Source organism: Ambystoma mexicanum, chromosome 10 (genome assembly GCF_040938575.1).
Source record: "Ambystoma mexicanum isolate Mex_15411 chromosome 10, UKY_AmexF1_1, whole genome shotgun sequence".
Classification (NCBI taxonomy): domain Eukaryota; kingdom Metazoa; phylum Chordata; class Amphibia; order Caudata; family Ambystomatidae; genus Ambystoma; species Ambystoma mexicanum.
In genome coordinates, this window is record NC_090932.1 from 1,600,550,450 (window position 1) to 1,600,838,807 (window position 288,358).

The 288,358-nt window shown below is 47.2% G+C and overlaps 1 protein-coding gene across 1 annotated transcript; it reads left to right on the forward strand.

Moving 5' to 3' along the window:
- The first annotated feature begins 95,456 nt into the window (after positions 1-95,456).
- On the forward strand, positions 95,457-96,308 carry LOC138493073 (trace amine-associated receptor 13c-like). The gene has a single exon (XM_069620296.1). It carries the CDS (start codon positions 95,457-95,459, stop codon positions 96,306-96,308), a length of 852 nt encoding a protein of 283 aa, XP_069476397.1.
- The last annotated feature ends 192,050 nt before the right edge of the window (positions 96,309-288,358 follow it).

Below are 288,358 nucleotides of genomic sequence, written 5' to 3' on the forward strand. Positions count from 1 at the left end.
CTTTGCAGGTCGTCCGTGTCGCCCACGAGACGAAGCCACAGTGGAGGCCAAATAAAGGTACCCCACTGAGACCCCGGTCCCGGGAGGGACAAATAGGGGAAAAAGCCACAAGCGGCAGAAAAAACCCTTGCTGAAGGCACCGGAGTCCTCGTGGAAACTGGGCTCCGTGGGAAGTAGATCCAGAGGAAACGCTGACAACCGGGAGGTGTACAGAAGAAAGAAGATTGAAGCCAAGAGAATAGCGAAGCCGACCGAGAAGGAGAAGAGAAAAGTAGGCCAGGTGGGATGCCGTGAAGGCACGGCAGGGTGGAGGAAAACAGAGCCTGAAGCAGGCGAAAAGCTGAGAAAAGAAATACAGAGCGGAGGAAAAACTGTAGAGAAAGTAGAGCGTAAGCAACGGCGGCAGCGAGGAGAACGGCTGACGGAAAGGTTGCAACGCGAGACGCTGACGGGAGGCAGGGCCTAAATAGGAAGCGTGAACTGCGTGAAAAGACTAGACCGCGCAAAGGCGCTCGGCCATGTAAGCACGATCTGGTGCTAAACCCGGGTCCTTGGCCACAAACGCCAGGAAGGGACGCGGCGCGTGACATAGAGGTCTCAAGGGAATTCTTTTGAAGAGGTGTCTAGGTCTTTCTCCTTTCAGCCTTTCTTTCCTGGATTCGAAAGTCTATCTGCAGGGCTAGATCCATAAGAGCCTGGAAGGAACTAGGATGAGCCACCCGGGCTAATTCATCCTTAATGTCCTCATTTAGACCCCTGCGAAATAGAGTGCAACTGGCTTCAGAAGACCAATCTGCTTCCTTGACCAGTTGTTTGAATCTAGTAACGTATGTAAGCATATCCTGGGTACCCTGTCAGAAATCAAGTAAGCGTTCTTGAGCACTAAAAACCTGCTCTGGGCGGTCGGACATAGTCTTGAGTGCCTGAATGAATCCATCATAATCATCCAGGAGGGCATCCCCTGAGCTCACTAAGGGCGTAGTCCAGGTTAACGCGTTCCCTGTGAGGTGCGAGATAATGAAGCCCACCTTCGCCCTAGAAGTTGAAAAATAATAGGGCTTAAAGGTAAAATGCACCAAGCAGGAATCCAGGAATCCACGTAAGGATTTTGCCGATCCATCATATTTGTCCACCACTCCACCAAGTAACACACTGTCCTTGTTAGCGGGGTCGCGAGACAAAACTAGCTGCTTTAGCACAGCATTCTCAGCCTTTAAGTTCTGTACTTCAGTTGTGAGCTCTTGCATGCCACGCATAAGGTCCTGGACTGCTTTCTCCATAGCAGCATCAGTGTCGGTCGTTTGGCGTCTCAAACTGTCGTAAATCTCCCCCCATCTCACCTGAGATCGCTTCTTGCTCTGTTCCACGGGAGGATTCCTCTTGTGGACGGATCGGGTCTTGTATAGACTCGCTCGAGTCTCATCCGGCTGCAGAGCGCGTTCAAAGTTCCGGGAAGGCCGCTGTTCCAGGATGTCCAGGAAAGTAGGTAGCGGTCGCTAAGAATGGGGATTCCAGGAGTCGAATATAGGGAAAGGGAAAAGGAAGGAGGAAGGAAACCACGATCTTGGATAGAAGATTCGCCGAACAGCACACACACGTCAAGTCACTACCTAATGATAGCGTTGAGACGTGCTGGGCTGCGAGGGCGTGGCCAATTTGTAGGACGTGCTGTGTGCGACGTGAAAGCTGGTGTGAGGCAAGTCTCTTGTTGCGGCCATGTTGGGAGTAACAAGGAATACAAGCCCCGGTGCGATAAGGACCAGGAGATCCAGAAGGGGCAAGTTCTATGGGTCATGACAACAGATCCCTCATTCTGGCAATATGGTTCCAATCTACTCCTATTTTTTCAGCCTTGTTGGTGCCTCCATGAAATGTAGAACCAATGGCGAGGGCAACACAAGTGGCTGCCCTGAAAGATGGCCGGGTGAAGCTCAGGCATCTAGCGAGGAGGCTATGATACGCCTATTTAGAAGATATGCCTACAGACACTCTTAAGGCTTCAGGGTCCTCAATAGGTACTTCTTCTGCTTCGAGCTCTCTTCTTTGTCCGGGTCCCAAACTGGATCACATGATACACAGGGTGGCTTTAAAGGCATTCCATTTATTGTGCATACTGGTTTGGAGGTGGTCACTTATTGAAAAGAAGCCCGAGAAGAATTTGGTAGAAAAGTATTATCTTTTAGTAGGTCTAATCTCCACAACCTGGAGACCTCGGCTAGACCAGGCAGGTCAAATTGGGTAGTTACTGGGGTGTAATCACAAATCATGGTGCATCTGGGAAAGATTTAATACAAAAGGGAGGAGTTGTGAATTACTGACATGAAAGATCCTAAACCTCTGCGTGGAATAGCCTCGAAAAGCCACATATGGCTTAATATAGTGTTGTGACTTTGAGTAATTTTTTAATGATATCTGGTAGTTATACCTACGCGACCTGATTTAGTAGCTACGTAGGAATCCTTGAAATTCAGTATTTCGTTGATTAATCTTCTTTTTGTCGCATGAGTGTAGGTCACTACGGAGACAATGAATCCCTCTACTCCGTACGTAAAACACAAAACAAACTGGGATGTGTCTGCACTTTTTTGTCTCGCCCCAAGATAAGTTGTTTCTTAGTTACACTGTATCCGTTTTTCTGACCAATAAAGTTCCAAATCAATAGATGTTCATAGAATTTCTCTTTTTATTTTTATGGGTTTTCAGCCCTTCTTGGATGACACGTGTTTCGGTTTATAGACATTGCCTTTTTCAAATCCGGGCTGATAGGTTTTTGCAAATCAAAGAAAAAAACATATAGAAAAACATTTTTAACACACATGCAAATTCCATATCTAAGTATGTATCAAATACATGTGACTTCCTTGTGCATAACCACATACCTTGTGTTGCTTATCCATACATTTCGCCTCGTGCATTGCAATGAGCCAAATGTGTTTGTGTGAAAATACGCGGGAGCAGTGGGTGGAAGGATGGAGGTGGGGTAGGAGGATAACAATACTGGACTGTGACCCCCCATAGTCAGTTTTTATTGTTATGGAATATGGCTGTGCTAGCTTTAGTAAGCTGTTTTTTACTATATTTCAAAAAGTGTACTAGTTTCATATGTAGAGTCTTACCCTTTATGTGCGTTGAGCTTCCAAACTCATTTTATTCTCGTCTTGTGTAGAAACATACATTTCAAGGGCTCAATCCCTCCTATGCAGAAAACATAAATGCATACATCGGTGTAAAAGATGACCAGTGCGCTTTCATTCAAAAAGTACAGATTCTCTTAAGTCAGTGTTTTGGCGCTTAAATATATGCAGGTAAAATTCGGACTAACCAGTGCCCCATATTAAGGTAGCCATCTCCTATATATTTAAAACGAAAAGTAGAGATGGCTTGCATTGTTGTTATGGGTATTTTACCCGAGCTTAGCAAAAATGCCTTTCCGCAACATAGATGCATTTAAATGACCTTTCAGCTAATTCAAAAACAGTTTCTTAAATTCATGCGTTCCCAAATACAAAAGCTTACTCTGCTCTCAGTATTTAGTTTGTATGGGGTCGTTAAAATCGCACGATCCAGTGCGTGCCTGAAACATATGGTGGGCTTCCCACCCGGATCTAGGGTTTACCTAAAAAGTCTGGTTTTTCTGCTTCAAGCATCGGGTTACCGTTGGCTCCGAGCTTGTGTTTTATTAACTCTAAGGAGTACCTAACTCCGTCGTCACTTTTTGTTAGTATGAAAAGAGTGGCGGCCCTGTTTTGGGATGGTTTCCCATGTTCCTCTTTATATTAAGTTACTATTATATATATCTTATATATTTATAAGATCCTGTTGCTCATCCTTGCAAATAGTTTTTATAAGTATACATTTTTGAATATTTATAAACGAAGCGCCATACCATGAATACTATGGTTGGATCAATATCCTTGAAATGTTATCATGTCTCGCCGAAAAAGGTTTGTCTGCTGTTCCGGACATACGAAATGAGGTGTGAAGGATTCTGGTTGCTGGAGTCTTTTACCACACCTCCTCTGTTTAAGTTTATGTTGGCAACCTAAAATGACGTGTTCACTCGTGCTTATTAGCATTTTAGATTATGAAGACAAAAATATAAACAATATAGGGCATTACATTGGTGCACTATATGTCTGGTGCCTAAACAATCTTGAAAGTATGTTGCAAAGGAGCAAAGTTTTGCTATCCCGGACATACGATCTTAAGGTGTGAGGGATTGTAGGTAATGAAGTTTTTTGCAACATCTCCTCTGCATAAGTTTGTGTCGGAGAATCACCCGTGTCAATATATGTTACATTATTTATCAGATAAGCCCTAGTTGGCATTTCAGAATATGTAACAGAAAAATATACAATATCAGGCATTATATTGGTACACTCTATGTCTGATGCCTGTAAAGTCTTGAAATCATTGTTGTTATAATACTGAGTAAATTGTATCCATTATAAGAAATTAACCATTTCATTATCAGAGTTCAGACCCTGTTCTACGGTTTTAAAATGACAGATAAATCTGGCTTCTTCTTGTCGCAGGTGTAGTTCCGGGTCGCCTCGGCGTTTGCCCAGCTTGATCTTTTTCAGGCCCACAAACCTAATGTCCTTCTTATTTTGTAACTGATGTTGATTTTTCCAATGGTGTGACAGTGGGAGATTTTTGTCTCGGCTGCCAATTGCAGAGATATGTTCTCGTATTCGTATTCTTAATTCCCGAATCGTACTTCCGATATACACTAGATTACAAACACATATTATGGCATAAATGACATACATAGATCTGCAGTTTATCTGTTCCTTAATCAGAGTCCTTACTCTGTTCTTGTATTTGAACATGTCGGTGTTTAGTAATGCATAATTGCACGAGGTGCAAAAACCACACTTTCTAAAACCTGGAGTTGGTTGATGTAACCGTGTTGTTGTTCTTGGCTCTTCTTTTTCCGGCAGCAATGATGGACTTAAACTCATTTTCAAAATCTTGGCTTTTTTATAGACTGTCGTCGGCTAGTCTTTGATACACTTTTCCACATGAGGGTCTAGCTTCAGTAGGTACCAATTCCTTTTAAGTACTTTCCTGATCTCCTTATTGTTAGCACAGTAAGCAGTAATGAATTGAACTGTATTTTCTGATTGTGTCTCTTTGGTTTTCTGGGTTAGGGTTGACTGTCTAGTCATTTTCTGAACTTTGTTCCTTGCTGTTTTTATTACTTTTTGAGGGTACCTTCTGACTAAGAATCGATTGGATAGTAGTTTGCATTCAGATTCGAATGATGCTGGGTCCGTACAATTTCGTTTAGCACAAATTAATTCACCTTTGGGGATATTTTAAATGACTGGTTGGTGGTGGCAACTTGTGGCGAAAAGTGTAGAGTTCACTTCAAGTGTATTTCTGTATGTTTTGGTATGTAGCTGGTTCTTGAATTTGAAAATGGTTAGATCCAAAAAATTAATCTCTCGACGGCTACTTTGTCTGGTGAATTCCAAGCCGTATTGATTTTCATTAACCTGATATAGAAAGGCTTCAAGTTCCTCCAGTGTCCCATTCCAAATCATTAATACATCATCTATGTATCTTGACCATTTTATTATCTGGTTTTTGTATGCTTCCAGCTGGTAAATGAATAAGTCTTCAAACATCCCCATCACTAAATTTGTTAGGGCAGGGGCATACTTCACGCCCATCGCTACACCTCTAATTTTTTTGAAAAAATTGGTTGCCAAATGTAAAGATGTTGTTCTCCAGAGTAGTCATCAACATTTCTTTCAACATACACACATAATTAAAATGTGAGGCAGATTTGTCTTTGAAGGTGTAATCCATAGCTTCCAGTGCCAATTTGTGCCCTATTGATGTGTAAAGCGCCACAAGTTACATCTATGTGTGTCCAAACCAGTAATAGCGAAGATATATTTTCTCCCGAAAGTACATAAGCCTTTCAACACAATCCCAGAAGGCAGGCCAATTTAAAGTGGCATTGGTTGGGCAACAGAACCATTGGCACAATACATTGACAACATTTTGAGACCAAAGGTTTGTAAAATCAAGGCATATCTAAAGGACACAACTGCCGTTCTAAAGATTCTGGAGGAAATACATTGGCAAGATAATTATCTATTGGCAACTTGGGACGTCAAGGCACCTTACACATCAATAGGGCACAAATTGGCACTGGAAGCTATGGTTTACACCTTCAAAGACAAATCTGCCTCGCATTTTAAATATGTGTGTATGTTGAAAGAAATGTTGATGACCACTTCGAGTCGGTAACAGGGGCATCGTTGACAATGTACTACCTGAAAAAGGCATTTACCTACAGCAGAACATAGGTTTTTCTGTCTGTCCTGGTAGCAAAGCTAGTTTGTATACATTTGTATTTACTTGTAGTAAGGATGTCATTTCAAACAGATATTACATACACAGCGAATGGACAATAATTCCCTGGGTATGGTGCCTTTACAGTTAACAATGATTTTCTAGATGTGAGGTGGAGGGGTAGTGAAGCCATATATGGTGCAGGTACATAAGTGGTCTTGTGGCATAAATAAGGTAAAGAGAGAGCAAAAATGGAGCCCGACCTAGGAACATTCAGAAAATCTCTAAAAACCTTGCTCTTCAAGTAACTCATCCTCCTTTCTAACCTGCCCTCTGACCTTTCTCTGCCTTGTCATTTATGGTCATCTTTATTGTGTGAATGTTTCGGTGCCCCGATGCCTACAGGCTTTCGGCGCCTTACAAATAAATAAATGAATAAATAATATTGTTAGCATTCATATTTAGATCCATTTGTAACCTAACTGGGAAAGACTGTCAGATAGTCTCTTGGGAGCAGGTAGTATGGGGGTTGGAGGCGACCCCTCACCAGCTAGTAGGTGGAGCTTTAAGGGGAACTTTGATACCTATCTAATACCAATACACACGCCAAAATTGATGCATTGGATTTGATGGATGGGGAGAAAGCATCGCAGTTGAGGGAGTCTAGTAGAGAGAAGCAAAGGGAGGTGGAGAGATGCAGAAGGGACCTTCATTCCAGTTGAATATTGAAGACAGAAACCGACAAGGGTAGCCCATGTGCTGCAAGGCGGGCACACACAGAGAGGTGTGTTTTCTTTTTTAGTTTTGTCTATTAGATGGTGGCTTAGCACAACCTATAAACCAAATCTTATGTGTTGGAGTACAGCTATGGAGAGATGGCACATGAGGAAGGACATAATGCGTGTAGGTGTTGTTTGGTTATTTACCCACCCATTGACTGCCCATGGCCATGATAATTCCCTATGGCTATTCCCACCCACTTCATCCCCTCCACGCCCAAAACACACCCTCCTGGGATCTCTTTGATCTATCTTTCTTGAACCTTAAAATTAAATGTTCAATTCAAAGTGCCTGCCAGGGTTTTTTCAAAGCAGCCTTCTGAGAGCTAATGGTTTACCTGCTGCTGTAAACATGCTACTGGTATAATGAAAATGTCTTAACCAGGTCTGCCTTTACCCACTTGATTTATAAGCAGTATGAATTAGACAGGTAATGCTATCATATGTCCAGGAACGTGCACCATTTTCAGCTGCTACCATTAATGGCCAGTTTGTTCCATTACGGCAATGCCTGGCAAACACCTTTACCATCTCTACACAAAAGCCCAAACTGTTGGATTAGCCAATGCTTGTTTAAAACATGTCTTTGGCATCTGCATTTTGATAACCCATGTTAATGGCAATAATATTGAGACGGCTCATCCCTGCTAGTAATGGCACTGTGCTACTCTCATTAAGAGCTCGGGCTGACAAGCCCTTGCCACACAGGATGCCCGTGCTGCTGGGATCTGTCGCCTAATTAGTATTATTTTTTTTATTGATTTAGCTGATTTCTCAACTTTACAATATTTTTTTCATACAAAGTTTTTACAAATTTTTATTTTGACAATCTTTTAGAAAATCTAAAAGAAAGACATCACAAAAGTAAAATAAAACAAGAAAAAAATGCAAATAAAGAAATGTTAAGTCTTATGACATTCAAAACTTTCATTACTATTGCTCACACCACATCTAAGCCACGCTTTCCCTTCGCATGATAATCCTAGTTACATATAAGGAACAATGTCAAACAATTTTATTTCCTAATTCTGCACAAATTCATGATTCAAGTACAGCCTGAAGAAAGTTTACAACTGCAATACGAATTGACATTCAATTTGTTGAAAAAAAAAAACATACTCCATCTATCATCATCATCATCAAGTGTGGTAAAATGTATAGAATATTTATACAGGTGCAATTCTCTGATACTCCTTAACGCTGGACATTCTAACATGATGTGACGTAAGGTTTCCTTGTGTTTAACAATTTCGCAAAACCTACAGAGGTTCAACGTTTGATTACTTACGTTTCGTTTTGCCAGGACCGCTCTAGTCGGCCAAAGGTTAAATCTTAAGCATATAAAAGCAGATCCAACGGCCACAAAAGTATGTAAGGTGAGATCTGTCTCACACATTCCCAGTTTCTGTCTGAAAATGGATTATTGCTAAAGTTTGTTTGCTTGTTTAATATTTACTATGCGCACCAGACCCAAAGGTATCAGGGCGCCGGCAAAAGTAAGAAGTCATACAGCTTAGTATACAGGTTGCATTAGTTACATTGGATACAAGGTATGAAAACAAACATCAAGTCTAGGAACCATTAGCTAAAAATACCTACAGAAACAAAGGCAGCGACTACACAGTGGTTACAGAATATATAGATACTCAATATACAGGAAAATGTACAGTTATTTACAGGTATGGCCAGTTTTTACAGGTTCACTTATCATCATTCTCTAGGAGCCATGTGATCAGATTCTGCCTACATTTGGTGAAAGTTTGGTCCATTCTAAGTGTGGTTGGTAGTGAGTTCCACAGTTAGGCTGCTTTGACTCAGAAGCTGGTGCCCCCAATGGTGGCTGGTTTAAAGCGAGGCACTTGAAGGCAATTGGAATTCGCTAGTCTTGTGGGTCTAGTCGAGTTTATTCTAGAAAATCTTTCTATTAGATATCGTGAAGCTTTATTGTTTAGACATTTGTGGATAAGGGAAACTGACTTAAGTCTGATTTTCTCTTGGGTGGATGGCCACTTGTGCATCCTTCTTGTTTCAGAGATATGTTCTCTTTTAGAGATACTGAGTGCCGCTCTAAGGGCATTATTTTGGAGTGTCTGTAATTTGTTAAGAATACGTTTAGTCGTTCCGATGTATGGGGCATTGCAGTAATCTAGTTTGGATAGAATAAGGTCTCTGGCTAAGATCATGCAGCTGTTGGATGAGAGGAATTGTTTGCCAGCTCTGATTAGTTTACATGTGTAAGCTGTAGAGGAGGCTAGGGTATTTAAGTGTTTGGTGAATGTGAAGGTAGCGTCTAAGTAAAATCCTAAAGTTTTTACTTCTTTGGCAACCTTAATGAGGTTCCCATCGATAATGAAGGAGGAGTATTCCTTGCCAAGTTTGGTGAGAAGAGATGCAGTGACGAGGAGACTGCTGTGACATTGCTGCACTTTGAACATTTAGTCCTGCTGAGCAAAGGACTGAAGGATCCTGTGGCTTTAAGAAATTGGAGCCAAGTGTGCCGGTCAGCTGACTATAAAACAGCGCCTCCAACGCCCTTGCGGCGTAAGCCCTGAGGCGAAAGGGCGAGGCTTATCTGTTTAGCTGTTTGGCGAGTTGGCGCAAACTGCTCTTTATCTGCGGCAGCGTGATTCCTACGGCAGAAGCAGCGCAAAACAGAGTTGAGTTGGTGTACGGCAGCGCGGACACTTGACCCTCCTCTCGCCGAACTATCAACTTGCTCAACTCGTTGGATACGAGTCATGCCTGGGGTGCTATGTGACCAGGAGCTCGTGACCACCCCTCTAAAGACAAGAGCGCAGAGAAAGCGAGACGTGCTGACAGAAGATTCGGATGTGGTCCTTCGGTCCCGACACACACAAGTAAGTCAATATTTCTCATGTATTTCAGAGTCTGAGGACATGACTCTGGTACAGACAAATGAAACCACAGTGGCAAGTGATGTCATGTTGCCTACGTCCTCAGAACCATTCACGTCATGGGCGGGTGAAGATGCTGTAGGCACTGGCTCATTAGGACCTGTGTTAAGTCAGCATTGTCAGGATCTAATAGCAAGGACTGAAATTGTGATGCCACATCTTCACTCGAACAATTTGAAGGAAAAGGCAGCAGAATTCTCGAGCGCACGGACGCTAGTTGGGAGCCAGCGGGGACCGTCAATTGTCATAAATAGTTAGGCACCTAGACGGCCAGTCCCTGACGTGTCTCCTTCGATCTTTCTACCTTCCCTGAGCGCTCTTGCGTGGCGTGCTCACAACGCGTCCAGTACACATAGTACTTATATTGAAGGGGAGTTGTGTACTGGCGCGGATGGGCCAGCAACTGACACACTCCAGACCCCAGAAACACCACAAACTTGCCAAGAATTAGTGGAGCGGACAGGTGAATCAGACAATCCCTTTACCCTTTTCAGTTCTCAGTATGACCCACTCGATCACAACTCTTTAACAAGAAACTTGGAGTCCACGTTGCAAGTAGCTGCTGTCAGTCGAAATACAATGGTTAAAACAGTTAGCTTGCCGGGCAATGTGACAAATACTCCCACCGATGCAGATGCAGACGATGAGGTATTTTGTGCATTGACAACTGAGGTTGAGTCCTCAGGTGCCATCTCACGCATCAGCAGGCAACCGGTTGTTGCGCAGGGTGGCAGTGGTGTACCTGAGCACACAACACCGGATCCTTCCAAGAGTGACAGGCGCAATTCATTGGAAGTGGTGAATAAAGTATTGCAAAATCTGGTTCAGATTAACAAAGCACGTATGACAAACCACCCCTCCAGAAGAAGAAGTTCAAGGAAAAGGTAATCTGAAGAGAAATAATCAACAATTACTAGACACCAATGAGAATATCTGGGCGAGTGTGAAATACAAACGGATGAGGATGGCGGAAGGAGAGTTGAAAGGCATTTCAGCGCAAGACATTACCTGTTCCCAGCCTAACTCTCGAAAACTCCCTGGTGGCAAAATGAGAGTGCAGAACGAGGCATGTCTGCCGGTAAAGAAAAGGCTTCAACTACCTTTCAGTGATGAACCAGAGTCGTCGGATAGTTCAACCTCCGATTCACCATTCATGGAACGCCCATTTCCCAAGATTAGGAGGGTTAAGGAGGGAAATCCGAGGAGAGCCTGTCCAATAACGAAGGAAACCAGTTTTACCGACCCACGTCTGGTTGTCCATGATCAAGTACCTTTAATCGAGCTACAAGCTGTTTTGATTTCCTCAATGGCAATTTCTATTGTGCCATTCACAAAATTATACGAACACATTAATGAAAATACGAAAGACTCGATGACCTTAGTGGCGTTAATGAACTCTAAGCTTTTACACCTAGACGAGTTATTTGGCCTGTCTAATAATGAACAAAATGAATGTATCAAAAGGCTAGACGCATTGCTTAAATCTCTAGGTGAACAAAAGCGAAATGACATCATGGACAAAAAGCTGTTTGCGGAAGTAGCCAAAGAGGCCCTATCCTTATTTAAAAACGAAAATGTAGATTTAAGAAAGAGACCGAACGGTGTGCTAGCAACATGTAAGAGCGGGCAAAACAAGGACTCAACAGCCACTCAACAACTACTCATAGGTCATAGGGTAATAGCTCACTTAACAAACCCTGCTCTGAGGAGACCAAAGGAAAGATCCAATGCATAAATGCGGCTGAGGATGTCATCGACTCTCATTAAGTTTGTATTGAAAATGGGGAATCCAATTCTGGCATTAACTCAGAATTGGGTGAGAGAATTACGGAAGATCTGTCAACCAATATAAATAACGTGAGTCCACCTTGTATCTCCCTAGCGCCTAACATCGCTGAGATCTCACTCAACACAGCTTTTGAACAAGCCAGAAGTCAAGACAACTTGGCACATTCTAACGTGCAAGTATCTAGGTCTTCAGGAGATCAAAATCCAGGCTCGGAAAAAATCACTTCTGTCTGATGATCTGATCCTGTTGGATGTAACTCCTATAGGTCTGCAGAGAAAATTAGACGCAGTGGAAAATTATGTGAAACTGAATCATTTAGAGATCAATATAAAACAATGCGAGATCTTATTACTCCACAATCTCAAAATGGCAAGGAACGCCAACTGCAAGAGAGCCTCCTGGAAATTGGGTCAGGAAACATTGAGAATATCAAGTCGCATAAAATACCTGGGTATGCTGATAAGCGCAAGTATCTACGACGGTCCATGGATGTTAGAGACAGAGAGAAAGTGCGGACAACTTGCCAGCTAAGCACTTGTCCTGAATAAAAAAATTGGGAAAGATCTCTTTAAAACCGCTGACAAACTTCTATCAACAGAAAGTAATCCCAGTTCTAATGTATGGAGCAGAAAATGCGTTTGACTGTCCACACGAGTTGTGGTCAACCCATCCACATCCACAAGCCCTCCTGTTGCACTCTGTTGCAGAGACATAGAGCACAGCAAGTCTCCACACGCACCATTGCATATCCTCACCTTCAGGTTTGCCGACAAGGGGCTGGCCGAACTCAGCGGCGCTGGTTTATGCCTCGCTCTCCATTCCTGCCTTGGCGGTTGCCGTGGAGACGTGCCACGGGCATTCCGCGTCTCTGCTGCCGGCGCTTGGACGTTCTTCCTCCACGCGTCCAATCGCGTGTGCGCCAATCACGTGTGTGAGCCACGTGATCACTGGAGCGAGCGTTCAAAAGCGACGCGCGAACTCCCATCCGCGCTTCACAGCTGATCTTGGTTGGACTACAGACGCTGCTTTCCTTCATCTTGGATTTTGCCCTCGGATTCCGACCCGCTTCCCCTTTTTGTACCTCGCCTGGACCTGCTTCTTTCTGGCTTTGACCTCGGCTACTCCCACGGACTGCTCTTGGATTTCCCTTGTTTGGTACCTTGTCTTGAACCGCTCCCCCTGGACATGACCTTGGCTTTTCTCCTGGACTGCAATTGGATTACCCTTTGGTTTGAACTCTGCTCTCTGGATCACGTGCCATATTGTTTGGCTCACAGTACCAGGTTCCGTATCAGGTGGTGATTCCATCCTTCAAGTGCATTGCCAGGCTGCTACCTTGTCGTCAACCCTGCCGGCCCCCTCAGACAAACACCCTACATCAACATTCCAAACAACCACTCAGGGTAAGCTCCCTTGTAGATAAACATTTAGGATTGTGCACAGGGTGTATTTGTTATCTAACCCGCGTGTTTGCCTTACAGTGGTCGGGGGAACATCTTCCGGCATTCCTGGTTCCGGCTGACGACATTCACCACCTGTGGCCTCAAGGGCTGCTCGAGCAGTATATTGATTGTTTGCTCGAGTGGAACTTGGGAACAGAGGTATCATCGCCTACACGGCCATCAAGTCTTGACAGATACGAATGCAAGGAGATTATTCATGCTTTTTCGTTTGTATGCCTTTAAGACAAAAGAGCCATTCCGAGTATGGTCGAGTAATGCAACCCTAAATCCAACATGTAGGTTTTGTGCAAAAGGAGACCCTTAAACATCTGGTGTTGTTCTGCTGTGAACTACGGTCAGTGAGAACAAAACATTTGGGATCCTGGATTTTAAAACATCCTTCTCTGAGTGCAGATGAATGGGGCAGAAAATGTTTAATGGCACGAACATGAAACTGTTAATCCCATTAACGTTCCAGCTAAATAAGATTGAAAAATTGTTGAGACTGGACTCATTATAGTGTAAAGTGAATCCTAACTAGAAAGCCTGGCGAGACGCTGTCAATGGTTGAAGGGAATGCGAGAAGTGTGGGGATGGATGTTCTTAAAGTTCTGTTTCCTTGTGATATTTTAAAGGTTTGTATGTAAACCAATAAATAAAATTTTAAAAAATTAAAGTAAAGAAGAGATGCGGTTCCCAGGATAAGCAACTCTGTTTTGTCATCGTTCAGAAAGAGGCAGTGAGTGGCCATCCATTCCTGAACGATGCTGTAGATTCTATTCACCAATGCTAAATCCTTGCTATCGTCCCCTGTGAGTGGTAGGAGGATCTGGGTATCGTATGCATAATTGGTGTAGGTGATACCCTCATGGTCCAAATCACCAAACAGGGGCTTGGTGAAAATATTATACAGTGTTGGGGAAACCCACGAACCCTGGGGCACCCCGCAGGTGATAGGGATGGGGTCTGCAGCAGCAGATGGCGAGAAAACCCTTATGGTTCGGTCACTGGGGAATAATTGTATCCAAGCTATTGCCTCACTAGAGAAATGGGCAGCTGTATCCAAGTGGCTACATAAGACGTTGTGGTCCACTAAGTCAAAAGCCGCCGACAAGTCGAGTAGGAGGAGTAATGCGGGTTTTCCATTATCTCTTAGTTTGTCTATTTGGGTCTTAAGGTCAATGAGTACAGTGCCATGTAATGGTCCGAAACCTGATTGACGGGAGCCTAATAGTTGATTGAGTTCTAGGAAGTTCTGAATTTGAATATATGCAACCTTATCTAAGATTTTCAGCAGGAATGGTACAGTGGTGATAGGCCTGTAGTTGGTCGGTATAGAAGGGTCTATTGTCTGCTTCCTGAGGAGTGGGAGTACCCAAGATTCCTTCAGGTTACTAGGTATCGTGCCAGATGTGAAGGAGGCATTGACGAGTTTGGTGATGAACGCTGCTAGATCCCTAGGGGCGTCCTTTATCAGTTGTGCTGGACATTGGTCACCCTTACAATTAGAAAGTTTAAGGCCTAGTATAACTTTCTCAACCTCTGTAATAGTGACTTTGGGGAAGTGGAATTGGGAGATAGGTTCAATTTTGGGTGTTGCTAGTGTTTCTCCTTTGTTGCATGCGGTGGTAGAGTTTAGTGGCGCTTTCTTTAAAGCTATTTTATTTTGGAGGTTCAAAACTTTGTTAGCGCATGCAGAATATCCGAGCACCAAGTTTTGTCTTTGACACAATTGTCTTGGGAATTGATGGGGTTTTCTAATTCTTTTAGGATAATAAAGATCTCTTTCATACTGGAGTTCGATTGCGTGATTCTATTGTTGTAGGTTTTCTTGTTTTACCAGAAGGATATCCTTATTGTATTGGGATGAAATATTGATAAGATTTTTCTTATTGTCTATAATGGGTTGTAGTTTCCAGGCAGTTTCACATTTTCTTTTGGCTAGTCTTATGTTTTTTAAGTGAGGGGTAAACCAGTTGTTGAGGTGGCTTTTAGGTTGACTATTTCTGAGTTTTAGCAGGGTGATATTATCCAAAGATTTGATCATGACTTTGTTATATACTTCGACTTGGCGGCTAGGATCCATGTTGTCAGGTAGGGCGTTGAGAGTGGGCAAGATACAGGGGAGTAGTTTGTCTGCTGTGATATTTTTCTTATTTCTGGTGAGTGTAGGCAGGGCACGTGGTGGCTGTATATTAGGTCTTTTATTGGCTAGTATAAAAGATATCAGGCAGTGATCCATCCAAATTTGGGGTGAGATGGAGGAGATGGAGACCTTACAGTTATAATCTGCAACCCAGTCAAGAGCTCTCCCTTTATTGTGAGTTGGTACGTTCACTCTTTGAGTGAAGCCGAGTTCTGTCAAAGTGTTGGCCGCTGCTGTGGCATGTTGGTCATTAGTGTCATTAAAGCCTAAATTGAGGTCTCCTAGCAGTAAAGTTTGGGAGGACTCCTTTAAGTTTTCCGAAAGAATCGTGGACAAGTCTTCAATGAAGGTATTGATAGGGCCAGGAGGTCTGTATATGAGGTGGATATTTAGAGTTTGAGAGTTGGCTGTAGGTATTTTAATTGACATAGCTCCGCACGATTGTAGATTATGTGAGGATGATGTTCTCATGCCTAGATTCGTTTCGGCAATAATAGCTAGTCCACCAACTCGAGCTTCACCTCTGTCCACTCTGAGGATAGTGTAGTCGGTCGGTACGGCTAAGGTCAGTGCAGGGCCTGCTGCCTCGTGAAGCCAAGATTCTGTGACCACTATGAAGTCATAGTCTTCAGTTAGAATGACTTCGGCTATTTCTGTGGCATGAGCGACTAAGGATCTTGCGTTAATTAGTGCTCCTTTAAGGTTTTGTCTGGGTTTACCTAGAGGGGGGGTGGTAATGTCCAGAGATGCTGGGCAGATGTGAGTCTTAATTCTTTTGGTGTAGAACTTGTTATTGCAAATATTGGCATTAAGGCTAGACTTTAATGCATGTTTATGAGATACTTTACTTAAGGTGTTAGAGTTAGCTTCGTATCTGATGAGTGGATCGAATATTCTGGGTAATCGTGCCCGAAGTCTGGAGTTTCTATACACAATGTTACAGGGGGTTTTGTGGGACGGTAGGTTGGGCTTGCACATGGGTAATTTGAGAGGTGAGGTGAGGTTATCTAGAGTATCTACTATCCCTGTTGGTGAAGACATTGTGTAGAGTACCATTAGCATAAATGTGATGCCGAGATAGACCAGGTTGGCAGGCCTAGGGTACATATTGTGTTATTACAGTGTACGGGTGAGATAGGTAAACGGCAGAATCCAATAAGGCACAAATACAGTTGCCTAGATTTAAGATAGCAAATGGACAGAATCTGTATTCAGTAAATGTAAGGCACAAGTACAGTTGCCTAGATCCAAGATAGCAAATGGACAGCATCTGTATGCAGTAAATGTAAGGCACAAGTACAGTTGCCTAGATCCAAGATAGCAAATGGACAGAATCTGTATGCAGTAAATGTAAGGCACAAGTACAGTTGCCTAGGGTCAAGATAGCAAATGGACAGAATCTGTATGCAGTACATGTAAGGCACAAGTACAGTTGCCTAGATTCAAAGATAGCAAATGGACAGCATTTGTATGCAGTAAATGTAAGGCACAGGTACAGTTGCCTAGATCCAAGATAGCAAATGGACAGAATCTGTATGCAGTAAATGTAAGGCACAAGTACAGTTGCCTAGATCCAAGATAGCAAATGGACAAAGTGTAAAGGCAGTAGGGCCAACTGGTGGGCACAAAAGTACAGTTGTTTAAATTTAAAGTTGGAAGTAGGCAGAATCTGTATGGAATAGACTAATGCCAGTAGACAAATTAGGCGCACATGTAAACAGAAGTCTACATTTGTAGATTACGAAATACGGCATATTCTGAATATAGTGGGCATAGAGGGTAGGCATCAGACACAATTAGCAGCATGATGAGGCAGACATAGTGGCAATGTGGGCATAGTGAAGCGGCGCAGTATTAATATACATATGGTAATCATTGCCAGACATTGCAGGCGTAAGTATCAGGCACTCGGTCACTATGATGTGGAAAGGTGGCGTGGACCTCAAAGCGGCCAGTAGAATGGTAGCAAAGGTTGTGAACGAGACTTCGCGGGATTGTGTGCTCATGTATACAGATTATACAGCTGGAAAGGTCAACAAAGCAACACGGGTATGCACAGATGCTATGCATGTTGATGATAGGATGTTCCGGCGCAGCTTGATGCAGTAGGTAGCACAAGTATAACATTAGTGGGTGGGCAGCGCTAACGTGAAGGCGACAGGTTGGTGAATTTTGGGTGATGGAAAGTTTGTGGGTAGACAATGTAGTAGGCGGGCAGCTGCAGGATAGTCAGTAAAGTGAAGTAGGTTACCTCAGATGTGGAACTTGCAGGGGGTCGGGCTACATGCAGCATTGTGCCCATGTGTAAGTCCAATACTGTAAGTACACCTTTTTCTTTGCTCTCTCAGGATTTTCTAAGAGGACACTCAACGTAAGATCGGCTGTAGCCATTGTGTCAAATATAGCATTTCTCCACTCCACGACAAACTCATGCATTGATGTGAGCAGATATCCAGAGAGGGACAGGAGCAAAGTTTCTGGGATCCCTAGCTAGTAAACACTTTCTGAACAGGGTGCACTGACGCCATTGGAAGATGCTGTTTAAGGAAGTTAGTCCAATCTCATATTGTATAATCGCCATCGGCACGCATTGGTGCAGATTTAATATCGACCTCCAATATTTACCTTCCAATTTTTGAAGATTTATGTGATTTGTACTAAGCCATGATTCTAGACCATATAGAAGAATGGGAACGGTTTTCTGTTTGTAATATGCAATTGCCGATCTTAAGGAGAATTTGCCATGCTTTCGTAAGACCATCTTGGTTTGAGAGATGGCTGTTGTTAATCTTACTTCCAAGGTCTGTAAGTACCCCCTGTCGAGAGGATAGTTGTCAATTTGCATACCAAGTTATCCATACACCTCTATTACATCTAATTCAGAGTTTTGCAGTTTCCACCGCATTTTGCTCCTTTTTGAATGCTGGGCATTGCAGATCATAATTTTAGACTTTTTCATGTTTACTGTTTGCTGGTTTGTATCTATGTACGTCGACAGGGCCTGTAATAAATTATGCAGGCCTGTTGCCGTTTTAGAGATTAACACTAGATCGTCGGCATATAAGAGTGCCATTACTCTCTCCTGTCTCAATTTCGGAGCATCTGCGATAACATTCTTGAATATGTCAGGCACGTCAGACAAAAAGAAGTTGAAGAGGGCTGAAGCAAGAATACACCCCTGCCTCAGCCCTCTCTTAGTGTACACTGGGTAGTAAGCATCCCCTTCATATTCAATCTGACTTAGAGTGAAGTTCTACTATGCAGTTCATTTACAATGTCTACGATAGTAGCTGGACAATCCTCTTTCTGTAATTTATTAACCAGTATCTGACTTGAGATCGAATCGAATGCCGCATGGAAGTTGATATACGCAAAATATAGCGTCTGTTTAGAGGCATGGTACTGCTGTTTCATGGCATGTAGCATTGTCATATTTACAGCTGTACCCATCCCAGCTATAAAGCCAGTCTGGTGTGGATCCCACTTCCGGCAATCCATGAGTTGAAGTCCCGTAACACAAAACAAGCAAATATTTTGCCTGCTACGTCAAGTAGTGAAATAGGTCTATAATTCCCAGCACTTGCCTGGTCCCCATTCTTATAAATCGGGATTACTACAGCTTTACGCCACGAATTTGGTATGCATCTCTTTGTTATGATGTTAGAAAAGATATTAAAGAGAATAATTGCCCAACTATGCGGATGGGCCTTCAGCATGTGATTGCATAGGCCGTCCGGCCCCGGGGCCCTTGAGCTGCTTGATTTTCTAATGAAATTTTCATTGTCTTCGACTGATATATTTAGACACCATGGTGCGTGTGCTGTGGGTTTGGTCCCAATTGTTGGCCATGTAGAATTGTCATACAGAGCAGAGAAGTGTGCTATCCATTGTTGTTCTGTAACTCCATTTATCTGTGTTTGAATATGCAAGGTCCCTACGGCCTGATTAAGCATAGTCTAGACAGGGGCCCTGTTTTCAGATGTAATAGCTTGCAGGAGTTTTTCGCCATCTCGCTGGTACCTGATGGCCTGACGACTACGAGTCCAATTTCTATATTCGCATTTAGCTGCTCGTACTGCTAACAGTCTATCAGGTTGAGGTAAATTCTTAATGGCGTTTTTCTTTCGTCGTAATTCAGCTTTTTTGTCTTTTTGGGCTAAATCAAAGTAGTGATTCTTATATAATGATTTACACGTATTGTTGTTAGAATATGTGTTAAAAAGGATGAGGGCCGATGCGTATAATGTGTTTCCACATCTCAATTCGTTATTTATCAACATATTATTATTCACCAGTTTTTGTTCGTTCCATATAAATCGATTGGCTGCGTTGTTAGTGTTGAGCTGCGGAGTGTAATGGTCCCTTACTTCAACAGGTTCCTCTGTTCGCCAATGTCACCTAATTATACACTCCAGCTCCCTCTCAAAGTTTCAAGACTGCAAAGGGAGAGTATGGTGCAGAGGTCTAAGTGAGCGGGAGCTATCAGGAGCGGAGTACCACTACTTTTATTTGTTTCTGTTACCAGCTCCACCACTTTTTACAAACCTTTTCATAATCTTGCACACTGTTGTTTTTGAAGTCAAAGCATAATTCGTCACTTGACCTCCCTATGGAAGTTACAGCTCAACTGATACCTGTTTCACCCACTAGGTTGTCAACCTGGGCCATCTGCGACTGATTGAACTTGTTGCAACGTGCTGCCTCCCACATTTTTCCATTTCCTGCCGCAGTCACAGTTCCACTACTTTTTTCACATACTTCTACTACTTGTGGTGTCCCATGAGGTACAACTCGGTCACCACAGAGGCCAGAGTCTGTGGATGAGATCTGACAGTGGGAGGGCAATGGGAAGTGGCGTCACAGGCAGTATTCCTGAGATGGGCAGAACCTGGGTATATTCACTCCAGCTTCCTGCTCCCCCTCCCTCGCTGCAGGTTCATTAATGACAGCCCTTCTGGAATGACACAGCCAATAAACTAATGAGGGTGCAGAGGACAGAAGATCAGAGGCACAGGGGCTGCTGAGGTCCCCGCAGACGCGATGAGGAAGGGATGGAAGCGCGCGCACTGGGCACACACACGCATTTAGCAGCATCCAATTCTCTGTACACATCTCATTTGCTTGCTCATTAAGCACGGAAGGGAGGGCGCGCGCACTGGGAATCCCTGTTGTTGTGGCATACACAAAGGAGGGTAATGACGAGAACAAACACCACATTTGCCACCTGCGACCCGAGGTGCAGTCTGACGGCATCTCACTGGGCTCGTTTCTGAGAAGGTAGATCAGACACCTGCGAAAGTGTCTGAAAAAAATGCCGTCCAGTCTGGACACAGTAGTCAGACATTCCAACGGACATGCGTATTCGTAGTTACAGCATAACAGAAGCAGGCAAGTCGTACCAGGGAAACAGACATCTAACAGGCACACGTGTCAGCTCTGTCTCTTTCACGCAACCCCAGTGGAACCCTAACGTAACGTGCCACAGCAACCCGCGTGCATGCGTTCTCGACAGAACGTACTACGTCACCCCCTCACGACATACCAGGAAGGAGGATAACAGTGTTACATTGCACCCTAGTCTTAAAAGATCTAGAACGGGGTAAAGGGTCTCTGCATTGGTCAGAATGTGTACTCTGTAATGTGTGACCCTCCCAAGTGTATTGCCCTTTTAAAGGGATGTGTCCCTCCCACGTGTATACCCTTTTAAGATGCTAATAAACGGAGCCCCTGCAGGCACGTGCAGAAGAACGGCTGCAGACTCCAACCATGGAACTCCTGTTGTCTCTGTCTCTCATTGTGGGTCCGCAGCCCTCACCGTGTCATCACGGTCCTGAAGCCCTGTTCTGCAGGACCAACGCCGTGTGACCACAGCCCTGCAGGTGCCAGCTGGTCTGGGCCCCCCAGACCAGTCTGGTGCCCTGGGTCCAGCCAGGCCACCCACAATCCAGGATGCTACCGGCGTCCAAAGTGCTCCGGCACACAGGCTGTGCCCCACAGCCTCCCAGGGCCCTGCCCTGCAACGACCACTAAGTCCGGGTGGCCCCGGCATACCAGCATGGTGCCGGGCCCCCCAGCACCAGTGAGGCTGGCCGCGGGACCGCTGGCGGCCTCACTACATATGCCACTCTCTGTCACTGCTTCAGAATGCCCATTCTTAAGATGGCACAAGATAGCACAAAAAGGAAAAGAGAGTGACACTGATCTGGTTGGAACTGATAATGAAGCATTATTATTAATATTATAAATATGTTTTTATAATGCAAACCTAGCTTGGAAGCAACAGGTCATAGATAAAAACGTTGCTAGCGAGAATGTCACAAGTCACAAGGTAAACTTTAGTGATAATTATCATAGCATAGTATAGGGATGGGGGTGTGCACAAGATAGCCAGGATCGAGGTTACACCAAGATGCTAGTGGAAGAGCCCGGTCTACACAAACTGAAGGCACCGTGGAGCAGTCCAGACTGCCACCGGGATGGAGTTCCAGGGGACCTGAGCGTAAGATGAGAGGAACGCTTTCCTGGCTTTCTCCTTCTCGAGACAGTCTAGTTTCCAGTCTGGAGATGGCCTTATAGCGAGAGGCCTATGTAGTGTCAGAGGCCCTACATTAAATGTACACAATGGCAACCTGGCCGCTTCTCCTCTGACAGCAACCAATGCCTTGAGAAACCCATAGCCCCGGGTCTTTAGGTTGTAGCCCCAGATAGAAGCTCAGCGGCTACAGCCAAGAGGCTAGCTAGCCCCGAGTCCCGACAGTCCTGACATTAGTGTAGCTCCAGATCTTTTCCAGACCTGGCAACACCCCTGCTTGAGCCAATGGGAGTTCTCAGAGGCCTGTGCAGAGTTGCAGGCAAAAATGACCTAACCATTTCATTCTTTATTTATTGGAAATTAAAATGTGCTTCCAACCAGTCACTTCTGAGCGCCGAAAGGGAAGTGAGAGGAGAGTGGGAGAGGGACCAGCAAAAGAGAGTCAAGTGGGAGGAGGGCAGGGTACAACATGTCCTACCATTCCAAGTGATGCAGTCAGCTATACATATCACAAAATATGCCCTGCTTCACAAACCTGACAACCGGGGGAAAAAGGATAGGGAAGGGGCGGGTTTAGCAGTACAGAAAGTCTTTCCTCTGCTCAGATTTGCTTCACTTCTGTATCTCGTTTCCAATGAATGGCGACCGAGTCTGGAGTGCCTACCTTTGGCAGTGCTGGGCATGGGCAGTGCCCCACCACCACCATATGATATGATAAGGCATTTATAACGCGCCTATACACATTCACAGCTCCTCTCGCCCACCTTCACCACATTGTTACACGACCATCGATCTCCATTTCTCAGCTCGCCTGTGCTCTTTTCCCATGGACTCATCCCTCTCTGGGAGTCTGAACTTGGGTAATGCTTTAGGCAAACACTGAGATGCCTTCGCCCTCACCAGAGTGCACCACTTTCTCCGTCACGGCTCTCTTCTGGTTGTGGCAGGTTTCCATTTACCCTGGTTCGGGTTATCCTATCCATGACTTCTTTCGTGTCAATCTTGGCTTAATAGTCCTTAACTACTCAGGGTGGGTTCCGTCAGCAGGCAGTCTTGCATCCTCTCATCAAAGCAAATGGCTCCCCACCTGTGCTAGACATAATATGATATGATAAATTATTTATAACGCAATTAATAACCAGAGGTTTCTAAGCGCGGACCCGGGGATCGAACCTGTGTTGCTCTGTGGCATCTTGTTTACACACACACACACACACTATGTTTACCTTTTCAAAGTGGTTCATGTATTCCACTAATTCGTTGGCTGAGAGATGTTAAAAGTCAGTGCATCCGAGGGAGATGGTGTGATCCTTCGAGAAGGTCGGGTTCTCAGGTGAAACAAATTGTGCTCCGTTGTCTGCAACAATTTCCCCAGTACACCTCTTCGATCAAATAATGTTGCCCGATGTCAATCCTTCTATCATTGTTTTCCCTTCAACCCCTTTGGAAGTACAGTCCATTATAACTATCCCAAGTTCTGAAAGGGGCCTCTTATGTCCATCAGCCCTTTGGACCACACGTTGGAGTTCACACAGTCTGTAGTCCCTGACCATTCCCACAAGTATTTCTCCTTCATGTGCCTATTGTCATGGGCCAAGTTGATTACCCGCCTGTGACGCTCCACGGGGAACTAGTGTCCGCCCCTCTGAATTCTCCAGGGTTCCAATAACAATCCTAGGATGACTTGCGCGATCCGACATCATGGATTCCAATTCATCCTTAATGAACTTGTGGATGAGTGCTGCTCAAAATATGCCAAACTATGCTTCACCCACTCATCACGTAAAATGGTTGGGGTGATAAGATGCACCAAGGGATTTTCTGTCTGTTCTGTTTACCTTGTGGTGGTGAGGTCTCTTTGGTCTTCATTGGCACAGGAGAGGCCCAAGCAAGAGGCTGGGGAAAGAGAGACCCAGGAAGCTGGGAACAGAGTGACCCAGGAGGAGGTTTACAACAATCCAAAAAGCAGAGGCCAACATTTTAGGGGAGAGAGGCACTCAGAAAGATGAGTAGAGGTACCCTAGAGGTTTTAGAGAGAGGCTGAGAAATTAGAGGGAAACCCATGAGGCTGGGGAAAGGGAGAACCCCAAGAGGCTGGGACAAAAGAGAGACTCAAGAAGCTAGGGAAAGAGCGACCCATGAGGCCAGAGAGAGAGAGAGACCTGGGAAGCTGGGAAGCAAGAGACCCAGGAGGTTTAGAGGGATCCAAGAACCTGGAAGAGAGACCAAAACGACTGGGGAGAGAGAGACCCATAAAAATGCAGAGAGGTACCCAAGAAATTTTAGAGAGACAGACTGAGGATGCTAGAGAGAACCCCATGCCTGGTATTCTGTGACTTGTGGCCTTCTGTAATTTTCCTTAGACTTATAATGTGATTTCTACATGCTCATACTGTGCTATGTTACCTATACACCAGTCATACGTGGTCCTACCAGGCTCCATATATACTCCTTTAGTTCCATAGAGTTAATGGCCATAAGCATCTGCAAGCTTGCTCATGATCTCTTGTTGCCTTGCGTTTTAGCGTTACTGCATTTAGCTAATGAGAAAAATAATAAATGCTTTGACAGTATGTATATGTATCCGTACTCTATCTACAGAACTGTGTAAGCATGTTCTTTGTGTATGCAAATGTGTGTTCATGCAATACGGTGCAAGGCTGCGAGTGTGCTTCATGTCTAACGCTGCTACGTCATGGTGTCACTAGCGACATCAGCTCAGTGTTTTCTCTGGCATTTTATCGATGCAGTCCATTATAGTGTTCGAATCCATGATCTCTGTTGGGTTCTCTGGATCTGTAAGGATATGCACTGGATATGGTTGGAATGGCTGTCTGTGGGGATACCTTTCTGCATACATGCCAGCCAGTGGTGCACTTGGGGTTTGTCCAAAAAAGGATGAGTGACTTCGAGCGTTCCTGACTCTTCTGCCTGTCAAGTTCATGGGGGTGAGGAGGGGCGTTCCTGGGATCTGGGATTCAGTGTCTGTACTCCTGAAGTAGCCCCCGTACCATGAGGCGTGGCTTTACCAGTTTGTGCACCTACCACTATTTTGTCACTTATGTGTATCTGTACTCCTGAAGAAGCACCTGTACCATGAGGAGTGGCTTTACCAGTTTGTGCACCTACCACTATTTTGTCCCTTATGAGTCTCTGTACTCCTGAAGTAGCCCTGTACCATGAGGCGTGGCTTCTTCCTAAATGTGCACTATCTCTAATTCTTGTATACCATGTGCACCTGTACTCTGGCAGTAGCCCACCGTACCATGAGGCGCGGCTCTGCCAGACTTTGCTTTCCTCAAGGTACACCGGTTGTAACCCTTATGTGTGGCTTTGCACTTGTAAAATGTCACTTCACACTTACCGTAACTAGCACCTAGATGCTAGAGGACTTTGTGCGCTGCTATAAATGCAAAAATAAATAGATAAACACCTCCTTGCACCCCTTCCACAATGACATCCCCCCACCCCCTGGTTAACCAAAGATGCTGCCAGCCAGGACTAATTCCTGCTACCTTCTGATTATCGCTGGGAGAAGAAGATAATGGGGGTGATTTTCTACTATATCCCAATTGCATGCAGGGGACCAGCAACGATTGCACGTGCGTGTAGATGGTACCCTGCATGCAATTTCCATCACTCTCAAAGCAGAGTGTAATTGTGAAGAGTAAATCAAGGTGAAATCGCTTTTACTCTTCACTTTTACACTCCACTTTGACGGAACTAAAATGCTGCCTACAAATTACGGATTGCAGGCCGTGTTTTGTAATGGATTCCAAAGGAGTCTGCCTTTTCGTTAGCAGATGCTTCACCAAGGTGAATGCCATAGGAATACTCTGGATTTACACCTGCATGAAAATCCCATTGAGGCGTAAAACTGTGGAGCTAATGTTGCTCCGGTATGCAATTTGACGGCGTGGACCTGCTACGCTTACATTTTCCACGGTTGTATACTAATTGACTTTTTCACAATTGACCTCGGGAGAATTGACCTCGGGAGAATTGACCTAATTTAGAAGGTCAATTATGACATATATGCAGGGGAAAACCTCCTGCAGCCCCCCAACCAATCCCAAAAAACCTGCAATCCCCCATCCAACCCCCTGATATTATTTATAATCCAAAACCAAACCAATACATATATAAAATAACTAAAATAATATAAAGGTCACTATAAATAGGTCAATTTGGGTAATACCTTTTCCACACCACTCATTCTAAAATGACATCCAATCCACCATTGACCTGGGTGGGGGTGGAGGAAACAGGCAAATCCTTTGTTCTAAAAAGTCCAATAATCTGAGCAGACCTAAAGCAATAACATATTTCTTTCTGAAAATGCATAGCAGCAGGGCGATGGCCAAGATGACAGAGGGAGGGTATGTGTTTTTCACTACACTCCTGAACCCCTCTTCCGGTGGGCAACCACTGCGGTTCAGAAATCCCTGAGTTTGTGTAACTCTAGCTGAAGCTCCTGGAAGGCTGGTCCCTAGAGCCTGCTCCTGCCTAGGAGCAGTGGGAGCAGAGCGGCCCAAAAGTGTAGAGCCTCGAGGAGAGAGTGAAACTTCTGGGTGGAGCCAGAGACTGCATGCACGAGACGAGGTGATCGGATGCTCCCTGGATGTACATGGAAAGTGGAAAAGCTGCAGACTGGCGTCACAGTGTGGAAGACTCCTACATGTTGTTCCCCGGTTCTCTGATAGAAGAATATGGGGTTGTCTGAGGTCATCGGGGGCTGCACGGCGCACCTCTTGAAGCTGGTGCTGATATCAGGTGTGTAGAAGAAGTGACGAGGCTTGGCTGAGAGGAGTCCTGCTCGGGAGAAGATGGTGGAATGGGCTGCTGCTAAATGGTTCGGCCGCTGAGGGTGCTAAGAGAGGGCACTCGACTCCAAGACCAGATATCGCCCTCTGGTAAATGAGAAGGTGAGCAAATCGTGACTTACAACCTCCACACTGAAGATATCAACACGGTTCTCCTTGGCCCTTAGGTTGCTTGCTCTGGGGGGAAGAGCGAGCTACCTGAGAAGTGGGACCTTACTTTTAACTTGCTCAGGAGCACAAGTTGTGCTGTGTTTGGGCCCTTCTGCACCCTGACCCGTTGTCAAAGAATGACTATTGATGAACCGGATGGGGTGGTTGTAAATCTGGGGCGGAGTGGCCAATTGGCCCTACGTTCCCCGGGAGTCCTTGCGGTTAGTACCATTCAGATCTGAAATCCCACATGGAGATTTGTTTAGGGTGTGAATCACTGCAGAGAAACTGATCAATCTTGCGCCAGAATTGTTTATTTCTTTGGATCAGGCAGGATTTCTCCAGAGAATCAACATAGAAACATCAACCCTTCCAGACCACGGCATAGTCACAGCCTCTTTTTATAATTTAGGAACAAGGCGGTTCGGTTCATGCCAGACCTCTGGAATTTTAAGTGATGTTGCCTGCTCTGAGGAGATTAAGAATACGGTTACCCATAATATTCCTGGGGACACATTGCTAGCGATGCATTTGGACGCCCTAAAGGTCGTTGCATGAGGAAGCTTGATGGTGAATTTTGCATCTAGGAAGCGTCTTTAACAATTGACAGAAGATCATCTTCTAGATGAGCTAAAGTCAAACGAACAAGAGCACAAATTAAACCCACCTAGAGTCACTCATGAACACAATTATGTTGAATATGGAACCAGCTGTACACACTGAGGGTACAGATGGCGGAGCGCATACTCCTAAGACTGAAACACGGCTTTTATGAGCATGGTAACAAGCCGGGAAATAAATTGGCCTGTTTATTTCAGGCACAGGCAATAAGAGTCTTTATTGGCACAATTATTGATGAGAGGAGTGTGGTGAGCGGTGATCAGGAGAACTAAAAGGTAGCTTTTCTAACTTATTATATTAAGTGACACATAGTGTATGAAATGAATAGCCCTTCACAAGCCTCCTACTTTGAGGGTGTTGATATTCTTAAACACGTCCTGGAGAACAGAAAGCTGCTGGACGAGCCCTTGGAGCCAAGAGAAGTCTTAAAAATAATTCAATCAATGAAACTCAACAAGTCACCAGGACCCAATGGTCCGACATCTCCCTTCTATAAATCTCTTGACCAGATTTCAGCATGGCCCTAAGGCTTGGCTTATTAATTCTATCAGGAAAGGAGGGGTCCTCCCAGAATCCTTGACAGAGGCCGAAGTTACGATACTCCCGGACGAATCTAATAGTTCCAAATTATGTGCATCAAGTAGGCCTATAACCTTATTGAATCTGCATCCGAAAATATTCACCAAAATCTTGGTCAATCATTTGGAATCTATAATTTTGGTGGATCCAGATCCATCAGGTTTTGTACTGGGTGGTAGGTCCTCCCATAATATGCGCTGAGAACTTCACCTTGTAGACAAGGTGGATAAATCCCCAGCCCATTCCTTGCTGCTGGCTCTGGATGCTGGAAAACATTTTGACAGGATGGACTGGGGATTCTTGAATGCGGTTCTTTCTAAATATAGTGTTGGTTCATTTATGACGGATGTGAGTCTTGCCAATTATAGGGGGCCATCTACCAGAATATGTGGTAATGCAGATCTCATAAAAGGTTTCCCCTGCTAAGGGGTACACAACTCGAGTACCTCTTTCCCCCCGTTTTATTTGTGGTCATAATGGAAGGTATGCAGTGATTTTATCGAAGAAAGAAAACAAATGAAATAATAGCGAGGAAATGACAAAAAATAAAATATATGGGGGGTGGTGGGGTTAAGGGGTTATGAAGTGTGGGTAGTGGTTCGTGGGGGTTAAAAGCATGGGGAAACTGGGGTTTTGGTGGGGTAGACCCCCCAATTAAAAAAACAAATCTATATATTTCTCTTTCGGTATTATTTCATTCACTATTTTTTGATTTACTATAATCAAATGTAACCATAATGGAACCCTTGATGGCAAGGCTTAGGGCGAACACGGATATCTTGGAAGACCTCCCATAAAATGAATCTTTTTGCCGAGGATATATTAGTGTTGCTCATACATCCTGGCTCTTGGCCGGCACACCTTCAACAGGAACATAGATAGTTTAGCGAAATTTTTGAGGTTTAAAATAAACAAATCTAAGCCAGAGATCTTAAATATAAAATTCGCCTAGAGAGAAGAGTTCCATTGGCTCCCGTTTACACATGCTTGGGTGAGGGACAAAGTGGGATATCTGTTTTTTTTTTGTGACTGCCGACTTTGGGCGTCTCAATGGCGCAAACTCTCAGAGTGAGTTGTCAAAATGCAATGGACTTCACCTTTTCTGGTTTGGAAGAATTCAGTAGTTAAAAGGAATATTCTACCCAATATCTGCCAATTGCCCAAACTAAAATTACAATCAAGGAGTGAGAGAGTATGGTGATCAATGTTGTCTGGGCAGGAGAGCCTCCAGGGATTCATTGGCGCATATTGTATTCCCTAAATCCAGGGCTTATCCAAAGCTGTTCTATTTTATTTGGTAGCTCAATCCAAACCTACACTTGGAAAACAAATTCATGTTTATGGAACAAGCACATCTGGATGCACCCATGGGTACCCATGGCTACCAAAACAGTTGGGGGGCCCCACTTTATATTGTAATATTGTTACAAGAGCCACCGTGGAGGCATGGCACATGATCAGAAAATGCAAGTGCTTGTTATCATTTTCATCAAGCTACACGCCCATCACGGCTAATGGGGACTCCGCCCCAGGCCGGCTGGCGTTCTTGCATTGGGTCAATAAAGAGTTCTCCAGTGCTCTGGACCTCTTTGCTGGCAGATTTATTTAATCCTTTTAAGGCTACGTGAATGACTATGGTCGGAACGAGGCCGACGCGGCATTGGGACCCCGAGCCTATTATGAAAGGAGTTTGAATGTAGGTCCCTTACAGCTTGGAAGAGTATTTTCCAATTGACCGGACTTTGAAATGGTGCTGGTGTTTCCACTTCCCCATTCCCATTGAGTCCTACTGGACTCAATGGGAATGGGGATTTACCAAATTCTGCCTCCCCAATTCCCAGGTCACCAGGGTCGTAATGCCCCGGTAATTCCGGGAATCACGGAGGCGGAATGGTAATACGAGTCTGGCGGAAACCTGCTGGAATTTCAGGCACTGTTACCGCCGGACTCGTAATGAGGCCCTTAATTTCTAAACTATATGTGGCGCTATGTATTGCAGGTGTTCCCAAGACGAGAAGGTATCGACAAGGCTGGGAAAAGCACTTAGACGTGGAGTTTGGATGGGAGGAGTGGGAGGTGATTTATATTGGTGTAAAGAAAACATAATTTTGCACACAGCTTGCTGAGACACAGGCAGAAATGCTGGTGAGATGGTATTGCATCCCAAACTCGGAAGGATAGCTCAGTGGCAACGTGCTCGCATTGGAAGCAAGACGACACGGAGCAAAACAGGTTTGATCCCTGGGTCAGCGCTTAGAAACCTCTGGGTATTAAGCGCGTTCAAAATAACCTATCATATCATATATCATATCAGACAAGCACTATGCAGCCAATGTTGGGTGTATCTGATTGGTGTTGGATACCCTGCTTCGCAAACGTCCTAGCTTCTACTCGGTCCAGATTTAAACTGATGCCCGATGGAGGAGATTCCAATGAACCTACTATACTTTCTTTTAGGGGCAGAGTGCAGACTTGCTCGTTCCAGAACTTTCGGGTGGGACGCTTAATCACTCATTTAATTCTGGCAGCAAAAATTGATTATTTTCTCATGATGGAAAAAGAGGACCACTCCTCCCAATAGATGTATGGATTAACAAAGATTGACCAAATGTATCAATGGGAAGGCTCACTGATAATGGCAGAGGAGCAGGTAAAGAATGTTCTGCGGATATGAGGCTCCTTTGTCGATTACATGAAAGGGAAATTCGGTTGTCGCTCATGCTCAGCCAACATAAGAGCTCTCAACTTTGTTGATATGCCTTGATTCATAATTTTTCTGGAGGGCGGGGGTCAGTGCTCTAAAGGAGTCTGGAAATGTCCTAACAAGCTTGTTCTAGTAGGGATGGGAATGTGTCAGCTGCCTGACTCTGCCCCAATCCTACTGGCCTCTCAGTAAATCTCCAAATTCCCAGTCTGGCCAATCCTCTCATGTTCAGATCTTCAACTTCAGCATTGGAGTAATTAGGAATAGCCGCTCTTCTTCTTGAGTGTCCATTCCTGGTGCTTCCTTGGCCTCTTAGCGAGTGGAGCCAAGCGTGACCGCGTCCATCGTTCATTTTATCCGGAAATCGTCTTCTTCCTCCTCCACATCCTCACGCTCCCCCGAGGAGGTTTCCCCTTTTGCAGCTTCCAGTCTATGGCAGTCTTTTGGGTAAAACAATGAATGCATGATATATATAATTTATACATTTATTCGTGCTTTGTAGGGCGCCAGCTGGGCACACAGTCACTTCATGGTTCCTCAAGGACCAGGAAAAGGGAATGGCACGGGTTCTGATCTTTTATCCGGTTGGAGCATAATCTGGATCAAAAGTCAGGGAAGGAGGAAAAGGGGGAAAAGGGGTATAGGTGCATGATGCAACAAGTATTTTCCTGTTGCCAGGGGGATCCACCAGGTGCGCATTTTCGTCCTGTCTAATGTAAGATATATAATAACTCATTGGAAAATGCCTTGACTTCTGAGGGGCTCGATGTCCCACCTGCAGGCTTAGCTTATGATTTGCTGTTATTAGCTAGGCCAATGGTCTGCAAACTGCGGCTCACCAGATAACTTAGACTATAACTCCCATGACCCCTCACCATTGGCAATGTTGACTAGAGCTGATGGTATTTCTAGTCCAAAGCATCTGGAGAGCCAAAGGTTGCAGGCCCCTGAGCTAAGCCTCTGCGCGTCCTGCAGAACCTGGCAGACGTCCTGCACAGCTGTGCAACTCTTATGTGCACAAGAGAACATCCGATCAACATCACCAAGTTAAAGTTTTTAATTGTTGGCAGGAAAAAGAGCTGGACTTCCTACTAGATGTTTAATGTAGTTAGATTGGGGAGGGTTAAGCACTTGACATACCTTGGTGCAGTTTTGACTGGGGTGGCGGGATGGTGCAAACAACATATCCCCATCCCCACAGTGAAAGACAGGTTTTTTAGGCTTGTTCTTGCTTTCCTCGGATCAGCCTGTTCCTTTGCTTTTCATAATGAGCTGGCCAAGCCTTAAGCTTTGATGAGGTGACATTGAGGCCTGGTTTTCTTATGGCCAATCCCATGGCACTTTTCAGAATCGCGACACCATTCACCATGTTGAGTTACAACCCTGTGGGAAGAGCATCAGAAACAGTGGAACATCACCTGAGGACATTCCAGTGAACTGAAACATGGACATGTTGTGGCAGGACAACGAACAGTCAGGCTTAGTTGGATGAGTCCATCCAACTTCTTGTTGCGAGGACAATGAACAGTCCCCATGGGGATGTTTTTTTAAATTGTGATGGGATCATTGTATTAATTAACTTAAAAAAGATATCAAAATAAATAGCATTTCTAGTTTGAAAGGTCATGTGATAGTCACTGCTTTTGTGTCATCGGACTCCTTTAGCACATGGAACCAGGAGATATATAAGTTTGGAGTAAATGTTTTCAACGCAGTGTGTTACTGGCCACAATTAACTAATGGCCACTCAATTCTTGGAGAATTCTAGCAAACATCTGTTGAAGAGGCCTCTAGTCTCAAATAGCATGGATCGGGTCCATTCAGCCATTCAGCAGGAACTGATATCAAGCTATAGATAATCTGTTTGCATCTTTAAAATATAGTGGTTTTGCTCAGTCCACCCAGTCCTCATATCCTTGAAACTGAGACCAGACAATCTGATTCCTTAGTTCAACTCTAGAGGTTTTACTTAGCTCGCCCAGTCCTCGTATACTTAAACGTCAGACTGCATAAATAAGTGGCATTGGGCCTCATTCCGAGTATGGCGGTAAGGGATAGCGGCCACCGCTAACGAGAGCGGTGGCGGTAATCCCTTACCGCCATACTCCGAGTTCCCTTAGCGCCATGGTGCTTTTAACACCTGCTTTTAGCAGGCGTTAAATACCATGGCGCTAAGGGACCTTGATGTTAATTACGCCACCGTAATTTACGGTGGCGTAATTGACGCCTTCCCCACTCCCATTATGCCCTATGGGGCAAGAATGGGAATGGGGAAGGGTAAATGGGGATTGGGGAATTACCGCCCCGCCAACCTTGGAATGGGGCGGTAATTCCGCCAACCACCAAGGCGCTGCCGGTCCGGGTACGGCGTCAACCAAGGCGTTAATAGCGCCATTGGTTAGCGCCGTACTCGGAATGAGGCCCATTGACTCTTCAAGCTTTTTTAAAATGAGCCCTTAGAATATTATCACATGAGAATAAACTCTTTCTGACTTCGCGCTTTATCATTCACGGCCCTCGTTTATTTGCATTAAATATCGCATAGTGGATTGCGTGAATTCTTCAGTCTATATTTTAATGTAACTTTTACTGTATTTATCTATTTTATTTTTTCATTTCCAGTTTTTTCTTTGTGACTTTGTTGGTATCATACCGCAATAAAGTATATTGTGGATCTTACAGCAAGTGCGTAGAAGTTCAACATACAGGAGGAAGCAGTGCAGTGCAAAACAAGGCGTAGCAAGACACCCAGTAAGCACGATGGCGACTCATTCATCGTGGCTCTTTCATGTAGTATGGCAACTGAATCGCATGGTCGACGGGTTAAAACCAGAGGGTTTTAATCATTTTCTTACCATGAGGGGATTTTTGCCAAATCTGAGGGTGCCTGGAAGATCATTCCAGAAGGAGGGTCCCAGAGGGTCCATGGTCCTGCCGCTGTGCTTCTCTTTCCTGGAAGGCATTCAAATGCTTGGGAAGCTACTTTGTGGCCCTAGTGGTTCAAAGTGAGTGTGCCTGGCTCTTGCCAGTGAGTAGCTCCTCTATTTAGCTACAAATGACATTCAGAAGATAAAGAGCCGATGTTCTGCAAATGTAAGTCTGTTTCATAGCAACGCGTTTAACTCCAGATTGGTGTCATGGTTAAACAGCACATTGTTTCATAACCAAGCATTCCACAATATTCAATACCGCCAGCTTCCATTTGTTTCATGCTGCTTTCGGTGCTTCTTCTAGGCTGGTTTAGTTCAATTGTATGTGGTGTGGAAGGTTGCCCAGAGCAATTGCCAGTGGTTTAGATTAATTCGAAACCTTCCACCCATCACTTTTGTGGTCAGTTTGTCTCTCCATGTGAGAGAGGGTATGCCTAGACGTGGGTCCCTTGCTCGCTGCGCCACAGGGAACCAGGCTGCACCTCACTGAGGAGGTCCAACAAGGCCAAAACATGTCTGGGGTTGCTTGGTTTTCTGTGCAGAGGGGACCTGGCCTAGCAGTTCGGGCTGGGCTGCTACCTTCAGTGGCGGCAGCTGCTGACTGATTTGCACATGGCTGGACCCCTTTTGCAATGGCGCAGACGGGCTAAAAACCGGTGTTGTGGAAGGTTGCCCAGAGCAATTGCCAGTGGTTTAGATTAATTTGAAACCTTCCACCCATCACTTTTGTGGTCAGTTAGTTAAATTGTAGAACAACCCAGAAAAGCTGGAGCATTGCAATGTAAGAATCAAGCCTTTATACATGAATACCTGTTATGGTGAGGAATATATAGAGTCCATTGCTTTCAGTTGAGAAGAATTACTTTAGAAATAGAGGGTGGCGTGAGGGGTCGCCGGGAGTGAAGATGTGGGGACTTGATCGCTCGGAGCTCCAACAACCCATCCGGAAAAATCCTGTTTTAACCTGCCCCCGGAGCTGGTGTGACGCTGGGAATCAGGCAGATAGGCTGAAGGTAGACAGACGGGCGCCAGTTCAGAACTGGCGAGCCCATGCAGGCTCTGCGGCGGGAGCTTGTCCGTTGAAGGGCTATGCAGCGCTGGGGCCTAGAGCCTGACCTTCGCTCTTGTGCCTGGTATTGTGTGCGCCAGGAGCTGCGGAGCCGGCGGGGCCACTGCTGAACATGGGACACAGAGGAGCTGTTTGGAGGCCCTGGGAGCATGGAACGACCTCAAATGGCTGTCTGATTGTAAAATGAACACTCCTGCGTTTGCCCACTTGGATCACAACCAACAAATCACCACTCCAGCATTCGTAAAAGGTACCACTACGGTGGACACTGGCCGCAGGCATGACTAACCACACACATCAGAATAAAGCAAGGAATATGACAAAATGTGGTTGTGATGTTCACATAGCTCTCTGCCTACTCACACCAGACTGCGCTTCAACACCTCTGACATCAGAATGCAGCGCAGACCTATGAGAAATTCGGGCATGCTGGACACATAGCGAGTCTAGAGCACTCAAGCCGTCTTCTGACTCCTCTCATCACCTTCCCACATGCCTGTTCCACATGGGTTGCTCTCTACCAAGGCCTGGCCAGCCCTGCTATGCCTTATTTGGCCAAATGCACACGTGCATCCTAATTGTACTCTTTGACTTCCAACATTCTGGACTTCAGTCCACCAAGGGCATTCCAACTAACAGCGCATTGAGACTATAATAATGGTAAAAGGTGCTATATAAATGACAACTACAATACAATGGGTTCACAGTATATAAACAAATGAAATCCCAAAGGAACACATTGAAAAGGTGTTTTTTAGTTTCCCAAAGCATATACCTTCTACCATTCCAGAAATAATGGAAGCAAAGTCCAAAGGAGACAGATATTCTCAGGAGGTAATACACTGCATCATCATGGGATCATTTTAAAACCACTTACAGCATTTCTGAATTCTTTATGAAAATGGACACTAATCAAAAACATATTCATTTTTAGAATGTATCATGAGATGTGAAAGATTTGATCTTTCTCACATGGAATGCAACCCGTGCACAATTACATGTATTCCATTATTTCAACAAAATAGTATTGATATTGATATTTTATTTGTATCGCGCTCGTACATAAGTGTTTCAGAGCGCGACGAGACAAGGGAGGGGAACAAGGGAATAACAAAACGGCGATCTTACTAGGCCCAGTGACATTGAGAATGTGCAAGTGCATGGGCGAGGGAAAGGGGAAAGTGCATGGGAGGGGGGAGAATGGAAAGTGCTGAGCAAAGGAAAACAGGTACATAATAAATAAATAATAAAAAGCAACAAACAGTTGTAGTGCAGCCAGCAAGTGGCAAGTGCTAGGTTTAAGGTAATCAAACTTAGAGTGAAAGCATGATTCATCAGGCGCACAGACACAAATTGTTTGGTCTGTGGAATTCAGTTTGTGATGTTTTTCTCGAATGGTCCTGGGACACGGGCAGGCCAGACCCACTGATTTAGAAAATCCATCATTTGCACGCAATATGCATTCAGATTGGAGAAATCGCTGTAAAGCAACTAGTGTCCATCAGCACACGCAGCTGTGATGTCTCCCCTCTGAATTGAGTGCTTTATAAATTAGACTATTATTTTCTGATTGTCCGAAAACTTGCCACTTCATTTAGGGGTTTTAAAAAATATATCCTTGGGCAAAGCCAACTGATATTTAATTGGGCAGACTGGTTTTCTATGTGCTATTCTCTTCGATTAAAAAAAAAACAAAAATAGCAAACAGACACAGGCCCCTAATGATAGGGTTCTATGTTCTTTCATCATCAGTCAGTTTTATGACTTTTAAACGAGTACAAAATGACGAAAAAGGTCATCGATTTCTTGTTTGTGGTGGGGTGGTTTCCCCCCAAACTCTCCATGCCCCACCTATTTTTAACTATTCCCGACCCACCCAACCCCTTATCTACCCTTTGCCACCCCCCCCAAAAAATGTTGATTACCTTTTTCGTACTTTTTGTACTGTTTAAAAGTCAGCCGTAAAAATGACTGACGATGAAACGACGTTATACCAATGATAGTGCCACAATGCTGCTAAACTAGGGTGCATTCCTCTTGTGACTCTTCCGCGAGGGGTCACAAGAGGAAGTTACAGTGAATTACAGAAGTGCCAGCCAGCCACAGGCGTGGCTGGCTGGCACTTCTATCAGATTGCCTAACTCGAAAATGCCGGGCGCATCTCCCGTCGTGGCTGCGGCCGTGGCAGGATAATGTGTCCCACCAATGTTGTGATGGGACCGGGGGGGCCCCCAGCTGGCCCCGGCCCGCTTAAAGCATTACTTCTGACTACACCACTCCCCTGTTATTTTGTCATGGCACCCTTTCTCTCACCGTATACCTATGGGTTGCTGCCGGTGACCTAGCCACCCCTACCCAGCTTCATGCTGGCTAAAAATGCACACAAGCATTTTAGAAATTCTTTCATCACCTCCTACATCTCTGACTTCCGAAGGGCATTCAACCACACAGAGCTTCGAGGCTATACCAATGGCATTAGGCGCTATACAAGTGACATAGAACAAAACATAACCTAAGGAATGTATGGAAGTCATTCAACCACACAGCGCTTCGAGGCCATACCAATGGCATTAGGCGCTATACAAGTGACATAGAACAAAACATAACCTAAGGAATGTATGCTTCGAATGTATAGGGGAGTCTCATTCGTTGGTGTATGATGCCATCTAGTGGGAGAAAAAATAGTTTCTTTTTAAGTTAACTAAATTCATGTTGCGCAGATGTTTTATACATATTTCCTTCAACCTATGATGTGAAAGCATCATCTGCAGCTGGTCATTACAATCAGGGATTTAAGTGGGCCGGGGCTAGCAGGGGCAGAGCCCTGGCAGACTCAGAAATATGGGTTTGAGGTGGGGTCCTGCCGCGGCCCCCTAATCTCCCCTGGCAGCCTCGGCGCTTCAGGACAAGATTTGTTTTGTAAAGCCTGAACCTCACACTCCTTTGCGGGAGCTTCAGGCTTTAGGGAAAAAGGTCTCGGATTCCAGCAGCCTCACCTTTTCTGCCTTAATGGTGCTTCTGCCCCTTGTCAAATGCCTGGCGAGGAGCAGTGCCACCATTAAGGCTGAAAACACGTGGCTGCTATCCCCCGCCAGGCATCCTTTTAGGTAATAGATTCAGAGATCAGCACCCTCTCTCCTACAAAGGGCTGCCTGGCGGGGTACCTGCTGTAGGCCATTAAGCCAGTGCTCCTCAAGGGAGCATGGCCTAATAAGCCCAGGCGGCCTCAACCCTCACCCCACCAGCCCCTCCGCTATGGTGAAGCCTCACTCATGAGCCCCGCCTCGTTTTGCCATGCCACTTAAGGAACTGATGACACAATCCCGCTGGTTTTGCAATGTGCTTTCGAGTGTGTGATCTGGGTTTACAAAGACTGGAAGAAAGGGCGTGGGATGATCTGCCATGCAATAGCGTCGACGTGGGGGCTTGCTCTCTAAATTGGGGGTCAAGTTAGGACTCTCAAGTTTGACTCAATAACCTTCACCTCCAACTTCATGACTTCCAAAGAGTGCATTCTTCACATGGCCGATAATTCTTAAAAATTACCGACTAAAGGGAAATAACCTGAACACTGGGGAGTTTCCTATAAAAACCCTAAATAAATAAATAAATAAATAAAAAGGCGCATGTCTGTTTGCTATTATGCTGTCAGTGTCGGACAGTGGCGGGTGAAAGGCAGATTTAAGATAAATGCCATCGTGGGACCGGAGCGACATTAAACGCCTCTGAGGTGTTGGGTGTGCACGTGGGTCAAGTGGTGGGTGGAGCTTGGGGAGTTATTGGGTGGGCTAATAGTGCATTTTCGGGTAAATATTTCATTTGATGTTTTATCTTTTTTATTTTTTTAGAACAGTTGGACGGCTGACACTTTGATAGAACTGACGTTGGGACACATTTTGATTCAGGTGAATTTTCGTGTAAAAAAAAAAATGTCACCAGAGTGAATTACTACCTCCTCCGGCGGTATTTCTGGGAACCCACAAAATGACGGGTTAGAACCACGCCCAGTGCCCGGGTGCTTCATTTATTTTTTAATTATGTTTTCATCGGCTTGGTGGTCAAAAAATCTACTGTACACCAGCTGCCAATACCACGTATGTACATGTTTATGAATGCACACATTTAGACACTCTCACGTATTCACATGGGTAAGGTCACCAGGGCGTGGGGGCGTCATAGATACCCACCGTTTCACCATCTTGCCAGTGCTCATTTTAACCTCTCATGGGTTTACACTCAACTGAGCAAAAAAGGAAGAAACAAATGTTGGGCATTTTAAATGTTGAGGTGGAGGAAAAAAATGTTGGATTACCATTTTGGTAATCCAACTTGCAATACCTTTGACGGTAGTCCATCAGAATAACGCTGGGGGTATTTCCACCAGGCCAGCTCTGAATAGAACGGGTGGGAAAATGGTGCTAGTTGCCGAAGACCGCCATGTTTAACGTTATCTGCCTACCCATAATGCCCCTGTTTATCGCCTCACCATGTTCTGCTAATATTTCATATATGGGAGGGGTAGCCAGTGAAGCCAGCAGCTAACAGACACCAACAAAAACTGTAAGTGTGGCATGGGTGGGGGGTAGAGCAATTACTCTACTCCAGAAAGCCCCCGCCACTCTACCTTACCTTCCCATAACATAGACTGCCATAGACTTAGACCATGCATACTCAGAAAGATGTGTCACCCCCAGCCTGAACCTATTCATGACAGGATTGTAGATGTTGCCTTGCATTACATACTAACATACTTGTCAAGGTCAACAAGCGCCGCACTTAGATGAAACTTCAATGTTAGCATGTACCACACTTAGAAATATGAATATTAGCCTCATCACATCTAGATAGGATGGTGAATGTTAGCAATACCACACCTGGTTAGAACTGTGATGATTGGCCTGCCTCACATCTAGATAGAAATGTGATTGTTAGGAAATGCCACACCTAGATGGAATTCTTAAGATTAGCCGGTGTCGCATCTAGATAAAATATGATTGTTAGCATATGCCACACTTGGACGGATTCCTCACCCTAGCCTGCGCCACATCTAGATAGAAATGTGATTGTTAGGATATGCCACACCTAGATGGAATTCTTAAGTTTAGCCTGCGCCACATCTAGATAGAACTGTAAATGTTAGCATGTGCCACACTTGGGCGGATTCCTCACCCTAGCCTGCGTCACATCTAGATAGAAATGTGATTGTTAGGAAATGCCACACCTAGATGGAATTCTTAAGATTAGCCGGTGTCGCATCTAGATAAAATATGATTGTTAGCATATGCCACACTTCGATGGAATTCTTAAGTTTAGCCTGCGCCACATCTAGATAGAACTGTAAATGTTAGCATGTGCCACACTTGGACGGATTCCTCACCCTAGCCTGCGTCACATCTAGATAGAACTGTAAATGTTAGCATGTGCCACACTTGGACGGATTCCTCACCCTAGCCTGCGTCACATCTAGATAGAACTGTAAATGTTAGCATGTGCCACACTTGGACGGATTCCTCACCCTAGCCTGCGTCACATCTAGATAGAACTGTAAATGTTAGCATGTGCCACACTTGGACGGATTCCTCACCCTAGCCTGCGTCACATCTAGATAGAACTGTAAATGTTAGCATGTGCCACACTTGGACGGATTCCTCAACCTAGCCTGCGTCACATCTAGATAGAAATATGATTGTTAGGAAATGGCACACCTAGATGGAATTCTTAAGATTAGCCGGCGTCGCATCTAGATAAAATATGATTGTTAGCATATGCCACACTTAGATGGAATTCTTAAGTTTAGTCTGCACAACATCTAGATAGAAATGTGAGTCAATGATTGTCATGCGATTCACCGAGCCTGGACCAAGCGTACAATCAAGAATCAATAACCAACTGACTAATAATCTCACCCTTCTGCATGCACCTTTCAAACTCTAAACAAACACAACCACAACTCTATAGCACAACAAACCGCACAAACTTCACTACATTGCAACAACAAAACAAAACACACATAGATTCGCACAACAGTACACAACGGCTACCGAATGGAAAGCACCCCAAGCCGAGCCAACGGACCCACCGGGCTGAGGCCGCCAAAAGCACATCCCTGCTCTCTTGCACTTTTCCAGCTTATTCCCGCTAACTCGCCCCCCTCCTTCCCTTCTTTTTCAGAGCCGCCAGAGCACCAGGGGACCACTCCGGCGGTGATAGTGCGTGGTACAAATATCCTTTAACATTAACATTAACAATAACATATGGCGCTCACTGTTTGCTCATCCAACCTGCAGACGACTGCAAGAACTCGCCTTTCAATGCCCTTGAACTTATCCATTAAAATACATTTGTTTCCCTTGTTTTCAGTTATTGCTACTCAGCGCCATGAAGTCTCCACTGCCTAAATGTGCTCTACAAGGCGCTTAATCATAACATAACGCATAGCCAATAGCTTTCAAGAATCATGATGTGTGTCCTGGAGCGATAGATCTGTTCCCAAGGCCTGGACTAGTACAGGTGTCATGCTGCAGGTAGTCAGCAAACAATGGAACAGAATGGTCATTAGAAACTGGTGATTTGCAGTGATCTACAATTTACAACGCTTTGAAGCCCTTCACTTGTGTATAAACTCTGTACAAATAAACAATTACAATTACAATGGCAGATTAAAAATGTGATTGGCTGTTTCACATTAGATGATGCTTTGTCCCGGCAAGAAATATCTGGACACATTACAATTTATTTATTTCTGTTTTTACATTTGTAGAGCGCCTTAGCCCTGAGGCATCAGGGCGCTATAAAGGAATCAGTTACACATGAAATCTTGTAGCTTATGGGTTTAGTCTTTCGTTCATCTTGCAGTGTAAATTGGGCAAAGAGCCAAGCCTTTAGGATGTTTCGGAAAGGCCAGTAGGTTTTAGGATTGTGTAGTCCAGCCTTTAGCTGGTCTTTTTTTCTCCAAATATCAGTTGAGTATCTGCTGGGCAGCGAGGGCCTCGCATTATCCGCTTTTAGCAGCATGGCACAAGCGTGTGCATGCGAACCGTGGCTTACATGTGAAAAGAATTGGCAGCAAAGTTGATCAAGAGAAAGGAAAAATAAGGGCAGGAGCGGTGGGGAACGCATGTTTCTGTAAGCTGGCAACCCCTGCTCAAAGGTTAAGTTCCCATGAATGAGCCACAGGGCCATTTTGGGGCCCAGGTGGGTGTGCAGCATCACCATAGTTTTAGACCATTTAGGGGACAGACGTTTTATATAGAAAGCATTGACCTGAAACTATTCCAGGTGACAGTAATTTTGAAAGTTACAGAAAATAAGGCAGGTTAAGTGATTTGCCCAGGATCACTTCATTTGGTCAAACGGGGAAGCTATGATTTCCGTCAAGGTTTGCCTCAGAGCCCCTGTAGGGCGCTCACACTCCTACCTCAGAGCACCTACAGAGCTCTCGCACTCTGCCTCAGAACCCCTGTAGGGCGCTCAGACTCCTACCTCAGAGCACCTTCAGAGCTCTTACACTCTGCCTCAGAGCCCCTGTAGAGCGCTCAAATTAGACAATGAACAACGCTCATGATCCTCACAGCAAGTAGAGAGTGTAAGGGAGCACTCCCGATTATGTGGGCAGCATATTTGCACCATTCGCTGACCTACAGCACTTATGGGGCACTCATGAGCAGACCCCCAATAGAGTGAACTAGGGGGTGGGAGCTGATTCCCCCCTAGGGCCTACAACTAACAGTGCTTAGGCGCTTGTCGGCACAGTCCACACAGGAATCCAGGGTCCACGGCACAAGACGCTAGACACCCACCTTTCCTGACTTCACAGCAGCGCCAAACTGCCATGGATACTGGAGCCCCAAGGAATATTCAATGGAGGCCCTGGATATGAATAGCACCCACAGGCGGCTTAGGAATAAAAGGTAAGGTTCTCTCTCTCTCCTCCCAACCATCCATTCATAAACCATTATATCTAACTCCCTCAGCAGCCACCTGTCAGTACAGTTCGTCTACCTCATTGACAGTCAGCACCCACAACTCGCCAGTGGCTATAGCCAAGCATTCTGCCCCTGGAAGGGTCAGTATGATTAAAGCCATACAATTTCTGATCCCAATAATCTGTTTGATCCCAGAGTCTGTGCGTCAACTGGCTCTGTCCCCAGGGAGTTTAGGAAGTAAACCTTTTTCACATGGTTAACATTAATCGACACATAATGGCCAGACAAAGGGGTGTGGTCAACAAAAAGGTGTATTAAGGCCTTTGTACAAATACGGCCAACACCAATGGTAGTGTCAGAACTACCAAACTGAAGATGCCATGGTGGCTGGTATCCAAGAGGTGGGTAGGGCTTCAGCACAGCTTAAAAATGAAAATCTCTCTGGGAAGTAAATAGTGCTCATACAATAAGATCTTCCAGTTATAATTATAATTGTTCTTTTATAAGGCGCTTAATACCAGCAAGTGGTTTCTTAGCGTATTAAGCGTGGGATTGGGTTTCAAACCTGTATTACGCTGTGTTGCACCTAAGCTATCCTTCCTCTGTAAGTCCGGGGGTGAATCTCTTTCGCAAATTAACAAAATGGGCCTCATTACGGGTCCGGCGGTAACCGTGCTGGTAAAACCGGCAGGTAGCCGTCGGACCTGTAATGATTTACTGCCACCCGACTTGCCAGAAACACTGAGGCATTACAACCCTGGCAGTCCGGTAAGTCAGGCATCGGTAAAATGTTGATCCCCATTCCCAGGACTCTATGGGAGTGGGGACCACAGAAGCACCGGCACTGTTAATAACGGCGCCGGTGCGTCAGTGAAAGTCGGCATGCGGGTGCTGTTCCGCCCGCCAGTTCTGATCCTGGCGGGCGGCACGGCACCCGCCCGCAGACTCGTAGTTTGCTGGACCAAAAACAACGGTGCCGGTAACATTACCGGCACCGTTGTTTCTGGACCGGCAAACTTGTAATGAGGACCAATAACTGGTGCAAACTGCAGTTTACAAGTAATAACCAGTTTCCAAGTTTGCACCAGTTATTACGAGGGTGCAGTTTAGAAGTTTGCACCAGTTATTGGTCACCGTTGTTTTTGGACCAGCAAACTACGAGTCTGCGGGCGGGTGCCGTGCCGCCCGCCAGGGTCAGAACTGGCGGGCGGAACAGCACCCGCATGCCGACTTTCACTGACGCACCGGCGCTGTTATTAACAGTGCCGGTGCTTCTGTGGTCCCCACTCCCATAGAGTCCTGGGAATGGGGATCAACATTTTACCGATGCCTGACTTACCGGACTGCCAGGGTTGTAATGCCTCAGTGTTTCGGGCAAGTCAGGTGGCAGTAAATCATTACAGGTCCGACGGCTACCTGCCGGTTTTACCAGCACGGTTACCGCCGGGCCCGTAATGAGGCCCATTGTGTTAATTTGCGAAAGAGACTCACCCCCGGACTTACAGAGGAAGGATAGCTTAGGTGCAACACAGCGTAATACAGGTTTGAAACCCAATCCCACGCTTAATACGCTAAGAAACCACTTGCTGGTATTAAGCGCCTTATAAAAGAACAATTATAATTATAACTGGAAGATCTTATTGTATGAGCACTATTTACTTCCCAGAGAGATTTTCATTTTTAAGCTGTGCTGAAGACCTACCCACCTCTTGGATACCAGCCACCATGGCATATTCAGTTTGGTAGGTCGGACACTACCATTGGTGTTGGCCGTATTTGTACAAAGGCCTTAATAAACCTTTTTGTTGACCACACCCCTGTGTCTGGCCATTATGTATCGATTAATGTTAACCATGTGAAAAAGGTTTACTTCCTAAACTCCCTGGGGACAGAGCCAGTTGACGCACAGACTCTGGGATCAAACAGATTATTGGGATCAGAAATTGTATGGCTTTAATCATACCGACCCTTCCAGGGGCAGAATGCTTGGCTATAGCCACTGGCGAGTTGTGGGTGCTGACTGTCAATGAGGTAGACGAACTGTACTGACAGGTGGCTGCTGAGGGAGTTAGATATAATGGTTTATGAATGGATGGTTGGGAGGAGAGAGAGAGAACCTTTTTATTCCTAAGCCGCCTGTGGGTGCTATTCATATCCAGGCCCTCCATAGAATATTCCTTGGGGCTCCAGTATCCATGGCAGGTTGGCGCTGCTGTGAAGTCAGGAGAGGTGGGTGTCTAGCGTCTTGTGCTGTGGACCCTGGATTCCTGTGTGGACTGTGCCGACAAGCGCCTAAGCACTGTTATTTGTAGGCCCTAGGGGGGAATCAGCTCCCACCCCCTAGTTCACTCTATTGGGGGTCTGCTCATGAGTGCCCCATAAGTGCTGTAGGTCAGCGAATGGTGCAAATATGCTGCCCACATAATCAGGAGTGCTCCCTTACACTCTCTACTTGCTGTGAGGATCATGAGCGTTGTTCATTGTCTAATTTGAGCGCTCTACAGGGGCTCTGAGGCAGAGTGTAAGAGCTCTGAAGGTGCTCTGAGGTAGGAGTCTGAGCGCCCTACAGGGGCTCTGAGGCAGAGTGTGAGAGCTCTACAGGTGCTCTGAGGTAGGAGTGTGAACGCCCTACAGGGGCTCTGAGGTAGGAGTGTGAGCGCCCTACAGGGGCTCTGAGGTAGAAGTGTGAGCACCCTACAGGTGCTTTGAGGTAGGAGTGGGAGTGCTCTACAGGGGCTCTGAGGTAGGAGTGTGAGCACCCTACAGGGGCTCTGAGGTAGGAGTGTGAGCGCCCTACAGGGGCTCTGAGGCAGAGTGTGAGAGCTCTACAGGTGCTCTGAGGTAGGAGTGTGAGCGCCCTACAGGGGCTCTGAGGCAGAAGTGTGAGCACCCTACAGATGCTTTGAGGTAGGAGTGGTAGCGCTCTTCAGGGGCTCTGAGGTTGGAGTGTGAGCACCCTACAGGGGCTCTGAGGTAGGAGTGTGAGCGCCCTACAGGGGCTCTGAGGCCGAGTGTGAGAGCTCTACAGGTGCTCTGAGGTAGGAGTGTGAGCGCCCTAAAGGGGCTCTGAGGTAGGAGTGTGAGCGCCCTACAGGGGCTCTGAGGCAGAGTGTGAGAGCTCTACAGGTGCTCGGAGGTAGGAGTGTGAGCGCCCTACAGGGGCTCTGAGGCAGAGTGTGAGAGCTCTACAGGTGCTCTGAGGAAGGAGTGTGAGCGCCCTACAGGGGCTCTGAGGTAGGAGTGTGAGCACCCTACAGGGCCTCTGAGGCAGAGTGTGAGAGCTCTACAGGTGCTCTGAGGTAGGAGTGTGAGCACCCTACAGGGGCTCTGAGGCAGAGTGTGAGAGCCCTACAGGTCCTCTGAGGTAGGAGTGTGAGCGCCCTACAGGGGCTCTGAGGCAGAGTGTGAGAGCTCTACAGGTGCTCTGAGGTAGGAGTGTGAGCACCCTACAGGGGCTCTGAGGTAGGAGTGTGAGCGCCCTACAGGGGCTCTGAGGCAGAGTGTGAGAGCTCTACAGGTGCTCTGAGGTAGGAATGTGAGCACCCTACAGGGGCTCTGAGGTAGAAGTGTGAGCACCCTACAGGTGCTTTGAGGTAGGAGTGGGAGTGCTCTACAGGGGCTCTGAGGTAGGAGTGTGAGCACCCTACATGGGCTCTGAGGTAGGAGTTTGAGCGCCCTACAGGGGCTCTGAGGCAGAGTGTGAGAGCTCTACAGGTGCTCTGAGGTAGGAGTGTGAGCGCCCTACAGGGGCTCTGAGGCAGAAGTGTGAGCACCCTACAGATGCTTTGAGGTAGGAGTGGGAGCGCTCTACAGGGGCTTTGAGGTTGGAGTGTGAGCACCCTACAGGGGCTCTGAGGTAGGAGTGTGAGCGCCCTACAGGGGCTCTGAGGTCGAGTGTGAGAGCTCTACAGGTGCTCTGAGGTAGGAGTGTGAGCGCCCTAAAGGGGCTCTGAGGTAGGAGTGTGAGCGCCCTACAGGGGCTCTGAGGCAGAGTGTGAGAGCTCTACAGGTGCTCTGAGGAAGGAGTGTGAGTGCCCTACAGGGGCTCTGAGGTAGGAGTGTGAGCACCCTACAGGGCCTCGGAGGCAGAGTGTGAGAGCTCTACAGGTGCTCTGAGGTAGGAGTGTGAGCACCCTACAGGGGCTCTGAGGCAGAGTGTGAGAGCCCTACAGGTGCTCTGAGGTAGGAGTGTGAGCGCCCTACAGGGGCTCTGAGGCAGAGTGTGAGCGCCCTACAGGTGCTCTGAGGTAGGAGTGTGAGCACCCTACAGGGGCTCTGAGGCAGAGTGTGAGAGCCCTACAGGTCCTCTGAGGTAGGAGTGTGAGCGCCCTACAGGGGCTCTGAGGCAGAGTGTGAGAGCTCTACAGGTGCTCTGAGGTAGGAGTGTGAGCACCCTACAGGGGCTCTGAGGTAGGAGTGTGAGCGCCCTACAGGGGCTCTGAGGCAGAGTGTGAGAGCTCTACAGGTGCTCTGAGGTAGGAATGTGAGCACCCTACAGGGGCTCTGAGGTAGAAGTGTGAGCACCCTACAGGTGCTTTGAGGTAGGAGTGGGAGTGCTCTACAGGGGCTCTGAGGTAGGAGTGTGAGCACCCTACATGGGCTCTGAGGTAGGAGTTTGAGCGCCCTACAGGGGCTCTGAGGCAGAGTGTGAGAGCTCTACAGGTGCTCTGAGGTAGGAGTGTGAGCGCCCTACAGGGGCTCTGAGGCAGAAGTGTGAGCACCCTACAGATGCTTTGAGGTAGGAGTGGGAGCGCTCTACAGGGGCTCTGAGGTTGGAGTGTGAGCACCCTACAGGGGCTCTGAGGTAGGAGTGTGAGCGCCCTACAGGGGCTCTGAGGTCGAGTGTGAGAGCTCTACAGGTGCTCTGAGGTAGGAGTGTGAGCGCCCTAAAGGGGCTCTGAGGTAGGAGTGTGAGCGCCCTACAGGGGCTCTGAGGCAGAGTGTGAGAGCTCTACAGGTGCTCTGAGGAAGGAGTGTGAGTGCCCTACAGGGGCTCTGAGGTAGGAGTGTGAGCACCCTACAGGGCCTCGGAGGCAGAGTGTGAGAGCTCTACAGGTGCTCTGAGGTAGGAGTGTGAGCACCCTACAGGGGCTCTGAGGCAGAGTGTGAGAGCCCTACAGGTGCTCTGAGGTAGGAGTGTGAGCGCCCTACAGGGGCTCTGAGGCAGAGTGTGAGCGCCCTACAGGGGCTCTGAGGTAGGAGTGTGGGCGCCCTACAGGGGCTCTGAGGCAGAGTGTGAGAGCTCTACAGGTGCTCTGAGGTAGGAGTGTGAGTGCCCTACAGGGGCTCTGAGGTAGGAGTGTGAGCACCCTACAGGTGCTTTGAGGTAGGAGTGGGAGCGCTCTACAGGGGCTCTGAGGTTGGAGTGTGAACACCCTACAGGGGCTCTGAGGTAGGAGTGTGAGCCCCCTAAAGGGGCTCTGAGGCCGAGTGTGAGAGCTCTACAGGTGCTCTGAGGTAGGAGTGTGAGCGCCCTAAAGGGGCTCTGAGGTAGGAGTGTGAGCGCCCTGCAGGGGCTCTGAGGTAGGAGTGTGAGCGCCCTACAGGGGCTCTGAGGCAGAGTGTGAGAGCTCTAAAGGTGCTCTGAGGTAGGAGTGTGAGCGCCCTACAGGGGCTCTGAGGCAGAGTGTGAGAGCTCTACAGGTGCTCTGAGGAAGGAGTGTGAGCGCCCTACAGGGGCTCTGAGGTAGGAGTGTGAGCACCCTGCAGGGGCTCTGAGGCAGAGTGTGAGAGCTCTACAGCTGCTCTGAGGTAGGAATGTGAGCACCCTACAGGGGCTCTGAGGCAGAGTGTGAGAGCTCTACAAGTGCTCTGAGGAAGGAGTGTGAGCACCCTACAGGGGCTCTGAGGCAGAGTGTGAGAGCTCTACAGGTGCTCTGAGGTAGGAGTGTGAGCGCCCTACAGGGGCTCTGAGGCAGAGTGTGAGAGCTCTACAGGTGCTCTGAGGAAGGAGTGTGAGTGCCCTACAGGGGCTCTGAGGTAGGAGTGTGAGAACCCTACAGGGGCTCTGAGGCAGTGTGTGAGAGCTCTACAGGTCCTCTGAGGTAGGAGTGTGAGCGCCCTACAGGGGCTCTGAGGCAGAGTGTGAGAGCTGTACAGGTGCTCTGAGGAAGGAGTGTGAGCACCCTACAGGGGCTCTGAGGTAGGAGTGTGAGCACCCTACAGGGGCTCTGAGGCAGAGTGTGAGAGCTCTACAGGTGCTCTGAGGTAGGAGTGTGAGCACCCTACAGGGGCTCTGAGGCAGAGTGTGAGAGCCCTACAGGTGCTCTGAGGTATGAGTGTGAGCGCCCTACAGGGGCTCTGAGGCAGAGTGTGAGAGCTCTACAGGTGCCCTGAGGTAGGAGTGTGAGCGCCCTACAGGGGCTCTGAGGTAGGAGTGTGGGTGCCCTACAGGTGCTCTGAGGTAGGAGTGTGAGCACCCTACAGGGGCTCTGAGGTAGGAGTGTGGGTGCCCTACAGGGGCTCTGAGGCAGAGTGTGAGAGCTCTACAGGTGCTCTGAGGTAGGAGTGTGAGCGTTCTACAGGGGCTCTGAGGTAGGAGTGTGAGCGCCCTACAGGGGCTCTGAGGTAGGAGTGTGAGCACCCTACAGGGGCTCTGAGGTAGGAGTGTGAGCACCCTACAGGGGCTCTGAGGTAGGAGTGTGAGCACCCTACAGGGGCTCTGAGGCAGAGTGTGAGAGCTCTACAGGTGCTCTGAGGTAGGAGTGTGAGCGCCCTACAGGGGCTCTGAGGTAGGAGTGTGAGCACCCTACAGGGGCTCTGAGGCAGAGTGTGAGAGCTCTACAGGTGCTCAGAGGCAGAGTGTGAGAGCTCTGAGGGGCTCAGAGGCAGAGTGTGAGAGCTCTACAGGTGCTCTGAGGTAGTAGTGGGAGTGCTCTACAGGGGCTCTGAGGTAGGAGTGTGAGCGCCCTACAGGGGCTCTGAGGCAGAGTGTGAGACCTCTACAGGTGCTCTGAGGTAGGAGTGTGAGCGCCCTACAGGGGCTCTGAGGTAGGAGTGTGAGCGCCCTACAGGGGCTCTGAGGCAGAGCGTGAGAGCTCTACAGGTGCTCTGAGGTAGGAATGTGAGCGCCCTACAGGGGCTCTGAGGTAGGAGTGTGAGCTCCCTACAGGGGCTCTGAGGGAGAGAGTGAGAGCTCTACGGGGCTCTGAGGTAGGAGTGTGAGCGCCCTACAGGTGCTCGGAGGCAGAGTGTGAGAGCTCTGAGGGGCTCAGAGGCAGAGTGTGAGAGCTCTACAGGTGCTCTGAGGTAGGAGTGTGAGCACCCTACAGGGGCTCTGAGGCAGAGTGTGAGAGCTCTACAGGTGCTCTGAGGTAGGAGTGTGAGTGCCCTACGGGGGCTCTGAGGTAGGAGTGTGAGCGCCCTACAGGGGCTCTGAGGCAGAGTGTGAGAGCTCTACAGGGGCTCTGAGGTAGGAGTGTGAGCACCCTAGAGGGGCTCTGAGGCAGAGTGTGAGAGCTCTACAAGTGCTCTGAGGTAGGAGTGTGAGCGCCCTACAGGGGCTCTGACGTAGGTGTGTGAGCGCCCTACAGGGACTCTGAGGCAGAGAGTGAGAGCTCTACAGGTGCTCTGAGGTAGGAGTGTGAGCGCCCTACAGGGGCTCTGAGGCAGAGTGTGAGAGCTCTACAAGTGCTCTGAGGTAGGAGTGTGAGCGCCCTACAGGGGTTGTGAGGCAGAATGTGAGAGCTCTACAGGTGCTCTGAGGTAGGAGTGTGAGCACCCTACAGGGGCTCTGAGGCAGAGTGTGAGAGCTCTACAGGTGCTCTGAGGTAGGAGTGTGAGTGCCCTACGGGGGCTCTGAGGTAGGAGTGTGAGCGCCCTACAGGGGCTCTGAGGCAGAGTGTGAGAGCTCTACAGGGGCTCTGAGGTAGGAGTGTGAGCACCCTAGAGGGGCTCTGAGGCAGAGTGTGAGAGCTCTACAAGTGCTCTGAGGTAGGAGTGTGAGCGCCCTACAGGGGCTCTGACGTAGGTGTGTGAGCGCCCTACAGGGACTCTGAGGCAGAGAGTGAGAGCTCTACAGGTGCTCTGAGGTAGGAGTGTGAGCGCCCTACAGGGGCTCTGAGGCAGAGTGTGAGAGCTCTACAAGTGCTCTGAGGTAGGAGTGTGAGCGCCCAACAGGGGCTCTGAGGCAGAGTGTGAGAGCTCTACAGGTGCTCTGAGGTAGGAGTGTGAGCACCCTACAGGTGTTCTGAGGTAGGAGTGTGAGCGCCCTACACGGGCTCTGAGGCAGAGTGTGAGAGCTGTACAGGTGCTGCTCTAAGGTAGGAGTGTGAGCACCCTACAGGGGCTCTGAGGAAGGAGTGTGAGTGCCCTACAGGTCCTCTGAGGTAGGAGTGTGAGCGCCCTACAGGGGCTCTGATGCAGAGTGTGAGAGCTGTACAGGTGCTCTGAGGAAGGAGTGTGAGCGCCCTACAGGGGCTCTGAGGTAGGAGTGTGAGCACCCTACAGGGGCTCTGAGGCAGAGTGTGAGAGCTCTACAGGTGCTCTGAGGTAGGAGTGTGAGCACCCTACAGGGGCTCTGAGGCAGAGTGTGAGAGCCCTACAGGTGCTCTGAGGTAGGAGTGTGAGCGCCCTACAGGGGCTCTGAGGCAGAGTGTGAGAGCTCTACAGGTGCTCTGAGGTAGGAGTGTGAGCGCCCTACAGGGGCTCTGAGGTAGGAGTGTGGGTGCCCTACAGGTGCTCTGAGGTAGGAGTGTGAGCACCCTACAGGGGCTCTGAGGTAGGAGTGTGGGTGCCCTACAGGGGCTCTGAGGCAGAGTGTGAGAGCTCTACAGGTGCTCTGAGGTAGGAGTGTGAGCGCTCTACAGGGGCTCTGAGGTAGGAGTGTGAGCGCCGTACAGGGGCTCTGAGGTAGGAGTGTGAGCACCCTACAGGGGCTCTGAGGTAGGAGTGTGAGCACCCTACAGGGGCTCTGAGGTAGGAGTGTGAGCACCCTACAGGGGCTCTGAGGTAGGAGTGTGAGTGCCCTACAGGGGCTCTGAATTAGGAGTGTGAGCACCCTACAGGGGCTCTGAGGCAGAGTGTGAGAGCTCTACAGGTGCTCAGAGGCAGAGTGTGAGAGCTCTGAGGGGCTCAGAGGCAGAGTGTGAGAGCTCTACAGGTACTCTGAGGTAGGAGTGGGAGCGCTCTACAGGGGCTCTGAGGTAGGAGTGTGAGCGCCCTACAGGGGCTCTGAGGCAGAGTGTGAGACCTCTACAGGTGCTCTGAGGTAGGAGTGTGAGCGCCCTACAGGGGTTCTGAGGTAGGAGTGTGAGCGCCCTACAGGGGCTCTGAGGCAGAGTGTGAGAGCTCTACAGGTGCTCTGAGGTAGGAATGTGAGCGCCCTACAGGGGCTCTGAGGTAGGAGTGTGAGCTCCCTACAGGGGCTCTGAGGGAGAGTGTGAGAGCTCTACAGGTGCTCTGAGGTAGGAATGTGAGTGCCCTACAGGGGCTCTGAGGTAGGAGTGTGAGCGCCCTACAGGGGCTCTGAGGCAGAGTGTGAGAGCTCTACAGGTGCTCTGAGGTAGACGTGTGAGCGCCCTACAGGGGCACTGAGGTAGGCGTGTGAGCGCCCTACAGGGGCTCTGAGGCAGTGTGTGAGAGCTCTACAGGGGCTCTGAGGTAGGAGTGTGAGCGCCCTACAGGTGCTCGGAGGCAGAGTGTGAGAGCTCTGAGGGGCTCAGAGGCAGAGTGTGAGAGCTCTACAGGTGCTCTGAGGTAGAAGTGTGAGCGCCCTACAGGTGCTCTGAGGTAGGAGTGTGAGAGCTCTACAGGTGCTCTGAGATAGGAGTGTGAGCGCCCTACAGGGGCTCTGAGGCAGAGTGTGAGAGCTCTACAGGTGCTCTGAGGTAGGAGTGTGAGCGCCCTACACGGGTTGTGAGGCAGAATGTGAGAGCTCTACAGGTGCTCTGAGGTAGGAGTGTGAGCGCCCTACAGGGGCTCTGAGGTAGGAGTGTGAGCACCCTACAGGGGCTCTGAGGCAGAGTGTGAGAGCTCTACAGGTGCTCTGAGGTAGGAGTGTGAGTGCCCTACGGGGGCTCTGAGGTAGGAGTGTGAGCGCCCTACAGGGGCTCTGAGGCAGAGTGTGAGAGCTCTACAGGGGCTCTGAGGTAGGAGTGTGAGAACCCAGAGGGGCTCTGAGGCAGAGTGTGAGAGCTCTACAGGTGCTCTGAGGTAGTAGTGTGAGCGCCCTACAGAGGCTCTGACGTAGGTGTGTGAGCGCCCTACAGGGACTCTGAGGCAGAGAGTGAGAGCTCTACAGGTGCTCTGAGGTAGGAGTGTGAGCGCCCTACAGGGGCTCTGAGGCAGAGTGTGAGAGCTCTACAAGTGCTCTGAGGTAGGAGTGTGAGCGCCCAACAGTGGCTCTGAGGCAGAGTGTGAGAGCTCTACAGGTGCTCTGAGGTAGGAGTGTGAGCACCCTACAGGGGCTCTGAGGCAGAGTGTGAGAGCTCTACAGGTGCTCTGAGGTCGGAGTGTGAGCGCCCTACAGGGGCTCTGAGGCAGAGTGTAAGAGCTCTACAGGTGCTCTGAGGTAGGAGTGTGAGCACCCTACAGGTGTTCTGAGGTAGGAGTGTGAGCGCCCTACACGGGCTCTGAGGCAGAGTGTGAGAGCTGTACAGGTGCTGCTCTAAGGTAGGAGTGTGAGCACCCTACAGGGGCTCTGAGGCAGAGTGTGAGATCCCTACAGGTGCTCTGAGGTAGGAGTGTGAGCGCCCTACAGGGGCTCTGAGGCAGAGTGTGAAAGCTCTACAGGTGCTCTGAGGTAGGAGTGTGAGATCCCTACAGGTGCTCTGAGGTAGGAGTGTGAGCGCCCTACAGGGGCTCTGAGGCAGAGTGTGAAAGCTCTACAGGTGCTCTGAGGTAGGAGTGTGAGTGCCCTACAGGGGCTCTGAGGTAGGAGTGTGAGCGCCCTACAGGGGCTCTGAGGTAGGAGTGTGAGCACCGTACAGGTGCTTTGAAGTAGGAGTGGGAGCGCTCTACAGGGGCTCTGAGGTAGGAGTGTGAGCACCCTACAGGGGCTCTGAGGTAGGAGTGTGAGCACCCTACAGGGGCTCTGAGGCAGAGTGTGAGAGCTCTACAGGTGCTCTGAGGTAGGAGTGTGAGCACCCTACAGATGTCAAACAAGAGGAGGTCCTTAGGTGATAGCATTGTGTGTTAAAGAAGACTTCTGGGCCAACTGCAGACACCCCAGGAACTGTATACTGCCATAATAGGCTTGGGGGTGGTGGCATTGAGGTCTGATATTATTGATGTCCTGCCCGAATGTTTGGCTGGAGTGGTACAACCCTCTGATTTAAGAGGGCCATCATCGAGTGTGGCCCTGAGAGGGGGAAAGTAGTGAAGGACCTAATCAGTCTGCAGGAGCTTCCTTGCACAATGGTTTGTTATCAAATCCCACGTTATCTGCGCTAAGCTTTGTACTTAACTCCTTGGTTAGTGTTTTTGAGCACTTGAGGTCTGAGTTCCAAATACAATCTGGTATTCTTTTGGAATTGACTAAGGAGGTGGGGTCATGGGAGTCCTCAATGATCGGCCTCAATGGTCTAGTAAATTCAACAGTCTGCAAGGAATTGGTGTTATTAAAAGAAGACCATCGTAACCAAACCTTAATGGGCAAAGGGATTAAGACCCACCTAGCGGTGCTAGAATTAAAAATCATGTGGGAAGAGTCCCGCAGGGGGTCTCAACATATGGGGAGGGGGCCGCATGAATCCTTACCACTGGACGATACTCCTTTATCACAATTAACCTTAGAATAATTCATACGGTTGGCTCAGTCTGGGATTGTGATCTCGGAATCGCCGAAAAAGATTGTGGAGGAGACGGGTATGGTTTTACCTGAAGCCTCAGGAAAGGGACCATTTCCAGACCCCCCCTTACCGAACGTATGCTCATGCTCCAAGGCGCCACAGAATGCCTCAATAGGCACTGCAGAGGAGGGCCGGTCCGTGGGCAAGGCATGGAAGGAAAAGGAAGGGGGGGGAAAACAATGTCAGCTAAATAAGGAAGACCCTAAGAAAGGGTCTCATTCCCAGCCTTCTAAATCTAAGAATATTAAACAGTTAAAGCAAAGAAACTGGGAAAAAGGAACTTCTTCAATGCCCTGAACAATGTAGCTAGTAGAGCCGATACAGAAACATCCAACCAACCTTCCTTTGAGGAAGGAGACATGAAGGAGGATGCTGTATCCTTGGGTGAGAATGCATACATCGGATTACTGCCAAAGCATTAAAATCCTCCTCCTCTTATAATCACTAAAACTAGTGTGGGTTTACAACCAGATCACCTCAATGATCTGGATTTAATTGTTTCAACTGTCAAGCCAGGCATCCGTAAGGGCATAAATGATGGTGAGGTATTCGCCGAAAAGGAAGATCACCCTCCGGTTCAGGAGGTTTCGGCAGTGTCCTCTCGGAAAGCTCCATGGGATGAGGGACTTGAACAATCTCCCATGAAGGACCCAAGCCCTGTTGCAATTCCTAGAATTTGGCTGAAAAGATCTGATTTCTCTCATGGGAATGTCAGGCTGAATCGGAGTAGCATTTTGGCTGTGACAAGACAAATTCCCGACCTATTTCTGCTGGCCTCTCATGCTATTGATCGAATACGTTTTCCATACGATCAGATTACTAATGTAGTGGAAATAGTAATGAAATCCCAGTTGGGAGCCAAGGCCATGTTGAATTCCTATAAAGATTTTGTAGAATTAGGCCTGGAGGTGTCAGCCTCATTGCCTGTAATCCCTGGTAATTGGAGGGTACGGTCAACATATACCAAATTGGAGGGAAGATTTGATTCACTCGAAAAAGATAGCCAAATGGGGGGCGGAGGGCACAGAAAGTGTCTGACTGTGGGAGGTGGGAGAATGGAGCAGGTGGCTGAAAAAAACAAAATCAGGGCATTGCTACCGGGAATTCTTACTGATGTTTTTCAGAAGTTAAACAGTGTTGAAGAGTTACTTTAGCTGATGAACCGTTTAGACTTCTGACCTGGAATACGCAGGGCCCCAGCTCCTTCAAAAATGTAAATTTTTCAAGACCATGGGGGTCATTATGAGTACGGCGGTAATGGGTTAACGGCGCCGATAAGGATGCCAGTGCCATTAACCCCTTACCGCCACATTATGAGGTTCTCTCGCGGGACCCGCTCAGAACATCTGGTAAGACCAGATGTACTTTGCGGGTTCTGCAAGGGGACCAGGGAGCTAATAACGGGCCCGTTATTAGCTCCCTCCCCATTCCCATTGAGCCCTATGGGGGCTCGAATGGGAATGAGGATGGGTATTTTGAATGGGGACTTACCGGGTCCTCCAAGGTTGGAATGACCCGGTAAGTCCCCATTCAAAGAACCCGGTCCCAGACACAAGTTTGGAAGCAGCCATGGCGCTAATAGCACCATGGCTGCCTCCAAACCCGTAATGAGGCCCCATGACTTGATACTCTTGCAGGAGACATGGTTAAGGGAGTCATTTAAACATGACGGTTTCACAATCTTAAACCAGTTGGCAACCAATATAAACGGGGGTAGGCCTTTGGGGGGGCCTAGTGGTTGCTGCACGTAACACCTTGACAAAGTCCATAATACAACTCCATTAGAAAAGATTGGATACCCTGCCAGTCAGGATTTGCTTTTCTGATCAGTATATATGTAATTTAATGGTATTGATTAATTTATACTGGAACCGCGTGCATTCAGATTTGGATGGATTTCTTGAGAAGGTGTCGGACATATTTTTCACTACAACTACTGCTTTTCCAGATGACAATGTGCTTTTGGCAGGTGATCTGAACTCATTTTGTCTTGTGGGGAATTTACATGGGGTAAATGCTGGTGCATCACTCTTGAATGGATGGAAATGGTGTCATTTTACAGATGAATGGAATCTCTGCATTGCAAATGGTTGCATTCCCAGAGATATTCCTCCTGCTAAAACATGGAGAAGTGGCATATGGTCATCCACTATTGATTACATAATAATGTCTGTACCCCTCTTTAGAGAATGTCTGGAGTTGCGGGCTGGTGATGTTAACACAAGTGACCATATTCCTTTACCAGCAACTTTTGTCCATCATAAAATGTGTGCCTCCAATCAAACATTTACAGAAATATCTTCGGTAAATCAGGCTGGTAATAGACGGTTCACATTCAGAAGAAGAGGGGCCAACCTTAATGCCAGACTGGAAAACCGACGTATCGAATCTCGGGCCCTTGAAGAATTTTACGAACCTAAATCGTTTGTGAACCTCTTCTGGGATATTGACAAGCCAGTTCTCAAGCAAGGCCAAGTAAGGAAAGTTCATTCCCAAAGTTATGATTTAGAGACAGTGGGGTGTAAACGATCTCTCTGCACTAATATTAGGAGACTGTCAAAGGAGGGCCTAGACCCAGCAGCATTCAAGCAAGAAAAAAGATCACTCCAAAACCAATATAGAAATAGGCCGTGGAGCAAATAATATGATAGAAGTCAATCTGATGGCCTGTTTATGTTGAAAGCAGTGGCAGAGGGCAACTCCCGTAATTTCTAGGGTATCACAAATCAGCAACGGCAATTCCAGGTTGCAGTTCGATCAAAATGCACCGTGGAATCAGTCTGGACAGAATACTATACAGGAATTTTTGAGGAAAGAATCCTTGTGGTTGTGTAGTTCCTCCTAAATTGAAGTTGTAACTTGAATTTTCGGAAAGTGAGATTGAAGGCCTTATGCGCACCCCGTCGAAATCGGAGGCGGCGGGGCCAAATGGACTCACAAACGACATGTTGCGCAATGCAGTGGGTACTTGGACGTCTATCCTTCTTAATTTATACAACAACATAATAAAAACACGTAAATGCCCTGAGTCATGGCGCTCATCAATAATAATCCCTATCTATAAGAAAGGAGACAGTGGGAACCCAGCTATCGCCCGATAGCTTTAATGGATAGTGAGAGCAACATATTTGCCCAAATTATTCTAAAGGAATTAGCGAATTGGGCAGGCAAATATTATTTCGAAGTTCCAGACAGGATTCCGCAAGGGACTCTCCACCACACTAAATGGTCTGGTCCTTAACATTCTAAATACTATGCAAGATAAAGATCTTCAACTTTATGGGGCCTGGATAGACTTGTCTAGTGCGTTTGACACCATAAATCGAGGGAAATGATGGTTCAAATTAAAAGATTGGGGTATTCCTGATTGGCTCTTGGCTGTTATAATTCACATTCACAATAAAACCAGTATCCAGGTAAGATTAAACCTAGAAGGTGATATGTCATTGCCGATCCCTACGGCCAAAGGTTTAAGACAGGGATGCATTGTGGCACCCTGTTTTTTTAACCTCTTTTTAGCTGATTTGTGGAACAAATTGGAATCGCATAGAATGATTTCGCCCAGAATTGGTGATCTATAGGTGACATGTTTGGGCTGTGCAGACGATGTGGTCCTTTTAGCCCGTACTCCGATAGGTCTAAAGCGCTTGATTGTCACCTTTGAAAATTATGCCTGTCTCAATGATTTAGTGATCAATCTGACTGAAACCTTTGTTATGACCTACAGTCATTCTAACAAGAAAAGACAGGCCCTGCCAGGTTGAAGATGCCTGACTTGACCTTGCCTGTGGTAAAGGAAATAAAATACCTAGGTTTCATGATAAGATCAAATCTCTCAATGAAAGCCCTTGAAGGCAACATTGCGAACAAGGTTACCCAACTTGTCTGTCAAATGAAAAATATCTTGCATACCTATTGTAGATTCACCATCTTACCCTTAAACATGTTCTATAAGGGTAAGGTAATTCCCATTCTAATATATGGAATAGAGATCGATAAATGTGCTTTGAGGATCAACTGGGTTCGATTAGAGGGTCTGATCTGGAAACAGGTTTTCAATCTACCACGATCCCTTCCTATGGCTAGGTTAAGGTACGAGCTAGGTCTGCAATCATTGAAATTTCACGCAGATTGGAGAAGGATCATGTTGTACAGATACATCATGACCCCGGTTAAGAACTCCATCTATGAGGTTATAGGTGGTCTAATGTTAAGAAACACCAATGTCTGCTTGAGAGAACTAAAACATGATGACTAGGTATAATTATGAAATGTAATTCCTCTGAAAAAGAACTGAGGGATAACCCATTAAAACAAAAAAAGAAATATGGATGAAATTGATTTGATAGAAACAAGGGCGTCATTCATTAATATGAAATGGTTAGAGAGATGTGTAGTAAATGACAAACCCTTGGGTTATCTGTTGTCGTACCTGAGAAGGTTTCCAAATCCGAGATGGAGGGTGAATATTTTAAGGTTCCGTCCTAACTTATACACCACAAGTGCACTATTGAACACTATTGAACACAAGGAATAAGGGCCCAGTGAGTGCTAGTGTTTTCAACCTTTGTGAGGTCGGGGCACAACAGAATGTTAAACATCTCTTAATAATATGCCCATGGTTGAACTAGCAAAGGACTGCACACTTTTCACGTTTTATTCACAATGTTGATTGACTACATTCGGATGAATTCTGGAGGCGAATGTCGTCTGGGAAGGAAACTTTTTATCGATGGAACTTCTTAGATATTTGGAAAATATTGAGTTATTAATCAAATTTTAGTGTGAATCTATCTGTGGATTATGTTGGGACTCTCTGTATTTATTAATTCTTTCCCTTTTTCCTGATGGATTTTAAATACTATTTTAACCTTTAAGTATGATTCATTTGACCACTTGAAATAATTGATGCATTTGTTTTGGCTGTGTTTGTTTTTGTTGTATTGTGAAAAGGCATATGTTGACTAAACACAAATAAAAAAAAATAATAATCTCATGCTCTCTAATGGTGCTGCTCCTAGCCATAGAATGAGGTGTTACATGTCAAATTATTTGGATTTTTAAAATAGAATTTAACCTGTGTTCTGTCCAGAGTTGACTTAAAGGCGGGGTGGGGTGGGTCAGCTCTGTAAGGCACATCGATCAGTGGTCCCCTGCTCCACGCAGCCCCTGTTTGTAGCATGTCAACCAGTTCTGTATTTTTTACCAAGGTCCTTCTTGTATGTGCAAGAACGAGCCCCGGCTGGATGAATTTGCTGAAAGAGGATGAATTATTTCAACTATATAAGAGGATCCATGAATATACTGCTTTGGTTCACTCTTTTGCAGAGTGCACAGTTATTGCTTTCATACCCCACTATGACAACGTTTAGCTTGAGTGCCTTATCTTTATGTCTCAGTGTTCTTTGTTCATGCAGTTGATATACCTGATGAGAGTGAAATCGTAGGGAGTGGCATCACAGGAAGTGACATCACAATCATGTGCCTGTGGGTGACACACTGGCTAGGACAGTCTACTATTCACCATAACTAAAAATGGATGAATAGAAGGTTTTACATGAAGCTTCACTAACAGCATTGCCCTGGGGAACTTTCCCTACCATAATAGCGCACTAGGACCCTCGGCGGCGGAGCCAGCCAATCGGGAGGCTAGGAACGTGGGCTGAATCTCCCGATGTTAGCCCAAATTCCAAGCCACCTGATGGCCACTTCCCCCGTCCGCCATCATCACCCCACCCCGGACGCCTTTTTAAATAATCCCCACTCCCGCCTTACCTCATGTTATCAGCAGTACTCGCAACTGCCGCGGCTTCCTTCTTCCTCTTTCGTCATGTGTGAGCCTGCCATGGAAAGGGCAGAGCCCCGCTTCCCTTTCTATGGTGGCCATCTTTGAACAGTCTTTTCGTTCCCTGAGCGGGACGCTGCGAGGCGACCCATTCATGGAATGAAACTACTTTAAATTAGCCCTATCCCAGCCCATGAGATGGGTGCTAATGGCGTTAACGGGACGGGTGCTAATGTTGTTAATGGCTCCCAATCCATGGCATTTTTGTACTTGTAGTCCAATGCTTTATCCTAAGAAAATAAAAGTAAAAATGCTCTAAAAGAAATCAGAACGGAGTAAGCTAAAAAGCGAGAACTTTTCAAACTTTACCCGTGACAACTAAAGATGCAATGGGAGAGTGATCGCATGAAAGACGATAGAAAAAAAGGCCAAAAAATAAGACCCTGAAAGCAGACCACACATTAGAAAAAAGCACAGGAGGAGGCATGTCGGGGAACGATAGGGAGGTCAGGGATCATCAAATCAGCCACATTCAGCGTCAAACAGGAATGTTTTACGGGGCTTCTTAAAGAAGATCGTGGAATCACTGTTGGCTAGATTTTTAGGAAGGGCATTCCACATCAAGGGTGCCGAAACATTAAAACTGGCTCCGCCAATTCTTTGGAGACATGGTTGTATCAGACGGGTGGTGCCACTGGAGCGCAGGAATCGTTTAGTGGTTTTGTTAGTAATCCTGGTAATCAAGTAAGAAGGCGCTTGAACATGAAGACATTTGAAATACTGTGAACAAGCCTTATGCTGTAGTCCGAGTTTGATGGGCAACCGAAGTAAGCTCCTTCTGGCTACCGTTATGTGTGCCTTGCATTCAAGACCACAGACAGCCCGTACAGCCCCATTTTGGAATATTTGCAAAAAAATGGATATTCTTCTGAGAAGTGCCTATTAAGAGGCTATTGCTATAATGTAGTTTGCAATTTATGATAGCAACTGCTTTCATGGCAAGATTTATTTTAGACACGAAAGGGCGGATATGCCAAAGAAGTTGTAGATAATAGCAACAGGATGTTTTAAGATAGCTGACCTGCCAATTAAATGCTAATTGGAGATCAGAGAAAACACCCAAGGTCTTAACAGTTTTTGAGACAGAGATAGAATGTTGGGCAATCACAAATTTGTCATAACTGGCATCAAGATTTTTCAGCTTCTGTGGTGTGCCCAAAATAAGAAGCTCGGTTTGTGCATTGTTAAGAGGCAGTGAATTCAAGGCCATCCACTTTTGAATCTCAGTAAGGATATGATTAATGTACTTAGAATCATCAATGTCCCAATGTACACACCTGAGAGTTTAAAGACAATCTATGTGTTGTCAGCATAATTTGCTAAATAAACACCCATTTGAGCCAAGAGGTCACATAGAGGTCTTGAGTAAACATTAAATAACAACTGGGAAAGACATGACTCCTTAGGGACCCCGCAAGTAAGAGTAGAGCTAAATGGATCTTATTTTCTTTAGCTGCCAAAAAAGGGATCACTTAGAAGTGATCTCTGAAATTCATGCTACATAAAAGTCTTCACTTATCAAGGCTTCATACTACAGCATTTGCTCCACATGCAATAGCAATATTGCACATGCACGTCACCGGATGCCTTGGCCCTGTGACCCAGCTTGATCGTTGCTCATGGCCTTGTCACTTGCGAGCTACGGTTCAAAGGTGAAAGAAAAAGTACTGCAAAGTTTGGATGACAAGGTGGTTTGCCTGTGCCTTGACCATGTAGGAGGTTTGCCAGTGTGATTTCTTTGGCTCTTACCCTTTCACCCAGTTTAGAGGCTGTGGTCAGGTCATCTCCATCTACCACACCATTTGTCACTGGGGAGGGAGAAGCACTTGTCTTGCTAGTCCTGAGGTTTGCCACCTGCCACACAGTTGCTTTACATTTTCTCCTCTCTTCTACTTCCTAGGGGCTGTTGATTTCACTTGCCTCTCCCACTTGGGCTTACTGAGGGTCTGGGGAAAGTACCCTTAAGGCCTAAAGAAACAAGCAGCTCTGTCAACCGCTCCTCCATCCAGGGGTACTCCATTTCTGGAAAAGATCCAGGGCTAGGCTAATGTTGGCACTCGGGGCTAGCTAGCTTTTTGGTTGTAGCGCCTGAGCTTCTATCCAGGGCTCCAACCAAATGACCCGGGGCTATAGCCCCTCCAGCCCGCACTAGGGATGGCTCTGCCGCCATCTGTACCTCGACGTGATGGTATTAACTATTTCAATTAGGGGTGTACCGAAAAGTTATTTTACTATTCAGCCGGATACCGAATAGTTCGACCAGCTATTCGGCCGCGGCCGAATACTAAGTCGAAAAGTTTTTTTTGTAAGTAAACATGCTCTAGAACATAATAAACAACATTTCAATTAATAAAATATGGAAGCATGCTATTGCATGAGTATTCATGTTTATTAATGGAACATATATACCTGAGTAAGCTTATTAAAAAGAAATAAAAAACAGATCAGAGCCATTACATCCATGGGCTGCAGCAAGCATAATATAGCCCCATCTCATTTAACAGCCATACACATCAACTAGCAACCTCCCACCTCAAGGTTTCCCTGAATAGTACATTCTTGCCCCTCTCCCCAGCAACCCCTATATACTCACCAGATTCGTAGGCACTAGACAGTGATTTGCATCAAAGTGAAATGGCAAGCTGGTCTCTGAGATGAGATGTCTTGGTTGGTGCTGCGTCTTTCCAGGGTAGTTGCGAGACTATGCTTAAAGGATCATGTGCGAGATGGTGAGAGCAGGGTACACCAATGATTGGCACAGTCAAACACGCATCTACTTTCTGCCTATTGCCCCCAGCCTCACAGCATTCTGCTTCCTGTCCCCCAGCACATCAGGCCAACAAATACTTCAGAGGGTCCCACAGCACCCGCCCACTGTGTGTCGAGGGGTACTTTTTCATATTTCGAGGCCGCTGGGAAGCGAAGCCCCCTGGCAGCATTGTGTGGCTGGGGAAGAGGGGGGCCAATAAATGTCGGGCCACCTGCTTTGCACCTGTGTCCCAACTGAAACAGTCGAGCGGGGGGGGAATCAATGAATATATGGGGCTGAACACCCCAGCAGCCTCACTGTGTGTTGGATGGGGGTGGAGAGCACTTAACCAATTTCCGAGGCTCCCCTGGCAGCCTCGTGAGTCTGGGGGCCACTCCCGGACAGTGGAGCGGCCCCCTTAACCAAAAAATGAATGTCGGGCCACCTGCTTTGCACCGGTGGCCCGACTCACAGATGCAGGGGTCAATATGGTGAGGCAGCGGGGTTGAGAAACACCCCAGCGGCCTCACCGTGTGTTGGGGGGGGCACTTCACAATTTCGAGGACGCTGGGGGAGCAAAGTCCCACAGTGGCCTTGTGAGTCTGGGGCCCACTCTCGGACAGTGGAGTGGCACCCCTTCATTATAAAATACATGTTGGGCCACCGACTCAAGCAGCGGGCGTCTGGGGGCAATATTTAGTGAGGCTGTGGGGTACCAGTCTCCCCAGCACTTCACAATTTTGAAACCGCCAGGGAGAAACGTCCCCCGGCTGCCTCAGGAGTCTGGGGGCCGCTCCCAGATAGTGGAGTGGCCCCCTTCATTATAAAATACATGTCGGGCCACCGGCTTTGCACTGTTGGCCCGAGCCAAGCTGTAGGGGAAATATACAGTGAGGCTGCGGGTGTGCTGAACACCCCTGCAGCCTCACTGTGTGTTGGAGGGGGTGGGGGACACTTAACTGGTGGTCTGGCTTGGCTGGTCCTGCGTCAGATGATCTGATTCCTTTGGCATAAGAAGTGAGGGAAGGGAGCAGTTCTTCCCTTCCCTCACTTCCGATTTCAACGGGCAGGGGCTGCTACCTTTGTAGTCAGACTGCAGTAGCCACAGGCCCGGCTCCAGGAATGTTCATTTGGGTGGGCCAGGTTTGTGATCAGGGGGGCCCAATTTCTATTCTGTGTGGGCGCTTGAGTACTCTAAAGAAAGGGCTGGTGTTAATCCAGATTTCCCAGATCCGTGATCCAGAAGAAAATGTCTTCCCAGATCCGGACAAAAATAAATGTGCACCACTCTATAAAAACAGCTCAGAGCAAAAGAGAAACTAGGAAAATAGTGTTGCAACATCAATCTCCCTATCTTCACTTGTCATCTGCTCCTCCCTTTCTATTATATCCACTTCTCCTTCACCTTGCACACCCAATCACCTTCCATCAGGTCAGGTCCCCCTGACCACCAGTCCCATTTACCTCCAATCCCACCTACCCCAAAAACCCACACCATGGTCATCATTACAGGTTTGCCGGTCCGGAAATAATGGTGCCGGTAAGCTTACCAGCACTTTTGTTTCCAGACTGGCAAACTACGAGTCTGCCTGCCAGAGCCGCTGTGTCTGACAGGGCAGACCCTGCCGGACACATCGGCCACGGTAGGAAGACCGCCACGGAAGCACCAGCACTGTTAACAACGGTGCCGGTGCTTCCCTGGTGCCCATTCCCATGGAGTCTTACGGGACTCCATGGGAATGGGGACTTACAATTTACCGGCGCCTGACTTTCCGGAACGCCCGGGTTGTAATACCCCAGTCTTTCCGGCAAGTCTGGCGCCGGTAAATCATTAAGGGTCTGGCGGCAACCTGCCGGTAGTACCAGAACGGTTATCGCCAGACTCTTAATGAGCCCCCCATGTCTTTCTTGGCCTGGCTGCGGAGAATCAAGGGTGATGCTGCCTCTTCCTCTGCGAGGAATGGGCAGCGAGGCCCCCAGTCTTTGTTCCATTTCAGTTGGTGCGTGCCCAACAATGCCATCCTAAACACTGTGGCTACTCCCAGCAGGCCCAGAAGGAGGTGCTTTTTGTCCCGCCATCTAGTTGTAAAAGACAGTCCCCCCTCTCCAGAATACTGAAGCAAGGAATAGGACATCTTGTTTCTTACAAAATGAATTTCGAAGAAAAACATTTTATTTTTTTGTTACATTTTTGAAGAACACTTTAATTGAGTTGAGTGCACGAGGGAGTGGTAGCATGTAGGAGAGAGAATTTAGGGTTGGGAGGAGTGCGATCAATAGGCAGACAGTGCAGGTTAAGGGGTTTCCAGCTGCCTGGTATCGCTCCCGGTTGGGCTTGGCAGGGATGAGAGGTTCTTCCTCCCTGCCATCCACCTGTACATCATTGTCTAGTACATACTGTTTACATGCTGTTTAGAAAATATGCAATTGTCCATGATGGCTTTTTGTTTGATGTGTTTACTTTGATTTGCTATTCAATTTCACAATTTTGTTCAATATATGTGGCCTGATATTTTCAAAGAATGGTGCGTGTGTGTTCTTGGCAGGTCCTGACACATGCGCTACTCATCTCTTAAATCACGAGTGAGGCTTTTTTGAAATAGCTTATACTGTGAACTGAATGATTACATTATTGCCCAGGATCGCACACTTTGGTTAAGCGGGAAAGTCAGAATTTGAAACTTGCTTGAAATTTAGATAGTTGACTACGCATCCTCCAATCTCAAGTTGGTACAAATATGTGTTGAAATTAGGTTTTGAATATCTAAAATAATACTAAATTTTATACAATTGCTTTAAAAAGTCACATGATAAACCAACCTGACAAGGTTATCATTGTAGAAACGTGTTGATGAAAGAGTAAGGGAGTAATTGTGTTTGCAATCCTAAATTGCACAACTCCTGTTTTCAGTTTTTTGCAAAAGTACACCTCCATGCAATTGTAATTGTTTCCACCAAGTACTGGTAAATTAAAGCATAAAACACTGGTAAATATCGCCTTTGATCTTCCCTTTTCCTCTATGTCTGGAAAAGTGTAAATACCTCCCACAATTAACAATTGTGGGAGCCATCCACAATGTTTTCTTTTGGAATCTGCCTGCTTTTACCAGTGTAAAAAAGTCAGGCGGATTCCATAGGAATCCATTGGTTTTGCAGCAACATAACAATACATTCTGGTGGAAAACCAATCGGATTCGGCAAAGGGACCTTTAAGAGCAGGCAAACTTGTTAAATTCGATTTGCTCTCCAACTTCGCCTACCTTACCATCCAAATTCCTGCAGTGAACAAAAAGTTGTGATAGATGCTTTTAGTGCAACCTTTTCCACTTCGCTTGACTTGGAAAATGATCCACTATGATTGTAGCTTTATTTTCCCCATCCTGAATGATAGCCTACAAACTCCAGCATAAAAGTTAATGAGAATTTAAAAGAAATCTGATAAGAGTACCAACATCAACCCCAGACAAGTGTTTCGGTCTGGTTGGACCTCATCAGTATGGTGGAGCTGTGCCTCTCTAAGAATAGTGAGAAAAGGGTCCACGTCTGGGGCTGTTGCTGGTACTCTTGTTCAGAGGAGAATTGATTAGCATTTCTGTGCTGGACTGCCCTAGGGCAGGACAAAGACTGATATGGTTTAGATATTTCTCCTTTGTGAAAGATCGTGAGCTAAAGACTCTGGGTAAGTCTATCATAACCGGGACTAATATCCGGCAGAGGTACTCCCAGGTCCCCTCTTGTTTTTTGCATATTAAGTAACTTTGGGTCTCATCCTAAATTACTAGGGAATCCAGACGTGGACCCCTTGCTCACTATTCTTAGAGAGACACAGCTCCACCCTACTTATGAGGTCCAACTAGACCGAAACACGTGTCTGGGGATGCTGTTGGTACTCTTGTTCAGAGGAGAATTGCCTAGCATTTCGGTGCTGGACTGCCCTAGGGCCGGACAAAGACTGATATGTTTTAGATATTTCTCATCTGTGAAAGATAGTGAGCTAAAGACTCTGGGTAAGTCTCTCGTAACTGGGACTAATGTCCGACAGAGGGACTCCCAGGGCCCCCATTGTTTTTTTCACTTTTTGATTTTATTCCTCTACGGTCCAGAATTACATTTTTGTTACCAACCTTATTTTTTCACTTATACTTAAGTTGTTATTGCAGCAGAATATATATTTTCAATGTAATTTGTAAAGGACCCAAGTTGATTGATGCACCTTCTGTAGACATCTGTGTGAAAGCAACATCATGGGGGTCATTACGAGATGGGAGGTAGCCATGGTGCTATTAGCACCATGGCTGCCTCCCATACCTGACCGAGTCCGGTCTTGTTCAAGTCCATTCCGCCCCGGCGGGACCGGTAAATCCTTATTGAACAAACCATTCCCCATTCCCATTTGAGCTCCCATAGGGGGCACTTCACAATTTCGAGGACGCTGGGGGAGCAAAGTCCCACAGTGGCCTTGTGAGTCTGGGGCCCACTCTCGGACAGTGGAGTGGCACCCCTTCATTATAAACTACATGTTGGGCCACCGACTCAAGCAGCGGCGGTCTGGGGGCAATATTTAGTGAGGCTGTGGGGTACCGGTCTCCCCAGCACTTCACAATTTTGAAACCGCCAGGGAGAAACGTCCCCCGGCTGCCTCAGGAGTCTGGGGGCCGCTCCCAGATAGTGGAGTGTCCCCCTTCATTATAAAATACATGTCGGGCCACCGGCTTTGCACCGTTGGCCCGAGTCAAGCTGTAGGGGAAATATACAGTGAGGCTGCGGGTGTGCTGAACACCCCTGCAGCCTCACTGTGTGTTGGAGGGGGTGGGGGACACTTAACTGGTGGTCTGGCTTGGCTGTTCCTGCGTCAGATGATCTGATTCCTTTGGCATAAGAAGTGAGGGAAGGGAGCAGTTCTTCCCTTCCCTCACTTCCGATTTCAACGGGCAGGGGCTGCTACCTTTGTAGTCAGACTGCAGTAGCCACAGGCCCGGCTCCAGGAATGTTCATTTGGGTGGGCCAGGTTTGTGATCAGGGGGGACCAATTTCTATTCTGTGTGGGCGCTTGAGTCCTCTAAAGAAAGGGCTGATATTAATCCAGATTTCCCAGATCCGTGATCCAGAAGAAAATGTCTTCCCAGATCCGGACAAAAATAAATGTGCACCACTCTATAAAAACAGCACAGAGCAAAAGAGAAACTAGGAAAATAGTGTTGCAACATCAATCTCCCTATCTTCACTTGTCATCTGCTCCTCCCTTTTCTATTATATCCACTTCTCCTTCACCTTGCACACCCAGTCACCTTCTATCAGGTCAGGTCCCCCTGACCACCATTCCCATTTACCTCCAATCATACCTACCCCAAAAACCCACACCATGGTCATCATTACAGGTTTGCCGGTCCAGAAATAATGGTGCCGGTAAGCTTACCAGCACTTCTGTTTCTGGACTGGCAAACTACGAGTCTGCCTGCCAGAGCCGCTGTGTCTGACAGGGCAGACCCTGCCGGACACATCGGCCACGGTAGGAAGACCGTCACGGAAGCACCAGCACTGTTAACAACGGTGCCGGTGCTTCCCTGGTCCCCATTCCCATGGAGTCTTACGGGACTCCATGGGAATGGGGACTTACAATTTACCGGCGCCTGACTTTCCGGAACGCCCGGGTTGTAATACCCCAGTCTTTCCGGCAAGTCTGGCGCCGGTAAATCAATAAGGGTCTGGCGGCAACCTGCCGGTAGTACCAGCACGGTTATCGCCAGACTCTTAATGAGCCCCCCATGTCTTTCTTGGCCTGGCTGCGGAGAATCAAGGGTGATGCTGCCTCTTCCTCTGCGAGGAATGGGCAGCGAGGCCCCCAGTCTTTGTTCCATTTCAGTTGGTGCGTGCCCAACAATGCCATCCTAAACACTGTGGCTACTCCCAGCAGGCCCAGAAGCAGGTGCTTTTTGTCCCGCCATCTAGTTGTAAAAGACAGTCCCCCCTCTCCAGAATACTGAAGCAAGGAATAGGACATCTTGTTTCTTACAAAATGAATTTCGAAGAAAAACATTTTATTTTTTTGTTACATTTTTGAAGAACACTTTAATTGAGTTGAGTGCACGAGGGAGTGGTAGCATGTAGGAGAGAGAATTTAGGGTTGGGAGGAGTGCGATCAATAGGCAGACAGTGCAGGTTAAGGGGTTTCCAGCTGCCTGGTATCGCTCCCGGTTGGGCTTGGCAGGGAGGAGAGGTTCTTCCTCCCTGCCATCCACCTGTACATCATTGTCTAGTACATACTGTTTACATGCTGTTTAGAAAATATGCAATTGTCCATGATGGCTTTTTGTTTGATGTGTTTACTTTGATTTGCTATTCAATTTCACAATTTTGTTCAATATATGTGGCCTGATATTTTCAAAGAATGGTGCGTGTGTGTTCTTGGCAGGTCCTGACACATGCGCTACTCATCTCTTAAATCACGATTGAGGCTTTTTTGAAATAGCTTATACTGTGAACTGAATGATTACATTATTGCCCAGGATCGCACACTTTGGTTAAGCGGGAAAGTCAGAATTTGAAACTTGCTTGAAATTTTAATTAGTTGACTACGCATCCTCCAATCTCAAGTTGGTACAAATATGTGTTGAAATTAGGTTTTGAATATCTAAAATAATACTAAATTTTATACAATTGCTTTAAAAAGTCACATGATAAACCAACCTGACAAGGTTATCATTGTAGAAACGTGTTGATGAAAGAGTAAGGGAGTAATTGTGTTTGCAATCCTAAATTGCACAACTCCTGTTTTCAGTTTTTTGCAAAAGTACACCTCCATGCAATTGTAATTGTTTCCACCAAGTACTGGTAAATTAAAGCATAAAACACTGGTAAATATCGCCTTTGATCTTCCCTTTTCCTCTATGTCTGGAAAAGTGTAAATACCTCCCACAATTAACAATTGTGGGAGCCATCCACAATGTTTTCTTTTGGAATCTGCCTGCTTTTACCAGTGTAAAAAAGTCAGGCGGATTCCATAGGAATCCATTGGTTTTGCAGCAACATAACAATACATTCTGGTGGAAAACCAATCGGATTCGGCAAAGGGACCTTTAAGAGCAGGCAAACTTGTTAAATTCGATTTGCTCTCCAACTTCGCCTACCTTACCATCCAAATTCCTGCAGTGAACAAAAAGTTGTGATAGATGCTTTTAGTGCAACCTTTTCCACTTCGCTTGACTTGGAAAATGATCCACTATGATTGTAGCTTTATTTTCCCCATCCTGAATGATAGCCTACAAACTCCAGCATAAAAGTTAATGAGAATTTAAAAGAAATCTGATAAGAGTACCAACATCAACCCCAGACAAGTGTTTCGGTCTGGTTGGACCTCATCAGTATGGTGGAGCTGTGCCTCTCTTAGAATAGTGAGAAAAGGGTCCACGTCTGGGGCTGTTGCTGGTACTCTTGTTCAGAGGAGAATTGATTAGCATTTCGGTGCTGGACTGCCCTAGGGCAGGACAAAGACTGATATGGTTTAGATATTTCTCCTTTGTGAAAGATTGTGAGCTAAAGACTCTGGGTAAGTCTATCATAACCGGGACTAATATCCGGCAGAGGTACTCCCAGGTCCCCTCTTGTTTTTTGCATATTAAGTAACTTTGGGTCTCATCCTAAGTTACTAGGGAATCCAGACGTGGACCCCTTGCTCACTATTCTTAGAGAGACACAGCTCCACCCTACTTATGAGGTCCAACTAGACCGAAACACGTGTCTGGGGATGCTGTTGGTACTCTTGTTCAGAGGAGAATTGCCTAGCATTTCGGTGCTGGACTGCCCTAGGGCCGGACAAAGACTGATATGTTTTAGATATTTCTCATCTGTGAAAGATAGTGAGCTAAAGACTCTGGGTAAGTCTCTCGTAACTGGGACTAATGTCCGACAGAGGGACTCCCAGGGCCCCCATTGTTTTTTTCACTTTTTGATTTTATTCCTCTACGGTCCAGAATTACATTTTTGTTACTACCAACCTTATTTTTTCACTTATACTTAAGTTGTTATTGCAGCAGAATATATATTTTCAATGTAATTTGTAAAGGACCCAAGTTGATTGATGCACCTTCTGTAGACATCTGTGTGAAAGCAACATCATGGGGGTCATTACGAGATGGGCGGTAGCCATGGTGCTATTAGCACCATGGCTGCCTCCCATACCTGACCGAGTCCGGTCTTGTTCAAGTCCATTCCGCCCCGGCGGGACCGGTAAATCCTTATTGAACAAACCATTCCCCATTCCCATTTGAGCTCCCATAGGGGGCACTTCACAATTTCGAGGACGCTGGGGGAGCAAAGTCCCACAGTGGCCTTGTGAGTCTGGGGCCCACTCTCGGAGAGTGGAGTGGCACCCCTTCATCATAAAATACATGTTGGGCCACCGACTCAAGCAGCGGCGGTCTGGGGGCAATATTTAGTGAGGCTGTGGGGTACCGGTCTCCCCAGCACTTCACAATTTTGAAACCGCCAGGGAGAAACGTCCCCCGGCTGCCTCAGGAGTCTGGGGGCCGCTCCCAGATAGTGGAGTGTCCCCCTTCATTATAAAATACATGTCGGGCCACCGGCTTTGCACCGTTGGCCCGAGTCAAGCTGTAGGGGAAATATACAGTGAGGCTGCGGGTGTGCTGAACACCCCTGCAGCCTCACTGTGTGTTGGAGGGGGTGGGGGACACTTAACTGGTGGTCTGGCTTGGCTGTTCCTGCGTCAGATGATCTGATTCCTTTGGCACAAGAAGTGAGGGAAGGGAGCAGTTCTTCCCTTCCCTCACTTCCGATTTCAACGGGCAGGGGCTGCTACCTTTGTAGTCAGACTGCAGTAGCCACAGGCCCGGCTCCAGGAATGTTCATTTGGGTGGGCCAGGTTTGTGATCAGGGGGGCCCAATTTCTATTCTGTGTGGGCGCTTGAGTCCTCTAAAGAAAGGGCTGATATTAATCCAGATTTCCCAGATCCGTGATCCAGAAGAAAATGTCTTCCCAGATCCGGACAAAAATAAATGTGCACCACTCTATAAAAACAGCACAGAGCAAAAGAGAAACTAGGAAAATAGTGTTGCAACATCAATCTACCTATCTTCACTTGTCATCTGCTCCTCCCTTTTCTATTATATCCACTTCTCCTTCACCTTGCACACCCAATCACCTTCCATCAGGTCAGGTCCCCCTGACCACCAGTCCCATTTACCTCCAATCCCACCTACCCCAAAAACCCACACCATGGTCATCATTACAGGGTTGCCGGTCCGGAAATAATGGTGCCGGTAAGCTTACCAGCACTTCTGTTTCCGGACTGGCAAACTACGAGTCTGCCTGCCAGAGCCGCTGTGTCTGACAGGGCAGACCCTGCCGGACACATCGGCCACGGTAGGAAGACCGTCACGGAAGCACCAGCACTGTTAACAACGGTGCCGGTGCTTCCCTGGTCCCCATTCCCATGGAGTCTTACGGGACTCCATGGGAATGGGGACTTACAATTTACCGGCGCCTGACTTTCCGGAACGCCCGGGTTGTAATACCCCAGTCTTTCCGGCAAGTCTGGCGCCGGTAAATCAATAAGGGTCTGGCGGCAACCTGCCGGTAGTACCAGCACGGTTATCGCCAGACTCTTAATGAGCCCCCCATGTCTTTCTTGGCCTGGCTGCGGAGAATCAAGGGTGATGCTGCCTCTTCCTCTGCGAGGATTGGGCAGCGAGGCCCCCAGTGTTTGTTCCATTTCAGTTGGTGCGTGCCCAACAATGCCATCCTAAACACTGTGGCTACTCCCAGCAGGCCCAGAAGGAGGTGCTTTTTGTCCCGCCATCTAGTTGTAAAAGACAGTCCCCCCTCTCCAGAATACTGAAGCAAGGAATAGGACATCTTGTTTCTTACAAAATGACATTTCGAAGAAAAACGTTTTATTTTTTTGTTACATTTTTGAAGAACACTTTAATTGAGTTGAGTGCACGAGGGAGTGGTAGCATGTAGGAGAGAGAATTTAGGGTTGGGAGGAGTGCGATCAATAGGCAGACAGTGCAGGTTAAGGGGTTTCCAGCTGCCTGGTATCGCTCCCGGTTGGGCTTGGCAGGGAGGAGAGGTGCTTCCTCCCTGCCATCCACCTGTACATCATTGTCTAGTACATACTGCTTACATGCTGTTTAGAAAATATGCAATTGTCCATGATGGCTTTTTGTTTGATGTGTTTACTTTGATTTGCTATTCAATTTCACAATTTTGTTCAATATATGTGGCCTGATATTTTCAAAGAATGGTGCGTGTGTGTTCTTGGCAGGTCCTGACACATGCGCTACTCATCTCTTAAATCACGAGTGAGGCTTTTTTGAAATAGCTTATACTGTGAACTGAATGATTACATTATTGCCCAAGATCGCACACTTTGGTTAAGCGGGAAAGTCAGAATTTGAAACTTGCTTGAAATTTAGATAGTTGACTACGCATCCTCCAATCTCAAGTTGGTACAAATATGTGTTGAAATTAGGTTTTGAATATCTAAAATAATACTAAATTTTATACAATTGCTTTAAAAAGTCACATGATAAACCAACCTGACAAGATTATCATTGTAGAAACGTGTTGATGAAAGAGTAAGGGAGTAATTGTGTTTGCAATCCTATATTGCACCACTCCTGTTTTCGGTTTTTTGCAAAAGTACACCTCCATGCAATTGTAATTGTTTCCACCAAGTACTGGTAAATTAAAGCATAAAACACTGGTAAATATCGCCTTTGATCTTCCCTTTTCCTCTATGTCTGGAAAAGTGTAAATACCTCCCACAATTAACAATTGTGGGAGCCATCCACAATGTTTTCTTTTGGAATCTGCCTGCTTTTACCAGTGTAAAAAAGTCAGGCGGATTCCATAGGAATCCATTGGTTTTGCAGCAACATAACAATACATTCTGGTGGAAAACCAATCATATTCGGCAAAGGGACCTTTAAGAGCAGGCAAACTTGTTAAATTCGATTTGCTCTCCAACTTCGCCTACCACACCATCCAAATTCCTGCAGTGAACAAAAAGTTGTGATAGATGCTTTTAGCGCAACCTTTTCCACTTCGCTTGACTTGGAAAATGATCCACTATGATTGTAGCTTTATTTTCCCCATCCTGAATGATAGCCTACAAACTCCAGCATAAAAGTTAATGAGAATTTAAAAGAAATCTGATAAGAGTACCAACATCAACCCCAGACAAGTGTTTCGGTCTGGTTGGACCTCATCAGTATGGTGGAGCTGTGCCTCTCTAAGAATAGTGAGAAAAGGGTCCACGTCTGGGGCTGTTGCTGGTACTCTTGTTCAGAGGAGAATTGATTAGCATTTCGGTGCTGGACTGCCCTAGGGCAGGACAAAGACTGATATGGTTTAGATATTTCTCCTTTGTGAAAGATCGTGAGCTAAAGACTCTGGGTAAGTCTATCATAACCGGGACTAATGTCCGGCAGAGGTACTCCCAGGTCCCCCCTTGTTTTTTGCATATTAAGTAACTTTGGGTCTCATCCTAAGTTACTAGGGAATCCAGACGTGGACCCCTTGCTCACTATTCTTATAGAGACACAGCTCCACCCTACTGATGAGGTCCAACTAGACCGAAACACATGTCTGGGGATGCTGTTGGTACTCTTGTTCAGAGGAGAATTGCCTAGCATTTCGGTGCTGGACTGCCCTAGGGCCGGACAAAGACTGATATGTTTTAGATATTTCTCATCTGTGAAAGATAGTGAGCTAAAGACTCTGTTTAAGTCTCTCGTAACTGGGACTAATGTACGACAGAGGGACTCCCAGGGCCCCCATTGTTTTTTTCACTTTTTGATTTTATTCCTCTACGGTCCAGAATTACATTTTTGTTACTACCAACCTTATTTTTTCACTTATACTTAAGTTGTTATTGCAGCAGAATATATATTTTCAATGTAATTTGTAAAGGACCCAAGTTGATTGATGCACCTTCTGTAGACATCTGTGTGAAAGCAACATCATGGGGGTCATTACGAGATGGGCGGTAGCCATGGTACTATTAGCACCATGGCTGCCTCCCATACCTGACCGAGTCCGGTCTTGTTCAAGTCCATTCCGCCCCGGCGGGACCGGTAAATCCCTATTGAACAAACCATTCCCCATTCCCATTTGAGCTCCCATAGAGCTCAATAGGAATGGTGAGGGCGCTAATAACGGGCTCGCGACTACCAAGCCTGTTATTAGCGCCCTGGTCCCTTAGCGGGACCCGTAAAGGACGTGTGGTCCGACCACACGTCCCTTATGGTTCCCGCTAAGGGACCTCGGAATTGGGCGGAAGGGATTACCGGCACCAGTCTCCTTACCGGTGCCGGTAATCCCTTACCGCCCAACTCATAATGACCCCCCATGTGTCATTTATTGTTTGATATAGTTAAACATTTAATAAAGCATGATGTGAAAAAATGCTATATACCCACAACAAAATAGACATGCTTTAAATGACAGAAACCAACTTTGTGATTTTAGGTTTGAGAAAATAGTTGTAGGCCTGCTTAAGTAAGTGTGATTGAGTATGCTTGAGTAAGTGTGCTTCTTCACTTAGTGGTGTTTAATGGCCCTTCATCTCCCTGGTTGTTTGTGCTTTCATGTCTGTGAGGCATAGATCATTGTCCAGGGCAAGCAAACAAATCCTGGCTGGGCCTCCTGCAGTGCAGCCTCTCAGAATGATAATCTCTCAGAGGTTCCTGCTGCACATTTAGGGCCTGATTAGCAGAACGCTTTTCTATGGGATTGCGCCATTTTAAAACACTTCTGTGAATCAGGCCCTTCAAGTGAAATGCCCAGTGCTGGGATTGAGCCGGCTCTCGCCAAAACCGAGATCCGGCACCAGATGTGTAGCTGGATCTCGGGATCCAGCCAGAGCCAGCGCGGGGGGAAAAAAAAAGGAAGCGCCCGTGAGCAAACTATAACTTCCTCTGGTGACCCTGTGCAAGGGGTCACACGAGGGAGTTACTTTTCCTCAGCCACAACCCGGTTCATTTATTTATTTATGCAATGTTTGTCGGATACATGGACCCAGATTATTTATTTCTGTAATGTTTGTAAAATACCTGTATCCGACAAACATTGCATAAATAAATAAATATGCAGGTATCCGACAAACATTGCATGAATAAATAAATACCCCTGTTAACATTGAAACTATCACACATGATGCAGCCACCCAACTGCTTTCAGAGGGGAGCTGCAGGAGCTGTGCCGGGTGTGATTCAAGTAAAAGAAAACCTTGCTTATAGCAACAGAAATCACCCCGTTTGAATAGTACCGAAGGGGACGTTTAAAAATAAAATGGGATGCAAACTGTGCATTTTCAAGAATATTTACTCAGCAACACTGGTCAAAACTATTTTTCCGCATAGTGAAGTAACTCATCACTAGTGCCATGGAAGTGGTTTAAAGTGGAATTGATATATACTTTAGAAAAGAAGCAGCATGAAAGTAATAGCGCTATTTAAAACTATTATTTTGGACATTTCCTTTGATCGGAGGTCAACTGCTAACTACGCTCCCCTAAACCCTGCCTCCTCGGGCACCATCCCCCCAAACCACTGCCCCCACCCGGTCCTTGTGGGATCCCCCACCAATTTCTTTCCATTTCCACCACTCTAAATGCCCCCCCACACCCCAAATTCCACACTCCCTTGGGTGCCACATTGAAGGCCTCCTTTCTAGGGGGGGCCAGGGAGTGGCCTTGGGGGGGCCTGGCCCCCCTGGCCCCGCTGCTGGAGCCGGGTCTGAGTAGCCAGTAAGCAAACAGCTTCTTTGGCTTCTGCAGCCTAGACACTATCACACTTCTATGATTGGCTGTCATCTCCCAAACAGGGAGAAGACCGCTAATCATAGAAAGTGGACTTCGGCTTCGAGTCACTATGGCAGAAACTATTCTGCCGAAACCGAATAGCTGTATTACAGCCGAACTTCAGCCGAATAGTGACTTGAAGCCGAGGTTCGGTATACCCCTAATTTCATTGTAATGCTTTTCATCAGCAGGACCAAATACTTTGCCAGTTCATCCAGGATACACATTTTTGTACCTGCAGCTTACACATTGATGCACTGTACTAGGTGCACCAACTCTCCGAGGTGCCTCACAATTTATATTCAAATTACCCAGTTTGCGGGTTTACCTATTTAAGGAGAGGTGAACAATAAGGGTTGGTATGTGAGAAATGTAATTCTGAAGGCGAAAGCGGAGTAAAATCAAAAAGTAATGCAATGTAATGTAACTGGGTTTTGCACAGGACAGCTTCTGTCATTGGGTTGGCCTCTTGGCGGTACAAATGTGATGGAGGCAAGGCTTTGAATGAATCCTAACCACGTTCTTTGCTCTTGGCAGCTTTCCATGAAATCATTGGTTTGCTCATTAGCGCCATCACCGAAGTGGACCAGCCATATGAAAAGCAGTCTCGGCCGTGCCATAAAAAAGCAGTCCAATCCAAACATCTCAGCGGTGCCTCGGGACATAAGCAACCCCAGCCATGCTTTGGCCTTGTGGTCATTCGGCTGGGCTGGGCTGCTCACATTGCTAGCAAGGCCAAGACTCATTTGCATACAATGGCATGGAATGCTGCCCAGAGCAATGTGATTGGTTGTGAAGGAAGCAAAGCCTTCCACTCATCACTTTTTGTTTCTGTTTGTCTCCCTGAGTGAGTGACTATATGCTGAGACGTGGTTTCCTTGCTTGCTATCTAGGAAATCAAGATGCCCTTTTGTTCTGCACCCGGCTAGGCCCCAAAAGGCTGAAACAAGTTAGAGACTGCTTATGTTCCTGTACAAAAGCGTCATGGACTGGAATTTCTGACTGGGCATTATAAGCGGCTGTAGCATGGCATTGCTTGGTGGCAGGACCAAGACTGAGATGGAACTGGCCAGCCCCTTCGGTGATGGCACAAGTGGGCTAATAAATGATGGTATGGAAAGATCCCAGAAGGAATCCTCGTAATAAAGATTCATTTAAAACCTTCGATCCATCACTTTTTAGTTTTGGTGGCTAACATAGTGTTCTTAAATGACAAGGCGTAGACAGGGTATCGCCCCCAGGCAGGATGTGTTTTAAAGCCATCGCAAGCCACTTGTAGAATAATAATCATGCAATTTAATTAATGTAATTTGTATAGGGTCTTTCCCATTGGTATGGCCTCAAAGCACTGTAGGTGAATGCCCTTGGGGGGCCGAAGTCCAATGTATGGGAGATTCAACAGAGGAGTTTAGAATGCATGTGAATTTTAGCCAAAGCAAAGAAAACTAGGGGTGGCCTAGTCCCGGCTAGCGACCCATGTCAAGCTGGCTTTTGGATGGGTGCTGTGAGGTTGTCGGGGACATAGTCACATTCTAATGGCAGAGGTATTGTGCGATGTGTCTTTAAGTAGTGTATGCATGCGGGTGGGAATAGTAAAGTAATACTCCTCCCTTTGCGGAGGAGTCAAACTTCTTTCATTAAAGGGCTGTGCCAGTGCACACTAATCCATACTCCAGAATTAGTTATTAGTGCATTTTAGAACATGCTTGGCCTTGTTGCATACATTTACGCCAAGGAAAAAAACCTGTTTTGTGGCTGCATGTTTATAGGCCAGTTCAAATTTAGCATCACTGCTGCACCACTATGGAAGGCAGCCAGGCAGATTTGGTGCTACCTCGGTTGCTGAGCTCACCTGAGCTCAGACGTGTCAGTGCAGCAGTGTTCAAACTAAGGTCACAGTCCTCTCTTTTCATTATGGAAAGATGGGCCAAGTTCCTTTGCCGCACGGGCACTCAAACCACTTCCATCCCCTTTAAGTGTCCTAGATTAGAGCTTCTCCACATCATTTTGAGGAGTAGGAACAATGTTGGGTGAGAAAGTACAGAAAGTGACTATGGAGAGAGGAGGCTAAAGGGGCAATACAAATGAGAACGCAAATAAAGAAAGGCTGATTACATTGTGGGCTGCTACAACCTCATATCATAGAGTGCGTTGCTTCCTGAATTAAGAGCAATGAGACAGGCTCTAACACAGGTGACAGGTGGGAAATGTACCCTGCGCCCACTGTGGCTGCGCTCCGAGCATCTTCTGTATGAGCGCCGGACCAGCAGACTGCAAGGCCGGTGGTGCTGCAGTCAGCCTCCCCCTGAACTGCGCAGGCCCTGCAGCAAGCAGTGCTCGCCCATGACACGACGACGACTGGAACCAGTGTTGTCAGGTCATAAGAAAAAAATAAAACCAATGTACTGTGGTGAATCTGATGATGTCATCACTCCTTTCCCCGCGGTGACCTCTCCCCATGTGGGCAGGGGACGCTAGCCTCTACCTGATCCTGACCCTGGGGGCGGCTATATGAGGGAGTGAACATAAGGACCTTCGGGTAGCGTACCTCTTACACCAAATAACGGAACAAACTCAGAAAGATGGCAAGTTTGTCTGTTTTAATATCAATTGTCTAAAACAGGGAGTTGTAACAGATTATAATGGATGTCGCACAGCATTCGCTCAAAGTATTTCATAAATAATCATACTTTTATAACAAAGATTCATCATACGTGACCTCATACTACATGGCAAATAAGAGAAATCTACTGGGTGTTGTGATACGCTCAAGGGGAACATCTAAGGATACTTTCTATAAGGGATTGGGTTGTGATTGGACATCTACTGTCAGGTGGACAACTCATGCCCACCCCTAGTGCAAGTCATCTTCATCAATTATTAGATACACGGTACATCATTGGCTCTCAAACTATAAGGCCCTTCATTATATGGCCCTCTACAATTAGTTGGCATGCTCGTGCCCGTCTGAAACATTCAGCTCACTAGCAGCATGTAAGCCCATACCCCAAGTGCCAGGAGGTGGACTTGACTTTACCTCCCCACCCAATTAGCCCAACATCTCTCATCACCCATGCCTTCTGCCATGATGATTGTCTTTGAATTTGGCCTTGCAAGTATCCTTGCCTCTGAGAATATCGAGGCGAACGGGCATGCAGTATCATAGTTCTGGAACTGCATGCCCAACTGCATGTAATTGTCTTAAATGAATAAAACTTGGCACACATGGTGTTCTTTCTTTGCACCTGACACAAGGCCAGACAGCCCTTCTCGACTCTTCCACAAACCCAGCTAATTCTTTGCTGCGACACAGCTTTCGGGCCTTCTCTCCATGAGTTTGAACTTACTAAAGTTGTGACACTGATGTCCAGCTTCTATATAATGGTGGCTCAACCTGCAGTCTATTCACTACGTATAGCTCCCTTCTATGATCCCTTAGTCTACTTGTATTACTGCATATGTACAGGTATTGAACGATTTGCATTTTCTGCAGTGCTCTTCACACGTGCAATCTTTGTTTCACATACAAAAGTTTAATTGATTCTTTAATTCATCAGTTTCTATAAGGTCCATACACGGCTCTTCAATAGCCAGTCTTCTCCGTGCGTCATGCTCGTGTCTTATGACGTCCCCAACTCCTTCTCTTGCTCTTTTCATATTTCTTCAGGAACTTCCTCCATGAGATTGTCATCTCTTTGGGAATACATTTGATAGGGTTTTCTTAGTGGATACCTTCTTTTGAAGTACCGCTGCAGAATAGTCATAACTGTTGGTGTCCAACATGGCACAATTTCAGGCTTCCAACATACAGGTAGTAGGGGAGCGTGACTTCCTGCAGAGGCATTAGGCTGCTCCTGTACAGGATAATCACCTTCAGGGAGGCAACACTCAAGGGAGTGACATGACACCATTGGATGGGTCATGGTAGCCCCCTTTTTCTTTTGAGGATACCCCATCCAGTCCCCATGCCATAATGGCATGCAGTCATACCTCCTGTGACCCACCTACGAAGGTTACGGAAAACACTTTCCCATACTCTGTACACAAGTCATCAATACCTGACTTTCTTTCAAAACAACTGAAAACACTTTTCCAGACTTTTCATACAAGTAATCAAGAACAAACTTCTTTTTTCCTAAATATGAACATACTGGGACGAAAAAGATGAGCCAAGTAATGAAGATCAATTGAGGCCAAGAGCACAGCCTGCACTCTAGTTGTTGCAGGAAAAGGCCTGATGCCGGGATATTTAAACCTGCACACCAGCTGACAGAGAGATGCTGACTGGAGAACTCTAGTCCTCTCTTGTCGATCGAGGGACTGCGGGGCTGATGAGAGGTCCATGGAGCCAACCAGGTCACTGAAGGAACAGATGGGAGCTGCCTGCTAGCAACGGTATGCTGTGGGGACTCCAGAAGCAGACGAGAAGCTTCAGAGTGTTTGCAGGTACTGAAAGGCAGCCTCCACACCGCCTGAGCCCGGAGAGACGCAAACAAACGAGCGGGAGCCGCAACAGATACATAAGCTACTAAGCAGAGGCAGCGAGAGGGAAAGGAACACCGAAGGGCAACAGGCTTACCGCGGGAGAACCTATACATGCCATCAAGAGCTGGTGAGTCCACCCAAGGTAAGCAGGGACAACAGGGAGTATTGGCAATCCACTTGAAAGCAAATACCATTAAATGAAGTGTATGAGAAAGAGTGAGCAAGTGTATATTACTTAAAGAGACAGAACAAAAGAAATATAAGAGAGTGTCAAGTTTGTAAGCATTTGTCATATACCTATAAGGAAAGCCCTGGCAGGATAATATCCCAGGCAAAGTCAAGACAGAACAGAATAAATATAAGAGACTATTAAGTCTGTAAGTGGGCGCAGTGCACATATGAGGAAAGCCCTGGCAGGAGAGTATACCAGCAGATTCAAGTCACAAGAGAAAAACCCTGGCAGGAGAGTATATAAGGCAGATTCAAGTCACAAAAGCATACATATGAGAAAAGCCATGGCAGGAGAGTATACCAGGCAGATGCAAGTTGCAAGTGTGTTCATATAGGAAAGCCTTGGCAGGAGAATATGCCAGGCAGATGTAAGCTGCAAAAGTATTCATATAAGAAAGTCCTGGTAAGAAAGCAAACCAGGCAAGGTCAAGTTGAACAGTGTGTAAAATACATCACCTAAGGTAGTCCTGCTAAGGATACAGCAGGACTGTCAAACAGCTGAGTTAAAACATATCAAAGAGTAGAGTAAACCTGGCAGGTATCCTACCAAGATAAAGACTAACAGTCAAGATGTTTTGTATACCGAATGTGTTGTTGATCAAAAGAAACCTAAGGAACTGATATTCTTGAAGGTCTAAAACAAAGTGAAGAGAAATCCAGGGGAAGGTAACCACCCTCTGGTAAACGGTACTCTATCCTTCTGGAACTTTTTGTGCTGGAGTTACGCATTTCCTTTTTGAACATTTGTACACTACTCAAGGCCAAAGACATCTTTCCTTTTCACCTTAGAGTTGATTTTTAGAATTTGAGGGCCATAATATTTCTTTGGACACTTGACATTGGACGGACCCGTAGTTTTGTTTTAGATAGGGAAACCCCTCTTAGAATATGGACAGAGAGACATTTCCCAAACCCTTTTATTTTTATGAATGTTTTCGGCCCAAATCATGAATCCCTTGTGTACGCGTCTCATTCTTGGCTGCTAACAATACCCTTTAAATAAGCCCAAAACAAGCAGACTCCCACGAAAAGAAGTGCAAAAAAGAAGCCCAGGCTTTTGGAAGGGGGGAGGTAGCTGGTTGGGTGTCCTCTGTGTGTGGGAGGTTGCTTCTTTTGATTGGACCCTTTTCTTCTCTCTGATTGAAGCTATTTTCCAGTTTCTGAACCAATCAGACAGAAGCCTACAGCCAATCATTCATTCAGCAGGTTGCCATCCCTAATAATACAGGGCTGGAAGAAGCCACAAAAAAACAAGCAACCTGTAAAAATAATAAGTGGCACTGGCCAAAAAAAATCCCAATGTTTATTTCTATTTCTTTATTTTTACATTTATAGCAGCGCACAAAGCCCTGAGGCATCTAGGCGCTAGTTATATATTTACAGTACAAGTGCAATAGCACAGTTGACGTAGTGCAGGACCAAGCCTACTAAATTACAGCATAGGGTGGATCGTGAGTGCACAATAGGCGAAATAGTCAATAAACATGTGATTGCACATTCCGGTAAAGCCTCACCTCATGGTGTGGAGGGGGGGGGCTACAATGGGTGTACAGCTATGCATGATAGTCAATAAACATGTTATTGCACATTCCAGTTAAGCCTCACCTCATGGTGCGGGGGCTACATTGGGTGTACAGGTATGCAAAATAGTGTCAGGAATTCAGCTCGACGCACATGGCGGAAATGGAGAATGAGTCATTCAAGATACCAACAATGGAACTCAAGATGGCGGCTCATCAGGCTATTACCACACGACGATTACCATTCTAGTTGTTTCCAACATGGCGACCGCGTCTGCCCATTCTATATCTTCCTCTCTATGGTTGGGCCAGACGCGTCGCTTCTGTTCGCTTCACCTTGCTTTGCGCTGGTGCTTTTTCTAACTTCCTGCAATACTACCGCTGAGGTTTTCTAAGCCTCTCATCCTCTCTTTAGCGCTCTGCGTACTTTGTCTGAGTCCCGTCTCAACTTATTCTACTTTTCCTTACCTTACTTTTTCCCCGTTTTTTCCATCTTGCCTTCGTTCCCCGTGCACTCGTGTGCGGTTCATTTCTACTCTCCTTCCTTCCTCGCTTCCTTCCTTACTTTTCTCCTTGCCTACTACATAGAGCTCGACCGGACTTCCTTCCACGTTGCTGCTCGAAGTCCTTTTCGCCGAGCGGATTCCGGAACCGTTCCGTCCACAAGCCTGCTGCACTCGACTTCCTCTACATTGCTACTTGAACCTTCTTCACGAGCGGATTCCTGGAATCGTTCCTCCTTCAGCCTGCAGTACTTACCATTCTTCCACAGCTACTAGGAAGACACCATCCTCTATGAGACACAATTGGGTTTTCTTCCCCACGAGGGTTTCCCAAGGGTACTGCCCCCGTGGTGCACTGAGTCCAGTTTTCTGGCCTCTGAACACTTTGGGGGAATTACCTATATACCTCAGAGCTATTTTACTCCTCTGCTGTTTCCGGACATCCGTGAGTACCTAATTGTAACAGAAAGCGACGCCCAAAAGATGGAACAGCAAATGCAACAAGTAATGGCAGCCATGCAGAGTCTCAGCACTGAAGCACAGATGTTAAGAAAGGAAAATGCTACATTGAGACAAATGGTTGCAAACAGGGCAGAGATTCCTCCAGGATCATTACCCATGGGAAAATACGATGGCAACCCTAAAAAACTAAAAGAATTCTTGGATTCTTGTTTGGTGCAAATAACTTTGAAAGCCTCATTTTTCCCAAACGATAGAGCTAAAGTAAGTTTTCTGATATCTAATCTCGCCGGCAGCGCCCTGGCCTGGGCCACACCATTAGTCACCACCAACAATCAGCTAATGGATTCTTACGCCGGATTTACCAATAGCCTGCAAGCCATGTTTGGGAGAAAAGAATTAGTGGTCTCAGCACAAGAAAATCTCTTGGATCTGAAGCAAGGGAATACGGATATCCTAACTTTCATCACACAGTTTAAACAATTAGCCAATGAGACGGCATGGGCTGATGATGCTCTCCTGACCATATTTCGTCGGAACCTATGCGAAGAACTCAAAGATGAAGTCTCTAGAGTTCCTAGACCTCATAACTTTGCAGAAATGGTTACATTAGTACTCCAGATAGATTACCGGATACAAGAAAGAAATCTAGAAAGAAAGAAAGGGAAATCACGTCCACTGTCAGGACCTTACAAGTCGGATATTACAAGGACCAGTAAAAACCAAGAATCAGGGGAACCTATGCAGTTGGGAATAGCTCGAGGACCATTAGCACCGGAAGAAAGACAAAGAAGAAGAACATTAGGTTTATGCATGTATTGTGGTTCCGATAAACACGTTCTAAAAGATTGTCACCTGACTACTCCTAGACGTCAGGGAAACGACAACTCCCACCCATGAAGGGAACCATGAGTGGGTCTTCGGTACAAAGTTCCCAGGAAACAACCTCAACCCACCATAAGATGGTGGTAATCAATGTGTCTCTACAATTTCTAGACAATCATATCCAACAAATACCTGCCTTAGTAGATTGTGGTGCAGCGGGATTGTTTATGGATTCCGAATGGGCATTCAGAAACAACATACCCCGGGTGACTAAAACCCTGAGTCTGCCAGTGGAAGGAGTAGATGGAAATCCTTTATCATCAGGACCCATTCAAGAAAACACAACTTTTCTCACCATGAAGATTTCTACTCATGAAGAAGAATTATCATTCGATTTGATAAAAGCCGCCCACTATCCAATCATACTGGGTCTCCCATGGCTTGTTAAACATAACCCATTCATTAATTGGACTGCAGGAACATTATTTTTGGGTTCCGAACACTGCTTGCATTCTTGCCTACCCAAAGGGGTGGTGGGGTTGTATACTACAACTGCATCCCCAGACAAAAGCCCGGTATTATCTACCATATCCCACCTGAATCTACTACCGGAATGTTACCACAAGTACAGCTCTGTTTTCTCAAATGATGAATACAAAGAATTACCACCCCACAGAAAAGACGATTGTTCTATCGAATTACTACCAGATGCGCAAGTACCCTTTGGTCGCATGTACACTCTTTCTATTCCCGAGAAGGTTGTCTTAAAGGAATACCTACAAACTAACTTGCGTCATGGTCTCATCACAGAGTCTAGAAGTTCTGCAGGTGCTTCACTCTTCTTTATACCCAAAAAGGATTGTAAAGAGCTCCGCCCTTGCATCGATTATAGAGGCCTAAACAAAGTTTCATACAAAGATCGATACCCACTGCCCCTTATCCAGGACATTCTGGAAGCAGTCCGAGGTGCAACTATCTTTACAAAACTCGACATTAGAGGGGCATATCATCTAATCAGAATTAAAAGTGGAGACGAGTGGAAAACAGCCTTCCGCACGCCTTTCGGACATTATGAGTATCGGGTGATGCCTTTTGGGCTAGCAAATGCCCCTTCAGTCTTTCAACGTTTTGTTGATCACATATTTGCGGATTTACTCCTTCATACCCTAATCGTATACTTGGACGACATCCTCATTTTTTCTAACAATCTGCAAGAACATATTATCCATGTTTCCGAAGTTTTAGAACGGCTTCGTCAAAATAGATTGTTTGCCAAAATTGAAAAATGCTCATTTCATCTACCCAGTATCCCCTATTTGGGTTTCATTTTATCTGCAGAAGGAGCTGCTATGGATCCAAGGAAGGTGGAAGCCATCTACAAATGGAAACCTCCTCAGAACGTAAAGGAGGTACAACGGTTCTTAGGGTTCACTAACTTCTACCGAAAATTTATCCCAAATTTTTCTAGAATCATCAAACCCTTCACTCTTCTTCTTCGAAAAGGAAGATCTTTTGAGTGGAATCCAAACACTCAGAAAGCCTTTGAAGGTCTCAAAATAGCCTTCTCTACAGCACCGATATTGCGGTTACCAGATCAGACAAAACCTTTTATATTGGAAACCGATGCCTCGGATTCAGCCATAGGAGGAGTACTCAAACAAGTTTCAAAAGAAGGGCTCGAACATCCAATTGCCTACATGTCGAAATCCCTTACAGAATCAGAACGCAATTATACCGTACTTGAAAAAGAACTCTTAGCTATAAAAAGGAGTTGCCAGGAATGGAGACACCTCCTTTTAGGGGCTCAGCACCCTGTTCAAATTCGTACAGATCACAGGAACTTGAGAGTGTTACAGAACATGGAGTGCCAAAACAGTCGACAAGCTCGGTGGGCATATTTTTTTTCATCCTATGAATTCATCCTTACTTACATACCTGGAACCAATAATCAAATCGCTGATGCTCTATCCAGAAGTTCACACAATACTTTGTCATTCCTCCCGGAAAAGATGTGGTCACATGCCACTTTTCTATTCTATGTTTCCTCTTACTTACAAACTATACGAAAACAATACCAAGAAATGAATCAGACAGAAATCAGTGATCATGACCTGAGAATGGAAGACAGACTTTACTTTCGAGATAACCAACTATACATACCTGAAGGTACATCAAGAAAGAGAGTATTACATATGTGTCATGACCATAAAGTCGCAGTACATAGAGGAATCAAAACCACCTGGGAACTCATCAATAGACACTTTTGGTGGCCGGGAGTTACACAAGACATCAAGGATTATGTGTACTCTTGCTCCATCTGCCAGCAGTCTAAAGTTCCTAGACATCTGCCTACAGGGCAGTTAGTACAACCTAAACTTCCCACTCAACCATGGGAATGCATATCTACAGATTTTATTGTAGATTTACCTCCTTCTTCAAACAATACGACCATCATGGTGACTGTAGATACTTTGACCAAACTGGCACATTTCATCCCCATGAGCCGATTACCATCAGCCGCTCAGATGGCATCTTGTTTTTTTACAAACCATCTTCCGTCTCCATGGACTTCCAAAATCCATCATATCTGACAGAGGTTCACAATATGTTTCCTCCTTCTGGAAGATACTATGCAAAACCTTAGGTATACAAAGAAACCTCACCTCTGGGTATCACCCGCAATCCAATGGGCAAACAGAGAGACTAAATCAATCCTTAGAACAGTATCTGCGTTGCTTTATTTCAGCTTCTCAAGACAATTGGAGTCTTCTTCTACCGTATGCTGAATTCGCATATAATAATTCCTTTCACACTGCCATCAAAATGACACCTTTTTTATGCACATATGGGTTCCATCCATCCAGCTTCCCTACCGTAACTCCTCGATCCACCAAAATCCCAGCGGTGGATGAATTAGTCTCCAACATCCAGACAGGGCATGCTACAGCCCTTGCTACCCTTTCTGAAACCAGAGACAGGGTAAAACAGCAAGCTGACAAGAAACGCTCACAGGAACCCACGTACAAACCTAAAGATCTGGTATGGCTCTCCTCTAAATACCTTCCTAAACATTTGGTACCATCGAAACTCTCACCCAAGTATTTTGGACCATTTCCCGTTATTGAGGCCATCGGGAAGGTAGCATATAGAATCCGTCTACCAGTATCCTGGCACCGGATCCATAATGTTTTCCATGTCTCTCAACTCAAGACACAGATACTGGATAGGTTCAATAGGGGCTTCAATCATACTCCCCCTCCAGTGGATACTCAAGATGGTCCTGAGTACGAAGTAGCAGCAATATGCGACTCCAGATACTATCATGGGAAGTTGCAGTATCTAATCGATTGGAAAGGCTACAATCCATCAGACAGAACTTGGGAAAACGCTTCATCAGTTCATGCCTCCAGACTGGTAAACAAATTCCATCGTTCTCACCCTTGGAAACCTGGTCCAATCACCCCACGGGGAGGGCATACTGTCAGGAATTCAGCTCGACGCACATGGCGGAAATGGAGAATGAGTCATTCAAGATACCAACAATGGAACTCAAGATGGCGGCTCATCAGGCTATTACCACACGACGATTACCATTCTAGTTGTTTCCAACATGGCGACCGCGTCTGCCCATTCTATATCTTCCTCTCTATGGTTGGGCCAGACGCGTCGCTTCTGTTCGCTTCACCTCGCTTTGCGCTGGTGCTTTTTCTAACTTCCTGCAATACTACCGCTGAGGTTTTCTAAGCCTCTCATCCTCTCTTTAGTGCTCTGCGTACTTTGTCTGAGTCCCGTCTCAACTTATTCTACTTTTCCTTACCTTACTTTTTCCCCGTTTTTTCCATCTTGCCTTCGTTCCCCGTGCACTCGTGTGCGGTTCATTTCTACTCTCCTTCCTTCCTCGCTTCCTTCCTTACTTTTCTCCTTGCCTACTACATAGAGCTCAACCGGACTTCCTTCCACGTTGCTGCTCGAAGTCCTTTTCGCCGAGCGGATTCCGGAACCGTTCCGTCCACAAGCCTGCTGCACTCGACTTCCTCTACATTGCTACTTGAACCTTCTTCACGAGCGGATTCCTGGAATCGTTCCTCCTTCAGCCTGCAGTACTTACCATTCTTCCACAGCTACTAGGAAGACACCATCCTCTATGAGACACAATTGGGTTTTCTTCCCCACGAGGGTTTCCCAAGGGTACTGCCCCCGTGGTGCACTGAGTCCAGTTTTCTGGCCTCTGAACACTTTGGGGGAATTACCTATATACCTCAGAGCTATTTTACTCCTCTGCTGTTTCCGGACATCCGTGAGTACCTAATTGTAACAAATAGTCAGTAAACATGTGATTGCACATTCCGGTAAAGCCTCACCTCATGGTGTGGGGGGGGGGGGGCTACAAGGGTGTACAGGTATGCAAAATAGTCAATAAACATGTAATTGCAAATTCCGGTAAAGCCTCACCTCATGGTGCGGGGCGCTACATCGGGGGCACAGATAGGCAAATGAGTCAATAAACATGTGATTGCTCATTCCGGTAAAGATTCACCTCATGGTGCAGGGGGGGGCTACATCAGGTGTACAGGTATGCAAGATAGTCAATAAACATGTGATTTCACATTCTAGTAAAACCTTACCTCATAATACGGGGGCCACATCGGGTGTACAGATAGGTGAAATAGTCCATAAACATGTAATTGCCCATTCTGGTAAAGCCTGACCTCATGGTGCGGGGGACTAGATCGGGTGTACAGGTATGCAAGATAGTCAGTAAACATGTGATTGCACATTCCGATACAGCCTTACCTCATGGTGCGGGGGGGGCTAGATCGGGTGTACAGGTATGCAAGATAGTCAGTAAACATGTGATTGCACATTCCAGTACAGCCTTACCTCATGGTGCGGGGGGGGGCTAGATTGGGTGTACAGGTATGCAAGAGAGTCAATAAACATGTGATTGCACATTCCGGTACAGCCTTACCTCATGGTGCGGGTGCGGGGGCGGGGGGGCTAGATCGGGTGTACAGGTATGCAAGATAGTCAATAAACATGGTATTGCACATCCCGGGAAAAGCCTCACCTCATGATGTGGGGGCTAGATCGGGTGTACAGGTATGCAAGATAGTCAGTAAACATGTGATTGCACATTCCGGTACAGCCTTACCTCATGGTGCGGGGTGTGGAGGGCTAGATTGGGTGTACAGGTATGCAAAATAGTCAATAAACATGTAAGTCGTTGCAGGGGGTTACAGTGAAGTGTTACAATATACATGATCAAGTACAAGTTTAGACAGTGAACCCCATCCACTGGGTTCCGATTGAACATGGTGGGTGGATGGGAACCCAACAGGCAAGAGGAGAGCAGTGATGCGATGAAAGTAGCCCGGCACAAAGTGAGAAAGTCTCACGCCGTGAGGGGGTGGGCTACGTCAGCTTTGTGAGATATAGGCTGAATGAGTCAATGTTAAGTGGCAATACGTCTGCGATGGCGAAGGCACCCACTGCCCTTACAGCCGAATGGAAGACAGGCAAAATTTAAAAAACTGGGGCTGTGGGCATCCGCTGGGTGGGCGAGGGGTAGCGCACCATTTCTGATGTGAGAACAGGGGAGATTAAATGTACCTAGTGAGGGAAGAATTGCTCTAGGCGAGATTAAATATACCTAGTGAGGGAACAATTGCTCTAGGCGAGATGAAAATATCCTAGTGAGGGAACAATTGCTCTAGGCGAGATTAAATATACCCAGTGAGGGAACAATTGCTCTAGGCGAGATTAAATATGCATAGTGAGGGAACAATTGCTCTAGGTGAGATTAAATATGCCTAGTGAGGGAACAATTGCTCTAGGCGAGATTAAATATACCTAGTGAGGGAACAATTGCTCTAGGCGAGATTAAATATGCCTAGTTAGGGAACAATTTCTCTCGGCGAGATTAAGTATACCTAGTGAGGGAACAATTGCTCTATGTGAAATTAAATATACCTAGTGAGGGAACAATTGCTCTAGGTGAGATTAAATATGGAGGGAACAATTGCTCTAGGCGATCTTAAATATACCTAGTGAGGGAACAATTGCTCTAGGCGAGATTAAATATACCTAGTGAGGGAACAATTGCTCTAGGCGAGATGAAAATATCCTAGCGAGGGAACATTTGCTCTAGGTGATATGAAATTAGCCTAGTAAGGGAACAATTGCTCTAGGTGATATTAAATATGCCTAGTGAAGGAACAATTGCTCTAGGCGAGATTAAATATACCTAGTGAGGGAACAATTGCTATATGCAAGACTAAATATACCTAGTGAGGGAACAATTGCTCTAGGTGAGACTAAATATACCTAGTGAGGGAACAATTGCCCTAGGCGAGATTAAATATACCTAGTGCAGGAACAATTGCTCTAGGCGAGATTAAATACCTTTAGTGAGGGAACAATTGCTCTAGGCGAGATGACATTATCCTAGTGAGGGAACAATTGCTCTAGGCGAGATGAAATATACCTAGTGAGGAACAATTGCCCTAGGCGAGATGAAAATATCCTAGTGAGGGAACAATTGCTCTAGGCGAGATTAAATATACCTAGTGAGGAAACAATTGCTCTAGGCGAGATTAAATATGCCTAGTGAGGGAACAATTTTTCTAGGCGAGATTAAATATACCTAGTGAGGGAACAATTGCTCTAGGTGAGATCAAATATGCCTAGTGAGGGAACAATTTCTCTAGGCGAGATTAAATATGCCTAGTGAGTGAACAATTTCTATAGGCGAGATAAATATACCTAGTGAGTTAACAATTGCTCTATGTGAGATTAAATATGCCTAGTGAGGGAACAATTGCTCTAGGTAAGATTAAATATGGAGGGAACAATTGCTCTAGGCGATCTTAAAAATACCTAGTGAGAGAACGATTGCTCTAGGCGATATTAAATATACCTAGTGGGGGAACAATTGCTCTAGGCGAGATGAAAATATCCTAGCGAGGGAACATTTGCTCTAGGTGAGATGAAATTAGCCTAGTAAGGGAACAATTGCTCTAGGTGATATTAAATATTCCTAGTGAAGGAACAATTGCTCTAGGCGAGATTAAATATACCTAGTGAGGGAGCAATTGCTATATGCGAGACTAAATATACCTAGTGAGGGAACAATTGCTCTAGGCGAGACTAAATATACCTAGTGAGGGAACAATTGCCCTAGGCGAGATTAAATATACCTAGTGCAGGAACAATAGCTCTAGGCGAGATTAAATACATCTAGTGAGGGAACAATTGCTCTAGGCGAGATGACATTATCCTAGTGAGGGAACAATTGCTCTAGGCGAGATGAAATTATCCCAGTGAGGGAACAATTGCTCTAGGCGAGATGAAATATACCTAGTGAGGGAACAATTGCTCTAGGCGAGATTAAATATACCTAGTGAGGAAACAATTGCTCTGGGCGAGATTAAATATGCCTAGTGAGGGAACAATTTTTCTAGGCGAGATTAAATATACCTAGTGAGGGAACAATTGCTCTAGGTGAGATTAAATATGCCTAGTGAGGGAACAATTGCTCTAGGCGAGATTAAATATGCCTAGTGAGTGAACAATTTCTATAGGCGAGATTAAATATACCTAGCGAGGGAACAATTGCTCTATGTGAGATTAAATATGCCTAGTGAGGGAACAATTGCTCTAGGCGAGATTAAATATGCCTAGTGAGTGAACAATTTCTATAGGCGAGATTAAATATACCTAGCGAGGGAACAATTGCTCTAGGTGAGATTAAATATGGAGGGAACAATTGCTCTAGGCGATCTTAAATATACCTAGTGAGAGAAGAATTGCTCTAGGCGATATTAAATATACCTAGTGGGGGAACAATTGCTCTAGGCGAGATGAAAATATCCTAGTGAGAGAACATTTGCTCTAGGTGAGATGAAATTAGCCTAGTAAGGGAACAATTGCTCCAGGTGAGATTAAATATGCCTAGTGAAGGAACAATTGCTCTAAGCAAGACTAAATATACCTAGTGAGGGAACAACTGCTCTAGGCGAGACTAAATATACCTAGTGAGGGAACAATTGCCCTAGGCGAGATTAAATATACCTAGTGAGGGAACAACTGCTCTAGGCGAATTTAAATACATCTAGTGAGGGAACAATTGCTCTAGGCGAGATGACATCATCCTAGTGAGGGAACAATTGCTCTAGGCGAGATGAAATATACCTAGTGAGGGAACAATTGCCCTAGGTGAGATTAAATAAGCCTAGTGAGGGAACAATTGCTCTAGGCGAGATGAAATTATCCTATTGAGGGAACAATTGCTCTAGGTGAGATTAAATATACCTAGTGAGGGAACAATTGCTCTAGGTGAGATGAAATAATCCTAGCGAGGGAACAATTGCTCTACGTGAGATGAAATAATCCTAGTGAGGGAACAATTGCTCTTGGTGAGATGAAATAAGCCTTGTGAGGGAACAATTGCTGAGATGAAATAAGCCTTGTGAGGGAACAATTGCTGAGATGAAATAAGCCTTGTGAGGGAGCAATTGCTCAAGGCCCGATTGTATCAATCGAGTGACAACACAATTACTCCCGGTATGATAAAACAATGCAGTACATGACATGAGGCAACAATCGATCTAGCACTGGTTCTGCAGATCCAGTGTGACAGCAATGAGCCCAAGTGGCTCTTGTACTTTTACTGGCGGCGCCTTCGCCTGACTGTCCTTGGGCTCTTTTAGAGTTTTCATCTCAGGCCTTGCCCTTGGCAGTCAGGTCAGAGGCACAGTGGATAATGACAAACATTCCCTCTGGTGAATAGAGTGGTGGGACATTTTACAGTGAACTATTTCTTAAACATGGCTGACCATTATTTGTTCTTTTATAGTGTGGCCTTCTAATATCATCTATGTTAGTATTTTTCGGTGTAAATGTTTACTTTTTGTTTGCTGTGATGTAAGTTACAAAAATGAATGTATATGACTTTATCTCTGATTGGTTCGTGCCTATGTTTGTCCGCTGTCATTTGGAAGAGGATCTTCGCCTTGTTGCAAGCCCTATGCAGAGAGCGCTGTGCATAAAGATGTCTTAAGGTATTTTACCCATTGCTTCAGTAAAGGCCCAGTGCAGTGGGACAGTGCCCTGTCTGATTGCGGCCCATTTTGTTACGGGAGAACTGGAACCTCTTCCAGTGCCCCACGCACACCAAAATCCGCAAGAAATATTTAAAACCCTGATTTGTAAACACAGCAATTAGATCCCAGTTGATAGCTGAAGAATGATGCAAATCGGCGCATAGCAATGACGTCATATTCTCTTGACCAGGTATCTTGGCAAAGGTAGGTGGAAAAAAAGAGAAAACCCTAACAATTTCATTGAAAGCTATTTTGTTTCTTTTAGGTTTGCATTTCATGTTTTATTGCTGCTCTGCTAACAGTACTGGTTTGTATCCGGTTGGGATTGCTATTGGCATCGGCAGGATTTTAACGTTTGTATTGTTTGGTACTTTCTAGGTTTTACATTTTTTACCGAAATTAAGTTGGAATTGATTGACTGTATTTCTACTGTGGCCTGGTAGACTTAAGGGCATTTTCTGCCTAAATAAAGTAAATGGAAAAGTATCATTAGGGGTAACTTATCGTCATGTGTGCCGGGGCTGTCCTGTGTGTATGTCCCGTGAATACAGAGCTACGTGAACACCCAAATGTACGTGTTGATGTTCCAATTCATAGCAACTAATGCAAGTTGGGTTTTTGTCTGGCTTGTGACCCTTTAAAACTCGAGTGGAGTCACTGTGGTTCTTAAACCATGGTATCCCACATGTAGGCTGCGCGGGACTACGGCGATTCGCAGGTAGCTACTGTGGGTGTATGCGCCATCTTCTGCCGTGGCGACTTGATCAATTATTCGAGCTTCATGCCCCTTAGCAGACCATTGTGATAACAGGTGTATAAGTGAAGTTAAAGAACTAGACCAGGGCAGTCCGACTTAATAACAGAACAGACAATGTCCATGGAAGGGCTGCTGGCCTCTACAGTGGGCCACTCAGTTTGTAAAGCAGGTAGCCTTCCTCTAAGCAGGCAGGGAAGTAAGATAGCTGGGCTTTGAAGTCATTCAAGCAGGGCAGCTAGACATAACTGTATGGCTCTCATTCGCACACCTGCGATCTGGAATCCTTCTAATGCTCCACAGACCCTGGCGGCATCAGGAGACCTCTGGAGCATAACTAAGCATGTCCTGTAATCAGGCAGCCATGTGCAATGTGCGTGCCTAACATCCCTACAGATGCTCTCGGGAGGATAGCTCAGCGGCAAGGCGCTCGCCTTGGAAGCAAGACGACACGGAGCACCACAGGTTCGATCCCCGGGTCCACGCTTAGAAACCTCTGGGTATTAAGCACGTTATAATTAACCTATCATATCATATCATGCTGCGCCACTGATTCCCACGCGGGCAACACAAGATATCTACAGCATGAGGGCTGGTGTACATATATATATATACACATATCCAAATGAGGTGGAAGCCAGGCTTCTGCAGAGGCAGAGATGGTGCCATTGGCCGTCACACCGGACAGTGTGGGCAACATCCTGCTGCTAGTCTTCCACTTCTGCCTGGCCACCACCATCATGGTGCTCAACCTTGGTGTGTTCCTCTGCCTTGCGCTGACCCGGTCATTCCGGAAGGAGAACCGGTACATTTACATGATGAGCACGTGCTTCAGCGACTTCTGCACGGGGGTAATGTGGTACTACGTGGGGCTCTTTGATGTCAAAGAGAGTTTCCCGGCGAGAAACGACACACGATTCTTCTCCGTGAACTTCTTGGGACTCTCCTATCTGGTCGTCATCGGGGCACAGGCAGATAGGTACCACGCGGTGATCTCCCCAGTCCGTTACCCGCAAAGAATGACCATATGCAAGACCGTTCTGGTGATCGCAGGCCTCTGGGCTCTTGCCTTTCTGACATTAGCTGTTCTGAACCTCTCCACCACCGCCGTCGCCATTCAGATTCAGGGCACGGTGACGTTGGTGATGAACTGTATCACCCTGGGCATCATGATAGGTTTGAACATTCGACTCTACCTGATCGCCAAGTACCAACTAGAGAGAGACCCCGCAACGCCAGAGAGGGAGGCCAAGCGCAGCTCTCTGTATCTGATCGTTGTGGTGGCGGCCACCTTCCTCCTCCTCTGGTCTCCGGTTTTCATGACCACAATTGTCTGTAACTTTGCCCCTCGCAAGTGCCTCTTTGGCGCCAATGAAGCAACCAATCCAGTGATAATTCTTCCCCTCGTTAATGCCGCTCTCACGCCGCTCTTGTACGTCCGAGGTTGCACCCCGCTGCGGCAGGTGGTTGCTTCTCGACTACTCTGCAAATGCTGCACACGGCAACGGTGAGTAATGCGGCCAAGTACTGGGAGTTTCTTTGCAAAACCAGGAGCAGCGGAAGTTAGGTTTGTGCTTAAGACATGTCCAGATGCACTGGACAGCTTTCAGGTCTAGCTCTTCTGCAGTGAAGGTCACAAGCCTGAGATTTCCCAGCACCATCTGGAAGGCCTATCAGCAGTGTGGCATTGGACAACACAGGAGGAAAGTTGCAGGTCCAATTCTGGGCATTGGGGCAACCATGGTGGAAAGATAGCATTGGGAAACTTTGGGGCAATAAGAAAGTGGAAATATATTTGGGCAATCCACACACACGACGCAGAGTACTAACCACTATGTGATCATGGCCATATATTGGGCCAATGTTGCATGGGCTCATAGCAAAGAGTCAATCTGGAAACTACTGGGGGCAATTCTATGACAATGAAGGTGGAATTGGGCTGCCTTGGAGTGAAATGGGCTTGGACAATTCTGGGGCAAAAGGATTGTGCAATGGGGAAATTCCAGCGCAGTGTGGCATGGGGTAATGCTGAAGCAATAAGAAAGTAGCATGGCATAGTGATGGGGAAGTGAACACATCTTAGGGCAACACAGGGGGAAATGGAAAAGTGCCAGGCAGCAACGTTATGGGGTAAAATGCAAAGGTACACAGATTCATAAAAAAGGGCACTTAGCTAGAGTTTGGTACAATCTATTTTTTTTATTGCTGTCGGTGTGTACCAATCACCATCACAACACAGGTGCCATTGACATAAGCCACACTGCAGGATCTGCAAGTAAATACGCATATTATTATGGAAAGAAGCACAGACCCTGCAAAGTGCAGTGATGGAGGATGAGGGTGGGGGATGGGGGAATCCTGTAAGACACGATCTCACACAGAGAGTAGGTCTCCCTGCCCTGCCCTCGCAAAAGATCGCCAAGTCCTATGCATTCTGTTATGTGTATAATACATTCCAAGCTCATATCTCTGGCAACACATGGCAGATTATTCACAAGTAATACCAACACATTGTATTGATTAACAAAAAGTATAAAATCATTTGACAATTTAAAAAATATATGCTGGAGAGCAAATACCACCCCAGTGCACATTTGTTTATAAGTGAATAAATAAGTGCCCGAAGGTTGGTATATAGGGGGTGAGCCAGTGTCTGATTTTGGATCCTGTGAGAGACTGTGAAATGCAGAGCATGTGCCCTTTGCATGGCGGTTCCTTCTGCAGGAAGCGCAAGGTGCCCAAATCTCTTGCCTAACCAGGCCAGACACTAGTGCAGCAATGCCGCATTAATGCGAGGCTTTGGGGGGTGGGTCATGTTAGCTGTGAAGCGGATTGGAAAAGGGGGTGTTAAAGGGATCTCTAACCCATGTTCCGATCTGCCTCATGTTCCTGCCTTCGTCAGGTGGAGTTTGGGAGTGGAGTGGGCACACTACGCCTGCCACCATTCCCCGCTCTGCCAGGCAAATGCAGCTTCCTCACCGCAGCATAGATTGTCATACTGTCGGCAATGCTGTGAATTCCCATGGAATCTGCCCAGAATGACCACACGGGCAGACCCAGAATCCAAGGTAAAGCCTTGCTTCCACAATTGGAAAGTTAGGGAGGCAGCGTAGTGGAAAATTAAAGAGCAAAGGCACTTTCGCCCATGTTTCACTCGTAAATGTTCTACAACTTGGTGTAAAAGATCAAATTGCACAGAGGCAGGAGTTTCGACAGGGTAGGGCCTGAGCTGGCAAGGCCCAACCAAAATCTTTACATGCCCACTCTGCAGCGTTGTGTGGGCATTTATAGATGTTAATGCCACTGCGGGGGACCCAACTACATTAGCTTCCGCCCCCCCCCATGTTAGACAATGCTGGCTATGTCCCTGCACAGGGGACATCTTTTGCACTTCTGCCAACGCAAGTGGCCAGCGTCGTGTAAGCTTTAATTGAATGTGTCTATCCCTGTGTTGGGAGCAGGGCTCAAGTCGAGGGTACACGCAGGGGACGGAGTCCACCCACTTTATTCAGAGGGTGGACTCAGTCCCCCCCTGGTAACAGAAAAACATTGGATGTCCTCTTTGTAATTATGCAGACCTCAGGGATCAAACCGCAGTCGGCAGGTTTAGTAGACCGGACACTTCACCACTGCTCTATATAACCTGATAAAAATGAACAAACAACTAAAGGTGAAATGTCTCATTTCGGTACTGCAACTCCCAGGGTAAATATTTGAATTGGTTCTCAGATTTTAAAACATGCACACCTTTTAATGTTTTCAAAAGCACTATTAGAAGAAAATATCCTGTATTGGTTTTATGTGAATGTTGATTTTATGAAAGGCAAATGCCATTTTCGTCCTGTTCAATTTGGGTGTTTATGAAAAGCCAATTTAATGAAACGTGCATATTTCACCTTGATATGCCAATTTCTGTCAACGTCACTTAACCATCGCGTTTGTTGATGAGTCCCCCCCCCCCCACTTAAATGTTGAGGACTTGACCCCTGGGTTGGGAGAAGCAAGGAAACAGACATGGAGCCCTCGTAGCCCTGGGGGTGCTGACCTGCGCAGTGCCCTCAAATGGAGGCGCCCTAGGCTGGCAGCGATTCTCGGGGAGGCATGGCATCAACGGAAAACTAAGGAGGCACCGACATACACATGAACTGGTACAAAAAAAGTAAAAGAGTGAATAGATTATCCACAAGTGAGCATTTATTTTACTTTGGAAGGTGCAGAAAAGTAGAGGTTGTGAAGAGCCATGATGATATAGCGAGGATGTACTAAAACCGCCAGAGGTGCAGGAAATGCAGAGGACGCATGGGAGCAATTGCACAACACGAGGCAATCTGCAGTGTATACATGTGGCCTTCTCTGCAGGTTGGCGTCAAGGATCCAGCCGCTCCCTCCTTCAAGCCTTTAGGAAGTGAGCAACCTTCCAGAGTAATCCTGTGCGGCCCGACCGAGATAGAGGTCCCCCCCCCCCGCCCCGCGCCTAGAGGGGGATTTCAATGGGCTCGGAGCGCTAGTCCTATCTTTATGTTCATGACCTGTTCCGGTTTTGAATTTTCCAACTCTGGGCACCTCAGAAGCAGCTGCGCGTGGAACGTGCGTGCTGCCTTGTGTTCTACCGTCCCCTGAAATAAAAAAAACGAGCCTTCTGAAGGTTTGTGGCATGCATCATTTATTTCATCGAGGACTCTTATTAATAAAGAATGTAGCTATGTCAGTATGCGGGCGGCTCGTGTTTGTGTACTTACAGAGCAGCTCACCAGACACACCGCTTGCTGTTTCCACCTCAGCCTCTGCTGTGACGCATTCCTCTCCCCCACGCGCCTCTGCCCAGGTGTTCTGACGTGCTACCTATGGCGGTATTGCGAGTAGGAGAGTATCTACCATGGCAAGAGTGTGTGTGTGGGCAGGTGGGTGGGGAGGTGGGGGGGGGGGGGGCAAACCATGTGAAAAGACCTGATTTGTTTTGTATTGTATGGCAGAACCCGACGTTGTCCCAATGTGTGTTCAAAGAAGGTAGCAAAACCTAACTAACCATCTTCCATAGTCAAGTCCTATGATTCCATGCATGCCAACATTCTGTGACCAAAAATCTGTAGGAATCCCAAAGTTTCAAAAATAGTAAATAGCATAATGAGGATATCCCATGAAATGATGTCACATGAACTTTGGCCTTCAGTCACCACAGGAAATGACCTGAAGTGACATATGGCCTTGAAGAGATCACAGGAAAGGACTGCCTGCTGTGGCCTATCCAAAAATCCTCCGGCCCATCATTAGAAAGAAATATACCAAATAAGTGAGCTGTGAGCAGTATGACCAGCTTCTTCCTCATTAACACATATTTTCCTCTTCAAACATACCCGGTGATAATCACGAGATGGCCAGACAGCAGCGAGCTGAAACACAAAATGCCCACTGAACAGCTATAAATCCTTCTATTTGAACAACTGCCTGCTGTGGAGGATTCGGTGTGAAAAGACAAGGGGATAACACTTCTGTACACCCGAAGGGAAGTGACGGCCGCAAGGACTCCCGCAAATGCAGCTTGTAAGGCAAGCCCCATATGAAGAAAAGTAATATAGAGAAAAATATATAACTGCTGACTGGCAACATGCAGCAGGTGCTGGGTGCCTCCCTCAGGCTCATGGCCACTTTCAACTAAAAGGTTGAAAGGCCCTGATGCCTTTCATGCCCATGACACATCAAATATTTCAAAAAGTTACTAATTAAACCTGCCTCACCCCAACGGAAGTGACAGCCGCAAGGGCTCCCACAAATACAGCTTGTAAGGCAAGCCCCATATGAACAAAAGTAATATAGAGATAAATATATTGTCAGGTTATGAGACAGCTAAATGGCAACATGGGGCAGTTGCTGGGACGGGGCTCCCTTAATCGCTGCTTGGCTTTTTAACAGTTGTTCTCATGTCCCCTCAGTGCCTCCTGCCCTCCTTTCATTTTTCTCATCCATCTGCCTGTTTTTTCTCACATCCCCTCAGTGCCTCCTGCCCTCCTTTCATCTTTCTCATCCATCTGCCTGTTTTTTCTCATGTCCCCTCAGTGTCTCCTGCCCTCCTTTCATTTTTCTCATCCATCTGCCTGTTTTTTCTCATGTCCCCTCAGTGTCTCCTGTCCTCCTTTCATCTTTCTCATCCATCTGCTGGTTTTTTCTCATGTCCCCTCAGTGCCTCCTGCCCTCCTTTCATCTTTCTCATCCATCTGCCTGTTTTTTCCCCTGTTCCCTCGGTGCCTCCTGCCCTCCTTTCATCTTTCTCATCCATCTACCGGTTTTTTCTCATGTCCCCTCGGTGTCTCCTGCCCTCCTTTCAACTTTCTCATCCATCTGCCTGTTTTTTCTCATGTCCCCTCAGTGCCTCCTGCCCTCCTTTCATCTTTCTCATCCATCTGCCTGTTTTCCCCTGTTCCCTCAGTACCTCCTGCATCCGTCGCATCTTTCTCATCCATCTGCCTGTTTTTCCCCTGTTCCCTCAGTACCTCCTGCATCCGTCGCATCTTTCTCATCCATCTGCCTGTTTTCCCCTGTTCCCTCAGTACCTCCTGCATCCGTCGCATCTTTCTCATCCATCTGCCTGTTTTCCCCTGTTCCCTCAGTACCTCCTGCATCCGTCGCATCTTTCTCATCCATCTGCCTGTTTTCCCCTGTTCCCTCAGTACCTCCTGCATCCGTCGCATCTTTCTCATCCATCTGCCTGTTTTCCCCTGTTCCCTCAGTACCTCCTGCATCCGTCGCATCTTTCTCATCCATCTGCCTGTTTTTCCCCTGTTCCCTCAGTACCTCCTGCATCCGTCGCATCTTTCTCATCCATCTGCCTGTTTTTCCCTGTTCCCTCAGTACCTCCTGCATCCGTCGCATCTTTCTCATCCATCTGCCTGTTTTCCCCTGTTCCCTCAGTACCTCCTGCATCCGTCGCATCTTTCTCATCCATCTGCCTGTTTTCCCCTGTTCCCTCAGTACCTCCTGCATCCGTCGCATCTTTCTCATCCATCTGCCTGTTTTCCCCTGTTCCCTCAGTACCTCCTGCATCCGTCGCATCTTTCTCATCCATCTGCCTGTTTTTTCTCATGTCCCCTCAGTGCCTCCTGCCCTCCTTTCATCTTTCTCATCCATCTGCCTGTTTTTCCCCTGTTCCCTCAGTACCTCCTGCATCCGTCGCATCTTTCTCATCCATCTGCCTGTTTTCCCCTGTTCCCTCAGTACCTCCTGCATCCGTCGCATCTTTCTCATCCATCTGCCTGTTTTCCCCTGTTCCCTCAGCACCTCCTGCATCCGTCGCATCTTTCTCATCCATCTGCCTGTTTTTCCCCTGTTCCCTCAGTACCTCCTGCATGCGTCGCATCTTTCTCATCCACCTGCCTGTTTCCTCCCCCCTACAGCCTCTTTGATCCTTTCATTTTTCCCATCACTTTGCTTAACTTCCGGATTTCTTCTCTCCCCCCTCTCTTGAGGCTTCTCTTGTACAAGCACTTGCTCATTGACCCCCTGCTTACCTCGCTCACCCCTACTCTCCGTCTCCCCCATTTCTCCTTACCTGCCGCCCCAGATCTCGTTGCGCTGCTCTTTCAGTCAAGCTTTTACTTCTAAGTTTCAATCTACGTCATGGAGCTAATGGGTCTGTGTCGGGCCCCGGAGGGAAGGCAGCACTGACATGATTCTACCCCTTGCCCCCAGATGACAGGACACTGGGCTTTCGGACATGGCCCCCTACCCAAAAGCCTTGCTATTCAAGCGTCCAGGCGCCTCCATTCATGAAGTTGCTTCTGCACAAGTGTGGGGCATTCTTGCACTAACCCAAGTCTTTTTTTCCAACTCTAGGTCAGAAGCCAAATCACATTATTGAGAGCTAGTCACGAGAGGCTGTTGGCTCGAAAACATCAATAGGGAAAAGCAGCCTAACGTGTGTGTGAGCAATTGTTCCACAAGAGCTGAAACACATTTACTGCAGAGTGTGTGGCTTTTTCCCTTTTTCAGTGCCTCCGGAGCCTGACTGCACATGGTCATTTTCACAGTGCTATCCTTTGATCTGCCACCCTCATTTTTGCCTGAACACTCACAAAGTAATAATTTACAAATGTTACCTGCAGAAATTTGGGAGAAGACGGGTTTGCAACTAGCAGTTGTATATTTGCAGCTCAGCAGAGACCGAGACCAGCGAAGAATTTCTAGTGAGAGACGCCAGCTCGAAGCTCACAGCACGACGATGAGGCAGAGAGCAGCCTCTGCCCAGAGAATGTCACGGGATGCCAATGGCAGGCGTTTCACGCTGACAGTGACTGCCTGGACTACGGGGTGCACAGGGCAGTGTAGAGTGTCTCTTTCACGCTGGCCAGGCACGCAATGATCAATCAGAATGATGGGCCATTAACACGCCCACCAGAGGATGCTGATCATGCTGTGCCGGGCCTCAGTCACCCAGGCCAAAAAAATATATAAAAAAAAAGAATCAGTATTTGTTGCCACTTAATCGGTAGGCGGTAGGACTGCTTAAAAAGTGGTATCCTACTGCCTAAATCGGTAGGGTTGGCAAGTATGTGATGCCAGTACGGTCCAGCCTGCGACTCTCCATATATTTTGAACTATGACTGCCAGGATACCTCACTATTGATTATGGTAGTAAGGGCCAATGGTAATTGTAGTCCAAAACATCTGGAGCGCCAAAGGTTACAGGCCTCTGCATTAAAAACTGTCCAACACTTCTTAATAAGTGCAATATACAGCCAGAAGAGCCTTTGTGATAAACCCACTTGCCTGTAGTCATCAGTTCACCAAGGTATTCGTCATGCACACAGCTTTTCACATCAAACAAGCATCTGTAACTCTTCAGGAGAGCTGATATTTTTTTAGGGGAATGGGCTACCCTTGTATTGATTTCCATGCCTGCTGTCAGGGGCACAACCACACAAGAACGCCAGGGGTTGGGGAGCGGACTAATGCATCAAATAGTGGCTTTGTCAGTTGATAGTCTATGGTGCATTTTACTACAATTCCTTCTAAGACTTAGTGACACTACAGCTGGAGTGTCCTTGAGGTGTGCGTGGGCAGTCTGGAGGGAGGTCCTGGCCAACGGTAATAAAACTAGGGGCCCTGAATTTGTGCATGGCTTATATTCTCCTATGTAGCATCCCTTAGCCTACAATCATACAATATGGCATCATAAGATACGAAAGCTGGTGAAATAATGTTTTGCAAGGATATAAACAATAATATGGGACCAACTGTCATGTGTCCACAATGAAAAAGGTAATTGGGGGGGTTTCTAGGCAAAATATAACTATAACCACCTCAAAATCAACCCATCTCGACGCAGCTCCAGCACCAAAACCACACACATTACACAATGGAACGTACGCCGCTTGAAAACAACACGCCTACACTAACTCTCCCTATGCAGCGCACTAACTCTCATCACAGATAGACCAATGCAACTGTCCAAAACTTACCATCTGGCAGAACCCACAGATAGCCACACAAACCATGCACATGAGTTGTTTGGAGCACAACATCAACAGCAGCACCAGGCCATTCACAAATATTCGCACCACAGGAAGCCTTATATTTTCAGATCTGCACTTATGAACATTGCAACAAATCACTCTTACCCTAAACCCCTAATCATGAAGTCCCAAGAACCAGAGAAAACAGGAGAAGGAGCGCAATTCAGGACTAAATAACATAACATTACGAAGCATATTGAGTTTATGGCCCTATATCGTGCAGTAGATGGGATGCAGAGTAACTCTTACACCAAATAACAAACCAACTCGGGAAGAAGGCAAAGTCGTATTGCTGTTTTATTATCAATTGTCTAAAACAGGGAGTTACAACAGACATCAACAGACGCCGCACAGCATTATCTTTCTCTGTTCGACTCGACATATTTTGTAAAAACATTCTTTTATACTAAAAAATCATCATACGTGATGTCATACTACGTGGCAAACATGAAAAACCTACAGGGGATTGTGGGAGGCTCAAGGGGAACATCTGTGTATACTTTCTGTAGGGGATCGGGTTGCGATTGGGTCCTTACAGTCAGGTGGACAACTAACGCCCACCCCTAGTGCAAGTCACCTTCACCAGTTATTAGAAACACGGTATATCATTGACTATCAAACTATAAGGCTCTTTGTTATATGGCCTTCTACAATTGGTTGGCACGCCCATGCCCTTCTGGAACATTTGGCTCACTAGCAGCATGTAATGCTCTACCCCAGGTGCCAGTGGGTGGATTTGACCATGTCTCCCCACCCAATTAGGCCAAAATATCTCATCACCCCTGCCTTCTGCCATGCAGATTGCTGTTGAACTTGGCCTTGTAATGTATCCTTGCCTCTGAGAATATAAGGGAGTGTGAGCATGTTTCTGGAACGTCTATTTCCATCCTTGGCTCACGTGACAGGAGTCCATGATTCGGCCCAATTTACAGCATTTAATTGTCTGAAATTAATGAACGTGGCAGGCATGATTTTCTTTCTTTGCACCTTGATAAGTGTGAAGAGGTGCCGGCAGCGGCCTTGGGAAAAGCCACCAACTCGCACACATCGGACGAACTCGGCGATCCTGACGGGAGCGGAGCCGCCCCCGCCGAACGCTACGGCGGGGTTAGCTACTCACCTTACTGGAGTCGCCGACCCGGACTGGGAAGGGGGCGGGAACCTTGTCAGGATGCAGGCCGCGGCCCGCGGCCGAGGAGGAGTAAGAACCCCGACATCAGAGGCCACCCCTATGTACCCAAGTCCCGGCGCCGCATGGATGCCGCCGACGGAAACGCTTCAGGAACAGTCCCCATGCTACAGGGGCAGGCGAAACTGACGGCAGGGAAACCCGGTCTTAAGGGAGGCGGGGCCAAACCTTCCCAACCAATAACAGACGAGCTAGGCAAGACGTCTGCTCATTGGTTGGGATTTGAACCCAGTGAAGTATATAAAGGCCCGCCTTTTCTAAACAAGGCTGTCTGTTATTTTCACAGGACACCGAGGAGCAAGCAGGCAACCCCGAGTGGTGGGCCTACCCAGATAACCCGAGTTAGAGGACCACAGCCTTATCCCAAGGGCAATTGGGGAAGGAAAAACCCCACGGTGAAGCAACCGCCAGAACTTTCAGTTTATTATTGATTTACCACACCTCAGTTATTGACTCTTTCCAGATCAACCATACGGCAATAATAAAGATTATTGCAGCACGAGTTTTGTCTCCTGTCTATCATTCTCACAACTGGCGACGAAGGTGGGATTAACGGCGGCGCGATGGAGGCATTGATCAAAACGCTGTCGGAAGGACAGCAGCAACTGCAGCAGTTGGTTCAGATACAAAACCAACAAGCAGCTGCCGACCGCCAAGCCTTCCAGCAGGCATTGCAGGTACAAAGCACGGTGAAAACTACTGCACAGGACAAACATCATGACACAATATCGAAGCTAACCGAGATGGTGGCTAGCTCTAGGACACAACCAATGGTCCCATCCGCATTACTACAAAAGTACAAAGACGGCGAGGACCCTGCCTTCTTTTTTACAAGTTTCGAAAGAATAGCCAGGAACGCACAGTGGCCCCCCGAACGATGGGGACAATATGTCGCCCCCTTGTTGTCCGGCGTCATGCAAGGAGCCTACCAGGCGGCAAACCCCACCGGGAATACTCCCTATGGTGAAATAAAGGCGGCTGTACTGGATCGCCTTGGCCTTGATGAAGAGGCCTATCGAATTCAACTAAGGGACACCAAGTTACGACCTGGGGAAAATCCACGGCAGTTGTATTATCGAATAAAAGACCTGGCGGAAAAATGGCTGTCAACTCCGACGGTCGTAACTCAACCGATACTTGAAAAGATTATCCTTGAGCAGTTCGTAGAAGCCCTGCCAGGACAAATGCAGAGGTGGGTGAGGCAACATCACAGACCCTCCCTAACTGAAGCGGTGGATATTGCCTCGGCGTATCAAAAGGCTGGGTACCACAGGTTTCCACCCACAGGGATAACAGCCCGCATAGCAGTACCAACGACTGATGCCCCACTGACCAAAGGGGTCAGACCACAACAGTTGAGATGGAGACAACCCGAGGAGGCGGTTCGGAGGCCAGACGAGAAGAGGTCTGGAATTGAAGACAAGTCCGCTGGGACCAGTCCAGGATATCGGCAACCTCAGTGCTTTGAGTGCAACGAATGGGGCCACATAGCCCGGTTCTGTCCCAGGAGAAGATCCGCTGAACCAATGGATATTGGGTACCTGCACGCGCTACAAGAAGAGAGCGTACCCGGTCCTTACATCGTGGACATACAAGTTGACGGCAGACCCACACGTGGTCTACTTGACAGCGGCAGCCGGCAAACCGCCATATCACCTACTGTAAGTAGCAAACCCAACTTACTTAACGTGTCCGTACCTATTAAATGTATACATGGAGATATAAAACTTTATCCGATGAAAAATGTGGCTATCGAAATAAATGGGGAGTTGTCACCCGTGAGGGCTGCCGTCCTACCTTCTCTGCCTGCCCCGGTAGTCATAGGGACTGATTTACCTAACTTTGACCAGGCACTGATGACGAAGGAGGGGAGAAGGGAAGTAGGTCCTGAGCCAGAACCCGGGAGGGGCATGTCTGGTCCAAGAACCCTCATCAATAAAAAGAGACGAAGCCGTATGGACTGGTGTCAGGCTTGTTATACGACTAGAGCCATCGACTGGAGACTAGAGGATAATGAAGATAGCATTAGGACCGAAACCCTAACGGACAACACCCTCAAGGTAGCCCGAGAGAGGGCTACACAGGAAGGGGATCCAGATCTTTCCAGGGGACCAGGATTTGTGCTTCATCAAGGAAGATACAAGGCAGATGATGGGACTGTTAAGGAACAGTTAGTTTTACCCAGAAAGCAACGCCCCATAGTACTGCAATTAGCCCACAACCATCCTTGTGGAGGCCACATGGCTTCGCTGAAAACACAGCAAAATATACTCAAACGGTTTTATTGGCCTGGAATTTATGGGGAGGTGGCTCAGTTTTGCAAAAGATGCCCTACCTGTCAACTAACGAGCGGAGTAAAACCAGCTAAAGCTCCTCTACAAAAGATGCCCCTTATTACAGTACCATTCCAGAGGATCGGCATGGATATTGTTGGTCCATTGGAACCAGCCAGTAGAGGGTATAAATACATGCTGGTCGTAGTCGACTACGCTACACGTTATCCTGAAGCATTTCCCCTTAAAGGGACATCAGCCAGACAACTATGTGATCAACTCATACCCTTCTTTGCCCGAGTTGGCTTACCCTCAGAAATCATCACTGACCAAGGGACGAATTTCATGTCGACTTTACTACGACAAGTGTGTGAACACCTACACATCAAGCAGCTAAGAACATCCGTGTATCATCTCCAAACCGACGGCTTAGTCGAAAGATATAACAAAACGATAAAGAAAATGTTGAAAAGGGTGACAGGACCAGGTGCCCAGAACTGGGATAGGGCGATACCTCTTGTTCTGATGGTCCTTCGAGACACACCCCAATCCTCCATGGGGTTTTCCCCCTTTGAACTCCTGTTCGGGAGACAACCCCGAACAATCCTAGACCTGGTTAAGGAAGAATGGGAAGCCTCCGAAGAAACGACCCTAACCGAATATACCGAGGAACTGAAGGAACATTTAAGCGCACTGCGTGCTTTGGCGGAAGCCAACCTCTCTCATGCCCAGAACATACAAGAGAAAAACTATAATAAAGGGAGCAGAATGAGAAGGTTCAGCCAGGAGACCAGGTACTTGTACTCTTACCTACCAGCGCCAACAAATTACTGGCCAGATGGAAAGGCCCGTACAAGATCACGGATGTTCTCAGTCCCGTGACCTATAGGGTGCACCAACCTGACCGAACCAACCCAGATCAAATATACCACATCAACTTGTTGAAGGAGTGGAATGAACCCCTGGTATCAGCACTAGGAACCATCGGAGACATAGAAACGTTGGAAACCGCGAACCCGGACCCCGGTTCGCTGGACCACGTCCAGTGGGGGAACGCCCTATCGCCACTCATGAGAACGGAGCTGATGCATAGGCTACTACCCTACAGAGAATCCTTTTCCACCTTACCAGGGAGGACCAAATTACTTGAGCATGAGATAAAAACAGAGTCCGGACAAGTAGTACGGCTCAGACCCTACCGGATACCCGAAGCCCGGAGACAAATCATAAACACGGAGGTAGATGAAATGTTTCAACTAGACATCATTGAGCCTTCAGTCAGCGCTTGGTCATCGCCCATAGTTCTGGTCCCTAAACCTGATGGCTCAATCCGCTTCTGCATGGACTACAGGCAGCTGAACAGCGTGTCTAGTTACGAAGCATACCCAATGCCACGGATGGACGAGTTGTTAGAGGGACTCGGGGCTGCCCGGTATCTGAGTACGCTAGACCTAACAAAGGGATACTGGCAGATCCCTTTGCGACCCCAGGATAAAGAAAAAACCGCCTTTTCCACACCAAAGGGACTGTATCAGTTTAAGGTTCTTCCTTTTGGCCTACATGGGGCACCAGCCACCTTCCAAAGACTTATGGACATCATCCTAAGACCGCATGAGAGATATGCAGCGGCCTACCTTGACGATATCATCGTATACAGCAAAACCTGGGAGGATCATCTGAACCATTTGGAAACGGTGGTAGCTGACCTACATGTAGCAGGCCTTCACATCAATCCCAGTAAGACCACGATGGGAACTCACGAAACAAAGTACCTCGGACACGTGGTGGGGGGTGGAATGCTGAAACCACAGATGTCCAAAACTGAGGCCATTCATCGCATCCCAACACCTGTGAACAGGAAACAAATACGGGCCTTTCTGGGGCTCGTTGGTTATTATAGGAGGTTTATTCCCGATTTTTCTTCCATAGCCGCGCCACTCACCGATGCGCTAAGACTCAAAGGGAACCCAAACCTGACCAATAACAAAGCCGCCCTAAGGGCCATAGATCTTCTAAAGGAAAGGATCACATCTGATCCGGTATTATGTTGTCCCGACTTTCAGAAGCAGTTCTTCCTCCAGACTGATGCCTCGGACCATGGCTTGGGCGCCGTCCTGTCTCAGGAACAAGAATCGGAACTGCGGCCCATTTGCTTCATCAGCCGAAAGTTGCTGCCACATGAGTCGGCGTACTCCACGATTGAGAAAGAATGCCTGGCCATCAAATGGGCGATTGAATCCCTCAAGTACTATCTGGTTGGTCGTCGGTTCACGTTGTTCTCGGACCATGCACCTCTACAATGGCTTGCCCGACACAAGGATACCAACCAGAGGGTTCTTCGCTGGTTCCTCTCCCTACAACCCTTTGAATTTCTGACTCTGCATAGGCCAGGCAGATTTCAGCTGGTGGCGGACTACCTGTCCAGGTGCTCTCACTGGCCCGATCGGCCAGATCCCGGGGTGAGTATGTGTGAAGAGGTGCCGGCAGCGACCTTGGGAAAAGCCACCAACTCGCACACATCGGACGAACTCGGCGATCCTGACGGGAGCGGAGCCGCCCCCGCCGAACGCTACGGCGAGGTTAGCTACTCACCTTACTGGAGTCGCCGACCCGGACTGGGAAGGGGGCGGGAACCTTGTCAGGATGCAGGCCGCGGCCCGCGGCCGAGGAGGAGTAAGAACCCCGACATCAGAGGCCACCCCTATGTACCCAAGTCCCGGCGCCGCATGGATGCCGCCGACGGAAACGCTTCAGGAACAGTCCCCATGCTACAGGGGCAGGCGAAACTGACGGCAGGGAAACCCGGTCTTAAGGGAGGTGGGGCCAAACCTTCCCAACCAATAACAGACGAGCTAGGCAAGACGTCTGCTCATTGGTGGGGATTTGAACCCAGTGAAGTATATAAAGGCCCGCCTTTTCTAAACAAGGCTGTCTGTTATTTTCACAGGACACCGAGGAGCACGCAGGCAACCCCGAGTGGTGGGCCTACCCAGATAACCCGAGTTAGAGGACCACAGCCTTATCCCAAGGGCAATTGGGGAAGGAAAAACCCCACGGTGAAGCAACCGCCAGAACTTTCAGTTTATTATTGATTTACCACACCTCAGTTATTGACTCTTTCCAGATCAACCATACGGCAATAATAAAGATTATTGCAGCACGAGTTTTGTCTCCTGTCTATCATTCTCACAATAAGATATGATTCGGCTTCTCACGTTCACTATCTATGGGAATAGATAACCAGTTCTTGGCTGCTTCAGCCCTGATATCAGGGCAGCCAGCCTTTCCAGAGTCTTCCACGGTCTCATCTGCTTTCTTGTTGCGACACAGTTTACAACCATCTTCTCCACATTCTTTGAGCTTACTAAAATTGTGACACCGATGTCCAGATTCTATATAATGGCGGCGCAGTCTATTCACTACGTATAGCTAGCTTCTATGATCACTTAGTCTACTTGCATTGCTGCATCTGTACAGTTATTAAACAGCTTGCATTTTCTGCAGTGCTCTTCACATGTGTGATGTTCGTTGCGAATATGAAAGTTTACTCGATTATTTACTTCGTCATCCGATTCTATACATCCCCTTCGCCATCCACTCTTCTCAGTGTGTCATGCTCATCTCTTGTGACATCACCAACTTCTCTTTCTCTCATCTTCATATTCCTTCAGGGATTTCTTCCAAGAGAGTTTCATCTCTACAGGGATACATTTGATAGGGTTTTCTCAAAGGGTAAATTATTTCGAATATACGCTGCAGAATTGGCAGAACTGTTGGTTTTAAGCATTAACAATTTCAGGCTTCCAGCAAATAGGTAGGAGGGGGGTGGGTCTTCCTGCAGAGGGATTCAGCTGCTCCTCTACACTCCCCCCTCTGGTTTATTCATCAACCACACTCTCACCAGTCTCCACATTTTGATTTCTTCTCTTGAAGAAATGCCTCTTTGGGGTCCAAATCTTCATTACTCCCTTCAGGGATCCTGCTGACTTTTATTGTTCAGCTAGACTCCAGGTCATGTGTCTGCACTGTACACTCAGATTACAGTAGATCCATCGTCCCACATACTTCTTGTGATTTCTGAAATGCAGGAACTTCATTCCCTCAGGTGCTAAGATGCTGGCCTCTATATATTTTCTGACATCTTCATCTGTCAACTCTTTGGATCCCAACCCTGATTCAGCATCGATCATAATCTTCATTCCTACTGCTTTCTTTGCTGTCTTCTTGCACTGTGTAATTATTATCTTGATCACAGAGAATCCAAACATTATCATCACTAATACTGCTCCAAGAAACTTGAAGATGTTCACCATCCATAGTGGAACCCATGAAAAGATAGACGCAAACCAACTATCACCTGCAATATGCTCTGTCTCGTCTTCCATCTGGTCGTGCAGTTTCGTCAGCAACGTTATGGCCTCTGTCAAGGTCCCATTCTTGCTGTCATGAGAAGGTATGAATGTGCAACATGATGGCCCGATTTTGGCTCAAACTCCTCCATCCATCGCTGTGATCATGTCAAGGACATATATGTTCTGCAGGGTAATCAGTCATATGGCAGTCAATTCTTCTTTGATCACATTGAATCCCTTTATGGTGGTGTTGATCGTCTGCAGGAGCTCACAGCGAGTGATTTGCAACCACTTCGCATTTGCCATCGTCTCGATCTTCATAGTTGTGAATATTGCAGCAGTCTGGCTGAACAACCTGTGTTCATATGGAATAGCATCAAAGGCTTCTATCAATTTTGCTGAGAAATAGTTCTCCCTCTTTGTTTGAGAAGTTTGAGCGCTCTCCTCCTTCTCAAATGGGCTTCTGCTTTTGGAAATTCACCAATGTTCAGGTCACTGTCTGGAATTACTAACACTGGAATATGAATGAGTGTACAGGAGGGCGGAACGACTTCTGACGGGCCCATGGGATCAGAGCTCACCCTCAAGTAGTTTTAAGACGAGATAGCTGCACATTGAGGAGGATGGGGTGCAGGATTCTCTTACTCCAACACCAATCAATAAGGACAACTCAGTAGTTTGGCAAAGGGAAGTCCATTTAATGACAAGTACACAAAACAGGGAAACAAATGGAAATCAACAGTGATACAATCGCCTGTCTCGCTTCAACTCCCAAATTCTTCATTCAAACAGCAATTTTTATAGGCAAAATTTGTCATTATTTGAGGTGTAAAACTCAAAGTTTGTCATGCAATTCTATTGCTCAGAAAAGGTAACTTAAGTATAGGTGCTATATCTGTATATGATAACAGAGTGTGAGGATTGGATAACTCTTATCGGGTGGGCATCTACGCCCATCCCTCTACATCACTCGTGATAGATGTCACTGCAAGTACAACGTCTCATTGGTTCTACTAGCTATAGGACCCTAGATTATTTGGTCCATTGTGATTGGGTAAGTTACACCCCTAAACATAAATTTCCACTTTAATTAGCAGCATGCAGAATGGACACCCAGATGCGGTGTGCCCCAAGATTCACCCTGCCTCCCTTTCATCAATCAGTACTTTAGGGCTATGTGTCAATTAGTTGGCTGAGGTTGGCCTCGAAACTGTAGCTTCTTATAAGGAAAGGTTATGGCATCCTCGGGTTCTGGGTAACATCAGACATTGGTACCTCTTCGCGCTTGGCTGGTCATGTGTCTGTTCATCGTGAATCTGCTTCACTTTCCTTCTTTTCGTGTATTTGATTCTCCCTTTAGCCTTGCCACCTGCCTGGGGCCTCCTTATCTCGACCTTCACCGGGCAGGCGGCTATGCTCCGAGGTTTCGATTCTTTGAAGTTGCCGCTCTCCTCCCTTCCTTAATTTGACCTCAAATTCCCAGGCATGAGCTGCTTCGTGCTCAGTTTCGATTCCGCTCTTTCCTTCTAGCTTTAGCTGGAATATGAATCTCTGCCTGGTTGGCCCCTTGCAGCCTGGGCTTAATTCTGCTTTTGTAAAATGGACTCGCACTTGTATAATGTTTCTATTGAGATAGATATATAATTGGCGCTTGCTGCTCTATTCTTCTCCTAAGCATAGCAAGCTGTACTGTTTTCTTAGCTTCTTGCGTTCCAAGCCTATTTACAGGCGTTAGCTGGTTGAATGCTTCCATTCCGTTTTACAGCTATGTTTCTTTATATTTCAACCTCGCCTCTTCTTCTAAGTCCATTACATCTCTATTCATAACTTTTCGTCTTTGAGTGTCATCTTTTGGTTGTCGTTTCGTTCATCTGTGAGTCTATCCGGGCCCTTGGGTCATCACCATTCGCCTTCCATTAAGGCTCTTTGGGTCTCTTCGGGTACAGTCCATAGGTTATCTTTATTTTGTGTCAGCTGCTGGTACTGTTGTCTCAGTGGGTACCGTGCAGCCCATGGTTGTCTGGTTATAGTCACTTCAACAGGTATTGCTCTTCTGATGGGCACTGGGCAGAGTCCTAGTGCTGCTCTCTGTTGGTTTATTTGTTCCTCATATGTCACATATCTTGGCGAGTATGTTCCTGGTACCTCAAAATGGGGGGCTGGAATGCAGGCTGTATCTGGGACCTCCTCTACACTCCCCCTCTGGTCGGTTCATCGACCACTTCTGCTTCCCCCTTCAGGTTTGTCTTACTTGGTTCTTCTGTATCTTGTTCATCGTATTCTGGGTTTGTACATGATGGTGTGAACATGTGTTTCTTTGGAGTCCATATTTTTATTACTCCTTTCAAACCTCCTGCTGTTTTTACATGTTCGTACTTGTTCCAGGTCATAAACTGGCATTGTCCATTTGGTCTGCAATAGATCCATTTTCCTTCATGCTTTCTTCGTTTTCTGGGATACACAAACTTTTTTCCTTCTGGCGCAAATTCGCTGGCCTTCACAAAGTCTCTCATTTCTTCATCAGTTAGGTCTCTCGGCTTCCATCCTGGTTTAACATTGATCATGATCTTCATCCCAATGACTTTCTTTGCAGTTTTGTGGCATTGTGTGATGATTATCTTGATAACACAAAATCATAGTAGTATCATTAATAGCAGGTCTCCCAGAAACTTGAATATGTCTGCCATCCATTGTGGGACCCATGAGAATAGAGTTCCAAACCAGATGTCATCATCAACTTTGTCAGTTTCATCGATCATCTGGTTCTGTAGGTTTGCCAACATACTTATGGCTTCTGTTAAGGTTCCATTTTCTTCATCATGCAAAGCTATAAATGTCCAACATGATTCTCCGATTTTTGCGCAAACACCTCCATCCATAGCAGTGATCATGTCATATCTGTTCTGGAGGGTCATCAATCGGATTGCTCTTAGTTCTTCTTTAATCACATTGAATCCTTTTATGGTATGTTTATGGTCTGCAGTAACTCCCATATGGTTATCTGTAACCATTTGGTATTTACTCCAACTTGGATTCTAGGCATGAAGATTGTTGTGAACACTGATGATGTGAGGCTGAACAGCCTGTGTTCATATGGGATTGCATGGAATGCTTCTTTTGATTTTGCAGAAAAGTAATTTTCTCTCTTCATTCGGGATACCAGCTCCACTGATCTCCTTTTCCTCAGGTGAGCATCTGCTTTTGGGAAACTGTTAATTTTCAGTTCACTTTCTGGAATCACCAGCGCAGGAATGTGGACGTTCCCTATTGGGCATATGCCTCCCCAGTCTCTTGGCAGTCTGATGTATGCTCTGGATACACACGCCCAATAATGATCCATAATCACTGCGGTTCCGTGCGTCATTCCTGGGGCCTCTAAGATTCGTCCGCAGTTCTGACTCTCTCCCATCTTCCTTGTGCCATTGTTCCTGAAGCACAATTTTGGGCTTCCCAGTGGCACTATCTGCAAGGGTCCTCTTCTGTCTTTGACCCAGGTTAGTAACTTTACCAACTTCGAGCCATAGAGGTTTGCACAGTCTTTGTGAGTTTTCTATCACTTCTTTGCAGGCTCCAAGGACCATCCAAGCTCGGCAGATCGCCACTCCTTCTTCCCATCCATTTGGAGAAACCACTGTTCATTTGGCCTCTGTTCTTCCAAATTTGAACCTCTTCTGGAGTCTTTCCTTAGACGTTCAGCCTCAGGTTTATTTCCCATCTTGTTCCTGTTCCTTTAGCTCCAGGCTTCTCATACCTGGTCACGTGATTCTTAGTATGCGCTCTGTTTCTTGTCTTGATGTCCTGGACGTAACCGTCTTCATCCGGGTACTCCGTTTCAGTCGCCCATATCAACGAGGCATCTCTCCCCATAAATTGTCCTCTGGTGTTGCACATTGCTACGTGTGACATACAGTGTGCTGTAGGGACTTCAATTTCTACAGCCACAAAGATCTTGGATTTTCCCATGCTGTACGGTAGAAGTGCACAGATGAAGCAGTCTCCTTCTGATTATCTTCTTCCGACCTCTTTCATGTGTTGGTACCAAATGTTGTTTCCTAGATGTGCTGTTCAGGTAATTGTGTAATTCATTGTTATCTTCATGTGGGCTTCTCTTGATTCTTAGTGTCTTTCTGTAGTTAGCTATAACTACATCTCTAAACGCGCCTGTGTGACTTTTCCTTGCTGGGGGACTCTCAGGCATTCTGGTCGGTGAAGCGGTTTTCATTATCTGCATCGATGTGATAGGAGGAGTGTTAAAAAGCAGGTTCCAGGCTCTTTAAGATTTCTTCAGGTAAGTTTATTTCCAAGTTCTTAGTTACATATCCACATGAAGACATAAAGGACATAAGCTGTGACAACACTGGCTCCCATCACCCAGGGCCAGCCAGCTGTATCCTCCTCTACACAGAACACTCACTCAGAATATTCCATCATCCACACATAAACATTCCACATGACAACTCAAGCTACCTCACCTCAGACAGGCACAATGCAACACACCTCCCTCCTTTACTAAACATACATGCACAGAACAAGTCACATACCAGAACAACACAACTACCACCTTCCAAGATATACACACACGTAACACTCAACTGGCAGACAGACACTTCCACGGCCAAACCCAACCATCAAAACATCACACCCTGGGCCTCATTACGACCCTGGCGCTAAGCGTAAAACGATGGCGGTAAACGATTACCGCCATCGTTTTCCGCTAGGGCCGATTACGACCCCTGACCGTTAACTACGATGCCATTAGCGGCATCGTAGACAACGCTGCCGCTAACTGCGCCAAGGGCGCGTGCACGCGACCTCCCACACCGTAACTAGCGCCATGGCGGTAAGGTACGCGAATGCCGACCCAAGCGGACATGCACCTTACGCCATCACCCAGCCCGTAAAGTACCTTACCGCCATGGCGCTAACAACGCCATCGCGAATCAACCGCAAAGGGACAAGTTAAGTGAATGCAGCTGCCACAGGTGCACAGAAACAGCACAGGTGAAGGCAATACAGACACAGGAAGCACAAAAAGAGCACACCCCACCCCTGCCCACACCCAGTCACACACCACAATGCTACCGATAGGACTAGCAATGTTGGGGCTGGAGGACCTGATAGCAATGCGAGTGCTACAACAGCAACTACAACAACAACAACAACAACTACAACAACAACAACTACAACAACAACAACAGGCTGCACAGAGGAGACGCAGGAGGAGAAGGAGGGCAAGGCAGGCCCAGCATGCCCCACCAGCACAGCCAGTGCTACCACGCAGGCAGCCCCCGATCCCACGCGTCAGACCCAACCCATTCAACCTCACCGCTGAGCAGATCCACACCCTGTATCGACTGGACCGGGACACCATCACCACCATCGTGGACATGATACACAACGACATCGCCAGCATGATTGAAACACCCACCGCCACCCCCCCCCCCTACTGAAGGTAGTGTCCGTGCTCCACTTCCTGGCCACAGGCACCTACCAGCACACAGTAGGGCACTTGCATGGCATATCACAACCATCGTTTTCGCGTACACTGACGCAAGTGCTGGATGCACTCCTCAAGCACACAGATGACCACATCTCACCACCACAGACTGCCCAGGAGATTGCCAACACCAAAGTGGGTTTCCATGCACTAGCTGGCATACCTGGTTGCATCGGTGCCATCGACTGCACCCATGTGGAATTGACGGTCCCACGTGCCCAGGAGGTACCGTACCGGAACCGCAAACAATTTCACTCAATCAACGTGCAAATGGTCTGTGACTCCAACAGTATCTTCACACATTGTTGTGCCCGATTCCCCGGATCAACCCATGATTCATTGGTCCTGAGGAACTCAACATTACCACGCTACATGGAGCAACAGGCAGGGCCCAGAACCTGGCTACTCGGTGAGTCCAATGTCATGGGCATTGAAATGTGAAGTGGGTGTGTAATTGACATACCAATGCAGGGGGGGGAATGATGCATACTCCAACTGGCGGGAAGGGGGGGGGGATGATGCATGCTCCATCTGGCTGCGACTAGCATTAGCCACAACACACCCTGAGGCAGCACTCACGTCACCTGACACCTGCATACATGAGGCCTGACCTAAGAAGACCTGACATGTCAATGAAGGTGTCACCCAACCCTGACACAACCACCTACAAGTGCATTGACCATACCGTGACCACATACACTCCAAAGAAATGTACGTCCATGCACGTCACCAACAGCTCCTACTGAAAGGCCTGTTCCCCATGACTGTGCCCAAAGGAGGCACATGATGGACTGGAAGAACAATGCACCAAAACACAGACAGCAAGGCCCACAGACTGTCCCCATGGGCAACAGTCTTGTTCACTGGGGTAATGATGAGCCAGACTGCATTCCCGCTATCATGTGAATGCAACCCTCACGGGACACGTGCCAGGTCACCCACAGAACCAGCATGAGGAGGACTTCAACCGTGCCCATTCCCGTACGCGTGTAGTGATCGAGCAAGCTTTTGGCCTACTGAAGGCACGTTTCCGCTGCATCAGCAGGTCTGGCGGGGCACTCCTGTACCGGCATGAGAAGGTTGCAATGGTCGTCATGGCATGTGTCATGCTACACAATATGTGCGTCAGAAGAAATGTGCCCCTGCCCCCTGACGTAGAATTGCTACCACCTGACGATGAGGATGATGAGGGTGGGGATGGGGCACCACCTCAAGGAGGCAGCGATGCACAGGAGGGGCGTGTCATGCGTCAGACTCTCATTGACCAATGCTTCTAGCACACACAGCGTATGCGTGTCACATGGAGACGGCACTCGGCGCACTGTGTGTGTGTGGGACATGCACACTGTGGACTCTACAACAATGTAGCACATGGACGCAATAAAGATGTCAACACATTTGGTTTGTGGTAATGATAAATGTGTATTGCAACAGTGAAATCTTGTGACACACCCCCTCCCCCCTCCCACCTCCCCCCTGCACACCCCAACACCCCCCCAACCCCCTCCCACCTCCCCCCTGAACACTCCAACACCCCTCCTCCCCCTCCCACCTCCCCCCTGAACACCCCAACACCCCCCTCCCCCCTCCCACCTCCCCCCTGAACACCCCAACACCCCCCCAACCCCCTCCCACCTCCCCCCTGAACACCCCAATAATGGTGCAGTAGTGTCCGTGCTACAAGGTGCGGAGTAGTCCTGCTGAACAGGCAAGTCAAGGATGTGTATCCCCTCCCATGGCCCCTGGGGCACCCCTGGCCGTGCTGCGGAGAGTGCGCCCAGATCTACGGACGGGGCTGCTCTGTGCTGAGCTGGTGGTTGATGAGGCTCCACGCCCCACATCCGGTCGCATGTCCCTGATGGTGTGCACAAGTTCACTGAGTTCATTGCGCACAGCCGCTAGCTCAGTGCATATACTCCTTGTGGAGTTCTCTATGGCAGCTGTGACACGGTCAGCTGACCGCTCCATGGCATCCCTTGGCCCACCACACTGTGCCACATGTGCATTGAGGAGGTCAGTTAGTTGTTGCTGCCGTGTTGCAATGTCCTGTAGTGCCTGCTGGTTCTGCTGGCCTATGGCCAGTGCCATTTGCATCTACGGTGCGATGCCCACCTCAGGCTGGGGGGATGGGGTGGCTGGCCATTCGTCGGAGTCGGACTGCCCCTGTGTGGCATCCGCCTGCAGGGGGCTTAGGGAAATTGCGGGGGAATGTGGATGGGCAGTGGGCCCTTCAACATCAATGTCCTCAATGCTGCCTGGCCCGCTGTCAGAGTCTGCCGCTATGGCTGCACTCTCCCCAAGGGTGCTGCTTGCGGCAGAGGCTGTCCCCTCAGTGGCCACAACTAGTGGCATGTCTGCTGCTGCTGCTGTGTCTGTGTCAGCAGTAGTGGGGGCTGGCACTTGCCTGTCCTCTACCCCAGGCAGGGTTGGTGGCTGCCGGTGGGTTCCCTTCCGGACGGCTGGGGTGGATGCCTGCGGGCTGGCCATTCTGGAGGAACAGGATGCGGTGTTGCCCTCTTCCTGGGGCTCTGTGTCGGAATCTGTGGTGGAGCAAAGGAGGGATGTGTTATTGATGGGTCCGCGGACATTGGACGTGCATTAGGGGATGACATCTATACAGTCGGTGCATGCAGCGCATTTCATACAGGTTTGGTGGCTTTTGTGTGGAGGTAGCATGGTGCTATGTGTGTTCCAGCAGTTAGGGTGTGCATGCTGCTTGTTTGCAGGGTGGTGTTGGGATGTGTCTGTGCACGTTCACCTGTCGATGTGTTGCATGTGCACTATGGGGCGACTGGGTACTTCGCACAGTGGGGCTTTGTTGAGTGTGGCATGCATAGCTCTGGCCACCTACCTGCGTCTCCTGGGGTCGGCACTCCTCTCTCCATGGCTCCGACACCTTCAATGCTCTCCATCCCTATGGTGGATGCACATATTTCCTCCCACGCCTGGAGCTTGATAGGTGATTCTGAGCCTCCGCCAGTTGACATGGCTAGGTTGCGGTTAGCCGAAATGATGCTACGGACACGGAGCCTCAGATCGTCCCAGCGCTTCCGGCACTGCTGGGCTGTGCGGGGTGCGGCCCCCACTGCACTCACTCGCTGTGCCACTAGGGCCCATATCGCCTTCTTCTTCATGATAGCCGCCCTTGTCATCTGTGTCGAGAATACGACTTCCGCATTCTCTTGCAGGGTCTCTGCCAGCATGTTAAGTTCCTCCTTGGTGAAGCGGTCTTGGCGCTGCCTGTCACATGCCTTTTTTACAACTTTGGGCATGTTGGATGTGGTTTTGGGGTGGGTGATGGGTGTGGATGGTTATGGGGGCCGGATGAGGTATGGTAGTGGAGGATGGCGATGGATTGTGTTTTTAAAGATGGCCGCCATGCCATTTCCCGTTCCTGCGCGATGGCGCTATTTCCGCTTCCGCCTATTTACGGTGACCGCTAACTGCGGTGACCGCTAAGTACGGTGACCGCTATGGTGTGCGTGGCGGTAGTGCTCCATGGACGGTGTGCGATGGCGGTAAGGGCCGTTTGTGGCCCATTAGCGCCATGGCGTACTTTACATTACCGCCATGGCGTAAAGCACGTGCCCGATGGGTCGGAATTAGGTGCTATTTACGTCTTCGCTACTCGGCGTTAACGTAATTTACGCCATGGCGGTAATTTACGGAACTTACTGCCAGGGTCGTAATGAGGCCCCCTGACAAACTACATTCCATGTACCAATAACAAAAATACTGTCATCCATCCGCCTGTTCCTGCCACAAACAAGCAACTGGGCTCTCACCCCAGGACCTGGCCAACCCTGAAACTGGGCTACTTCACCTACATTCCTGAACAACCACAAGACTGCTACACCTCCTACCACCAGCCCCCGCCTACAACAACGCGGGTGTCCAGGCTGCCACCCTGGAACCCCAGCAGGCCTCTAGACTGCCACTCTAGAGAACTGAGACCTCAAAGCCTCCAAAAAAGACGATCACAACCTCAATCCAACAGGGATTCACAAAGTGGAAACATACAACATCACTGAGATCACAAACACCCATGGTCTTAATACCATACTCATTACACCAGACCAGGATGTACAAGCCTTCCAAACACATTGGGAGCGGTGGCCACGCACTCCCAATGCCAACATCAATGACTGGTAAAAGCTAAACGGTCTTATAGCAAGGAAAACATCCTAACCCAAAACAAGCTGTTGAACCCATGGATACAACGAAATCCACAATAAATACCACAAGTAACATAGAAAACAATTTACTCATCATCTCAGGACTTACCACACTCAATACCGATGGGTCATTACCAGGCGTCCCCAGCTACCCCTTTACCACTAGCTACCTACTGTCCAATGTGATGAGAAGGATAAAAAAAAACCTAGCGGAGGCGCTACCTCCCTCACAGAACAACCTCATCGCTGTTCAACCTTTACCCGAATCAGGTAACCCCTATAACCAGACCAATCCCCTCACATGAAATTAGAAAATCCTAACATCCTTAATTGAAAGAGTCGAGGCGCTACCTCACTCTAGAACAATCGCATGGGTGTTCAACTTTTACCACGACAGGTAACTACCCAAACCAAAACAATGTAAGGAAACTATATCCCCCACTGACATTACCCAAACAATTCAAACCATGCATTTCACACTGCAACACTTCCATGCTGAATGTGAGTTCACCCAATACCCAACACTCACTGACTCTCTCCAACCTATCTGAGTCGGATTCATCATAACATGCATTCCAAAATCATAGGATGCCGCAACCATATGCTGTAAACAAAACATAAACTGCATTGAAAGCATTTGCGTTGTGCACATTTGAATACAAAACCATGTTGCTCATAGTAAGTAAAATCCCCAAAACTAACACTTTCATGAACTAAAACGTCCATAGCCATTTGTAGGCTCTTAAGCGAACCTATGAGTCCATAGCCATTTACACAGGCTCTACTGACATGTGCAATATAGCTAAAAATCCTCAAAATGATTAAAGCTATCACACTCATACACATACCACCCATCTTACACTAACAGCAACGATTTATGCACATTAGTGTCCATGTGTCATGGTGCTTGGCACTCGAAACCTGCAATTCCTCAAAAGAATTATGCTAAATACCCTTCAATACAACATATTACCACACTATATTGTCACCGTTCCACTTACCCATTTACATAACAGAACAGCGCCGTTTAAGATGCATGTATATCTTCTATAAACACGAACTCATTTGCATCCTCGCAGTACCCCTGTTCTACAGATTCACATCGCACCAAGGCACTCACCATCCTGCACATGCAAAATGCTCTGTCAGTTTTAAATAGGTATATTAAAGTTCCAAACTACCCAACATTATGGCTGTTACTCTCTGCACAAGCCTATACCCCACCATACTGTCATGACCTAAAAATGTCAACATATTTGTTGGCCGCTACCTGTCGCCTCACTAACTGAGACGGAGCAGCATGCCAGCATCACAATCCGCCGAAAATGTCTCTTTTGCCAAGCAGAGACCACAGCGTTTAGCACCTAAACAAACCATGTCTCTTGGATCCGATTCGTATCATAGGGTTCCCATGTTCTAAGCATTGTTCATTCCTGCCTTAATATAGCTGCACACATATTTTGCTTCCTTCCTTCTAAGACACATGTCTTGCCAAACGTCAGATTCCTTAAAGTACTTTCCCTTTTACATCCTCAGGGCAAACAGCACTTATAATACGAAGCTCTAACAATAGCACATTCCAAAGAACATTCTACGCTTCACCATCTCCCCCTGCTGCATGTGTGACATCATCAGTCACTACTGCTCAGCAGGGCTATGCGGAGCTTCATAGGCCAACGGTCGTTCACTTCCCAGGAGACCTCGCCACGAAAGGCTCATAAATCACCAGAGTTTCAGACAGCCAAAAACATAATGTGCACGATAAGCACAGTACAGTGCTGCCAGGCTCCCATAACTTCAAAGCCTGCAATTATCTCGTAAGAAGGACACCGTTTAAAACAACAGCTCCCCATTGCTATGAGTGCACATGACAAACAGTCCTCCTTGTTCATGTCAAATTCACATCCATTTCCCAAACACAGAGCAGCGTCTCTTTTTTTCTATTGCCATTCTAACTTTAAAAAAAAACGTAGAGTAGCATCACATTCCTCCCAGTGGGCTAGCTCTTCATTACATCTCATGGAGGACCAGGGTACAGCATTTGCTTTCAACATCAATTTCCCAGTATTGCCAATATTATCTTTCACCTGCTGGTCCAGCGCCATCTCCAGCCCCCAGGGCAGAGCTCTGCCTCCTACTTAGGAGCCGCCCATCCAAAAAGGGGCCTCTTTCTTGGACTTCCCCTGAACCCTGGGACGCAGTCCTCCTTCCTGCTCCTGGAACTGATCCCTCTGCAATGGGGCCCAATTCCTGTTCCTGCCCCTGCGCTCTGGGGAGCCATGTCAGGGCTTCTCCCTGAAGACTCCCTGGGGCTCAGCTTGCCCACTACTTATGTGCGCCGGTCCCACCAACGATGGGGCTTTAATCCTCCGGCCCCCCCTGCACCCTGCCCTGGGTGATGGGACTTACAGTTTTTGGGGACGGTGTTGTCCTTCTCCAGAAGCTTGTCCTTCCTGCACCCCCCGCAGCAGGTTCCTCAGTCCATCAGCTTGTTGCACGTAGGTTACCAAAGACCGACTCGTCGCCATTGTTAAAAAGCAGGTTCCAGGCTCTTTAAGATTTCTTCAGGTAAGTTTATTTCCAAGTTCTTAGTTACATATCCGCATGAAGACATAAAGGACATAAGCTTTGACAACACCGGCTCCCATCACCCAGGGCCAGCTAGCTGTAACCGCCTCTACACAGAACACTCACTCAGAATATTCCATCATCCACATATAAACATTCCACATGACATCTCAAGCTACCTCACCTCAGACAGGCACAATACAACAAGGAGGTGTTGTGATTCTCTTCCTCTCCTCTTGTATTTTTTCGATGAGTGTCTTTAACCACCATTTGTCTGTCACCAGCCCAACGTAAGGCTGCATCGTGGGCCTGGTGCTTGTTCCTTGTGTTGGAATTGGTGTGCTTGTCACTACAGTCTCTGTGGTTCTATTTTTCAGTTCCTCATGTAGTTTCTTCGCTCTAGCTATGAACGGGAATACATGATCTATCAACATTTGGGTCCTTACAGTGAATTCTCCCGTAGCCGCTTCTGTCTTCTTGAGGGCTTTTGCTATATCTTCTTTAGTCGGCCTTTCACTTGATTCCTTTCGGTCAACTTTACTATTTTCTGGGACTCGTTGTTCGGTAGGCGGTTTCGTACTTTTTGCTGTCTTCGTTTGAGGTTCTGTAGCCATTGACACTTGCCCTGGTTTGTGTGCATTCAGTGTGTGTGTGCGTGTAGTGGTCAGTGCTATGTTTTCATTCATTCCGCGCTGACCCTGTGTCCAGCTTTTCTCTTCATTCGTTACCTCAAGTGTGTATGAATCACTGCTAATTACATTCAATTTTAGTTTGTTTACCTTACCATCAGATTTTCTTGGAACTGGAATAACTATATAGGGTCTGGGTGCTTTTGTGGGACTCATGCGTACATTATCCGGTGGGTACACTGAAATTGGAACGCTTCGTGCACCAATAAAGAATGCAGTTCTGATTGTTAATGACAGAAAGATAATGATAATCACTGTACATATGCACATAATCGTGCGGTAGGACAATTGGCAGCATTTCCTTCCAGGGAAGCGGGGCCACCCCTCTGTTTGTGGGAGGACCCGGCTACTGTTCTGGGCCCCCATTTCAATCATAGCAAATGTCTAAGTTCTATTCTTTTCACTTACTCCATTGATGTTTCTCAGAAAGTTTGTATCATAAAGTGTCTGCTGCTTCGCAAGTGTCCCCTCTTGCGGGTGACGATTGTCTCTGGTTATGGGATACAGTTCCCTTGCTAGACTATGGAAAAAGATTAGACTAACACCTTTGGTGAGGCACAATCATTGTGCATATTCAAAATAGGTCAGTGCAGTGTTTCTTGGATCTCTAATGAAAGTAAGAGTGTCAGTTGTTCTCCCGATGATTGCTGGGCACTCCTCTATGATACGAAAGAAAAGCGTATTTGTGAGTTCATCTACTATCGCCTTTGGTGGAAGCATTTGTGTCCTTATCACTGTATTCTGGCAACACAGTGAAGGCTTCCGCGATGACAGTAAGCAGTTGCCAGATTACTTTCTTGTTGACAGGATCTTGAATAAAGTCTGTGACACTGGTGACTCTCCCTACAAGTGACGGATATGTCTCTAGTACTAATTGGAAACAGGACAGCACATCCCTCGTGATATTTCTGCTGGGGGATACCATAAGTTCTGCGAAACAAGGTCTTAGTGTTGGTTGCTTCAGGATACTGCGTTAAGCTCTTAAGATAAAAGTCCTTGATCACAGTCTATTTGGGTCTTGTTCAACAATGCTTAAGTGTGGCTTGGTTCAAAAGTTTGTATCACCAACGTTGTTGTGGCTTTGGATGTACAATTCTCTTCTTCACTCTGCAACTAGGCTGCACAGAGTGTCTGTTTTATGCCCTTACCCCTTTTTGTTCTTCTTCACCCTGAAACTGGGATGCCCAGAGTATCTGTTATTGTCCTTATCCCCTTTTTTGTTTTGCTTAGAGGAAATGTCCAGTTTAAGCCACAACTTTCAAAAGGGGTTATTTTGTCTTGGCTTTGCTGCTCATGTGTCCTTCTTCCTCGTCATGGATCTTGTCTGCACGTGCTGAGGTTCTTCCCCGTTGTCTGTGGTCTCTTCGAGATGGGGTGCAGCTAGAGGGCTTTCTCCGATATAGGGCTTAATGTCATTGAGAAAAATCCATGTTCTCCTGCCCTGCAGTTTTACAGCTGACTGAGTGCAGTCCTCTACAATGAAAGGGCCATTGAATCTTGGCTTGTCCCACCTTTTCCTCGTGTGGTTTTTAACCAACACGGAATCTCCAGGGAAGATGAGTGGTGTACGTAGGCCTTGAACTGCGCCTGGTTCAGCATCTCCTGCTGTGTTTTGTGCTGCGCTGCACCCTTTTCATCGTAGCTGCAGTTGGTCTGAAATTACATTAAGGCTGGATGTCATGCAGTTCAAGTAATCTTTCATTTCGGATACTAGGACCTCTCGGGTTGACTGGGCATCACATCTAGCTCTGTCACGGGGGGCCAGGGGGGTGTTCATTCTCCTTCCTGTGACTATCTCATGCGGCGTAAAATGATGGTCGGAGCCTGGTTGGTTCCGAAGAGCATACAATGCCAGTGGAAGGCAGTGCAACCATCCCCTCTTTAGAGTAAGCTTCAACTTGGCTATCCTTTCCTTTAACAAGCCGTTGAGCCTCTCACAGATACCATTACCTTCCGGATGATATGCCAACGAGAACTTGTGTTTTATACCAAGCAGCAAGCTGATCTTCTCAAAGACTGCGTTAGCAAAATGAGCCCCGTTGTCTGATCTCATCACCTCACACACCCCCCATCTAGGGAACACTTCCCTCACCATGAATTTGGCAGCACAGGTTGAGCCTGGGTGTGTACAGGGACCTGCTTCTATCCATCTAGAGAATGGACACACCCCTACAATTAAGTACCTGTACCCGTTACACACTTGAATCATGTTGACATAGTCGATATGTAAGTGTTGAAAAGGCCAATTTGGCCTGGGAATGACTCCTCTCACTACTTTTAATGTGTGCCCAGCGGTGAATTGCTGGCAGATTATGCAGTTCACCATAAAGAATGCAACATGCTCAGCTAAATTCGGTATAAACCAGTCTTCTGCGAGCGTTGCTGCTAGATTTTCTTTTGGCATGTGAATTGGGTAATGTAATTGTTCCAATGCTATCTTTAGTAAGGCTACAGGCATTACTGGTTTACCAGTGCTGTTTTGTCACCACAACCTGTCAGAGGGGTTTAAAGAACACCCTAGATGCCTCCATAGGTTCTTTTCTTCCTGAGGGGCCTCCCCTTGGATCTCCGTCAGTTGAGTCTGCCCCATATTACTATAGGCTTCTGGTGTGGCTCGTGCTATCATCATTCGTTCATGGGTGCAGGCCACTTCTACTTCCATGATCGTCTCACTTTTGGATGCCAAACGCTTGGCTTCCGTGTCTGCTGCATGGTTTCCACATGACACGAAATCTGTCCCTTTGGTGTGGGCGGCGCATTTCACGACCACTATGCCCACTGGGAGCAGTGCCTTTATCAGCCTATCCAATAAGGTTGCGTGCTGCACTGGCATGCCGTCAGATCGGAGGTAGCTCCTCCTTTTCCAGCGTGCTAGGCCTGCGTGCACGGCTGATGTTACATAAGTGGAGTCACTGTACACTGTTACTTCTGCAGCCTGTGTTGAATAATGAGATGGTATTTGTGCACTGATGAGTATGTGAAATTCTCCATTCGCTATGTGTTTTACTACGGGCACGCCTGTGTATCTTTGTCCATCTTCTTGGTCGATTCTCGAAGAACCGTCAATGAAAACGATCTCACCACCCGCCAGGGCATTATCTTTTACCCTGGGGATTTCATCATAGAATTCTTCATAGTTTGCACAGTCATGTATCGGTTCTCCTTCAGTGACTGGTTCAGCTATGAACATGGCTGGGTTTACTGTTTTACATCAAACTATTTTGATCAATGCATTAGATATGATCACTTCATAGGCAGAAGCTCTCTGAGATGTCAATGTGCCTTTTGGTTTCTCTAAGATGGCAAATAATGAGTGCTTGACGTATAATGTCATGGAGCATCCCATTACAATGGTTGTTGCCTTCTCTATGGCGAACGCTGCGGTAGCTAAGCTTTGTTCGCATGGAAAGTGACCTCTCATTACTGGATCCAGGCTCCCACTGTAATACGCCAGGGGCTTGTATCCCAATGTGGTTTTTTGAGCGAGCACTGCCTCATAACGCTGCCATCTGTGTGTGAGAACAGGTAGAATTCCTCTGCATAATTAGGAATCCCGAGAACTGGGGCTGTACAAATCGCTCTCTTGAGTTCAGTAAACCCCTTTTCCATTGCTTCGGTCCATTAAATTCTTCCCTTTGTCACCTGGGCCTTTTTTAGAGCCTGGAGCAAGTGCTTGGTATAAGTGCTGTAATCGAAAACCCATGCTCTAACATAGTTGCACAGGCCTAAGAAGCTCTGCATTTGCTTTATCTTGAGCGGCTTAGCCGCGTTCATGATAGCTTCAGCCCTTTCTGGGGTTACCTTTTTCCTTCATGTGAGATTAGCTGGCCTATGTACAGCACCTCTTGTTGACAGTATTGTAGCTTTTCCTTGTCAATCTTATATCCTTTCTCAGCCAGTATAGTCAGTAGCTGGACAGAGTCACGCCTGCATTGCTCTTCAGTGGTGCTGCAGATTAGAATGTCATCCACATACTGCAAGACAACACTGTCTAATGCAATATTGCTTAGGTCAATGTGTAGGACTCTGTTGAAAATGGACGGGGACTCACAGTACCCCTGTGGCAACCTTGTGCTTTTCAGACGCATTTGTCTGAATGTAAATGACGTCAGATCTTGTGAGTCACGGTGCAACAGGATTGAGAAAAAAGCATTTTTCAAGTTAATCACAGTGAAATATTTCGCCTCCATCGGTATGTTACACAGGATCGTAGATGGATTAGGCATTAGAGGGAACTTGGCTTCAACAATATCGTTTAATTCTCTTAAATCTTGGATTAAACGCCAAGACCCTCCTTTTGATTTCTTGACGGGGTAAATCACTGTTTTACAGGGTGATTCTGACATCACTAGGATGCCCTGATCCATGATGACGGAAATTGTCTTCGCGATCCCTTCATCCGCTTCTCTGGACATGGGATATTGTCGCGCTCTTGGTAAAATTGCTCCTGGTTTCAGTTTAATTTTCACTTCTCCCACCCTCTTCAGGAGGCCTACATCATAAGGTCCTGTAGTCCATACTGAGGCAGGCACTTGGGCCATGTCATCATCAAAATATGCTGGACGGATCAGTGCCAACATCATTCTCTGTGGCACTTCTTGTTTGATCATTTTTACCCAAAATATGAGACTTACTTCCACCCTTGTCTCTTCTAAATCAGGTTGTTCTTCAAACAGATCATCATCAGTGACGTCAGTCACTCGATACCCTTCTTCAATGGCGATAATCGCGCACCATTGTCTGCCTTCATCATCATACCCTTTGACCAATGCTACTTTCCCTCGCACTGCTGCAGTTGGTATCGTCAAGGGAAATACTTGTCCCTCTTCTTTATGCATAGGTATTCTTTGTCTGAATAGAAACTCGTCAGGGGTTCTCATGGTCCTATCTGCAAGGCCTGACAATCCTGCCATAAGCACACGCATGCCATATGTGAAGACTTCTAGTTCTAATGGGATAGCTCTCATGGCTATGCGTCCTGAGTATGCTCTGATCATTTTGCATACCGTTGAATAATGCATTCCTGGAGTGGAGCATACTATGCCCTCCTCCGTGAACGAGATTGCCATGTTCAATTTTGTCATTAAGTCTCAACCCAAAATGTTTACTGGGTCTGATGCGAATACAATAAGGGTACATTCATTTCGCACTCTCCTATGGAGACTGGGAGTGCATCTGTAAAGGGAACTCGACTGTGAGCACCTGTAAAACTCTGAGTATCTATGGCATTGCCGGACAAGGAAAACTTGCCCTCCCGTATGCACGAGCGTGTTGCACCTGTGTCAACTAGGAAGGAATATTCTTTACCCTCTGTGACGACATTCACCCTTGGTTCCCTGTTAGGGTCTGGTGTCACTGATAGGATAGAGCACATCGGGGTTCCCAGTGAGCTGGCCTAGTTCATATATAAGTTTGGTCCTCTGTACACTTGTGGATTTTCTCCATTCCCAGGGTTGCCTCCCCTTCCGGAGTTTGTGCCCTGAGACATTTGTGGTGGTGCCTGTTGGAATTGCCCTTGTGGCAAGTTCCCCATGCTCGGGGGTTGAACCCCCTGCTGTGCACCCTGCTGCATGCCTGGTTCTTGCTTCTGCACTGTGTGATTCTGTGCACCACCCTGTTGGGGGATTGCAGGCAGATTCACTGTGCCTGCTCCCATTCCTTGGCCATTTTGCCACACGCCTTGGCTTCTGCTCGAGCGTGCCAAATGCTCTGTCATTCCACACAGCCAACACACTGGCGGTGGTCGGGCTATTTGTCCATTTGACATATCTGGATTGCCCATCTGCACGTTTTGAAAGCCTCCTTGATTACTCTGAAAACCTCCCTGATTACTCTGCCATCCTCTCCCTCTAAATCCCTTTCCCCTCGGGTACAATCCTACGTTACCCTATTGTTCTGCTGCGGGTTAGCCACCTGTTGTACGTTCTGTTCAGCTGGGCTAGCCAGCATGGCTCCTTCGAGCGCATATTTTGATAATTTCGTTTGCACCCACTTCGCTTTCTCACCCTTACGATTTGCCTCCTTTTTCTGATTCTTTTCTTGCAACAATCTACAGTAATGTGCAATAGTCAACTACATTTCAGCCCAAGGTTTAGCCTCTACCCCTACCAATGTCTTGAGCTGTTTCTGCACTGGTTCTGCCAACCCTTGGCACAATATGTGGTAGAATACAGGTATAGATTTCGTCCAAGATTCATGCATTTCAAGCACCCACGCATCTTGGAAATTCTGGATATAAATCAACAGATCCTCTGACTCCTTCATTTTTCGAGTCATTCTAGCTCCCATATCGGAAGTGTCTGGGTAAAGCACTCGTAGCGCTTTCCATACTGCTGCTCTGCGATTATTAAATGGCGCTCCGTCGTGGGCAGTGTTAATTATGGTAACACCAGGGTACCCAGCCCGTGCCCATACATCGTCTGCTCTTTCACCGAGTATGGCAATCAGGAGACCTTTAATGTCCCCTATAGCTAATGTGACACCCCCTGTAATTTTTCTAACTCGTGTATCGACTTCCCGGCTCCCGATGTCAGCATTGGAAGCTTGTTTTTCAAGTTCTCCCGATCCATGTGTGGCCATGGAATATATTGTGGTCTTACTCCCCCCTTTTCTAGCAGCAGAAATTGGAACATGCAGTCTTCCTTCTCTTTCCCCATAGCTCTCCTGTCTATCGCTGGGGTAATATTCCTGCATCGCCGTCTGCCTGGCAATGTCCTCAGCCTGTCTGCATAGGCGGATGCTGACACACCCCTCTGACCCTGGGATGTTCCTTTGTGTCGGTCAGACTGTGCGGAAGACTCTGATGTCCTTGGTGCGGACTCGCTAGCATCTGACCATTGTACCCTTTGTCCCTTGGGAGCCGCTTTTCACGTGGTCTCCCTTCTTCATTTGCCTCGCAATCCGTCTCCTCTCTGGAGTCGGACATTGATTGTTCCCAATTTGCGCAACTCCTCGCGTCATTATCGTTCTTACTAATTTCTAGCCTGTCCAGGGACAGTCTCCTGCTCCCACTACTTCGGGTGACATCCTCAGTGTCATATAGCTGAGTGCTTTCCAAGCGCTCGTCTTCCCTTTCCCTTCGGGATATTGGTTCCAACCCCATTTCATCATATATTTTATCGATCGTTTCCCCGATGCTTCTGGTGGCGATGTCATCTTCAATATTTGCCCCACTCTTGCCTGGTACTGAATCGTATGCAGGGTAGAATTCTTCAGTGTCTTCCCATTCTACAACAGGATTGGGTTTTTTAACTTCCTAATTCAGATATTCGAGATTGTGCGCCCTCTGTCTACGCTTACTTTCAATATCATCATCGAATTCTTTACGCTTCCTGACCTCTTCTCTGACCTTATCTTCTTCTCTTCTCCTTTCATTTCTACGTTCATTTGCCCTTCTAACTTCCTCATCTTCTCGTCTCTTTACTTCCTTTTTCACATACTCTTTGCTCTTCTTCCAACCTTTGCAGGTTCAGCCTGTACTGATCAAAGGCTGCGCTCTGTTTGCGACTGAGCAGCTTTCCTTGCTCTTCGCGATATAACTGTTCTCACCTCAGCCTATCTTTCCTTTTTATTCTCTCATCCCTTATTTCCTTATTCTTCTCCTTCTCCCTTCTCTGTGTCTCATCAGACTTCTCTCTCGGTCTCACATCATCACTTCCTTTTCCAACGAGTTTCAACAATATCTGTCCTCCCATTCATTTGTCTTTCGCGAATGCTATCTCATCAGTTCTGTCTTCACTTCCTTTCCATTTTGTCCACTCTTTCTCTTTATCGAGAGGTGCACTTGTCTGTGTCTGATCCTTCCTCTCATCATCATGTCTCTCCTTGTCCCTCGGACTGTGGAGGCAAGATTTTTATCCTGATCCTTCCCCTTAATTTCGTCATTACTGTACGTAGGTGACTCATATGCGGGGTTGCTGTACCCTGTAGCTGCCTTGAGCTCTCTTAGTGGGTAGAGTCCCTCTGACTTACTTCCCTCGGTTTCTATTGCAGGCGGGGCTGGTGGCGCGGTAGGCATCTCACCCCCCTCTGTGCATACATTTAATATCCAGTCCGCAGATGGCTCTTCTTCTTTCGACTGTTCGAACATTTTCCAAAGTTGTAGAACAGCGAGGCATTTCTCTAGTTTTTTGCCTGTATTTGTGGCATGCAAATAAGTCATCATATGGTGTAAGACGGCTTTAGATAAGGACCCGTTCTGTGGCCATGGCATAAACATCTTGTGGGCGGTACCCTTAACCCACTCTGTACTGTATTTCTTAAGCTTGGGTGCATGTTTAGGCAATTGTTTACATAAGTGAGCTAGTGGAGTGATATCTTCCATGCTTGAATTATGTTTCTAACAATACTTTCATGCAATTTCACCACTCCCAACAATATGAGCGAGCACCAAATACCGCAAGCTCCAATCCAATCTTTTTCCACCAAAATATTATATCATCAATTTACTCAAGAACATCAATTCAGGTGCGATTCCCTCTCAACTATAGAATCGCGTAAAAACCCCTAATCAATTTCAAACATTAAGGAGACAAATTTCCGTACATATGGCACATCAACAGGACATGTATGACAAACGTTAAACAGACTAGACAGACACCAGCTGGACACATATATCTCTGTCTTCTAATCAATACCCCGACATGGAGTTTAAACTAATTCCTTTTACGACGCCTTTAAAAGTGGTATCCTATTCTTTCCCTATTATGTGGGACTATGAGTTCACGTTTCTTCTGACCGCTATATTAAAGCGCAGGAACAAGGTGTATACTCTCTCTTCTCGAGTGTCTACCCCGGTATCCTCTATTTTTATCTCAGGTGTTCAAACCCGGTATCCTCTCTCTTCTCGGGTGTCCACCCCGGTATTCACTATTTTATTCAGTTATTCCAAAGTCATTATCCCCTTACATATATGCAGTCTTCTCTACTTCTGACTATTTCGTTTTCCCGCCTCCCTCCGTTACCTTTCCCCTACTTGCTCTAATGCCTATAAGAGCATTTGCCAAAGCATTTAATTTTTCGTTTCACTCACCGCTCGTGTCAGAGATTGGGAACCTGTAGGAAGGAATTGACATTGTTCAATGCATATAATTGTGGATCCTCTTCCTCCCCAGATTCTTTGCTGTCCCCCTTCGTCTGAAGACAGTTCTGAGAACCGGTTTGTGGGGAGGATACCTCAATAGTCTCTGTATGATCTGGCTTGCAGGGTTGGGGTCTAAGAATCTCTCGATCTGGGTGGGTTTCCATGCCTACTCTGTTGGACTCGTGGTTTCTTGTGACCCATATTTCTATGGGAGGGATCCCCCCCATTCCTGAAATAGAAAATGTCCTTACCTGAATCATCCAGGGATCCTTCCCTTTCAAAGGGGATACTTTTATTTTTCCTTCTCCACAAAGTGGGTTTTTCTTTGACCTCTTCTACTTACCTTCGGCTCTTTGGGTTCTAACTTCCCAGGGGTAAAATAGTGTCAGGACAGCCTCTATCACACCATGCACTGTATACTAGGTCCACGTATCTTGAACTAGCCATGTAGAGGAAGAGTTCTTCCTAGTAATTTACCACTCTACTGGTTTTGTTACACAGCAGAGCAGTTAAATAATGGAAAGACATGGGAGGACACAACCGGAACACCACTGGCTGCAAAAAAGGCCACATGTTAATGGATTGCAGACTACAGTTAACTGTCTTTATCACAGAAACAGGTTTTAAGTAGCTCAACTCTTATGTCAAGAACCATACAATTGTTACACTAGGATTGGAGCGATGAAGACCGGAAGTTTCTCCCCTTAAACACAAAGATCCTGGGATAAGGATTGTACTCTGATAAGCAAGACAAAGAAACAAACAAGAGGAATGGAGTACCTTACCCGTATCTATGGTGGAGCTCTCCGAGTACTTGAATCAACAGATGTCCATGAAGTCAAACCCAAATTCCAAGGAAACCCTATTCCTGTAGGCACGATGACATCTAGAAAGTTAGTGTTCTTGTCTCCTATTCCCGACGGCATGAGGACGCCTTGTTCTGTTCACAAAGAGAAGTCTCTAGTCCATGCAGTCGGAAACGTATGGGAGTACCCAAGAGGAGAGTTCCAAGAAGTCGTTGGTACGTTGTGGCAGATGAACAGCTGGTAATCCAAGAAGTATTCAGGCGGGTCAAAATGAATCCCAAAATGAAAGTCAATAGAAATCCATGGAGCGTAGCGTAGGGTCAGGACTGTACAATCATTTCATATACCAAAACAGAAGACAAGTGTAGTCCTGGGGGCATAGCAGAGGTCGGTACCGTGAAAGCAGTGTGAGCAGTGTGAGCAGAAGGCGTAGCAAGAGGTCGAAATCCAAAAAGGCTGACAAGGTGACACGAAACGCACAGTGCTTAATGATAATTAATCCGAAGCAAGGTGCGTTCCGAAAAGAGCAGTACTTAAACAGTCGACGAGACGTCATGCCGAATGTGCTCTTCCGGGCATTCCTGATCCGACGTGTTGCATTCCAACTTTTCCCCGGCAACCCCGAGCTGGAACGCAAGGCAAACATCCGGGCAAGTGCTCTCGTTGGAAACCAGGAAGCAGACCATAACGGAGGAGGAGCGTGCCTTCTGAGTGGGTGTATATGAGCTGTAGGAACATGACATTGAACCCTATGGCGGAACTTGTAACAGCCGGACCCTTTGAAAGAGGTAGGAAATGTGTAGACGTTGATGCGGGCTGGTGTATCCTAACAAATAGTCACTATCAGGCTGAGAGGTTTCCTGTGGTTCTCTTCTGGTGAGAAAGGAAGCTGAAGCTTTGTTAAGGGCTTGGCATCTGCCTTCCATCAGAGCCCCTTCCTCAGGAACCTGTTGCTTGTCTGGACTTTCCTTCAGTCATTCCCCCACCCCCCAGGAATCAGACCAGGTGTTGGGAGGTTCTGGGAAGCATGGTTAAGTTGAGGGTTTGACTGATCCCTCAGCATGCACCCCAGGTCGTCTGTCAATTGTTAGACCTGTCGCTCCAGTTATGTAACTTTCTCTTGGTTGCATGGAGGTCTCTGCTCATACCTCCACTGCTCCCTAAAATAAAAGGGTAACTGTCCCTTCTAGCAAAATAGCTTGGTATTGGACATTTCCACCATAATTATAAACCCTGATTCCCCCTTCTCCTTGGTTTCAGGGATCGATTGGATTTGGAGGGAAACTTCCCGGGGAAGTACCTACCTGATTTGGCCCCCCGCCTTTGTGCCGGGAGAGTGTACACATATCCCAGGTTTGGTGTTGCACCCTTAAATCGAGGCCTTATGTGGGTGGCATGGTCAGAGGGGTCTCCTCTGCCTCCAATTCTGCTTATCAGCTGGAGGAGTATTTTTATCCCCCCCTGTCTTCAGAACCAAAGAAAGGGTCATTTTCACCTCTGCGACCTTTGCAGCGGGAGGTGTTGTCGATGGTTTGGTGGTTTTAGGGTTGTTTTTATTGTCTGTGGGTTTCTGGACCTCATATAACCTGGTAGCGTGTGTTATTACCCCATCCAGTGTCTTACGCTTGTGGAAATCGTGAACTAGTTGGGTAATTATTTATTTGGGAAGAGCTTGGAAGTATGTGGTCACAAATTCCCTGCTCTTCATATTCGCCCGCCTGGAAGTCTGCGCAAATGAACATTTTTGTTCTCGTTCAAACTCCCTAGGTGGCTGATCTTCCCCACATTGTAAATTATATGGATCCTTGCATGCCTCTTGTGGGTTCAGTTGAGTGGAGAAGTGTTTTACAATGGCCGCCTTATAGGTGGACCATTTGCAATGATCCCGGTGTTCCAGACCCGCAAAGAAACGGGCATACTCCAGGTGAAATATACATTTCACAAACTGCATGCAATTGACATCATTATTCATTTTCAATGATAACATCATTTGTTCGTAGAGTTCCAAATGTTCCCACAACGAATACATGGATTTCTTGTGGTATGGGGTCATGAAGCTCTTTATGGCGTTCATTGGCCTGATTGGGTCTTTAACAAAACCCTTTCTTTGTTTGGTATTTCTTGTTTGCCCCTGAACCTGTGTCCATTCACCTTCGGACTCAGTGCTGCTATTTTAACTCCAGTCTCTGTCTCCTAGGCACTCACTATATGAGATTGGGAATACCTTGTTGAATTATAGGATCTAGACTCCTCCTTGTGCCTGGGCCATTGTGAACACTCAGAGTCACTTTCCCTGTCGTCACCTTTTGGCACAGGATAGAACACAGTCTTCTCTTAAAAATGTTGCCAATGTGTACAGGTTTTCTGGGGCCTAAAACTTCTGATTTTCTCTTTCAGTGAAGTGGGCTAGATGGTCTCTTTGCAATATCAGTTTCTGTAAATCTAACTCTCTGATTTTCTTATCATATGAGTTTTCAGGGTCAAAAGTATTCACAGGACTATTTTTGGTTTCCCATGACACACAGGTCCGGCCACCTTCCCTTCAGTTTGTTAGAGGTGAATATTCATCAATGTCAGGTAAGGAATGGCCTTCCTGATCAGGTGAGCTAGGAATAGGCACACTCAGCTGCCTCATGTTTCCCTGTTCTCTACAGATGAAATGCATGAGGTCAGTTCTAGTTTGTACCTGGGAATTCGTAGGTAACTGGCATGAGGTCCTAGATGGAAGGAGCATCTCACCTTGGTCCTGTCCCATTCCCTGGTTGGTCAGGGCGTCTCAATGGCTGTTTATATTTCTGGATTTCCTTATTTAATTTCTCACAGGTGTTTCTCTGGGCCAGTATTTCCTGCTTGTATTCAGAGTGCTGCACTTTTAACTCTGACACAGAGGTTTGGCTGGCTTCAAGCACACTGCTCTGAGCCACCAATCGATCCTTTATTTGTTGTAATCATCTTGAAGAATTTCAAATTCTCTCTGAGAGTCTTGCATTATGCATGCATGTTCACAGCGCTTTTCTTTTTAAATGAAATGCTCTCTCTCCTGATCATCCCTACCATGCGCTGGCTCCACAAGGTCAGCTTCTGTTTGTCTCAAACACACCATAAAATCAACCTTATTAACTCTGTCTACACAGGAGCAAAAACCTTGCACTTTATTCGTGCTAGAATTCCACAATCAATACCAAATCAGATTAATGAGAAATAGGAGTACCCAATTTAACAGACTATATTTTTATCCACACTGGAAGTGATGTTGTTGATTTCGAAATTCAACAATATCACCCCCGTGTCGGTTGGCTATAGGGGAGTTAATTACATTATTATTTAGTAAAAATTCTAAGGAGATACTTGGTCTGCCAGTCCAATCAATAATGAGAAGATATTAAATCAAACACACCCCCACAAGACTTGGTTTGATTGGACAGATTTACTTACATTTTTTTTTATTATTTAAAGTGCAGACATAGCTCTAGAGCAGCGGAGTGCTGTACAAAATGTGAGTAGTCGGCATTTGGACGGGTATCTTTTAACAGTAGCACAGTACTGTGAGGTCTGTGTTTCGGTATGTGTTGTTGAAAGAGCCATGTTTTGAGAGATTTGTGAAACTGGAGAATTGTGGGGGCATTCTGCGCCAACACTGCGGTCGAGTTCCAGAGGGTGGGTGCACTGTAGGCCCTGAAGCAAGTGCGAGAGAGGACTGGCAGGGGTACCCTGGACTTGTGAAACTCTGCGGTACACCAGGCGGCCAGTCAGCAAGCTGTAAGGAAGAGGAGGGAGAGATGGAGAGAGCGGAGCGCTAGGTTAGCAGGGTAGAGGGAGAGAGAAGGAAGAGGAGATGAGGAAGGTCTTGAGGAGTTTCTGGAACTTAAGAAGGTCAGAACATCATCAGTGGTGCCCTAGTGGACCTGGACTGCCTCCTAAACATCAGCGATGACATCGTAGTGTTTGCAAGGTCAGAGGTGGAGCACATGGCATGTTTGGGCAAGACACTTGAACGCATCCAGGCACTGGGCCTAATGCTCCACAGAAAAAAGTGCACGTTTCTCAAGACTAGCATCAAATTCTTTGGCATTGTGTTCAAGGAAGGGGGTGTGTCGCCTGATCCCCATAAGGTTGAGGAGATCCTGGATGTCAAACCCCCGCAGAATGTGACAGAGGTGCACAGTTTTCTGGGGATGGTAACATACTGTGGGCTTTTCATAAGGAACCTTGCCACCCAATCCAAGCCCCGAGGAGCCTCACAAGAAAGGAGGCTAGCTGGCAGTGGGGCCCCATTGAGCAAGCAGTGTTTGAGGATGTGAAGATGGCCCTCACAGCTGAAGACACAATGGCGTTCTTCCACCTCTCTCGCCCATACAATGTGGTGGTGGACGCCAGCCTGTTTGCCTGGGAGTGCTCCTTACTCAGATGGACGCCAAGAGCGAGGTAAGGCCCATGCATTTGCTAGCCGTGCCGTCTTGTCTGAGATGGAGCAGAGGTACTCCCAGATTGAGTGCCAGGCCCTTGTAGTGCTGTGGGGGTGCAAGCATTTTCATCTGTATGTTTTGGGCAGACCGGTGATGGTTGTGACAGATCACAAGCCCCTGTTGCCTATAATGGCAGGTTCATCATCCAAACCACTAGCCCGGATAGAGCGATGGATGCAGGCGCTGTTGGAGTATGGTGTGTCGCTAGTGTACCGACACGGTGTGAACAATGCGGCTGACTATTTGTCACGCCAGCTCCAGGACAAGGAGGCAGATGGAGAGACCAATTTGGAGGAGGCTGATGAGTATGTGTAAATCATTGTCAAGTCCACTACTCTGAAATCAATGCCCGTCGAGAAGCTGGAGAAGGCCTCAGAGGACGATTAGTGTTTCTGACTTCTCTGAGTAGCATTGCAGAATGGGGAATGGAAGTTGATCTTGGAGAGCCCGGGCATGAAGACTCAAGAGGCCCAGATTGCTTTGGAACAACTGTGGAGGGTCCGTGACAAACTGGCATTTGTCAACTCAGAGCTGCTATTGCGAGGGGATAGACTGGTCCTACCTGCTGGCAAGGTTCAGCAGGCGATTGAGCTGCTGCACCATGGCCACCAAGGAAAGTGTGAAAGTGTGGTTTGCTGACCTGGAGATGAAGGGCAAAGAGTTTGTGGCGGGCTGTGTGTGGTGCCAGGTGGCAGCTCCGGTACAGAAGGAACCCCTCATCGAGTCCATGCCTCGAGGAACGCAACCATAGGAGGCGGTGTCTGCGGATTTTGGGTCTGCTGGGAGAGACATTCATTTTCTGGTGGTGGTGGACCAGTGGTAAAGGTATCAGGTGGTGGAATTCCTGGAGTCGGTGTCATTTGACAATGTGGCGATGGCATTGGAAAAGATCTTTGTGACTCAGGGTCTCCCCCAAGTGTGGTGCTCTGACAATGGAGCGCCATTCCAGGGGGAAAGCTTCAGCCAACTCATGAGCGAGTTTGGAATACATCATCTGAAAATGACTACAGTCTGGCCGAATGTCAATGGGGAGGCAGACAGTTCATGACGACCCTTAACAAGGTGTTCCGGATCACTCAGGGCCAAGGCCAGTGTATCACAAGGGCCCTCTATCAATTCCTGATGGAATATAAGGCGACCCCCCGCCCCACTGTGGCTTCAGCAGAAGCAATGTTTAAGAGATGTCCGAGAGGCCTCCTGCCAGGCAAAGGGGACCGGAGCCGGCGGTGATTGATGAGGACCGAGTGGAGGAGGAGAGAAGGTCCAGAAATTAAGGCGAGAACACTAGAAGAGGGCTCGGACCATACCCGCTAGCCCCTGGGGATGAGGTGATTGTGAGAAACGGGCACCCCCAAGGGAAACTGTCTCTGCCATATGAACTGAACCCAATGGAGGTGATAGCAGTGAAGGGGTCAATGGTGCCTGCATCAGACAGGAAGCGCAAGTTTCTTCAAGAAGCTGATAGAAGGCACATGGCCGGACATGTCCCCTGGAAGAGAATGTGCAGAAGAGTCAGATGAAGGTGGAGGGTATTACTGTTCTTAGGCTCCCCTGGCCCAAGGGGATGCAGGTGAGGAGAGGCCGAGCTAGGAGGGTGGCCGGCGATATCCTCCAATGAGTAGGGAGGAGGAGACCTGCTTGACTGAAGGATGATATGATGGACACATGAATCGAACAGTCGAGGGTATCCTTGGAGACTGAGTAGACATGTTTATTTGCTGATGTGTTAATGGCCAGTTGGTGGAGTGACGTAATTCTTTCACGTGTACCATCCAATAAACGGGGCGCATTACATGCGCTCGTCAGAGCATGCATGGAGCCCGGCGGGAAGCAGTGTCCTCCGTGTCATCTGTAGTAACTTTCCATTCATGCCTATTTTGAGCCTTCAGTGCGCATGTCCGTATCTCGTGACACATGCTAAAATGTGGCATCAGTAGTATATCTCCCAGTACCACATTTGATTTATGGACTGAGTCTTCAGGAAAATCAACATAGTACATCACTAGCAAATCATGATTCGAATCTCTTCCATTATCATTGACGACAAAGAATGAGACGGGAGCCGCTCAAAATAATAATCATATGAATATAATAAAACTGAGAAATTAAGTGACGTGATCAGGATGAGCAAAACAAAATACATTTGTATCCGCAGCAGAGAGGGTAAGTTGCTATCAGAGGCCACTCGTTACAGCATAAATGCACCGAGATTCTGGAGAAATGCACTCAAGTCTCACAGTAGAGGCGTAATGCAGCTAACATCCGAAGCAGGGGTGTACCGCGAGGGCCGCAAACCTGATATCCCTCATTAATATTCACAAGAAAAGGTTTGCATGCATTTAGAATCATTGTATGAAAATGTATCTCATGAATATTAATGAGGGTTATCCTGAAAATCTGACATGTTTACGGCATTCGAGGCCTGGACTTGGACAACCCTGTTCCAAAGGAACTCCATTGCTATCTAGGGTCACTCACTGTACAATGGGTGCACAGAGAGGCTCTGTTGCTGCCACAGTTCACTCACTAGAGCAAATATGCAATGAGAGCCAGACAGGCTCCATTGCTCCCAAAGGCCACTCACTCAAGCAAATATGGAGTGAGATCAAGACAGGCTCTACTGCTCCCACAGGTCACTCACTGAAGCATATATACAGTGAAATCCAGAGAGGATCCACTACTGCCACAGGTCACTCACAAAAGCAACTATGCAGTGAGATCCAGATAGGCTCCACTGCTGCCACAGGCAATTCACTAAAACAAATATGCAGTGAGAACCAGACAGGCTCCAATGCTCCCACAGGCCACTCACTCAAGCAAATATACAATGAGATCCAGACAGGCTCCACTGCTGCTACAGGTCACGCACTCAAGCAACTATGCAGTGAGATCCAGACAGGCTCCACTGCTCCCACAGGCTGCTCATTAAAGCAACTATGCAGTGAGATCCAGACAGGCTCCACTGCTGCCAAAGGTCACTCACTAAAGCAACTATGCAGTGAGATCCAGACAGGCTCCACTGCTCCCACAGGTCACTCACTCATGCAAATATGCCGTGATATCCAGACATGCTCCACTGCTCCCACAGGCCACTCACTCAAGCAAATAAGCAGTGAGATCCAGACAGGCTCCACTGTTCCCACAGGCTACTCACTCAAGCAAATATGCAGTGAGATCTAGACAGGCTCCACTGCTCCCACAGGCCACTCACCCAAGCAAATATGCAGTGAGATCCAGACAGGCTCCACTGCTGCCACAGACCACTCCTTAAAACAACTATGTAGTGGGATCCAGACAGGCTCCACAGCTACCACAGGTCACTCACTAAAACAACTATGCAGTGAGATGCAGGCAGGCTCCATTGCTCCCACAGGTCACTCTCTGAAGCAACTATGCAGTGAGATCCAGACAGGCTCCATTGCTCCCACAGGCCACTCACTAAAACAACTATGCAGTGCGATCCAGACAGGCTCCATTGCTCCCACAGGTCACTCACTGAAGCAACTATGCAGTGAGATCCAGACAGGCTCCAATGCTCCCACAGGCCACTCACTAAAACAACTATGCAGTGAGATCCAGACAGGCTCTACTGCTCCCACATGTCACTCACTAGAGCAACTATGCAGTGAGATCCAGACAGGTTACACTGCTGTCACAGGTCACTCACCAAAGCAAATATGCAGTGAGAACAAGAACACCGTTAGGAACAGCCTTACCTTGTGGCGCTTCTGCCCATCATTCATCGCTCCTTCTGTTCTACGGGTATCTTCGGCGGTGTCACTCCCATCCCGGCATTCCCATCCCGGCACGCCGCTTCCTAAGGAAAAGGGAAAAGAACAGAAAAAAGGCATTAGTAAGCATTCTGCAAATCTTTGGTTATTTTAAAATATTGTACGAGCTTCAAACGCTTACCTGAATCCCAGCCGCTCTGGGGGAACTCTGTCTCCGGAACTTCTCATCCATCTGCAAGAGGGAAAAGATACTCCAGGTTAGCGTGGAAACATCTAGAGGCGCTGCATACCGCGCTTACTCACCGCATTTGTTCTTCATAACCGGCATCCAAGCTGAAAACGTCACGGCACCTAAAAGACACATAAAAATAATTCAGTTCAATACAAATACGAAAGGGGTGCATCGTGCATCGCGCTCTCACTCACCTTCAGCGCTACTCATCTCAGCAGCAAGCCGCCATCCCCGGACGCCAGCTATCATCTAAGGAAGGAAAGGAACGAAGTTAGAGAACTGTTCAAAAGACTCATTATACTTACCTGTTGGACTCTTGCCAGTGAAGTAACTAGGCAGCAAAGAGCCTGCATCAATCAATGCACCCCTGCACTGAAAGCAGGATGGAGAGCACACTATCCAAGAAAACAAGGTGAGCTTTGGATCAAAGGGAAGGGTTGGACCCCGGGAAGAAGGGGTTCAAGCACACAGAGACAATAGGGAGTTAAACTCTACAAATCCTGTGTTTCAGGCCCAGTCTCCAGTCGAATAGCCTCCAGGTAAGGGTTTTAGGTCGTAAGAGGTCAGAACAGGCTGAGTGACGTCCCCGTGGATACCAGGTGCGCGTTACAGAACACAAAACCTCACATCAAAATCCACCTGGGCGTCATGGAAACATCAGAAACTGACCAGTTAGCCCACATGTTGGGGCAGCTACGTTCCGAAGTACATGCAGCCAGGCAGGAGAACAACACCCTGAGGAGAGAGCTGATAGTAGCCAAAGAACATACTGATGATTTAAGCCGGCAACTTCTCCAGTCACAAGCAGGGCATGCACCATTGCCGGGAAGCGTGCCCTCGATGCCAGGGCCATCAGCCAATCCCGTTCAGATAACCCTTACTGGGGCTGTTCCCTTGGCCCCGCCCGAACGATTTACGGGGGATCCCAAGAGGTTTGCAACGTTCATGAATCAGTGCCGCCTGCACTTCCTTTGTTGGCCAGGGGCCTTTCCGAATGACCAATCATGGGTCCCTTTTGTGCTATCCTACCTGAGTGGAAGCACTGCGGACTGGTCTGTACCCTTTGTGGCCCAAGACAATCCTTTGCTGCATGACTTCAGGGGCTTTCAGCAGGAGATGGAAAAGCTGTTCTCCCGTCGTACTCATGGGCAGGCATTAGACAACGAACTTCTGTCCCTACGCCAAGGGAATCAAGACCTAGTAACATACATAGCCACGTTCAATAGACTCGTAGTTGAAGCAGGCTGGCCAGTGCTCGGGGTTTGCGGTGGGAGCACAAGGATGTTCTCGCACAAGTAGTGAACCCCCCGAAAGACTGCTCAGAATTCAGTGACCTTGTTGTTTAACTGGATCATAGGTTGCAGGACCGAAGAGCAGATCGAACCAGACCGGACCCTCGCCCTATGTATGTGCATTCAAAGGACAATACTGCCCGAACAATGGAAGATTCAGGAGAACCAATGCAAATCGGGGGGGGTCAGATCCCCCTTGACTAAAGCGGAAAGGGATAAAAGGAGACAGCAGCAGTTATGTCTGTACTGTGCAAGGTCAGGTCATTTCCTTAAAGAGTGCCCTGTGAAGCCACTGAGGAGGACGGTAGGGGCCACGGACAAGGAAGATACCATCAAGGAATCGGAAAACTCCCCAGCCCGGCAAGTGTAGGGGTCCACTTGTCGAGCGAAGAAAGTGAACTATAGACCTCCCATTTTGCACTATCTGTGGTCTTGATCAATCACCAACAACCATCTCGGATGCACGCAGTAAGAGCGTACATAGACAGTGGAGCCGTTGGGAATTACATCGACCAGGATCTTGCAGCAAAGATGGGGCTTCCGTTACGCCCTAAATCAACCACTGACACTGTTACCACTGTCGACGGCACGGAAATAGCTTCTGGTCCAGTATCCCAATGCACTGCAGCTTTAACACTTCTGTGCCAGGATGCACACCAAGAATCTATCATTTTCAACCTCATTAAGGCACCACAGTTCCGGTTGATTTTGGGAATGCCATGGTTGGTAGCTCACAATCCTCAAATCGATTGGCGAGCAAAAGAATTGGCCTTTCCCGAGACTTGCGCCCACACATGTTATCACCAAGAGAAACAACCAATAGACACCAGAACCTCCACTCTTGCGACTGTGGCAATCAGCACCCTACCAAGTGAATACCAGGACTTTCAAGATGTCTTTCAGAAAGAACAGGCTAATACCCTGCCACCGCATAGACCATATGATTGCCAAATAGACTTGATACCCGGTGCCCAAATCCCTTGTGGGTAAATTTACGCACTCATGGAACCAGAAAACCAGCACCTGAAGGCCTATCTTGACCACTACCTGGCCAACAGTTCATCCGTCCCTCGAAATCTCCAGCAGCCAGTCCTCTATTCTTTGTACCGAAAAAGGAGGGGGACTTGAGAACATGCATCGACTATCGCGTACTGAACCAGATTACCATAAAAAACCGTTACCCCGCCACTGATCCCTGAATTGCTTGATCAAGTCAAAGATGCCCAAATCTACACAAAACTAGACCTGAGGGGGGAAAACCGCTTTTCGCACCAAATACAGCTTGTACGAATATCAAGTAATGCCCTTTGGCCTTTGCAACGCGCCTGCTGCATTTCAATACTTCATGAACGATGTCCTACAGGAATTGATTGATGTCTGTGCTCTAGTGTACATCGACGATATCCTAGTATATTCCTCATCAAAGCAGGACCACGTTATACATGTCCGATCCGTATTGGAGAAACTCTGTCAACACCAGCTCTACGCCAAGCTCGAAAAGTGCTCATTCCATGTCTCAGAGGTGGAATTCCTGGGCTTTATTCTCAGCCCGAATGGAATCCGAATGGATGTACACATGGTAGATGCTATCCTGAACTGGCCATCCCCAAATTCATTCAAGGGGGTTCAAAGTATGCTGGGTTTTGCAAACATCTACCTCCGGTTCATCCCAGGATTTTCGCAAATCGTGCATCCCATCACGTCATTACTAAGGACAAGAAAGAAAAAGTTCCAGTGGACAACAGAAGCCGAGGAGGCTTTCCAGGAACTCAAAGCAAGGTTCACATCTGCCCCAATCTTACACCACCCTCGCCCTGATCTCCCATACCTGGCAGAAACGGATGCCTCAAGCATGGCTATGGGAGCCGTCCTCTCACAAAAGGACCCCGAAACGGGCCAGTTACACCCTGTTGCCTTCTGGTCGCGTAAATTCACAACCCCTGAACTCAGTTACGCTATCACAGACAAAGAACTCCTGGCCATTAAGTCAGCCTTTAAGGAAAAGCGGCACTACCTCTTGGGCGCCAGACACACAATCACCATAATAACTGACCACCGGAACTTCCAGTACCTAAAAACGGCAAAGGCCCAATCCTCACAACCACTACGTTGGGCTCTTTTTGTTTGCTGAATATGACTACGTGATTACATTTCGACCAGGGGTGAAAAACGGGAAGGATGATGCCCTTTCCCGTATGGGGGTGGAAGAGCAAGGGTATCAGACCCCTGACCCAATAGCAATCATCCCGAGTGACAAGCTCCTAGGAATCACAGCAACCATAACTCAGAAAGAATTACATGAAGAAATCCAAAACCTGATGAGTCCGGAGCAATTACAAGCGTGGAGTGCACAAGGAGAACATTACATGATAAAAGATCAGTTGCCCTACTTCAGGAATCGTTTATTCTTACCAAACCAAGAACTACGAGAACAAGTCATGTCCGGTTATCATGATTCCTTGATAGAGGGCCACCCTGGAATCGCTAAAGCCCTAGCTAAGGTAAAACGAAATTATTGGTGGCCCACGTGGCGTAAAGACATTATCCAATTCATCCTATCTTGTGGAGTGTGTGCTCAAAACAAGTCATCCAAGCAGAAACCAGCTGGGCTATTACAACCATGGGAAATCCCACCAGCACCCTGGCACACGTTGTCCCTAGATTTTATTACTGACTTACCACCCAGTCAAGGGTTTAACACTATTCTTGTGGTCGTGGACCTATTTTCAAAAATGGCACATTTCATTCCTCTTAAGGGGCTCCCAAATGCTTCCACTCTGGCAAAGATATTTCTTGAAGGCATCGTACGGCTCCATGGGTTTCCTTCAGTTGTCGTCTCAGACCGAGGTACTCAATTCGTATCTAACTTCTGGAGAAAATGCTGCTCTATGGCCCAGATCGACATCCGGCTATCCACCAGTCACCATCCCCAAACGGATGGTCAAACTGAGAGGACAAATCGGACGCTCGAGCAGTATCTGCGTTGCATGTTACACCAAGCTGAAGGAAGCTGGTTCGACCTATTATGGATAGCTGAATATGCTTATAATAATTCCCTACACACCAGCACTGGGCAGACACCCTTTTATACCATGTATGGCAGGCACCCACGTACTTCTGAGTTGGACGTTCCTACAACCCTGGAAATGCCAGCAGTCAAAACCTTGCACACAACCATTTCTCAAACCTTTAAAAGGGCAGCTGAACACCTACTTCAAGCTAAGAATCGCCAAAAGAAGTTTGTTGATCAACACCGAGCAAAGGCCCCCAACTACCAAGTGGGAGACAAAGTCTGGCTGCCGTCTAAACACATGTCCATTAAAGGAACCCGAACTTTCCGTACAAGATACCTGGGTCCATTCACCGTCACCTCCGTGATAAATCCTGTGGCGGTCATACTAGCTTTGCCGTCAAACATGCAGATTCATCCTGTGTTCCACTTGTCTCTCCTTAAACCTGTTCAACCTGGGACCCGGGTAGCAACGCCACCTCAGCCAGTAGTAGTCGCCGGGGAGCCAGAATTCAAAGCCAAGGACATCCTAGATTCAAAGTACGTCAGATCCAAATTATACTACTTAGTAGACTGGAAGGGGTATGGTCCACAAGACAGGACATGGGAGCCTTGTGAGTACATCCATGCACCTCGCTTGCTTAGACGATTTCATCAAAACCATCCAACCAAGCCAGGACCAGACAGAAGAGCCACCTTGAGAGGGGCCTTGGGGAGAGTGCTGTCATGATTCCTGCCCCTCATGTCCCCAGCCCTCCAAGATGTCAGGCTGGAGCCAGGCCATGATCACCTACATGGCCCTGAAGGGCTTCTCCATCCCTCCAAAGATCCACTTGGAGTCAGACTTGGCGCTTGTGGCACCAGACTCACTCACTCCCATAGGATAACATTGGGGATTGGACTTGTAGTGCATTGATGGGGACAAGATGGATGCCCCCACATATTTCGGTTCCCAGAACTGCATGTGCAGTCTAGTCTTTTGGGTGTGGTTCAGCCCAGAGACACCTGGGGTACCCATAGACTATTTAAGATACGCCCAGGCTGAGAAACATGCTTTGTGTTTTCTGCACCTGCAGCGTGACACTCACCGTGTTCGGACCGGTCTCCAGTAGGCCTGCATTTTTCTTCTGCGCTCAGCTCCTGCAAGAACAAGAACACCGTTAGGAACAGCCTTACCTTGCGGCGCTTCTGCCCACCATTCATCGCTCCTTCTGTTCTGCGGGCATCTTCGGCGTTGTCATTCCATCCCGGCACGCCGCTTCCTAAGGAAAAGGGAAAAGAACAGAAAAAAGGCATTAGTAAGCATTCTGCAAATCTTCACTTATTTTTAAATACTGTACGAGCTTCAAACGCTTACCTGAATCCCAGCCGCTCTGGGGGAACTCTGTCTCCAGAACTTCTCATCCATCTGCAAGAATGAAAAGACACCCCAGGTTAGCGTGGAAACATCTAGAGGCGCTGCATACCGCGCTTACTCACTGCATTTGTTCTTCATAACCGGCATCCATGCTGAAAACGTCGAGGCACCTAAAAGACAGAGAAAAAGAATTCAGTTCAATACAAATACGAAAGGGGTGCATCGCGCTCTCACTCACCTTCAGCGCTACTCATCCCAGCAGCACGCCACCATCCCCGGACGCCGGCCATCATCTAAGGAAGGAAAGGAACGAAGTTAGAGAACTGTTCAAAAGACTCATTATACTTACCTGTCGGACTCTTGCCAGTGAAGTAACTAGGCAGCAACGAGCCCGCATCAATCAACGCGCCCCTACGCTGAAAGCAGGATGGGGAGCACACTATCCAAGAAAACAAGGTGAGCTTTGGATCAAAGAGAAGGGTTGGACCCCGGGAAGAAGGGGTTCAAGCACACAGAGACAATAGGGAGTTAAACTCTACCAATCCTGTGTTTCAGGCCCAGTCTCCAGTCGAATAGCCTCCAGGGAAGGGTTCGAGGTCATAAGAGGTCAGAACAGGCTGAGTGACGTCCCCGTGGATACCAGGTGAGCGTTACAGACAGGCTCCATTGCTCCCACAGGCCACTCACTGAAGCAACTATGTGGTGAGATCCAGACAGGCTCCATTGCTCCCACAGGCCACTCACTAAAACAACTATGCAGTGAGATCCAGACAGGCTCCACTGCTCCCACAGGTCACTCACTAAAGCAACTATGCAGTGAGATCCAGACAGGTTACACTGCTGTCAGAGGTCACTCACTAAAGCAAATATGCAGTGAGATCCAGACAGGCTCCATTGCTGCCAAAGGTCACTCCTTATAGCCTATAGACTGTGAGAGTATGAAGGCTTTATTCCTGTCACAGGCTACTCACTATAGCCTGCATACCAAGTGTGTCTGAAAAGGGTCCGTTCCTGTCACAGGCCATTCACTATAGCCCTCATACCAAGTGTGTCTGAAAATGGTCCGTTCCTGTCGCAGGCACACTCATTATAGCCCGCATACCAAGTGTGTCTGAAAATGGTCCGTTCCTGTCGCAGGCACACTCATTATAGCCCGCATACCAAGTGTGTCTGAAAAGGTTCTGTTGCTGTCACAGGCCACTCACGATAGCCCGCATACCAAGTGTGTCTGAAAAGGGTCCGTTCCTGTCGCAGGCACACTCATTATAGCCCGCATACCAAGTGTGTCTGAAAAGGGTCTGTTCCTGTCACAGGTCAGTCTAAAGCCTATATTAGATTTGAGTCCAATGAGGATCCATTGCAGTCAAATATCACTCGTTAGTGCCTACACACAGCGAGAGCCTGTTGAAGCCCCATTGCTGTCAGAATATCACTACAGTGGAATCTATGTGATCACTGCGCCGCCTGCAACTGCGCAGATGAAAATGTCAACGCCAATTACGGCGCGGCGCAGTGATCAAATAGATCACTTTATATGCGTCATCTGGCACGCATTCCCTTACCCGGCCCCCACCCCACTTACCTTTGCGCGCACACAGAAGTGTGCGCCGCTGAGTCCCCGCTATCCCTGCGGCGTCGGTTCCTCCCATTTACGTGGGTCGGAACTGATGCTGCAGGGAGCTTTTTGTTTACTTGCTTGTCCCCCGTTTACGACAAAGTCACAGTGACTGCGGGGCGCACACATTTTTGGTACAGTTTGCTACAGAGTATACATAGTAACATTGAGAGAGTCCCCATTGATGTCAAAGGTCGCACCCTATACCATGTGCAAAGGCCACACAGAGAGGTTCTGTTACTGTCACAGGCCACCCACTGCAGCCTACATCCACTGAGAGTCTGGAGAATCTTGGTTGCTGCTACAGGTCACACACTAAAGCCATATTGTAGTCCTGATGGATTTAATTTCTTAGCTCACTCAGTATGACCTGTACAACAGGCATACATACAGAGGCTCTTCTGCACCCATAGGTCACAAACTACAGCCAAAATACAGTGAGAATCCAGAGAGGTACCAGTGCTGTTAAAGGTTAGTCACTATATACACCACGAGTCCAGAAAAGCTCCATTGCAGTTATAGGCCCCTCTCATAGCCTATGTATCGTGAGAGTCTGGAGAGGTTCCAATGCAGTTATAGGCCACTCTCCTAGCCTAAGTATCGTGAGAGTCTGGAGAGGTTCCAGTGCAGTTATAGGCCACTCTCCTAGCCTATGAATCGTGAGAGTCTGGAGAGGTTCCAATGCAGTTATAGGCCACACTCCTAGCCTATGTATCGTGAGAGTCTGGAGAGGTTCCAGTGCAGTTATAGGCCACTCTCCTAGTCTATGTATTGTGAGAGTCTGGAGAGGCTCTGGTACAGTTATAGGCCACTCTCCTAGCCTATGAATCATGAGAGTCTGGAGAGATTCCAATGCAGTTATAGGCCACTCTCCTAGCCTATGTATCGTGAGAGTCTGGAGAGGTTCCAATGCAGTTATAGGCCACTCTCCTAGCCTATGTATCGTGAGAGTCTGGAGAGGTTCCAATGCAGTTATAGGCCACTCTCCTAGCCTATGTATCGTGAGAGTCTGGAGAGGTTCCAATGCAGTTATAGGCCACTCTACCAGTTATAGGCCACTCTCATAGCCTATGTATTGTGAGTCTCATAGCCTATGTATCGCGAGAGTCTGGAGAGGCTCCAGTGCAGTTATATGCCACTCTCCAAGCCTATGTATCGTGAGAGTCTAGAGAGGCTCCAATGCAGTTATAGGCCCAAGTTTTAGGCCACTCTCATAGCCTATGTATCGCGAGTCTCATCGGCTATATATCATGAGAGTCTGGAAAGGCTCCAGTGCAGTTATAGGCCACTCTCATAGCCTATGTATTGTGAGTCTCATAGCTTATGTATCGTGAGAGTCTGGAGAGGCTCCAATGCAGTTATAGGCCACTCTCCTAGCCTATGTATCGTGAGACTCATAGCCTATGTATCGTGAGAGTCTAGAGAGGCTCCAGCGCAGTTATAGGCCACCAGTGATAGGCCACTCTCCTAGCCTATGTATCGTGAGTCTCATAGCTTATGTATCGTGAGAGTCTGGAGAGGCTCCAATGCAGTTATAGGCCACTCTCATAGCCTATGTATCGTGAGTCTCATAGCCTATGTATCTCGAGAGTCTGGAGAGGCTCCAGTGCAGTTATATGCCACTCTCCTAGCCTATGTATCGTGAGTCTCATAGCTTATGTATCGTGAGAGTCTGGAGAGGCTCTGGTGCAGTTATAGGCCACTCTCATAGCCTATGTATCGTGAGAGTCTAGAGAGGCTCCAATGCAGTTATAGGCCACTCTCCTAGCCTATGTATCGTGAGAGTCTGGAAAGGCTCCAGTGCAGTTATAGGCCACTCTCATAGCCTATGTATCATGAGTCTCATAGCCTACATATCATGAGCGTCTGAAGAGGCTCCAGTGCAGATATAGCCCACTCTCATAGCTTACGTATCGTGAGAGTCTGGAGAGGCTCTGGTGCAGTCATAGGCCACTCTCCTAGCCTATTTATCTTGTGAGTCTGGAGAGGCTCCGGTGCAGTTATAGGCCACTCTCCTAGCCTATGTATCGTGAGAGTCTTGAGAGGCTCCTGTGCAGTTATAGGCCACTCTCCTAGCCTATGTATCATGAGAGTCTGGAGAGCCTGTGGTGCAGTTATAGGCCACCAGTTATAGGCCACTCTCCTAGCCTATGTATCGTGAGAGTCTGAAGAGGCTCCAGTGCAGTTATAGCCCACTCTCATAGCTTATGTATCGTGAGAGTCTGGAGAGGATCTGGTGCAGTTATAGGCCACTCTCCTAGCCTATGTATCGTGAGAATCTGGAGAGGCTCTGGTGCAGTTATAGGCCACTCTCCTAGCCTATGTATCGTGAGAGTCTGGAAAGGCTCCAGTGCAGTTATAGGCCACTCTCCTAGCCTATGTATCATGAGAGTCTGGAGAGGCTCTGGTGCAGTTATAGGCCACTCTCCTAGCCTATGTATCGTGAGAGTCTGGAAAGGCTCCAGTGCAGTTATAGGCCACTCTCCTAGCCTATGTATCGTGAGAGTTTGGAGAGGCTCTGGTGCAGTTATAGGCCACTCTCATAGCCTATGTATCGTGAGAGTCTAGAGAGGCTCCAATGCAGTTATAGGCCACTCTCCTAGCCTATGTATCGTGAGAGTCTGGAAAGGCTCCAGTGCAGTTATAGGCCACTCTCATAGCCTCATAGCCTATGTATCGTGAGAGTCTAGAGAGGCTCCAATGCAGTTATAGGCCACTCTCATAGCCTATTTATCATGAGCATCTGAAGAGGCTCCAGGGCAGTTATAGCCCACTCTCATAGCTTATGTATTGTGAGAGTCCGGAGAGGCTCTGGTGCAGTTATAGGCCACTCTCCTAGCCTATGTATCGTGAGAGTCTGGAGAGGCTCCGGTACAGTTATAGGCCACTCTCCTAGCCTATGTATCGTGAGAGTCTGGAGAGGCTCTGGTGCAGTTATAGGCCACTCTCCTAGCCTATGTATCGTGAGAGTCTGGAGAGGCTCCGGTACAGTTATAGGCCACTCTCCTAGCCTATGTATCGTGAGAGTGTGGAGAGCCTGTGGTGCAGTTATAGGCCACCAGTTATAGGCCACTCTCCTAGCCTATGTATCGTGAGAGTCTGGAGAGGCTCCGGTGCAGTTATAGGCCACTCTCCTAGCCTATGTATTGTGAGAGTCTGGAGTGGCTCTGGTACAGTTATAGGCCACTCTCCTAGCCTATGTATCGTGCGAGTCTGGAGAGGCTCTGGTGCAGTTATAGGCCACTCTCCTAGCCTATGTATTGTGAGAGTCTGGAGAGGCTCCGGTACAGTTATAGGCCACTCTCCTAGCCTATGTATCGTGAGAGTGTGGAGAGCCTGTGGTGCAGTTATAGGCCACCAGTTATAGGCCACTCTCCTAGCCTGTGTATCGTGAGAGTCTGGAGAGGCTCCGGTGCAGTTATAGGCCACTCTCCTAGCCTATGTATCGTGAGAGTCTGGAGAGGCTCTGGTGCAGTTATAGGCCACTCTCCTAGCCTATGTATTGTGAGAGTCTGGAGAGGCTCTGGTACAGTTATAGACCACTCTCCTAGCCTATGTATCGTGAGAGTCTGGAGAGGCTCCGGTACAGTTATAGGCCACTCTCCTAGCCTATGTATCGTGAGAGTCTGGAGAGGCTCCGGTGCAGTTATAGGCCACTCTCCTAGCCTATGTATCGTGAGAGTCTGGAGAGGCTCCGGTGCAGTTATAGGCCACTCTCATAGCTTATGTATCGTGAGAGTCTGGAGAGACTCTGGTGCAGTTATAGGCCACTCTCATAACTTATGTATCGTGAGAGTCTGGAGAGGCTCTGGTGCAGTTATAGGCCACCAGTTATAGGCCACTCTCCTAGCCTATGTATCGTGAGAGTCTGGAGAGGCTGCGGTGCAGTTATAGGCCACTCTCCTAGCCTATGTATCGTGAGAGTCTGGAGAGGCTCCCGTGCAGTTATAGGCCACTCTCCTAGCCTTTGTATCGTGAGAGTCTGGAGAGGCTCCGGTGCAGTCATAGGCCACTCTCCTAGCCTATGTATCGTGAGAGTCTGGAGAGGCTCTGGTGCAGTTATAGGCCACTCTCATAGCTTATGTATTGTGAGAGTCTGGAGAGGCTCTGGTGCAGTTATAGGCCACTCTCATAGCTTATGTATTGTGAGAGTCTGGAGAGGCTCTGGTGCAGTTATAGGCCACTCTCATAGCTTATGTATCGTGAGAGTCTGGAAAGGCTCCAGTGCAGTTATAGGCCACTCTCCTAGCCTATGTATCATGAGAGTCTGGAGAGGCTCTGGTGCAGTTATAGGCCACTCTCCTAGCCTATGTATCGTGAGAGTCTGGAAAGGCTCCAGTGCAGTTATAGGCCACTCTCCTAGCCTATGTATCGTGAGAGTCTGGAGAGGCTCTGGTGCAGTTATAGGCCACTCTCCTAGCCTATGTATCGTGAGAGTCTGGAAAGGCTCCAGTGCAGTTATAGGCCACTCTCCTAGCCTATGTATCGTGAGAGTCTGGAGAGGCTCTGGTGCAGTTATAGGCCACTCTCATAGCCTATGTATCGTGAGAGTCTAGAGAGGCTCCAATGCAGTTATAGGCCACTCTCCTAGCCTATGTATCGTGAGAGTCTGGAAAGGCTCCAGTGCAGTTATAGGCCACTCTCATAGCCTCATAGCCTATGTATCGTGAGAGTCTAGAGAGGCTCCAATGCAGTTATAGGCCACTCTCATAGCCTATTTATCATGAGCATCTGAAGAGGCTCCAGTGCAGTTATAGCCCACTCTCATAGCTTATGTATTGTGAGAGTCCGGAGAGGCTCTGGTGCAGTTATAGGCCACTCTCCTAGCCTATGTATCGTGAGAGTCTGGAGAGGCTCCGGTACAGTTATAGGCCACTCTCCTAGCCTATGTATCGTGAGAGTCTGGAGAGGCTCTGGTGCAGTTATAGGCCACTCTCCTAGCCTATGTATCGTGAGAGTCTGGAGAGGCTCCGGTACAGTTATAGGCCACTCTCCTAGCCTATGTATCGTGAGAGTGTGGAGAGCCTGTGGTGCAGTTATAGGCCACCAGTTATAGGCCACTCTCCTAGCCTATGTATCGTGAGAGTCTGGAGAGGCTCCGGTGCAGTTATAGGCCACTCTCCTAGCCTATGTATTGTGAGAGTCTGGAGTGGCTCTGGTACAGTTATAGGCCACTCTCCTAGCCTATGTATCGTGCGAGTCTGGAGAGGCTCTGGTGCAGTTATAGGCCACTCTCCTAGCCTATGTATTGTGAGAGTCTGGAGAGGCTCCGGTACAGTTATAGGCCACTCTCCTAGCCTATGTATCGTGAGAGTGTGGAGAGCCTGTGGTGCAGTTATAGGCCACCAGTTATAGGCCACTCTCCTAGCCTATGTATCGTGAGAGTCTGGAGAGGCTCCGGTGCAGTTATAGGCCACTCTCCTAGCCTATGTATCGTGAGAGTCTGGAGAGGCTCTGGTGCAGTTATAGGCCACTCTCCTAGCCTATGTATTGTGAGAGTCTGGAGAGGCTCTGGTACAGTTATAGACCACTCTCCTAGCCTATGTATCGTGAGAGTCTGGAGAGGCTCCGGTACAGTTATAGGCCACTCTCCTAGCCTATGTATCGTGAGAGTCTGGAGAGGCTCCGGTGCAGTTATAGGCCACTCTCCTAGCCTATGTATCGTGAGAGTCTGGAGAGGCTCCGGTGCAGTTATAGGCCACTCTCATAGCTTATGTATCGTGAGAGTCTGGAGAGACTCTGGTGCAGTTATAGGCCACTCTCATAACTTATGTATCGTGAGAGTCTGGAGAGGCTCTGGTGCAGTTATAGGCCACCAGTTATAGGCCACTCTCCTAGCCTATGTATCGTGAGAGTCTGGAGAGGCTGCGGTGCAGTTATAGGCCACTCTCCTAGCCTATGTATCGTGAGAGTCTGGAGAGGCTCCCGTGCAGTTATAGGCCACTCTCCTAGCCTATGTATTGTGAGAGTCTGGAAAGGCTCCGGTACAGTTATAGGCCACTCTCCTAGCCTATGTATCGTGCGAGTCTGGAAAGGCTCCGGTACAGTTATAGGCCACTCTCCTAGCCTTTGTATCGTGAGAGTCTGGAGAGGCTCCGGTGCAGTTATAGGCCACTCTCCTAGCCTATGTATCGTGAGAGTCTGGAGAGGCTCTGGTGCAGTTATAGGCCACTCTCATAGCTTATGTATTGTGAGAGTCTGGAGAGGCTCTGGTGCAGTTATAGGCCACTCTCATAGCTTATGTATTGTGAGAGTCTGGAGAGGCTCTGGTGCAGTTATAGGCCACTCTCATAGCTTATGTATTGTGAGAGTCTGGAAAGGCTCCAGTGCAGTTATAGGCCACTCTCCTAGCCTATGTATCATGAGAGTCTGGAGAGGCTCTGGTGCAGTTATAGGCCACTCTCCTAGCCTATGTATCGTGAGAGTCTGGAAAGGCTCCAGTGCAGTTATAGGCCACTCTCCTAGCCTATGTATCGTGAGAGTCTGGAGAGGCTCTGGTGCAGTTATAGGCCACTCTCATAGCCTATGTATCGTGAGAGTCTAGAGAGGCTCCGGTGCAGTTATAGGCCACTCTCCTAGCCTATGTATCGTGAGAGTCTGGAAAGGCTCCAGTGCAGTTATAGGCCACTCTCATAGCCTCATAGCCTATGTATCGTGAGAGTCTAGAGAGGCTCCAATGCAGTTATAGGCCACTCTCATAGCCTATTTATCATGAGCATCTGAAGAGGCTCCAGTGCAGTTATAGCCCACTCTCATAGCTTATGTATTGTGAGAGTCCGGAGAGGCTCTGGTGCAGTTATAGGCCACTCTCCTAGCCTATGTATCGTGAGAGTCTGGAGAGGCTCCGGTACAGTTATAGGCCACTCTCCTAGCCTATGTATCGTGAGAGTCTGGAGAGGCTCTGGTGCAGTTATAGGCCACTCTCCTAGCCTATGTATCGTGAGAGTCTGGAGAGGCTCCGGTACAGTTATAGGCCACTCTCCTAGCCTATGTATCGTGAGAGTGTGGAGAGCCTGTGGTGCAGTTATAGGCCACCAGTTATAGGCCACTCTCCTAGCCTATGTATCGTGAGAGTCTGGAGAGGCTCCGGTGCAGTTATAGGCCACTCTCCTAGCCTATGTATTGTGAGAGTCTGGCGTGGCTCTGGTACAGTTATAGGCCACTCTCCTAGCCTATGTATCGTGCGAGTCTGGAGAGGCTCTGGTGCAGTTATAGGCCACTCTCCTAGCCTATGTATTGTGAGAGTCTGGAGAGGCTCCGGTACAGTTATAGGCCACTCTCCTAGCCTATGTATCGTGAGAGTGTGGAGAGCCTGTGGTGCAGTTATAGGCCACCAGTTATAGGCCACTCTCCTAGCCTATGTATCGTGAGAGTCTGGAGAGGCTCCGGTGCAGTTATAGGCCACTCTCCTAGCCTATGTATCGTGAGAGTCTGGAGAGGCTCTGGTGCAGTTATAGGCCACTCTCCTAGCCTATGTATTGTGAGAGTCTGGAGAGGCTCTGGTACAGTTATAGACCACTCTCCTAGCCTTTGTATCGTGAGAGTCTGGAGAGGCTCCCGTACAGTTATAGGCCACTCTCCTAGCCTATGTATCGTGAGAGTCTGGAGAGGCTCCGGTGCAGTTATAGGCCACTCTCCTAGCCTATGTATCGTGAGAGTCTGGAGAGGCTCCGGTGCAGTTATAGGCCACTCTCATAGCTTATGTATCGTGAGAGTCTGGAGAGACTCTGGTGGAGTTATAGGCCACTCTCATAACTTATGTATCGTGAGAGTCTGGAGAGGCTCTGGTGCAGTTATAGGCCACCAGTTATAGGCCACTCTCCTAGCCTATGTATCGTGAGAGTCTGGAGAGGCTGCGGTGCAGTTATAGGCCACTCTCCTAGCCTATGTATCGTGAGAGTCTGGAGAGGCTCCCGTGCAGTTATAGGCCACTCTCCTAGCCTATGTATTGTGAGAGTCTGGAAAGGCTCCGGTACAGTTATAGGCCACTCTCCTAGCCTATGTATCGTGCGAGTCTGGAAAGGCTCCGGTACAGTTATAGGCCACTCTCCTAGCCTTTGTATCGTGAGAGTCTGGAGAGGCTCCGGTGCAGTTATAGGCCACTCTCCTAGCCTATGTATCGTGAGAGTCTGGAGAGGCTCTGGTGCAGTTATAGGCCACTCTCATAGCTTATGTATTGTGAGAGTCTGGAGAGGCTCTGGTGCAGTTATAGGCCACTCTCATAGCTTATGTATTGTGAGAGTCTGGAGAGGCTCTGGTGCAGTTATAGGCCACTCTCATAGCTTATGTATCGTGAGAGTCTGGAGAGGCTCTGGTGCAGTTATAGGCCACCAGTTATAGGCCACTCTCCTAGCCTATGTATCGTGAGAGTCTGGAGAGGCTCCCGTGCAGTTATAGGCCACTCTCATAGCTTATGTATTGTGAGAGTCTGGAGAGGCTCTGGTGCAGTTATAAGCCACTCTCATAGCTTATGTATTGTGAGAGTCTGGAGAGGTTCTGGTGCAGTTATAGGCCACCAGTTATAGGCCACTCTCCTAGCCTATGTATCGTGAGAGTATGGAGAGGCTCCCGTGCAGTTATAGGCCACTCTCATAGCTTATGTATTGTGAGAGTCTGGAGAGGCTCTGGTGCAGTTATAGGCCACTCTCATAGTTTATGTATCGTGAGAGTCTGGAGAGGCTCTGGTGCAGTTATATGCCACTCTCATAGCCTATGTATCGTGAGAGTCTGGAGAGGCTCTGGTGCAGTTATAGGCCACTCTCCTAGCCTATGTATCGTGAGAGTCTGGAGAGGCTCCCGTGCAGTTATAGGCCACTCTCCTAGCCTATGTATCGTGAGAGTCTGGAGAGGCTCCCGTGCAGTTATAGGCCACTCTCCTAGCCTATGTATCGTGAGAGTCTGGAGAGGCTCCGGTGCAGTTATAGGCCACTCTCCTAGCCTATGTATCGTGAGAGTCTGGAGAGGCTCCGGTGCAGTTATAGGCCACTCTCATAGCTTATGTATCGTGAGAGTCTGGAGAGACTCTGGTGCAGTTATAGGCCACTCTCATAACTTATGTATCGTGAGAGTCTGGAGAGGCTCTGGTGCAGTTATAGGCCACCAGTTATAGGCCACTCTCCTAGCCTATGTATCGTGAGAGTCTGGAGAGGCTCCCGTGCAGTTATAGGCCACTCTCCTAGCCTATGTATCGTGAGAGTCTGGAGAGGCTCCGGTGCAGTTATAGGCCACTCTCCTAGCCTATGTATCGTGAGAGTCTGGAGAGGCTCCGGTGCAGTTATAGGCCACTCTCCTAGCCTATGAATCGTGAGAGTCTGGAGAGGTCCAATGCAGTTATAGTGCACTCTCCTAGCCTATGTATCGTGAGAGTCTGGAGAGGCTCCGGTGCAGTTATAGGCCACTCTCCTAGCCTATGTATCGTGAGAGTCTGGAAAGGCTCCGGTGCAGTTATGGGCCACTCTCATAGCTTATGTATTGTGAGAGTCTGGAGAGGCTCTGGTGCAGTTATAGGCCACTCTCATAGCTTATGTATTGTGAGAGTCTGGAGAGGCTCTGGTGCAGTTATAGGCCACTCTCCTAGCCTATGTATTGTGAGAGTCTGGAGAGGCTCTGGTACAGTTATAGACCACTCTCCTAGCCTATGTATCGTGAGAGTCTGGAGAGGCTCCGGTACAGTTATAGGCCACTCTCCTAGCCTATGTATCGTGAGAGTCTGGAGAGGCTCCGGTGCAGTTATAGGCCACTCTCCTAGCCTATGTATTGTGAGAGTCTGGAGTGGCTCTGGTACAGTTATAGGCCACTCTCCTAGCCTATGTATCGTGCGAGTCTGGAGAGGCTCTGGTGCAGTTATAGGCCACTCTCCTAGCCTATGTATTGTGAGAGTCTGGAGAGGCTCCGGTACAGTTATAGGCCACTCTCCTAGCCTATGTATCGTGAGAGTGTGGAGAGCCTGTGGTGCAGTTATAGGCCACCAGTTATAGGCCACTCTCCTAGCCTATGTATCGTGAGAGTCTGGAGAGGCTCCGGTGCAGTTATAGGCCACTCTCCTAGCCTATGTATCGTGAGAGTCTGGAGAGGCTCTGGTGCAGTTATAGGCCACTCTCCTAGCCTATGTATTGTGAGAGTCTGGAGAGGCTCTGGTACAGTTATAGACCACTCTCCTAGCCTATGTATCGTGAGAGTCTGGAGAGGCTCCGGTACAGTTATAGGCCACTCTCCTAGCCTATGTATCGTGAGAGTCTGGAGAGGCTCCGGTGCAGTTATAGGCCACTCTCCTAGCCTATGTATCGTGAGAGTCTGGAGAGGCTCCGGTGCAGTTATAGGCCACTCTCATAGCTTATGTATCGTGAGAGTCTGGAGAGACTCTGGTGCAGTTATAGGCCACTCTCATAACTTATGTATCGTGAGAGTCTGGAGAGGCTCTGGTGCAGTTATAGGCCACCAGTTATAGGCCACTCTCCTAGCCTATGTATCGTGAGAGTCTGGAGAGGCTGCGGTGCAGTTATAGGCCACTCTCCTAGCCTATGTATCGTGAGAGTCTGGAGAGGCTCCCGTGCAGTTATAGGCCACTCTCCTAGCCTATGTATTGTGAGAGTCTGGAAAGGCTCCGGTACAGTTATAGGCCACTCTCCTAGCCTATGTATCGTGCGAGTCTGGAAAGGCTCCGGTACAGTTATAGGCCACTCTCCTAGCCTTTGTATCGTGAGAGTCTGGAGAGGCTCCGGTGCAGTTATAGGCCACTCTCCTAGCCTATGTATCGTGAGAGTCTGGAGAGGCTCTGGTGCAGTTATAGGCCACTCTCATAGCTTATGTATTGTGAGAGTCTGGAGAGGCTCTGGTGCAGTTATAGGCCACTCTCATAGCTTATGTATTGTGAGAGTCTGGAGAGGCTCTGGTGCAGTTATAGGCCACTCTCATAGCTTATGTATCGTGAGAGTCTGGAAAGGCTCCAGTGCAGTTATAGGCCACTCTCCTAGCCTATGTATCATGAGAGTCTGGAGAGGCTCTGGTGCAGTTATAGGCCACTCTCCTAGCCTATGTATCGTGAGAGTCTGGAAAGGCTCCAGTGCAGTTATAGGCCACTCTCCTAGCCTATGTATCGTGAGAGTCTGGAGAGGCTCTGGTGCAGTTATAGGCCACTCTCATAGCCTATGTATCGTGAGAGTCTAGAGAGGCTCCGGTGCAGTTATAGGCCACTCTCCTAGCCTATGTATCGTGAGAGTCTGGAAAGGCTCCAGTGCAGTTATAGGCCACTCTCATAGCCTCATAGCCTATGTATCGTGAGAGTCTAGAGAGGCTCCAATGCAGTTATAGGCCACTCTCATAGCCTATTTATCATGAGCATCTGAAGAGGCTCCAGTGCAGTTATAGCCCACTCTCATAGCTTATGTATTGTGAGAGTCCGGAGAGGCTCTGGTGCAGTTATAGGCCACTCTCCTAGCCTATGTATCGTGAGAGTCTGGAGAGGCTCCGGTACAGTTATAGGCCACTCTCCTAGCCTATGTATCGTGAGAGTCTGGAGAGGCTCTGGTGCAGTTATAGGCCACTCTCCTAGCCTATGTATCGTGAGAGTCTGGAGAGGCTCCGGTACAGTTATAGGCCACTCTCCTAGCCTATGTATCGTGAGAGTGTGGAGAGCCTGTGGTGCAGTTATAGGCCACCAGTTATAGGCCACTCTCCTAGCCTATGTATCGTGAGAGTCTGGAGAGGCTCCGGTGCAGTTATAGGCCACTCTCCTAGCCTATGTATTGTGAGAGTCTGGCGTGGCTCTGGTACAGTTATAGGCCACTCTCCTAGCCTATGTATCGTGCGAGTCTGGAGAGGCTCTGGTGCAGTTATAGGCCACTCTCCTAGCCTATGTATTGTGAGAGTCTGGAGAGGCTCCGGTACAGTTATAGGCCACTCTCCTAGCCTATGTATCGTGAGAGTGTGGAGAGCCTGTGGTGCAGTTATAGGCCACCAGTTATAGGCCACTCTCCTAGCCTATGTATCGTGAGAGTCTGGAGAGGCTCCGGTGCAGTTATAGGCCACTCTCCTAGCCTATGTATCGTGAGAGTCTGGAGAGGCTCTGGTGCAGTTATAGGCCACTCTCCTAGCCTATGTATTGTGAGAGTCTGGAGAGGCTCTGGTACAGTTATAGACCACTCTCCTAGCCTATGTATCGTGAGAGTCTGGAGAGGCTCCCGTACAGTTATAGGCCACTCTCCTAGCCTATGTATCGTGAGAGTCTGGAGAGGCTCCGGTGCAGTTATAGGCCACTCTCCTAGCCTATGTATCGTGAGAGTCTGGAGAGGCTCCGGTGCAGTTATAGGCCACTCTCATAGCTTATGTATCGTGAGAGTCTGGAGAGACTCTGGTGGAGTTATAGGCCACTCTCATAACTTATGTATCGTGAGAGTCTGGAGAGGCTCTGGTGCAGTTATAGGCCACCAGTTATAGGCCACTCTCCTAGCCTATGTATCGTGAGAGTCTGGAGAGGCTGCGGTGCAGTTATAGGCCACTCTCCTAGCCTATGTATCGTGAGAGTCTGGAGAGGCTCCCGTGCAGTTATAGGCCACTCTCCTAGCCTATGTATTGTGAGAGTCTGGAAAGGCTCCGGTACAGTTATAGGCCACTCTCCTAGCCTATGTATCGTGCGAGTCTGGAAAGGCTCCGGTACAGTTATAGGCCACTCTCCTAGCCTTTGTATCGTGAGAGTCTGGAGAGGCTCCGGTGCAGTTATAGGCCACTCTCCTAGCCTATGTATCGTGAGAGTCTGGAGAGGCTCTGGTGCAGTTATAGGCCACTCTCATAGCTTATGTATTGTGAGAGTCTGGAGAGGCTCTGGTGCAGTTATAGGCCACTCTCATAGCTTATGTATTGTGAGAGTCTGGAGAGGCTCTGGTGCAGTTATAGGCCACTCTCATAGCTTATGTATCGTGAGAGTCTGGAGAGGCTCTGGTGCAGTTATAGGCCACCAGTTATAGGCCACTCTCCTAGCCTATGTATCGTGAGAGTCTGGAGAGGCTCCCGTGCAGTTATAGGCCACTCTCATAGCTTATGTATTGTGAGAGTCTGGAGAGGCTCTGGTGCAGTTATAAGCCACTCTCATAGCTTATGTATTGTGAGAGTCTGGAGAGGTTCTGGTGCAGTTATAGGCCACCAGTTATAGGCCACTCTCCTAGCCTATGTATCGTGAGAGTATGGAGAGGCTCCCGTGCAGTTATAGGCCACTCTCATAGCTTATGTATTGTGAGAGTCTGGAGAGGCTCTGGTGCAGTTATAGGCCACTCTCATAGTTTATGTATCGTGAGAGTCTGGAGAGGCTCTGGTGCAGTTATATGCCACTCTCATAGCCTATGTATCGTGAGAGTCTGGAGAGGCTCTGGTGCAGTTATAGGCCACTCTCCTAGCCTATGTATCGTGAGAGTCTGGAGAGGCTCCCGTGCAGTTATAGGCCACTCTCCTAGCCTATGTATCGTGAGAGTCTGGAGAGGCTCCCGTGCAGTTATAGGCCACTCTCCTAGCCTATGTATCGTGAGAGTCTGGAGAGGCTCCGGTGCAGTTATAGGCCACTCTCCTAGCCTATGTATCGTGAGAGTCTGGAGAGGCTCCGGTGCAGTTATAGGCCACTCTCATAGCTTATGTATCGTGAGAGTCTGGAGAGACTCTGGTGCAGTTATAGGCCACTCTCATAACTTATGTATCGTGAGAGTCTGGAGAGGCTCTGGTGCAGTTATAGGCCACCAGTTATAGGCCACTCTCCTAGCCTATGTATCGTGAGAGTCTGGAGAGGCTCCCGTGCAGTTATAGGCCACTCTCCTAGCCTATGTATCGTGAGAGTCTGGAGAGGCTCCGGTGCAGTTATAGGCCACTCTCCTAGCCTATGTATCGTGAGAGTCTGGAGAGGCTCCGGTGCAGTTATAGGCCACTCTCCTAGCCTATGAATCGTGAGAGTCTGGAGAGGTTCCAATGCAGTTATAGGCCACTCTCCTAGCCTATGTATCGTGAGAGTCTGGAGAGGCTCCGGTGCAGTTATAGGCCACTCTCCTAGCCTATGTATCGTGAGAGTCTGGAGAGGCTCCGGTGCAGTTATGGGCCACTCTCATAGCTTATGTATTGTGAGAGTCTGGAGAGGCTCTGGTGCAGTTATAGGCCACTCTCATAGCTTATGTATTGTGAGAGTCTGGAGAGGCTCTTGTGCAGTTATAGGCCACTCTCCTAGCCTATGTATTGTGAGAGTCTGGAGAGGCTCTGGTACAGTTATAGACCACTCTCCTAGCCTATGTATCGTGAGAGTCTGGAGAGGCTCCGGTACAGTTATAGGCCACTCTCCTAGCCTATGTATCGTGAGAGTCTGGAGAGGCTCCGGTGCAGTTATAGGCCACTCTCCTAGCCTATGTATCGTGAGAGTCTGGAGAGGCTCCGGTGCAGTTATAGGCCACTCTCATAGCTTATGTATCGTGAGAGTCTGGAGAGACTCTGGTGGAGTTATAGGCCACTCTCATAACTTATGTATCGTGAGAGTCTGGAGAGGCTCTGGTGCAGTTATAGGCCACCAGTTATAGGCCACTCTCCTAGCCTATGTATCGTGAGAGTCTGGAGAGGCTGCGGTGCAGTTATAGGCCACTCTCCTAGCCTATGTATCGTGAGAGTCTGGAGAGGCTCCCGTGCAGTTATAGGCCACTCTCCTAGCCTATGTATTGTGAGAGTCTGGAAAGGCTCCGGTACAGTTATAGGCCACTCTCCTAGCCTATGTATCGTGCGAGTCTGGAAAGGCTCCGGTACAGTTATAGGCCACTCTCCTAGCCTTTGTATCGTGAGAGTCTGGAGAGGCTCCGGTGCAGTTATAGGCCACTCTCCTAGCCTATGTATCGTGAGAGTCTGGAGAGGCTCTGGTGCAGTTATAGGCCACTCTCATAGCTTATGTATTGTGAGAGTCTGGAGAGGCTCTGGTGCAGTTATAGGCCACTCTCATAGCTTATGTATTGTGAGAGTCTGGAGAGGCTCTGGTGCAGTTATAGGCCACTCTCATAGCTTATGTATCGTGAGAGTCTGGAGAGGCTCTGGTGCAGTTATAGGCCACCAGTTATAGGCCACTCTCCTAGCCTATGTATCGTGAGAGTCTGGAGAGGCTCCCGTGCAGTTATAGGCCACTCTCATAGCTTATGTATTGTGAGAGTCTGGAGAGGCTCTGGTGCAGTTATAAGCCACTCTCATAGCTTATGTATTGTGAGAGTCTGGAGAGGTTCTGGTGCAGTTATAGGCCACCAGTTATAGGCCACTCTCCTAGCCTATGTATCGTGAGAGTATGGAGAGGCTCCCGTGCAGTTATAGGCCACTCTCATAGCTTATGTATTGTGAGAGTCTGGAGAGGCTCTGGTGCAGTTATAGGCCACTCTCCTAGCCTATGTATCGTGAGAGTCTGGAGAGGCTCCCGTGCAGTTATAGGCCACTCTCCTAGCCTATGTATCGTGAGAGTCTGGAGAGGCTCCCGTGCAGTTATAGGCCACTCTTCTAGCCTATGTATCGTGAGAGTCTGGAGAGGCTCCGGTGCAGTTATAGGCCACTCTCCTAGCCTATGTATCGTGAGAGTCTGGAGAGGCTCCGGTGCAGTTATAGGCCACTCTCATAGCTTATGTATCGTGAGAGTCTGGAGAGACTCTGGTGCAGTTATAGGCCACTCTCATAACTTATGTATCGTGAGAGTCTGGAGAGGCTCTGGTGCAGTTATAGGCCACCAGTTATAGGCCACTCTCCTAGCCTATGTATCGTGAGAGTCTGGAGAGGCTCCCGTGCAGTTATAGGCCACTCTCCTAGCCTATGTATCGTGAGAGTCTGGAGAGGCTCCGGTGCAGTTATAGGCCACTCTCCTAGCCTATGTATCGTGAGAGTCTGGAGAGGCTCCGGTGCAGTTATAGGCCACTCTCCTAGCCTATGAATCGTGAGAGTCTGGAGAGGTTCCAATGCAGTTATAGGCCACTCTCCTAGCCTATGTATCGTGAGAGTCTGGAGAGGCTCCGGTGCAGTTATAGGCCACTCTCCTAGCCTATGTATCGTGAGAGTCTGGAGAGGCTCCGGTGCAGTTATAGGCCACTCTCATAGCTTATGTATCGTGAGAGTCTGGAGAGGCTCCGGTGCAGTTATAGGCCACTCTCATAGCTTATGTATTGTGAGAGTCTGGAGAGGCTCTGGTGCAGTTATAGGCCACTCTCATAGCTTATGTATTGTGAGAGTCTGGAAAGGCTCCAGTGCAGTTAGGCCACTCGCTATAACCGTATAGATCGAGAGCTCAGAGAGGCTGCATTGCTGCTGCTGAAGGTCACTCACTGGGGTCTATGCGTGGGGGGTGTCTGGAGAGCATCTGTTGCTGCCCGGGTAAGTTACTCACTGCAGCCTAAATGCAGTGAGAATGCAGAGAGGTCCCAATGCTGTTAACGGTCACTCAATAGAGCCTATATATGGCGAGGGTTTGTAGGAGCAGCATTTCTGTCAAAGGTCACTCACGAAAGCCTCTGTGCTCTGAGAGATGGTGCGGGCGCCTGTCGGGCTTTTGCTGCGTGTCTTTCATCTGTTTCAATGTTGGTTTTCTGGGAACTCGCTGGTAATGGGTAACCATTGTGTGTGTGTGTTTTTTTGCAGAGTGCCCGAGATCCAGGCAGCACAAAGGGATGGCAGTCGCACCCAACACCACGTACCCCAAAGCCACGTGTTTCACCTTCACAGAACCCCCGAATAAAGAGTCTGCGCCTGTCCACTGGACCCCCGAACTGTTGGCCCTACACAAGTCCAGTGAATCCGTGCTGAGATGCTGGGCCAATCCCAAGGACCAAGGGATGTATAGGGGAAAGAAGGGCAGGCCATCGGCCAAGTGCAACACATTTGGCGTGACACTCACGCATCTTATTGCACTCGGCCGCATTCCAGCAAGCCAAGAAAAATGTCACCCACAGGAGAGATATTGGATCGGTGGTGATGTAATGCTCAAGTCCAAGACATGTGCTACTCGGCAGTGACCTTTCCTTCTCCATGAGGTCCTTCCATAGAATGATCTGCAGGCTGGGGGGCGCTCGTGCGGACTCCTACTGCTGCCACACCCTGCGAGCCAGCTTCTCTCTGCTGTCTGTGCACTGTGCTCTGATGTCGGCCTCAGGGGACTGCGGTTTGGTGGTGGGGAGCTCATACTGCAGCTGCCTGGTGAGGATGCAGAGTTGTTAACATGCTGACACGAGTACTCAATAGCTCTGCCTCAGAGGAGACAAGTAATGCCTCCCTTCCCTGAAACAGCTCAGTACGTTGCTCTGAGTGGCCATACCTTTTGGTGGGATGTGGGTCACAGGGTGAAGCAGTATGTTTGGAAAGCCTGATGTGATCTTGGGATTCCTGGACCCTTCAGCATTTCACCTACATGTGTATATATTTAGACCCAATGAGCATCACTACCAGTTCAATTATGCCTATTTGGTGCATCACGGCCAGTTTCCAGTCCAGTATATGCGTTTAACGAATTACTGCAGTGTGATCAGCTTGCATAATTTAAGTATACTCCAGGTTTTCCCATTCCCATTATCTCCCTGCACAATAAACCAGTACACAATCTTAGTGTACTAACTTTCCATAGTTCTACTAAACAACAACTTTAATAATTCCAGTACATTTCCAGATTACACAATTCCACAATCCTCTCAGGCACAGTTTCGGGGTACTCACTGCCTGCAAAACCTTGGTATACATCTGGTCTACACATTCACAATTTACAAGCAGTTTTAGACATCTCAACAAACTCCTAGCTTCATAATTCAAATCTATCCTTTTTTTGCAAAATAGCGGGGCGGCCGCAGTTTGACATTTACACTTTACACAATATATTCCCAGTTTAGCCAAACGAGTATATCAGCAGTTTGTTGAACCTCAGTCTATTCCCAGATTGTCAATGCAAACTGTCCTACTAATTTTGCTGGCTATTTTTGCTGCAGCATCATGTCTAAGAAACCACTTACAAGAATCATGAAAAAATCCACATATTTCTGATATACGAACACCCGCTAAAAACATCACTGGTGGAAAGTGTAAGGAACTCATGGTGGCAACAGTAAAGACAGACACAAGTGATCACAGTACAAGAGGGTTTATTAAACTGTATAATGGGTGAGAAAAACGCTTAATCTAAACCTAAATCTAAGATGGGAGCAAGCTACAACCATCAACTAATAATAGGGCAGTCCTAATGGAGTCTTGTCAAATAAAAATGGCCTATACTAAAAAAAAAAAAAAACTATTGCCAATCCTTACCTCTAAGTTACAAAATAGGGTGGGATAATGTTCGGAAGAAAAGAAAGAAATGTTTACCAAATTATAAGTCAGGATATTATAGCCGGGGTGCCTCCCTTTCCCACGTTTTTAGCATGGGACAAGACAGGACCTCTGAGCAGAGCACACTGCTGGTTCTCACCAGCACGACATTACAGTTCCTTTCAACGATGCCAAAACCTTCAGGGTCCACGTCTCTTTTCTGCAAAGTATCTAGCCTTAGAAGGCCTGCTGGACCATAAAAAACAAACAAAAAGTTCCTTTAGTAATCTTTCACATTGGACGACTGCTCCGCGCCCCTTAGTTCCCCTCTGCCGGGCTCTGATCCTTCTTGCAACATTAGCCTCCCTCAATCGGGTTCACTACGGCCTTTTACTCAAAAACATATCATTCAAAAGTCTCAATGTCTTTTGAAACATCTATTCATTGTGGGCATCCCTCACCGGGTTCACACTTGTCGCCCTAATGTACACAGGTATAGCACTGTTTACACCCAATGTGCAGGCATCCCTCCATCAGGTTCACATTTGCCCATTTCACAGTTCACTCAGGTTTATCCAATGTGGCAAAGACTTTCGAGTGTACGAGGGGTTTTACTCGATCCTTGTAGGACCACTTTGACACTCTACGCCAGCCTCTCCTAAGGTCTCTTGGTTCTCGTAGTTTATAAAACACCACAACCCACAAGGGCCCCAGTCAGAGTCCTTCGAATGAGTGCCCCTGCAGCGCCGGACCACACTGCTTCGGGACATTTTACTAGGGTTTCTTTAAAGTTCAAACACCCAAGTTCTTTGTTCAAAAATGTTGCTGCCTGCAACCTTGGGCCCAGCACAGTTCAGTTTACTAGTAGCCTTCTCCGACACACCGTCTGTGCTGAACTGTGCGAGTTTCTTGTCTCGGGAGTCAAGGACGGCACCACAGCGGTAAGCGCTTCTCCCCGTTTTGGCTATCAGCACGGGAGGGCCCTGTGTGCCGTTGACACCTGTCGCACCACACACCAGCTGGGCTTCCTGGTCTTATGATTTCACTTTCTGAGGCTTCACAGGTCTGAGATGAAGAGGGCAAAGACAATTCCCTCCTCTTCGTCCCCCCAGGTCTCACCACTTTTCTCCTCCGTTTAAAATGCCGGTCCCGAATGGTTGCTTCCTTGTGCGTTCGGTCTTGCTCAAAGTGTGCTCTCATGCTCTGCCTTTTATCCCAGTGGGGAAGGGAAAGGGCCATCAGGTGTGCGTAGTTATTGTCAATTGCCTGACTCTGCCTGACCCTTGTGTTGGCACATGTCATGTAAACAGCTCTGGAAAAGGTGGGGGTTAAAGTTTCCACATATCCTACGGCGTAGGACGGGGAAAAGATGTCACAAGGAAGGGGGTGTTTGGTTAACTCCAAAAGGTGAGCTTTGTAGGGTTCATGAATTAAATAGGGAAGATTGTAAGAAGGGTATTGTTTTGTCAAAACAAACTGGGAGTTCGGGAAATAATAATCAGAGAGGCGAAAAGGAAAATGACTGTAAGTATTCGGGTAGGACACAGGAGAACAGGGATTCTGTGAGAGATAAATTCAGAGGGCAACAGGGGTTAGCTTTCTAGGGGATTTGTCATATACAGAGGGGTCGTTGGATCTGGGCAAAAGAGGTTTATTGGGAGGAAAGGAGGCAGAAGTGGTACAGCCTACAAATGTCCCCGGGATCTCGTCCTCCTTTCCTTCTTCCCCGGTGTAATACTGCATCTCACCTGGGCTATTCCCCTGAGCACAACCCTGGGCTCCCCTACCCAGGTGATCTTGCCTCGCTCGTCTGCTCCTAGGGTTGGGATCTGAGAGCATCAGCCCTTACCTGGCCACTTGAATAAGGGATTCTCGAGGTCGGCTTGGGAGAATACCCCCAGGTTCCTCAAAAAAGACATTTCAAATGTTACTGATATAATATGTCAAAGCTGATATACAGATCTCCAAATAAGAGGCACGGAAGGAGAGGCAAAATAATGGCAAAAATAAATATTAAGCATGCGTTTCTCAAAAATCAACTGCACCCAATGGATTTAATGAATGTATGGACTGGAATATTAGATATGGAAAACCTAGAGTCTCACACTATTCTCCTCATGGTTAAATAATCAGAAAGAACAATTGGATTGAAATACACAAATACATGAATTATTCGTTTATGAATAAATGTCCTCCTTTACATGCTGTTTCTGGATTGTGAAATATGTTTTTGCCAACATAAACACCATACAAATTGGCTCACTTGCACATTTTGTTAGCATGTTCTGTGTTACAAAGGGAAATACATTTCAGCACTAATTTAAAAATGTCAACAACAAAACAAAAAGTCTTTGGGCCTCATTACACGGTAGGCGGTAAGAGTTTACCGGTACTGGTATTTTACCGGTAAACCCTTACCGCCTTACTACGAGGTCCCTTTGCGAGTTGGAGAATTTAATGCCTGCTTTTTGCAGGTGTTAAAAACCAACCCGCAAAGGCACCAGGGAGCCAATTACAGTATCACAATTTGCGGTGCCATAAATAGCACCTTCCCCATTCCCATTATGCCCTATGGGGCAAAAATGGGAATGGGGAAGGGCAATGGGGGAAGGGGGAATTACCGCCCCACCAACCTTGGAACAGGGCGGTAATTCCCCTTCCCACCAAGGCGGTGCCGGGATTTTACCGGCATGGACTAAGGGGCTAATAGCACCTTGGTCCACCGCCGTCCGTGTAATGAGGCCCTTTGTCAATGCTAACACCGGCGCTCATTACGGCAGCATTGATAAAAAAAAACAGTTCGGAATTTACCAGTCAGCCTAATTATAAACTGGGGCGCTGGCCCCATCTAGTATTTTGAAAATAGTAGGCGTTTCAATACTGCCTGACAAGCAGAAGTTTTACATCAAATGTTTACTACCAATCAAAAGGAGGAGATACCATTATTTGTGGCCCTAAATTATGTGGGAAGGGAGAGGGGGGCTCCAAAACATATTTTCTTTCCGCAAGTGAAGGCAATGTGGTACAGTCAAGGGAATAACAATGTGTTCAATGTGGATGTTGTTATGCCTTTGTTCCACCCCTGTCCACAATTACTCAAATCTAGGGGGTGTAAGGAGTATTTTGTGTAATGTGCATCGCAGATTCTCCAAATGGGATGTGCATTATAGTGACTATAATGCCTGGTCGGTCATTAATGACACTTCTGTGCATTTTGTCTCCACGGACAGAGGTGTTGTGTGTGTGAACTACTACTGTCCAACACACATTCCCAGTCCTTTCACAGAATATTGGAATCCAGTGTTGTAAATAACATTGTGTACCCGGCATGGGATGAGAAGGAAACTGGTGTGGGTGATATGTTTTGTGCACCCATCATGGGATAAGAAGGAAACTGGTGTCGGTGATATGTTTTGTGCACCCATCATGGGATAAGAAGGAAACTGGTGTGGGTGATATGTTTTGTGCACCAATCATGGGATGAGAAGGAAACTGGTGTGGGTGATATGTTTTGTGCACCCATCATGGGATGAGAAGTAAACTGGTGTGGGTGATATGTTTTGTGCACCCATCATGGGATAAGAAGGAAACTGGTTTGGGTGATATGTTTTGTGCACCCATCATGGGATAAGAAGGAAACTGGTTTGGGTGATATGTTTTGTGCACCCATCATGGGATAAGAAGGAAACTGGTGTGGGTGATATGTTTTGTGCACCCATCATGGGATAAGAAGGAAACTGGTTTGGGTGATATGTTTTGTGCACCCATCATGGGATAAGAAGGAAACTGGTTTGGGTGATATGTTTTGTGCACCCATCATGGGATAAGAAGGAAACTGGTTTGGGTGATATGTTTACTGCATGCAGTTCTAGACACTACTTCTTGTCCAGGATGTGTTTACTAACATTGCAGCAGTAATCATACAGGGTTATGGCCTACAACATGCACCAACGTTGTTGCCACTTGAAATATTTCCAGAAAGAAATACCTCCAGAGCCAGAATCAGAGTCTAGCACATGTCCACTTTGTCCTACCGGAGCATAGTGGCATTTTGAAAATCACAATATACTCCCAATTTGGCACAGCCAGTATTCTCCCATTAAGACAGCGATAGTCTCCGTGTGTTATCCTCATTTGCAAATTCCCAGTTTACAACACATTGTCGTTCCTCATTTGCCCAATTCAGGGGCATTCCTAGCCTGGCCTGCAAAAAAGAATGCGAATTATATGCGCCTTTACCAGTCTGCATGATGCAAGCACATTCCCAGTTTATGCAAATTGCAATTTACAGACATTGATCAATCGCAATGTATTAGCCATTTCACAATCCAGTTTTTCGAACCTTTTATAAAAGTCTGGTATAGTCCCAGTTTACAAACTCGATACATGCAAAATGTTGCTAAATCCCAGAGTGGCTCCAATTTGATAATCCCAGTCGGCTGCCAATTTGCCAATCTCAGAATACTTGCGGTTTGACATCACCATTGTTTTTTTTATTCAAAAAGTATTTTTATCTGATTGTCCTAATGAAAAACTTAAATTAAAATGACACCTTCCCATTTTTGTTTATTTTGTTAATATTGTATTCGTTTTTTATTCGGCACTGTAAGCAGAAGGTTGCTGCAGAGCGGTCGGGGGGCACGACGGATTGCATAGTCATTGACACAAGCATCGCTATGACATGTAAGGAGAGTGAAGCGGAAAGAGGAAAACCTTCAATTACAGTCTAAGTGGGATTCTAGTCATCTTAAACAAACATATTCTGTAGAGGCGAGTTCAGATTTAAAAAATCACATATCACTGATCATGTCCACCCTCTAGCCAAAAGGAAGGTTTTTGGTAGTTTTCGGAATTTCAGCTAGTATTTTAATTTCTCCAGTGTCCTGAGGCCAGGCCTCATCCTTGAAGGAGTTTTTTGAGGTACTCTGTCAACATATTCTCTCTGTTGTGAAGCAGTGGGATTGTGTGGGTACAGGGTCTACGATAGTTCTCGTCTGAATAACTCACGAAGAACACGGAGGGAGGGGGGAGTCACACACTTCCAAACGTTCACAAAGACTTATACAATGCGCATGGGTGCCAGTACTTTTTAGTTGTGGCTTTTATGTGGCGATAAAGCTCCATCTATAAATCGAAACATTAGAGTACAGCTAGGGTGAAATGGCATATGAGGAGTGGCACAAAGCTTGTAGGTGTTTGGTTATTAACCCACCCAGTGACTGCCCATGGCCATGCTTATACCTCTAGCCATTCCCACCCACTTCCTGCCCCTCCCCGTCCAAAAACCGCTCCTCATGGGAACTGTTTTAGATACCATTATCAAGCCTTACCATCAAACGTTGCACTCGAAGTGCCTGACAGTGTTTTTCTAAAGCAGTCTTCTAAGAGCTAGTGGCTTAATTGCAGCTGTTGTAAAAATATAAAAAAAGGAAGTCTAAACCAGATTTGCCTTCAGCCACTCGATTTATAAGCACTATGTATGTCCTTCATGGTACACCTGTTAAAAACAAGCATTGCAAAGCCACCAGTTTTGGCTTGTGTATACTTACTAGGCATGTGTCAGGCACTGCTATTATAAGCCCGTGTGCACACACCCTTTTGCAGCTGCTACCATTCATGGCCAGTTAATACCCCTACAGCAGTGTGCCGGACAAATGCCTTTCTCAAACCGGCACAAAAGCCAAAGCTGCTGGCATTGCCAATGCTTGTCGAATATGTGTCTATCTAAATTGATACAGGTTTACAGCCACATGTGGGGAAAAGAACCCCTCCTGTAAATGGCACAAATGACTTTATTAATTAGCTGGTGAAATATGCAGGCAAAACAGATAACTGTGCGTTAGCCACAATGTTTAATCTTTATTCGGCTCAAAAAACACATTATATAAACATCATGTATACATACAACATACATATGAAATATAATAAAAGCACAGAAATGTGGCAATTTTTAAAAAAATAATTAACATAATAAAAACCCCTCGTGATGCAGAGAGAGAAAACCTGCAGGCCCGCGTTACAATCTATCGTACACCCTCCACTCAGGGGGGCCAGTTTATTCTATTCAAAAATACTTGGACATACAGTCCTACTAACAACTTGGCTCCCGCTAAAGCTTTGGTGTCACCAGCCAAGCCCGGTGGATGTATTTAGCAACATTACTAACAACCAAGGGATCTTGTGTATTACCCAAAAAAGACATTGCTTCCGAAATAGTCATTACTCCTGCTGCTCTCAAAATTGCCCTTAAATGCATGCATCACAGTGCCCCGAGTTTTACACAGAAAAATAGAAAATGGCGTACAGGAAGCGCATAATGGGGACATAACTGCTCGTTCCCCCATTCCAAGATTTCGTGAAAGACGCCACTCTCAACGTCCCCAAATAGAAATCAAGATATAGGACGAGTGCATGTGGCGGTTAGCAAAAATCCAAATAGCTTTCATAGCCAAAAACATCTTTCCGACTCAAATAGGCCGGCCACAGTTTCAGTTGCTGCTGTCAATTCGCTATCATAGTCCTTCTGCCAGGGCTGTTGCTAGGTCTGGAAAAAATCAAGGGCTAAGCTAATGTCGGGACTGGCAGGATTCGGGGCCAGCTATAGCCTTTTGGTTGTAGTCCCTGAGATTCTACCTGTGGCTACAACCAAAAGACCCGGGGCTATAGCCCCCTCAGCCCCCTCCTAGCAACGCCTCTGCCTTCTGCAATACATTGTTATTGCTTTCCTGACCCTACAGAGAGCAGCTGAATTGATGGACGTAGAGTCTGTCCATAGCTCTTGTTCAGGTAGGTTCAGCAAGGCTCTGCTCACATGTCTGACCCATGGTAAACCCTTGCCCCCATCCATGTTGTTCAAATAGACAAGAGCGTTACGATATTGTGTCAAAGATGGTATGGACTTTAATCTTAGCCAGTACAACACTGGGTTCATTTGGAGGTCAATATTAATAGGGCACAAATCAAACTCCATGTGCATAGCGGCATTTGGTGTGCCTGGGTTTGAAATAGGGATTTTATTTTCAAGACCTTATTTTCGACTTTGTCCAGCTCAGGGACTTTCCCATATCCCCATATCTCTGAACCGTAGGAAGACATAACCGCCTGCTTCTGTACACATTTAGGACCGGAGCGATTGCTCTTCTGCCATGCCTGTTATGAAATGACCTGACTCCCCCAACACATTTTTCCAGGTTTGCACAAGCGTTCATTATCTGCGAGGACCAGAACCCATTTTCGTGGAACCTGACCCCCAAATAGTCATAAAATCGATAGAAGGCTGGAGGCCATCCTTCGACTTTGCAAAACCTGCCATAACCTCTGGGGCGAAACCCCATCAAAAGCCGTCCTGAGGTCGAGGAAAACAGCATATAAACATGCCTTCCTCAGGACAGTATACTTCTGCATAATCAAAAGCAAGCGAAAACTTTGATCCACCGTGCCTCTGCCTTTTTCAAACTCCACCGGAATAGCGTGGATAATATTATTCTCAACAAGCCACTCCTGTATGTGCTTTCAAGTAACCTTTGCAAAAAAAATCCCATAGAATCGAGCAGGGAAATTGGCCGATAATCGGCAGAGGATTCTCTCCCACCCTTTTTATATATTGGGATTATTTCAGCATTGCTCCAAGAGGCAGCGACAATACTCCTATTGATACATGCAGTAAAAACCTTCCAAAGAACAGGCCCCAGATAGCCAGCTCATCAATAAAGAAATCTGCTGGCACCCTATCTGGACCCGAGGCCTGTTGTATTGCAGTTACCACTTCCTCTTTACCAATTGCAGGCAGGGCACCCATCTTATTGTCTCTTTGAGGCCAAACTACATCTGGTCTGGCCATTGGGCCATGGGCCAACCCCCCGCCCCTACCATAAAGCTCCTGCTTGCACCACTCATCCAATGTAATGTTATTTTGGAGGGCAGAGCCCTCACTAAGTCCTACCGTAGAAACCCTTCTCCAGAATGTCCCACTACCTCCCGACTCATGAGCAGTAACTAAATATCTTCATTCAGACTTTAGAAACTCATATTTTTTCCTTTTTAATAATTTCTCGTAGCAGGATCTGCTATCACGCAGGTTTGCCCGATCAACATTTGGGCCAGCGGACAGAACAACCTCCACGCATTGTTTCGCTTGAACACATTCTTCATCATGCCATTTAGATCTTATTACTGCATTCTCTTTTAGCACCGTCCAAGTTCTAGTCACAAAAGGACAAATAGCCTCCACCAAGGTCAAGAATGCCCCAAGACTTTGGGCATCCATGGTCCCTACATGGCAGATTGTTTCAATGTACGGTTCAACAGCCTCATATAAACTGCTCTTTTTATCTTGCAAGAAAGGTCTAGACCATTTAAGGGTTTTACAAGCATGGCCCACAATCCAGATTGGCTGGGTACGTCTTTGATCACTATCGACCCTGGAGGCATTGCGCGGACCAGAAACAGTTACAGTTAGAGGTCTGTGATCACTTTCAAATCTCTCCATCACTTCAAACGTCAAACGTCAACGCCCATCCCCAAACTTTGACAGAAATAAAAAGATCATCAATAAGGGAAGAACCCATTGGTCTGACAAATTCTTTCGTGGCCAATTGGTTTCCCTCTAGTCTAGCCCTCAGTTCAAGCTCATAGACTGCACAGCCACATCTATTGCATGGCTATTAGTCCTAACTGGCCGTTTAGCACTTAAAGCAGGAATATTTCAGGTGAAATCCTGGTCCTCCCAGAGGCCTTCGTTCCTATCAAAGGTTCCATTTGTAAGTTTAAATCACCAGAAACCAAAACAAGAGGTTTAGGTGAGGTCAAGGCTTCCCGGGCTCCAATCACAGAAAGCAACTTATCTACTGTAGCCATTGAATTCGGCCTGTGGTACGTTAGACAATAGTAAAAGGTTGCCATCAGGTAAACCAACCTCTAACACTTGTAAATCCTCGAGCCAGTTTCTAATGCGGTAACATTTCAATCTAGAACAGGATCAAACCAAGCAATTATCCCCTCCCCCCCACGTGGTCTTCCCCTCGGGCCCTTCACTGCTGGTATTTGAAAGACAAAAAACCTTGTCAATCGACCCAATCAGGTGCCCATGTTTCTTGCAGTAGAAGGATTTGAAACTCCCTGGTGAATTTACAGCAGCTTGAATCCTGAAGGTGTTTAGATAGACCTACAATATTCCACAACAGTATCCTACATGCAGCCACCTTAGGGGTAACATTTTAATTCTGATCAATTTATTCATCACCCTCTAGGCCTTGCTCTGCAGATGCAGACAAACCCTTGCCGCAATTTTGGTGTAACATTTGGGATGGTAATTGTTCTTAGGGGAGCTTCATCGCCTGCCTGTGATTGAACATCAAAAGAACTGGCCTGCTGCGGGGGATACACTCTGAAAGATATGCTAGAGCCTGATAGTGGATATGTCCTAAAATCAATTTCCAATGATCCATCCACCAAATATCTATTAACACATGAAATACAAATACAATCTCTAATGATGGAGGTGCACCCCTTCAATTATTGTATCGAACGGATACATTTATTGGTTCACGCCTAGAGACACTTGTGTACAGGCACGTTAGAAATGCCAAATCATATCATTAACGATGCCTGGGACTCAAACCCAGAAGGGGCCAATCTGTGCTCATTGCAATTATAGAGCCAGTGCCTCCTGAATGGCTTCTCGGGAGTGATCGCTCCTTATTGTCAATCGTGGTCATCCCGGGAACAGAAGAGGAGGCCACCGAGCTAAATGCTGCTTTGGGGCAGCCCACCCCCTTTCCATTTCCCTGAGAGATTGTTGCCTTTCTTGAATCCTTCTTTTCATCAAGATAACTTAGCCTATCCTGACCCCGCAAGCTTTGTCAAAATGCAAACAGAAAAACCGTTCCTGAGAGTTTTCACCTTGCTCGCTAAATCACATCTAATGGCTTCACATGCTTGGGGTAGACTTTTCCTCACTTGGGCCCACTCAGGATTATGCTTGATACTCATTGATCCTGATACAAGGATTTCCGTATGACCTTTAGCTCAGTTTTTAGGTAAGCCTTTTCTTCTGCCCTGAGCAGCTAGTTCTCTCTACTGGTAAAGGAACAGACGTCATTGGGATGGGCGTAAAAAGGTCACTTACAACATCTAACTCCTCTGGGCCTATCTTCTGGGCAGATAGGCTCTCCAACATGTATTGTGTTGACAAAGGATCAAACCTATTCAAAAGAGGGATAATTGAGTCAATTATAACAACTTCTCCCTCCAACCCCAGGGAGGGAGGACTCATCGTGAGACAAGCGAGAAGCGTGCCCTATAGAAAGCTCAACCATTTTACATGTTTAGATGCTATCAGGGAAGAGTGAATCTCAATAAATGCCCCACTGATTTTACTATCCCCCTTTTCAATCAGATGGGCCCACCAGCAGTGCAAAAGTCCTCCCTCCCTCTTGGCCCACTTATCTCCAACTTTATAAACCATCAAGGGGTCATTGATTCATTTGGGCACAGGACGGACTGGGGGATGCATAAGCACAGTCAGCCTGGCACCTCTCTGCACAATGGTCTCATCACCGCCTCGCACCAGCACACAGTGTGTCACCGCTCCTGTGACCATATTATTACACATACTTTTCACACTTGCCGTTATTGACCCCCCTGTGGCACTTGGGACGCTCCCATCCAAACAATCAATGTCCTGAACGAGATCTTGAATTTCCGAAATCAATACATTAACCTCATTGATAGGTAAACATCTTGTACAACTTTTTCCTTTGATTGACTTCTGGAGGAGTTGAATTCATAACCTTTTGTTTAGACATAGTATAGTAGCAGACTATAGAACCAGCAACCTAACACACATAGCGCACTGCTAACACCGTGGCAGCGTAGCAATGTCCTTCGCCTAAGGAATATCATTAATTTAGGTTAGTGTTCGATGAGAAAAGAGATACGCAGAAATCCCGACTGGCTCAAGAGGCTGTCTGAGTCCTTCCCCACCCCCGCACCTGCTCCACAGACACTAAATAATAGGCCGCGCCCAACTTCCCCTTGGTTTCAGGTTTCCCATCACAATACAGCAATCAAAGTCAATTCTTTGCGATTGAAACTGGTGCATAAATGCACAGCGTTGCAAAGCGTTGCACAGCATTGCACAGCACTGCAAATCCTATTGGTTGCTATGGCAGCCCATAAGTCAGAACTGCGCTGTGGTTCCAGTGGCGGTTTATAGTGATAATATCGAATACAAAATGTCGAAAGTCATAATTTCGAAAAAATAATATCGAATTTCTTTTTCACTACGTTTTTTATTCGAAAAGGGGGGGTTACCCCCAACCACACTTTTTAAATTGTTGTTTTGTTTTTACCTTTTTATTTACTTGCGAAACCCCCCAAAAAATATGTAAATAAAAAAATAAAGAATTTGATTTTTTTTCGACATTATTTTTTCGAAATTATTGTCTTTCGACATTTTATTTTCGATATTATGACTGAACACCAAGAACATACCAAAAAAGTTTGTGATCACAGCCACCTTCAAACGATCACCTGCAGCACCAGCACTGAACCAAAATGCCCAAATGTACCACACCCTCCCCGCCACAGACTCCTAACAGCTGCAAACAGCCGAGCGGACTTTGCCTCAGGGCTTCAAGTGTTGGGCTCCAAGTCCCATCTTGTAAAGTGCGGAAAGTGAATTGTGCTCATTGCCGTTGTGGCAAAGAGGTGGCTCGGCCAGCGCTGCTTCTGCTGTTCCTCCCAATGCGCCAAGCAGGGGCAGAGGCAGCCACCGTTTTGCGGAGGCTGATGGCAATTTTGAAAGCTGACAGAGAGTGGGTTCATTAAACCTATTTCCCTTTCGATTCACCCCCTGGAGCCCAGTAGGCTGAGTAGACATTGCGCCTTCCTTTGGCCCATTAGATGCATCTTTCACCCCCAACTCACCAGAGGCGTATCAAGGATAGTGCAACAAGTCAGGCCTGGAGCTAATGTAGTAGGGCTCCCCGTAATGGGTGCCTGAAGAGGGAACTGGGCTTGCTCTGCCCCCGACTGAATCTGTGGGAGCTACCAAGCGTAACGTGGGAGAGCGAACCGGCCCAGTTGGGTTCAGAGGGATTCTCTCCCAGAGAAAATGTTTATTAAGGGTTTCAAATGGTGAATTTTAGAGTGCACTTTCTGTGATACATTAGGTAAAAAGTCACACAGTTTACAATCAGTTTTTTAGGGTAAGACATGAAAAAAGTCAATTAAATGGCAAGTCTTCGACAACGCACAGGAGCATGTTCACATTTTCATAATGCCATTGCCCACTGTATGCCAGTACCCCGCAAGTGTAAAAAAACATTTTCATACTTATTGTGCCCACACCAAACATGCCCATTCTGGTGCTCCTATATATGCCAGCGTACCCACATCCGAAAATACTCATGTTTGCTTTGCCCACGATGCCAGTAATGATACCATAACAAAACATGTTCATGCTGGCTCTGCCAATATATGCTGTATCCCCATATAAGAACATGCTCTTTTTGGCTTTGCATTAATGCCAATTAAAGAAAAGCCATGCCACAGTAAGAAAACATGCCTTTGCTGGTTAGCTGGTACAAGCTCAGCGGGTTGAGACTTTGCTGCTGCAATCTGTGCATGATCTGCAGGTCACAGGTTCAAATCCCAGCAAGTCCCACTCAGCCTTTCATCCTTCTGAGGTCAATAATAACATCAGTTGGGTGACTATTTTTTATAAATATGTTCTCTGTGCAGTGCTTTGGCAAAAGCACTACAAAAATAACAAATCATTAGCATTACACAAATGCCCCATATAAGAACACTCATCATGTTGTATTTGCACCCTAATCTAATATATAAAGCTGAATGTATGTATGTATGCGTGTATGTTTGTCCGACTATACAAATCCACACTGTTGAACCCACGTCTACCAAGTTTTGCATGGATTCTTCTTTTGTCTGGGGCAAGATCGTAGTCCATGTTTGGATGCAAAAATCTTACATGCAACAAGAAAATGTGGATGTGTGTTTCTATGTTTGTCTGACTATACAAATTCACACCGTTGAACCCACTGCTACCAAATTCTGCACGTATTCCTCATTTGTCTCGGGCAAAATTGGAGTCTATGTTTGGATGCACAGAATTCACTCCGTAGACACCCTCATTTACTGATGCTCACCCCGATTCACTACAGTAGGTACTAGAAGGAAGCACAATTTGGAAAAGTGTCTAAAGTCAAATGGTGATGTGTTGGTTATTCCTTTGAAATGTATTACTACTGTATACAGTTCGAAAGTGGTTATTAAAGCATTTTTAAAGGGAATTTAAACAAAATAAATTATTTTATCACGCTACTCTAAATATGGGAAATGGCAAGGTTTTAGTGTACTTAAGTTCATTCACGAGAAGAGAGCACAATCAATCAATCTTTCTTGGACATTTTCTCAAATTTTCTGAAGTCATTGAGGGACTGAAACCTGCTGCACAAAAAAAAGAACATCACTTGGAAAGGCTCCAACTAATGCAAAGCAAACATCAATATCAAGAGCATCTGAAACACAACAACAAACAGCAGCACGACTTGCACGACAGGACACAAGAAACATTCTCCAGGGCAAATGAGATGCCGGAGCAAACTGAAGCAAGGCTTGCTGACATGAGGACAAGAGCAACATCCTCCAGGGCACATGAGAGACCAGAACAAACTGAAGCAAGATTTGCCAACAACAGGACAAGAGCAACATCCTCCAGCGCACATGAGACACCACTCGATCAGGACACGGGCAACACTGGGTACCCCAGCTAGTAAAAAATTCAAATGAAATTTTAAAAAAAGTACTTTCTTCCAAGGATGACACTGTAACCTCAAGTAAACAAATAGCTTCTTTGCTTCAAGTTACAGGTACAGGTTATGTTGGGGTGGTCAGGAAAGGTCCCCACGGTCTTGAGGGGTTCATGTGGTGCATACCATATTGGTGACTAGGGGTGCAGGGAACTGAGCGGGATGTTGCAATTTCATATGTATCCAGTGTAGTTAAATATGGATGGGATATGTTACTTTAAGTTGATACATATAATTTTTTGTATTTTATATTTTATTGGTCATTTGTTAGGTGCTTATACAATTAGCAACAACTGTTTCAAAGCGCCCACGTGGCAACAGGGTGGGGTCAGGAGAAGGCAGACAATGAATTACAACGAAGATAAATAATTGAATTAATAGTACAAACAAATAGTGAGAATAACAGGGAGGGGAAACAAACCTACTATGCCTTGCGGGTGTTCAGAACGTGCAAGTGCAAAGGGGAGGAGGCTAAGGGATAGGTGTTGTGGCGCTCATGGAGAAGTGCACGGGATGAAGTGCTAAAAAGAGACAAACCTAAGTGCAACCTCCCATGGGGAGGGTAAGTAAGAGCCTAAGTGAGTGCAGTAAATAGACAGCGGCTGGGATGAGAGATGTGGGGGGTCAGGGCCCGAGGATACATAAGGGCCCTGCACATCAGTCATGCTACTGTATAAATAGCAGGGAAGAGAGGAGGAGAAGGAAGAGCTAAAGAGAAAGGTCTTGAGGCTTTTTCGGAACGTAAGGAGGTCCTGCTCAAGATGCAGAGGGAGAGGGAGGCTATTTCACAGGAGGGAGACCGCCGTGGAAAGTAATCGACCACCAGCTCTCTGTTTAACAAACCGCTTCACACCCAGAGAGTTGGTGCCAGTGGAATGCAGGAGTCTAGAAGGGGAGTATTTGCTCAGGAAGCGTTGAAGATAGAGTGGACCCCGGCCCCAGATAGCCTTGTGGATGATACAGAGGGATTTGAATTTTATCCGTGCTGAGACCGGGCGCCAGTGAAGGTTTTGTAAGGCTGGAGAGATGCACTCCTTGGGCTTGAGGCCAAGGATAAATCTTGCCGCCCTATTCAGGGTTAGCTGGAGGAGTCGCAGGGTAGGACGAAGGAAGATTAAGGAGGAGGCTATTGCAATAGTCTAGCCTGGAGAGAACTAGAGAACAGGTAAAATTTATCCTCTGGGGAAGGTGAGGAAGGGTTCCTTTGAGAAGGAAGAGCTGAAAGTGGGACTTCTTGACAATGTCCTGAATATGAGGGATGAAGGAAAGGGAGGAATCGAAGATGGCTCTGAGATTCCTGGCTGTACCTGCAGACGCGTTGTTAGGGGAGTTTTTCTAAAGTCCACCTGGAGGTAAGACTCTATAAAACTATCCCTTGGTATGCAGGTCCCCAACTCGTAGTATAAGTCTGTACTACCCAAAGCATTGGTAGAATGCCAGAGCAGCCAGGCTTATCTTATGAGGAGGATGTGAGTAGCTGTAGTTAAGTACAATGAACCCAGTCAATACATTAGCCCAAAGAAACCCTTACACACTGGAAGTTATAATAAAATATACATTTATTTTATATACACAAGGCAAGGTAGGTAAATACTATTTTAGACTAACCAAAACACATAGGAAATATCAACAATACTTTCATAGGTGACTGCTTAAATAGCAGTTTCGCGCGTCCACAATTGTTACAGAAAATGACAGTAATGACAGTTGCACTGTTTCAATAGTGGCATGCACCCCCATTTGATAAATTGAAATTAGTTTCATTCATTCACAAAGTCACTCAGACAAAGTCTGTAGGAAGGAAAAAGGGGGTTATTCGGGACTAGTTGCAGTGATCTACTTCTTAGCAACACTTTTCAAGGCTCCTAATGCTTTAGCAGTCCAATACCTAACTATGGCTGTAGAAAATGTCCTGCAACAGGAAGAAAACATTGCTGTACGGGCTGCACAAAAGCCCCCCTACCTATGGAAGAACACTTAGCATGTTGACTTTGACCTTAACACCAGTAAAACAATGCCATGCCACTTTAAGGAAACAAGCCCTCCCCATGTAAGAACACTCACAAAGCTGGCTTTATCCATAATGTGAGTTCAAAATTCAATGCCACAGTAGGACTCAGTCAGACCCATTGTAGTACCCTTCCCCTACTGCAATCCTTCCTTCACATAATCAAACTCAAGTTGGCTTAGCTTTGCCCAAAAATGCCATGAAAACATGCTGTGCTCCTGGCAAAAAATGTCCATGCTCTAATGCGTGAGCCAGGCTCAGACTGGCCTATAGGGCAATGCCCAATCCAAAAACGCAAAATGCTAGTGTGGGCCGTTTCTTTGGTTTTGCTCCAAGTGGGCCACTTTTATGCCCATTCTGGGCCAGTTTGATGAGCTACTTCACTATGCGGTTAGCAGTTTTGCCCAGTGGTGCTGGATAAATATTCTTTTAAATGCACGATTTGCTTCACATTTTACACCCTTTGGGCAATATTCAAACAGTCTGTCAAAAGAGGAATGAATTGCCATTTGCAACGGTAGGCCACTTCTTCATTGGTGCCCGAGACAATTTTATTTCCGAGCCTGGCACGTGCATACACACACACACACACACACCCATACAGCTTCTGTCATTCACTAGAGCACCCCGAAAATTCACACTGCATTCTCATTCACACCCATGCACACCATTCAATCTGCATTTATTCATACGCATGCACTTAGACATGCCCAAACATACAAACATACATACATGCACTTGCACACACCTTCACATGCATGCATACATATATATATATACATGCATACAATCCACGCATACACATAAACAAAAGGGCTTTTTTTCCCTTACCTGTTTCTCTCTGGACCCTCTCAGAGCCTTCCCTGTCTACACCGCTGGATCTCAGAGGCTATTTAGTTAAACGAAGGAATGCTAATCATTGGAGTAATGGGCCAACTAAAAGTTGAGCCCAGCAGTTAAGCCTCTAGTGTCCACCTAGGGGGTCCATTGATATCCTCCCCTCAGCAGGCTTTTGTCTTCAGCACGTTTGCTGAGGCTGCAGTCATGCTAAAAGACTATTTTTCTCACCTTGGAGAGCGGTGTATTTACTTACTTCTAAAGTTTAAAAGTACGTTTAGATTGGCAACCAGGGGGCGCAGAGATGAGCTATCTGCTCTGTGCAGCTACTCAACCACAGGTCCGTTCTGATTTTAGAGCCCCTACAGAGAAGAGAACCCCCACTGATGGTAGCAGTCCGCCGCCCCCCATGTGTGCCACACCAGGACGCCCCTCGGAGGCTTTTCCCCGAGCTCCGGGGACCAAGGAAAGCAGAAATAAGCCCTGCTGCGGAGGACCATGGGGGAGCTCTGCTCCCGAACCACCCGCGGGCTCCACAGGAGTGACACCAGAGCTCGGGCCTCGAACTGGGTCCAGAGAGAGGAGAAGCTGCAGAGTGCATCCAGCGGCCCTGAAGCCGAACCTCCCGTGCAGGGACTGGAAAGGTGTGATTCCTGAGGGTGGAAGGAGAAGGCGAGGAGTGAGGGACCGCCTCGGAGCGTCTGTGCCCCCCCACATGAAGCACGAGGTGGACGCCTCCCCTGAGGGCTGGAGTTAACTGGTGGGGGAGGGAGTCCCGGACACAGGAGGAGCAGTTTCTGGTGTGGCCCCGGGCCGCCACCGGGGGTAATAAAGGTGCCCCTGTGTTCCACAGCCCTGAGAGGGAGACCAGTGAGGAACTTCGGTGGAGATGAGCTACACAAGGGGTGGAGTCCCTGCGTGGTGAATGGGGGCCCTTGACCCCACAGCTGCCTTACCCGCCTGGCATCTGTGTGCTCGACTTGAGCGGGAACCTGATCGCCCCCAGCATAGGCCGCCACCCTGATCCTGCAGTTTATCCCTGGGAGGCCTATCACCCATGAGTTGGTCTACTACGAGGCAGAACCCAGGCATCCCCAGGTGACGGCAACCCCCTTGCCGTCACCAAACATGGAGGAATCCCAGTCCTTGATGAAGGACACGCAGCATTGCTTGGACATTGGTAAAAGGATTGATTGGCTTGACAAGAAGGTGGACAATATGATGGATGACAGAATCCAGGGACTTGAGGCAAACCAATCCTCAAACGACATCCTGGAGAAACAGATTGACATGAGAATCTCGGAACTGGAAAGGAGGGAGGAAGAGACTGCCTTGAAAATTGACGATTTCGAAAACCAAGAACGCCGGTGCAACCTGAGGTTTTTTGGCTTTCCATAAAGGGATGGAGAAACGAAAGGTGACATAATTAAAGCTATAAACGAAGTTGTTAGGAAATTCTTTAATGACGATAACACCACTGATCCCACCATTGACAGAGCACATGGGGCAGGAAGGAGCGCCTGGGGACCGCGATCAGTGTTGGCTAAATTCCATTTAGGCTCAAAAAAAGCAAAGATACTGGATATGGTGAGAAAAAAGATCTGGCGGCTTGGGGAACCTCCCAAATTTCTATATTCTAGGACCTGTCGGCCTTCACCATGTCCCGCAGAAAACTCTGCACTCCCCTAACCAAATGGCTCACAACAAAGGGGCTGCAATACAGATGGGGATTCCCTTCTCTCTCGCCTTCAAGTTAAAAGGATACAAATATAACCTGTTCACAGAGGATGACATCAATAGAGTGGTGCAGGAGGTGCTCAGAGAGGCCGCTCCGGTGGCTGCCCTTGGGGGTCCGGAGGGTTCGAAGAGCACGACCCCAAAAAGCAAAGGCCCAGGAGAGAGGTGTAGGGTCAAAGGGCTCTGCAAATTTAAGAAGATAAATCCGGCACCCCCCCCCCCCACAATCTTGAGTGGACAGGGTATACCTCAGCGGCTTGTGGGAGAAGATTGGTGAACTACTCAAGCTTATAGAGATGTTCATGTCCTCAATAACCTGTTGAGTGCTGGGGGGATCCCCTGGCCGCAAATGTCTGATGGTTTCTTTTTCATCTCTTTTTTCTGCTTTGACTCTACAAAGTTCCAGGAGTTTTAATTCCGCGCTAATTACACAAGAAGGGGGCTTACTGACGTGGGGCTCAGTGGTGGCAATGTGGTGTCAGAAGGCCCATGGTTGGGGTTCCTAATGGTGGTCTGGCCCAACGATGTCCAGGGTGTCGTCAGGAGTCCAGGTGCTAGGGGTGGGGGAAGGTGGGGTAGTTGGGGGCGGGGGCTGTTTGCACAGGGGTTAACAGGATCAATATTTCGGTTAAGACCTTTCTACAGAAGTTTGGGATATCAAAAGACAACAATGTTGGGTTCATGAAACCAGTTCACAGGTGAGGTGGTCACGATAAGAGGATGGTATATGGCTCGAATTCAGACTTAAATGGCTAATGCAATCTGTACTTTGACAGTGGGCTCGCTGAATGTCAAAGGTTTAAACTACCCGAACAAGAGATCCCTAACAACACTCGAATTCCACCAATCTAAGTTAGACATCATGTTTCTGCAGGAAACACACTGGCAGAGAGGAAAGGAGCCAGCCCTTAGAGTCAAAGACATATGTAAAGTCTTTTGCACGTCCAACCAGTCTAAAAAGAAGGTGGCTACCAAGCTAAACTTTGTCCCAAAGGTGAAGTCAAAAGATCCCTGTGATCAATATGTACTGGTCAAGGGGGAGATTAAAGGCAATGTGGTTACTCTTGTCTCAGTGTACTGTCCAAATGATGGACAAGACCAATTCTGGAACTCACTGAAGGGTAAGGTTCAATCGTTCGTTGAAGGTTCCTTGATTATAGGGGGCGAGTTTAACATGGTCCTGGACCCTGACATAGGGGGTCATTCCGAGGTTGGTACTGAGGGAACAATGATGCTGGTAAAGGAATACTGGCATCGAATACCGCTACGGGCTATTCTGACCAGCTCGACCGCTATTAACAGCATCGTAAGATACAATGCTGTTAATAGCGGTCTGGGCACGGGCACGCAACCCACCATGCCGGCAATATCGGCATGCCGTAAAGTGGAGGAGATCACAAGGTAAGCGGACATGCAAATAACGGCTTCATGAAGGCGTTAAAAGTGCCTACCGGCATGCCGTAAATACCGGCATCGCAGACCTACTGTAAAATGCCAGGTGCAGTGATCCCAAATGCCACAGGTGCACACAATCAGCACAGGTGGAGGCAATGGAGTTTGCCCTAATACAAAATGAGCACACCCACACACCACACCCCTTACCACACCAAGATCAATACAATAGCAGCATCAACACTTCAGCTTGAGGACATGCATGCATTGCAACACCAGCAACAACACCAACAACAACAGCAGGCACCACAGAGGAGATGCAGCATGATAAGGAGGGTGAGACAGGCCCTGCATGCCCCACCAGTGCAGCCAGCTTAACCATGCATGCAGTCCCCAATCCCAAACATCAGAGCCAGTCTATCTAATCCAACCCCGCAGCACAACCACACCCTGTACCGTCTGGACCGTGACACCATCAACACCATTGTGGACATGATATACATCTGTCAGTCTCATTGAAATATGCACCACCACCCCCCCCTCTACTGAAGGTAGTGTCGGTGCTCCACCTCAAGCACACAACGGAATACATATCTCTACCACGGACTCCCCAGGAGATACTAGAAACAAAAGGTGGCCTCCATGCCATGGAGGTGGTTTAACGCAATCACAAACTATACCACCACAAACAGGTGGAGATGGAAGGTGATGCAAGCAAGATCTTCAAACATTGTGGTGGCCATTATGCCGGATCAACCACAGGAATGTTGCATGTCACCATGGGAAAAATCAGCGCAGAATGCCAAAAATTGCAGAGGCTACTGCCAACGCTCACCATCAGAACATCCTACACAACACAACAAATCACTAAATTCACACAAACACAGCAATATGCGTACACAATGCATGAGCTACAATACGGTAGAGCACACCGTGCATCATCTTGAAGATGCAACCCACACCATTATTCCATGGCACAGGACACATAGAGGGCCAAAAATAGCTTGCATACAACCAGGGACATGTGCATGTGACCAACGATAATCTGCCGGCATGTGTGACTAGTACAGCTGTCCATCATTATTCGCATGACATTTACCTTTAAATGCCTCGCATGCAGGTGATAGTGGCTATCCCTTGAAGCCGTGGCTCCTCACCCCTGTCCAAAACCCACAGAACAGGCACGAGGAGGACTACAATTGTTCCCATTCCTGTACCCATGTGGACATCGAGCAGACCTTTGGCCTGTTGAAGGCATGATTTCACTGCCTTAGCCGGTCGGGTGGGGCACTCTTCTACAGGTATAAGAAGGTGGCCAAGATCATCATGGCATGTGTCAAGCTGCACGATATGTGCATGCGCCGGAACGTGCCCCTGCCCCCTGACATTGAACTGCTACCACCTGGTGATGATGAAGGGGAGGAAGAAGATGTGGCTGGACATCATTGCGGTGGCGATGCACAGGAGGGCCGTACTGTGCGCAAGTCAGTGATTGCACAATATTTGTGACACACATGGCAGCAGAGGGTGACATGATGGTTGGACAGAGGGCACAACTACACCATGCACTGTAACTGAATAATTGACACATGCGCAATGATGAATGTCCACTCAGGTCTTGTTTTTCATACAACCGGTGTATTAAATGTAATAAAGTAAATGTAAGTGACAAAACCCTCAATCACCCTCACCCCCTCCCCCTCCCCCCACAACTCCCCCATACACCCTCACCCCACTCCCCCACAACTCCCCCACACACCCTCACCCCCTCCCCCTCCCCCCACAACTCCCCCACACACCCTCACCCTCCTCCACCTCCCCCCACAACTCCCCCATACAAGTCCCATTGAGTCCCTGAAGCCTACATGAGGCTGCCATGACAATTACTCGCACTCCCTGGCCCAGGGGGCGGCATGTCTTGTCGGCGCTGTGTATGGGCCGACCTGCGGAGCGGGCTTGTTTGCGTGGAACTGCAGGACGACGGTGTGGCCGCCTGCTGTGGTCGTGTGGCAGGATGCCCTGCCTCCATGGCATCCGCAATGCATCCTAACACCTGGCGGAGGGCCGACACCTCCTCGCAGAGGCGGATGGTGTTGCCCGAGAAAGATCTCACCATGGAGGCAGTGTTGTCCGAGATGGACCGGCCTAGTGTGGCTATGTCCGTACGCCACTACTCTCTGGCCTGCCTGTTGTCCTGGACGAACTCACTATGGCAGTTAGCTGGTCAGCCCACTGCGGCCCTGCGGGTGCACCTGTGGAGGTATTGGCCACTGGCTGTTATGCCCAGCCTGCTCAGCCTCACAAGCCCTGATAACTGGACTGAATTGTCCCTCTGAGTGGTCATGACCGGACTGTTCTGGGGTGGTGGCGTTCCCCATATCGAACAAAGATACTTGGGGGGATGGCAGTTAGGTTGGGGTATGGACCATATTTGAAAGATCATCCTCAATAGGGACCCAGATGTCCTCCTATGTGTCATCCACAGTCAGGGGTGCCGTGGCTGCCACCTCACCAGCCAAACTCAACTCCTCTGAATGTAGTGCCTCGCATGTGTCATCAGGCTGACCAGTGGGTGGAGGTGGTGGTGCTGCTTTGCCCTCCATGGGCCTTGGTGGCACAGGTGCAATGGGTACCTTCGGTGGCTTGGATGCTGGTACACGGTGCCCCCTGGGTTGACCTCTCGAGGTTGACGGCCGGTTGCTGTCATCCTGGGACCTCTTCCTGGGTGTGGCCTGTGCAGGGGTGGCGTCCTGCCCATCGATGTCATGGTCTGTGCCTGTGGAGGTGGAAGAGAGGGACGGCATGAGTGATGTTTTGATAGGCATCATACATACATTGGGACATATGCTTATCCACACAATTGGGGGTAATAGGCATTTGTGTTTGGAAGAGCACGTCATTTGATACATGGCTGGTTAATGCAGGCATATGTCGGCGTCACTCATGTTGGCCAGGAAGAGTGCTGTCTGACATGCATACTATTTTGGACATGCACGCTGTGTGACTCGTGGAATTTCCAACTTTGTGTGATATGTGTCATGTACGATATTGCCTTGCACCAGGCATCTGCATGTGTCTGTGATGCATCAGCCTACTTTGCGGGGAGTGTGTGTGTGTGGGCGACCATAGCTTGACTCTTCGAACTGACATTGGGGTTGACTTTCATCAGATTTGGCATAGCAGTGTTTACTTTGGGCACTCACCTCCATCACCCGATGTTGTGGAGCCACACTCCATCTCACCTACACCATCGATGGATTCCATCCCAATCATGCTTGCGCACATGTCCTCCCATGGGGTGAGCTTTATCGGGGAACTGGGACCTCCTTCTGTTCCCATGGCCTGGCTTTGATTGACAGTGAGGATGTTGTGCACCCTTAGTTGCAGGTCGTCCCAACGCTTGCGACAGTCCTTTACTGTGTGTGGTGTGTTCCCCACAGCACTAACCTTCTGGGCAACAAGTGCCCAGCTCTCTTTCTTCCTTAGCACTGCCTCTCTCTTCATGTGTCATGATGCCCGCTCCCGGGGAGCCGGTTCAAGCCCTGCGTCCCGAAAGCGGACATCCAGTCCCCAAGGAAGGACCCAGCAACCCCATATAGGGGCCCTTTGGACAGTGTCCTGGCGCCTATGGCGCCAGGCTCATAAAAGACATCAGTCCTGGCGCCATAGGCGCCAGGCTCATTATGGATGTGCTTGGGTGCACTTACCTGATGCAGACCATGCTGCAGGATCCCGGCCTCCTTGAGGCCTGAAAGGAACTACTTTACCTGTGGGACTAATTTACCATCCGGGCGTGGTCGGGGAAGGATACATACCTGATTGGAGGAAGGATACATACCTGGAACTTCTTCCAAGGCTATTTAAACCCCACCCGAACAGCCACACGTGCTTCGCGTTGTTCTGCATCTAGCAGCTGGACGCTCACCGTGTCTGCTCCTGCATCCTGACTTCTGCCACGCCTGCCAGCATCCTGGATCACCTGCAAAGGAAGAGAAGAAGAGAACAGAAGAAGGAAAAGTCCTTACCTGCTAAAGCCGCATCCCGGAGACATCTCGCCGACAATCCTGAAAATGAAGACTTTTATTTAAAGGCTCATCGCGTCGATCGCTGCAGCGCTGCATTCCACTCACCTTTACTGGGCGCCTCCATGTTCAGCAGCGATCATCCGGATTCGCAGTCACGCCCCAGCGCCTAGGGAGAAAAAGACCAGAACAAAAGGTGAGAGAGAGAAGGGAATAAGGAAAGCTAAATCTCCATGTTAAGACTTACCTGTTGATTCATTCCCTCTTCATTTCGGGTCCGCGCCGCATCCTGGCATTTCCGGACCCCGGCCCCTAAGGGGAAAAAGAGACATCAGCGTTAATGAGCGAATGAAAAGACATTACCAAAAAACGCTCATTAAAGACTCACCTAATTTCTACAAGGATTTCACCTCCCATCTCGGGTCGGTGCCTGTTCCCCGGCATTCCGTACCCCGGCCCCTATGGGGAAAAAGACACTAGCATTAGTACATTAATGCATGGACACAAGGGGAAGCTCTTATCAAAAAACTTACCTGGAAGCCAAGCAAGTTTGGTTCTCACCAATCCGAAAATCCAGTGAAGTAACTGGATACCAACGCTCCCCTGCATCAGAAGCAGGATGGAGAGCTCGTCCTTCCAGACCCTAAGGTGAGACGCTACGAGGAATCACAGAAGGGCTTCGAGGGGGGGTGAGAGGGGAAAGTGGGAGGCTGATTGCATTACCCCGCAGACAGTTAATCCCCTATTTTCGCCTACAGAAGGATACTTCTGCGAGCCAGACAAGCCAGATTTGGGGGCTCGGTCCAGTCCGTCTTCCGCACCCTGCGCATCACCTTAGAAGAGGTCACAGCAGCGCGAACCAGGCCAGCGCCTCCGTGGGAGTCAGGTGAGCATTACAGAACGCGAAGCCTTCCTACAAATTCCCACCCAGGCGCTATGGAAAGTTCTGAGACTGATCAGTTGGCCCAATTACTGGGGGTATTACGGGCCGAAGTACATGCCGCTTGTCAAGAGACTAATGCCCTCAGGAGGGAATTAATAATATCAAAGGAAAGAACTGATGACCTGGCCAGACAGCTTTTGCAAGGTCAAGCTGGGCAAACTCCTCTACCCGGTTCCGGAGGGAACCCCGCTCCTGTGGTTTCCAGTAACCCTGTGCAGATTAATCTACCTGGAAACATGCCGCTGGCCCCACCCGAACGCTTTGCTGGGGACCCCAAACGATTCGCCGTATTCATGAATCAGTGTCGTTTGCACTTCATATGCAGACCTGGGGCCTTCCCTAATGATCATACCAAGGTAGCCTTTGTATTGTCATATCTCAGCGGCTGCGCTGCCGATTGGTCAGTTCCACTGGTTACTCAAGATGACCCGATTCTCCGTGACTTTCAAAGGTTTCAAGCAAGCATGGAAAGGTTATTTGCTCGACACTCTCAGGGGTAGGCTCTGGATGACGAACTTCTATCCCTGCGACAGGGCAATAAGGACCTCCTATCCTATATTGCAACCTTTAATAGACTAATTGTGGAAACGGGATGGCCAGAGGATAAAAGAGTCACGTTGTTTTATCGAGGCCTACGCGGAGAACTTAAAGATGTCTTGGCCCAAGTTGTAAATCCGCCCCAAGAATGCACAGAGTATATAGACTTAGTGGTCCAATTGGATCACAGACTTCAAAACAGAAAAGCAGATCGGTCCAGGTTTGAGACCCGGGTGTTGGTCAAGACCCATGCTAATCCCAAAGGAGTTGATGTCTCTGAGCCTATGCAAATTGGAGGGGTTAAAGGGCCCTTAACTCAAAAGGAACGTGAAAGGAGGCGGCAGTTAAAATTATGTCTTTATTGTGGGAATTCTGGACACTTTCTACGAGATTGCCCGGCAAATCCGCCCCGAAAGGCGGTAGGAGCCGCTGATAAAAACCATGAAGACTCTGTTTCGGGAAACGACTCTGCCCGACAAGTGTAGGGGTCCGCTTGCTGAGCTTGAAAACTAACTCTCAGACCTCGCATTTCATTGTGCCAATGGTTCTCGTAGATCCAGAACAGCCTAAGCGGTTGCATGCAATAAAGGCATACATCGATAGTGGGGCTATTGGAAACTATGTGGATCGTGAATTGGTCTCTAGGATTAACCTCCCTCTCCATCCTAAAACCAGCAAAGATGTCATCACCACAGTCGATGGAACTGAAATTGCCTCTGGACCGGTAACACATTCCACTACTGAGGTGACTCTTATTGGTCCCGACGGCCATCAGGAGGGTGTTGTGTTTGATGTAATCAAGGCTCCACAGTTTCAGGTTATTCTTGGAATCCCTTGGTTAGAGACACATAATCCTCGAATTGATTGGCGAGCTAAGAGAATAACCTTCCCGGATTGTACACAAACCTGCTACCCAGAAAACCTGAAGATTAATCTAGCATCTGTAACCTCTGCCTCCATGCAACTACCTCCGGAATACCAAGACTTTCAGGACGTCTTCCAAAAGGAACAGGCCAACACGTTACCTCCTCACAGATCGTACGATTGCCAAATCGATCTGGTGCCCGGTGCACAACCCCCTTGTAGCAGGATTTATGCCCTTACCGAACCTGAGAATCTGCATTTGAGACAATATTTGGATCAATACCTAGCTAATGGTTTTATTCGCCCGTCAAAGTCCCCGGCATCCTCGGCTTTGTTCTTCGTGCCCAAAAAAGAAGGCGACCTTAGAACTTGTATCGATTACCGCGCATTGAACCAGATAACGGTTAAAAACCGATATCCTCTGCCTCTGATCCCTGAACTCCTTGACCAGGTGAAGGACGCTTGCATATACACCAAGTTAGATCTCCGGGGGGCTTATCATCTGGTAGGAGTTAAAGAAGGCGACGAATGGAAAACTGCCTTCCGTACTAAATACGGATTATTCGAGTACCAAGTGATGCCTTTCGGATTGTGTAACGCACCGGCTGCCTTCCAATACTTCATGAAGGATGTCCTTCGGGAACTCATCGATGTTTGTATTGTCATATATATCGATGACATTCTGGTGTACTCCTCTTCGGAATCTGATCACAGAAAACACGTCAGGGCAGTACTTGAAAAACTGCGCCAACACAAACTATTTGCTAAATTGGAGAAATGTGTTTTCCATACCACAGAAGTCGAGTTTCTAGGTTTCATCCTGACACCCAAAGGAGTCCGAATGGACTCAAGAAAAGTGGATGCCATCCTCAAATGGCCATCACCTAGCTCTGTAAAAGCGGTTTAAAGCATGCTCGGCTTTGCCAATTTTTATCGCAGGTTTATCCCGGAATTTTCACGCGTGGTACAACCCATTACTGCACTCTTGAGGAACAATAAACGTTTTGAATGGTCTGAAGAAGCCGAGCAAGCCTTTCAGGATTTAAAAGCTAAGTTTACCTCTGCACCTATATTGAAACACCCGCGTCCAGATCTCCCTTATGTCGTCGAGACTGACGCATCCAGCCTAGCCATGGGAGCTGTCCTGTCCCAAAGAGATCCCGAAACCAACCAACTGCATCCCGTAGCATTTTGGTCCAGAAAATTCTCGGCACCCGAGGGTAATTATGCAATCACGGACAAAGAACTGTTAGCCATTAAGTCCGCTTTTAAAGCCTGGCGGCATTATCTGCTTGGCGCTCGACATACCATCACAGTGATCACTGATCACCGGAATTTACAGTATTTGAAAACCGCCAAGGCTCAGTCATCACGGCAGCTCCGATGGGCTTTGTTTTTTGCTGAATTTGATTTCGTGATTACCTATCGACCTGGCTGCTAGAATGGCAAAGCAGACGCCTTATCCCGAATTGGAATGGGAGAATCTGATACAAACTCAGAACCAGTACCAATAATTCCCAGAGATTCTAGGCATGACTTTGTTACAGACGCTTGAAGACATTCAAGCCAGAGTGAAACAACTCCTGGACCCTACAACCTTACAGGATTGGATACAAAAGGGATCAGACTTTACCATAGATAATGGTTTACCTTATTTTCAAGGACGCTTATTCCTGCCACATAAGGAATTAGACGAACTAGTTATTTCCGGTTATCATGATGCATTAATAGAGGGACACCCCGGTATTGCCAAGACAGAGGAAAAGGTGAAACGACAATTTTGGTGGCCCTCTTGGCGAAAAGATGTTAAATCTTTTGTGATGTCCTGTGGTGTTTGCGCCCAAAATAAAAGTCAAAGGAAAAGACCAGCCGGTCTCCTTCAACCTCTAGACATACCGCCAGCACCCTGGCACACCCTATCAATGGATTTTATTACGGACCTGCCTCCTTGTTCGGGGTACAATACTATTCTGGTAATTGTGGATTTGTTTTCCAAAATGGCCCACTTTATTCCTTTGAAAGGTTTACCTTCAGCTTCTGTCCTAGCCAAAGAATTCCTCGAAAATATTGTTCAGCTACATGGATTCCCATCTATACTAATCTCTGACCAGGGAAGCCAATTCATTTCCCACTTCTGGCGCAAATGTTGTCAAATGGCGCAGATCGACGTAAGATTATCGACCAGTCACCACCCTCAGACCGATGGTCAGACCGAGAGGACAAATCAGACCCTTGAGCAATACTTACGGTGTATGTTACAGCAATCTGAAAGCAACTGGAAAGACATTCTTTGGATAGCCGAATACGCATATAATAATTCGGTACACTCTGGAACTGGCCACAGTCCTTTTTATACTTTGTTTGGGCATCACCCTCGAACCTCAAACCTTGACTCACCTCAGAACCTCGGAATGCCTGCAGTAGAACATCTGCATTCTACAATTACACAAGCCTTCAAAGAGGCAACTACGCATTTACAACAAGCCAAGAGAAAATACAAGGAGAATGCTGATTTTCATCGGAGTGAAGCACCTCTGTATCAGATTGGGGATCAAGTGTGGTTAGCTACCAGACATTTACCACTCAAAGGGCCTCGAACTTTTAACCCAAAATATCTGGGACCTTATTCTATTACGCAATAATTAACCCAGTGGCTGTTAAACTTGATTTACCAGCTAGTATGCAAATTCACCCTGTTTTTCATGTGTCACTTCTGAAACCAGTGGTACCCGGAACCCGACTACTCAAACCTCCAGAACCTATTCTAATAGATGGGGAGCCCGAATTCGAAGTGAAGAACATTTTAGACTCAAAAATGTTTAGGTCAAAACTGTTCTACCTAATTGATTGGAAGGGGTACGGACCTGAGGAGAGGTCGTGGGAACCCAGCGACCATGTGCATGCACCTCGATTAGTCAGGAAATTCCACCGACTCTTCCCAGACAAACCAAAACCCCCGGAGGGAACAACCTTGGGAGGGGCCTTGGGGGGAGTGCTGTCATGATGCCCGCTCCCGGGGAGACCCGGTTCAAGCCCTGCGTCCCGAAAGCGGACATCCAGTCCCCAAGGAAAGACCCAGCAACCCCATATAGGGGCCCTTTGGACAGTGTCCTGGCGCCTGTGACATAAAAGACATTGAGGCCTGAAAGGAACTACTTTACCTGTGGGACTAATTTACCATCCGGGCGTGGTCGGGTAAGGATACATACCTGATTGGAGGAAGGATACATACCTGGAACTTCTTCCAAGGCTATTTAAACCCCACCCGAACAGCCACACGTGTTTCGCGTTGTTCTGCATCTAGCAGCTGGACGCTCACCGTGTCTGCTCCTGCATCCTGACTTCTGCCACACCTGCCAGCATCCTGGATCACCTGCAAAGGAAGAGAAGAAGAGAACAGAAGAAGGAAAAGTCCTTACCTGCTAAATCCGCATCTCAGAGACATCTCGCCGACAATCCTGAAAAGGAAGACTTTTATTTAAAAGATCATTGCGTCGATCGCTGCAGCGCCGCATTCCACTCACCTTTACTGGGCGCCTCCATGTTCAGCAGCGATCATCCGGATTCGCAGTCACGCCCCAGCGCCTAGGGAGAAAAAGACCAGAACAAAAGGTGAAAGAGAGAAGGGAATAAGGAAAGCTAAATCTCCATGTTAAGACTTACCTGTTGATTCATTCCCTCTTCATTTCGGGTCCGCGCCGCATCCTGGCATTTCCGGACCCCGGCCCCTAAGGGGAAAAAGAGACATCAGCGTTAATGAGCGAATGAAAAGACATTACCAAAAAACGCTCATTAAAGACTCACCTGATTTCTACAAGGATTTCACCTCTCATCTCGGGTCGGTGCCTGTTCCCCGGCATTCTGTACCCCGGCCCCTATGGGGAAAAAGACACTAGCATTAGTACATTAATGCATGGACACAAGGGGAAGCTCTTATCAAAAAACTTACCTGGAAGCCAAGCAAGATTGGTTCTCACCAATCCGAAAATCCAGTGAAGTAACTGGATACCAACGCGCCCCTGCATCAGAAGCAGGATGGAGAGCTCATCCTTCCAGACCCTAAGGTGAGACGCTACGAGGAATCACAGAAGGGTTTCGAGGGGAAAGTGGGAGGCTGATTGCATTACCCCGCAGACAGTTAATCCCCTATTTTCGCCTACAGAAGGATACTTCTGCGAGCCAGACAAGCCAGATTTGGGGGCCCGGTCCAGTCCGTCTTCCGAACCCTGCGCATCACCTTAGAAGAGGTCACAGCAGCGCGAACCAGGCCAGCGCCTCCGTGGGAGTCAGGTGAGCATTACATCATGTTGCTAGAGAAGACTGTGGCATCATGCTCCTGCAGTGTGTCCACCAGCATCTGTAGCTCATCCTCATTGAAACGTTCTTTTCTCAGGCGGGCCCCTTCTTCAGGGCCTAAGGCATTGTGGTCTTGGAGGTGGATGTTTTTAAACAATCAGCAGTGTCCCAGGGGTCCTGTGTGGTGAGGATGGCAATGGATTGTGTTTTTAAAGATGGCCGTCGTGCTCCTTCCCGTTCCTGTGCGATGACGCTTCTTCCGGTTCCACTTATTAGCGGTGACCGTAAATAGCGGTGACCGCTAATTACAGTCACCGCTATTTACGGTCACCGCTAATGACGCATTGAACAACATCGGTAGTGTTATCTGTGCTATGCTTGATGCCGGTAAGGGCTTTTTGGGGGCCTTTTACGGCATGGCGCTAGATACCGTACCGGCATGGCGTAAAGCTTGAGCCCGCGAAGTCTTAATAGTCCTCTATTAGCGGACTGGTGCCAGCACGGACACGCTATTTGCACCATGCCGGTAAGGGACGTTACTTACCTCCAAACTCAGAATGACCCCCATAGACAGAAAAAGGGTGGCCACACACACGACCTCCTGTGCGCAGCACAAAAAAGCTCTCGGCTTTCAACAGACCAACATAGAATTGGGGTGGTGGATTCTTCCTCCCAAGTGAGTGATCACTTACTACTCTAAAGTGCACAACACATTCTCAAGGATAGACTATCTCCTAATCGAAAGCCTACTTAAAAATAGAGTGCTGGCATCATGGGCAGAATCAGAATAGGGGAATGGTTCTCAGATAAACACAGTACTAAATGGTCATGCACCGATCTGTTGTTAAAAGATAAGGAGATGGCCCAAACACTGTTGAAATCCATCAAACTATTCTTTCACTTCAATGACAATGGTGAGGTGGGGATCTGGGAGTGTGGGAGGCATTCAAGCAACTATCCGAGGAGTCTTCATAGGAATGGGAGCCAAAAAGAAAAGGGAACGAGTAGCACAAGAGAGGGGCAAGATAGAATAATTGCAACCAGCGGGGAAACTGAGGTCCCAAATGCTGCCTGAGACCAGGAGAAACTTCAGAAATACAGAGCTGAACTGAAGGCCCTCCTGATCCACCAAACAGAACTTAAATTGGCGTTCCTAAAACAAAAATACATGGAGAAGGGGGAGCAAGCTGACAAAATCCTGGCTTGGAGGTTAAGGGAGCAGAGAAACTCTACAAGGGTAGCCGGAATAAAGCCAGCGAGAGGTGAAAAACTTCTAGACGACGCCCAGATAGCAGAGGAATTTCATAAATATTATGAAACTCTCTACATGACCGAATATAATGAAGAAGGTCCAAACATCAACCAAATTTTAAACGCTCTTCCCATCACTTTTCTGTCACCAGACAAGGTAGCTGCTTTGGAAGCCCCATTTATTGAGGAGGAGGTTCTTGATACCATAGGTAAAATGAAGGGGGGCACGGCACCTGGGGAAGATGGCTTCATGGTTCGATTCTTTAAAATGTTTCACTCTACTCTGACCCCCTTCATGACCAAACTGTTCAATAATACCCTTGTATCTGGATCCCTCACGAGATCCATGCTCTTAGCCCTCATAGTCGTTATCCCAAAGGACGGTAAAGACCCATCACTATGCCAATCCTACCGCCACACCTCTTTGTTGAATACTGAGGTAAAGATCATGGCAAAAGTCTTAGCCAATAGACTCCATCACACAATGTCCTCCCTGGTCCATGGGGAACAGTTAGGGTTTATCCTGGGCCGCCAAGGTTTAGATAATGTAAGGAAATCAATCAAATTAATGTACGAGGTGCAAACAAAGGGAATGAGTGCTTACCTGGTCTCAATAGATTCAGAGAAAGCATTTGATCGAGTAGAATGGAGCTACAGGTGGAAGGTCCTGCAAAAGATGGGGTTTAGCAACAACTTTAGACAATGAATCTTGGCCCTTTATAATGACCCGATGACTAGGGTGGCGGTTAACGGCACTACTTCGGACCCCTTCCACCTTACTAGAGGAACAAGACAAGGCTGCGCGATTTCCCCCTTGTTATATACCCTTACGATGGAGCCACTGGCCATTGCAATTGGGGAAAACAAAAATATCACAGGAATTCACTGTGGTATCTTAGACTTTAAACTCTCCTTGTTTGCAGACGATATCCTATGCTATTTCACAGACGTAGAAAAGTCTCTGCCTGAACTGCTCTCTCTCATAAACGTGTTTGGTCGGTTCTCAGGCCTGAAAATAATTATTCCCAAGTCTAGCATAATGCCCATTGAAACCGACGACTCTGCAACTAGAGACAAGAAACCCGTAGGTGGGATGAGAATTGAGAACATAGCGAACCCGTACTTGGGAATTAAAATCCCCAGGGACCTTGCGACACTGGTAGACCACAACTTCTCCCCAATGTTGGTGAAGATCAAATCGGAATTAACTTGCTGGGCCCCCAACACTCTCTTGGTTTGGGAGAATGGTGACAGTTAAGATGAATGTACTTCCCTGGCTGCTGTACCTATTTATGGTGCTCCCGACCCCTCTCCGTGAACCCTTTTTGCCAATCTAAAGACGATGATAAACAAATTCATATGGAATGGGAAGAGGCCTAGAAATAAAATGACGATACTAACCCTGCCTAGAGATTTCAGTGGCTTTGGGCCCCCCAACTTTTGGTTGTACTACAAAGCGGCCTGACTTCGAGTCATGTTAGAACACCTCAGAGACGACTCAGGCACATAATGGACTTACATGGAAGACCTATGCACTCACCCTAAGAAAGTCAGGGACTTACTATGGTCCCCGACAAAAGCTATCCCTGACCAGGTTAGGAAGCATCCCTCTCTCGCCGTCTTGTGCCGTTTATGGAAAAAGGATAGAAGTAATAACCTCCTCTCTTCCTGGCCATCTTTGTTGAGTTCAGTGTGGGGGGCCCCCGTTTGAGACTGGTAGGAGGTGCTTTCGCCACTCACAAAAATGGTCCGACAACGGTCTAGAGAGTGCTTGTCAACCTTTCCCGGAAGGCCAATTAAATGAGTTCATTCCCTTGTCTGAGTCTCCGGGAGCAGATTCACTGAGCGTTTCTGAGTACCTTCGCCTCAAGGGCATCCTGTCCGACCCGAGATGGCTCCCCAAGATTTCTAGACCCCTCCCTCCCTTTGAGAAACTCATTAATGATGCCTCATCAAGAAAAGGAATCCTGTTCAAAATGTACAAAGTAATGATTATGTCCGACTTGGAAGGGAGACAGAATTTCAAGCAGTTTTAGGGGCGTACAGTCAGGGCGAGAAATTTGGGGTAAAATGTACAAGCTAATGTTTTCTGGCAATCTTTACACCTCAGCAATGGAGCAGAACTTAAAAATATTACACTGTTGCACCGACCCCCACACCCTTAGACTTTGCAAGATGTTCCTGGGACCCCCCCTCCACACCGCCGCTGGGCCAGACTCTGTGACCAGAATGGCTCATGGTTTTACATGTGGTGGTCCTGGCCAAAGGTGAGGGTTTACTGGTCAAAAGTCCTCAGTTGGATCAAAGACACAGCGGGAATAACTCCTGATCTGGAACCTCTCCAACTACTCCTGGGTGTCCCGGCCGAGGATAGGAAATAGCTAAGGTTCCCAAAACGTATTGAAGCTATGCTGTGAGTGGGTAGAGTGGCTTTAGCCCAAAAATGGAAGTGTGTCTCCTTACCCTCTAAAACTGACTGGTTGAACAAACTATGGGACATATCTATGTATGGGAAACTGTCTGCTGAGGTAAACGGCTGTTTGGAATCAGGACTTTTATGTTAAAATGGGGTAGTGATAAACCTAACCTCTGACCGCCATGGAGTGGTCGTTCTGACCAATGACTATGCCAAAGCCTGAAGGGGACATAATGAGCCAATCTACGGTCCGGTGCAGTCATTGAATGTGGCTTATTCACCTCTTGTAACTGGACTACTGTTTGTTCTGCTAGAAAGGTCACTGTGTGTAACTCAACAGAGGGATGGGGGGTGGGGTGGGATGGGTGATTTGCTCAAGGAAGTTTGACAAGTTTCTGTGCCTTCATTTTGTGAACTGTATTTCCTAAAAAATGTCAATAAACATCTAAGTTAAAAAGAAAAAGTATGTTTAAACGTAAGTAAATACACCGCTCTCCGAGGTGACAAATGTGACAGCTTTTTGCGTCTGAGCCCAGGCATATTGATGACTGCTGCATGCCCATGGCGCTGAACCCTGCACCGAACACTGCCTCAAGAAAGTGCGGATGAGTGCACAGTAAGTCGAGTGTCCCTAGAGGTCTGGAGGGAAACCAACATGCTGGGCTGTAGTCTGCAGACCTCCTGTAAGGCCAGAATGGATTGAGTTAGCCACAATGGATATAGAACCCAATTCATGGAATTTTTTTTGCATGGTTCAAAGTGACTTTGCACTGCTAAAAAGTGATTTTGCACTGCCGACACAAACCCTGATTCATGGAACCGTGCAAAGTGTATTTTTGCAGTGCAAAGTCAGTCCATTGTAATTTTTGCAGCACAAAAGGCCTTACGCAGACTTTGCAAGGCACACATATCAAGCTGATTTTTTTCAGCTTGAATGGTGTGCAGGGGACGGGAGTGTCTTTAGAATTAGACACTTTCCTTTTCCTTTATTCAAATCTCCCACTTGCGGAAAGGATGGAAGCGGTGTGCTCAGATTTGCAGCAACATGAGGCGACTACAGTCCACCACATGTGTGTCCCACTTTCAATCAGTACAATCTTCACACAAAGCTTTGCCAGGTTCTAAAAGAGATATTTCAAAGAATATGTGCGCAGCTCAAAGGGTGCTGATGCGCGCCAGGATATGCCACTCTTTTTATGGGAAGCCCTGAGAAAAATAACATCCTGAGCTCCCAAAATTGGCTTTCAGAGACGTTTAGACTCTGTATTCATTATATGAGAAAACACTGAAGATTCGTTATTAGAATTTATCATATGAAACATACACTATTTTGACACACACATATTTCTGATTACTAACACGTTTTCATTCTAACATTATCATAAAGCATCCTCATCAGTCTCCTTTCATCCTGATGGTAGGTTAGGGATCCAAGCAGGACAGTTCTGGGCGGGCCTTTTTGCGACATATCTTAAATATACCGTCATATGGAAAACACTAATAAGTGCAGGGTGTTGCATGACCGCATATTAAAGAGGCAAAGGGCCAGCTGAGCCAGTGAAGCTGGGCAGTCGCCCTCACTAGCTGAACCCGCCGTGCCTTCCTTGAATATACCGCCGTCTTCTACAACAATGCATGCAGTCGTGTGTTGGATGGCAGCAGCAGCCACAGGAAGTTGTACCGAACACGTGCCATTTATAATGAAAACGTGGTGACTGATCGCCACCGTGTGGTCGTCAGGATATTGTGTCCATCTGCAGAATTATGAAAAGCCTGACAAATATGTTGGTAGCTCTTTGCTTCTTTCATGTTCGCCCTTTTGGGTAACTACCCTCTTTGAGTTCTCAATGTATCATTCTTTCCGTTGCCTTTCTTCCACTCCTCATTTTACTTTTCTTCCTTTCTGTCTTTACTTGCTTTGCTCCTTTTTTTTTGGTGTTTATTCTCTTTCCTTTCTTCCTCTGTCATTAGTGTGGTGCGGACAGGGGGCGCAGCAATCACTGCACCCCACAAAACTGCCCCATCTCTCTATTACTCCTACTTCTCCCCAAAGCTTGCATACAGACACACTGGGCCTCATTATGAGTTTGGAGGTAGCCATGCCGCTTTTAGCTACCTCCAAACTCGGGCAAAAGGGGACTTACAGGGCCATTCCGACCTTGGAGGGCCCGGCAATTCCCTTTCGCGGGACACAGATCCGGTACATCCCCATTTCCATTTTAGCCCTGATAGGGCTCAATGGGAATGGGGAGGATGCTAACAACGGGTCCGTTAATGACGGGCCCGTTGTTAGCATCCTGGGCTGCTAGCGGGTCCCGCTCTGCACGTCTGGTCTGACCAGGCGTCCTTAGCGGGACCCACTGCAGACCTCATGATAGGGCGGCCCGGAATGAACGGTGCTGGTCCCTTACCGGCACCGGTCATTCCGTGGCCACCAGCCTCGTAATGAGGCCCATTGTGTTTTTCCGCCACAACTAGGCAGACTGTGTAGGGTAGCCACCTCTCTCATATAGATGAACTGTGTCCTAGCTGGGCCAGTTAGCAATATCTCGCATCTGGTCCAGGCAGAGAGAACAGCCATTACTGCTCCCCTTTGGGCTGCCACGGCGCTTGTGGTGCCTAGCAGCTTTAGTATGATGCACAGGGCCTACTGTTGCTGATTGCTGGTTGCTGATCATATCCTGCACTAAAGCCATTATGTTAGCTAGCCATTCAGGATAACGATCTGACTGCCCACCTGCAGCATTACCAATCATCCTACTCCGCCAGGCACTCTGCCTCCGTATGTGTATGGGCCATAATCAGCATTTACCACACTTGTACAAGGTAGCCATCCTGCAACCAGTGTCATTGTGTACATTAACTACACTTTGCATTGTATCAATGATGTTTGCCACCCACAGTTTGCATTCGAGCATGTAGGGATGGGATAGTATCGTGAATTGACTAACATGCACCACATCCACACAAAATTGCAAAGATAATCACTCATCTCATCTAGATAGAACTGTGAAAATAATCTTGCGTCACATCTAGATAGAACTGTGAAGATTAGCTTACATCTAGATAGAACTGTTTAGGTTAGCATGCGTCACATCTAGACAGAATTTTGGAGATGAGCATGCGTCACATCTAGAAACAATTTTGGACATTTGCATGTGTCACATCTAGATAGAATTGTGAAGATAACCTCTCGTCACGTGTAGATAGAATTGTGGAGATTAGCATGACTCGCATCTAGATAACATTTTGGAGATTAGCACGTGTCACATCTAGATAGAATTTTGGAGATTAGCATGCATCACAACTACATAGAATTTTGGAAATGAGCATGCGTTACAGCTAGATAGAACTGTGAAGATTTGCATGAGTCGCGTCTAGATAAAATTGGGAAGCTTAGCGTGCGCCACATCTAGCTTGTGATGCCATTAATCAACCCTACTAAAAATATTACCCATCTGCATACACCTCTCATACTGAAGCCATAAACAGCCATTCCTCCGAGCACAACAAACCGCACGCACTTCACTACACTGCAACAACAAAACAAACCACACATAGTCTTGCACAACAGCACATGCCGGCAAGCAACCGAAAAGCACACTTAAGCTCAGCGAATGGTGTTAACCGAACTGATGCTGCCAAAAGCACCTCACAGCTCTCTTGCTCTTCTCCCGATCAGTCCTACTAACCCACCCCACCCTCTTTCTAACTAACCCTCTTTCCCTTTCAGATCCGCCAGAGTGCCAGAAGATCACTCTGGTGGTGATAATGCACGGTATAAATATCCTTTAACATTGACATTAACTCTTTCCATTTCCTTCCTTCTTCCTGTCCATGTTCCATTCTTTCTTTTTGTCTTCCTTTCCATCTTCTGTTCCTTTCGTCCTTGCATTCTTTATTTCTATCATTTCCTCTCATTCACACGGGGTCCCCGGCACCAATTTTCCAGCCAGCCCCCACTCACCTCCCATGCTACTTGTCTTGGCACTCCCCATCCGTTGCACCTTTTTCCTCTCCTCACGCGACCCCAGTATTCTCCCTCCCGCTCCCCATTCTATGTCCTATGCTACTCCCCTTTCTTGTCCATTTCTTCTCACCCTGAACTCCTCTGCTCTTCGGACCCCAGAATTGCACTACCTTTTCCACCCCACTGCCTGCCCCGCCACACCCTCAAAGTAGCCAAACCTCTTTCCCCCATCATGAACTGGTCAATCAGATCAACAAGTCAACCACCAGTTGACCAGTCTAGCTTGTCTACCAGAATCTCCAGTCCTAAACTAAGGAGCCAGTTGGAATACAGGATTGTGTGGCAAAAATAAATCTAGAGTTAGAATCACCTACACTCTCAGAGATTAAACACAGTTTAGAGAACCACAGAGGTACAGAGAAGACGATTGCACTTTCTATCGCTCACAGAAAGGCAAGACACATGGCTTAGTAGCCAAGGGAGATAAAATAACGGTGAGGGGAGACCACTATGGGGCGTGGGCAGTAATGGCCACATATTCAGCCTGCTCCTGACTCAGCTCGGAACAATCAGGGCTTTGTCGCTCCACCTAGGCCTCCAGAAGGCGTGGACCAGTCTATTCAACTGTTGGAACCCCTGAACATAGCATTGGTTAGGTTTAGCCCAAGAGGTGAGTGTTATGTGCGCGCCATGTCAATGCGCACAGAGGGACGTGGCACAATAATAAAAAGCCAGGGGCGGGAAGTTCCGGCAAATCCTGAGTTAAAGGCATAGTTCACTCAAAAATTTTAATGACTAAAAAAAGGCCCATAATCAAAAATGTATATAAAAATATTTTTAAACAAAGTTCATGTGTAAAGTTTTGAGCAAATGAGCCTCAAACTCGAAAATGTCAAGCTCTAGGAGGCATCCATTTTGTGTAATTGGAGCAATCATGTTCCTTGCATCGAATATATTATTGCAGGAGCTAAACGCATGGACGGCTTCTGTTAAGATCTGCCCTTGCGGCACTAATGAAGCAAAAGCCAGCCAGCTGTAATAAACAAAAGCTACCAGTAGGTGGCTTTTGCTGCATTATTGCCGGAGAGCAGAGAATGCAGTCAGGAAGGCTGCATGCGGGTAAGTATTTATTTTTCTTTGTCTTAACAAATCACTGCAATTATAAATACAACCGGGTTGTATTTATGATTGCTGTGGTTTTCTTTCTAAGTTTCCCGAGCTCCCCGGGTCAGAGAAGCCCGGGAAACTTAAAGAGAAAACCATGGCGATTATAAATACAACTGTGTTGTATTTATGACTGAAGGCTTTCACTTTGAGTCTCCTGGGTTCTCCCGGCCCGGGGGAGCACAGGACACTCAGAGGTGAAGCCACTGCAATCATAAAGAAAACATTGTTGTATTTATAAATGTGCTGTGGTTTTCTTTCTAAGTTTCCAGGGCTCCTCTGAGCCGGGGGAGCTCGGGAAACTTAGAAAGAAAACCACAGCAATTATAAATACAACCGCATTGTATTTATGACTGGAGCGGATTTCGCTTTGAGTCTCCCGGGCTCCCCCGGCCTGGGGTGCCCAGGAGACTCAAAGCGGAAGCCACCATAATCATTAATACAACGTTGTTGTATTTATGATTTCCCTGGTTTTCTAACCACAGCAATCATAAATACAACAACGTTGTATTTATAATTGCTGTGCCTTTGCTTGTAGGCAAGTCCAGGCAATTATGAATACTTTGCCGGCATCCGGCAGAGTTTTCATAATTGCTGCAACTTTCTTTTCTAGTTTCCCACGCACAGGAAACTAGAAAAGAAAGTGGCAGCAATTATGAAAATTCCACCGGCAGCCGAAGAATTATTTATAATTGCTCTGACTTTCATTTTACGTTTTCTGTGCTTCCCTGGGCTTGGACAGCACCAAAAACGTAAAATGAAAGTGAAGGTAGCCTCCTCTCCATGTTCAGCTCTGCTCTGGCTGCAGTAAGCAAAAGGTCCCGGTAGGGGGCTTTTGCTGCTTGATTAGTACCGCAAGAGCATAGCTTAACATGCAGAGGAGGCCGCTTCAAATCATCTAAATGGATGCCACCATGTAAACGCTTTGAGCCTCATTTGCTCAAAGGTTTACATAGTGTCATGAGGAGAGGTGAATGGAAGATTTGGACACGCTGGAGAAGCCATTAGGATGACCCACCACAGTACTAAGAGCTACGGTCTAGTGTTTCCGTACCCTTCTCTTTTTATCCTGGAATGCCACGCCCCTTCGGCGTGTTGCAACTGCTTTCATTTCATCCCTCAACTGGTCCGCTTCGCGTTCCAGCCCTTCCTCATGGATACCCTTCATTCTTTGCTCATTCCTGCCTGCTTTGGGTTGTAAGCCCAAACCTGTACTCCCCTTATCATTCCTTCCCTGTCCTCTGCGTTCGCCTGGCAGTTCTGTCTGTTTTGTCTCTGTTACTGTTTCCGCATTTCACCATCGCGGCTTACCTCTCTGTTTCTGCCCTGTTACTTTCCCGCTCCGCTTCCAGTCCGCTTTGCATTTCGGTGCTTGCCACTGTGCTGCCTTCTGCAGCCTTTCGCTCTGATTCATTCTATTCCAGTAAGGAGTTTCTCTTATCTTCCGTACCGGCATTTTTGTGTTGGATCTACATCGCTCTGTGACGTGGGAAGGATCGCGTTTGTCTGCTTCCTTCCTGTGGCATTACCTCTCTTGGGATTATCTTTATAGGTTTCTTCTATCCTGCCTTTCTCAGTATTTCTTGAACCTTCTACTTACACTACTTATTACCTATACTCTTGTTTCCTGCTGTTACTCCCCTCCACCGGTACACCAGATTGAAGTCCCAGGCTCCTAGTGGATTTTGCATTGGGATTTCTTCTATTCTGCTAAATTGGCTTGGACTTTCATCTTGGCTTTGAACATTCATCTGAAGAGACATTCTAAAGAACTCCACTTACCAATCTTCCTGCCTGTTGTGTGGGATGTTTTTATCCACGCATCCGAGCCCTACCTCAAAACTGTGCAGTATTGACATGGAAAACATCATGATGGCCAGAGCTTCCCAGAAAATGCACAGGGAAGTGCATGAAGAATAGGCTGCCACCCATTTTGCCGATGTTATGGGCACAGAAGGACACTGCCTAAAACCACCATTGGACTACCCACACAGTAGTCTGAAACCATTGGGAATGGCAATGCTGATTGCCAAAAGCAAACCCATAACTGTTGGGAATTCATTTTCTTAAATCCCAAAAAGGGGTGCAGTACCAGTACTCACCACTATCAAAAAGCCGGCGTTTTAAAACAACACCAGATTTTACTTTTTGTGTAAAACTGAATAAATGAACCCAAAGCAAGCCAAAGAAAGACTTACTGAGAGGTGGATCCAATCTAAAGTTATATTCTGAAGTGACTTGAAGGTTTATAACAAGACTGGCTGAATCTGTGGATTTCAGCAGTTTAAGTAAATTTGGACTGAAAGACACTAAAAATCTAAATGTTTAAAAGAAATGAGTGACCTACTTTTGAGTGTCACATAGGTTGCAATTGTTTAAATGTCATAGTTTTAAACTTAGAATCAGCATCCTAGCTGCATATGTAAAAAAATGTCTTGACTTAAACTGGGGAACAGAAATGACATGTAGCTAAAAACTGGCTTAAAGAGATTCCAATTTTGCCTGGCAACTACCCCCCATTAGGAGTGAAACTTGAGTCACAGCTGTGTTCCCAGGCCTATCTGCCTTTTGCTGGCCACACTAAGGATATGCCATCTCTCTGATAATTGAATTAAGGGGAGCCCCCACAGAATACAGGAGCTCTGAACAATGCAACCCCCTTCACCCAGGCAGATGGTTTATTGCAGATGTCGTAAATGTAGCTTCCTCCTGGAAGTAAAGGGGAGGAGCACTGCCTGTGAGAGCAAGCTGGCTTGGCAGAACTGGAAAAACCAGAAATTCAACCTTGTGCTGGCGGGAAACCACACCCCTTTGGGGCCAGAACATAACTCTAAAAAGATGAATAACTCATAGTACGGACTTGTGAAAATTATTTAAATGACACCATAATTCTTGTGATTTTTCTGCCCACATTTTAAGACGTGCTAGGACCCGGTGGTATGTTCAGGGGGGTTTTAGCGGAAAACAGGATATTACTCAAAATGTGTGCATGTGAAAAATCTGACACTTCATCAATTAATGTCCATACTCCTTGCGCACATGTGTGTAAATTTGGGTTAATGTCCGATATTGCAAAATCAGTTAAAAAGTGAAATATGTGCCATTTCTGAATGCAAGCCCCCAGGAAGAGCAGAGTTTGAACAGGGGGTACCTCCTGTGATATGTGAGGGGTGCGTGTAATTTTAAACAAATGTGTACCTGTGCAAATATGTTTTTTGAGCAAATATAGATTGTGTGTAAAGTTGACAGGGGTGGGTTCTCTGTATCATAAACAGACCTCATCATGATGACACTTCATTTCATTCCCCCAATCAAGTGGAAGCGGATGAAGTGGCCAATGACAAGTGGAGAGGGGTAGGGGCTAGTGATGCTGCACACACACCCATTTTAAAAACAGATAAAAGCAGACCGACAGGACAGATAGAGACCTTCAAATCCATTTGCAGCTGGAAGCTCTGCCGGAAAATCCATACTTTACCCCCCTCAACCTTCAGAGAGCAGACATAGAGACTTCAAATCTATCAAATTTCCAGAACCAGAGAGAGAGCAGAGCTGACCCAGATCACTGTGAAGTGCAGAGACCAGAGTCCAGTCTAAAACCTGACCAGATCCGTGGCGAGGCCCATTCTAATTCAAGAATATAGTGTGAGTACCTAGTAGAACTGTGCAGAACCAATCTCTTAGTTAAAATAATATAATTCAATCCTATTTTAATCTAAGTAGAACTGTCTCCTAACTTTCACCTGTCATTTGTAAAGCTGTCACCTCTCATTTTCTAGTTGCAAGCTGCACTTGTCTTTTTGAACTTTAAAATTTCAAATCTGAAAAACGACCTTTATTTAATCGCTCATATCTCCGCGACCGCTTGTCTTAGAGACTTGCAGTAACTTTCATCTGGAAGCTGAGATCCTAGGCTTTACTATGACCCCAAAACGATATTGCTAGCCCTTGTAGTTCCTCTGTAATCGCGCCCGGCGCATTCGCAAATTTTGCCGCGATTTGCAAGTTTCTCCACGTGTAAAAATCTGCTGCTGCTTGCCTTCCGTTAAAGAAAAGTTCGTTTAACCTGCTAATCATCCCTAGATCCTTGCTAAAGTGAGCCTGGGCTAATATTAACTTGATACCACTCACCCTGAACCTCCTAGAGGGAATCAAAAGCATTTTAGCATATTTTTCACTTCATTGCCAGCACATATAAAAGCATTTTGGGCCTGTGTTTAAAACTCCGATCTGTACTCTAAGCTTGCTGGGGTGAACTGAATTACATTTGATTGCATTTCTGAGAACTGTGTGTTTTCCTTCCATTTCCTTGCATTGCCTAAAGGGGGGAGGGGATTGCCAGAGAAAAGTGATTACATTGTTATGTTGAAATCATATTGAGTATTTTCTGTATTGCATTTTTCATTCAACATTACATCCATCTGAACTTATATAAAGTATTCTCTACCACCTTATTCTTCTGTTCCTATTCACAAGTGTGCTAGTGCCCGACTATCCATTATTGATTACTGCTCAGATTCAGTGTGATATTCAATTATTAATTTATTATAAAGTGTGATATATATATATATTGTTTAAATTATCAAATAAACCTTTTAAACTTGAAAAACAGAACTACTTCTTGGCTCAGTGGGGTCAGGGGGATTCCAAAAGAGGGGTGTCATATAGGGGTAGTCATCCAGAACGCATGAACTGGACATAAAGATATATCAATAAGGGTTTCCATTCAGTATCCCTGACTAGGCATTGATTTAGCTGTAGTGTTGAATTGACTCCTCTTACAAATTGGGGGCTCGTGCCGGACGTTTGGGTTAGATCTATCACTTGTGCAGATTAATACAGTGTGCCAGCTGACCAGATACACATATCCAGTCGGATCACACGCTGTGTTACGCTGTAAAGCACTCCTCAAAGGAACGCTCTAAGAAAAAGGTCTGTTTTGCAAAAATAAAATACTAATTTCTGTAAGTCAGGACAGAGACCAATCTCTAGAATGACGACCTTGGTAGATATGAAAATAGCCAGAGAGCACTTCTTACATAAGTTATTTGTGAGAGGTGAGTGGACTCACCAGGACCGCATGGTCTGGTTGCAGGCCATCACGCAACAGGTCACTGAAACAGGGTCTGATATATGGGGAGATCAGGGTCCCCTACATGTGGCCCTGAGTGAACTATACATGGCTCCTAAAGCTAAGGATGAACAAGACAAGATGGTTAGGATAGCCGCCTACCTGTACCTATATATGGGAGACATGCAGGATAAATGTACTGAAAGCCAAGATCTGGCGAATAAGCGACAGATGGCGTTAGAGAAGGTCCAATCTGACCTGGTCTCTTCTGAGCAGAGGCTGCAGGGGAGCCAGGAGTCAGAAAATGAGAGTAGACAGCACATCATTAAAATAAAGAGGGATATGGACATCCTGCAACAGGAAAAGGCTGACCAGGATACCAGATTTCTGGCTTTGCAGAAGGAGTACCAAGAAGGTTTGGACTCCCTACTGCAGAGCCAGAAAAAGCTGGAGCAACAGTTAGACTTCAATAGGGCATGTGCTGAGCAGGTAGTCACCCTGCAAAGCCACCTAGATAGGGAGAAGGCAGAGAGCAATAAACTGATTTTGAAAGACCTGGATACCCAGGCAGAATTTGACCAGGAGCGCCAGAAAGCTGGTGCCTTCCAAAGGCAAAGGGACGACCTGGCGGCACAGATGCAGGCTCTTAGTCAGGAAAGGGATACCTTAGGCCAGGAAGTCTGCCACTTAAAAAGGAAATTGGAAGAAAATCACCTGGCCCACCAGGGACTGGGTGACCTCCAAAAAGAACACCAGGACTTGCTAGAGCACACCAGGAGGGTGGAGGATGCTCTGGCAAGACAGGAGCAGGCCAATAGGGACACAGCTCAGGAGGTAACCCTCCTGCAGCAAAGACTGGCCCAGTGCTCCAGGACCAATCAGGAAACGCAGAGAGAGAATGAGGCTCTCTGCCAGCACAATGATAGGCTCCAACAACAGGTAGCGATGCAGGAGAGACTGATAGAGTCTAGTAAGGCCTTAACTGAGGAACTGAAGGCGCAGGCTCTTGCATTGCAACAGGGAGCAGGGGCGGATAGAGATGAGGTTCGCTGGGAAAGGGAAACTCCTGAGCATAACCTCAGGAGCCCTAGTACCAGAGGCCTTTATCTCTCTCAGTCCCTGGACTCTGCCACCCCCATGTCCCCTGGCGCACATGAGCACCGGGCCACAGGGATGGCAGATTACTATCCAGCCAGAAGCATGGGGCTCATAGGCCAGTACCACCCAGGAATGGAGGGGCGGGCATCCGGGTATGGGCACCCAAGCACAGTGCAATTTGATGGGGAACCCCAGGTGAGTAGGCCCATTAAGGGCATCCTGAAAACCTCTGCCCAGTTAGGTCAGTGGGGGGGGTACCCATCAAGTCCTGGCAGCAAGGAGGGATCTGAATACTCCTCTGAGCGGTACAGGACACAGGAGACCAGGTCCCCACATTCTGCCAGCCATTCCCAGGCTCGCAGAATCCGGGAAAACCTGGAAGAACAGACGGGAACCTCTGGGAGCAGTGCCTCTGAGTCAGAAGATGAATGGACCAGGGTTACCCGAACCAAAAAGGCCAATAAGGCAAAAAGGGCCTTGATTAAGGACCCATTGAAACAGATTAAGGCAATCAGGAGTGTCATCACGCCTTATCATAAGAACGCCAAGTACTCTGTTTGGGAACACTTGGAGCTCTATGAGCAAATGATGGAGACTTTTCATTTGAAGGACAGCCAAAGCTGTATCCAATATGTAAAGTGGACATTCTCCCCAGAGTACTCCAGTTTCTTTGCAGGGCTGGAGGACCAAAAACATTCCAGGTGGTCCCCCTATAGGGCGGCCATATTAAAACATTTTTCTGTTCACAGAAATCCCCAAGAGGCTCGCAAGGCAGCCTACAATTTACAATGTGGGGAGGATCAGGCCCCACAAGAATTTGTGCAGGAGTTAAAGCGTGCTTTTGCACAGACCACAAGAAGGGTGCGCACAGATAGCAGAGAATTTGTTAATACTTATTTCCATGCCTTGCCCAAATACATAATGACCCAGCTCGTGAGAGATTTTCATGAGAAAAGATCTTTAGAATGGGTCATTGAACAAGCCACCCACATCTACGAGGTGCAGAAACTGGTGGAAAACAAAAACCAGCCCAAAAACCCCAAAACTAACAGCACCCCTGCTGCTGCCAAGGTGGCAGAGGTAAAGGTTGCCCCCATTTTGGATTTGGAGATGGGGGGGCCTAAAAACCTACCTGCACCTAATAATGCTAGGCCCAGAAGGTCCTCGGGCCAGTCACAGACAGGGAGCCAGGGAGGCAGCCCCACAAATGGGGTCCCTCGCTCTCCTGATTATGTAAGTCCCCCTTACAAGGGAAACAGACCCATCCTGGGTTATGTGTGGACTCCTCCAGCCCAAGGGGGGGGATCCAGCCAAGCACCTAACCCAGGGAACTTCCCTCCTAACTTCCCACCGGAGGGCAGAAACTCACCAAATCCTGGGCAGAACTTTTTCCCCAGGTATCCACCCAACTTCCAACCCCAAAATCCTCCACCCTTCTTTCCCCCATTCCCTGAGCCCAGACAACCGAATCCGGGAGAGGGGAGGCCAAGGGTGGAGGGGTACCCAAATCTTCCCAACCCGGGGTACTACCAGAGAAGGGATAGTTACCCTTCCCGGGATCAGCCCAGGGGAGAAAACAGGGCCCCGTATCAGCCTGAGCGGGTGTCCCAGTTAGAGCGCCAGGTTCAAAACATGGCGCGGGATCTGGGTCACATACTGAGGGCTCAGCAGAACCCTCAGATCGGCATGCCGGCACAGAATGCACCCAACTCTGGACCTGGTGCTCCAGAACAATGACGGGGGCAGCACCCCGATAACTCACCGGTTCCCAGGGGGGAGGCACAAGGGGAAGGGGGGTGTAAAGCCTTGGAGGAAGCTTCCTTCCTCACTTGTAAACAGCCCCTGGAAACCCAGGAACCGAAAACAAAATCTCTTGCCCCTGAAAGTCTGCCTCCTAAGGAGCAGAGGGGGGGTAGGAGAAACAAAAGACCCAAACAGACTCAGTTTGAGGAGGAGGTACAGATCTTCCAATTTGAGGGAGAGGGATCCTCAGAAGATCCTGGGAAAAGGATCTTCTCCTTCAGAGAGGGGGGAACTCTTCCCAAAGAAAAATGGGTCCCAAGGGATGTCAATTCAGACTGGGGAGATGTGGAGACTGAGCTACCGCCGCCCACCATCTCATCCCAGAACCAACAGCAAGAAAATCCCCTGGTTCAAGCCCATCCTGGTGACTGCCTCCAAAAAGGGGGGGGCGGCCCAAAACCGGAGCCAGGGGAACCCACAATGGCTCTGATCTCCAGTTGCCAATTTTTTCTTTCAGATTCCCAAGGCTCTCCACAAAATTCTGCCCAAATCTCTTCGCTAGCGATGTCCAAAACCAGAAAGTTAGCCCACCAGTTGTCCAAAAATGCGCATTATCTGTGCCCCCTTGAGGAGAAGGAGGGAAGATATTATGCCCCAGTACAAGTACAGGGGCAGGGTACAATTTTGGCACTGGTGGACACTGGATCTCAAGCTACCCTTCTGTCCAGAAGGGCCTTTGACGAACTGAATGCAGGAAGGGGAGAGAATTACCAAATTCCTCTCACCTCTCTTCCTGGACAACTCCAGAACTTTGACGGGAAGGAAATTCCCGTTGAGGGGACTGCAGACTTGGACATTAAGATCGGGCGACACAAGGTGAAACACCCAGTCATAGTTGTGACTCCAGAGGGCACCCCTTGTTTACTAGGGAATGACCTCCTGAGAAGGTTGTCACCCCTAATAGATTGCGTAAACAAGGTCCTCTGGACCCAGACTAGCCGACCAATAAAATTAAAACGGAGTGTCAACCATGTTAGTTTAAACGGCACCTGCCACATGGTTGAACAAAAATCTGACCAAGTAGAATTTCACTTCCAGAATAGCCAAATTCCAGACGTGACAGTAATAGCAGTAGGACAACAGACTGGTGATGGAGGGTCCTCTCTATTTCTGAAAATCAACCTTCCTTCCAGTCTAAAGTGGTACTCCACGCTGGAAGGAAACACCCTGAAATTCTATACTAATCCACAATCAGAAACTCCCACTCCTATAGTCCAGAAAGATGTGAAATCAGCTCAGAGCCTGGCTGATATTCAGCAAATTGGAGAGCAGTTGTTCATCCCTGTCCAGTTAAATGATGGGAAGGACTCTGTTCTCGCTCGAGTGTGTGTGAACAACGGTAAGAGCTTCATCAGCGAAGCCATGTTCCGCCAACTCCCAAAAGATCCAGCCATTCCCACATTCAAACTGATAGACAAATGGGAAATGGACCTGGAAGCACCCAATTCAAAACATCTCCTGCCAAGCAGGTGTATGCTCAAAATCTCCATTGGCAACAAGAGCATAGTCCATAATTGTTGGGTCGTGCGAGACGTCACTGCTGCCTTTTACTTAGGCAGTGACATTCTCAATCGCTTTGCCATTAGTTTGGACCTAATAAACTTCAAAGCTTGGTCCCGATTAGCAGATAATCCCATGGGCTTTGATGATCCAGAAAAAGCATTTAGGTCAGCTCAATTGCTACCTTATGCAGTTGAAATTCAGATCAAAGAGGAAGTCACCATCCCCGAAAGGACCCGACAATTCTCCCTGGAAGTGAAAGTTAAAAGAGGACAACATTTGAAAAACCCTGATGCTTACATACATCTAAATGCTTCTCTCCAACAGCAAGGGTTAGGGGTAAACCCAACACCATTAGTCAACATAGAACATGACACCATTCTAATAGAGGTGGATAACAGCGACTTAAAGAGTATTACTCTAGCCGCAGGCACCATTATTGGAATGGCGGTTGATGACCGACATTTTTCCAACGATTTAGGTAATGAACTGTTAGGGCCAATCCCCAAGGACTGCTTTGACAGTGACAGTGATGACAATACAACACCGGACAGGATTTTTACCCGGCATGGGGGGAACTTCCTGGTGTACACTTCTTGCCCTTATGGTAAGGAAGATGTGACTTGTGACTTCAGGAGGGATGAGGTGATTTTCCAGGTCCATGAGGGCTGCCTTTCCCACCTGAAGCCTCCAGTCCAAATCAGCACTCTGACCAGGGACTTCTCCACCCAGCTGGAGGAGGCCGCGGAGATAGCCAAACCAGAAGTCTTTCCAGGCTTCAGGCAGATGGTGGAAGAGAGAGTCAACCTAGCTGATGCCTGTGTGACTCTGGAACAAAAGCAAAAGTTGAAACAAGTTTTCTTGGATTTCCAAGATCTCTTTGCGGTAGACTCATATGACTGTGGTCGCACTGACATCCACACAACAACAATCCCCACGGACCCGGGCATGACTCCTGTGTTTGTGAAGCAATATCGCTTGCCTCTCGCATCAATGGAGTCCCTTACTGAAATAATTAAGAACCTTGAGTCCAGGGGAATAATCCGTCCAGTCCACAGCACCTTCAATAATCCGGTGCTGGGAATATTGAAGCCAAACGGCCAGTGGAGACTCTGCGCCGACCTCAGGGAGCTCAACAAACGGGTCCATACTTCCCGATGGCCTCTGCCCTACATTGACCAAGGGCTGGCCCAGATCCAGGGGTCACAGGTATTCACTGCAATAGACCTGACCAATGGATACTGGACTGTGCCTGTCAGTAGGGAGGACCAATACAAGCTGGCTTTTACCTTTGGGGGCCAGCAGTACACATGGACCCGGACTCCCTTCGGATACCTTAACTCCGGTAATGAGTTCAATATTTTCCTACATAAGGCCATGCCCGACCTGGGTGCGAGGGGTAACCTGGCTTATGTAGATGATGTCCTCATCAAAAGTTCATCTGTGGAGGAACACATAGCGGAGATCCGTTATGTTCTGATACAGTTGAGGGCCGCCGGAGCAAAACTTTCCTTTCAGAAAGCACAGTGGTGTAGAACCCGTGTTAATTTCTTGGGGCATGAGATTACTCCTCAGGGTCTCTGTCCCCAGGAAAAGAAAGTGGAAGCACTTCAGAAACTGAAAGACCCCACAACTCTGCGGGAACTAAGGAGCCTCCTTGGACTGACTAATTACAGCAGAAAGTTCATTGAGGGCTACGCAGAGATCACCAGACCCCTGATTCATCTCCTGAAGGGGGGGTCAAGTGGGAATGGGGTCCAGAACAAGACGAGGCAGTAAAACAACTCAAGAGAAGCCTCTCACAAGCGCCTTGCCTAGCTTACCCTGTCAGAAACAAGGAGTTCTTCCTGGAGACGGGGTTCTCTAATACGTGCTTGACGGCAGTATTATACCAAAAGCATGACAAGGTCAATAAAGTAATCTCCTATGCGAGCAAAACTTTATCCTCTGTGGAGGAAAAATTCAACGATTGTGAGAAGTCACTCCTGGCAACAGTGTGGGCATTGAAGAATTACCGCCCGTTCATCCAGGGGGAACACATCATAGTGGAGACTCCACACCAGCCTCTGCAATATCTCCAAAGTGACAGAATCCGGGCCGGAAATGTGAGTAATTCCCGAATTACTTCCTGGATTCTTTCAATGCAAGGCTTTCCTGTGGAGGTCAGATATGGCCAAAACAAGAAGAGTCCACTCGCGCAAGGTCTGGCTGACTTGCATGATTGTGCCAGAGAAAACTGTCTCGAGGACGAAAGTCTAAAAATCAAGGACAACACGGAGGCATACCTTAACTCCCCCCACAAAGTCTTTGATGAGGACAAGTGTGAGGGAATGCCCACTGTCTATGTGGATGGATGCTCTTACCATGTTGACAACGACGGGGAGAAAGAACTGGTGGCTGGCGTAGGGAATGCATGGGTGAATGAGTCCCCAGAACCCTCCGCTGGATACAAAATTGGTCCCCGAAGTAGTCAGGTGGCAGAATTGATGGCTGTGCATCAGGCCATCCTCACTGCTGTCCAGCATCAACGCCACGAACTGGTCATAATCACAGATTCGGATTATGTACGGAACGGGTTCGTGGAGCACCTGGTTAATTGGAAAACCAGAGGCATGTTATGTGCTAACAACAAACCCTTGAAACATGGGAAGTTGATCCAAAACATTGACGATCTGGTCACCTCGAATGAGATGACCATCTATTGGAAAAAGATCAAGGGTCATTCCAAAGTAGAGGGACCAGACAAAACTGGAAATGACATAGCTGATCAGCTGGCCAAAACCGGGGCCATCCAAGGGGATCTAATTGAGATTGAGTCCCTGTTGGGGGAAATCCAGGTCACTGCTATCACTAGGTCCCAGACAAATGCTCACAATGACCTCTCAATTGCACAATGGAGCAAGGAGACCCCTGATGCTGATTTGATTACCGCTCAGAAGGGGGATCCAATAATTGGTAAATTTTACCAGCACCTTGAGGACCCTGAGAACTTTCCCCTGACGGATACCGATTACATTGGGAAAGAGGACCTAAGAGTGTTGATGAAATGTCCAAAAATGTTCAGAATCCAAGACGTTTTGCTGGTAAGGAAATCCAAAGCTGGCCACGATCAGTGGGTGGTTCCTACCTCATTCCGAAGCCTGATGTTAAGTCACGCCCATGATGCGGCCACCGCCGGTCATAGGGGGGTTCACACAACATTGGAAATCTTAAGAGAGGTTGCATACTGGCCACACATGGGGCAGGACCTCGACCAATACTTGAAGGGGTGTCTTGTGTGTGCACAATTTCAGCCGACATCCCTCACACACCGGGCGCCTTTACAAAAGAGGGGGATGACACTGCCATGGTCAGATTTACAAATTGACTTTGTAGGCCCCGTGATTCGCTCTGCTAGGGGGAATAAGTACATGTTGACTGTGACATGCTTGTTTACCAAGTGGGTGGAATGTCTCCCAGCCCCAAACTGCAAGGCAGAAACGGCAGCTGCCTTGATGATTAACCACATCTTTTCCCGTTTTGGTCTACCTCAAAGGATTGAGTCAGACAGAGGTAGCCACTTCACCAGTGAAGTAATGACAAAGATGTGGGAGATACTGGGGGTCAAGAGAAAGCTGCATATTGCTTACAGGCCAGCTTCTTCTGGGGCAGTAGAGAGATATAACCGAGCCATTGTGAGCATATTAAAGAAGTTTGTGGCAGATTCTGGGCCAAGTTGGGACATCCGATTACCTCTGGTCCTAATGGCCATCAGATCTACCCCTTCATCTGCAACCAAAATGTCACCATTTGAGTTGATGACTGGACGCAAGATGGTGCTTCCTCAGCATTTGCTCTTCAGGACCCAAGAGCAGACACTGATAAATGCCTCCACTACTCATGAGTATGTGGAGAATTTAAGGAAACACCTCCAACATGCTTTTGCTTACGCTCAGCGGAATCTAGAAAGATCGGCTGATAGCATGAAGACCCATTATGACCTGAAAACTTCCAGGAAGGAATATCAGGTGGGGGACCGGGTCTATCTATACAACTTCCAAAGAAACCAGGCAAAACAGCGGAAATTCTTGCCTACATGGAAGGGACCCTTTGAGATCATCGACAAGATCTCCCCTGTGGCCTACAAAATCCACATCCCCAAAGGTCCTTTGGCAGAGGGGGAAGACAAGTGGGTCCACATAAACCAGTTGAAATGTTGCCATCCCAGGCACACTCTGCAACAACTGGAGGAATCCTCTGGAATCCTAGCGGGTACTGTCTCAGACTAATTCAGTTCCAACCATAAAACATACCACATCTAGTCTCTAAAATATTGTGATTTGCATGAAACTGTCTCTTAGTTATACTGTTTTTTTTTTTCAAAATAAGAATGTAATGTTTCGTTATGATGAAATGCAGATGCTGCCCCACTATCTCAACAGTGGTGGAAAAATGTCTATGAATAGGTATTGCCGCTCTTCCTTTGTCGTCCTAGGAGAAAGAAAACCTGGAGACGGGACAAGGAGGACGATCCGGAGACCGGGAGCAGAGACGCGACGGGCCCAGAGTACCGCCCAATATTCCCATCTGGACCGGCGAGGAGAACCGATCGATCAGTACCGGATGGAGGAAAAGATGCTGAACTGTGCCATCTATTGGAAGAAGATGAGGAAACATCCCAGGTCTTGCGAGTCCCATTAGTGAAATAGAATGGCCATCGCAAGAGGGGGGCTTGTGGGATGTTTTTATCCACGCATCCGAGCCCTACCTCAAAACTGTGCAGTATTGACATGGAAAACATCATGATGGCCAGAGCTTCCCAGAAAATGCACAGGGAAGTGCATGAAGAATAGGCTGCCACCCATTTTGCCGATGTTATGGGCACAGAAGGACACTGCCTAAAACCACCATTGGAATACCCACACAGTAGTCTAAAACCATTGGGAATGGCAATGCTGATTGCCAAAAGCAAACCCATAACTGTTGGGAATTCATTTTCTTAAATCCCAAAAAGGGGTGCAGTACCAGTACTCACCACTATCAAAAAGCCGGCATTTTAAAACAACACCAGATTTTACTTTTTGTGTAAAACTGAATAAATGAACCCAAAACAAGCCAAAGAAAGACTTACTGAGAGGTGGATCCAATCTAAAGTTATATTCTGAAGTGACTTGAAGGTTTATAACAAGACTGGCTGAGCTGTGGATTTAAGCAGTTTAAGTAAATTTGGACTGAAAGACACTAAAAATCTAAATGTTTAAAAGAAATGAGTGACCTACTTTTGAGTGTCACATAGGTTGCAATTGTTTAAATGTCATAGTTTTAAACTTAGAATCAGCATCCTAGCTGCATATGTAAAAAAATGTCTTGACTTAAACTGGGGAACAGAAATGACATGTAGCTAAAAACTGGCTTAAAGAGATTCCAATTTTGCCTGGCAACTACCCCCCATCAGGAGTGAAACTTGAGTCACAGCTGTGTTCCCAGGCCTATCTGCCTTTTGCTGGCCACACTAAGGATATGCCATCTCTCTGATAATTGAATTAAGGGGAGCCCCCACAGAATACAGGAGCTCTGAACAATGCAACCCCCTTCACCCAGGCAGATGGTTTATTGCAGATGTCGTAAATGTAGCTTCCTCCTGGAAGTAAAGGGGAGGAGCACTGCCTGTGAGAGCAAGCTGGCTTGGCAGAACTGGAAAAACCAGAAATTCAACCTTGTGCTGGCGGGAAACCACACCCCTTTGGGGCCAGAACATAACTCTAAAAAGATGAATAACTCATAGTACGGACTTGTGAAAATTATTTAAATGACACCATAATTCTTGTGATTTTTCTGCCCACATTTTAAGACGTGCTAGGACCCGGTGGTATGTTATCTGACACTTCATCAATTAATGTCCATACTCCTTGCGCACATGTGTGTAAATTTGGGTTAATGTCCGATATTGCAAAATCAGTTAAAAAGTGAAATATGTGCCATTTCTGAATGCAAGCCCCCAGGAAGAGCAGAGTTTGAACAGGGGATACCTCCTGTGATATGTGAGGGGTGCGTGTAATTTTAAACAAATGTGTACCCGTGCAAATATGTTTTTTGAGCAAATATAGATTGTGTGTAAAGTTGACAGGGGTGGGTTCTCTGTATCATAAACAGACCTCATCATGATGACACTTCATTTCATTCCCCCAATCAAGTGGAAGCGGATGAAGTGTCCAATGACAAGTGGAGAGGGGTAGGGGCTAGTGATGCTGCACACACACCCATTTTAAAAACAGATAAAAGCAGACAGACAGGACAGATAGAGACCTTCAAATCCATTTGCAGCTGGAAGCTCTGCCAGAAAATCCATACTTTACCTCCCTCAACCTTCAGAGAGCAGACATAGAGACTTCAAATCTATCAAATTTCCAGAACCAGAGAGAGAGCAGAGCTGACCCAGATCACTGTGAAGTGCAGAGACCAGAGTCCAGTCTAAAACCTGACCAGATCCGTGGCGAGGCCCATTCTAATTCAAGAATATAGTGTGAGTACCTAGTAGAACTGTGCAGAACCAATCTCTTAGTTAAAATAATATAATTCAATCCTCTTTTAATCTAAGTAGAACTGTCTCCTAACTGTCACCTGTCATTTGTAAAGCTGTCACCTGTCATTTTCTAGTTGCAAGCTGCACTTGTCTTTTTGAACTTTAAAATTTCAAATCTGAAAAACGACCTTTATTTAATCGCTCATATCTTCGCGACCGCTTGTCTTAGAGACTTGCAGTAACTTTCATCTGGAAGCTGAGATCCTAGGCTTTACTATGACCCCAAAACGATATTGCTAGCCCTTGTAGTTCCTCTGTAATCGCGCCCGGCGCATTCGCAAATTTTGCCGCGATTTGCAAGTTTCTCCACGTGTAAAAATCTGCTGCTGCTTGCCTTCCGTTAAAGAAAAGTTCGTTTAACCTGCTAATCATCCCTAGATCCTTGCTAAAGTGAGCCTGGGCTAATATTAACTTGATACCACTCACCCTGAACCTCCTAGAGGGAATCAAAAGCATTTTAGCATATTTTTCACTTCATTGCCAGCACATATAAAAGCATTTTGGGCCTGTGTTTAAAACTCCGATCTGTACTCTAAGCTTGCTGGGGTGAACTGAATTACATTTGATTGCATTTCTGAGAACTGTGTGTTTTCCTTCCATTTCCTTGCATTGCCTAAAGGGGGGAGGGGATTGCCAGAGAAAAGTGATTACATTGTTATGTTGAAATCATATTGAGTATTTTCTGTATTGCATTTTTCATTCAACATTACATCCATCTGAACTTATATAAAGTATTCTCTACCACCTTATTCTTCTGTTCCTATTCACAAGTGTGCTAGTGCCCGACTATCCATTATTGATTACTGCTCAGATTCAGTGTGATATTCAATTATTAATTTATTATAAAGTGTGATATATATATATATTGTTTAAATTATCAAATAAACCTTTTAAACTTGCAAAACAGAACTACTTCTTGGCTCAGTGGGGTCAGGGGGATTCCAATAGAGGGGTGTCATATAGGGGTAGTCATCCAGAACGCATGAACTGGACATAAAGATATATCAATAAGGGTTTCCATTCAGTATCCCAGACTAGGCATTGACTTAGCTGTAGTGTTGAATTGAATCCTCTTACAGTTGGTACTGCTCTGCACAAGTTCTTCAGGGTTTTTTTAGGCCACCAGCTTTTTCCCTGTCCTCGGCTGTGCAGGGGGATTGGCATTCTTGTTGCGTTTGGTTTCTCTTCGCAACGACAGTGGCGAGTTCCCAGAACAGACCCTACCTCTTCACTAAGAAGGGAACTCTGGACAAGAACACCATAGAACCTTTTGTGTGTTGACCTGAGGTGACTCTTGTTGACTCCCGACTAAGAAACGGAATCCTGTAAAGGTGGAGGTTGTTTTCTGGTGTGTGAGATAGCCAAAGATAGATCAGATCCAAGTGTAGTTGTGTCATACCGCCGGGTTCCTGGCGTCTATGGAGCCGCTGGCGACGCGGAACTTAGCTCCGTTTGCGTCAGCCACGCCCTCTGTTTCCTGGTTTCCCTTCCTCTGATTCTTATTGGTTGGGCGCTCCGCGGCCCGGTGTTTTAACCGGCCACTTCCGGGTCACGGATGCATCGCAACGCTTCCGGTTTCATCCGTTAGCTGAGTTGCTTGCTGCCTGTGGCTTTCTTCCGAGTCTCTCGCTTGTCTGCTGGTCGGGTCCTCGTACCCTGTCCGGTCCCTTCTGTTCTTCCTTCCTCCTTCTGTTGGTTCTATCTGCCTTTCTCTCACTCCCTTGCTTTTGCTTTCATTCACCCGTCTCCCTTGCCCTCCTTCCAACTTGCTTACCCTCCCTCCTTCCCATCTTCACTTACCGCTTTTTTCTCTTCTTGTCTGTTCAGCTCATTCCCCTCTTCCCTCACCTACCTTCAGTATTGCTTGCTGTGACCTCCCGTGTACCAGACTCCGGCCTGTTCCCCTGGACTGCCTTTGCTTGCTGTATTATTTACTTACACTCCTAGCCTGTGTACCAGATCCTTGGACCGCTTACTGGACTGCCTGAGTTCTGGAGTATTCACTCCACGTGTTGCCTCCAGACACTTTCCACCAGCTCTTACCTTTCAAGTATTCCTGGTTCCACGCCTACAAGACACCCAACTATAATACAGGGTTTTTTGTGCCTAAGGGCTTTTTCCCCTCTTGGTCGATCCCGGGGTTGGGGCCCCCTGGTCTCCCTTCTTAGGGGGGGGGCACGGTGGCTTCCTTCCGGGGTCGTCCCTATCTTCATAAAAAAAAGGTGTCAGCTCGAAGAAAAGAAAAGAAGGGTTCTTGGAAGGAAGAAGAAGGTGAGGAGTCGGGGGAGGGGGAGATTTTAGAAACTACACCGACCCCGAGAAACCTGTGGAATAGTGATAACGGCACATTGATGGAAGAGCAGCCGAAATCCACAGGAGGGAAGATGGGAGATTTACAGCAAGATATACATGCAATCTTACTGAAGTGAAAGCCTTCCGGGTGGAGGTACAGACCTCAATGGGGGTCATCAGAGAATGGGGCGAGAAAGTTGAAGATAGGGTTGAAGCCCTGGAAAACAATCAGATCTCGGTGGACATCCTAGAGGCCAAGCTAGAGACGCAGATCAAGGCACTGGAGCACTCTGAGAGAGCTGGTTTAAGCTGGATGATTTGGAAAACAGAGAACGAATAAGGAACCTACATTTATGGGGACTCCCTGAAAAGGATGGTCAAACACAGAGAGATCTTGAGCTGTGATTGATACAACTGGTGAAGAAACTCCTCGGCCCGGAAGATTACAGGAAAATTATGTTCAATAGGGTGCATATAGGGGCAGACGCAGGTCGAGTGGCTAAATGACAATATTTCTGAGACAAGGAGGACATTATATGAAAGGCCAGAGAAGTCAACACTTTTGAATGGGAAGGTGCCTCAATTAAGATCTTTCAAGACATATCGTCCTACATACTAGAAGGCCCCCCCCGTCACAAGATGGCTAACATCAACACTTAGGGGAAGATTTAAGATGCCATTTGCCCAATGTGGGGGAGGCAAGAGAGTGACCGGATCCAGATATTTTAGGAAAACATTTTTTTCGCTACCAAAGAAATCAGGATGAGGACGCCGGTTTGTACTTATTAATGAGGTGGAGCGGTGGAAATAGCAGACTTTTTTATTTTTCATAACATGTGATTGAGCTGTGGGACATGGAGACTATGGTCGTAGTGGCCCCTGTGATAGCTGGGCGTCTCAGTTATGTTTGGTGCTTTAACCTTTTTGTTTTGTGGTTGCAATTGATTGAACTGACAGGATTAGAGGTTCTAACCGGCGTGGGAGGTGTAATGTGAAGGGGGGGATGTCTCTATTTCACACCTAACTGATTGGTTGATTTGTTGAGCAAAATGGGAGAGGTGAAATGAATTACAATTGGTTAATGTGACCGGGCAACATGGTTGAGATCAAAGTGACTAAAAACGTAAACGGGCTTATCTCACCCCGCAAAATGTCTTGGCGCATTTTCACATTGCGCATTTCACAAACTCTGTCTTTCGATTCGAGTAATTTGGTCAGACAATGGTCCACACTTTATAGCATCAGTCACCAAGCACGTGTGAGAGGGATTACAGATAAAAAAGACATTTCATTCTGCAAACCATCCCCAATCGGCAGGATTAGTTGAGAGACACAACAGTACCCTAAATAACAAGCTAACAAAGATGTGCACACAGCCAGCTAAAATGGCCTGAAGCCCTACACTTAACCTTAAAGTCAATGAGAATGACAGCCCAAGCAAAAACAGGTCTGTCCCCATATGAGATTGTGATGGGGAGACCTGCTAATTTGTGAAATGAACCCAGGCCGAAAATATTGTCTAAGATTGAGAGTCCATTATTGGTAGACTATCATAACCAGTTGACTCAAAACTTGTGTTTGATTCACCAACAGATGCGAGAAGTTTTGCATGATCGATACGTGGGTCCTGGCTACACCGTTCGGCCTGGCCACTACGTTCTGGTGAAAGACTTCCAGCAGAAATCCAGCCTTGAACCATGGTGGAAGGGGCCCCTGCAGGCCCTATTGACCACCCAGACTGCTGTGCGTGTAGACGGCTAGAAACATAGGATTCATGCAGCACATCTGAAAAGAGTACCTTTGCCTTTGCCCTATGACAGATGGGTAAAGGAGGGGGGGTAGCTGATTCGGAACATGAATACAGTCCTCAGTACGTACCTTTCAGTGACAGAGAATACACTAACCCACATTTTAAGCAGCCAGACGTTTGACCATTGCCAACCACCGACACCTTGTTCGAGGATCCCCCTGTGCCTGGCGTTTCCAGATACAATCTTCGGCCACGGAAATAGCTAGAGAAGGACTTCTTGTGAGTAGGAAAGTGTTTTTTTTAAAAAGTACTGCACCCACAAGAAACCAACGATATTCCCTCCATACCCCCCAAAGATGCCTGGAGGTAGAGATGGGCAGGGAAAAGAAGACTCCAAGCAAGATAGGCCGCGTGGTCAGGTGCCACCTAGACTTTCACCTATATCAATGAGGCTTCTTAATGGACACTGAAAGACTATGCCTCTGGTTGGGGTACGCAGATGCAATGAAATGGAAAGGTTTGCCACTGGAAAAACCAGGATCAAAGGATTGTGGTCAACTAGAGATAAATGTGTGTCTATAGCTATTGTGGCATGTATCATACTTATATTGATGCCTGCTTTATGGTTTCTGGAGAGCTCATATCCCTTTAGCTCACTATTGCCTATGATTAGCTCCACTGCTATGTCTCCTTTCTATGTATACACATACACACTTTGTCCCCTTGATCTTGAACACAGAGAGGGATATCTCAATAACACCTTCCTAAGAATAATGAATGATACTCATGCTGAACAAAACCAATTGCTGGGGATGTTCCCACCTTCCACAACAAGGTGAGAACGGGTAAGGGTGGTACATACATCCGCTTCCATTGTACACTGCCTGCTATGCATTCTTTAGGGCCATGTTTTTTTGGTAGATGGAATGATGGTAGCAGAGGTGACTTTATGGGACAAATATAAACTCTTGAACATTGCTATTGACAAGATCAAATCGCGTTCAAACTCACCGCAACCTCTGGCTGAAAACAAAGTCGCATAGACGAGCTGTACCACTGTTGTATCAGTGTTGGACGAATCTTTTTCAATGAAAAGTGACCTTCTTGTGATTATATACAAGTAAATAAAAAAATAAAAAAATACATTTAATCAGCAGGAGCTACTATACCTGGGATGCCTGTTTTTTTCTAACGGCAGTACTACCAACACTGCCTCTACCAAACGCTCAGACAGGAATTTTAGGCCATACCAATCAATGATATAATTTTGAATGCCACCAGTAGAAAAAGGGAAGAAACTCCTCCAGCATACACAATTAACAATAATCCTGCCATGGTACCATTTTGTCTAAGTTAGGAAGGTTCTAGGTACATGGGGTCATATGACAACTTTATGAATACTGCAGTTTTGGTGAACGAAGCAAAGCCCTTACACATTGGGGGATCAATTGACTTTGTCTGTGGGAAGCAAGCATATCCATGGTTACCCAAAGATTGGAAAGGAACTGTAACGCTCACCTGGCTCCCACGGAGGCGCTGGTCTGGTCTGGGTTGCTGTGGCCTCTTCAAGCGTGATGCGCAGAATTCGGACCACCGATTGAACAGGACCCCCAAATCTTGCTTGTCTGGCCCGTAGGAATATCCTTCTGCAGATGAGAAAGGGGATTAACTGTCTGCTGAATAGTGTGCTTGCTCCCCCTTTTCCCCCTTCGTTCTTCTCTGACTTCCTCCAAACCCCCGGTTTAAGCTCACCTTATGGTTTGGAAGGATGAACTCTCCATCCTGCTTCTGGTGCAGGGGCGTGCGTTCGTCCAGTTACTTCACTGGTTTTCAGAATGGCGCTGGCAAATCCACTTGACTTTTCTGAGCGATATGCCGTAAGTATGAAGATGCAAAAGTTCAAGTGTGAGCCTCCTTTTATGTTGTTTTTCCTAACCTGTGATCAGTCCTTTATTTCAGGTGCAGAACAAAGGTGATGCGTTGAGGGGTTAAATTGCCGGTGGTAAAATCTGGTGAGTTAGTGCTGAGGGCAACCCCTCTAAATGTCATTGGCCCTCATTACAACTCAGGCGGTAAGGGGTTTACGGCGCCGTAAACAGCGCCGACCCTTACCGCCTGAGTACGAGGTCCCTTAGCGCCATGGCGGATTTAACACCTGCTTTTAGCAGGTGTTAAAATCCATGGCGCTAAGGGACCATGGAGGTAATTACGCCACCGTAATTTACGGTGGCGTAATTAACGCCTTCCCCACTCCCATTATGCCCTATGGGGCAAAAATGGGAATGGGGAAGGGTAAATGGGGATTGGGGACTTATCGCCCCGCCAAGGTCGGAATGGGGCGGTAAGTCCGCCAACCACCATGGCGTAAACGTAGTTTACGCCATGGTGGTAAAGTCACGGCCCAGGCGGTAACTTACCGCCTGGGTCGTAATGAGGGCCATTATAATTCCCCAGTAATGTCTTTTGTCCTTTCCCCATAGGGGCCGGGGTGCGGTACCTGCCAAAGATGCGGCGCCGACCCGAGATGTGGAATGGTTCACCAAGAGAAGCCGGTAAGTAATATGGCTGAAAATTCGTCTTTCCTCCTGTGTTCCCTTGATCACCTTTTGTCTCTTCTTCTCTCCCCCAGGTGCAGAGATGTGGCGACCGGTGCTGAGAGCCGCGATGGAGCCGGGCGGCGTCTCGGGAACAGGTGAGTGAAGTGCGGCGCTGCAGCGAGCAACGCGGTGCTTTTAAATGGAAGTCTTCCTTCAGGAATGCTGGCGTGAAGATTCCGGATGCAGGTAAGAAGGTTGAATAAGTTCTTGGTTTTCACCTTTCTCTTCTCTTCTTTCCTTACAGGTATTCCAGGTTCGAGGCGGGCGTGGCTGGAGTCCAGGTGCAGGAGCAGACACGGTGAGCGTTCAGCTGCTGGGATGCAGAACAACGCGAAGCACATGTGGCTGTCCGGGCGTGGCTTAAATAGCCTTGGAAGAAGTTCCAGGTGAGTGTTCTTCCACAGCCCCACCCAAGTAACAAAATAGTTCCTTCAGAAAAATAGTCCCTCCTAAGCCTCATTTGGCTTGGTTCTTCATGCAGCATGGTCTGCATCAGGTGAGTGTGCAGCATGGTCTGCTTCAGGTAAGTGCACCCAAACACTTCCCCATATGAGCCTGGCGCCTACGGCGCCAGGACTGATGTCCAACATGAGCCTGGCGCCAGCGGCGCCAGGACAGAGTCCAAAGAGCCCCTATAAAGGGCCGCTGGGCTTTTACCCGGGGGCGTGATGCCTGCTCCCGGGGGTGCTGGGCCTGGTGCTCCGGGGGTAGGCATCATGACAGGAACATGTTAATTAGGGATACAGTTTATCTTTAAAAAAAAATCTATTTAATAGTTTTTTTTATATCTTGCCTATTACCGTACCTAAGTTTGGTTTCTAAGCGCGGATCCGGGATTCGAAACTCTGTTGCTCTGCGTGGTCTTGCTTCCAAGACCAGCACGTTGCCCCTGTGTTATCTTCGTTCACTGTTGCCAGAGGTTTACTTGACATCAACTTTAGAAATCTTTAAACACTGTCCTTGAATGGATATTGATGATGATACAAATGGCTAAAGATTTGGGGATGTGTCAAAAGCGATAGTTCCCTTTTGGGGCCCGTTGATAAACTCCTGAGACATTAGAAGGTTGGCACGAGTGTTAGAAAGAACGATTAACGAGACAACCGATATACTATTCAGTAGGACATTAAAACAGAGAGCTATTAGTATGTTTGCACTTAAAAATAGGATGTACTGGACACCATGCTAGCTGAAAGAGGATGGGCACACAAAATGGTGTTTTACATAGCAGATTCCTCCCCTACTCTGTTTCAGGCTATTAAGAGGTTACACAAATTGGGGTCCGAAATTCATGTTAACTAAGGTAGCTGGGACATCAGCACTTGGGCTTGGAATGTGTTCACCACATGTGGTTCAAAAATACTTTCTGTCCTTGCTCTGATTGTTGGTGCCATTCTCTGCTATTGTTGCTGTATACAATGCTTACCTACTGTAGGATTTATGATATGCCAGTGCTGTTCAAGAACTCTAAAACACTTACAACTGAACGGTTGTCCCCTGGGAATGTGACAAATGCACTAATTATGCAGGATATGGACATTCCTAAATTTATGAATATCGATAAACATGCATTTGATGATGCATAACAAAATGGCTTAGCTTAGGCTAAAAGGAGGTTTTCTGAAAATGCATATATTCAGGTTAGCCTTAAGCTTCTCCCATTTTGCTTCATGCACTCACTCCATCTTGCAAAATCTCCTATTTGGAGCTGCAAGGAATCACCGCACAAGAGTGCTGAGTTTGCTGTTGCAAAGAAATGAGCTCATTGTTATTACAGCCTTGGATCTTGCACAGGCTGGGCCAAGCGCGGTCAAAATGTTGCTATCTGTTGTGCTCTCTTTGTACCAGGAAAGGGTTATCCTAAACAAACTGTAAGAACATGCTGCTATGCAAGTAGCCCTCGGTTATGAAAACAAAAGATAATGTTGGTAGGAATATTTTCAATTCAGTACGAACAGTCTTTTGTCTTGTAAAAGTCAGAAAGTTCGAAGGTACTGGGCCGGTTTCCCCAGTTACACAGAGTCTCTCGTACCTCCCGCATTGGTATCTCACGCCTCTGCCAATGAAGCCTTTGTCGTACCGCAAGACCGCGTCTCGTCGGGTCCTGCAGCAGCTGACTTATATCAGAGGCCTTCTCCTCCGGTATGCAAGGCCTCCAGGCTAGTGAGTATCCTCATCCTTCAGCCTGGCTCGCCACTGTGACCAGGCTTCAGAGTTCATCTCCTGCTCTGCATTCTCTGTGGCTTTCCGCTCCTGCTCTTTCATTCAAACTGTGATGACCTCCAACTCTCATTCCACTTCCACCCTGTGCATGGTAAGAACACCATTTCTAAATCTCCCGCACAGCTGATAATTCTCTGAACAACTAGTCTGCATCTTTAGCTTGAGGTTGTTCCTGTTCCACATTGACTGTTCTCTCCTCTTCTACGTCCCAGTACCTCTATTATGGGAATTGGAGCTCATATTGTCATTAAACTTTCCAAGGCTAGTTTGTTTCAATTGTTTGTTGAAATTAAGTTTGTCAGAAATAGGAGATGTTATGTGAATATTACATGCTGTGATATTGTGTTCAGGACTCTTACCCAGGACAGAACCTTTGCAATCAGGGAACATCACATGTGACCCATGTATTCCTAAGGTGTAAAGTTTATTCTGTTTAGGTGGTTTCTCATATAATGTTCTTTTGGTTTTAACATGGGAGGGCGTGCGCCGTGACCGCATGCCATCGGGTATTTGGGGATTATAGGATCTTCATCTTCACAAAAAGAAGAATACTGCATCTCTCCTAAGTGAGTCGCCACTTCTCCCTGACAGACATCTCATCCCATGTGATCCTTCCCCATAATGCCAGCCCCAGGGTCTGGATGAGATAGTGGCTATCTTCTCCTGGTCACATCGGAGGAGACTTCATGCTGAGGATCAGTGATGGGCTCTGACAAAATGGGGTTTTACTCAGACACCACCACTTGTAATCTGGCAGTAAATCCGCCTAAGTGGCAGAAATGGTAAATCCATTTGGCTGTATTACTGCAGATTAACTGCCTGAATACTGCCCAACTCATAAAGACCCCCTAAGTCTTTTCCACCCAAAATTGGGTCAATATTGCACATTTTTGGGCATATGCAGATGATCTTATACTCCCCGATAAAACTCCTGTAGGCCTTTAAAGAATAATGAATGTACTTGAGAATTATTGTGGTAGTATGAACTGGTCATTAATAAGCAAAAAAGAAAATCCTTGACATAACCTCTCCAGAAAAACTCTCATCCTTTGTCTAGAAAATAGAATCGCTTCAGCTAGAAACCATCAAGCAATTTGGCTATCTTGGGTTTCGTGTTTGCTGTAAGTCAATTATGACCTAGGTATATAAAAATCTGAGACAAAAAGTGTAAAGATTTGAGGGGGTATCTGTACTTAAGCCCACTGTATAGGTGGGGTAGAGTCACAGAGCACCCCAGCTAAGGTTCTCTAATGGTAGCTATGGACGAGCAACCAAGGCTGAGACTCAAGGAAGGTGATCACACCTAGCCTTTCGCAAGGCTATCAAAACCAGACTCTTTGTATGACTTCAACCTGTTTCTGCCTATATGCCTGCTAACCTGTAACTAAGAGCCTCCTGCACCCGAATGTAATCTTAAATCTGTGTATCCTCTGTAACAGCGCCTCGATGCCTCATGGGCTGCAAGTGCGCTTAACAAATGCAAATAAATAAATAAATAAATAAATAAATGCAGGCTGGTTCTTACGTACAGTGTATCACCTGTCTCCCCACAATGGAATTTCCACACACTCTGTGGGTGATAACATAGCCCTTTTATTAAAGGATAAAAGTCAGGTACGTATATACAAATAAATAAGACTCACTTTGTACTAGAAATCTAGTCAGGTAACTTAACTTAAGACAGACCATCCACCGTATGGCGATTTTGCGTTTTGAAAAAAATATCGCAAAATTTGCCATTTCCCACAATTGCCGCTATAAATCATTAAATGAGCGCGAAAAAGACACGTTAGCTTAGTGTGTCTTTTTTCGCACTCATTTAATGATTAAGAGCGAACACAGCTGACTGCTGATTGCAGCAGCTTGAGGGTTAACACCTCCGGCTCTGCGTTGCAGGCCCAGGATTGAGGGAGGGTCACGCAGGCCTGGGAGCTGCACAGCATTTGGCTGTGACCCCAGGCACCTCCAAGGCTCTTTGAGTGCCCGCCCTGCCGAGCTGACAGAGTTGGTGAAGCGTAGCCAGGTAAGCACTGGCCTGTACGCTCATCTGCCGCCAACTCAGAGCACCCAAAGAGGCCACTGGACTGTTTTCATTACTGGCGCTCGACAGGAAAGTAAATTACTTTCCTGTCGAGTGCCAGAAAAGAAAGCATAAACTTAATGCTTTCTGCCGCTCGTCTACAATTGGTATCATGCAGCCCAGCCTCAAGGCTGGGCTGCATGATACCAATTGAAGACTCTCGTAGCTGTATTTGTTTCAAATTGCTTTACAATTATTGTAAAGCAGTTTGAAACGAATACAGCTAAGAGAGTCTTCAATTGGTATCATGCAGCCCAGCCTTCATTCAAGGCTGGGCTGCATGATACAAGCGCTCGTAGCTGTATTAGTTTCAAATTGCTTTACAATTATTGTAAAGCAGTTTGAAACGAATACAGCTACGAGAGTCTTCAATTGGTATCATGGGCTGCATGATACCAATTGTAAAGCAATTTGAAAACGAATACAGCTATGAGCGTTTGTATCATGCAGCCCAGCCTTGAATCACGGCTGGGCTGCATGATTCCAATTGAAGACTCTCGTAGCTGTATTCATTTCAAATTGCTTTACAATAATTGTAAAGCAATTTGAAACGAATACAGTTACGAGCATTTGTATCATGCAGCTCAGCCTTCAATCAAGGCTGGGCTGTATGACACCAATTACGCACAAAATTGGGTGTTTAAATTTATGAAAGGCAAATGCCATTCGTCCTGTGCAATTTTGGTGTTTATGCAAAGCCAATTTAATGATATATGCTTATTTCACCTTGATATGCTAGTTTCTGATGACATCACATGCCATTGCATTTGTTGATGAGTCCCCCCCACTTTAATTTGTAGGACTTGACCCCTGGTAGTGTTGTGATGTCATTTCTGTTTGTGGGTGTGTTAAGTCACCATGTGTGGGTGGTATAACCAAGGAATGATGACCACCCAAGAGAGTTCATTGTTTGGCTAGGTATTATGGGCTTGCAGTTACTGCCACTGCATTGCCCCTGTGTCTTGGGCCTCACGGATTCCTTCCATGGAGAAGTTTAGAGTTGTTCCCCCTCTCTCCTGGGGTCATAGGACAAGCGAAAAGCAAACCTATGGGCTTCAACCAGGGTTACACTTTTGAATTCAAGCCTATCTGTTTATTTGCTTTCCACTTGTCTGCTGGAAGTAGTGGCGCAGCACCATTTCCATGGAGCTGATCAGGCAATATCCCCCCTCCCATACCACAATCCAAAATGTTAGGCTGTGGTGACTCGACCTGGCTGTCCTACAGAGCATGGCCAGACAGAACACAACATTTTGTTCCTCACTAACAAAAGCCTTGCAATTACTTGGTTTTAGGCTAAAAAAGATGTTAAATGATATATTATTCAACATTAGAAAATGCCGCAAAAAACGCAGTTGTGTGCCGCAATTTTTTTCTTTTTTGTGCCGCAAAATTTTCCATTTCATGCCGCAATTTTCTGGAGGGTCTGTTAAGATATATACATTTCTATTGGGTACCTCTGTTAAATTTAAATTCAATTGTAATGCGCCAACTGCTGACAATGATTAAAATGCATTTAAATTATTAGGCAAGGCTTAACTCATAAAACTTACTGTAGGAAGACAGATAATCATTAGAACATACGCAGGATACTTTCTTTAGGATATAAATGCAATACTGTGTGAGGATGCCCCCACCTGGGCAACCTGTGAGGAAAGGTTAAGGTGTACTTCAAGTTGTTTATTACAGCCGAGTCCAAATATGTGCATTAATAATCTGCTTCTCTTTCTACAGATCCCACTACTCCAAAGTACCTGGGAAGCTATGGGAGAAAAGGATCCAAGATGAATCCTGGGGATGGAAGATGTTCTTCCTCGTCACAGTACCTTGGGTGCCTTGGCAGGCGAAGTGGTGGAGTTTCTTGGCTTTACTGAATGAGACCCCTCAAGGATGGACACCCATTGGAAGAAGGAGTTGCTGGGATGTCAGTGTCAAGAAGAAGGGAACCAAGCAGTGTTGTTGCAAAGGCAGCAAGGCAGGTCTGTTGCAGTTGTCTCCGATGTCGGGTTGCTGCGCCAGCTATGGATGTCCCATGAAGATGAAACTTGCTGTGGACCTCAACAAGGCTTGGATGAAGAAGATAGGATCCCTGGTGCCTGTGGATGATTTTCAGTGGGACGGTTGCAGTGGCAGAAGTAGCTGTCGGCTTTCAAGATTTCGCACCTTACCGAGATTTGTTTTTTCCGGTGCTGCACTCAGACCATGGACCACAGGATGGCTTCTGGTGACCTGGACATGACCAGTGGACTGGACTGCAGACCCTTACCAAGTCTGGACCCTCAGGACATCTTCATTGGATTTTGGTGGCAGGAAACCCACCGGTGGACATGTCTCTGCAGGCAGCGACCCTGGCCCATCTCCGGTGTGAAAAAGTGGACAGATGTTGTGGCAGGGATAACCGTTGAAGGATTCTTTAGTGATTTGGAAGCCTTACAGCTCCCGTCGTCAAGCAGCACTATGCCACAGTACCCCCTCTTCTGGGTGATTCTCAGCAACTTGGATTCCAGCGGTCACAAACACTCCTCTGTACCCTGGGCAACACAGATCGACATCTTGGCTTCAAGATGTTCAGGCACTCCTCTTCTAGGCCCAAAAAGATCCCTTCTCCGGAAGCAGGCACACAGGACTTGCTTCCAGGACACTTTGGGTTAAGTGCAGCAGTTGCATGATGTTCCCTTGTTGGTACGGGAAGAGGTTGCCTATCCAGGTCCCCTCTGGTTCAGTCCTTGAGTCAGCACAACATCTTTTCGATTGTGCACAGGATTCAACGCAACCCGCTGCAGGACCACTTACATTTTGCAGTTCAACAATTCTTCCCGGCTCACCGGCTGTGCTGAACTCATTGGTGTTGCTTTTCTGAGTCAAGGACTTCACGCACGCCATCCCATGGTTAGCTTTAGTATGTTTTTGATTGTGGTGTGATCATTTCATTATTTGATAAATTGTTCCACCATCTAATATTGTTCAGGTGACTGGCGTTTTTCCCTCCTGAGTGATCCCCTGCACTCATCCGGGGCATTCGACACTGCACTTATGAACCAGCGAGTAGGACTAATTAGATGGTCTTTCTTCTTTTTTTCTTGCTTTTGTTAATTAATAATTTCTTTTACACATAAGCACTTTATATTATGCACTTTACCTTTTGTGTGTAGGCGTACATTAAATGTGAGCTCTAGACAGTTTAATATGTATTGTAACATGAAAAGATTTAAATAAATACAGTTTTTTAAAATGATTTTTCGTTTCATGCAGGGTTGATCTGTGGTGTGGATTTGGAGGTTCTCCTCTTCTTTTCTCTTGTCGGATTATGTCCCTTTGATTGAACATTATTACATTCCGCTGGCATGACTTTTGTTTAGAAATTGAGTCAAGGACGGTACCACAGTGGCAATCGCTTCTCCGCGTCCTGGCTATCACTGCGGGGAGGGCCCTGTGTAACGTTGACACATGATACATCATTCGTCAGCCTTGTGTTTCTTTTTCTTGAGGCTTCTTGAAAGTCGCGGTTCTGGGTTATAAAGGGCAAGGGTAATTCCCTTGTTGTCATCCTCTGAGATCTCGCTGCCTTTTTCCACCGTTTAAACTGCCATCTCAGGATAGCTGCTTCCTTGTCCATTTGGCCTTCTCTGGTGTTAGTCCGTTGTCACTCACGATGAACTGTCCATGAGAACAGGGCCGGTCTTTGCATCAGGCAGCCCAGGCGGCTGCCTGGCGTCAGTCAGCCTCTAGGGGGCGCTGCACCAGCAGTCCACAGTGCTAGAATACAGGTGTAACACGTTAGTTTCCTAACATTATAAAAATGAATGTGCCTGTTCATTTTTAAAATGTTAGGAAACCGACGTGTTACACGTGTATTCCGGCACTGCTGCAGGCCGTGGCCTCGGCCAGGGCAGTTTCTAGTCCATGTAGTGCCCAGGGTGAAACACTAGGAATACACAGCCCCCCCACACTCTATCCCATGCGCCACTCCCACTGCACCCCACACTCCACTCCTGCCGTACCCCGCGCACCGCTCCCACTGCACCCTGCGCGCCATTCCCAAACAACACTGTTAAGAAACGCCTACCCAAAGTCAAACAGTCCGTCACACAAGGAATGAATTGCCATTTGCAATGGTGGGCCACTTTTTTACTGGTGCGCAAGATAATTTTATGCCCCAGTCCCACTTAGGCTGCAGATAATGAGGACTGGAAACACCAACCAAGAGACCATGAATATGGCACAGGATGCAGTATATACAACCAACGCCAAAAGGGCAATGACAAGGAGATACCTGAACCCAATAAACAATCACTTTAACATTCTTTGAATGGGAATCAAGTATATGCTTTGATACAGTAAAGTCTGTCTGTTGACTTGTTACAAGGATACATGGACCCGGATTATTTATTTATTCATGCAAAGTTTGTCAGGTACCTGCATATTTATTTATTTATGCAATGTGTGTCGCATACAGGTATCCAACAAACATTGCATAAATAAATAAATTATCCGTCTCCATGTACCCGACAAACATTGCATAAATAAATAAATAAACCGATTCGTAGCTTAAAGAATATTTACTCGGCAACACTGGTCAAAACTATTATCTGCATAGTGAAGTAACTCATCACTAGTGCCATGGAAGTGGTTTAAAGTATATTTGATATATAGTTTGGAAAAGGAGCGGCATGAAAGAAATAGCGCTGCTTTAAACTATTATTTTGGCCATTTTCTGGGCTTGCAGGGACGCACCATGGGCCCAAACGGGTCTCCGTTTGGACCGCGTCGGGGCCCACGGTGCGTCCCTGCAAGGCACGCCCACTCCCCACAGACCACAGCACCTACCCTCCCATCTCAATGCCAGCACAAAACCCTTTAGTGACTAATGGGCCACCATTAGCAGTTTTCTGCCGGCATTGTGATGGAAGGGGCTGGTCTTAGCTGCAGGGGGACCTAAAGTGTTTTTATTGGTGTGCTTATGCCCCCACCACAAGTGGCACGAAGTGGTCAGAGGGAGCCTCTGACTTCTCTAATGTAGTACTTTTGTACTACGTGACATTACAGTCGGAAGGGGCAGCGCCAGCACCTGACCTGCGGAACTTCCCCCACGTTAATGTGCCGCCCCACAAACTGGGGAATTCCATCCCTTCCAGAGGCTCCAGGGACCGGGGCAACTGCGTCCCCCGGAGCTATTGCTCCACGGGCAGTTGCCCGCCTCCTCCGGGCCAAGAAACGGGCCTGGCCTCGGCCCACAGGCAGCGCAGGGCAATTGGCATATAAATTAGCAACATTTGTTGCTTTATTACCTTCCCCCGGCCCCGTGTGGCGCCGCCGCTACTGGTGCCAGCCAGGCCCATGGGCGCACGTGCGGTGTGCCCTCCTCCAGACTATGGGCGTGCACTGACACTGAAGTGTGGATCGGTTGGGGCTGGCTGGTGTTGTCGGCCCGGCCAGTACAGAAAAGAGGAGCGAGTGGTTCACTAAATCCTGAAGTTGTTCCCATCACTAGCACACACTGCCAAGTAGCAGCAGAATCAGCAAATACAAACAGTTGCTGCATCCTGCCCTCGCTGATTGGCCTTGTTTCAGGAAACCCAGCAGTAACTCCATCCTGCCGAGGCAAGCACACTACTTTCCTCCTGCTCCCATCATCGTAGGTAAGGCCTATTGCTGCAAAGGCATTTTAATTATTTTAAAATGGTATTGCAGAGATGACTGGGCCATCCAAGAACAGCCTCTGGAGGCCACAAAGCTAGACACTTTTGTCAAGGTTCAAGTAGTCATGAAAAAGGAAGCGAGCACTGGTGGTGGACTCTCCTCTGGAGATCAAAAGGCCGGTTCTCGGAAGACCTTGGCAGAGTGTCACCGTCAGCATATCTTAGACAGTTGCAAGTTCCAGTAGGGTTGGATTGGTCAGTCCGTTGGCTGGGCCAAAATCCCTTCGAGGGCGAGGCCCTGGGGGCCGGTACCATGCTTGGCCCAGTTTGGGGGTTACTATCCCCCCCTAGTTCCCGCTCCTGAGCATATTGTTTGTCGTTCCCTCTTTCCTGGGCATGCACTGCTGACTTTATTTTAGTGCAAGAGTTTCATACATTTCACTGTTCTCTCAGACTTGTCTTATACTCTGCTATTCCAAACAAAAGAAGCACAACGACAAAGAAATCACGCTAGTCTAACGAGATAAACAAACACCTACACGAACGCGTCTTGTGAATGATGGTGTGAAGGATGGATGCAGGCGCTGGACCAAAAGCTGAGCGATGCATGCTTCACTTTTTTTGTTCCATTGGGGACAACATGCTGTAGCATCAATTCATGGCCTTTAAAATACCCTGCACGGTACAGCTTCCGATCTCCTTTAACACAAACGCTGGGAAATGGCCATGACTAGCTAACGCCACATTAATCAAAGCCAGGTCTCTAAGTGTTGGGAATCACCTGCTCACACTTTCTGTCGTGTGACCAACCAGTGCGCAAAAGATGTTTCAGAGCATGGGGCTCTTGATGCCACCCATTTCTGCATTTGATACACCAGCAGCTAAACACACCCTGGGGAGGCAGCTCCTTCTGCATAGTCCATTTCTCTCCCAAGCTCAGGACAATGTTCTTACCATAATGGAGAATGTGAAAAAGCGCAGGGCTGCAAGGCTGCGGTTTGGGGGTGGAGGGAAAAGCGCACTATGCTTGGGGTACACTGGAGATGCTTCCCCTGATACCCACAGTACTCCAAGTCCCTTGAAATGAAATTCGTCTATACACTGCACAATATGCAAGGGCCGCTGTTATTCAAGCAGCACACGACTAGTAATTTGCAAAAAGTAAACTTAACGAGTCCCAAGAAAAGGTTGCTTTGCACCCTATAAGAATTTGATTGTTTTTTTTTTATGTTGGGATGGAATACATAATTTTTCATTGTGATCTTACAGTTTCATGGTGCTGTCGGGAGCTAAAATGAGTGATCACGAATGAAACATTTAAGAATTTTGAGAGTTCACGAGCATGAGCAAAACAAACCCCAATACTCGAACTGCCATTTCTTTGCCGCGGTAATGCACTGCAGTGTGTTTCACTGTAAAGTCCACATTGTAATGTCATAATTTTACAATTAATCCATTAACATTGGGAGGTATGTTGAATTGTACATGCATGTTAACTCTCTGCATATGTTTAAAGTAGACTTTACCACTCACATGGAGTAGTGATATTGTTTACGTGTGTCCCTCCTAAATTTATTTAACTTCCCGTAAAATATTTGATGCAATACACATTGCATAAATGCATGTATTTTAATGGCGAGATAGACGGTGGGTGTGTTGCTGGTGCTTGTTCTTGGAGGTTTGAGTAACACTGTTCAAGACCAGTTCATCACCTTTTAAGAGTGGCTAAATGTTTGAGTTCATACGAATGACATTAGTATAGATCTGAAATTGTCGATTCTCTGACCTGAGCCACAGCAGCAAACTGGTCATTGTTACTAAAAATGAAGAGCAAAAGCAGACTAACATAACCAGGCCTGTTCGGGTTTGACCCTCTTATTGCTATTTTCTGAGGTTCATGAAATTCAGCAGATGCCAGCATTGACAATTTTGTTAACTCATAGTGCCCACTCCCGCTGCTCAGCTCATGACACATGCATGAGATCACAGGTCGGGGGAGGAGGGGCGCCAACGATGCTTCCCGCCTGGTGTGCAATCTGTTTTAAGCCCGGCCCTGCGTGAGAAGGTATACGTGCTGGAAAAGGGCGGGGGGTAGATATCCTGGTAGGATGGGGAAAAGGTGCCATAAGGAAGGGGATATGTGTCTCACCCTTCAGTGTCCCACTTCCACTCACGAGGACCCCCGATCCAGGTATCCTGCTGCACTGGTACACCCCCAGGAACTGGATCCTGTAGCGATGGCCGTGTCCTAGCCACCTAGATGACAGATCTCTGGGGGCTAGCGTGTGAGACACCTTCAGGATGTGGATAGGGGCCTACTCCCCAGCCTGTCAGTGCACTACACTGCATTCATTCCAGTTTCATTCAGGGCCGGCTCAGGCATTGTGTCACTGAACCAAAACCAGACACCCACAACACAGAATGCATATTCACTACTCACTCCATTCAAGCAGGCTCCACCCAAAGGGTGTACTCACAACAAGCAGCCCCTGGGAAGGCTCCAGCCAGTCTGGCAGGAGGCAGTCCCAGAGTCATATATAGTCCTTCCACCCAACAGCAATTCAGGGGAAGGGATTAGAGCAAGGGCTTCCCAGGACTTTGGGAAACAAGGGGGTAAGGCAAAGGAATCCTAGGGGCCACCAGTGGCCACCTTGCTTTTGTGTACACATCCATTGAGTCATATGGCCGGGTCTGGGTATCCCAAAAATGGAGTATACCCAGAGTTTGACGAATCATGAGGTGTTGTCACTGCTTCAGATGGGGAAGCCTTTTCCCATTAAGCCTGATAGGCCCGCTGGGGGTGGTGCTCAGCGGGAGGATCACATGGGGATGTAGGATCCCATTTGGATTGGTGAATACCCTCCCACCTTACCTCAAGACCCCTCCAACTACCCAGTACCTATTACTTCCATGTGCTGCAGTAGCTATGCCAGGTTAGAACAACTGGGATGGGGAAGAGGTGTGAGGGGTCAGAAATGTGAGGTGGGGAACTTTGTGAAGGTTTCTCAACAAATGCCATTTTATTATATCAGAAGGTTGGATGAACGCCTCACTATCCCTACCCTGACAAGGATTTCCCTGAATAAAATAAACTAAAGGAACCACTCTAAGAAAGGATAGCTGTCCCTCACACTTATACATACAAAAAATAAAGAAGGAACTACATGGCAGTTCAAACCTATAGTGATTGAATTCGTAATGTAACCACAGTCTCTCTTTACTAACCTGGGCGAATTCCCTTTCCCCAGGTTTAAATGGTATTCTGCTTTACAGTTCAAGAAAATAAAATAAGGAAATTGTGGTGTGCAACTTCAACCTGTCAACAGAAAGTTCCAACACAGAAAACAGAAGGCTCTTCCTCTTCCTTGACAACGTTCTCAGTTCATCAATATAGCATCAATAATTGTCTTGGTCAAAAATATTTGCTGCAATGGATAGATTCCAAAGAAATATAACTTCTTTGTAACAGCTTTATACAGCTCTTCCTTTAGGACCATAAACAACATAAATGTCTCTGTCAGGACCACTTTGTAGCACTTCTTTAACGTCTACCTGATGGTCTACATCCATGGCAGGCCAACAGCTTCAGTTCACACCTGGTTTACTCCCATGCCAGGCCTACTCCACAAACGGTTTGCCATCCGGGTATACTCCCGTGCCCAAACAGCATTTCACAACAAATGCTTTTGTGGTTAAGATCAACTGACAAGAGTTCATAACAGCTTCATAATATTCAGCTCCTCTCCTTCTGGATATCCTGTTCCAGAAGAACAGACTTTTTGCCACTCTTGTTTCCAAAAGTACCCAAAGACTGACACGGATAGGGTATTTTCCTGCTTCCCGCGTGGTTTTGGCAATGTGAGTTTATACCACCTTTTACCATATGTCGTACAAAGATGGGCAACAGGTTTCACAGCTTATGAACCTTTCATTAGCCCCCTTCTGCTTTTGGTAGGATTGGCTAGATTGTATTTGCCTTGGTTTTAGTCTCCCCTGGCATAGGTAATGCTCGTAGGAATTAACTATCAACAATGTTGCCCCCTTGGGTTGCTGGACTTTCCACAGACTCACACTTTTAAGGTTACAGTCATTTGGCTCTGTTATAATAGGTTTTCGCTGCTTTTCATTGGTTCGGTATTCAAAATGACATTGGGAACCACTTTCACTCATACGCAAGTGCTGTTTCTACTACTCTTCAATATTTCAGTATTCAAAATTGCTATCTGAACTAATTTCATTCATACGTGAGCGTTGCTCACTCACTGGTGGCGAATTTGGACACGCAAGTGGGTAGGGAGCACTCCAGGATCACTACCAGCTTGTGAACTCACTGGGCAAGACATAATTTATTTATTTATTTTGGATTTGTATAGCGCACTACATCCCACGGGCATCGAGGCGCTGTAAGAAAATGTATGCAGGCTTGCTTCAGGGTTGCAGGAGAGTGGCCCAGGGTTGATACAATTTTCTTAATTACAGTGAGTTAGTGGACATGATCACAGGTTGCATAGCAAGATACAGTACATAGTATGAGAACTATAGTAGGCAGAATACACAGTGCAAGCCTGAAGGGGGAGGCCAATCATACAAAGAGCCTCGTTTTTAAAGCCTTACGGAAGGCTGCACGAGATTCCATTCCTCCATTCCTCTCAATGCTTGCAGGAGTTTTGCTTTTGTTATTCCACCTTCGCCCGTGCCATCTGCAATGGGTGCTCCCCTTGCTCCTGAGGACCTCTAGTGCACGTCAGCCACTGGAGACACCCTTGAGGTCACCATAGACAGCCTCCTGGGAAGGAAAGCTTCCATCGCTTTCATTTTCCACAGAGCAGCCTCTCCACTTCAGGTTTCTGGAGACACAGACCCTCTCAGAACTGGCAGACCCTCTGTAATTATTTGACGTCAATAAAAAGAGTATATAAATAGTCACTGGTTTAATTCAAATATCACACATAGATTAGCCAGGTCCTCAAACAAGAACTATTTACGCTTTCTGCTGAACTTTACAACTTTATATAACCAGCCCCCTGCTTACCGCGCATCGCACAGCAAACAGCCAACAGTACTTCCGTACTCCTCGGGTGCGCGTCAGGCAGTACATATAAAGATTTGCCTCATTTGTTAAAGACACAGATACAAAGATGGATAACGCTGGAAAAACTCTGGGGCAAGGGAACCAACCCCTTGAGTCTTGTGGAACTTTTGTTTGCTTCTCTATGTAAGGAAGGCATGGGGCCTCATTACGATTTTGGCAAAAGCTGTGCCGGTAAAACCGGCACGGCTGCCGCCAAACTCGTGAAAATACCAGCACCCGGCAATGGGGACGTACAGAGGCATTCCGACCCCGGCAGACCCGGTCCGTCCTCATTGCCGGGTGCTGGTATTCATTACTCCCCATTCCCATTTGAGCCCCATAGGGCTGTTTTTCCTAGCCCCCATTTTGCGTTTCATTGTTTTCCCTTTCAAGGCAATAGTGGATTTGGGCAGGAGTGGGGAGCTAGCCCGAGCATTTGGCATCACCCCCTCACCTCCCATGTCACCTATTACTCCCTCACTCATATATAATTCTTTAGTGAGATCAATGACAGGGGGAGCAGTGCCCAGTAAACCATGTGCAAGGTGGATGGTTGAAGAAATACCCACAGCAAAGTAAATAACCGGCTCCTGAATGGTCAAATGATTATTTAGACATGCATCGTCCGAGATTTCAATAACAGCCCCCGGATCATTAATAGAATTGACAATAGAATACTGCCCCCTCATTAGAGCCTCCGCCTCCCTCATTCCATGGCCAAAATGGCCAAAGCGAACTTCTGACCCAATCTCCTCAAGTTTATGGGTAACGTCGGCCAACACAGCATTGATAAATTTCAATTCGGCCTAAATATTGTCATATAGAGAGGCGAATGAGCTCAACACCATATTGAGGGCAGATACAGTAGGATGGTTCAAGCGTATAGCGCTCATCAATCTCCCTTAAGGTATGATGATTCCTCCTAGCCCCCAGGGCCCACCGCCCTCAAATAATGTGGCAATGAGGTCCAATTCTTCCTCAGCTTGGTCGGCAAGTTCAATGATGCTAATATCAGTTAGATCTTTAGGCCCCCCAAAGTTAGGTTGTGAGGCCATCACTGAATGGTCAAGCATTGCTTTGCCCTTCATGGCAGGAATAGATCTAATTTCCGTGCTTGTAGTAGCAGGTTTGACAAAGTATTGATCCATAACCCGTTGCCCAGAAATGGGTCTTGAGGCAAGATTGATTTTGGTGTCCAATGTAATGCTGGTTGAGTGAATAACGCCGGACTTGCCCTCATCCGTTGATTCACATGAGTTACAGCAGAATCAATCAGTTGAAGTAGTCAAAACCGCAAGGTTTGCCCCCAGCCCCCATAAAATGGAATTTCACCACTGGTTCAGGGGGGGGGGTGGTTTCCCCAGTGTAAACAGCAGCTTAGAGCATATATTTAAGGCACCAGAAGTTTCCTCTTCTCTTTCCGCAAAGAGTCTGGCCCCTGTATCAAGGGGGAGAGATACATTCCCCACAGTACACAATAGATGGGGGGGGGCTTCTATTTGTGGATGACCGTAGTTTAGGACCTCCCAACAACTCCCCCTTAGCAAATTCAAGTTCTGCCATCAGCTCCTGAGACAGAATTGCCAGACCGGCCCCACTCCGTAGGCGCGACCTCATTGGTGATTCTTAAGATAACCAGCAACTCGCCCGGGTCAGCGGCGTAGAAGATAGAGACTGGTGTACTGCCTGAAGCTAAGGCCAAATCCTGGGTCAAAGAGAGAGACCAATTGTCACACCCAGCAGTCCCCAGGAGAGGCGCAGGGAAGTATTTCCACCAAGATTAACCAAGATTAACAACGTATGTTCAAGGGAGCCGTAGTAATGCCACGCAGGTCTATCACCGGAGACGTCCTTAGTACCAGATCAAGCCAAGAAAGGGGCCAGACACCTCAGAAGCCCACAGCCACTGAGTGCAATGCAATGCAGTGCCGACCAGAGTTCAATTCAAGCACGAGGATAAGCTTGAAATGGATATCTGTAATAGGAGCTAAGACCCGGGTGGAAAGAGGAGGGGGGAGGAGGGAGCTTATCTCTTACAACTCGCAACCACCACCTCACACAGCTCCACAGGCTCGGCTCGGCTCACACGGTGAAACTGTAATCCGGTGCTCGAAACGCTCACGCTCACAGCGTTTCTCCTTCTTCTCCTCCTCTGGCCGCCGCCGCAGATAGCTCGAGGAAAGCACCTCTCAACGTGAAAGCTCAATGTGAAAGCAGCATCTCTCGTCTCGTCATTACTCGTTTTAACTGGATCGGCAAACTTATAATGAGGCCCATAGTATCAAAGTAAGACAGACACAAGTGATCACAGTACAAGGGTGTTTATTAAACTGTAAAATGGGTGTGATAAACACCTGATCTAAACCAAAATCTAAGACGGGAGCAAGCTACGACCATCAAATAATTATAATACCTTCCTGGTGGAGTCTAGTCAAAATAAAAAGGGCCTATACTAAGAAAACCATTGCCAACCCTTACTGCTACGCTACAAAAGAGGGTGGGATAATATTCACAAGAAAAGAAAGAAGTGTTCACAAAAATGATAAGTCAGGATGTTATGGCCGGGGTGTCCCATCCCCTCATTTTTTAGCATGGGACAAGGTGGAACTCTTGAGCACAGCATATTCCTGGGCTTCTCTGGCACAAGCTTACAGTTCCTTTTGTCTATATCAGAGCCTTCTGTGCCCAAGTCTCTTCTTATGCGAAGTCTCTTGCTTCAAATGGTCTGATATGCCAAAACAACAAAACAAAATGTTCCTGCTATTAATCTTCAAGCCTTGAATCCCCCTCAGCCGGGCTCCGATACATGTCTCAGTCATCAGCTTCCCTCAGTCAGGCTCAGACTAATTACTCCCTGTGGACATTCCTCACATCGGGTTCATACTTGTCGTCACAATGTAGTTCACTTAGCTTCTTCACAGAGTGGCATTCAGTTCTGTGTTTTTCTCTTGACGTCCCTCGGTCGAGTTTGTCTCTACATTTGTAATATTCATAAGTCTTAATGTCTTTTTAAACAATGGCACAATGTTCATTTTAGGTCCCCCTCATCCAGGCTCAGACCTCTCAAAGCATTTTGCCCATTTTAAACAGAGACTTCTGAAGGTAGATCACGTCTCGCCGGCCCACTCTGTTGGCCTATGGAAAGTGCAGGTTCACAAAATTACAGTTCGCACAGGGTTCCCCTCAGCCATGTGCAAATGCCTGTTTCACAATTCCCTCAGTCGGATTCACTATTTCACTATTGTCAAAACCTTCCGCACTGTATCAAGGACTTTCGATTGTACAAGGGGTTTGGCTTGACCCTTGTATGGCCATCTTGACACCTCAAGCCAGCCTCCCCTATGGCTTCTTGGTATTTGCAGTGTTTTTTTTTTTTTAAATATTTTTATTCAAATTTTTTTTTTAAAACCAAACATACATTTCAACTGTTTCGATGTACAAAAAGCATCATGTGTCATTTAGTGTCCATTAGAACTCCCCAACTCACCCCCCCCCTTCAACTAGAGCCAAATCTTCCATGTCAGCTGCTGGAGTGTTCTCGGGCAGAGCAGTATCTAAGAGGACATTTCCCAAGTCTTCTGTTTCGTCGTTACTCTGGCTGGAATTAGCTATGGAGGACACCAATTGCCGCCAGGCCAGCAGGGGTCCCACTTCCTCTTCGCCCCCCCTGGTGACCGCCTCAAACCAGACAACAGATTCGGCTTCCGCCCATTTTAAGAGGTCTGCCCACCACAGTTCCACCCTGGGTCGACGGGCCGCCTTCCAGCCCATTGCGATCCTGCGCTTGGCCAGAACATAGGCCAGGTCCTTCATTTTACTTATGTGTTTGGAGTGCCTGGGTCTGGGAAAGAGCCCTAGCATACATGACCAAGCCGATTCTACATCCAGCGCCACTCCCCCGCCAGCCAGCCTCGTTTTGACCTCGTTCCAGAACTTGCGCACTTCCGGGCAGGCCCAGAACATATGCAGCAGCCCCGCGTCCACCTCCCCACACCTAGGGCATTGCTGCGTGGCTGGGCCCCCGAACCTTGCAATCTTCCCCGGGGTCAGGTAGGCCCTGTGGGTAACATACAGCTGAAGCTGTTGAAATCTAGCATTGCGAGACACCTTTTTATGGTATCTCTGTGCCCATTCCCATTGCCCATCCAGCATAGGTCCTCCCACCTCCTCCTCCCATTCCTGTCTTAGTCGGGGCAACTCCTTCCCCGCCCTCTCTCGTAAGAGTTCATATATTCTCGAGATTTCGTGCCCGCCCTCTGACACATCATACATGGTTTCTAGGGAGGTCTCAGGGTCCTTCGCAAGCACTGTCTCGGGCCTTCTTTCTCTAGTCTTATTAATAAGCCTGGCATAAGTAATATATTGGCCTTCATGCACCCCCGCCTCCTCCTGCAACCTCTGGAAGTCAAGCGCCTCACCACCCTGCCATATATCCCCGAGGGTGGCCAGGCCCACCTGCTCCCAGTATCTTCGAACTGATTCGAATAGCTGAGGGTCGTCCCCGCACAGGACCACCAGCGGGGCCTGCCGAGAGTATGGTTCTCGATCACCCATCATCTTCCAAGTCCTTTGCCAGATCTCCCAGCCCAGTCTCAACAGCCGTCCCCTGCCCACCATTTGATCCCTGCGCAACCACACCACCTCCTGCAGGAAGTACGGGGCCGAATCTCCATGCAGAAGTCGCACCTCTGCCGAGTCTTCCACTGAGAGCCACCTAGCCACATACAACAGCTGCCCCGCAAGGTAGTAGAGCTCAAAATTTGGCAGGCCTATGCCACCTTTGTCGTACGGGTTCTGGAGCTTCCACAGGGCCACCCTATTCCTGGAGCTTCCCCATAGAAAACCCCTGCACATGCTATGTAGTTTAACGAATAGGCTTTTTGGTATCAGAAACGGGATGTTCACAAAAAAGTGCAAAAGTCTAGGCAGGACCACCATCTTGAGCAAGGCCGCTCTCCCCATCATGGTAGGGGCAATTTGGCCCAAAAAACCATGCTGTTTTTAATCCCTTCAAGCGCTCTTTCCGTATTGTGTTTGTGTTCTGCCTCTATTTTATGGTAGATGTTTAATCCCAGGTACCTGAACGTTTCTGTCTGCCATGGAATCAGTAGGACAGGCAACCTCTGCGACGGGACGTTCCTGTATCTGCCCAGAGGAAAGAGACTGGACTTTCCGAGATTCACCGATATGCCAGCAAGGGTGGCATATCGCTCCATTACCTCTAACACATACTGCAGGTTTTCCTCTGGATAACGCAAGTAGAGTAACATGTCGTCCGCATATAGTGATATCAGGTGCGTGCCGCTATTCGTTCTTATGCCCACCTCCCCGTATTGGTGACGCAGACACACCGCCAACGGTTCTAATGCTAGTATGTATAGCATAGGCGACCAGGGGCACCCCTGTCTGGTCCCTCTACTAAGTTGCCAGGCGTCAGAGATTATGGCCCCAGTTTTAACTCTCGCCAGCGGGGCGCTGTAGAGCAGCTGGACCCACCTGAGGTATCCCGGTCCCATTCCGAATCCCTTCAAGACCGCTTTCAGCCAGGGCCATCTTACCGAGTCAAAGGCCTTGACTGCGTCCAGTGACACTATGGTTAGCTCACCCGATTCCCTTTCAGTCTGATCAATAACATGGTGTAGCCTTCTGTGGTTATCTGTAATGTTTCTACCCCGGACGTAACCTGTCTGGCCTGGGTGTATCAGCTTCCCAATCACCCTCTTCAACCTGTTGGCCAGCACCGCCGTGAGTATTTTGCTGTCCTGGTTGAGCATGGACAGTGGTCTATAAGACCCGCACTCGTCGGCTGGCTTCCCTGGTTTCAGGAGTGGGATGATCACGGCCTCGCGGAGGGACGACGGGAGTTCGCCCTGCTCGTAGGCCTCATTAAAAGTAGCTAGCAGTGGTTGGATTAGCTCCTGCTTATATGTTTTGTAGAACTCGCCAGGCAATCCATCTGTGCCAGGTGCCTTACATGTGGGAAGATTCTGGATCACTACCTCCAGCTCATCAGAGGTGATAGGTGCGTCTAACTCTGCACGCTCTAGGTCAGTGTTAATACCTTTTCAGTTCCACATTCTCTTTGTTCAGGAGAGGGGTACAAGCTAGAGTCCTTCGAATGAGCGCCCACATGGTACCGGACCACTCTATCTCTGGTACCAGGTTTGTTCACAACAAAAGATACCTGTCTATTAATCTTCTTAATATTGCCACTGCAACCTTGAGTCTAACACAGTCAGGTCTCCTATCAGGTTCTTCCAACTCACCGGCTATGCTGAACTCGCTGGCAATTCTCTTGTCGCTGGAGTCAAGGACGGTACCACAATGGTAACCACGTCTCCCTGTCCTGGTTATCAGTGCGGGAGGGTTCCATGTACCGCTGACATCCGTCACACCATTTGCCAGCTGCGATTCTCAGTCTTATGTTGCCTTTGACGGAGGCTTTGCGGGTTTGGGTTGAAAAGGGCAAGGGCAACTCCTTCCTTGGCATCCTTTCAGGTCTTACCGCCTTTCTCCTGCGCTTGAACTGCCATCCTGGTATAACTATTTCCTTGTGCGTTCCGCCTTGCTCAGATTGTGCTCTTGTGTTCTGCCTTTAATCCTGATGGGAAAGGGAAAGGGCAGTCAGGTGTGTGTAGTTGTTGCCAATTGCCTAACTCTACCTGACCCTTGTGCTGGGACATGTCAGGTAAACGGCTCGGTTCTTAGTCCGTTGTCACTCACGGTGTGAGAAAGTTTTCGTGTTGGAAAAGGGGGGGTAGAGTTTCTAAATATTCTACTTGGCAGGATGGGGAAAAGGTGTCATAAGGAAGGGGATACCGCATCTCACCCTTCGGTGTCCCACTTCCACTCCCCGAGTACCCCTCATCCAGGTGATCCTCCCTCACTGGTCCACCCCCAGGAACTGGATCCAATAGCAGTGGCCGTGTCCTGGCCACCTGGATGAGAGATCCCCAGGGATTAGTGAGTGAGACACCTTCAGGTTTCACACAACACCCTTTTCGAACTATTTTTTGAACTACAGAGTTGGGCCGCAGGTCGACAGCCAAGAGACACGCCCCCTTTTCACTTTTCATTGAGCTTAGCTTGTGAGGGTCAGGTTAGGATTTGGACACAGGACGGCAAACTGTACTTTAGACATTCTGACACTGACAGTTTCATTAGCTAGTTTTGTTGAGGCAGGGAAACCTCTCTTGGAGGTAGGGCTAATTAGGATTTCCTCCAATCCCCCATTTTTGTTGTTAATAAAGGTATTTGCCAATCAACATGTCACATTTGTGTCCATCTCCTACTCCTAGACCCTTACAAGAGCCACTGTCAATTCAGCATTTAGCTGCCACCAGCCCATACCCTGCTCTGTGGGCAACACACAGGCGCCCAAAACATACACGAGGGATACACGTTTTTAAACCTACCCATTTGTGCCCTAAGGATATCTAATAGGTAATGTTCACCAAAAGGTCAAAATGAAGGGCTGCACTGCCAGGGGTCCAAACTGGACTCCTGTGCAGACAAACACACAGAAATCACCAACAGAGAATTGGCCGAACGGGGAGGTCTGTCCCTCCAAAAGCATTTCCAGCATTACAAAAAGCAATGGTCTTTTCAGCATTAGGGGAGACGAATTGTGCCTCCTCGCCTTGAGCCTTATGAGACGGCTTAGAGGGTGAGTGTCTGATCTTTAATTGCTATTGTGAGAATCATTTTTGTTTCCTCTGGTCATGCAATATTCCTATCGCAGCACTGCACAGAAATGATGGGCACTCTAATCTTCAGTCTTTTTCATATGTTTCTAGTTTCAGGGCCACCGTTACCAGTCATACACGGGCGAATGAGACATTTCTTTCTAGAGCCCGCCCTCATTTGGATAGACAAATCCATTGAGATATCCTCCTCACAACTGTGTTGGGGGTAAGTAGGACCTAGTACTATGGTCAGGTCGCCTACAGGACTAGTTGACTTGCCAGCATAACTACGTAGCAAGTGGCTCAGTTGTAATTTGGATAGTGTGGCATTACATTTCTTCAGCCAAGAAGATTTCAGATTCACTTATGTGTATCTTTATCATCCTAGCTGAATTTAGGCTCCAACATTATAACTGCTGTGATAACCTGCGATACATCTACGGACATCAGCTGTTCCTCTGCGTTACTGAATACTTTTTGAGCGCAATTTACATCATTATTGTACAGTAAGTTTACAGTTGGGGATTTTTCACTGAACAGTCACTGGGCCATTGGGTGTTGACTTTGTGGGTCTGGAAATGATCTTACTTCACACAAAATATGTTTGGTTTCTTCATTTTCCTTCAGTTGCCCGGTTTGGTTTCCTTAAGGGGTATAAGTTTGCGACGTAGACCTGGGATGTGCCTCTAGTTCTAATGTTTTACATTTATCACTCACGTGGTTTTGGCATTAATGGACTCTGTTGTAAGTAGTCAGAGAGGGTCAGCAGTACAGGATAGGAATTATACAGTTGTAATAATTTGATTGATTCATATCTATAGACCATCCTGTGTTTGAAAATTCTCACTCTAACATATTTATAACAAAGAAGACTTGTTTCCTTTGTTTTTCATTTTTTGTTAACAAATCATGTACAAATGTATTTAACTGTATTATCAACTTGCTAGCATGCAATGTTTGATTTAGATAACAGGTTTTAGGTGGGGTCTTATTGTTTTGTTATTTATTTTTTCTTTGATTTATCTGTGTAATTTGCAACAGAGTATATTCATTATGTGTATGTTTGTAGGATCCATGGGCCTACTGAATAAATAATTTATTTTTTATATTCAACTGTGTGCCATTTAATAGATTAATTCAAATATAATTTACAATAGCCAGGTGCCCTAGCAAGGGAGTGGCCTTACAGAATCATAATCTGAAGTGATTAATTTAGGGGACTCCCCTTTGTGTGATACCTGTTCATCTCATTTGTTCCCTCAATGCTTTTGAGTTTTTCCCTTTCGTTTTGTGGAAATAAAGCCAGTGACATATGCCAGCAGGACGCTGTCAGCCAGCGAGCAATAATGCTTGCAGATTGAAAGTGAAGCACTGGCAGTTCTGTGGGGTTGTCACCGTTACCACCTATTCATTTAAGGGACGCTCAGTGCGGTAATGACAAATCATGAGCCACTGCTGCCAATCACGTTGGTTCGGTATTATGACCGCCCCCCTGCAAGAATAGAAAAGTGGTGGCCCATCTCTCTACTGGATGCTCCCGGGAAAATATTTAGTCACATCATTTTAAGTGAGATAAACACTTGGTCCCTGAAAATGAATCAAAGGGACCCATTTCAATCCGGATTTGTATCAGGTTTCGGCACAGTTCCAGATATTATCACCTTGAACATGCTAAAGTCTCAAAGTGCCATCCGGAAACATCCACTTTATATGGCCTTTATTGATTTCCGGATGGCCTTTGACTCTATCAACTGACAATTATTATATGCAAAATTATTTCGTTATAGATGTCTTTCGTCCCTAATCTCATTAGTGAAACATCTGCACACAAACACCTCTACGAAAGAGCGGCTGACATTCAAAGGTCTGCTCTCTGCTGCATTTGACACCAGACGAGGCCTAAAGCAGGGATGTATATTGGCTTCTATTTTGTTCAATCTATTTATTTTGGATATGGGAGAATCATTTATGGCCGTTTTATCTGATGCACCTGAATTAGGTGTTCAGCGTATAGCCTGGTTGCTATACACTGACGACCTGGTCCTTATGTCACAAACACCTAAGGGGCTACAGAATGTACTAAATAGTTTATCTATGTATGCTCAAACAAATAATCTGGGGGTCAATTTGGAGAAAACACAGGTTCTGGTTTGTCAAAAGAGCACCAAAACCCACCCCATTAAATATAGATGGAGCTTGCAATACACAAAACAGTCAATAGTATCTGAATACAAGTATTTTGGTATGAGATTATACATAACTCAATGTCTAATACACCATATATGCAAACTTTGCACCGTAAATTAGCTACACTAACTTCACAAGCTAAGATACTTGTATACAAATACGGTAAATTTTCATACAGCCATATTTTGATGTTTTATCAACAGAAAGTCATCCCAATATTGACTTATGGGTTTGAGACAACTCTTTATAATACACAGCAGAAATGGGATTTACTTGAAGCACGATTTTGGAAGAGTGTGATGAAATTACCAAAATGTATTCCACTACCTATACTGCGATATGAACTAGGATTGCTGTCTTTATCAGTCCATGTATTGTGAAAAATGTGTTGTTAACTTAGAAAATGCTTCCTAGGACTGGAAGTAAATAACATCCTAAGTGTAGTGGAATATTATTTGATAACATCTAAACATCACAAAAATGGTGTGACTTTGTCCTAAATGGTTTGACAGATGCAAACATTTCTCTAGATCTTCTTTTGAAGAACCCTAATCGAGCGAAAGTAAAGTTACATCAAGGTGACTGGTTGTGTAATCGTGAAAAATGTACCACTTATAAAGCTTTTAATACTTTGTTGTTTGGTTACAAGAAAATTAAACAAACAGCAGACTATTTGGTAGAAAGCCCCTCATCACAAATCAGACAGCAGTACTTACGTTTTAGATTAAATTTGTGGTACACAAGAGACATCCTAGCTAGGAAAGGTGTGATACCAAAAGAGATTAATTTTTGCCGCTTTTGCTCTGATCGCACCCAAAAAGAGACATTACAACATATAATTGTTAATTGTCCAGCATTAGTCTCACAACGACAATTGCACTTTACTAAATTATTTAATCTGTACAGACCTGCACATTCTGATGAAATATGGCAAAACATCTTCTCTAGCTCAAGATTCGCATTTAGAATAGCGATAGTACATTATTTAGAATCATTACTACCACACGTAAATGTAAACACAAAGATCACGGTTTAGAGAGGAATTCTTAATTTATAGATAGTCCAAAAAGTATTCAATGAATAAAACTTTTCCACAGAATGTCACATAGTGATGAAAGAAATGTTTAAAATTAACTAATTTTAAAGTAAAGCAAAGCATGTATGCATTGTTCTAACTGTATTTTAAATTTGAAATACACATTTACAATTATGCTAATTGAAAGCTGTTATTTGTCTTGATTTTTTCTTGATGAATTTTGTAAGTTTGCAAATGTGGTTTTGTAAATTTTGTATTTTGTAAATGTTTGTAAATGTGTTTTGTTTTAGTAAAATGTCATTGTATATTTGAAAGGTTGATTTTATCAGCCAACCAAAAAAAGAAAATAGAAAAGTGATTGCTAGGCTTGCAAGCTTATTATATAACACTATCATATGTTCCTGGGGGTGACAATCTGGTGGACTATCTGTCAAGACATCCGTCTCCCCACAGGTCAGATATATATGGTGAAGAAAAGGAGACAGAAAAGTATGTTTGCATGGTCACGGAGAGTGCTGTTTCCAGATCGATGTCAGGAGAGTAAAGCTGAACTGCATTGATAGATGATGAATGCTTCCATATCATTGAACAGGGTGTCATGAGTGGAGAGGGAAGCAATTTCTTCACTGATGGATAAGAGGACATAGGAAGCTAAACTCACTCTTGAAAAGCTATGGAAGGTAAAACACGAGTTAACATTCACACCTTATGGTCTATTCCTCTGCGATTCACGAATAGTAGTTCCTGCCAAGTGTGATGAATCCTGCAGAATCCTCACAAAAACCCGACCTAAAGTCTCCCTCCAGGCAGGCACGGGAAAGCAGCCACTACCTGATCCCGTCCCTAGGGGTAGTGTTAGCCGGGAGGATCACCTGGGAGGAGAAGGTCCCCAAGGGAACGGGAGGACTCCATTGGGAGGGATGCTGTTTTTTTCTTCCTCTGAGGAGGAAGAGGCATTAATGCCAAAGTCTTTCCCGGCACGGTTTCCGCCAGACTCGTAGTGAGGGCCCTTGTGTTACAAGGAAGTAATTGCTGATGAGAGTGCATTGTGAACTATTGCAGAATAACCCAGACAGAAGTATCTTTATTAACATAATTGCACTATGGATGTACATTCACTTGTTGCAAATAAGTAATTGCTGATGAGTGCATTGGGAACTATTGCAAAATTGATAGAAGCCTTTTCGTTGACATTTATACACTGTGGAATTGTACCTGTTTGTTGCCAAGAAGTTGTTGTGTAGAACTCTTTTCTATCAGTGGAGAACCAAAGACTTGCTGGACAATTTTGGAGGCAGTTGTGTGGAACTCTCTACCACCAGTGGAGAGGCAAAAGACTTATGGAACATTTGTGAACTGTTGGTTATTCACAAGTCCAATGAGGAGGAACTTTATTTGAACTTTATTATACTACTGGATTTCCTTATCCTTTTTGAATTGTTGATTGAAATCTTGATTGAATCTGGGAAGGGGAATTCACCAGATTGCCGGGGGAGCTATTACTAGTTCTTACAAATTACTGTTCATTTTTGTCATGTTTAAACTGCTATGCATTAGCTTGTTGTATGTATTATATGTACAAGTGCCAGCGTCCTTTTTTTAAAGTGTTTCATTTAGCTTGTTTTATAGGTAGGGAAATCCTTGTTAGGTTAGGGATAGTGAGGTTTTTATCAAACCCTTTTGAGTTTAATAACATGGCATATTTTGAAAAACCTTGTCAAAGTTGTCCGCCTCACATTTCTGATCCCTCACACAAGTTAATACATAAAGTCATACATCTCGCTCATTGTTAGGAAAGATTTCCATTTCACGTGTCATTTTCCCTCCAGTTGTGTACCCCCCAACTTTTTGCTTTGTTTAAACACCACAGTCTGACTACCATAGGAGCAAAGCCTTCTGCTGCACTCCCGTGGGCTTTTCGCTCACTTTTTATGGGGAAACTGACATGCCCTTAAAGACAGTCAGTACCGGGAGACTTTGTTGCCTTTAGTCCTTGTCAGTGTTACAACTTTTCTGCAACATGTTTCAAGTGCACAAAGTACCTTACAGTACAGTGCACTTGCGTCTTCCTGTCATTTCTAAAGACCCTCTCGAGAGATTTTTTAGGAGAAGTGCAGATGTGCCTTGGACAGGGCTGGTGGCGGCTTATCTTTTTATGTATTTTTAACCCTTTCCTGCCAGGTAAACCGCAGTTACCGCGATTGGCACGAATAGGTGGCCTGGCTCCAAAATGGTCATGCCACATGGTTCTTTGTCCTGTCCTTTGGCCATCTTGCCCCTTCACCTTCCCCAGGTCGAGCCGACCCGGGTCAGTCCGTATTTGGGCATGCATTCTCCCACGAGACACCAAGCTTTCGCAGGCTTCTGCATCCCTTGTGTGTGTGATTCCAAGATGTGGGTTGGACTGTCTGGTTCTAATACACATCCTGGGTGCCAGAGAGTCTGGTGTGCTGTGAATGCCTGGGGCCACTGTGGTCCATGATCTCCCATTGGGTGCTCTTTGTTTTGGCGCGAAGGAGATTTTGGATAATAGAAGGCTCCAAACAATCATACCATGTCGATCTCTGGAGTACTCACTGAAGGAAGGATAGGATTCAAGTATCCTGAAACTAAGAAGCCGAGACGAGGGACCGCTGGTGACCCGCTGGAAGGTTTGGCACCCTGAGCCCGCTGTCGTCCCACTGGACCCCTCTGCATCTGATCATCCTAGAAGGTCTGCGAAGATGCTTCAAACCATTGGAATAGTGGGACCAACTATTCTTGGCACCTTCATCAGAACTTGCAAGTAAGCCTTCTCAGATGTGTCCCTGGGCCAACCAGTGGGCTGACCAGCTGACACAGGACCTTTTCTCTGTCACCGCCGCTGTTTCAAGGAGGCCCTTGAAATTTGGTACCCCATAAACTTTGTGTTCACAGCACTCTCACACCAAATTTCATACACTTGGCATTTCCAGGTGTGGAGTAAAGTGAGTGTGCCCGAACCGGAGTACACGTGGTTACCGTGTCGCCCAACCGTGGTGACAAACTTTGCAAGTTCATTGCAGCTGTGGTCCCTTGTGCCCTGAAGCCTGCTACGGCAGAAATGGCCTGATCCATCCACCAGGAGCAGAGCAATCAGCACTGTCCCGTTTGGGAATCAACACTGTAACTTCTTCGCTGAAAGCCACAGAGCTGCGAGAACCTGCAACCGAAGTGGACTCGACTGCCGAAGTTTGGTCCAGAGTGCACCGAGGGTCGGTGAGTAATTGCAAACCTAACCGGTGGCCCCTAGTGCATCCATCCAATTCTACACACGAGTGGCCCCTGAGGGCCCCATTCCTTTCCACTGCTAGTGCGAACTAGCAAACCATTCCCGAACTCTGGAACCTATTCTGCCCTGTTGGGGAGACCCTCCACGAATAGTGTGAACTTATTCTGCATCACCTCACCCACCTTCCTGAGCTGCTACAGACCCTTGAAGAGAACCCACTTTGCCCATCTGCATTACCGCTTGCGCCAGCATTGCAAATACATTTGAGCACTAGGCTCCACTCTTCTTAGGGATTGGACTGCCTCTAAGTTTGGAGTATGTTTGATGAAGAAGGGACTAAAGACTGTGTGCACTGCCTGTTTCCTTCCCCTTTTAGGTTGTGGACCCATTTCATGCATTAACCCTTTAGACCCCATTGGTCTTGTATATATGTATATTGATAGGATTGTGTTGGGTTAGAAGTATTACTGTGATTTTATTTGTGTGTTGAAACTCAAAGGCCTTGAAATAAATGTATTTGTATTTTTAATATATATACACCTTACTGGGAGTGATTTGTAAGTGTCCTTTACTCTGTCTGCTCATTGAGGTCTTTCAGTCACCCTCACCCCTTCTGAGACCTAGTCTTGACCACTGCCATTGCTACCTTGATTGTTCTGGCTTGCCCAGAAGGTTACCCTGTTCCAGGAAACTAGGCTGGCCTTCTGAACCTCTGCCCACCAGGTAAGAGTTCAGAAATATGTCTTAACACTCATCATGTACACCAAGGTGGGGCTAAAACAAAGGCAGAAGGTTTTGTTGCCGTTGCTAGAAAGGAAGGTTTACAACTATGTACGACACTGCATATGGTGCCAGGCAGTGTTTCCGGACATAAGGGCTCTCTGAGGTGTCTGAAATGAGAGGCAGATACAAAGATATATAATTCTTTAAGGCAGACATTTTATTCAACAGAAATGGTTTGGAAAAACGCCTCTGTAGCCCTATTCTAAAGAGGATTCTCCCTACCTGAAAACTAAAACTAAGGATCTGTCTGTGCTAAGTAGTCAGCAACTTAAAAAGCCATCCTTGTGTCCAGAACATTCTAATCTGACCCTCACACGAGAAACAAAACAACAAAAAATGCATGGAAATGTCTTTGACTTAATATTAGTAAAACATGTTCACAACCAAACTTATAACAATAGTTCCAACAAAAAGGTGTTTCCACTGAGAAACCATTAGATCCAGAGGATGGGTCCCTTCCCCTGGATATTTAGGTAGGATGGCAAAAACAGTCTCTTTATCCAACAATTCCTTTGTGTGTTGTTTCCAAGGAGAGACCCTTGGATCCACAGGGGGTTTCCCTTCCCCTGGATTTTTAGGCAGGGTGGCAAAAGAGTCTCTTTATCCAACAATTCCTTTGTGTGTTGTTTCCAAGGAGAGACCCTTGGATCCAGTGGTTCCCTTGCCCTGGATTTTTAGGTAGGATGGCAAAAAGTATCTCTTTATCCAACGGTTTCTCTGTGTCTTTGGTACTGGATTCACAAAGTCCTTGTTCAAACAAATCCCATAACAGTCTTTTTAAAACTTCTAATGATACATTCCGTAACAGTTTTTTTTTTTACTCTTCTTGTCACTATTACGGATTGCCTGGTATACTCGCCTGCCAAGAATCCTTCTATGGGGTTTTCAGATGCCCTGGTATACTCTCCTGCCAGGTATCTCCCCCCAATGTCAAACTCTTTACACACCTTGAGGTGCCTGGTATACTCTACTGCCAGGACTTCTGCAAAAGTTCACAAGGCAAGGGTTTTCCTTCCTCTTCCCTTTTCCTCTCACAGGCTTTGCTTCTCAACTGCATGGTATTCTTCTGCCAGGGATCCTGCAAAGGTTCTTGAGGTAAGGGGGTTCCATTCCCTCCATTTTCCTCTCACAGGCTTTGCCTCCCAACTGCCTGGTATTCTTCTGCCAGGACTTCTGAAAAGGTTCACGTGGTAAGGGGTTTACTTTTTTTTAAACTCTTCTTGTCACTATTACGGATTGCCTGGTATACTCTCCTGCCAAGAATCCTTCTATAGGGTTTTCAGATGCCCTGGTATACTCCCCTGCCAGGTATCTCCCCCAAATGTCAAACTCCTTACACACCTTGAGGTGCCTGGTATACTCTACTGCCAGGACTTCTGCAAAAGTTCACGAGGCAAGGGTTTTCCTTCCTCTTCCCCTTTCCTCTCACAGGCTTTGCTTCTCAACTGCATGGTATTCTTCTGCCAGGGATCCTGCAAAGGTTCTTGAGGTAAGGGGTTTCCATTCCCTCCATTTTCCTCCCACAGGCTTTGCCTCCCAACAGCCTGGTATTCTTCTGCCAGGACTTCTGCAAAGGTTCACATGGTAAGGGGTTTACTTTCCTCCCCTTTTCTTCTTACAGGCATTGCCTCTCAACTTCCTGGTATTCTTCTGCCAAGGCTTCTGCAAACGTTCATGAGGTACAGGGTTTCCTTTCTCCCCCTTTTCCTCACATGGCCTTAGCCTCCCAACTGCCTGGTATTCTTCTGCCAGAACTTCTGCAAAAGTTCACATGGTAAGGGGTTTTCTTTCTCCCCCCTTTTTCTCTCGTGGGCTTTGCTTCCCAACTGTAAGGAAGGCAAGGTATTAACAGTAGGACAGACACAAGTGACCACAGTCCAAAGGTGTTTATTGAACTTCAACAAGGGTATGATAAACGCCTATCTAAGCCTAAATCTACAGCTGGGAGCAAGCTACGACCATAAAATAATAATAATGCAGTCCTAGTGGAGTCTCGTCAAAATAAAAGGGCCTATTGCCAATCCTTACCACTAAACATAAATAGCGTGGGCAGTGTTCATGAAAAAGAAAGAAGTGTTCACAAAATTATATGTCAGGATGTTCAGGCGGTTGGCCTCCCTTCCCCACATTTTCAACACTGGACAAGGCGGTTTACAAGAGCAAATCACACACTGGCTTTTTCGGCACGAGGATACAGTGAAATTAACAGCACCAGGGCCTTCTGTGCCCAAGTCTCTTCACTTCTCAACGGTCTCTTGATTCACAGACCCTGATGTACAAAAACACACATTTCCTTTTCTCTTATAAGTATTCAATTTGGATGATTCACCTTGTATCCTCCTTAGCCGGGCTCAGATCCCTTTTATATCACGGTTGTTTTTGTGGATCCCCCTCTTTCGGGCTCAGATTCTCTTTTTACAATGTTCAGAGAACATTCTTTCTCGGGTGACTCATGGTTCACCCTGTATCCCACTCTGTGGGGGCTTAGATCCTTCCTCTTATACAATTAGTCACCCTTAACCGGTTTCTGACCAATTCGAAATCGCATTTCAGTATCGAAGACTTTCCAATGTGCACAGGATTTAGCTTGACCCATTGCAGGACCACCTCGATTTCAAAATTCCCTTCTCACAGTTGAAAACCAGCTCGATACCTAACAGAGACAGTCAAATGAGCACCCATGTGGCGCTGGATCACTCTGTCTATGGTATCTTTCTTAGCCTCCAAAGTTCAGTCACTCCTCTGTTTTTCAATTATATTTGCGTTGCTCGTCACATACGTTTTGCACCCTGTTCTCTTTAGATTTCTCCATACATTGTTGCCACTTGCAACCTTGGTTCTAAGACAGACTGGCCTGGTATCAGTCTCTCCAACTGACCGGCTTTGCTGTCTTTACTGGGCTGCTTTGTTGTAGAAGCCAAGGAAAGTACCACGGCAGCAAACACTCCTCCCAGCTTGGTTATCGATGCACTAGAGCCCTGGATACCTTCGACGCACAATGCAGGTCGGTTCAGCTTTAGTCCCTGGTTTTAGGTTTCTTACTTTCCAAGGTTCATGAAAGTAATGGTCCGAAAAGGTCAAGAGCACTTCCCTCCTTGCAACCCTCTCTGGTCTTGCCATCTTTCCCCTTGTATTAAACTGCCATCTCAGAACTGCTGCTTTCGCGTGTGCTTTGCCTTGCTCAGAGTGTGCTTTTGTGCTCTGCCTTTTATCTGTGTGGGGAAGTTTGATGGAAGTCAGGAGTGTGTAATAATCAGTAATTGCCTAACCTTGCCTGACCATTGTATTGGGACATGTCAGACATATGGCCCTGGTGTTAGTCCATTTTTGCTCACAGTGAAATGTCCATGAGAAAGTGTTTGTGTCGGGAAAGGGGGGCCGGGTTGAGTTCCTAAGTATCCTACCTGGTAGGATGGGGAGAAGGTGTTACAGGAAAGGGGCTACCGCATCTCACCATCCAGTGTCCCACTTCCACTCCCCGAAGACCCCTCCTCCAGGTGATCCTCCCATACTGGTCTACCCCCAGGAACTGAATCCAAAAGTGATGGCCGTGTCCTGGCCACCTGGATGACAGATCCCCAGGGACTAGCGGGTGAGACACCTTCTGGTTTCTCACATACCCTTCCCTTATGTGAGGTGGATATGACATGTCTTTGTCCAGGTTCTTCATTGTCCTGGGAAAGAACAGGGATGAGATATATCCAGGGATTCCAACATGTTCCACTGATTGTTTTTTTACTGTGTAGATAGAGGTGAGGTGGTTTTATTGGTCCCTCGAAAGTAACCAACAAACTGGTCTCTAGGGTTAACTCTGGTTCTATGGGTTCTTTATATCTTGAGGGAGGTTCATGAAATTACGTCTTTTCCCAGTCCCATATTGGAGAGTTTTGGGAATAGTAATTGGGGGTGTCAATTCCCTATAGGGAGGTGGTGGTTCCTCCAAAGAGTGGAAAATGCAAGGAAATCCTGACCCACAATGACTTCCTCACAGAGCCCCGGAAGGATGGCTGAATATATTAAACCGGACTCACCCCTGAAATAAATATACACAGGTATTTTGGGGTATATTTCACTGTCCCTGTGTACACAGGTAACTCTAACTAGGGCAGCGTTCTCAAGGGCTGTTGTTGTTACCAAGTCAGCTCTTATGGCAGTTTGCTTGCTACCGAGTCCATTAACGCCTTCACTTTCTTCCCATTCACCCAAGCCTTTTCATATGTGAAGTCAGCAGAGGACTGACATAAACATTAGCTGAAGGTCTCTAGATCTTCTTCGGGTTCTTCCCAATCTTCCCTTTTTAAACAGCCTATTTGCATAGTTTCGTCTTTTACATTTTTCGGACAGTGCCTGGCCAAATCCCCAGTTTCTCTACATGAAAAGCAGATATGGTGGGGGGGTGGAATCTGCTTTCTTTAGGTTCCTCCCTTTTGCTTTCTTCTCTACTTTTAGGGTCAGACCTTTTGGCGTCTATTCTTTCCTTCGGTATACATTCCTTGATTTTATATGACCCTCCGTGTTTGTCTACTCCCTGAGGTTAGGGTCGGTGGGTAGGTTTGTAATCTTATCGTTCCTGACCTGGATGTACCAAGTGGAAGTGTTTGGCTGCACCCAAGTGGCTTTGTGCAGTTTCAATTGCCTTGGCTAGGGTAGGTAGAATTAATTGTAATACAGCTTTTTGCAAAAAAGGGGGTAAGGAATTGGTGAACTGTTCTAATGTAAACATTTCTATTAGTTCTTCCAGGGATTTGTTATTGATCCAAAGGACTACGGTAATATTTGGAATGTTCACTCATTTCAAGGGGGGTTTCTCCAGGATTTAATCTAATGGCCCTCATGTTTTGCCAATAGAAGTTACAAGTTTGGCCCACTATCTTCAATAGTCCTTCTTTGATGGATACAAAGGTGGATCCCTGAGCAATATTGAGTAGTTGGTGGGCGGTCTGTAGTTCACCTTTCAACAGGGGTCGCAAATAACATCTTTTTCGGTTTTCTTCCCATCCTAAATGTAAAGCTAATCGTTTGAAATTTAGAAAGAAGTTCCCTAGATCTTTGCCTTCTAGGTATGGTTGAAGTATTCCCTGTGGTAACAGGGATCTGGCTTGCAACTCAACCAATTTTGTCAGGTTTTCTTGAAGCCCAGCTTTGGCCTGCATTTGATGGGCCGCCAACTGGGCTATGACAGCTGTTAGGTTGGCCATTTCTTCCGGTGGGATAAGGGTTCTTTGGGTTTTTTTCTGAATCGGAACAAAAACAGGTTTCGATTCCTTTGGATAAAGTTTCGAAGTCTGATCCTTCTGAGTCTGATTCCGCTGAAGCGAATGATTTAGGTAGGTTGGTCTCCAACCCTGATGGCCCCGCAACTGATGGTAATTCGGCACCAAAATAAAAGGGTTCAGGAGTGGGGGGTTTAGGGCACTAGGTCTACTGAATGTAAAGGCTGGTCAGATTTTTAATATTATTCGATCCCACTGTTGTATATTATACTGAGAGAGTGGGAAGGTATCTAATAGTACTTGAGTTTTTAAAAACAGATCTTGTTGGCCAGTTGGGATATGTAGTTGAGAAAGCAGTTTCAGAGTGGATACACAATCCGAGTCAAGGATTTCAATAATTCTATTTTCCTCTTCTGGTAGTACAACAATTATCAGCATGGATTTTCAATTTTTATCAATTGAATCACACACCACATGTAAGGAAGGCTTGGTATCAACAGTAAGACAGACACAAGTGACCACAGTTCAAGGGTGTTTATTGAACTTCAACAAGGTTATGATAAACGCCTATTTAAGCCTACATCTACAGATGGGAGCAAGTTATGACTATCAAATAATAATAATGCAGCCCTAGTCGAGTCTTGTCAAAATAAAAGGGCTTATACTAAAAAAACGATTGCCAAGCCTTACCGCTAAAAATAAATAGCATGGGGTAGGGTTCATAAAAAAGAAAGAAGTGTTCACAAAATGATATGTCAGGATGTTCCTTCCAGACGTTTTCAGCACGGGACAAGGTGCCTCACTCGAGCAAAGCACACACTCTGGCTTCTTCGGCACAAGGATACAGTTCTATTACCAGCATCAGGGCCTTCTGTGTCCAAGTCTCTTTATTTCTCAAAGTCTTTTGAGTCAAAGGGCCTGGTGTACAAAAACAAAAACACAAAGTTCCTTTCCTCTTATAAGTATTCAATTCGGATGATTCACCCTGGATCCCCTTCAGCCAGGCTCAGATACCTTTTATATCGTGGTTGTTTTGTTGATCCCCTCTTCCGGGCTCAGATCCCCTTTTTTACAATGTTCAGAGAATATTCTTTCTCGGGTGACTCACTGTTTACCCCAGATCTCCCTATGGATGGCTCAGATCCTTCCTCTTATACAATTAGTCTCCCTCGCCCGGGCTTGTACCAATTCCAATTTGCATTACAGTATCGAAGACTTTTGAATGTGCACAGGATTTAGCTTGACCAGTTGCAGGACCACTTTGATCTCGAAATTCCTGATTACCTGCCGAATATTCAAGGTTGGTAAGACCAATGCCAACCAATCACAACTCTCAAAATGATGCCTCCTTGTAACTGTAGCAAAAGCCAATTGCTTGTTGTTATGATAATGTCCTTTTTGCCTTTATCAATTTAGGGGTGATCGAAGCTTGGACCATAAGATAGTTGTGTCCAATGAAGAAACTAACACGTATATGAACTATATGTAGACAATTACCCTAACCAATCCCTGTTTCCCATTGGTTTTTGTAACCAAGATTGAAGTGTGACGTCAGTAGTGATTTATCTTGGATTTATACGCTGTTTTGTTTGAAAACGTTTGAGAGATGCGTTCCTATTGCTTGAATGCTGTCCCTGTTTTATATGGATTCATAAAATAGGCCTTTTGCAATTTTGCCATTTAGCTTGCGTGAGAAACCCAGGGGTTTTCTTCCATTTAAACCCCGAACGTCCTCTATTCAGGTGGCCAGGGGAGGGGCATTTTTCTTGGATACCAACCCTGGGGGTGGACGAGAGAGAGAGGATCACCTGTGTAAAGGAACCTGGGGTTGTTTGAAGGGGGATACCCTAGGGGAGATGCGGTATCCTAACTGGGCAATAGGGGAGGAAAAGGAAACCCTGGACGCCTTCATGGGCTATGTTGATTCCTACAACTTTTATTCAGGAGTTGTGGGCTGTGATTCCTATCCTGTCATTTGTGACTCAAAGTGGAGAAAGAGGGGAGTCAGTTGCCTGAGAAAGGGGGGGAAGAAGACCCAAGTGACACAAGGGCAGAGTTCTTGTATTCAGATCCATCCATCCTCAACCTGTCTGAGTCATAAACCTCCCCAAGGCTCCTGTCCCTATAATCACTCAGCAGACAAGATTAAAAGATTGTCTTATGAACCAAGACGTAATCTCCCCTACAATCTCATTATGCATCAAAACCCTTTCCCTCAGCTTTCAGGGTGCATTACTAAACCCATACCATTACCCCTCCCCATTTCCAACAAATACTGGGATGAGGAAGAGGCAACCCGGAGTAGTGAAGATTTCCCATAAGAATAACATGGGGAATGTAAGAGAAACTGGCCATAGAACGAACTTAAGTTGCCCCATTGATAGAGTCAGGCAGAGTCAGGCATTCCTCAATTATCACACACACCTAACTACACTTGACTGCTTTTCAAACTATAAAAGGTTTCGTTCTACACAGCTGAATGAGCAAGCTGGGGATGTTGTTTTGACCAGAGAAGCCACTGAGTATAGAGCAGCAGGATCAATGGCTCAGATGGGAACAGCATGCTGAGATGCTTGCCCAGTGTTTCTGAGGGGCTGTAGCGTGGCTAGGGAGACGTATCTTCAGAGCAAAACATCTTGCTGGCTGCTGTTGGTAGGTAAAACATTGCTCGTTCTCTTGGGACCTGTGCCGGCCCTAAGGGTGCCTGAGGGGCAGGTGGTGAGACTCTGACCTCAGGCCAGCACAACCAGGAGGGACCGCTTGTCACTGCGCTACTGCCCGGTTGAGTCTAGTGATGAAGAGAGAGAGAGAGAAAGAGCGACACTCCGGAGCATGCGACTGACTGAAGCAGAGCAGGCAGAAGAATATGCATGAAGCAACATGGAGCAGAAAAGAGGAAAGAAAGCAGATTAGGAGAAGAGTAACGAGATTGCGAAAAAGTGAGAGAAAGTCATAAAGAGTGTGTGAGCTAGCAGAAAAGAGAGAGAAGGGTGCAAGTGACCCATCAGATGGAAAAGGTACCAGTAGGAACGGTAGAGAAAGTGCAAGTGTGCACAGGAAAGCAAGGAGGAAGGTGCCAGTGGGCACAAAGAGGTAACGAAAGCGCAAATGTGCAAGAGAGGGAAAGAAAAGTGCCAGTGGACACGAAGAGGAGAGTGCAAGTGTGCAGGTAAAGCAATGAAAGGTGCCAGTGGGCACAAGAAGGAAAGTCAAGAAAACAGAGGGTAACAAGAAGGGGTGCAGAAAGCCCCCGAAGGAAAAAGTCAAGAGCAGGAAAATCAAAGAGAGGGGATTAGGCTCGGAGTGTTTGCGTTTAAGAGAAAAAAATAACCTGGTGTTTTAAGCTCAAGGGTGGCCTAAGCTTCGGGAAGGGATCCCTGAGAGGCATTAAGAGCTGAAGTTGTGTTTGGATTTGAAAGAGGCCTGAGCTTGGGAAAGGGAACCCTGAGAGGTCCAAGAAGTGTACTTGTGTTTGAACTTGAAAGAGGCCTGAGCTTGGGGAACAGAACCCTGAGAGGCCCATGAAGTGTGCTTCGTATTTGAACTTGAAAGGGGCCTGAGCTTGAGAAAGGGAACCCTAAGAGGCCCAAGAAGTGTGCTTTGTGTTTGAACTTGAAATAGTCCAAATCTTGGGGAAGAGAACCCTAAGAGGCCTATCAAAGTGGAATCTATGTTGTGGTAATTAAGGAGCTGAAGCTTGGGGAAGGGAACCCCGAGGCATTAAAGACATTGATATTGTTCGGACTATGAGGAGGGTCATATGAACAGTCCCTTTTGATTGAACTCAGCCCTTTGAAGCTGTCCAATCTACCCCTGGTAAGAAGACCACCTGAAACCAATCCTGGTTTCCTATTTTTGTTGAACCTCCACCTTTTGCTTTTGAAAGACTTCCTAACACATTTCTGTCAAAGAGTGAGGGAAAGTATAGGTTTAGACACATATATATTTTTAATTTATTTTAGAAATAAAGGTTTTTAAACGTATATTTGAGTCTGTGTCTCTATTGATGTCATGACTGTCTCACACTTGACTATCACCGTCATTGGGTGTGGAACTTCCTGGCCTGTCTGTTCCACTAGTACTGGGACTTTCCAGTGCCTGTTTACATATGGTTGTGGTTCAGTTGGTTCAGCCCAGACCCTCGGATTGTCGAGGTCCCCTGCTGTGAGCCTGCGAACTGCAGGGTGGCCTGTGGAGAACGATGAATCCTGCATGAACTGAAACGGTCGTCAGGAGCCCCCTTGGAAAAAATCCTGCCCGGTCCACCTGGGCGCCCCTGCAGGGCGAGTCGCCGATTAAGGGAGGATTGATACCGAAGGCCTCGACTGATCCACGGACGTAAGTATAGAGCATCAAATTGGCAAACGAAGAAGGGAAGAATTGGTCTGTGAATATTGGGGAATTGTGAGATGTGTGAAGGCATCATGAAGCAAGACACAACAGATTGAAATTCGTACTCAAAGGTTTCATTTTAACTTAAATGTCAGGGTGATGTAAGGCCTAACTTGTCCTATGCTAGGGTAGGATTTCCCTACCTAAAGGAAACTAAGGATATTCTGCCTCAGGATGTCCAAATCAAATAACTGTCCAAAACCTATACTTGCCCTCACAACTAACTGTATATAATGTGTAGGGATGTCAGTATCAAAAGAATAGTGTTCCAAAAGAAGGTTCAGAGCTCTTCCAGCTCTTGGCTTAGGATCAGCTTCCCCTTCCCCAAGTTCAAAATAGTTCCCAAAATATTGGGGTTCCCTTCCCCAAGAGTTCAATTCTTCCAGCTTTCAAAAATAACACAGTTCCTTAGGATACTGCCCAGCTACTTTAAGATCAAAATCTTGTACCGGTTCACTACACAGTTATGTTTCTTAACTTCAATTTCCCATATTAGGCTTTTGCACCACATAAGCTTCTTTAAACAGACTTTCCTTGGCTTCTTTCATATACGGCACTCAGTCTAGGCGCAGTTGTCAGACCACGAGGTCCCCCCATTACAGGTCAGGCAACTGATACCCCTTCTGACTATTTCCGTCAACCAATAGCCACTTCTTGCATATGCCAGTGATGTTTAGTTGATTCCTCAGTGTCACACTCTTCAGACACTGTCCTGTGTGTTGCTCAGCCACTCTGTACTGTGTTATGCTTTGCTGTATTCCTCTGACTCTTTCCAACACATGTGTCCTTTTGGCCTGCAATTCCTGGGCCCTCTTAGCTTTGGGCCATTACTTGAATTCTCACTTTCAACCCTCCTTTGTATCCTCTTGACTTTGCAAAACTTGTTTCATGCAACACATCCCTCGATGTCTGTCTCATACAATAATTTTCTTTCACTCCATTTATGAATATTCAATTCACGTTTTACTCTGTGCAGCATTCAAAACTGCTTTCACTCCATGTATGAGTATTCAATTGACTTTTTATTGTCATTTTACCAAAACATCAACTTTGTCATCAAGATAATACAACATTTCTCCAACTTGCCTCTGACCCTCCCTCCTCCTCTACCCCTCTCCCCATATGCAGTACAATCAGTTCTCGATAATTCTGTACCACCACTGATGAGCTCCTATCTCGTTTCCCTGCATTCCGGTGGTAGGCTATGGTCCATATTTGTTAAAGAAATGCAGCTCCCACATCTAGAAGATGGGTCAAATATTCCATATCACATATGGACTTCCCTTCTGTACCCATTCCCTTTCTGTGGGCATGCTCCCTTGCTTCCAGTGTTGTGCCACGCAACTCCTTGCTGCCACTAGTAGGGTGCGGACCATGTGCCCCCACCCTAGGTTCCTCCTTCTCATGTATCCCAAACAGCAGCAGGGTTTACTCCTTGGGTCTATGTATCCCATCTAGGTCTTGCAGCCATTCTAGGACCTCTTCCCAATGAGATGACATTTTCACCACATATGGTAGTAGTCACTGTTTGCCCCTACATAGCACCAACATTGTGCGTCAAACTCAGGGTACATTTTCGCCACTGTAGCGGGTGGGTAGTGCCATCTACGTAGCAGTTTGAATGCCTGCATCCTATATTGCAGAGACAGTGTGGACTTTTTAACCCCTCTAAACATTTTGGCACATAGCTGGTCAGTCAGATTAATTCCCAGATCTTTGGCCCATTTTGTGCGTATGGGTAGAATATCAGTGGGATCACCCCGCCTCAGTTCCCCATAGTGCCTGGATATTCTCCCCCTTGTGCTGGTTTCCTGCATTAGCATTGTCTCGAAGGGGGTAAGTTCTCGACCTAGGTTCTGACCCCAATTAGGCTTCATCAGGACTTTCTTCAGCTGTAGGTACCTGAAGCTCAAGAGTACCTCCATCCCTAGACATTTTTCCAGGTGGGTCACTGACATGAACTCGGCCCTCTCCCACAGCTGTCCTGGCCTTGAAAGCCCCACTTCATATCACAATTGAAACTGCAAAGGGTCTATGATGTAATTCCGTATAACTGGTGCCCAGATACAACTGAGGGGAGAAGGCCATGTTAACAGTCACCGGGAGGCACTCCCATTGAGCCAGATTGACCAGAACACCTCCTGGACAGGGTGTACGAACACACATGGGAATCTCTTTCAGTGGGAACCACATCCATTCACCTATCGTTACTGGCTGTACGACTGCGTTGTCCATGTGGACCCATTGCTTTCTTGTGTCTGGGTGTAGGTGGTCTACCATAATCCGTAACTGGTCCGCCCTGTAGTAAGTGTTCAGGTCCAGGAATCCCACCCCTCCCTCCTCCTTGGGCAGCACCAGTGTTGTGTATGCCACTCAGTGATTTGCTCCTGCCCATAAAAATCCAATGAGGGCGTTCTTTGCGGTAGTGAAGAAGTGTGTTGGGATCTTTATTGGGAGCATTTGGAAGAGAAACAACCGCTTTGGAGGGCTGTTATCTTAATACTGTTTAGCCGCCCCATTCATGAGAGCCCAACCTGTCCCTACTGTTGGAAGTCCTCCCTTACCTTACTCCACATCGGAGTAGGGCCTCATCACGACCCTGGCGCTAAGTGAAAAACGATGGCGGTAAATGGTTACCGCCATCTTTTTCCGCCAGGTCCGATCATGACATGTGACCGTTAACTACGATGCCATTAGCGGCATCGTAGTCAACGCTGCCGCTAACTGCGACAAGGGTCCGCGCCCGCGCCCGCCCACACCGTACTTAGCGCCATGGCGGAAAGTTACGCAAATCCCGACCCAAGCGGACATGCACCTAACGCCATCACCCAACCCGTTAAGTACCTTACCACCATGGTGCTAACAACGCCATCGCGAACCAACCGTAAAGGGCCATGTTAAGTGAATGCAGCTGCCACAGGTGCACTGAAACAGCACAGGTGAAGGCAATACAGACTCAGGAAGTACAAAAAGAGCCCACCCCACCCCTTCCCACACCCAGACACACTCCACAATGATACCAATTCGAATGGCAATGTTGGGGCTGGAGGACCTGATAGCAATGCATGTGCTACAACAGCAACAACAACAACAACAACTACTACAACAGCAACAACACCAGGCAGCACAGAGGAGACGCAGGAGGAGAAGGAGGGCAAGGCAGGCCCAGCAAGCCCCACCTGCACAGCCAGTGCCACCACGCAGGCAGCCCCCAATCCCACGCATCAGAGCCAATCCATTCAACCTCACTGCTGAGCAGATCCACACCCTGTACCGTTTGGACCGGGACACCATCACCGCCATCGTAGACATGACACACAACGACATCGTCAGCATGATAGAAAGTCCAACCGCCATCCCCCCCCTACTGAAGGTAGTGGCTGTACTCCACTTCCTGGCCACAGGCAGCTACCAGCACACAGTGGGGCACCTGCATGGCATTTCACAACCATTATTCTCGCAAACACTCATCCAAGTGCTCGATGCCCTCCTCAAGCACACAGACAACCACATCTCATTACCACGGACTGCACAGGAGATAGCTAACACCAAAGTGGGTTTCCATGCACTAGCCGGCATACCCGGTTGCATTGGTGCCATCGACTGCACCCATGTGGAATTGGTGGTTCCACGTGCCGTGGAGGTACCGTACCGCAACCGGAAACAGTTCCACTCAATCAACGTGCAAATGGTCTGTGACTCCAACAAGATCATCACACATTGTTGTGCCCGATTCCCCGGATCAACCCATGATTCCATGGTCCTGAGGAACTCCACAATACCACGCTACATGGAGCAACATGCAGGCCCAAGATCCTGGCTACTCGGTGAGTCCAATGTAATGGAAGTGGGCAGGTGAATGACGTACCGATGCATACTCCACCTGGCAGAAAGGGGGGGGGGAATGCATACTCCACCTGGCTGAAAGGGGGGGGGGAATGCATACTCCACCTGGCTGAAAGGGGGGGGGGAATGCATACTCCACCTGGCTGAAAGGGGGGGGGAATGCATACTCCACCAGGCTGAAAGGGGGGGGGGGGATGCATACTCCACCTGGATGAAAGGGGGGGGATGCATACTCCACCTGGATGAAAGGGGGGGGGGATGCATACTCCACCTGGCTGAAAGGGGGGGGGATGCATACTCCACCTGGCTGAAAGGGGGGGGGGATGCATACTCCACCTGTCTGTGAGTAACACGGAGATCGGAGACAGAGGATGGGCACTTGCAATGCACACAACCCCTCTGCATACATTGGGTGATGGCATGCAAAACAGGCCATGGAAGCCATGAGCATATACAGGTAGCATTGTGTGAATAAATTAGGTCATGTAGATGTGAGCCAAATTAACAGTTGGAAGCAACCCATGATGGAACATCATGTTCCTGATCAGACAACATGACTGACACATACATTCTCGCCTACATACAGGTGATGCTGGCTATCCCCTGAAGAGTTGGCTCCTTACACCAGTCCGGAACCCGCAGAACCAGCACGAGGAGGACTTCAACCGTGCACATACACGTACTCGTGTGGTCATAGAGCAGACATTCGGCCTATTGAAGGCACGGTTCCGAAGCCTCAGTAGGTCTGGTGGGGCACTCCTGTATGGCCATGAGAAGGTGGCAAAGATCGTCATGGCATGTGTAATGCTACACAATATGTGCGTCAGGCAGAATGTGCCCCTGCCCCCTGACGCAGAACTACAACCACCTGACGATGAGGATGAGGAGGGAGCAGATGGGGCGGCACCCCATGGAGGAGGCGATGCACAGGAGGGGCGTGCAATGCGCCAAACTATCATCGACCACTGCTTCTAGCACACATGGCTGGTGTGTGTCATATGGTGACTGCACTTGGGGCACTGTGTGGCACCGGGACATGCACACTGTGGACTGTACACCAATAAAGCACACATGCGCAAAGAATAAATCAACACACTCTGGGTTTTTTTTCAAGGTAAAAGTGTATTCAAGACATGGAACGTTGTGACCCACCACCTCCCACCTCCCCCCTGCACACACACCCCCCCCAAACTCCCCCCTTAACTCCCCAACACACCTCCCCGCCACCCCCCTGCACACCCCAACACACCCACTCCCCCCTCCACCCTCCCCCCCCCCCCCTGGAATCCCAACAAAGGTGTGAGTTAGTCTGTGCAGCAGTGTCAGAAGTAGGATTCCTACACTGTCCGGCCACTATTGGCAGCCCCCTCCACTGGCCCCCGGGGCACCCCTGCCTGTGCTGCGGAGGTTCCTCCCCGATCGGCGGATGGGGCTGCTCGGTGTCGAGCTGGCAACCGAGGAGGATCCTGCCTGCTCATTTGGACGCATGGCCCGTATTGTCTGCACAAGGTCAGTGATGGCGTGCCGCACAGCAGCTAGTTCCGCGCAGATGTCCTTTGTGGACGACTCTATAGCTGCCTTCACTGTCTCTGCACATTTCTCCATTGCTGCACATGACCCCCCACATTCAGCAACATGTTCTTCGAGCAGCGAGGAAAGTTGCTGCTGCCGGGTGGCAATCGCCTCCAGAGAATGGTTGGTATTCTGGCCCATGGCTAATGGCAGTGGTATTCCCATTGGGCTGATCTGCCCCTGCAGCGGGGATGGAGTGGCTGGCCAATCGTCATCCTCTGGCTGACCCTGTGTGGCATCCGCATGCGGGCTGCTTAGGGACAGGTAGGGGGAATGAGGGTGGCCTGTGGGGCTTCTGACATCACTCTCCTCAAAGATCCCTGCTTCGCTGTCGGAGGAGGCAGCAATGGCAGCAGTTTCCCCAATTGTGCTGCTTGCAGCAGAGGCTGTGGCTTCTGTGGGCATGATTTGTGTGATGTCTGCTGCTGCTGCTGCTGCTGCTGTACTGCCTGCTGGGGTGGCTGTCTGTGCCCTGTCCTGTTTCCCTTGCATGGATTTTGGCTGCTGTGGGATTTTCCTCGGGAGGGCAGAGGTGGAGGGTTGTGGTGTTGGCACAGTTGGCCTGGCCCTCTTGGTGGGTGTGGAGGCAGTGGTGTCCTCTTCCTCAAGGTCGGAATTTGAGCCTGTGGTGGGACAGAGGAGGGAGAGTGTTATTGATGGGTCTGCGGACATTGGCCGGGCATTGTGGCGACTGGCATCTTATCAGTTAGTACATGTGGCACATTTCATGCAGGGGAAAAAAGTTGTCTCCCTTTTGTGTGGAAGTAGCATGGAGGTATGTGGGTGGCTGCAGTTAGGGTGTGCATACTGCATGTGTACAGGGTGCAGATCGGATGTATCTGTGGGCAGTCTCCGGCTGATGTGTTGCATTTACACTATGGGCCAACATTGTACTTCACATGAATGGACTTAGGTGAGATTTGCATGCCTTGATTTGACCCACTTACCTGCATCGCCCGATGTCGGGGCTCCTCTCTCCATTCCTCCTACTCCTTCAATGCTCTGCATTCCGATTGTGGAGGCACAGATTTCCTCCCATGGCTGCAATTTTATAGGGGACTCCAATCCTCCCCCAGTTGCCATTGCCAGGTTCATGTTAGCTGATAGTATGCTCCTGACTCTGAGCCGGAGATCGTCCCACCGCTTGCGGCACTGTTTGACATTGCGGGGTGTTGTTCCCACGGCACTGACCCGCTGAGCTACCAGTGCCCATATGGCCTTCTTCTTGGATATGGCCGGTCTTGTCAGTTGGTTGGAGAATACCACTGCAGCGTTCTCCTGGAGGGTCTCCGCTAGCATGGTAAGCTCCTCTCTGGAGAAGCGGTCTTGCCGCTGGCGGTCACAGGCTTTTTTCACAACTTTAGGCATCTTCCTGCAGGTAGAAGGTTGAAGCCGGTATTTGCGGGGTCTCAGGCTCGGATGTCCAGTGGTTTCGGAGGATGGCAATGGATTGTGTTTTTAAAGATGGCCGCCGTGCTCTTTCCCGTTCCGCCGCGGTGACGCTACTTCCGGTTCCGCTTATCTACGGTCAACGCTAATTGCGGTGACCGCTAACTACGGTCACCGCTATGTACGGCGGTGGCGGTGGTGCACCTTGCGCCGCATACGATGCCGGTAGGTGCCGTTTTGGGGGCACTACCGCCATGGCGCAGTTTACATTACCGCCATGGCGTAATGCTCGTGCGCGATGGGTCGTAATGTGGCGCCCTTTACGCCATCGTCCCACGGCGTTAACGTTCATTACGCCATGGCGGTAATGACGGCGGATTACCGCCAGGGTCGTAATGAGGCCCTGTTTGAATAGTTTCCCGTGTTCCCTCTTGATTTCGATCCCCAGGTAGCAGAAGCCCTCCTGTTTCGCCTTAAATCCCCATCTGCCAACCCACTCACTGTCGTCCTTGCTCCACTTTCCCACTAGGAATGCTACCAATTTGGAAAGACTGACCCAGAATCCCGATAGTTCCCTGTATTCTTCCAAGCTCTGTAGTAGGGCCAGAACTGAGGACCGAGGATTCGCGAGGTAGAGCAGTGCATCGTCCGCGAATAGGCTCACTCTGTATTCCAGTCCCCCTATATCTACCCCGTTATATCTTTGCGAACCCTCAGAAAAATCTGCATGGCTCCATGACCAGAGCGTACAGTAGGGGTGACAAGGGGCACCCCTACCTGGTCCCTCTATGCATGTCAATTGCCCTGGACATGTCACTGTTAACCACCACACTTGTCCTTGGGGTGTGGTACAGAGCCCTTATCCATCCCCTCCATCGCTCCTCCATACCTATCTCTTCAAGGACCCCTTCCATGAATGACCAGTTGACCCTGTCAAATGCCTTTTTGGCGTCCAGGCAGAGGACCAGGGCCCCTTCTTGTTGTGTCTTTGGGTCATTCAGAATATGCACGGTTTTCCTCAGATTATCAGAGCCCTGCCTGCTTTGAATGAATCCCCTCTGGTCTGGGTGTGTCAGGCGGGTGAGGTATATCTCTAGACAGAATGGCAGGATTCTTGTGAAGATCTTTGCATCTACGTCGAGCAAGGATATCGGCCTGTATGAGGCGCAGCTCGACCGGTCCTTGCTCTGCTTAGGGATCACCATAATGAGCGCTTCCCAGAATGTAGTGGGCATATCCTCCAGCTGTCTTATAGAATTAAACACACTTGCCATGGGACCCACCAGGATGCTTTGGAACTGCTTATAGAAGCCAGCTGTGTAGCCATCCTCCCCTTCCCTGGCTTCAGCTGGCTTATCACTCTCGAGACCTCCTCCTCTGTGATTTCTGTGTCCAATTGAGACTTTTCCCCCTCAGTCAGATGCAGGATGGGGAGCTTACCCAGATACTCCTTAACCTCTCTCCCCCCTGGTGTATTTGGTTGGGAGTACAGTATTTGATACTAGTCAACAAAGCGTTCCTGGATGCTTCCCCGGGTCCCATTATCTCTCCCTTTTTGTTCGTCAGCCTGTGGACGCCCCTTTTGCCCCTACACTCCCTAATCCTGTTTGACAAAAGTGTCCTCACTTGGTCCCCTCCCTCGTAAAACCTTTCTGTGGTATAGCGTATCTTCTTTGCTACTTCCCCTATCATGAGAGAGTGAAGTTCTTGTCTTTTGTCCCGCATTGTCTCCAATAGACCCTCCTTGCCCACTCCCATTCTTGTTAGCCTTGCCCTTATGTCTCTCAGTTCCTTCCTAACTTTCCCCTCTATCAGTGCTCTTTCCCTCTTTTTTTAGGCCCCCTTCTGCTATAAGTAGGCCTTGAACCGTAGCCTTGGCTGCTTCCCACACTGTCTTCAGCTGTACCTCCCCTGTTTCATTAGTTTCAAAGTATTGGGTGATGTCTCTCTGTAGGAAATCACAGAATACCAGGTTCCATAGGAGATCGTCATTACACCTTCAGCATGGCCGTCTCTTTCTCCACTCATCTATCCACCAGTCTGTCATGACCATCTTGTGGTCTGACCAATTTATCATCTCTACCCTTGGGGATGACACCGTGGCCTCCTGCTCCCTTGGGATATGATATTATATGATAGGTCATTTATAACGCGCTTAATACCCAGAGGTTTCTAAGGGCGGACCCGAGGATCGAACCTGTGTTGCTCCGTGTCGTCTTGCTTCCAAGGCGAGCATGTTGCCCCTGAGCTATCCTCCTGAAACTGACAGAAGATCAACCGAAGATCGATTCTGGTGTATGTACGGTGTGTGGGCAAAAGAAAGGTGTATCCACCCACCTGGGGAAATGTGGACCTCCTCACATGATATGATATTATATGATATGATAGGTTATTTGTAACACGCGTGATACACAGAGGTTTCTAAGTGCGGACCCGGGGATCTAACCCGTGGTGCTTTGTGTTGTCGTGCTTCCAAGGCGAGCACGTTGCCTTTGAGCTATTCTCCCGAGACACCCACCCAGAAGTGGTCTTGCAACAGTTGGGAGAATGCTTCATGTTCCTTTCCTCTCACCTTCACCTTGTCACCCTTTACAGTCCACCAATCTAATTCCCAATCTGCGACCAGGTTAAAGTCCCCTCCTACCATGAGCATGCCTTCCCACCAATCTTCCAACACTAGAAACACCTTCCGGACAAAGGTCATCTGGTCCTCGTTTGGCGCATATATCGACACGAGGGTGAGCAACCTCCCTTCCAAACGTCCCTTCACTGCGACCAACCTGCTGACAAAATCTCTCTTCACCTGGACCTCCCGTAACTGCATGGCTCGTGACAAGACAATCCCCACCCCCTCCTTTTTACTCAATTTGTGTGAGGCCCAGTAAGTCTATCCCACCTCTTGCCCTTTCAGGGCGTATTCCATCCCCTGTCTATAGTGTGTTTCCTGCAGGAAAAGCACTACTAGTTTGGCTTTGCGGAGTTTATTCCAAGTGAGGGATCTTTTGTTTGGGGAGTTTAGCCCCTTCACGTTCAGCATTGCTACTTTCCAATTAACCATTTTCCCATCGTGAATGTGTACCTACTCCTCTGCCCTCAATCTGTGTTTCCTCCTGATTCGTTTGTGATGATGTACTGTATGTAGCTCCTCTCCCCAACCCACCGGACCCCCCTCTGCTCCCCTTCCCCATAACTGTGAACCCGCCTCTCCGCACTCCTTGTCCACCTCTCCCGCTTTTCGTCCCTCCTTGCCACCCTTCTTGTCTCCCACACTCCCTTTTCCCTCTTGCAGCATTCAGCCGCCCGTTTGGGACCTTTCGGGCCTACCGGCCGAACCATCAGGGTAGTTGCCCATCACGCCTTTGATAACTTCTCCTATACCTCCCTTGCATGTGTAGCATCATATTGTTGCTCGAATAATCCTTTCCTGTTTTACCAGCCACAGCCGCTTCCCACCTCCCACCTCTAACTCCTCTCACATCAGGGGGCCTGGCCAGGGCCTGTCCGTGAGCCCCCTCCTCTAGAACCTGAACAATATTATGTCAACCCCTAAGACTTTAGGTTTCTTAGACTCCAAAGCTTCAACTCTCCCAGGACCCATCCCCCATTGCCCCACTGAAACACAAATAAACTCATAACAATTGATCTCAAAGTTCAGGGTATTTGGGTCTTCATGAAGTTAATAACAGTCAACAGTCTGCCCGGTACCCCTCAAGTAGTCTCTGTTCTGGGAGATGGGGTACTGAGCTTCTGGAATTTCTTGGCCCCTTGCATTCTACGCCTTCCCTGTTCAGTCTTCGGGCCCTTAATTTCTCATCTGGCTGCCCGCTACCCCCTTAAGTCCCCCTGGTGTTCCTGTGTTGGCCCTGTGAGCTCCTCTGTGGCCCTTTGGATATCTTCCTCTAACACCAGGTGGTGGCTCACTCCCCCAAATTTGAATATATGTGCAAAGGGGTTCCCCCATCTGTACCTCACCCCTTTCTCCTGGAGCCATCTCATAAGGGGGCCACCTTCTTGCGTCTCATTAAGATCTGTGCGGTGAGGTCCTGAAATATGGACAACTTGGAGTCTTTGTAGTCGATGGTCCCCATTCGTCTTGTCCTCTCCAGGATGTCTGCCTTGTCAAGGTAATAGTGTAACTTAGCCAGGACTGAGCGGGCCCTTTGGTGCCTCCACGCGCCCGGTGCACACGTTCCAGTATCACTCGTAATCCTTCTTTAGAACCTAGGACTATCCCTATAATTTCCTTAATTTTACTTTCAAGCCGTCATTGATTCCCCTTCCTTTTCTTTCAGCCCAAAGAAACTGAGGTTGTTGCACCTCTCTCTGTTCTCGATGTCATCCACTTTGAGCCATAGTTCTGTCTCTCTCCTATCCATGTCTCGGAAACGGACCTCAGTCTGAGTTTCAAACACCCATTGGGAGGCTTGATTCGCCTCCATCCCTTCCACTGGTTCCTCTAGGGTGACCACCGTCGCAGACAGACCAGCCACCTTAGCCCCAATGTCTGTGTGTACCCCTTGCATCTCCTCTAGGATCAGCTGGATATCACTTTTGATGGTACCAATCTCTATGGAACATGGTAGGGGTCCCCCAGCAGTTTGTGTCTTTGCCATGTTCCCTTCACTGTGGTGTTGGAACTGCGAGAGTGCTGCTTTCCAGCTCATCTGACTGGTCCAGCCCCTTCAACGTGGGGTTCCCTCTTGCGCCACTCAGGGCCTCCTTCCTCTCTGTACCCTTCTCTACGCCCCTCGCTATCATGTAGCCCACCCTAAATTATGGCATGCCTCGGTGGCTCCACTTCACACTCTGAGCCCCCTATCTCTTATGCGTTACACTGGTTCACTGTCAGTACTAGTACCTCCTCGGATAGATCCTCAGCATTTGTGTTCTCTCCTTGTTAGGGTTCCCTCCATGACACCTTGGGCACTGGGCTGTGTCACTTCTCCACCTGTGGCGCACCCATGTACCCTCTCCAGGGTGTTGGTTGATTTCTCCTTACCGGGCCCCTCCAGGTGTCCCTCAGCCCCCTGTTCTACTGTTGATTGGAGCACTGCAGTGCCTTCCTTGTCCCTTCCACTCTCACTGGAGGTCCGCTTCGGGTAGCCTCTTGATCCCCTGGTATCCCCTTCTGGCCTCCTGCCGCTGCCTTCTGGTGCCCTCTCACCCTAAGTCTCCTTATGTGAGCAGCCTGCTCACACCCAGCTCCTCCTCTCCAGCGCTCTTCCAGTCTGGATTCCCCGACGTCCGTACTACAGGTCCACCTGGAGGAGCCGTCTGGGCTCGCACCACTCGCTGCACTTCCCGTGTGGTCCCCTGTCTCCTCCTTGTTGCAGGGCCTCTCTGGGGGGTGAGAGGCGGTACCTTGGTCTGTGCCACTCTCTTTGCTTCTTGTCTGGGCTCATGCCTCCTCTTCGCCCTCTGGTGTGACCTCTGGCCTGCCTCTCAGCTCATATTGTGGGCGTATCAAACTTAGCACACTGGTGCCACTACCATTTGGCTGCCGAAGGACCCTGCCAGCAAGGGTCCGGGCCACCAACTCCACTATTACTCCCCACTTATGCCAGACAGGGGCTGGAGCACCGCAATCAGGTGACCATCTTGCCTGCGCCCCCTGATGGCCGTCCTCAATTGACTTTTTACTCTGTGTGGCATTCAAAACTGCTTTCAATCAGTTTTAGTTAATTCGATATCCTAAAAGTACTTGCTTTCGCATTCGACAGTACTTTTGGTTACTTTTAGTTTGTTCAGCATTTGCAGAGGACCTTGGTATGCGCAAGGTCATGAGTGTGTATTTGCTTTACACTCACCGGTCACATACGGCATCGCTCTTCTTCTTGGCATCCTTCACAAAGGGCTTCTCCAGGCTTCTTCGGCTCCCGGCTTCCCCAGACTCTGCCTCTCCCTTGCGGTCTCCGCCGAGCGTACCGCTCGCTCTCCTGGCTTCCCGCGGGAGCAGCTGGGGACAATGGGAGTTTCACAGCTTCTGTAAAGCAGACCCGCTCCGGCGGGTAACAGGACCTCCGGACTCTCGCACAGCCGACCACTGGCGTCCCTGTTTCAGCACAACACCACTCCATCCACCTGGGTCTCAAGCTTCCTTTCCTCCAGCCCGTTCACCTCCTCTCAAAATGGTGGGCCTTTTTATATTCACCAGGTGTGCTAAGAGATCCCAGGTGTGGGTCATTGAGTTCTCTTGCTTGACTATGGAGAGCTCCATTAAGCAGACATGCCTGGTTGTTCGACTGGTACGCCTCCATAGCCATCTTCCTTGTCTCAGTAACCGTGAGGCAGACATGGTATGACAAGAAGGACAAGGACACAAAAGATACAAATCGCCAATTTTATTTACTTCAAAAGGGGGTTGGAAGAACTCCTGTCTTGCCCTAACACTAAAGATGGGAACACACTATACCATCTAAAGAAAAAGAAAAAGTCCTAGTTCGTTGTTAGTCCAAAGGAATAACAATTAAACTAGAAAACCGATTGCCTGCCCTCACACTAATACCATACAAGTGAAATAGGAAAATGTTACACAAACAGAAAATCAGTTGGGAACAAAAGGATGACAGAATGGCATCAAAAGATTCTTGCCCACGTTGTATAACACGTGGGTGGGGTGGAGCACTTGACATATGGGCACACTCTGCTATACGAATACACCTGGTGTAGCGGGCACGGCCCTCCAGAGCCTGCTTGACATTCACATACTCCTTCTCAAAGTTTGTGGTTTTGACCTCTCGGGTCTCCCTTTTCCCCAAGTGCAGGTCAATCCCCTGCGTTTTGCAGCACAAAACTTCTAAGTTCTTCAGCAAAACACAAAGGTTCCAGAGGAAAATGTATTTTAAGTCTATACAGGCCCCCTCAACCAGGCCCAGCCGCTTACGTTTCGATTTCTATCCTTGGTTCCCCTCTTTCGGGCTCAAATCGTTTTGGTTTACTTTCTCAGGGTTCCCTTCCCGTAGCTTTATTCTTTAGTGTTTGCTATGCCGTATGGTACTCGTAGGCTTCTACACAGTTCAAATATTTGACAAGATTCAACAGTTCACACAATCTTCTCAGGTTCTCTTCAACCTTGGCTTTAACAATAGAATGTCTCTCTTTAAACACAATTTCTGGGTCTTCCTAGTTCGGGCTCAGATCTGTTTCAAATACAATTTCTGGGTCTCCCTCGTTTAGAATTGGACCCCTTTCAAACATAATTTCTGGGTCTCCCTTGTTCGGGCTCAGACCCATTTAACAGTGCACAGAGTTTTTCAAATTGGCCTCCTTTCGTTTTCTGCCGGACCACTCTGTTACTTTATTTTACAGTTAAAATTCACTTCATTTCAAAAGAACTCCAAGTCCCATAGTGCTTTCCATGGGCCTTTTTATTTCCTGCTTTCTTTCTCAAATTGAGAGATAAAACTCTTCCAAAACAAACCCTCTAGTGTTGCCCACACTCCAGCCTGGAGTGCGAAGAAAGGCTCTGCGCCATAAGTAAGGATCGGTATCACCTTCAATCGATAGAAAGATATCACCGGAATCAAGGAGAATTTTCCGTATCTTTTGAAGATGATCCTACCCTCTGACGCCAAATTTCTTGCTTTAGAGCGCAGAACCTTTCTCTAGAGGCATCCCTAATACTGTTTCCCAAGTGCATTCCCAGTTATACAAAGGAATTTGTTTTCAGCAAAATGTCCTCTCCTAAGTGCCATTGCGGCTTAGAATTTTCCTCTCCACATGGTTGTAAGGTAAGCACTCTGGTTTTAGACACATTTATTGTTAGGCCGTTTTCTGTGATATACGTCTGCAAAGTGTTTAGCTCTCTTTGCGGCCCACTGGCGTTTGAACTATTCGGACCAAATCATCCGCACAGAACAGCCTATCCAAAGAGTTGTCATTCACCTTTGGCAGGAAGCTACGGGTCTTTTTTTAGAGTTTTGCTCAAGTCTGAGATGAACAAGTTAAAAAGTGCTGGTGCAAGAGGACATCCTTGTTTAAGGCCCTTATCAGTTACAATGGTGTCAGAAAGGGACCCACTAAGATCTAATCTCACCCTGACAGATGTATCAGTTTATAGGCATTTTATAGCCTCTAAGATTTCCTTTGGACATCTCAAGGCTTACGGCTTCCCCCACAGCTTCCGCCTGTCAACTGTATCGAAGGCTTGGGCCAAATCTACAAAGGCTAAATGTAGTTTGGTTTTCCTTCTGATTACACGTGTTTTCAGGATGTTAATTAAGAGTACAATTAGCGAGGTGCCCATTCCCTTTATAAAGCCTGACTGCAGAGGATCCCAGTTACCAGAGTGGTTAACCCACTCCGTTAGTGCTCTCGGCACTGTAGCTGCATAAAACTTTCCTATGGTGTCTAAAAGGGCAATTGGCCTATAGTTTCTCGGGTCGGACCTATCTCCTTTTTTGTGATGCCATCCGGGCCGGGCGCACACGAATAACTGGCCTTTTTAATTAGCTCCACAAGGTCCTCAAGCTGAATTGGAAATGACCATTTACCCTGAAAAAACGTTCTTGCCGCTGTGTCACCCGCATCACCCGCGAAAACAAAACTGGAAAAATGGTCAATCCCCGATTTTTCTGAAACTGCACTGATGGACAATGTTGTCCGAGGTATATACGTAGAGTTCATACGCTCCCACATCTCACCAGTCATTTTGTGTTCTACCTTACTCAGCATCAATTCAGCGTTGTGTCGTAGCATTAGGTATTTTCTCGCTCTTTCTCAAATCTGCTTTTAGTTTTCCTTTAGCTTTTTTCACCTCCAGGTTGTACGCATGCAGACGAGCAATGTTTTGTCTACAGCCTGATTTAGATTTTATCACAAAGTTTACCAGATGTCTAATATAATCCAAGGACATGTCTGCTTGGTCAAGGGGATACTTCGTCACGGATTCTATGAATCCCTCAGTTAGATCCTCTATTCTAGGTCCATTCATATACAGTCTATTCCTACCGCTCGCTAGGTTGTGCGGTAAACCTCTATAGCTTAACACTACCAGTCGTTACATGTAGGTTTCACAATGTTATCATCACTCTGGGTGGTATAAATTATCTCTAGTCTCGAGCATCTAGGGTGGATATTGCCTGAAACGAAAATATAATCTAATATACTCTTTTCCTCACCCCTTTTCCAGGTATCCTGACCTGGAATATCTCCCTGTTAGTGCCCGTTCAGCATGTAAATATTCCTGCTGGTCAGTTCCTTACACCATGCTTGACCTCGCCTTTCCGAGGGGGTAGAGGCCACCTTAATCACAGTGAAAACAGTGTATATTTAAATCACCCACAAAGAATTATTGCTGGGTCTGCCCACATTTCAGAGGTTCTGTACAACAGATCTATTACTAATGGTTGAAAAGATTTAAAACCTTCAGCATCTGCGCTCCAGTATAAGTTGAACAACAGCAACCACCTATGACCACCCAAACATCCCCCTTCCACTTCAAGTACCAACAATTGATTGAATGTATGGGGTTGGATTGAGCATTTCCATCACAGTTAATCCTTTAAAGTTTTTGGGCCTCATTACACGTTGTGCGGTAAAATCCGCAAATTACCGGCATGGCGCCCTTAACGTGTCCGCCCTTGTAGGAGGGCGCTAATAGCGTACCATTACGAGTACGTGGACACGAGCTTTGCGCCATGCCGGTAATGCCCCTCCAGCCTTGCCGCTAATCTCCCCCAAAAGTCACTTACCGCCTTCCATGACAGTGCAGATAGCAACTCCGCCTTGACGCATCGTGCAAATAGCGGCCACCGCTAATGGCGGTGACCGTTAAATACCAGAACCGGAAATAGCATCATCGCACAGGAACGGGAAAGAGCACGGCGGCCATCTTTAAAAACACAATCCATTGCCATCCTCTGCCCCCTGGACCTGTTTGTGTTACCTTGCTGCCTGAGATCCATTGCTACACTGTTACCATGCCCAAGGCACTAAAAAAAAACACAGACCGCCAGCGAAAGGAGAAGCTCTCCAGTGAGGAGTTAGTGATGCTGACTCAGACCTTAGCGGACAATGCAGAAGTGGTCTTCGCAAATGACATGCGGCGGTAGACCCTCCTAAAGAAGAAAGCAATCTGGGCCGAAGTGGCAACAAAAGTGAGTGCTGTAGGCACCAGCACGCGCACTGTACGCGAGTGCAGAAAACGATGGGACGACCTGAGACTCCGGGTCAGGATGATCCTGGCTGAGAACCACAAGACTGCCACCGCTGGAGGATCAGGATCACCGATCAAGTTGAAGGAGTGGGAGGAGACATGCGCAAACCTCATCGGGGTAGAATGTATTGAGGGAGTCGGGAGGATGGAGCACGGCATGCCAGACACTTCTGATGGAGGTAAGTGCACTGATGCAAGCATGCAATGTGAATGTACAGGTCCCCACAAATGGTAGCCCTGGATCACTGCATGGATGGCCCGGCATCCACACATGCATCCCACCCTGCGCATGTCACCGCCAGACCCCAACACACACACATGCATACATCAACAGAGCCAAGTGCCACACACAACACTGCATGGATGAGGCACTGAAATGACACCTCACCTGCTTCCTCCACAATGAAGTTCAAACGGCCCCAAATGAATTCATGATGTAGCCTGCATTGAGTACATGCGACCATAACCAATGACATCCCCCTTCTTGTCCCCGACAGGGTCGCATACAGATAGCGAGGGAGCATCCCAGGCACCCCCTGTGCAAAAGGAGAAAAGGCCACAGCCCAGCGAGGATGCACCAACAACATCAAGGGGAAAAAGGCCAAGGCCCCTATTGCAGCGTCCAAAACAAGTCCTGCGCGCCACTGCCAGTGCCACGCAAAACCCTACTGCCCCACCTCTGGAGGTCCACTCCCCCCCAAATCACCGCCACCGAGGGTCCACCCTCAGCTGCTGCCAGTTCGGCAGGGGAGGTGGCAGCCATTGCCCCATTGTCCGACGTGGATGAGCCCACAGATCTCGATCTGCCTATGCACACCCCAAGCCCTGCTGTAACCCCCGAGCAATCACCCCTACACACACCTGGCTCGCACGTCACTGTTCACAAGTCCATGGAGGCCTTCAGTAGCCCCCCAGAGGCGGCATCTGCACACCAGCCAGCATCAGGATGTGCAGCAGACATACCACCACAGGCCGCCACTGCCCTTGACC

What these genes read in the sequence shown, in the direction of transcription:
- LOC138493073 (XM_069620296.1), top strand. Translation starts at nt 95,457, where the DNA reads ATGGTGCCATTGGCCGTCACACCGGACAGTGTGGGCAACATCCTGCTG.